The 288,358-nt window shown below is 37.6% G+C and overlaps 4 protein-coding genes across 17 annotated transcripts; 3 read left to right on the top strand and 1 right to left on the bottom strand.

Moving 5' to 3' along the window:
- Positions 1–23,390: 23,390 nt before the first annotated feature.
- On the top strand, positions 23,391–48,970 carry lrrn1 (leucine rich repeat neuronal 1). The gene is made up of 2 exons (XM_006630712.3): positions 23,391–23,757; positions 45,769–48,970. Exon 2 carries the CDS (start codon positions 45,999–46,001, stop codon positions 48,147–48,149), a length of 2,151 nt encoding a protein of 716 aa, XP_006630775.2. The 5' UTR covers positions 23,391–23,757; positions 45,769–45,998; the 3' UTR covers positions 48,150–48,970.
- A 64,265-nt stretch (positions 48,971–113,235) lies between these two features.
- On the top strand, positions 113,236–117,817 carry setmar (SET domain and mariner transposase fusion gene). The gene is made up of 2 exons (XM_015347393.2): positions 113,236–113,426; positions 116,927–117,817. The coding sequence occupies exons 1-2, from the start codon at positions 113,328–113,330 to the stop codon at positions 117,716–117,718; spliced, it is 891 nt and encodes a 296-aa protein (XP_015202879.2). The 5' UTR covers positions 113,236–113,327; the 3' UTR covers positions 117,719–117,817.
- A 3,628-nt stretch (positions 117,818–121,445) lies between these two features.
- On the bottom strand, positions 121,446–150,570 carry sumf1 (sulfatase modifying factor 1). The gene is made up of 9 exons (XM_015347384.2): positions 149,621–150,570; positions 148,186–148,359; positions 146,824–146,898; positions 136,299–136,381; positions 135,478–135,600; positions 133,603–133,717; positions 131,720–131,833; positions 127,258–127,317; positions 121,446–123,253 (listed from the first exon to the last, which is right to left on the bottom strand). The coding sequence occupies exons 1-9, from the start codon at positions 149,909–149,911 to the stop codon at positions 123,152–123,154; spliced, it is 1,137 nt and encodes a 378-aa protein (XP_015202870.2). The 5' UTR covers positions 149,912–150,570; the 3' UTR covers positions 121,446–123,151.
- Positions 150,571–150,734: 164 nt separating this feature from the next.
- On the top strand, positions 150,735–287,825 carry itpr1b (inositol 1,4,5-trisphosphate receptor, type 1b). Of its 14 annotated transcripts, none has more exons than XM_015347339.2 (63): positions 150,735–150,925; positions 156,786–156,898; positions 162,886–162,956; positions 175,123–175,238; positions 176,377–176,463; positions 178,414–178,572; positions 179,913–180,011; positions 181,575–181,658; positions 182,158–182,304; positions 182,613–182,708; positions 183,109–183,153; positions 185,768–185,922; positions 191,560–191,659; positions 192,000–192,160; positions 193,300–193,441; positions 193,807–193,965; positions 194,352–194,524; positions 195,020–195,139; positions 196,598–196,792; positions 197,252–197,503; positions 197,608–197,749; positions 197,870–198,023; positions 198,694–198,884; positions 199,457–199,589; positions 199,782–199,836; positions 200,307–200,472; positions 200,673–200,849; positions 201,378–201,458; positions 201,914–202,051; positions 202,680–202,805; positions 203,387–203,587; positions 204,010–204,261; positions 205,098–205,223; positions 205,827–205,955; positions 206,534–206,551; positions 208,338–208,364; positions 209,599–209,719; positions 210,606–210,790; positions 214,647–214,795; positions 217,175–217,286; positions 219,297–219,332; positions 227,465–227,500; positions 228,355–228,402; positions 230,849–230,978; positions 232,829–233,019; positions 248,081–248,264; positions 248,825–249,078; positions 250,511–250,711; positions 252,041–252,151; positions 253,022–253,117; positions 253,915–254,049; positions 255,528–255,635; positions 257,503–257,695; positions 260,717–260,839; positions 265,630–265,805; positions 266,654–266,818; positions 267,521–267,710; positions 268,655–268,744; positions 270,263–270,402; positions 272,256–272,421; positions 274,486–274,646; positions 282,492–282,653; positions 286,390–287,825. In XM_015347339.2, exons 2-63 carry the CDS (start codon positions 156,807–156,809, stop codon positions 286,474–286,476), a joined length of 8,319 nt encoding a protein of 2,772 aa, XP_015202825.2. In that variant the 5' UTR covers positions 150,735–150,925; positions 156,786–156,806; the 3' UTR covers positions 286,477–287,825. The 14 variants fall into 14 exon arrangements, with proteins under 14 accessions (XP_015202825.2, XP_015202820.2, XP_015202821.2 ...); XM_015347334.2 differs by having other exon boundaries at positions 257,503–257,734; XM_015347335.2 differs by having other exon boundaries at positions 150,735–150,958; positions 257,503–257,734.
- The last annotated feature ends 533 nt before the right edge of the window (positions 287,826–288,358 follow it).

Raw genomic sequence — 288,358 nt, 5'->3', positions numbered from 1 at the left:
ATTCAAAGACTGTTCTCAATTGTGCCTCAGCTAGGGAAGGAAAAGTGTCTTGAAAAAAACTAGATCACTACTTCTTTCAATACAGGGTTCTGGGGGAGCTGGAGCCTATCCCAGCAAGCAACCAGTACAAGGCAGGATACAAGCACACTCTCACCAGAGATAGGTTTCCCAGAAGCCAGTTGTCCTACCAGTATGTCTTTGGACTGTGGGAGGAAACCCACACGAACATGAGGATCGGGATACGAACTCCATGCAGATAACATCACAGGTTTGGAGCAACACCCAGGGCCCCGGTGCTGCAAGACTGCAGTGCTAACCTCTGTGCCACTATGCACACCATAAATACTTTAGAAGTACCATGTACAGTAAATTCTTTTAAAAAGTTGTTTAGAACAGATGTACAGTAAGAGACTATTTTCAGGATTAGTAAGGAATAATTTCTCAAAACTTAGTAATACAAAATACAATATTTTGTTTAATGTTTAAATACATTTGTAGTCATTAGTTTCAAAATGGCAAATGTCTGGACTTGCAAGGCTCCAGCCACACTTTAAACAAGTGCCATACCTGGGACCAGAAGCCACTCGGGGGTCCCCTCTTGATTTTGTTGTATAAGACAAGTTTAAATCGACCATTCCTCACAACAGAGAAGGAAGTGAATGTGTTGCAGAAAAGGAGATCCTGTTTGAAACCCTGGATCCCTCAGCTGTGCATGTGATACAGTATATCACAAACAGCTTTTTACTACTTTGCATTCAGTGAACAATATTCATTTCTTTTCCTTATTTTTGTGTTGAGAACTCTGCTCTGTAAAGATCAATGTGGTGGCTCTTGAGACAAATTACTCCCTGCCAATACTGAAGAAGTCAGAAGTGTAATCGTTTGCTGGTCATTAGTGTCTTCTAAATTTCCCTGAAGATCTTATATTGGAGTGCTTAGAATTATGGAAAACAAGGCAACTTGTGATCTCTTCCCCACTGCTCTGAACAGCGAGTCTCATTTACACTCCAGATGGGTATACAAGATGCAAACAGCTCTTGTCCCATGATGCCCTTAATGCACAGTGTAACTTTGTAACTTGTAAAGTTGGTAACTTTGATAAGGCCTATTCAGCAATCACATTAATTTTGCTGTTAGCAGCAGTGAATTCATTTACAATATAATACAGTTTCTACGTACTGTACTTGTACAAGAGGTGCTCTTTAACTTGAAAGGTATGTTAGAATAGTGAATTTAAAATGAGGATATTGCTTTAGTTGTTTTTTTTTAAAGATGTGAACTTTACAGAACTGAACATTACTTTCCTTGTGGATGGTACTGTAGATCAAACTTTGAGTAATAGATATCACTGGCCAACAGAACCCTATTGTTGAGGCTGTAAGGCTAGGAAGAAGCCAGTTTTAAATAAGGTTAGTAAAACAAGGTACCCCATTAAATGGAAACAAGGACATGAGCTAAAAACTGAATAGGATGAAACAGCTAGGAAGGACTTATCTATTTAATGTGAAGTTTAACAATAACCAAACTGAGAAGATTCGGCTATCATGTTTTAAACGGGTAAGAACATTTATTTGAAATATTTTAGTAGATAATAATATCCCAGCAAAACAGTTTATGTTGTATAAAATGATATAGTATATATATTTAAAATCAATTTATATCATTTTTCTTCATTTTGCAAGTTCATTTTCTTTTTTATTTCAGGGTAAGCATCAAGACAAGACATCAAGACTGAGAATAACTGATGAATATTCTGTAAAACATGCAATTTTGTGTATTATTGGTTAAATTTATTTTTTATCATATCTCCCCTACATCTGGATCCACCAATAGTGTTTTGGTGTTTGCTCAACCAACAATCACACAGGCAGAATGAGGAAGAATGGATAAGCTATTGTGGCCTGTGAAGTACAGGAGGTTCAGGATTGATTGGAGGAGAGATGTGTCCTTCACTCGTGTCACCAGTAGCAGGTGCTTGGGAAGTCATTGTTTCACTGAGAGAGGTCTGGCTGACTAATTTCAATTGTATTGCTAATACTGAGCCAGTAATGTGAGCCAGTTAGCCATCATTGTGGAAATATTGGTCACAATCACCTAGTGATATGACATAGACTCAAACCGGCAATATCTGGATCACACAGCCCAGCTTGTGTTCATGGAGCTTTTAATGGTTGAGCCACACATGGACACTTATGTTGTATTTCTGTGGTTCTCTTTGTTTCCTGATTCATTTTTTATTTTCAGGTCAATAAAGTATCAAACAAGCCATAAAGACAGATGGATTTGGTCAATTTTCTTCCACGTTAAAACAAGTTGCTTTTTTCTGTCTGAAAGCCCTGTATAAACACCATATGCAAGGACTTTTTGTTAGCCGAGGGTTTATACAGCGTATGTGAGAAGCATATTGTCATAACCAGTGCATCAGTGATCTCTGCCTTGGGGTAAACTGTCAGCAGCAGTTTTATGTTAACAGTAAAGAGAAGCTCTTGGAGTTGTTAAGAGCACTTGCTGTTTGCCTTTAAGACAACAATTCTGTTTTCATATAAAGCACCGATTTAAAATGAGCTATGCCAGTTTTATGGGCCACTGTTATCCAAAGCCTTTCTAAATCTTGTGCATACCGTTTAAAGCAGTTAATAACAGTAACCAATCCATATGGATTCCACACCAGTTTGACAGTGTTTCACTAAAGCTAAACTAGAGCATAGGATTCTCATGTGTAAGTGAATTTATGCTGCTCTTTTATGGTGAAGTAATAGAGTAATACAGTAATACAAAAGTGTTTGCATTTTTTTTTAGTTCATTATTTAACAACTCAAATATAATTTTCTTTCTTATCTCCTTCTAGTAGTGTAAGCAGCTGGACTCTGTGAAAGTTTTAAGCTTTAAGGGCAATTTTTTAACCTTCAGTTTATGAGTTTATTAGTCATTTATATGCACTTGCTCCAGAGAGTCACCTTTTGCATCAAAGGACTGGTGCAGACAAAGCCTTCAAAGGAAAAACCACAGCTCTCCTGGAGATCAATTTGGTAAGAGACAGGGAAGCTGAGATGTACAATCCTTCTTTGGATTTTCATCATCTTCCAATAAAATTTAAAGTCAATCCAAATACAAAGAGAAAGTTATTAAAACTTTGAAAATGACCCTTTTGGGGCTTCCTTAGAAAGGGCTGCACATTTGTGTCATTTCTGTCCATTTTGCTCACTAAACTTGCATTTTTCAATATAGAATACTGTGTATACTTTATAAAATTTCTTTGTAATACTGGATACTGAAACCTTTCTAAATATGGGATGCCTACACACACTAATAAACGCATAACAATATAGTGCTATGTAATGATTATAGCAAGTTCTGTTATGAAACAGCAATTCACATTATCACGTTAACTGATTTGTTAACGTTTATTTCCATACTAAGACAAGTCTATTTATTTTCACAATGGATAAGACCGATGATCTTACCAATCCAATCAACTTAAGTTAGAAAATTCTACAAAATAAGTAAATAAAACACAATGATTTTCAGAAATTATTGTATGAACGCTATTATCCATACCTATTTTTTAAAAAAGTAATCTGAACATAATAATAATTTTAATGGAAAAAAGTGTCTTTATTCTATTCATGCTGTTAGAAAATAATATATTAAATTCTTTTTTGCTAAATATAACACTACTAATTGTATAGCACTTCTAAGCACTAAAATTACCAACTGTCTGTGGGTAGCTATAATTGTTATAGATTTAGGTCAATTGCAATCTAGACCTCAGGCATCACAAACTTTTTTTTGCAAAGCAAACCTTGTGGATCTGCGTTTTGTATTCAGTGTCACCTCCCTTCCTTCTTTGGAAGTCAATATGGCTGTCCTCCTAGAAGGCTTAGCATTTCATTAATTTTATCACCACTGTCAACTTATAACTAATGAATAACCTTTCTTGCATTTAGCAATTTGCTGTCTCTGACTATAAGGACAGGGATACTCCAGGATTATACATGTGGTTTCCAGGCAAAGGTTGTTAATATTTAAAAGACACATTCTGTGCGCTAAGTAGAAAAACTCCTTGCTGTTTTATTGATGCAGAAAAAGCATTGAGAAAAATTAGAGGGGTCAGGGATTTGTATGGATACTTTAAATTGTGTCACAGAGGATGTAGGACAGTGTAGGTCGCGATATTTAAAAAATGTTTTTCTGTGGTATTTACAGTATGTTGCAGACCACTTCTATCTTAACTAATATATGTTTAAAAATGAAAAACCACTGCAACCATAATGTGAAGTGCATATTATTTCTTAATGTAGAGTACAGAAATCTATTTAATAAGAAGAAGTGAAATGAAGATGGGAAACAATTGTGAATGCAATGAACACTTTACCATATTTACATCTCAGCTCAGAGCAGAGAACAAGGAAGGAGAGAAAGGTATTTTCTGAGTTACTCACACAATGTTTGACACATTAGTCTGGACACACCGTGTGGAGCGAAGGCATATCCCTCACTGACACCACCACAGGCTTGCAGGGATCCATATCAGAAAAGGCTATGAACAGGCATTATTGGCATGGGAACTGTTATGCAAGCATAATATTTCACTATATAATTGAATTGTATTAAAATCCAATTATTCCCCACATCATTGATCTGGAGTAACTGCCGTATTGGATACAAAAGCACATTTTTCCCAGTTGGCATGATGGTAACATTCTGTTGGTAAGTCACATAAAAAAATAACATGAACTTAAAAGACTACACTGAATATTTGAACAAAATTAATTTTCTTTTATTACTCCCCTTTTATATCTCTTCATTGTTGGCTACGATGTAAAAAGAAATTAGTTTCTGTTTAATTGAAAAAGCAAAAGGGGGGGGGAAGGAGAGTCAAAGGGTTCTGGAGTGCTTGCAAGTTTAGCATTACCCTACCCAAGAAAGATCCATGGCCTGGGGAAGCCTGGTTGTAGTCTGCCATTGACGACAACACACCTGAATTTGCAAAACACGAATCACAGAATTCAGCAATCAGAGTTACACACTCATGATTCCCACTTTGTCGTTTATTTACAGAACCGGAGATCAGCCAGATTCTAATGATTAATAAAATATGCTGGATTATGCATCTTTCTTAGGCACAAAGTAAATGCAGCGCTGAAAAAAACCTTCCCTTGCTAGTTTCAGGGAGAATGCATCATTGATCAGAATTCATTCTGACATGTTTTGAATCAGACCTTCTGTTTTGAGCACGACCTTCTGTTTGGGTGTTGAATGTTGAAGATGAGCATGATACAGTATGCTGTCTTCTTTTCCCTGCTGATAGGAACAAATCACAGTAACTGTTTGAATTATATCCCATTTTATACTAGAATTGTACTTGTATTCTACCCACAGAGTCCAACACAACAGCCAGTTTGCAATTAGGAGTTAGCGGTTCTCAGACATTAACAAACCATCAGACAAGTAAAGGATAACACATGGTTTGTTTGTTCATTTCCTCTTAATTTTGTTAATGTGAAAGATGTACTTAACTTTTAGAGATTGTTAACCTCCAAATGGGGCAGAAAAATAGTTAACATCTTGCTATGAATAGAGATGCATTTTAATTTTGGTTTAACAATGACATCTTTCAGTGCTTTCACTTAAAAATAACTAAAAACGATTCTACAGAGAAATGGGACATGTTCAGTAGAAACATGTACAGTAGGTCATAGGGGTTGTTTTACTAAAGGTTAAAAAAAAGAATGCATTTATTAATACATTATTTTTTAAACGCTCGCCACACTGTACAAAACCAAAGGCAATACCCATTACCAAAATAAAAAAGAATGAATAACAGAACAGTAAATTGACCCAATAATTTCAAAAAATAAAAATGTCGACAGTCACAGAGTCTCTAAAGACTTTGGAAAGTGAATTCCAGAGTTCAAAGCAGGTTGAATGTTACAAAATCTTCAAATATAAAATCTGAAATAAACAAAAAATGAAGATGAGCAAAACCAAACATTTTTGAATATTCAAATATCCATATTTTTTCTTTTGTGATTTGTTTTGTTAACAAAGAACATTTTTATGCCTTTGTACTTATAATTTGCCAAACATTTATATTCATTTTAACAAATCAGAATTCCTCATACCTTAACAATTATTTATTTAAATTTAACTTAGTGTATAGCAGGGACACAGTGGCATTGTAGAATTTCCATTTCTGTGTAGCATCAGGCTCTGTATTACATTGTGAAATGACTACAAAGTTCTGCATTTGCACATTAGGAAAATTATATTTCTATATACAGTATTCTATATATTATAATACATCTTCTTAATATGATTAATGCAGGTTAAGTACAGATTTTGTTAATAAATAAGAAATACATTTTTGCAATGCTGATTTTTCAACCTCAACACCCTTTTGGACCTGGTTTGAAATGTAAGAACATAGTTTATGCAGCAGTAAGACAGTAAAAGACAAAAAGAGAATGAAATAACATGAAATACGTAAGCATTTTTGAGAATCTGTGTTATCATTAGTGCAAGACAAACAAAAGGGCCCCGTTGCATTAAACCACAATCAGTGTGGAGGAGCACTGACACACAATGCCAAGTTAACACCAAGACCAGTGAATGAGTTGCCTGAGTAAGGGCAGACAGGCTAATCTGAAATATTTGCATTGAAATCTGCCCAGCAACTAAATTTCTTTGAGGGGAGCCCATCCACTTCACCGTGAAATTCCTTCATCCTCAGAGAATGCTGTCTTACCCTGACACAAATTAATGAGTCTTCCCTCTTACCATGGGCTGGGCCATTCGCGTGACCTTAGGCCTGGCAGTTTGAGCACCCTGATAATGAGGGAAGTGATCCCATCACATGGGCTTTTGTAAAGGGGAATGTTCAAGGATGTGACTAGTGAAATAAAGCCGGACTTTTATCCCAGAGGCTCACTAGGCTGAAGCTTAGACTTGGGCAAGAGCTTAATGTTAATCGAACCGAGAATGTGTTTCTGAACCCCTCGATAGAGTATATTTCCATCTCAGGGTTGCCCCCCAGTGGTGCTGGTACCCCATTTTTACAGCTGGGTGCACAGTACTGATTGAGGTAAACTCGGGGGTACAGCAGCTGTGACTGAAGCACAAACTCAAACCCACAAATTCCAGTTAGTAATCCAGAACCCTGATTTATGCTGAAGTATTTGTCTGAAAGGCAAAATAAACATTGCTTAAAATAGGGTTATCTACCTCCTGTTGACATCTGCCCATTTTTCTAGGTCTCTTTAAAGGGGACCTACAGTCCCAATTTCATTGACCAATTAAATCTCGGCAACAAAATAAATTCATGGACATTATAGGAAAATTTTACAAATTCTGAATTAAGCACAAAATCGTGAACTATGTGAGAGTACTGTATGGTCGCCATGTTGCTGTAAACGGCTGGTCTCTCCATGGGTGAGAACGAGAGTTGGTGAAGCTTTTGATGTGAAGTAACCCTTCCTGCTCAATAGTTACTGTAATGACTAATTTACTGTGATGTATGAGCGAATAAGTACAGGTTTCACCATAGAAATGGTCAAAAGTGATCTGCTGAGTTAACATGTAAGAAGAATTTGTAGGCAATGCCGGCTCGAAATCAAGGACAATATTTCCATTGGATTAAAAGAGATGTATTCACTAGCCTGCTTCTTTATTATGTAATAAGGCTGCATCATGACACTAGTTTTATTGCCTCGTTTTGAATTGCAGAATATGGTGCTATGCATACCTAGAAATTTAATCTATTTCATGAAGTAAATTGGAGGTTTTACAAGTTACTGTGTACATTTTACTTCTATTGTGGTTTGAAATGCACTTATCAGTGCTGATTTATTCTAACCCCAGAATATAAGAATAGTGTTGCAGTTCCCTCTCAGTTTGGCTACTATTTCCTCAGGCAAACAAGTTGAACACTGTCTACAGTACCTAATTTGTCTCTCTATCACATTCTTTAGGATCTAACTAAACTACTGAACTTTATTAATGGGAAAAAGAAAATTGATGTTTTTGCTCAGACATTTAAGGTGAATTTATCCCTTTTCCAGGTATTGTATGTTGTGGATGTAAACCCCTCTCAAGCTGAGAATCCATCCCCATTCAGAGAGCAGCACTATACATCTTTCATATAAACAAAGCTGAAGTCCATGATACAAAGGACATATAAAATAGAACCAGTACTATGCATTAAACCACCTCACTCTCTTTTAATTAAAATAGAGATCTAGGAAGTGATATTGTGGATGTACAGTACTAAGGCCAGGAATTTATACAAAGTGGTGAGTGTGGCACTGATTTATATATTCCAGACTATTTTCTTAAACTGGACACCTTTTCAATTAAAATCCATCAACATCACCTAAAGCTACAATCGTCTTAATGAGTGGTAACGAGAAAAATCCACAAGAAAAGCAGGAATTGTTTTTTTTTTGGGCTAATCAAGTGGTATTTTATCACGCACAAGCAATTTAAGCCCTCTTTGAAGCTTTTATCCTAGGGAATGTCTAAAGTTGGAATTGTTCTTCTGGAAACTAACAATGAGGGTGGGAATTGCTGTCAATGGTAAGATGACTTCAGAAAGTTTTCACTTGTTTCTCCAAGGACTGAAATGTAAAGCATATATATTTGTAAGCATATATATTTAAATACATATATTTATTTGTAAAGAAATGAAAAAATGCTTCATTGTTGCATGTACTATAAATGACAAAACAGTATTTCACTACACTAAAATATATTATGTTATACATTTAAAACCTTTCCATTGTTCTTTTTACAGTGCAAAATATGTAAAACACAGGTTGAAATAAAAAGTTATAAGTTTCAATACTCAACCAAAGTAAAAAAAAACATTCTAGAAAAAGAAACACACCTGAGACAAGATAACGACAAAAATCTTTCCCCTATAAATGAATGCTGCCTTTTTTTTCGAAAACACGTGGAATACATTCATTTTAACACCTCCAGAAAAAAAAAGGAAATTAATTTTTAATCTATTTTCCCCTTTGCTAAAGAGGAGAAAACATTTTAAAGAGTATATCCTGGAGCAATCCAAACCTGCTCTCATTATGGCTCGTGACAAAACGTTTAATAAAGATTAGAAAACAGTTTTGTTACATGTTTGCAATTAAACACACCCTTTGCTCCAGGTAATGTCGAAAGATGATATATGATTTTTAATGTTACAAGGCACCAATTCAAGACAACCGTCTTGTCATAGTACCAGAATTTACAAGAAGCTGATTTAAGGACAACTGTATATATGAACATTTCATGCAACTTGCCTAATGCATTCTTATTGCTCAAAAGATCATACTTTATGGAATACAGAAACATCAAACTATATTTGAAGAATCACTCATCCTAGTTAAGGTGAGAATTAAGAGTAGCACTTGAAAAGACTTACGTGCTTGAATAGTAATTACAGTACCTCTTTATTCTAGCATACTGCTACAGGAAAAATAACTGTCTTATGACTTCATATTCCACATTTTGATCCTATAAAGTGAAAGTTAGAAGTCTTGAACATATATTATTATATATTATAATTAATATAGAGTATTAATAACTGGTACAGACTTACAGTATATAAATCAGACCAAGTATCAATTCTGTATCCTGTATCATTGTGTTTGGACAAAAAAGTACTTTTTATATCCATAGTTCTGATGTCAGAATATAGCAGCATTACATTGAAATAGATTCTGTGAGGATTCTGTTAAAGGTTGCTTTTTATTAATTTGTCATATAAATGTAAATCAAATGGTAGATTCTCTTGACTAAAAAAGCCACCTAATTAAATTAAAGTCAAATAAATTGTAGATAGGTCTAGATTCTAAAGGCCGATTCTACTCCAAACACTGAAGTCACCCATGTAAAGCACAAGTCTATTTTTGACACCCCACAACAGTGTCAGGTAGATCCTCACCTGCTGGTATTACAGCTCTTGACAGACTTTCTTTACAACATTCTAACATCATCTGTTTCTCATGTTGCACAGATGTGCAATATTTTGGAACACTTGAACTGTCATGCACAATGGCTCATTTTCTCTTTCCCCCGGAGAATGGGAACAACAATTTGCAAAAATGTTGACTTTAATGTTATTAGTCAAAATAATACATTGAAACCCCTTCACTTTCAATAATAATAATAATAATAATAATAATAATAATAATAACGTCATCATCATTGTTTATTGTATTGCACAGATACTCAAGAACCTACAAATTAAATTATTATAGTGCTCAGTAGAACTTCTAGTTCTTTTTATGATCTGAACTTTATTTTTCCTGTTTAATTTTTGGAAATGTTCATTTGATATACAGTACAGTATACAATCATGCAGTACCATCATGGATACTTACAGTACTTGCACAGGTAAAATTGCCAGTACTACCGCAATGCTTGTGGTTGTCACTTTGTCACATGTTTGTCTAATTCTTATAAGGCAAATGAAGTAGAAACCAAATACTGTATCCTCCAATCTGTTTCTCCTAATAAAATCCAAGTAATAGTCTTTTGCCGCATAAAAGGCATTTATTTAATTAGTGTTTGTGAAAAGCCATACACAACATTCTGATATGAACAGTATGCAATACTTCAAAGCAATTCAACCACTGACCTTTAATTTTATTAAACAAATATTATGCCTCATGTCTACCTTTGATTTTTTTTTTAAATTTGAGCTTACTACTTCATTAAAAAAATTAACTTTGTGGTAGGAAAAGAAATTGTGATGGCTTATGTAGTGCTTCAAACCCCACATGTTTTACAGCTATGTACAGTAATGTCCTGATTAAAACAACATATGGCGGAGGAACATACTGTACTTGAAGGTATGTAAATGATTTCATTAAGGTCTTCATTACACTTAAGCATAACATACTCATGTATTCATAAATAAATAAGTGAAAATAATCCCATATGAAGTACCGTTTAATAACGGTATCTGGAATTCAGGCAGGAGAACTCCTGCAAGTACAGGAGGTGCTTATGAAGCAGTAAATTATTTACATTGCATTATTAGATTTAGGTCTTGTGCTTTGAGGTACCCCTGCTCCCTAAGCAACACTTTGAAGCCTAGCATGCCAACAAACTTTAATCCCTGGGCAAGGAGGCAGTTTCCTGCGACTCTTTGAGCCAAGACAAAAAGCAGGCGGAGGCAAAGGAAGTGGGACGAAATCAAAACGCACAGCACTGATTATTACCGATAGCTTTAAACATCCCTTCCTTTCTATGTGTTTGTTTAGTAATGAATGTTGGTTATTCATCTGGTGGTTTGATGATATGTGAGCTAAGGGTAAATTAGCTGGAATCTGTGTGTGAGCTTTAGTTTCCTCAGTTGTATGTTGGAGATGTACAGAATTGGCTGTCTAGGTCATTACTTCAGCTGATGCTTCCAGGGCAAGAAAAGCCATGACATTTAAGGCATAGAACAAGTACGTATATGTATACTTGTACAGTAATGGGATATAAAATGGAAAAAAGGTTAAATTAATTATTTCTTTGTGAAGCAATCCTGTTTCCACACAGGTATTGCAAGCATATAGGGGATGCTATAACCTTGCACAGGTCCTGTTACAATGAGAATTAGAAGGGTAAGAGCCTACTGTGATCATCTGATTTTTAACAGACAAATAAAAGGCTCTGGACACCTGGAAAATAGGCTCTGGTCACCTGAAAACAAGAGATCATAATTTTCAGATGATGTAAGGCAAGTATGCCCAAATTCAGAAAGTTCTGTATTCTCAATTTAGTCATCAGGAGCACAGTACTCAAGGAAGACAGTTATATTTTATTTTATATACATTAAATTAGCTAAGCTAAGGTTAATTGGCCTTTTTGCAGCAGTTTGCATCCACCAGTAGACTATTCATTAGCGTTTGGGAAGCTTTCATGGGAGCTGGTTGTGGCTCTTAAGTGGACTGAAAGTAGTCAAATTTCACTATTGACAGCTGAATAATTGAGCACAGGTGTCTTTAGGCACACAGTCCAGTTGATATACAGTATATACCTACAGTATCTACTATCTTCTACTATTATCTACTTCACATAATGAAGCAGAGTGGAGCTGTCTAAATTGAAGGCTTTGTGTGTTGACGGTATGTTTCGTTGGGAACAGGACTTACCTCGCTCTGCAGTAAACATGGAAGAATAGGCCAACCTTAAGTCTAGATAATGCTTTACAGAGAATTTGAGGTTTTGTGAGTTTGGTTTAAACAGTGTAACCTTCTCCAAACAAAACAAGTTAAAACAAGACTTCTGTTCTGGAAAATACAGATTTTTGCATATTGCCAGGAGACAGCAATCTAACAGAACTAGTTAAGTTCCAAGCAGACATCTAGAGTAATCCTGCTAATGATATAAGGCATTTTAAAAAGCTTGCTGGACTTTAAAATAATGTATCCTTCGAGAACAGGAGAGGGCATGAAAATAACCCCATTGAAATAATTAAAAAAACATTTAGATTTTTTAAATTAAAGGGTAATAATAGTTTTATTACACAACAAGGCAAATATGTTTCTCCAGAGGACTGGATCACAGCTGGCATACACAGGTTATAGCTTCAACGTATGTTTTAGTGAACCCTAGTTTTATTAAAGTTAAGGTTTTAGTCCTCATTCACTATAAATCTAAGCTATTAGCAAATTGTGTATCTCCTTTTTATAAAGCTCTTTTTGCATCATGATCTTCAGTATTATGTTTCAAGAAACACTGGGTGTTTTGATGTAAGGTCACACATTATCACTTTGTCAATAACCAGTTAGTTTCATTCTGAGATTTGTTCCTTTATTTATGGTATAGTTTTCATAACTAACTACAGTTTATCCATATTTCATCAGATCTTAATAGTTATTAAGATCTGCAACAACAGACACTTGCAATCTGTCGTACAGCCATATTATGAAAGCAGTTTGGAAAACACTTATTGGAATACAAAGGGGCATTATTTGTTTTCTGAAACACAAGGACCGAAAGTACTGCCTTGCTTTTTGCCTCATAGCTTCTTTAAATTAGACCACAGGTTATCTGAAGGCAGAAACCTCTTGCAGAAAGCATGTTAATTAACCATTTATATTTTGTTCATTGAGGGATCAATTGAAAATTTTCTGTTTGCCTGAAAATAAACCACTTAGACCCATTGTACACTTTTAATTGGTCATTGGAAAGCAATCGTTATTTCCTTAACGTGTGCTCCAAAGAATTCAATTTGCAAGGTACAACTTTGAAGATAATTTAGCAATATTGTTTTGTGCAACATAGCCCACATAAAGAACATTGGAGGGTAAACCTTGCTCTCATAAAAGTAATATTTCTTAACTTCAGAAGCCTGTATTTATTTTAGAAAAAGTAGTTTGGAGTACTTTGGATATAAAGTTTTTATTTTTATGTAAATTGTCTTATAACTCTAGACTATCAAAGATTCAGTGTACCTAAATACCAAGATGTTTCTGCTTTCTGAATTTTTGAAATCGGAAAGTATTTAACATTTATCTTAAAGTGTATTTCCTAGATAATTCATAAAAACCTGTTAACTACTGCCAGGAGGAACAGATGTTCTATGAACACAGAAGAGGATTAATTAGCAAGCAAATGTTTTATTTAATAAGAAGAATTACATTTAATAATCAGTGAGAAACCTTGTCTGATATAGGCCTCCTTTTGTTAGCAACTGTAAAGCTTGAGAGGCCATTCTTTTGAGAGTAATTCTAGGCAGCTTAAACATTATGTTTTTTATTTTGACAGGTTAAGGATGCAAGGTAAGAAAAAGCAGTAGTCTTACCTTGACAGACCACGCTTTGCTCATAAGCTCTGTCTTGCTTCTTTATTAACCCAGAGGTAGTGCTTCTTTGCCTGTTTGTATCGATGAAAAGTCAAGCAAAAGAAGCTTGTCTAGCACACACCTGGCTAGGCCTTAAAAATGCTTCAGCTAAATTAAAGTTCCCGAGTTCATGTAACATTCAGTACTCAGTAACATCTGCTGAACAAGTTCATTGGGCAGAAAGAAGATTTGATTGGAGATTATACCTGCACCTTTAAGATGGCCATGTATAGCTGGTTCTACAAAAAATATTTTTAAATGAAGACTCCATATTAACAAAAATGCCATGGAAGAGTATCGTTGAAAACTATTACTAATAAAAACTAACAAAATCAAAGGTTCAATGGACTACTGCTTCAAATTTCCCATATTCTCTTGAACTGCATTGTCCAATGACTTTCTAGTTAAAACATCTTGTCAGTAGACCTACTGTCTTAGGTCAAAGTGATGTTTTTCATCTGAATTATTACTGCAGTGATCTGAAAACAAATGATTACTACTTAAAGTGATTTTCTGGGTGTAATTAGTAATGCTCTGGGAACTCTTCTTATCACGGTAGACAGTATTCTTAATAATACTGTCAATAAAAAAGGTTTAATGTCTAAGCCCTGAAGTAAAAATAGTGAATCCATAAAGAACAAGACAATTATTAACAGCTGCACTCTGCAGCTTTAACTGTCTGGTGAGTGACAGTATCATGGATACTGGCAAAAAAAATGTACTGTATCTAGCATGTATCGTCTACACTAACATTTTTTTTTCATAGTTCATTTTTCCTCTTAATCACCTCATTCTCATATCTATCAAAGCCACTTTATCACCTGCTACACTATGTAACAGAAGCATGGCTGTAAATCAGCTTAAGAGTCACATCATGAAATGTATCCCTTTATTCTCCTCACATCTGTCCCATTTTTTTTACGTTTGCTATTTAAATACTAGCAGAGATGCTGTAACAGAGACCTACAGGGGGTTTAACAAGTAATAATGACAACTACACAGAGCACAGACTGAGCCTGATGATCCAAATGCCACTGGTTTGAGCATGAGCCATGTCAATAGTTGATGGTGACTGCTTAGGCTTATGGAGGATGGGGTCACTTGGCTTTTAGTGTTACTGTCACTCTTGGGACATGCTTGTACCTATAAACTAGCAGTGAAGTGTGTAAGAGATGTGCTGCTCCTCCAGTTGATGCTAATTATTCTCTAAGGCACTCTGGAGCTCACAAACATGTCTAGAGATGATGGTTGTGATGGATCATCGTTTTCCCTTTTCCCTTTACAATTCGGGGATTGTTGCCATAAACATAGGTATTATTAAAAAAATAATTGGCTTCAATAGGAGGAGGTGACCTCCATAGGTCACTGGATGTTGTTTTGGTTGCACCTCCCCTGTAGTTGATGACCACAGCATTTCTAAAACACACATCTGTTCCCGTAAAGCCACAATTGCCAACTGCCTACTGTCCTTGACTAGCTTTCATTGCTGCTACACATACAAATCATGAATCCATGATTCAACAAATACTGAGTCTCCCCAAGGTTGAGACTGCATTGCATTGTGGCTACAGTAGATCAACCCCACAAAGCTAAAGATAATGGAAACTAAGATGTCTCTTTCATCTTTGTGTTATAAATGTAATAGAATATAAATACAATGTGTTTGTGACTGAAGCGTTCCATTAAGGCCCTCTTTTGTCTTCCTCCTATGGACTTACAGACTGTTTCCTGACTCCTACATTTAGAGGATCATGCAAAGGTTGAAGAGGACAACTGGTCTGCACAGTGCAGAGCTGATTGTAGGTTCTTTAGCACAGAGTACTATAAGGTGACTTTCTACTCCCTTAACAAAATTCCCAGTAAGACAATTCCAGCTTTTCACCTGAACTTGTGAAAGTCAATTTTGTAAATTAAATGAGAACAGTGGCTCTCAGCAGTTCAGTCTTGCTGATATTGTTAAACTCACTCAAGCAGATTTCATGGAGCAAAGTCTGTGAAACACAATATGCCAGCAGAGGTAGTATCGTTATTGTGAGAGTCAAAGAGTTTTAGCAATATTGGTGATGGTTTTTTCAACTCATCCTTTACCCCCATAAGTGTCCATTTAAAAAAAATTAAAGACCCAATATTGACAACACAAAATGCAATACTTGTATTACTTATGTTGGGTCATTTATTGTTCAAGCAAAAAATTTGACAATACTGACAAAAAGAATTGTGGAATTGTGTATTGTACTTTCTAATATTGGCATTCTGAAAGTTTTTTCCTGCCTGGAGGTTTCTGGTTGGTCAGAGATCATACTCTATATGATCCTCAAGGTGAATATGAATTTCATCGCTTTACTCTAATAACCTTGTGCTACTGTATGTTAGACTGGGACACATTATTCTGGCAGGCCTGTGCTATCCAAGTTACAGCAGGGTGCATGATGGCTGCAGATTCAATACTTGCGACATGCAGGTAGGCAATCTGGCTAGATGATACCTCACAGTGACATAAGCTTTTCTCTTCCAAGACAAACAATGCTTCTGGTTGGTAACTGGAAGAATCTTCTGTTCCACTGTTTTATATTAATGAATTCCTCTGCCGTTGCTACATACCAGTAATGCACTGCACATATCCTCTTTTGAATTGACAGATTTTATGTTTTAGCACATCCACTTAGAAATAAGTACAGAGCTTAGGAAGTAAAGGCTAATCTTTTTTTCTTTCTCTATTCAAGTGATCTAGGAGGCACAAGCTTGGAGAGATTTTGCAAAAAGAGATCATGACTTTTTTCCTATTTTCCTATCTGAACTGGACTTGAACTTTTAATAACTCAGTTTTGGAGCAAATGTTCAGAAACATATTGTCTGCATTTCTATCAAGTTCAAATGGGTAGCCCATTTAAACAGCAGTCGCACAGTTCACGTATATTTAAAACAACAACATAAATGGCCTCAAAACGCAAACTAAAGAGGCAACACTTCTTAAAATCTCCAGAAGCCAAAATTGTTTCTTTCTTTTCAATTCAGTTTTTGAAACTGTGTCCCATTATCCAAAGGCTTTTGTTTACTTTTGATGATATGTTGCAACACAGAAGAGTGACAGCTAATTGCAGGAGAGCCCTCAGTCTTGGAGACCAACAAAACTTTCTTAAGAACATAAAAGCACTGTGGTTTGCGATGGCCTGTCATGGAATGAAAACCCCATTCCTGTTAGGTTATGAAGATATAGAAAACACTGAAAACCCGATGAATGAAGGTATCCATCTCTGTTCATATGGCATATTTGGTACAACAGAACCTTTTGTTCAGCTTGAAACTATTATGTCTGCTTAGAGACTTATTTACATGAAAAGTAAAGCAGTTCAGGAACCTTCACTTATGCAATGTAAATATACTCTTTTGTAATGTTCTGAAATCTCTACATTTTGCACTGCAGCATGCTTAACACGTATCCTTTTGAATTTAAAACACAACTAATAGTGTCACTGCTCGATATTTTTTTTTCTTTTGCCATTGATAAAAGAGGTGCTTGAGATGTTTCAACATATACATTACATCCAAATTAACGTTTCATACTGTAAATGATCCGGGCTTAAAATTTAACGTGAATCAGAAATCCCTGACCTTGTTTCCAGGTTCCAATCCTCGCAGTAATTTGTGCTTACACTACTTCTGCAAAACAAAACTAACTGTTCATCATTAAAGAGTTCGATCCATTTTTCTCGTCAGCTTGTAAAGCTCTGTGTGTAGCTCAATATGGCTTTAAATTAAGGAAAGACCAGATCTGCACACTGAGATAAAACATGAATTACTAAGCTTTGTGTTTTAATTTGGGCAATGCACCCTTACAGGCAAGCATCTTTATAAAACAATTAATAACTGTTTTACATTGATAATGGTGTGTTAGATATGTTATGTTTAGATTCCCCCACATACTTAAAAGAAATTAATCATCCATTCACATTAAAGAGAAATGATTTGCTTTCACATTGTTTAGTCTTCTTTTTTTTAGGCTTTTGAGCTGCATTGTTTCTGGTAGATTTGAATATGTTTTTACATAAAATAGTATGAGTCTGAGAAATGTCCTCATATAACATACTTTTTTGTTATTTTCCATATGTTCCTGAGGATCCTTTACTAAAGTCTTTGCCACTCACTACAATCTGACCTGAAATTACATTTCTATTTTAATTGAATAACCCCACATTATGAAGAAGTGCATTACTGGCATTTCCATCTATTTAAAGGAAAGTTTACATTAATAAAATAAAGAATAATTCTAGTCACTATCCCTTAAAAACACCAAAACTGGTCTACTAAATTTATTCTTCCATCATGGCCCTTGACCATATCTGATCAAAGCATCTGCTTCTAATTTTAGGTTTAACATTTAGTTTGTTTTATTGGCTAAAGTCACCAAAAAATCAAACTGAACTATAATCAATATCTCCGTTTACCCATTAACAGAAAATTGATTATCACAAGTAATAATAATCTATTATATTCTAGAATTGAAGGTGTAAGTTGTAACTAGACAATGGATGGACAACTAGTCTATTACTGGGCTCACACACACTGGTATACTTTATAGATATCAGTTAACCTGCCAGTATGTACTGTAGTTTGGAAAGTAAGAAGAAATTTGAGCACCAGGCAATGTTCTCTCTAAGCTTTGCGTGTGTGTGTGTGTGTGCACAGGTAATGAAATCAGCCCACATAGGAAATTGAACTGCACAAAAAAAAAAGAATTAAAAAAATGTATAATAATAAAACGAACACGGTCTATGCTATGCTCTTGCAGTCTCGTACTTCACTGCTCATGTTCGCTTGACACTCAGTCTCTATGACTGGGCTCCTTGAAATCGCTGTCCCGGTCTTTTAGATCTCTATGCTTCTATGAGAATGACTATATTAACAAAAAATAATTTCAGGTTTACAATTTTACATACTGTACACTCAATTTGGTGGGCACACGTTTTTGTCACTGAGGAAAAAAATTGCCAACTTGAAATTTTTGCGCACACAGGCCATTAAAAATTAGAGGGAACATTGCCACCAGGGAAACATTCTTATGAAAACATGAAGAACATGGCATCCCCATACACAGTCCACCAATCTGGGCCCAAAAGCTTTGAGACAGCAGTGCTAACTATCATGCTACCATATCACCTAGCATATTAGTCCATTGATCTTAAAATCCAAAGGGGCTTTAGAATTACTAACAATAGGATAAAAAAAAACAGAGAGTAACAATCCCATTCATTTAACTGATGGAAAAATCTTGGACAAAGAACCATTAAAATGCAGTTAGGAGAAGACAGCACTTTCCATCACTGTGTTGTTGGAATCCTGAAATCGGTTACATGGCTAAGGAAAAAAAAGAGATAAAACCACACTTCCAATTGTTCCAAGTATTTTGTACCAGTGTAGTTGTAGTAGTTTTTAATGGAACAGATTTAATATTAGAGTTTTTGTGTTTGAAGAACATCACAAAAATAGCAGCACTCTATTACTATATTTTTATTGATGCTACAAATTAATCTTTTCCTTCCCTTCTCTCTCAAAAGAAAAGAATATACAAAGCATGTTCCCTAGTTACACTATTTCAGCAGTTTCTGCTTAAAATAACAAGGTACAAAAAGTGAATGTAAAACAGAAAAGATGAAAGTACTTTCATGCTATTTTCCTAGTAACAAGCACCATTGGGATTGCTTGTTATTATCTGAAGCTTAATACTGGGTCTTCTCAACGAGTGTGAAAATGTTAAGGGACTCTAGTTTTGGCTGTTCATACTTACAAGTCAACATGGGCCTTAGACAATGTTACTGGACTTAAAATGCAGCTCACATACTGTCCATTTAATCAAACTCTAAGGCAATACTACCGTAAAAGGTTTCTTTTCAAAATCTCACAGTCAATACAAAGTGTTAAAAGCCCATGTAATGTGATTAGTTTCCACGGGTCCAAAACCATTTAATTGGCCACAGAATTCTATATCAGTTTAAAAGGTTTTATATTTCTTTCCCACTGACCAACTTGTTGAAATCCACAACTTAATTTTGAAAAGCACCCTGACTCTCCCATAATTAGTTTTAAAACCAGAAAAATGTGTCGGGCTACAAACGGTACAGAACTGCTGGAATTGAAACAGGGCGGTGTTTAACAGTTTCTAAATAACATAACTGTATGATGGTACAAAAATTAAATGAAACATAAAAACTTTGCAGGTCAGTCAATTCACAGCTCCCCATGTTACATGAAAAGGTAGGCACAGGAGAGGTAGAAAATGAAGAGCTAATCTTTGTTGCTTCCTAGGTTGATGTCTCTTTGTGAAATGAAGATAAATGAACCAATTAAATTGCTCATGGTTTTTTTTATATGGACATCATGACAATAAATTGAATCCATGACTGTCTGAAGTATAACTTAAACAGCAATGTTAATTGAAATATTAACATTCCTCTTTTATGTTGCTCTTCAGCACTGATTTTATACCTCTAAGTGTTTAATTGTGTTTGAAATGGCTGAATGAACAGTAAGGCCAAAGGTTATCTTAAAGTCCAATGGTATATGAAAGATGACTTCCTTTTTTACAAGTCAAATATACAGTACCAACAGCCAGCACCCATTAAAGTAATATATAATATAAATATTTTAAATAGCAAACAGAACAAAATAAAGACTTTTTATATGATGAAAACCATCAAAAGTCTGAAAAAGAGAAGATTTACAAGAAGAGGTTTTAAATCATTACAGTAACCATGGACTTGTAATGTTTTAGCAAATGACAGTTTTCAACGGCCCTGTTAACGGTTTCAGATACATCTAAAATCTTTAATTTCATCAAATCCACAGAGGTGGTAGCAATAAGAATATACAGTATAAATGCTGAAAGATTCCTTGTCTTCATTAGTTTGACTGCTTCCATGAAACAAACAAATAAACTCATTTTAGAATTGGATTTTGCATGGTTAGAGCTGGTAATTAGTTTTATTGTCATATGTGAAGGATCTTAATCTTATTTGAAACTGCTGCTGCTCTCTTCTTCTAAAGTACTTCCTCTGGATTTATCCACAGCAAATATTCTCCATACAGTATCTAAATGAAATACAGTACCTGGAACTTAACATACCCCTCAGATGTTAGAAAGCAAACTTTGCATTTCCCAATTCTATTGTAGACACACTCTAGTCACAGTAAAAGCATGTGTCTTTTACAGGACAGAGACAATTGTTTCATATCCCATAATCGTTGGAAGAAGTTAAGAAACACAGTTTTCCATTTAAAAAATACAAGACAATATTAATTGCATTTTTATGAATCTCTCCACAATAAGTGTAGAAATGTTCTTGGGAACAACCTGGTTTGCTTTTCATGAAGAAAATATTACTCCCTGTTTCATCAGGGAGTTAAAACCGAATTTGTCATTAATTAGACAAGGCGTTAAAAAAAAATCCCCAAAATGCAAATGGACATTCACTTAAAATAGATGGAAAGTGATTTTAGAGGTTTTGCTTTCTATTCTTTCTCCTCACTTCACTCAGTCTGTGAAGGTGCACTATTTTCTCTTTTATACTAGTCAAATGACATCATCTGAATCTGACTATAAGCTCTGCCCTTTCTGTCAAGGGCAAACAAGAGAACGGAAGCCTCTTCTGCAGCAGTACTCTACAGTACGTGTATTAGTGCTAACATATAACATTATATACTGTACATTGCAAATTAATTGAATATGGTTATATTTTTTAGATCAATACTCAGCAAATATAGCATTCATGATTTTTTCATCCACTTTAGACCACTATGTTCAATATAGTCTTTTCTAAGCAGCACTGTCATTGAAATATTTAATGTTCTCAATAATTTGATACATTATGCACAATGCATTCCCCAGGGTTTTGTGTCCATCATTCACAAGTCATAAACCACCAGAATGTTGTTACTTATAATTGAAGCCAGAGTGTTCAAACTGGGAATGTAAAAAATGCAATAGTTGATTAATTAAATTAATTTAACTGGACTAAAAAAAAAAAGATGATGACAGCCTTCGTAAAATTTACTTTTCAAATGATTATATTTGGGATGCCTTTGGTGTTCTTGGTGTTAGTGGTTGTGGTTCTACAGTATATTTGTAGCGTATATTTTTTAAAGCAAATGCGATTCATCCTGTTCTCAGTGGAAAGTTTATCAATATTTGCTGTTGCCATTGTTGAACTGGAAGTACAGTATTGAGGAGCTTGACCCATCTCCATCAGGAAAATAATAATTTCGTTATGTTAATAGTTAAGTTTCCCACCATAAAATTAAGTGCATCTCAGAGTTACAAAAAGTATGAGCCAGAAGTCCAAAATTGTTCAAGTGAAATGTTGAATAGTTATTTTCTTCAAATTGAGCCTCTTTTCGTTTTGTTTTCTTGTTGGCCTTCTCGCTTCTGCTACCATAGTTTCAATAAAGGGACAAGTAAAGGTGTGTAACACCCGAAGAAGACTCCACAGCCGAAACATTGTGCTTCTTTTTTTCTTTTCAGCATGGAATAAACCTTGTTCCTTTGTTCCTTGTTCCTTTGCAGCCTACGCATGCTGATTCAGCTACCTACTTGAACTAAATAGTTTCATTAAAGTTCATTGTACAGAATGCTTCTGTACCCAGCTAATCGGCATTAGATATATCACACAACTGTGAGGGTAATCCTTATAGAGTATGAACATAAACTCCATTTAATATTTCATTGATTCTTATGAGTGTCTGGATGAAAAAATACAGCAATTATATGATTGATTGACTGTTGGAATAACAAATTGTAATCATTCATGAAGCAGATGTGAAATACAAATAAACATACACGGTATTTTGTACATACAGCACAGTGTGGATGAGCTGGCTGAACAATGTGCAAATGTTTTAGCTAAAAAAATTCTCAACAATATATACTGTACTGGAGAGTCTCAGCCTTCTCAGCCTAAGGTTGTTGAAAAGCTGATGGCACTGTTGAAGAATTACACATGGTGAATGACTATGCTCTAGGCAAACTTTCACCAGAGTCATATCACTCAACAGACACTTTGCGCATATTTAAAGAAAGGGGCATAGAATGTATTTTTTGTATTTTTTATAAGAGCTGACAAAAGTCACAATTCACAATTCCAGTAAAAGGCATTTGAATTGGCATTCCCATCACAAAAACAAAACATTAAAGCAACGAGTCAAAATGTTATCTGAAATAGTTAAAAGAATGTAAACAGCCTAGCACAGTTCCACAATGTTGGACTTCTAAACATGAGATGTTATCATTGTTATTGGCCACAGCCATAACTCTCACACTCAGAGAAAAGAAAAATGGAAAATAGGCAGTATGAGACTTTTCTACATGTGGACTAGAATAATAGCCCCGGGGGGGTTCCCCTTCCTCGCTCTATCCCACAACGCGCTCCTGCATCTAGCTTTTGTTCTTAACACATCAAACTGAACAGATGGTGTTCAGCTTGGACCATTGTGACAGACACTAGCAGGCAGCCAATCAGGTGCTAGGGATCAGCTGACTCGCCTGGACAGCACCAGGTGCTCCCATCATATTTTGTAAGCGGAGCCTGGGAGTGCAAGTAATAGCGCTATGTAGGGGTGCGCTGGTAGTCAGAGGGAGGATCGCCGGTGGTGAGCTAGGATTTCTGCTGTTAGTCAACGCAAGACACGGGGCAAACGCATAGGGTTCAGTTTTACAGCAGTTGTTGAAAAAATTGTAGCATCCCTTTTTGTGGATACTAACCAAAGGTATAGTCAGATTTCATGTTTGTCTGCTGCTCGTATCTCAACAGCGAATTATTGTATTGGTACCCATATACCCATCTATTATTCTGCCTGCGCACCCTATTTTCCAAAAGTGTGGAAAGGTTCTAGTTGAAGCATTTATGAACGGAGGCTGACATGCTTAAAAGGTGAGTCTTTTTCAATCATACCGTATACCTTTGGAAAGTAATTGATAAGCAAGCTTCTTGTTTTTAGAAAAGCTGCATGATGTTCTGCAGGTTTGTGGGTGCTCTTTTTAGATAATAGACGTGGTAAAGAGCAGGTAACGATTTAATAGACGAATGTTGTCAACATGACATCATTTATTAAGACATGGCTAACATTACAGCATTGCACCTCACACCTAAAGGCGTCTGTGAAAAAATACATTCTGTTTTACCGAGATCTAGCACTTGCTGTGTTATGGACTGAAACACATTGCTTCGGATAAACGTGCTTTCTCCAACTGTGCAGAGCACTCACTATCGCAGTGAAGAAAATGTTAGGACTACACATGCGCTCCTTCTTTGAAAACAAGGGAAGGTGTTGCCACTTGCCTCTCAAGCAAAAGCGCATTTCTCAATGTGTTTTCACATAGAAAAAAATGCATAATGTTTAGATATTTCTATTCATTTATAAATAATGATCATCATTTTAAAAATCTGGTATCTGTGAAAAACGCTTTTCATGCCTTTCAAAGGACAATCTGTAATAATGTGCATCCTATCCGCACCGATTCTGTGCACTTGAAGCTTCGACTATATTAGCCGAGTATTTCATGGGCCTCTTTTTGAACACTCTTGAGCATCCGCTGTTATAATTTATTCATGAAGGCATCTTTCTGATATGGCACACTTGGGTGGAAAAGGACAGATTAACTAACACCTGACGTTTAGTACAAGTGCCGCATTTTAAACTTGAGTGAAAAATCTGCAGACCTAATTTCTGAATTCCAATGAAGTACTTTTAAGTAGACTTTCGGTCAAGCAGAGGTATACTGTAAATGCTGTGCCGCATAGGTACGATGTTTTCGAAATGTAAAATGTGAATTTTAAATGTTATTAATCTAAATTTGAGTTTGAACGTTGAATCCTACCTTTTGTTTTTGCTCTTAACCACGTGCTTATTCTGTAAAATATGTGTAGCAACGGTCAGTTTTGGAATGGTTTTATAAATATTATCTTTAAAGAAAAACAAATACTGCAAAATTGGGTCCAGTGTCTACTTATCGTGTAAGACTCTAGTTCAAACTAAAACAAATCAGAATAGCAATAACTATATAGTATATGAAGGTTATCGACCATTTAAACGGATGCAGTGTGATTAAAACTTCCATGGTGTTCACAATAAATGTTTCTTGTCCAAAACTGTGTCTCAGTAAATGTAATATTGTTACAATGATTAAGCGTCTGCAGATGACAGACTGCATTGTTAAAAACTTCAATTCACTTGTTAGGTCTCGCTTGAGCAAAACAGCAGCTGATGCTCGCTGGCTCCGTGAGCTGCTCTGTGGCAGTGGCTTCTGTGACCTGCTAAGCTCTGATTTGCATTCAAATGTGAATGTTCTGGCAGATGTCTCGATTCTTTCATTCACATGGAGGAATTCGAATGGACAAGAAGTCTTAAGAGAAACCGAAACAATAAACCTTCACAAGAGGAAGTTTAGAAAGGAAAAAAAGTGGGAAGGTTGGGTAACTGTATTGTATTTGTCGGTCACCTTTAGCCTGACTCAAGGACAGCCCTGCCTTTTTTGCAGCTGTTGTGCGGGTGTAACCGGTTTTAAAAAACGAGAGCAGTCCTTCTGTTAAATTGTTTCATGTTTACTGACTAAATGCTGTCAGGTCATCAATGCAATCAATCCTTATCAAGAAGTTCTTTTCATGACATGTCTTTATTTTTCTCAATTTAATTGTGTGTCTTCATGCTTAGTTTCTAAGGCTACCTTGCATTAATGGGAGATACACTCTTGACGTCATCTAAAGAACATAAGGTCTTGAATTGTCTCAAAAGTTGTGCAGCTGTGACTGTCGGTTATTTTGTTTTGTAAATCCATTAATAATTCAAATGCCTTCAAAACAGACTACAATAATAATTCAAAAAAATATGCAGATGATTGATGGTAAGAGCAGAAATACCAATGAATATTAGTGATTGACAATTGTATGTGTATTGAGTTTTGTGACCTCTCAAACATCTTCTATCTCATTGAAATATCTAAATGTTTACTATATTGGCTTCTTTTTGATTGTTATAGTTCTAGGGTTTGCACTGAAAAGAGAATGTCTTGAGACTTTTGGGGCAAAGGGGGAAAAAAGTTTCAGGATCCTGGTCTGGAGGTCATACTATGGATTCTGTTTGGCATAAAGCACTCTCGGCTTTCTCAGCTGGGAAATCGTGTGAATGTTCCTAGACAAAAGACTGCTGGCCTTGTGTGTGTGTGCAGATGCACTTATTTAAGTAGCTGTCACAGGATTCTGAGGCTCTCCACCAGCAAAGTGAAAAGCCCATTGAGGCCCAGAGGTCTAGTCCTGCCTCCTCACATTATTTCGGAGAGCTGGGGCATCATGACCAGACCACTGTTTTGTAGGGTATGAAAAGATTTGGGGTCGGGGTACAGGAGCAGCTGTTAGATTGATTATATATTTATAAACAACAAAGGGAAAGAAGAAGGAATGCCTTGTTTACTTGGTATTGTGCTGACTGGACAAAAATAACAATATGACTGTGGTCAGCAAGAATAATGAGCAGACAATGAGCCACATGGTGCATAATTAAGAAAATGCAGGGTGCTTGGGTTTGGAAACTATACTTTTCATTCTTCTTTCCACGAACAGTAAGGACTTTGCAGAGATTATGCGGAGTTTGGAGTTTTAGAAAAAAATATAAGACATCATAAAAACAGGAAGAAAAAAAACTAAAGGTGAATATTGATTCCCTTAACTGATAACATTCATGACAATAAGTGTTATTTGCAAAGTCAGTTTTATTATAAAGGCATTCTAAAAAGAATTTCTCAAATGTGTCATATTTTGACTAAATTTAGAATTTTAGAAAAACTTTAACCATTTTATGAAATCTCTCCCATTTTAGTTTTTGCACTCTAAATAAATGACAAAACCTAGACGGTTACAGTTGCAAATGTAACACGAAAGCTGTATTTAGTATGCATTTAAAGAAATTAGTACATTGAAGGCGAAACATTGTTTTGTTTGCATAGTGCTTCAAAGAATAGCTTGTAGTTGAAGTTGTTATTCATAAACAGTCCTTTCTACTTGTGTTATTTCATTTTCTGTTACATTAATCACCAACAGAAGATAGACACACTGCTCATCCAAATAAAAGAGATGCCCATGTTTACTAAAAAGAGGTTCCATTTACGTTAGTGCTCTAAAGAGCTCTTGCCATCCGAATTTTCTTAAAGTTTTTATTGCTGGCAATCTCTGATTTTCAGCAAAATAAGGACTGGCCATCAGCCAGTGAATCCAAGTTAAATTCAGTCCCAATCTTTTCTTTTCCATTGATGCCAACTTGTCTTTCCAAAAAATCAGCAGGTGGTGGATTCTTCATGGTTTTATGAAATTATTGGGTTTTGACCCAAATTTGTTTTCATTACTGTCAAATGTTCACATTTCACTTCACTTTTCAATTCTGCATAGATAAATATTTTTTAAATGTAAAATAAAACCCAGTGTTTTTCGGTATTTGGGCGATAATTATTATTTGTCAAATCACTTTAAATCCTAGGAGATTTTGGGTGTTTCAGACTGTACTGATCACTCAAATGTAATTTCAACACATGTAACACAAGTATTTCAATACTGTGTCACAAGCATTCTTTCTGTGACACGAAAGTCAGGTTAGCTTTCTGTAAGCATTTTTTACAGTAGCAGAGTGTTAAAAGGACTTGCTAAAATCAGCATGTTTGATCCTTACAGAGATGACAGCTCTTTGGCATTGCTTTGCCAATGCAGTCAGCTATAGAATAAGAACAAAAGACTGAGTCAGTGATATAGCCTTCAACTTTGGAAGCTATGTGAGTTTGAAACAATTCCTTTTCAATTCATGATCATGTCATACATGTGTATTAAAAATAAAACGTTAATGATTGAAAGGAGTCTTGAATAAAATTACATGTTTCAGCCATTTGTGTAAAAGTTAGCTATAGAATTTCTAGTCCAAAATATGAATCTGAAGATTAAGTAGGTTGCATCTGCAATACAGCTTATAGCAAAATAAGGTAACAGAGGAGGGGTGTTTAAATAAAGTGTACAAACTTTTCCATTGTGGATATTATGTTCAATCCTTGAAGGGATGTTATTACATTTGGTTTTCTGATAACATTTCTGTTTTTTCCTTTTATCCTATGTTACAAATTTATTCTAAATTGAAAATACTTAATTAAAAGCAAGTGTGTTGAATGTCATTTCTTCATTATATGTCAGAAGTGAAAACCTTTAGAAAAGGTGTTATGGATAATACTTTTCACATCCTGCAGGGTTTATGCATACCAAGAGTAGTCCCATTATTTGCTAGTGTGGATGTATTTCATTTGATGACATGTAATACTAAAATCTCAACAATTAGTCATAAGATTAGTAACATTTCTGAGCAAATTAACAGCTTTATTGAAAGCCATTTTATTTTATACTGATTTTTTAATTGTCTAAAAATAACAGATAAGTGGATATTGGCCTTTTTTAGGATTTGCTATTGGAGAAAGATCTTATCATGTGTTAAACATTTTGAGCACAAGTAACACCATTAAAAAGGCACAAGAATCTGGATTAATTATTTTTGTATACGTACACTATATGTACATTTTATTTAGAATAATTGCAGTTCAATACTTTGTACAGTAACTCAATTTTAGAGAATACTCTTTGAACAATTAGTTTGCAAAATGATATGATATCTATTTTATCTGGACAAGTAAACAGCTAGTCCAGAATAGTTGGTATAGTATATGCTATAATCTATTGTTATGTTAAGAATTTTCGAAGAACATTTGAAGAAAATCTTAAAACCAAAATGATGGTCACCTAGTTAGAATGCTTTTTGGATCGCAGCTCAAATTCAGAGACTGAGAACCATTTAACTTAATCATCTTAAGCCTTTATGTTTTGTCTTTTATCACACTAACTCATGTTAGAATATGATAAAGTAGCAGCAAATTTTGAATGCAGTGTTGCAGGTTAAGCCTGTATTCAGAGTTCATATCCATTATCCTGCTGACAGACGTGGTTCACACAGCTGTCCCCTCATTTGTATATGAAATGGACACAGTGGTGGCGTTAGTGGGTTGCCATAGCTACAAGAATAATACAAGCCTGTTGTATGCTTCCCTCAATACTCACTAATAGATAATAGTGACATTTTGAAAAAAAATAGTCAAATGTAAACTACATATGTTATTTGTTGTTATTTAGAATTATTTTAATACTTTCCCCTCTTTTATCATGATTTTTGGGTAATTATTGTATATGTGTTTCTGTTAAGACTGATGACCAACCACATTTTCTCTTTCATATTTTTACTATTTACTGAAATAAAATCTATGTATTTATGATTCAGTACTTATGCTGTATGAGCCTATAACATACATAGAAGGAAACATCAACATAAATAATATAAATACATGAGTTTCATATAATTGTCACAGTTTTTTCCCAAACTGTTTTGCTAGTTTATTTTTTTTACTTAGCTTTTCTAATTATTTTAATTGCAGTTTATTTATGTTAAACATTTCAGGTAGCTATGAAAGTCTACACTAATCATGCACATTTCCAGCATAATTGTTTTAATCTAGTAAGAACACTGTGAAAGAAAATGAAATCAATTTACTGTATAATTTTAGAATTGCTACTGTATGCTTAAGCAATGTTAAAATTCCATTTCTTATGTTACTGTATCTGATCAATTACTTTGCATGAAAAATGTTAAAAATTGAAAATTTTCTGTTGTTGTATTTGAAATGTACTGCTTAAAATGAGCAAAATAGAAATATTTGAAATATTTACATATGTCACTATTGACATACAATTTGTTTACTAAGATATAGGATTTTCATCGCACCATGCTCTCATGTACAAAAATATACAGTAACTAGCTCAGTATAACATACAGTACAGTTTCATAAAAAGCATTTATATGAACATTGGACATATCACTTCGCATTTCATATGTAATATACATCTAGTGAAAAATCTGAAGAGCTAGAAACAGGTTCGATTTCAGTTGACTTTGAATCCTTCTGGTAATCTGAAAACTCTCCCATGGAAGGAAATTTTTGCTTGGGAGAATGAAAAGGCAGCTTTTAAAACAAAGGAACCAAACTGTATATCCTTCTAAGGTGAAACCTCAAAAATCTGCACCATAAATCATTTGCCCAGCTTTGATTATTACAAATGACAGAATAACAATGACTGGACAGATAATAAAGAGTGTCCTTGGTAAAAATACAAGAGTAAGTTTCTTTTTATACAAGACAAATGACGGGATATTGAGGCATATAAAGTCTTTTACTGTATATTTTAACAGCTACTGCAAAATCAAAGTTTTAGGGTACAGCATTTTAGTTAAATATATTTGTATGGCATCATGGTGGAACACATCATCTGTATATTTGTATATTTGCAGGAACACTAACTACTAAAAACATAAAAAGCTCACAAATAAAAGGAGGCCATTGGGCCCATTTGGTAATTAATAGCATGTTCCATACTCCCACATCTCTTTGAGTATAGAAATGGCTTCTCAGTTTTAAATGCACTTCCACATAGTTTCCACCTTTAGCCTCTGACCTATGGTTCATGTTTCACTGTACATTCTGAACTGTGCCAGTGTCTTTGAAGATTTTGGATACTTTTATCGGGTCTTCTCTGATCTAAAAGGTTAGTTTTTTTCAGTCAGAAAATCATTTTAGTATTGGACTGCGTCTGTTTGCAGATGATTCCAGAGCAGCTTTTTCAGAACAAGGTGACCAAAATTTTACATAATATTTTAAATGAGGCCTAACCAGGTAATTGTAACATACAGTAACATCCCTTGATTTAATTTCTACTCTTTTCATTTTATGGTAAAAAACTTTTGCCATTTCACGTTGTCTAGAAGATGTAAACAATGTTTTTTGATAAATAGTTTCTTGTTGCTCTTTTTTATTCATAGTTTATACTTTTGCTACCTGTATGCAAAACTACGCACTTGTCTACATTAAACTTAATTTTCCAGATGTTTGCACAGTTTTGAATTTTATATAAATCTTTTTGAATTTGCTGCTACTGCAGTGTTTGCAACACCTCCTAATTTTGTATAATTTGGAAAAACTTATCATTGACAAAAACGTTTACAATATTTGGATTTACCTTGGGACTGAAAAATACAGTACCATTCTAATGCTGATTTAAGTACTTTTTTCTAACTCTGTGATACTCTGCATGTAATTGTATTTGTATAGGAGAATCACTTTTCTTTCTCAGTTAGCAATTTGCTCTTCTTTCTTTTAGAACCAAGATAAACAATACAGCAATCTATTTTTTACATACTGGTTATCACTGTCTTTTCATGCGAGGCTTTTTTCCTTAATTTTAGATATACTGTAGGTAAACATTTCTTTTGCCGTTTAGAAAATTGATTTAGGACACAAATTCTATTGTACAATAGTTAGATGAATCTTATACTACACATATAAAATTGAACTGCCTGTGGGATCATGGTATAAAATGAATATCAATTGTGGCAAGCTTCCGGAGAAAAACATTTAATCTTCCTAATATCTGTCCATTCAGCATCACGGAGAAGGTGGGAGTATAGTAGCTGTCCTTGTTGTTGTCCTCTGTGTTTGTTGCAGTCAGATACTGTTCTTTGTGACAGATGCTCTCTGGTGCACCTCAGGTTCTTTCTTAGAAATGAACTGTAAAGGTGAAGGAGTAATTCCCACTAAGACTCACCATAGAACACTCCACACAATCCCAAGTGGATGATACTGTTGCTGTGTTTACTGTAACCACCAGCTGCTCACGCAATGACACAGATTAATATTAAAAGAGAGGATGTTCAAATCGACTGCCAATAACTGTGCTTCCTGTTACTTCATCTGCATCTTTTAGTTTTCTGTTTAAGCTGTGGATTTTCCCAAGCACAGCCAATTTTTATCCCTACTCACAAGCACAACAGTACAGAATCTAAAGCCACTGCTAAGGCTGTAGTAATCTAGTGTACGTGAGAGACTCTCTTCTTTCTCAGCATCCCTCTCATGGGGCTCACAAACACAGCAGGGATATAGAGAGCATCCCTTGTGCCTCTGAACCATGTACAGTACTGTACAATATTACTATGACGTTGGCAGACTAATTTTCTTGTTTTCTCTGAAATATTGTTGAGTGCCTTGACGAAAATTTCTGAAGACTCACCCTTTCCTTCTCCTGGAGACAGAACAAAGATAGTTCTAATGTTGCCATTTAAAAGACATGATATCACCTTCAAATTATATTTTCTTCCAATTGATCTATTCTTATGTTCCTTCCTTTTTCAGTATAGTGCTCTTTTGAACGAATGGTATCATGGAAATCGTATGTGGTGTGTAAGAATTTCTTAAGTAATACATAATTGTGCGGGATTCTTCATCTCAATAGAGTTTAAAATAAGCTTAAATTTATTTAGAACGCATTTATATTGAGCAGTGCCCATAAACACTAATGTTATTGGATACAAAATTGCAGTTGGCTGTTTTCCACATTATATCGAAGAAAAAAAGCTTGATTTTAAATAGAAAAAGATATGTTTGAGAATTATTTGCAGTGGAGAAATGTAAAAAAAATAATCACATGTCCAAGGGAGACTAACAATGTAATACAGTAAAATTACATTCTGTAAAATATTTTGTCTGTAGATTTGGCTACAACACAAAGCCATCTGACATGGATGCACAATAAATGTCTTAATGTCTTAGTATTTCCTTAGCAGTTAACAGAATCCTGATGGACTTTGTGAACAAGAATTCAACAAATACCAAACCATATTGCTTCAAAACTGCAGAAATTGTATTTGTTGTATATTTATTGCTAATTGGTTTTGTATACATTATACACATACCTTTGTTACTCATCTGTTTTTGTATTTGTAATGTATGTGATTCTTTCCCAGATTTAAAAATTAAGGACTGCAGTATATACGGTATACATTAGGCCAATCTTAGATGCCGCCTGTGTGTTACCAGATTCATTCCTTTTGTAAATTAATCAAATTAATATTTAATTATAATAATCCATTGGGTCAGGGTAAGATGAGCCTAAAATGGCAGACAATGGGCACAAGATAGGAACTGTTCATTTAAATGGGACAAAATTGTATATAATTTTGGGAAGCAGAAATAATAAAATTGCATCCAGCCTTCTAAAGCAAAGGCTAAAAATAATCAGTTTTTAAGTTTTAAACCTTTCACAAGGTATTAGATATTCCCCTCGTACCTTTAAGGCCTAGGTGTTGCAGATCCCTGAGAAAAACATGACACACATACAGTAAAGTATTGTGGGAAAGAATGGGAAGAGATCCAAAAAATCTAATTGGACGCTGCTGGCCAGTTGATTTTATTTAAACTGCAGAGAGCTGTCAGGTCTCAGTAGCAGCAGTGGTTTTACCAGCCTGTCTCCCAAGGGTGGCACCCGTCTCCCCAGATCGGCAACGGTGGTGGGGCGTTTCGTCTTCTGGTGTTGCCTCCCAGAATCCCTGTGCTCCCTAAGCCACAGAGAGCAGCCTGGGGGGGCACAGACTGCCAAGGATCCTGCAGTTAGCTGAGTGCTTTTAACACAGTGGGGGCTGCTCCCGGGGGTGGAGAAGCTGAGCTTGCTTCTCATCTACTCCTCTGGAAACCCAGATTCATTCTGGAGCTGTAATTTGCTGCATTTTTATTGAGGCTGCAGCTGCAGAAACATTTCATGTTGATACAACCTTATTCATCACAAGAGTCGAGGCAAAAAAGATAACACCATGTGATCTTACAAGTGTTATTCTGAAAGGCAGTGGATTTGTTGTATGTGCATGTGTGTTTGAGGGTTGGTGTTGTTGCTTTCTATAATATACATGAGCTATAGAGCATTCTTTCCTTTATGTAACCAGGGAGGAGCTTGTGCACTCTTGAAACCCTTGATTCCCATTTTTTTAAAAAAAGGCAACAAAATAGGTGGGCACTGTTTTGTTATGCAATATTTTAGTTTACACCATGGAAAATACATTTTTATTGTTGTCCTTCATACGAGGACTACACTACAAAAGGCCATTTTCTGAAGTGATTTATTCAAGTGTGGATATGAAACATGGATCAGGCACTGCTAATGAATGTCCATGATCACTAGGAACTGCCTTCATCTATCCATCCATTTTCTTAATTGCTTCATCCAATTCAGTGTTGTGGGGGAGCCCAAGCCTATCTTGGCAAGCAACAATCACAAGGCAGGGAGCTTTCCTTCATTTCATTCTAAAACATGCTTCAGAAATCTAGATTTATCTGTATGAACTTAAGTCATCTGCCCTATCATATATATATAATCTTACTTATGGTACAGTATATATTGAATAAGAATGTTTAAAAAATGTATATTTGTTATGCTTGTCAGGATAGGCTCCTGCTCCCCCATGACCCTCTATTGCATAAAGTGTTGAGAAAATTGATAGATGGATGGTATATTTGTTTTGATAAGTACAGGGCCATTAATACTGTGCCTAAGGTACAAAGCCTGTGATTGCACAGGAGACAGTGAGGAAGAGAAGACAGATTCCTCCAGCTCACCCATGATTGAGGCACTCATCTTTTAACACATCGATACAGTACCACAGCCTTCTAAGGCTCTTTGTAAGAGAAGAATTAAGCCTGATATCCTGGCTATATTCCATTCTGCTTTTCTTTTGAGGAATTTCTAAATTCTCTGCCTGATCTGTTGTGTAATGCAGCTGTTGGCACGCAATGGGTGTTCTGTGTCACCCAAAGAGGTGCCCATATTCAGTAATGGATGAAGTAGGTTCCATCATTTATGTACAGTACTTGAGTATCCTTTGAGATGAAACATTATATAAATGGATATAATCATTTTTATTAATTAAATAGAACTGCAGGTGTAAATGTGTAATTTCAATATTTACTGTACAGTGTAAACAGACATCTGAATTTCCAACATTTTAATTACTACTGTAAAAAAATAAACAAATGTTTGCCATAATAAAAATAGATGACTACTGGGAAACACCACAGAGTAGGAGTTTTATTCCTTGTCTACTGCACATCGTACATAATACTTAATTTCTAGAGAGTGACATGATTAATATGTAGCAAATCAACTGTTAAAATAACACGTGATTTCCAGCACTGACAGTGAGACACACAAATATCTGAAAAACTGTAATTAGAAAAGATTTGGATTACACATTTTTTGTCCCCTTCCCCAAATAACTATACCAGCAAAGCGGGCTTAAATGTGTTCAAGTAGGTAGCTGTGTCACACCTGAAGAATTCTCCACAGTGAAACATTGTGTCTTTTCTTTTCAGTATGGAATAAAACTTTACCTGTTCCTTTGCAGTCTTAATATGATTTTTTTTACTATTATAGATAAAACAGTTTCACTCTCTATGGCAAAACTGGGGTGTGCAGATAGTAATTTGTGAGAATGAAAAGATAATTCTCTTTTGCATCAGATTAGTGAAAGAAAAGGCTCTGATTTTCAGCATTGTCATTAATCCCCTCTGCAAAAAAAAAACACAGACATTGTTTTAGCAAGTGTGTGAAATCTTTTTTTCGATCTAAAATGGGCAAAACGTAACAAAGGCCATCTCTCTGACAATAAAGAAGAAGCAAGTACTTTATTGTTGCTTTGAAGAAGCTTGCAATTACAGAGTCAGCGGCTCTTATTTTAAGATAATTTTTGAGCTGTTCTGCTTTGAGTGGAAACAAGGTTTATTGTGGTGCCATGAGGTATCCTGCTGGGATTGCGTTAGTCAGGATGGTTAGAGAGGATTCAAGCCCCTGTCTTCCTGGCGTTGCTGACATTTTAAACGATCTCAGTGCCAGGTGTTTGATTTTTACGGACTAGCGTGAACACACCAATTTGCACGGTCGTCACCTTTGATTAAAGAGCTCAGAGCTGGAACCCACCAAGAACAGGCAACCATGAAGGCCCATGTCACTCTCTGGCTCCCAGGAGGAGGTGAAAAAGAAACAGAGGTATTCTTTAAATTAAAAGCAGAGTGATCACAACAGATGTATTTGGAAATACATCTTACAATCACACAAACACCTGTTGAGAGAGAAGAAAACACTTAAGTCAAACTTTAGTTAAATTCCAGATTTCTGCACGTTGGTATGGGCCATATGACTCAAAACACAAATGACACATTTGTTTTAAAATTTTTTTTAAAAAATGTTTAAAAATATCTCCTTGTTCTTGATATCACGTCCCAGTACACAATTTACCTATTTTTAGATTTTAGTATGATAACTAATTTCCAATTGATAGTGTTTCAGATGTATAAAAATAATTTGTAAATTCAAAGGATATAGAGAACACTTTGTAAATCTGTGTTGTTCTTGTTAAGGGATTTGTATTGCATATCACATGGATAATATGCTTAAATGTTGACACATTGTGTTGTACTACACAGTTGCCTAACTGTCCACTACACACCAAACAGTACATCTAATATCGCTTATTACATAAACAGCTTTTACCTATTACCTAAGCAGTTTTTGGGGTCACTGTTTCATCTTCAAGCATCTGTGAATTGTTTAAGATACCTGCAAACGCATGATATGTCTATCATGGCTTCTTAACTCTAAATCCATTGCAATTTATTCTGTATGATGTTTAACAGCCAGTGAGTAATACCGTTGGCATTAGAATTATTAATGTAAAACCTTCATCAAGGGCTGGTTACAAGGGTTTATTTATGATTGTATGATACAGTAATTATAGCATCTTATGCAAAATAGAATATAAAGAAAACAAAGTACAGAAAGTTGAAGTAGATGGGGTCAGGTGAGCTCAGAGGATGACCCAGAGGCTGATGAGAGATGGAACCCAGCGCAGTGCTGGACCAAAGTAGTTAGTGAATTGTGTATGAGAGAACATAGGGAGAGCTTCTATTCATAGTTCAGATGCTCTTTGGAAAAGAACTGTGTGTGTTGCAGGTTCCCTCCTCCCTAGGTGTGTTTATTTTTACTAGAACAGTTTGCATGCATTATTAGCTTTGTGGTTAATTGAATTTTGGCTCACGGATGTGTGATAGGATCTGCAATAGGAATAACTTAACAGTTAAACCAGTTCACAATGTGAGAATATTTAATTCCCTGATGACAGGGTGCTACTACTGTATGTACTGGCTTTTTTTCCAGCTCACATATGGCCACACGACAAAAGAGCGACAGTGGCAAACAGCAGCAAAGCAATTACATAATCATGCATTGAGCAGGCAAATTCAATTTTATGCTCATAAGTACCAAGTACCTCCACACAGGATGCAGTTCAAGTCACATGGGTGATTCTGACAAGGTATGGGGTCACTACCAGTTTTTCATGTCAGATTTCCTCTTCAACCCAATTCCTACTTCCAATTCTATGAATGTAAAAAGGGATTGGAAGTGGGGATTGGTTTGAAAAATTGAATCAAAAGTGTAAAATTGGAAATGACCCCTAACCTTGGTTGAATCACCCAACTGTGAAATGTGCAGTTTCCTGTGTGGACAACCATGTAGTTACCAGCATTAGTCTGGTCTCCCTCAAGAAATTACTCAATTAAATTTTAGATTCACTTAGTTGCTTAACCCACCAAACAAGCAAGAGAGACCAAATGTCTCTCTCCCATTTACAGTCTTTCTTATGTTTCTTATGGGCTTGATAAAATATTTTCCTGCAGACACGCCATAAGAAAGAGACATCTTTGAAACCCAATTTGAAGAAATACAGGTATGAGGCATTTTTGTTGTAATTTTGTGATTTAATGGAAGAAAATCCCATCTTGCTCTAATGCCTGATATTGGAAAGCTTGCTGACGTCTGGTAAACTAGAGAAAATAGATTTGTTTTTAAATTGCAATGGGAGATCTTTGCAAGAGTTGCTATTTAAGTCATATATGTAAGACTAACACCCATGGAAATTATCTTGTAATTTTGTGAATGTTGGAATTGTACACCTTCTTGCATTTTGCAGCTTCTACTGTATCATTTTGTGCGGTGTTACTGTATATTGGTCTCGATGACACATACCTATATCATCCAGGTGGATGCTGCACATTGGTGGTGGTGGTACCTGTAAAGCGCTTTGAGTGGAGTGTCCAGAAAAGCGCTACATAAGTATAAGCAATTATTTATTTTTTTATTACACAAATCATATGTAATACACTGAAGAACCTTAATTTAAAATATAAATCACTAGTTTAGGTAGATGTTAATGAATGCGAGACAGAAATGAAATATGTCTACAGGATTTGGTGTGACTCACTCTAGTTGAGGGAATGGCTACACACAACCGCCCTCACTATTGCGAGGATTGAGCTAGGGAGCTGCTACAAAGGTGTAGATGGGGAGGCAGGGGTGATGTGAGAGAAATACACACACTGTATGAGGCAATGATCTTATAGTAGAAGCAGATTTCCTTTTTGTGGGAAAGAGTTTAAGAGATAGGTTTGGATAAGGTAAGATGTTTAACTTAAGACAAAGGAACTTCATTTAAACTTATTCATACTCATTAGAAAATGTAAGGAGATGGTTTATTTCCACAAGACCCATATACAGAGTAGAAAAGAAAGGGTTTCATTTAAAAGATAATTTTACTTTGACCATTGCTTCAGGTGTTATTCAGCTATAAAATAACATGCAATAAACCTCAAACTTTGTAAGGTGCCATTTTATTTCATTATCTTTTATATATAATATCATTGTGAGTTAATAATTTTTAGATTTACAAATGTTTTTTTTATCAGTGATAAAAAGGGGACATACAAATAATTACTGCTTCATCTCTCACAAAGCAGAAAATCGTAGTCTGTACAATTTAAAAATACTGCATAGCACTCAATGGAATTCAGTGCTTCAGAAATATTGCCTCTGTCATCTAAATATCTTGCAAACAGTTGTTCTATACTCCAAAACTTTGTTCAGATCATTTGTCAATGTATAAATTCTCCACTGTTATTTCAGGCTTTATTTTAGGTCTTTTCTCTCTATCTTATGAAATAAGAAAAGGGCAGAATGTTCTGCATTGATCACTGCAAATTATGATGCTCTGTTTTTATTGTTGTTCATGGGCTTTGTCCATATGTCTTTCAGAGAATAAACCTTTAAGGTATAAACCAATATGTTCAATATATACTACTGAGTGTTTCATATTTTTACAGACTGAAATGTAACCCACAGGTCAGTCACAGGATTTATATAACTTAAATCAATGTGCATTTTGCATTCTCAGATTTACATGAAAAAAGGATTTAATTGGAAGTATTTGAAACCTATAAAATCTGCAATGATCTACAGTATGCAGCAGCTTTTCACTGGTTGGAAACTATAGGAGCCAGTGATCAGGTGGACCTTAATGTTACATAAAAATCTCTTCACATTAGATCCACATTAGTCTCAATTATAATTAGTGGGGATGTAAATGTATTTTTGCGGGAAAGAAAGTCTTCTGAAATAAGCTAAACATTTTTTGACATGCACTTGAAAGATAACTGCTTTTATTCAAGACACTAGTCTGATCAGGTCAGGTTTGTCGCCATACAGATTCGTATGTTCATTCTTTCCAAATCTGCCGAGATTTTATTCTTTTTAAATTTGGCTTTGGTTTCCTCAAAGTTATTAAGTGCATCAGTATAAATCTGTTTAAGTGAACTGGCAGCTTCCAAAGTCCTAATTGATATTGTCTAGAAAAGAAGCAATAGGTGGTCTTCCAATTTGGCAGAAGAAATTCTATAGGAAATTCTTAACATCCATAGCATTTCAGTTAACTACTACAACAGGTCTAATGATTAAACCCTCAACACAAGTTTGGAATTGTGTCCATTTGCAAAGACCTGTCAGTTCAATTTTCATTAAAACACTTAAATTGAAATCATTTTTACAATGAAAAAGGCAAGAAAAATAAATCAATCTAATTAATTCTGACAGGGGCATAGTTAAAATTGTACACACCAAAGGTTAATTTATATTAGATGCTATTTACAAAAATGCTTACCGTAAAGCAGAGAAGACTTTACAATTAGTTACAATTGACAACTATTATATTGTCATCAAAGTGAAACCTGTACTGTTTCATACAATATAAATGTGACAAAAAGCAAGATGATACATTCCAAAGCTCAACTGATTTTTCTCTACATATTTTGGATGTACGTGGGTGAATTTCATTAGCTGAATATTTTTGCCTTTAAGGAAATGCCCATTTTTCTCTTTCACATATCTGGCTTTTTACAAGCTCAATAAAGAGCCCAGTATATTTATATGAAACTGCTAGCATACTTGCTGTCAGCCTTTGAAGACTGCAAATCTCTGAGGGCTGACTGTAGCTTTAGTACGTACACCCACTGACTCCATCTAACAAGAGCTTATACCTAATGAGTAGAAATAGGTAAAAACGTTAAATAGTTCACATACTCTGAACCATAGGGGGAAAAAATCTAAAATGGAGATGAAGGAAACTAGATCAAGGAAAAAAAAAACAGGTGCTGTGATGAAGCTTGCAGAGTGTAAATGGAACAGAGACCAGTTCAGTAAAATGTTAAATGAGATGTAAAGGCTTTATTTTTTCCATAAAGAACATCCTTGAATATAGTACATGCAGAAAAAAACACATTTTGTTACAAAACTCTTGATTCTATCAAGTAAAGTTACATAAATGTGCTGCTTTAACAAAATCTATCAAGCTAGAAGGGGAAAAGGGTTGCAGACTGATGGATTTTAACCTTATGGTTCATGTTTCATGTTTCAAGGTGCTGAAATCAAATTAAGGGTCATAGCTACAGTGTTAGTAATTTTAATGGAAAAGTATGTTTTTGTCAGCTTTTGCTTGAAGTGTGAAAAAGGAAATGGTGGAGGGTAAGATATAAGTTATTATCTGCAGTTAATTCTGAAGCCTCTGAGATGTAGAGTAATTTAAATTTTTTGGAAATCTTTAGACATTTATTAAGGTATTCTTAGTGACATGGATGTTAACGTCTGATACAACAGCCTTTCATTTTTTTTCTATATTCTACACAATATCAGATACAGTATGTTAATTATTCAAAGACTGTCTAATGCAATAAGCATTCCAGATGTGCATACAACTAAAGACTGCATTTTTATAGGGCAATTTTAATTTAGTCTTGTCCCAGGTGGTCCTAAGAAACCTTATAACAGAAAACCTTCATGTTAAGCATAAAGCAATTAAAAGATTGTTGTAGAGTTTTGATTCTGCTACCTCTCATTTTGAGGGAAAAGAAAAATAATAGTTATCAACTTTTTTTATGAGTAGATGTATTAATGCTGTTTTATTGTAATTTGTTTCCACAAGGCCATTATTAAACTGGGCCTTTCCTTGAAACAATACCATTTTACCATATTTCCCAAATACAAGTTATGATGCAATACTCTGATCAATAGAGCAGAGTTCCTAATCATTCTTTTGAAAACAGCGTATATCTGTTCAATTCAACAATTTCCTGGACATTCTCCTTTATGATGGTAACCAAATAACCTTCTCCAATACTTCCTCCTAATACCCCCACATGTTCATTCTGCAGTTGGCTGGAACCTGCAAACCACAGTAGCCATTCGTAATAGGGGCACAACAAAAACATAATGAAACAACAAATGAATGTGTCCGATTAGGGCCGGCCCCTGGTATAGGAGAAGTAGGCAACTGCCTAGGGCCACGAGGCTTGCAGAGGGCCCCCTCAATGTACAACACATTTTTTTAAATCACCACATTCAAATGTGAGCAAACAATTCCCTATAGCACCTCTTTTTGTTGCTGCTGTGGACTATCCTAATGAAAGCCCAATCAAAAACTGACCTATCATAATTGAGTATATGTTTCAGAAGAGCAGAAAAGAAGAGTGGAATAAGCAATCTCAAACCGGAGTTATGTCAAATAGAGTCACTGTAATAATGCATTTGTATTTCATTTGGTTGTGAGTCTCTCAGATAACTGTAACTAGCAAATGGTAGATAAGCCACATTTTCAAGCTAGACAAGCAAGACACTTAGACTTATGGTTATGTGAACTCTTTTTCTAGTAAAACACTGGAGAACTACACTAACCTCGAATTCAAAGTTACTACATCGGACTGTTTGATGTGCAGGAAGGCTATCTGTCCAGGAAAGGCACATATTACATAGTGTCTATGTTATTGGGCGTTAACATTATTACGATCTTGTTTGCTCAGTTGGACCGATTCCTTGCAGTAGTTTATCCTTATACTTATTATCGTTATATAACTAGGACTATAGTTATAGAAGTTTGTGCTTTCTGTTGGTTTTACAACTATTTTTTAAGCACTAGTCAGTGGCATGGTTGCAAGATTTTACTTGGGTAGTTGAAGTTAACACATTTCCCGAATTGTACACATGCCGTGTGAGTCACCTGGCTAAAAATTGGCACCACACAGCCAAACAAAAGCATGAGAGCAAATGTGCAGTACAAAGACTGTTCAGTTTGTAATCAGTTTGAATTTCAATAAACGGGGGTTTTGTAAACCCAACATGTAGCCCTTCAGGTTGCAGTTACTCTCTCACTGACAGCGGCAGAAGCAGACAGGAGCTTTTCAGATGCCCAAGTTGATTAAAACATACCTGAGGTCAGCCACGGCACAAGACCGTCTCAGTGGACTGGTCATCATGAGCATCAATCATGCATTGAGCCAGCTACTATCATATAAAGATGTAGTTGATGATTTTACCTCCCAAAATCTAGGTCAATTGATGTCTTGAACGTAATTTTTATATGTTCCCATCTGCTCAGACTTACTTACAAATTTACTTCTACAATTCCTTTCTACAAATACAGCCATTTCTAATTTATGATTTACTATAATTTTGAAGTAACTGAGATCTTGTTTATTGTTATTAATGTTCCTGTTTATGGCTTTCGATGTTAAAATTTGGGATTCTTGTTCTTAACTTATGATGTGTTCTTCAAAGCTGGTTAATATGTTTTCTAGTTATATAATTCATTTATTTAATTGTTCTAAATAGTACAATAAGGTTGTGTGGAGATAATAATAGTTGTGTCTGCGCAAATCATGATAGTGAGGGGCACCTTGCCAAGATCTTGCCTAGGGCTCCCAGAATGCTAGGGCCAGCCCTGTGTCTATTACATGAACATACGCTTTGAATGGTATTATACAGCAACACCAATTGTTTGTTTTTTTCAAAATGCAGTAATATGCAAACATTGGGGGGGGGAGTACTCAGTTTCAACACTTAAAGAAGGATCTCATATTTTAAAAACATTTCCCCATAGCAGACTTGCCACTTGCATCGTATGTTAACGTGTTGCGCCAAATGGTTTAGTCAGCACCATGCCATCTGCTGTAACAGGTGCCAGTGTCACTGCATGAATCAGATGCAGTCCAGCAAAAGCTACACTCAAGAACTGGGAGCTGAAAATACATCTTGGTCAACAAAGAATGAGTTTTTTAAATGGTTATGTTTACAAGTATAAATGAATATCTATGGGCAATTTGGCCAGTTTTCTGATTATACAGTGTAGCACATGGGGTCCAGTATAGAATAAGGGCCTGTCAAATCAACACTCTATTGACAAACTGCCACACACAGTCACCTAATTTGTCATCTCATACTTTGCATCTCCAGCTATGTCTTTTTGTGTTATTCTTGTGGAATAGACTAACACAAACTGCTGAAATGGCTTAACTCAAATAATGTTGACTGTAAGTGGGACAGTAATCATGTGTCATGCCTCTGTGAATTTAATGCTTCTCCTGACAGATGCATTGAGTCCTAAAGGGGGTAACTCAACCCTGAGAAAAAAATATTCTGTCCACTAGCTGTCTCTCAAATTTCTCTGATGGAAAAAAAAATCTTCATAGTTCTTTTTTTTTACGTTCACAATTGTGTCTCTCTGGATTATAAAAGCTGTCATTCACTGTATCAGAATTTATACACTGGGATCTTGTCTCATATTAGACAAGAATAAATTCCATCTTGTTTCACGATTGACTCAAAGTGAGAGGGATCTAAACAGATTTCAATTAAAGTATCTACGATTCCCTCTATATTATTAAATCACTGGATATCTACAGTTTAAACCAATTTTACTTATTTTTCGAAACTTTCGCTATCATTGGCAGCACAGGTAATTGCATGAGCACAGTCCCAAACACAGCACCAAAACAAAGCCAGGTCTCCTAGAAAAACTCCAGGATTGTTGTTTATTACACCCTTTTAAATCCTGAGGCATAAATCAAAGGAGGAGTTTCACTGAAACTGAGGGCACACCTTATTAGGCAATCTTACACTCCTATAAACTTGTCAAAACAAAATTCAGTGGCAAGGTTACAAAGGAAACAAATTTCTCATCCCTTTTTTCCTGTTATAACCTAGCATGATATTTTGTCACAACAGGAAATTATATGTAGTTCGTTTTAAAATTTGACAGATGTTGTTACGCCATGACTTTTGTTTTTCAAAATAAAAAGTTAAATCATTCACTTCCAATTAGTATGTACGAATGTAAAAATGGTTACAAATGAGAAGAGGCTATTCATCCCATCTAGACCATTTGGCAGTTGGCAGCTAATTGATCCTAGGATCTCATCCAGGCGAGACAGTGAAGCCATTTTCCCCTGCTTTTATTATGTTTATGTAAATGATCAGGTAATAACAGCGCTGTCACTCTGCCCATTACTGGGGTAACATTAGCGGTTATTAACATTATTACATTAACTTTATCATCTTCTACATTTTTCATGGCATCAGATTTGTGTGTGTCTTTGGATGTAACCATGTGTTAATTGTTTATGTTCATTAGATTATAATGGGAAAAGCAGTATTAGAAACACTTGATTGTAAGCTTGAAAAGAATATAGGCCACAGGTTAATGTAAACAAGCATATTGCTTTTAAGTGCTAACATTGAGAATTTGCCACAGGACATGGTATGTTTTAATCAACTCTGCCGCCTTCTGTGTGTATACAAGTTCTTCATAACGCTTTAGCTATATCAAGTTCTCCATTATATGTGGCAGTCACATATTCTAAGTTGCGTGATGATCTAAGATTTCATGAACATTCTTATCATAATTCTGCATTCATTTTAGTCCATTACCGGGTCAATATTGGTAATTCAAAATTGGTAGAGATAAAAAAAAATAGAGAAAATATTATATTGCAAACATATGCTAAAAAAATCTCCTAAAACCATAGCCATCATAACTTTTTAATTCCCATAAGAAGGCTCAGGCAAGAAAAACAATATTTAAATTTACACTGACAAGATTGTAAGAATGATTATACCATGAAAATGGAAAACAAGATGTTCTTGAACTACGGTGGAATACTTTTAAAATAGCATGGAATATTTTTTTACATTTTTATACAATACATTTTTAACTGTACAAATTATAACTTGCACAATGCCTGTATGAAATATAAATTTAACAATGCCTAAGGTTTTGCGTACCTTTACAAACGTGCATAATCTTAACGGATGTAGTAAAATTTAGTAATACTGTAACACTTTGTGAGCTTATTAAATAGATTAAATCCCCAAATCAAGATTTGTGTAATGTATACAGCATATCTGTCTTTTAGGTCGGAAGAACAACCTTGCAAGCAAAATGATTGGACAAGTGATTGTTTCAACGTGTATAGACCTGTAAATGATAGAACAAGCTAGGTGTACATAACCAGCTTTCTGAAGTGAAACTAGTGAAAACTAAAAATGAATGATTAATCATTCATTTTCTCCTAATTGCCTCATGCTCCACTCTATGCACTCAAATTGCTTAACTTGAGCACTACCGTTTCCCTTAATTATTCTCCATAAGGCCAATTGCATTTATGACTACTTGTATGTCTTTTAAAACACAAGATTAGATTAATAAGAAACAGAAGCTGCCCTGCTATGTAAGTCATGTATCATACACTAAAAAAAGTGTAATGGGTATCCTTATCTGTTTTGCAGGTACATTCTCCAGTTCTGATTTTACGGAGTAAAGTGAGACAGAAGCTTCTTTTGAGCACCTGCGTACAAAGAAGACAGTTGAAACAGAGACTGGAATCATTTTCTGCTGTTCAGACTTTCACCATCATTCTCAAAGGGCAAGATATTTGGTGGAAAAAATCCAAATGAACTTTTCATTTCTGTGTTAGATTGCTCCTAAAATACAATAGTGAAGAGACCATCCAAACAAAATGGCAAGTGGGGCATTTTCTTCACGCCACTGTCAGGCGTTTGTGGGCCTGCTTCTGTTGTCTGTGATGGTGTCTTCAGTGCCGAACGGTGAGTGCCCACAATTGTGTGTGTGCGAGATCAGACCTTGGTTCACTCCCCAGTCCACCTACAGGGAGGCCACAACTGTGGATTGCAATGACCTTCGCCTTACCCATATCCCTGGCAACCTCTCCACTGACACTCAAGTGCTGCTGCTGCAGAGCAACTACATCGCCAAGACCACAGATGAACTGGAACAGCTTTTTAACTTAACAGAGCTGGACTTGTCTCAGAACAACTTCAGCAGTATCAAGGATGTTGGCTTGACAAACCTCACCCAGCTTACCACTCTTCATCTGGAGGAAAACCAAATCACGGAAATGCCCGATTACTGTCTGCAGGACCTTGCAAACCTGCAAGAACTGTATATCAACCACAATCAAATCAACACCATAGCGGCAAAGGCTTTCTCTGGTCTCCGGAACCTCCTGAGGCTCCATCTTAATTCCAACAGGTTAAAGATAATTGACAGCCGCTGGTTTGAATCTACACCAAACCTTGAAATTCTTATGATAGGTGAAAATCCTGTTATCAGCATCCTGGACATGAATTTTAAACCTCTGACTAACCTACGCAGCCTGGTTCTTGCTGGAATGGACTTGACAGATATTCCTGGAAATGCTCTCGTGGGATTAGACAACCTGGAAAGTCTCTCATTTTATGACAATAAGTTAGTAAGAGTTCCTCAGCTTGCACTACAGAAAGTTCCAAACTTGAAATTCCTTGATTTGAATAAAAACCCTGTGCACAAGATCCAAGAAGGGGACTTCAAAAACATGCTTCGTCTAAAAGAACTTGGTGTGAACAACATGGCAGAGCTGGTCTCCATTGATCGATATGCACTTGACAACCTTCCTGAGCTGACTAAGCTCGAAGCTACTAACAATCCTAAATTGTCCTATATAAATCGCTTAGCATTTAGGGATGTACCATCTCTAGAGAGCCTTATGCTTAATAATAATGCACTGAATGCTCTTTACCAGAAAACTGTGGAGTCCCTTCCCAATCTGCGCGAAATAAGCATTCATAGCAACCCACTTAGGTGTGACTGTGTCATCCAGTGGATGAACTCTAACAAAACCAACATTCGTTTTATGGAGCCACTGTCAATGTTTTGCGCCATGCCGCCCGAATACAGAGGACAACATGTGAAAGAAGTCCTGATGCATGACTCATCTGAGCAGTGTCTTCCAATGATCTCCCATGACACTTTCCCAAATCATCTAAACCTGGATATTGGCATGACTGTGAATTTGGATTGCCGGGCCATGGCAGAACCTGAACCAGAAATCTACTGGGTCACACCTCTAGGGAATAAAATTACAGTGGATACCTTATCGGAAAAATACCACCTTAGTAGTGAGGGGACTCTTAAGATTTCCCACATTCAGATTGAGGACTCTGGCCGTTACACATGTGTTGCACAGAACACAGAAGGTGCAGACACAAGGGTTTCCACTATCCGAGTGAATGGAACCCTGCTGGATGGAACTCAAGTAATGAAAATCTACGTCAAACAAACAGAGTCCCATTCAATTTTAGTGTCCTGGAAAGTGAACTCCAATGTCATGACATCCAATTTGAAATGGTCTTCAGCCACCATGAAGATTGATAACCCGCATATAACGTACACAGCCAGGGTGCCGGTTGATGTTCATGAATACAACCTGACCCACCTACAACCATCCACGGAGTACGAGGTATGCCTGACCGTTTCAAACATTCATCAGCAGACTCAAAAGTCTTGTGTCAATGTCACAACCAAGAATGCAGCTTTTGCATTAGACATTTCAGATCAAGGAACCAGCACTGCCCTGGCTGCTGTAATGGGGACAATGTTCGCCATTATTAGCCTCGCTTCCATTGCAGTGTATATAGCAAAAAGGCTGAAGCGGAAGAACTACCACCATTCGTTAAAGAAGTACATGCAGAAAACGTCTTCAATTCCTTTGAATGAGCTTTATCCCCCTCTTATCAACCTGTGGGAGGGAGACAGTGAAAAAGACAAAGATGGATCTTCAGAAACCAAGCCCACCCAAGTTGACACAACAAGAAGCTACTACATTTGGTAAACCCTTGGAGACTTTGCTTCTACTAGCAAAGGAGCACAAAAGACACACTTTTGCTTTTTTGGTGCAAAAGTAAGAAGTTGAGAATTTTTTGTATTTTCAGCTTTGCTAATTTGTGGCAGAGTGGTAAGGATGTAACGATAATTCAGACATTTTTTAGTATAGCGTATCGCCTTCTTTTATGGGTTTTTTTGACACTCAAAATGGCAGCTTTATTTAGCTTCCAATACTTCTTAGTTGCTGTGCTTTATTTTTGTGATGCTCTCTTTTAACTGCACAGCTTGGATATTTTCAAGGACATCAAGGGTCAGCTTATGCTCCAGTAGTGGCTTGATTCATTTCTTCAGCAGTATTCTTTGCAGCCTTTCTTTCTCTTTTTTGTAAAACAGTTTAACTGTTGTGCACTGAAACCCATTAACAAGTTTTGTCTATGAACTGAACACGCTGACAAAGGGGGATTAGACTTGATATACTGTCTATTGAATAATGTTAGCAATTGTACTGTAATGTTGTATCAACTATAATTTTAACTTTTTTTCTCAATTTCGTCGAGGACAACAAGCATTTTTCATTTAGAACTAGTTTGCAGATATGCGTACTGTAAACAAGCAATAGAATGTGAATGTTTGATAACATAACAGTTTAGGAAGGTAGTTCACTAAGCTTTTTTTAATTACTCTTGATTATTCTTTTTTAATTTGCTAGGTTCTGTAAAATGACCACTTAATTTTGATGTGATTTAAACACACAAAATATGTTGTATATCGAAGATGAGACTAAAATAAATTACAATTTTGTTCTCATATTTTTTTTATATAAACATTGGATGTCATGAGTTGTCATTTATTCATCATCACCTAACTATATACGCATTATGAAAACTGCAAACCCACAAACATGCAGTATTTAAGGGCCGTGTTAGGTAGAACCTAGGTTTTCATACCACCTGAGTACAATACTTAGGCAAAAGGCTTTTAGATATGTTAGAAATTAGGATTTTAGTACAATACTGTAGGTTACTTAATAAAAATTCTGACCCTATCAAATAATAAGTTGTGGTTTGTGACAAAATCCTACAGTATGATTGATTGGAATCTCCACTTTTTTGTCTCACTCTGCTTTAGAAGAAAACTATCAAATGGAATGAGTTTCGGCAAATTCACTGGAACATTCATTGTTTCATATGATGCAAAATATTAATAATGGGTGACAGTTTAATACATTTCAGTCAAAAGCGTAATCACACAATGATAATTAAGAAAGTTTTACCTTTTCAAAAATATATTGTACTTACACTTGATATAATGTCAAGCATGCATACCCTTGGTAAGGTGCACAGTTTAGTACACTTTAATAACAACTGGAACAAATACCAAGTACTGTATACGTATTTCTTGGATTTACCTGCCAATCATAAACTCTACACTTCTTAGGTGGCAGTGTTCCTTTGGAGATAAGGAAGTCTTGTGAACATTTTTGTGTACATTTTTACAATTTATGATTGTTTGAGTGATTGGATCACAACTTTAGTCAGAACCCTACTGTAGTTTGCTAAATGTTTTAATTTTAATTTGCCATTTTGATGGTCCTCATTAGATTTACACACATCCCCTATGGTTGATGTTCTTAAGGTAGATTTTTACGGAAGCACATTGCTGCCATCTGGAAAAACAAATCATGTGTATCTCATAAATATTAGAAAATGATATCAATCCTACAAAATAATATCTCGTAATAACGTGATTGTACATTATCATGTACTTTATGAGATAATTCCGTGATGGTACAATTGTCATACAATTCTAGATGATCATTATTTGACTTTCAGTTTTAAGCAGTGGAATCAAGTTCACATAAACTTAAAAAATTGTGACTAAACCCCAGTCGAAAGTAAGTCTGTACACATTCTGAAGTTCTGGACATTGTCACAAACACTAAGCCAGTAGCTTCTGGGTGCTGTTATTGCACAACGAAATAAGTTGTTCATACACTCAAATGATCATTTGCATCTCATAATAACAAGATACTTTACTATGTTGTTATAACAAAATAGGTTTCGTGTCATTACAATATATTTTTATCATAATTACAAGATAAACATTAAATATTCATTTTCCTTGATGTCAGCAATGTGCTTCCATAGGTATTAGTCTCAAAAGACACAGTTTATTTTTCCTACTCTGGAGTGCTGAATGCAGGTATATTGTACCGATTTCATAGTGCTTCCATCATAATGCTTCAGTAGTGAATATGGAAAAATTGTTTCTGTCCAGTTCTATTTAAACATTCAGTGATTGGCTCTCATTTATCACCACTGATAGGAGTGGGGAAATGCACAGTTAAATTGTACTGTATCAGGGTATGCATGTCATTGGGAACTTTTCCACCAGAAATATGTGCATCCTTGTCTGGAAACATGTTAATTAAATTTAGATAGTCATGTGTGCAAGGAGTCAAAATGGATTTATTTAGAAGCAAAATTTGTATTGGTGAAGAGCTAAAAAACAGGAGAAGGTATGCCTTTGGACCTTGGTTTTCAAAGCAAGTTTATTACTTTGTATTCTTTATCATGTAATGCAATGACATTAACCAGAGCAGACTTACATGAATTCCTAAACAAATAACTGCCTGTAGCATAGCAGATGGATTGCGAGTGTCAGTGCTGGTTTAAGCCACTAGTGGGCAATTTAGGGATACTCCAAAGAGCCAGAGAGAGAGTGCAAAGGGTACACATTTTCACAAGGTGTTAAGAGGAATTTAATTCAGCTGGTTTTCATCAGTTTCCTCTACATAAAGATTCAGCAAAGGAGAATGACTGTCTTCCTGGATTAGACGGGTAAACATTCAGGTTGAGAGGTACATGATATGGAAAAATAATGGAAAGAATAAACCGGTAGTCTCATGGCAAGCCTACATAAGATTTGTTTCTGAATCAGCATATTAGTGGGTGACTGATTGGGTTCACTGCCCATTGGGTCAAGTTAACAACTAACCTTAAATATTAAAATGGAAAAGGAAAGGCCAGTAGGTCTAGTACTAATGTTAGGAAGCTTGACTGCACATGAGTCTGGCCTTGGCACTGTTCAGTATTTCCCCCATAGGAAAAGGGAGTTAATGTAAGAAGGCCCTTCAACACCATTCTATCACTAAAGAAGAACCTGTTCTTAAAAAGTAAGTACAAACGCACAGCCATTAACACAGGTGGAGGATGATGGTGAGAGAGTTAAAAAGCACTGCTGATAGCACATTTGTTACATAAACTCCACAATTGCCTTATTGGTATACTGTATAAATCTTTAAAAAACACAATGAAATAACCAAAGTGTCCATCACTAACTCAAACTCCTAAAACATGTTCATTTAAACACATTAAACAACATTTTGTCAAGAAATCAGTTTCATTGCTTCTAATGCTTGACTTTATTTCTTTGTCAGGAAATCTCCTTCTCAGGCATGGTGGCCAATTTCACTTGCAAGTGGATAGTCATTTAACACAACGGGACAAGGTTTATATTGTACAGTACATGCACAGGCTAATCTACTAATTATCGGTTGAAGTACAGAACCAAGAAAAGAGATGAAAGTAAAAATGTATTTATATTATAAAAGGAGTTCATTCATATTTGAATAAGTTGAAGACAAGGAAAATGCAGCATGGTGGCATGCTAGTTAGCAGTGCTGTCTTGCAGCTCTGGGGCCCTGGGTTCAGTTCTGTACCTGGGGTCATTTTTTAATTAAATTTGTCTGTTATCCCCGTGTTCATGTGGGTTTCGTCCCACAGTCCAAACACATATTGTTCATTTAATTGCTTTCTGGGAAAATTAGCCCTGGTTTGTGTTTGTGTCTGCCAGCCCTGAGATGGACTGGATTCCAGTTCTACATATACCCTGCCTTTGGCAAATCTGTTGTTTGCCAAAATGGGCTCTGGCAGCCCTGGATTGGATGAAGCGGTTAGAAAATTAATGGACGGATTTGGGTGATCAGCGCACAACTTGTAGACAAAAGTGAAATTTTGGTACAGATTTTTGGTATGAAATAATGTTGACCATTTTCAGATATTTTACTCATAAACCTCATTAATGAAAAACACCAATGGTTAGAGATTACTTTCCAACACTGTAGGATATGCAGTACAAGATAATCAAATAGCTTATCCATGCATCCGTGTATCAGTTCAATATTAGCTCACAAATTAGCTCACTTTTCAGCAGAAAATAGCATAGGGAGTATTGTGTACAGTAGACTACTACTATCTCCAAGCAAATAGATTGCCTTCTTTTTATTTCTGAACTTCTATGAAAATGAGACTACTTGGTTAACATTGAGATACAATATTAATAATCAGCACATTCTGGTCTTTCACATTTTCCCAACAGATAAATGGCTTATTGAAGCCAATAAGCCTAATGGCTTATTATAACTTTTAACCCTGAAAGACACTTTCTACAGGTGGGATAGATTGCATCTAGTCTTTTAGGGCCAGTCCTGTAGTGCTTTTCAATTAACAACCGATTAAGATCTAAAAACAGCTGAACTGATTTAGCAAAATTATTCATTGAAATTAATTAAGATCAGAGATAAATTGTAAACCGGGGGATTCTGTATCTCGTGAATAGTAGTTGTCTAATTCTAATCTAAAAGAAAGTACAGAGTGAATAGAAGAATTTCAACGTCTTTCTAGTGCCCACATACTGTATCTGTTCAGATTCAGAATCTGTCAGAAGAAACACAATACCAGGTGTGATTATGATATGATAAACAGCCCAGAGGAAAATAATAGGAAGGACGATGATGCCGTAGCATGTTGTGATCATGTTGTGTCACTTTTTTTCTTGGTGTAAATGTTTTAAATAGATATTTAGCACTGCAGAGCTGATTTGCCAAAAGATTTTATAATCCTCTGAAGTAGTTAATGGTTGTTCACCATTAATTAGGTCATGAGCACACTTCTTTAGGACACTGAAGCTGTTTCAGGGATGTTCTAATTGCAGGCAGCTGTGGTGCATGTCTATGCTAGAGATGCGTCAGGAAAGCAATTAACAGAACATAGTAAATTTCGCCTCCTTCAGGCACTAATTATCTCAACAAAAGCCCTTTCAACCTAGTGATAATTTTAAGACATCTCCAGAAATGCAGGCCACATCCCGTAGCCTGAATATTGACTTTAAAACAGGAAAAGTGTCTAACTGAACTTGCCTAGTGGGATTGACTACCAGTATCGGTTAAGTGGTAATGAAAATGAAAATACTATAGTAGTGCAAATGTTTTCAAAGAAATTTGTTAAACTTTGTGTGCAAATGCTCTGTAATGGAATTTAAATTAATAGCTTAATCTCTCCAGGGGGATCAATGCAGTTGTAGAGAAAACCGGTTCAGGGACGCCAAATATGTAATCATAGTGGCTCTCTGAAGGCACCAGTTCTGTAGGGTTTGGGCATTTACTGAGACAATTTTTAATTGTAGCAGTAAATCACAAAGTTGATTCTTTTGATGGCTTTAGAGTCCAACCATGCGACATAACTCAAACAACGCGCACACACAGGTACTAATACACGAGGATACATTTATTAATACATAGAATATGCATATAAACCTAACAGATCTTATCGAGAGGGTTATCAGAATACAAAAGATATATATTCAATCAGTTACAAAGTGTTACACATCAAGAGGACATACGTTCAGTATATCATTCATTAAGACCGTTTCGTAAAGTGAACTTGGTTACAACTTCTACATTAGATACTCAAACAAGTACATAACTCTTAGGAATTAAATTGATATCAACTGGTTGGGATAACAATTGAATTCTCGAGCTGTAATGCATTGAAGTTGAATACTCATCCAATCTCTGGGGATTCAGATCTCCTGCGGGCACAAAGAAACAGTTGCAGGCTGTTGCTGTCCAATCCGCGCTCTCTGGCTCCGTGCCAGGCTGTGCTGTGCGGCTTGCGACGGTGCGCTGCTGATGCTCACTGTTGGCTTTAACTAGCAAAGTTTGTGCACAGGAGAAAAGATGACTGTGGGTCCCAGCAAGTCAGGAAGAGGACCGGTTCATTCCTGATGAAGAGCTAGTTCTGAATAGTGATTCAGCTGTCCACAGTTCTGACCTGTTGATGAGGCCTGCTGCTGGTTACTCTCTGGCAACCTCAACTCTAGACTCTTAGAACAAAGGAAAGTTCTGGCACTCGGACACACTGGCCGTTCCGTGGTTGTCCGGGCTGAGTCTCAGGATGGTCAGGAGGCGCGCTGCGAGAATGTCCTGCCCTTGGGAGCCTTCTGCTCCTGGGCCGTCCTGCCCTGGAATTCTCCTTTGAATCTTGTTGAATCTGAATCTCAATCTTGTCGAATCTCAATCTGAATCTCCCAGGCTCTCTGTGTTGCCTGTTTTTACCTGGAGGAACTTCAGCTCATTGATTGGCTGAAAGTTCCATGGGCATCAGAGTCCCACGTGGGTTACTCGGCCCTACCAGTCCCTGATTGGTTGATCAAGGTGAGATATGAGTCACTTAGTCCTGACACTTAGGAATGCAATCCAGATGTCCAACTCGCACTCCCTAGACAGATAGGCACCAATGGATGACCATTGATCATGATAGCCAGGCTTAGCTAAGTGCATCCCCCTTTGGGAGCTGTCCTTGGACCTTAAATCACCTTGCATGAATGGTTTCTCTGTGGCTGCACCACAGAGATGAACAGAGAAATGAGGCCTAATTTGGGAAAGCTCAGAAACACTTAATTCTGTCTTATTATTAAGCCTCACCGCTACACAGTATACATTGTATCAATGCAGATCAATAAATAAACTTATTACAACTAATGGTTGCCATTGAGAAGCTCCAATGGCTGTACTATCTTGAATTCAGCTGTAAAAAGTCAAATATCATAGGCAGCTAGTAGAAAGCTGTCCAATTTTTTCCCTGTGTACTAAAAACTCATACTAAGTAGTGGAAATGAATAAGTGGCCTACTAGATGTACATTTTCAGTATGTGTGATCCATATGTTAGTGAAATGGTTGAATTATTTTTATTTGTGTTCTCTTATGAGAACTGAAGTTCCAAATTTCTAATTTCTGGCTGATTAACAATGGGATAAGTTCATTTGGTTCAAAATTGTTTACATGTCTTACTTTTCATACATTTTTACAATAACAAATAATAAACGTCAATTGAAAACATGCATAAAACCTCAGATTCAATTAATAATCTTTCAAAGAATGACTGGGTTTAATGTTATGTTACTAAAAGCACTTTTAAATAAGTTCCCATTTTTTGTACACAGTGTACAGGCAGAATACATTGCATAGATAATTCAGCACATTATGATTTAATTATTCTTATCCAGTAAATGTGAAGGTTATTACTTGAGGGTTTCTTGCAAAGCCCTTTGTCTTCCTGGCTCACTACATTTTCAATACCCGGCAGGCTGTACAGCACTGCATAACATGAGCATGGTTTCAAAAGAAAAAATATTGCAACAGACTTCAAACTGTGAGGCAGAATTGATCTCTCATGCTTAATGATTAATACAAAGAAAATATCTATGCATTTAAATCCCACAACCCAGTGATCTCCATATATCAATGTAGGCTATTGCAAAGTCTATCACTCTGGCAGCTTCAGCTGAGTACAATATACAATTTAGCAATAAAAGCTGACAGGGCCATCGATCACATCAGCACAATGAATGTAATTGGGGATAGATCATGCTACTTGGAGATTTTTGCTTCTAAAATATATCTGCAGTCTCATAAGACACAGATGGTCTATGTTTGGTTCAGCTTGTGATGCAACACACTTTTACCTCAACGAACTGAAAAAAAAAACTTCTCGATAGTCCATAAATCTCAAAAAGCAATGCTGATGATTACCAAACAAGGTTTGGAAGAAAACAGGAGATGAAATATTTTTAATGTGAAAAGTAAAGTTCTGTAAAGAACCCTTTAAATGAATTAGCTGTAGTAACAAACAGCATACTCTGCCTTCTGACTTTCTGAAAAATAGAAACATTTTTAAAAAAAGAAAGAGACAATTGAGTTTATACTGCAGAAACTGAGCCAAAGAATTCTTAATTAACATGTTCAAGTAACCCTAAGGGAATAGTTAGGAACGTAGAGCTTTTCCAGTACATTCAAAAGCAAGTAGCAAGTCCCAAAGGATTTTTTTAATGTCACTTTTTTTTACTCTTCCTAGATTAAGGATGTACAACTTTCATGCACAATATGATCAAAAATCTTAATTTCCTGTAGCACGGTGGCACACCACCATAGCAATAGGTTGTGGAATAGTGAACGATAATTAAGGATTAGTTATCTGTTAGGGTTGGCCATCGAGTCTTCTGCTGGCCTCCCGGAGATGAGACCTGGCACTGCAGGAGGAAACGTTAAGACCTCCAGAGAGACCACAATGTGGTAGAGAGAAGGCAAGATCTGGATTGATCGAATGCATTCCTGATTTCATGGCAGATTTACTAATTAAGCTTTGTCAATTCACTGCCTCACAAGCTGCTTGCAGGCTGCACCTACTGCATCCTGCAATTGCTTCGGCTTGCGATTCTGAAAGATGAGGTTTAATTTTGTAGCGGTGATTGTTTCACAACCGACACCTAAGGTCTTTGCAGCAAAATGACACTCCATACAGACTGAACTCTCTTGATTAGATCATCTGCGATAGCATGCTCTTGTGTATCCTTCAGAGTCAGAATCACCTTTATTCACCAACTACATTTCATGTACAAGGAATTCACTCTGGCGTACTTGGTGGTGCAAAAAAACACATATAATTAGGAATTCTGGTTTAGCAAAAAGATGGTCCTTGGAAAGAACCTGTTCAAATACAAGGTGGTTCCGATTTTAATACTGGTAGCATCTTCCTGAGGCAAATTAGGAAACGGGTGGTAACCTGGATTGGACGGATCATCAGCAATTCTTCCTGTTCACTTTTTTGATCTGTACAAATCAACCTAAAAAGTCACATCATGAGTTTTGAAAATGTATTAGCTTTACGTGGACAGAAAGAAAGATTTAAAAAGTTGCAGTTTGACAGTTGCCTGTATTAAGGTCTGAGTAGTTGCAAATTAAATCTTTCTTAACAAACTAGATTTGCACTGCACAATCAGAGCTTGTCAATCTTGCTTCAAAAAGCCTTGAATGCTTTGGATTTGAACACTCTTTAAACCTATAACCCATAACATTCCTGTTTGCATGAAACTACTTAAATGTTACATGATCAAATAGAACATTAACAGATGGCCTTCTCTTAATGTTATTGATTAAACCATTAAACTGTTTTGCTCAAGAAACCAAGAACATTCAAATTCAAGAAACCACTAAGGAGAAGACCTAAGAGGAAATTCCAATGAAAGTTATTTTATATTTTGTTTTAAAATAAGAATCCTATGCTTTATTATACAGCTGTTCACTTCTGGCATAAGCGCAAAATCAGACAAACAGTTGTTGTTTGATCTTCAGTAAGAACGTATTAACTATTAACTAACTGTTTTATATTAAAACAAGCTCATTCAGAAGATTTACTCCTACTACTAGTCCATGTGGGACTGTCAATCCAATGTAGTGTGTAGTAGGGGATTCAGTTTCATGTCTTCTTGTGACCTATTGTATTACTCTTATCTAGACAGACTGTCAAAACTCCTCCTGATTCATTGCTCAGTTGAAAAAGTAGATTCAGTGAGTGAAGCCTGGAATGTTGAGGCTTTTCCCTATTTTACAGTTGGCACTAGATTTGCCTTTGTGTTCAAATGACTAAGCTCAGGTATTGAGCAAAAGACAGGTTCCATCCAACATGAATATCTCTGCTACCTCTGTAGCATATTTGAAAGTGAGAAGGGTTGTCGTAGGGTGAACTGGGAATTGCTGAAACAGAGCTTTTCTTTGAAGTACTGTCTATGGTTGACTAAAGGCTGACTTCTGTGGAATTTACAAATGCATAACCTGAGCGAGACAGCACTAGCAGCATAAAAAAACTGAAATGAGCGGATAATAGCACAGTTTTATTTAACTAGATACCAATTGAGAACAAGTGATTATACTGTGACAGGCTAGAGAGTACCCAGCTAATACAGCAAGGCATTTTTATGGGAGTAGTCTGACTGAAGTACCCATATCCTGCTCAAGAGTACAACAGCAGTGCCCAAGTTAAGATTTGATCCCAGTTTTAAGTCAAGAGCCCTTAAATACTACACCACACTGCTGCCCCCATATAGATCAATTAGTTCTGCAGTGCTATTTGGTGGTTTTAAATTTTAGTCACTTGCACTTTATTCCCTAGCTGTTCCATCTAGGTAAAAAATAATATAGTATATAATATATAAAATAATTTAATATAGTCCTTAAAGAAAGGACTCCAAATTTCACTGTAGAGCTGATTGAGTTAAAAGAACAGGGTGGCAATTTATGTATTTTTATGGTAGACAATTACAGAAAGCAGGGTATGGGTGATGTTTGTGGAAGGGTGCTGAAGAGATAGTAAATTTCTGGAATCCAAATGCAATCTATCTGTAGGAGAAATGAAGCGTGTAGCTTTGTGGCTTTTGCTAAAAACTGCAATTGAGAAGCTGAATTGTATTTGTAAATTCCATTTGGAGGCAGAAAATAAAGATCCCTGAAATGCAGAAAATCCATTATGTCTAGCATTGTCATACAATTCCCTTTAATAACAATGCAAAACAAAATATAGGGTCTGATATTTAAAACCACTTTACGAAATCTTATTAAAACTCAAATCATGGTTTCCATTAAAACTCAATTATTAATCCTGAGACAAATGGAGCATGTTTAATTTGAAAGCCAGAAGCAAAACATGCACAGCTTTATTTAATAAAATGTGTGTATATTCACTTACAATTGTAGGTATAAAATGAAGTGTTGCATTTAGAATATCATCTCGCAACACACTTTTGTTTGTGTTATATCTTGACTTAAGATAATTATCTAATTTTTCATCTGGATCCCAATGGGTTTCCAAAGTACATTCTAATATTAAACCATTTTACAAATACGTTTTTCAGTTAATTGATTGGAGATGCCAGATCACAAGATGCAAGGTTATGCTGCTTTTAAGGAAGAGAGGACTCTCACAGGATGTTTCTTTGCTAGTGGAGAGATGGGCTAATTTTTGTCATTCTGGGTAAGAGGGTAATTTTCTTTTCCAGTTTGTTTGCACTAAAGACCCAATCTAAAAACTATTTTGTATTCTTTCAGTTGATACTAAACCACTTTTTCCAGTCAAATAATTTGAATATAAATGTAAATAAACCCTGCAATCACATGGATGATGCCTTTCTGGGGAAGTAGATATGAGACAATAGCAGTGTCAGACATCACCGACAATTCAGAGGGGAAGACGATGAAAAACAAGTGACCTGAGTAGGTTGTCAGACAAAGGAGTGATCGCCTGCCCTGCATTTTGCCAGGGGGAAGAAATATCTGGCAATTCCATCAAACAGAACAGTGATCAGTCAATTCTGGAATTGCCCATTAGCAGCTTTTGAAGTTCTTCTCCTTAAATGTCTCCACTTCATGACTAATTTACAGGTACACTGCATGCTATAAGAGGACTGTGATGTATTCAGTTAAGTTTCCAGGTCAAGTACATTAGCTCTTTTTAAATGGGATAACGCTAAGGGAGACTCAGACTAAACATTTTGAAGAGCATTGGTCTCAAGCTGTGAAGTGGGAAATGACCTGGTATTGTCCTCGTGCTTGGTAATGTTCTATGAATTGACAATGGGATCTACATGAGAAAACAATTAAATGTACATTTATTGCAATCTTCTTTAGAAGCAATTACATCAGCCACTGGATAGGTCATTAACACGGATTGCTGCATTACTAGTCTTGTCTTATATCATCTTTACATATTGTTCACTACAGTGAAACACAAATTAGGCTCAGTTTCAAATGAAGTTTGACCAGATGACAAATGGGATTAGGAAAATGGTTCTATACCCCAGAACTAACAGTGATACAGTGACCTCAGTGGTAGAGGTAATGCAGTGTCCAGATCCCAGACTAACAGGTAGAAGTATTCTTTACACAATACAGTACCTAAGCTCTTCAGCTAAAATGTAATGATTTGGTTTTATTGGTGCTCTTACATTCCTTGACTCCAAATATTACATGAGTGCACATGGCTGAGCCATTATATTTAACTCAATGTTCAGGCATGTAAAACTGTCACCAAAATGTATATCACAGAATAGAGTGTATCCTAATTTAGCACTGGTAACAGGCTACAAGGCCAGAGTGCTCCCACAATCACACAATGTAGAGATGTGCATTATATCCTTGAAAGTGACACTTCTGCAAGTGTTCTTTGTGCTTCCTGAGTAAGCAGGTGTCCATTTTTTTGACCATCTATTCATTTCGCATACTGTTGCTGTTAAAGCAAGCCCTGGTCATTTTCGTAAATAACTTGGATGCTTAGGTGATTGCTATAGATCATGTAGAATAATGGGAATTCTTTACTCAGATGTATGGAGGGCTGATGAATGTGGATGAAATTATAACTGCAGCCAAAAAAAGCAATTAAGAAACTTCAGTAAATGTGACATAAACAATGTAATGTGGCTCTGGTTTAAATTTCATAGTATTCTATTCAAAGCTTTTAATTCTTGCTTGCTAAAAGTCAATGGATTTGATTTGAAATAAGTAAATTAAATTTCACAGGGATGTTGCTTCAAAACAACTGGCTGATTAGAAACGTCTCACCGGATGTGTTAGCTTTTTTTTAAACTTTCTTTCAAGGATTAGTGAAACTTTTCCTTTGTTTGAAAGCATGTCCCTTTCGTTTCTGGCTAAACCGATACTCTACTCTCAAGTCATGCTAATGAAATAAAAAAGGACTATGGATACTTCTCTTCATTTTTAATGGGCCACACATAATTAGCCCTCAGCAAATAATTCTGTTCTTTCCTTTGCTACAGTACATTGTAGCCTGCATTGAGTAAGTCATAGGTAAGGAATGACCAGTCATTCAGTGCATTTAAACCTCCAAATGAGCATCTCCAGTACAAGATCTAACAAAGCTTCAATGTAGCCTGTCAGTTTCATATTGATTCAGGATAATTGAGTCTCTGGGGAAAATATATTCTGCAGACGACCAGCAACATCTGATACATTGGATGTAAAAATCTATGAAGTTTGTTGATTATCCCATTTTACTGTTTCATCAAATTTTTTATGACATTCCATCCTTAGTCATAAATATTTTAGTTTGTTCCACTTGCAGCATGGCAGAAATTGCAGCGTTAACAGATAACAGGTCTTGCAAGAGCTACCCTTTTTATGATGACTCTATTTAAGAAGTTCAGTTAAATTGAATGTTTCTATATTTATTCATGCTGTCCCTTTACATTGAAGGTAGAACGGATGTAAAAAAGAACAAAATGAAATTATCTGATGTGTTTATTTTGTAAGTTTCAACTATATACCTTCCTCCCATTCATTTACCCAATTAGTATGGTAGCTTTTGTTTTTCATTCCTGCCTGAGCTGTTAATTGGTCCCTAGCAATCCTCTAAGGCCTACTGAAAGATGTCTGTGGAGATACAGCAAATAGTAAGGTGAATCCAACAACAGACATTTTTTAACTCTATGGTTTCAGTTATGTTCTAGGTTCTCTAATAAAAATAATAATAATTGATTACACTTTTATAGCACTTTTCTGGACTCTCCAGTCAAAGCGCTTTACAGGTAATGGGGACTCCCCTCCACCACCACCAATGTGCAGCATCCACCTGGATGTCACGGCAGCCATAGTGCGCCAGAACGCTCACCACACATCAGCTATCAGTGGGGAGGAGAGCAAAGTAATGAAGCCAATATAGATGAGGATTATTAGGAGGCCATGATTGGTAAGGGCCAATGGGAAATTTGGCCAGGACGCCAGGGTTACACCCCTACTATTTTCGAGAAATGCCCTGGGATTTTTAATGACCACAGAGGACGGCACCTGTTTACATTATAGTGTCTCCATCACTATACTGGGGCATTATGACCCACATGGGCCGCAGGGTGAACTGACCAGGCTCTCACACCTGCTAAGCTTCAGTGGGTTGCCAGTTGTGAGTTACAGAGCGACTCTCACCTCATTTCTTTATTTTCTAAGGTGAACTAGCTCACTTGAATATTGTGAACTCTCCACACATTTATCTTCTTTTCTGGTAAATGGTCGAGCCAAGTTATAAGTATGGTGACATTTTCTTTCAAATAAAGCTTTTGAAAAATTCTGGTGACCTCTAGGAGGAAAAAAGTACTATGAAATCCAGAACACTGCTTTAATTAGAAACAGTTGCTAGAATGACTGGAAACACAGGTGAGAAAAAGAGAAAATTCTAATTTTTTTGAAGCAGATGAAAGTAGGAGATTGTCTGCCTTGTAGATAATGGAACTTAATTTTTTTGTTGTACATTCCACATAATTGATATTAATCAAACAGAGTGACTAGATCTAACATTATATAAAATCTCACATCTAATACCATTATAATCAAAATTCAAGACATCCTCCTTGAGATCTACAATGTGCTTTGAAGAATTGGGGTTAAAAGTTACAAAAGAACTTCATCTTCTGAGAAATATGCCTTGCATTAAAAATATTTAACCTTTTTATCTAGTTATTTATAATAAGGATTTAACAGATGATTCACCAATTATGCAAAATAAGAAAGGCAAAAATGTAATTGTATCAGCATATTCATCAACATAATGAGCTGTAGCTGATGGTCATTAAGCTGCAAATGTTTTGACTGAAGTAAGAATTAAAGACTCTTGCTTTTGTAAATGAATCGGAAGAGCGGTTTAAAATGGTTGGCAATTAGTCAGTCTAGTATTCAGAATGCTCTCATTTCTCTACATTCTTGGATGCAAATGAAGTGGGAACAAACTAACCCTTATTTTCTCAATTCACTGGCCTTTTATCTGTGGAAAGCTGTAAGAAACCAGCTAAAGACGAATCTGTCATCTGATGCATTATCTTTATACATTCTACAGTTCCCTACAGGAGAGTAAGTAACTGGTGGAACAAGGAGTATCTCTCTGACAACACTGTAGGCTTGCAGGTACAGTGCTGTTACTGTAAATGCTAATCAAACCCTAGTTTACCACATCTACCCACTCCTGGCAGTACTGAGTCAATTGTGTGCCATTGGTTGGGAAAATTCAGTCACCCATTTAGTTTCTGGAATATCCCAGGTTCAAACCAGCAATACATGACCAACAGAGTTCAACAAGCATTTTTATTTTTTGAGACTATTAGTCCCAGCCAGGCATGTTAATAATATTTTTACAATCTCATGACATCTTCAGAAGCTTCCTTATTCTATAGCAATTCTAGTCACCATCACTGAATATTTTACTTAAACAATTTATATCAGAAAAAGTGTTACAAAATCATATAATGTAATGATATGTGTAAAGTCCTTTTTCAGTAATTTTTATTTGCCACAGAAGCCAGTTGTCCCAGAAAAATAATTTTGAAATAATTAATTACAGTAATTTGAAAAATAATTTTGTCTTGTGCCTCATAGATAGTGTGTTCTGAGGGAGAGAGTAACCCTTTCATTAGCCATTAAATATTGATATTTGTGGTATAGATACCATACTGGACACATTTTGCGATAAATGTGTAAGGGGTAGATAAGATTTGATTTATGGTATGGCAATGCTAGATGTGTTCCTTCCATTTGCTTTAGTGTGCCTTGAAAATTGAAACTTTCCATTAGAGGAGTTGGACATGTTAAAAGTCGCCCTCTTAGTTTAAAATAAACCGGGGTCAATGAAAACACAAGCTAACAGTTTCTTCTCAACACTCTATTTACAGTCTGGTAATAATTTATTGGCTATAAAGAACATGAATTCCTTATAAAAATCAATGAGTTTATTACACATAATTTACATTATATGGGATTGTTAAGTTTCTTGAATGTACACAGTATGTAAATTTGTCTTCATGTAGCAGTGCAAACAGTAACAATTACAATTCTCAGTTGCTTATATTAATTTTGTTTCAGTTAGAAATAAGATGTTTTTAGAAGAGGTTATTTTATTTTTTTAATACCAAGTCTCTTTTAGTTTCAATAAACAAGTGCCAATGACAACACCGAAACTAACCATCTCCTCTCAATACTTTTTATTTATAGTTACTGCGATCTCTTGCTTGTGTTGTTGTGACCTGTAACAAATGCAGTAAAACAGTATTGTTTGACTAATACAACATGTTTTAATGTAATGTTTGACTAAGACCTATATTAAATGAGGTTGTGAGTATAATCGTACCTAGCTACAATACCTGTTTATTGATTTGTGCAATCATTTGTATTCTTTCCTAGTATGCATCTCTAATTGGTTTGTTTTCTTGGCTTATTTGATATATGTGGAAGACACTTCTGTGTTTCAAGTTGCCTGTCGCTAATGCCCTGTATATTTATTTTGGGCACTCTTCATAGACCTTCGTCCTTTACTTGCAGGGCTGTTTCCCAGGCAACCCCACACTTTTCAGCTGAGAAAAGTCATCAGGCATTTGTGGAAAATGATTAAAACATTAGGATTGTGTTAAAATTGGCAGTGATCTCTTATATCGGATAAGTCAAGAAAACAGACCTTTTAAAATTGGAGGCACTGGGTTAAAATATTCATAAAAAATTATGCACAAGTACTAAATCTTAGTTTATGAAAATCTGCATTGTATTGTACTAAATATGTGACTGTACAGATGAATCACATAAAGATTCTTATATACTGTACAGTACAAGAATGGAAATCTTCAATTGCTGTTTGTCACTGGTTGACAGAATAAGGACAATCATATTTAGGTAGCAGTTAAAGAATTAGGGAGGAGGTTTATCTATGCATCCATTTTCTAACCACTGTACCTAATACAGGGTTACAGGGGAGCTGGAGTCTATCCATACAAGCAAAAGCCGCAAACCAGGATAAACCCTGAATGGGATGCCAGTCCATCACAGGGCACACACAGATACAAACACGCAAATATTCATATCGGGGCCAATTTTCCCAGAAGCCAGTTAATCTGCCAATATGACTTTGGACTGTAAGACAAAAACCGAGCACCTGGAAGAAACCCACATGAACAGAGGTAGAACATACACTACAAACTCCAAGCAGATAACATCCCAAGAATTGAACCCAGGGCCCCAGCAATGCTAACCACTGGTAGGCGGTTTAAATTAATCTAACTACAGTAAGATGCATGCATACAGTGACCATCTGGTTATGAGTATGCTGCAAGTTTTCTGGAAAGAAAATAACAAAGGGCCATCCACATGTTAATATCAGAGAGAAGACGATTAGAAGAAGTCTTTGCTTTTTTTTTTTAAGAACGTGTGATTTGATTGAAAAGAATCAAAGATATGACTGTCATTTCTGTGCATAGAATTAATTCAGTTGCTCATCACTTTGTTTCAAGTCCAGTGCCTCTATCCAGAACTTCATACTGATGCCACTAAACAGATATTTCAAATTTATTTTTGCCATTTTGGTGGTTTTACCTTTTAACTGTTTATACTGTACATTGTTCCAACTGGTTCCAATTGCTATCTTTTGAAATCTAAGAAGAAAATGCCCAGGAGATACAGATTAAATGTACACATGTGAGTGGGGCAGTAAAAAAGAGAATTAATCACATTTTTAAAACATATGACTACTTATGTTAATGGTCCACTGAATTGTTGATGACTGAGTACTCTTATGCACCATTTGTGAAATTATCCATACTGGAGTATACGAACACAACAGTTGGACTATTTATGTATTGGTATTTACTGTACAGTATATCTTCCAGCTTGTGGAGGGAATATCTGCCCTGTTCAGCTCCTTTATCATACTTAATAAGCCAGATGTCAAGACACAGACCAAAGCAATCTGATAAAATCACATTGCTTCCCTTCATTGAATATGGAATAATCAGAGGGCTAAAGGTAGATTCTTTAAAATCTTATTTCCTGGAATGACATCACCTGGAAAGAAAATTAACATTTCTGTGAAACTTCTTAGTTTTGGAAAATTAATATAGAGTACATAATGTATGACTTTATACAGTGTACCACTGTATATGAGGTCGTTGGGTTAAAAATGCTATTGCCTAAACCATTTTATCAGGATTCTATTAGCATTGGCAATTTTTTCTTACTAAAAGTGCTTTGTGTGATATGGGGTGGCAGGTTAGAAAAGTGTTTTTTTTTTTGTTGCTAGTTTTAATTCTGATTCCTGGTTCACAATTTCTGATCAGACTCCATGGACTGGAGCTTTGTTACTTTTCCAGAAACCTACAGTAGTAATGGCTCCAAGTGACCCCAATGCTGTTCTAGATCCTGGTGAAAGTATCATTGCTTTATATACCATTCATAGTCCATGTTAGCTGAAAGAATTAATCAAAATTTAATCTTTTTGCACAGTGTGAAGAAATCCAGGGCTGGGATTTTACTTATAAATTTAGGAACAAAAACTGAATATTGCACATAGTTTCATATGGCAGAGCACTCACAATCTTCTGTTATTGTTACAAAAAATTATGTTTTATTTAGGAAAGATTAAATTTGTTTACCCTTAATTCATGGTCTTTTTCATCTCTGAGACGTTGTGGTGGTGTCCTTTTTACTAGACCTCCAATTTTAAATATTGTCTTGTTTCTATTTTAAAATTCAGACTGCCCTCCAAACTCCCACATATTCCAGTTAGTTCCCAATCAGGATTTCCCTTGCTAGATACAGTAAGTAAAGTTTCAACACTACAGTAGAAATGCTGTGTATAACTGATTTATGGGTGTCATTATTCAACTGTTAGTGTCACTTGTCATCCCAGATATCTCATACAAAGAAAGCATTATATTTAAGATATTACAGACCTGTCAAACTAATTAAAATTGCTTCTGCTTCTCGGCTGTCTTTAAAAGAGTTGTATGTTAAGATTTGTTTTCCCAACAGTACTTTATATTGTGATAAGGTTATCCTTAAATCCTGCCACAATGCCCTCCTGTACAAATTCATGGTTATGGCATGGCTTTAAGTCTTTCAATGATTCCCTACCATAAAAATGCAGAAAAATAAAGCAACTCACTTTGATAAAACACATAGTATGTTTTGCATGTCACAGAAAATCAATGCATTCATCGTGCATAAACTGAATTCTCAGGAGCCCTAACCACATTGAAGGGTTGGCTCCTGCAACAAAAATAAATTGATAGAGTAATTAATGGTGATTTCGAGATATAGAAGAAAGGTAGTAGCACGATCACTTCCTCTAATTATATATTGTAACAGATTCTAATTGCCCACATTATGCATTTACTTTAAATTCAAATTGCCTTCTGTTAACATCACCAAGTATTAAACAGGCCTTAGTAATTACTGAGAACACTAAATTTAATTGGTTTTGCTGGGTTTTTAAAACATCTAGTACCCACTAAGTCCAACAGAAGGGGTACTTTTATGATGTACACGTGCTATTATGACCCTTATTATGAAAAAAGAGAAAATAACCAATACTTAGTTAGCAAATGAAAATGAATAAAGGATACTCCAAATGTGCCTTTTATTCAGATTCTGTATTTCTTCTGTATTTTAGCACTTTCAACAGTGCTGGTCATACAAACAACATGTGAATTCTGCGGTGCATGGGCACTGTGGGAAGAAGATTGCCCTTAAATGTTATGTACTAAAACAAGTCATTGGAAACTACCTTTTTCATAGACCTCAAAAATCAGCTTTTATTTCCAATATTAAACAACAGTAAGAAACTTCATTAGACGTTTTTGCTAAACTACAACAATATGCTTTTTATTGCAATGGCTCATTCTGACCCAATAGAAGCATAGTTCTCACCTACACTACAAATCAGACAGTTTCTTTGAAAGGTCACTTTGCCTCTAACAATGTACAGAGCCATTTGCTCATTACAGTCACCTCTATTGTTTGGCTTTTATCACAGTCAATGGTTCAGGCTATTAGTCAGTGTTGCCCCATGAGCATACTTATTTAAGCCCGTAGCTCCCCTTTGGAGCATAGTCCATCAACATCATTTCTCCATTGCATCCTGTTCTGAACATTCTTATCCAGTTCAATCAATACACAATTTGGATATTCTTTCCCTCTGACATCTATTGTACCAGAACCAGGTGGTTCTTTCCCTTTTCCCTTCCGGGCTCCAGGTAAGGGCTTGTCAGCTGATGTTTGACTTGGGTTTGCGAAGGTTATGGCCAATGCATGTCCACCTTCTTGACTGGATCTCCTCTTCAATGCGGACCTGTCCAGTATGTTCCCATAAGTTGGTGTTGCTGACCTTATCTGTCCATCTGATATCAAAATAATTATTTGCATTTGTCTATGAGTGGTTGAATTGCCGTTATTGTTGCTTTTGTTACTCTCCATGTATCTGAATAGTATAACAGCACTGATCTCACATTTGACTTGGAAAAACAGATTTGGGTGAGAGGTTTGAGGTCTCTGGACCCCCAGATGTTCCTGAGAGAGATGAAAGCTTCTTGTGCCTTTTATGTTATGACACTACCCATGCAGCTGAAGGATTTAACTTCCCCTAGTGCTTCTCCTTTGAGAGTGACTGGATTGTCCGATTTTAATGTTGAGTCCAAGGACTTTACCTTTTTGGATGTTAAGTTCCAAGTTTATATTGTGATATGTGATATTCGAGGAAATGTATCTTCTCTTGTATCATGAGCATACAGGGGTCCAAACATCCGAATCAGTTTATGCTAATGTTTTTTTGTTTCTTTCTTATATTTCTATCCCTGTTCACCATGTTCTGGACTTAATTGAAAATGTTGCAGAATAGAAAATTTGGTGACATTTAATTCTATGTGCCACTGAACCTTAGTAAAACCCTTGTTCCTCCTCTGCATTGCTCAGATTTAACTTGTCTGGGAATTAATACCTGCTTTTGCTTCCAGCAAATTGTAAAGAGAATACTCAATACCCTGAACAAAATCAAAAAAGACTTGGCCAGATTGTCTTCTTTACTGGAGGAGTGTCTCCTTACACTCCATGGTAGAATCTCCATTATAAAAATGGATACATACTTCCTTTACTTGTCTTTCATGATCCCCAATTCAATTGCACCAAAACATCTAGAGTAAATTAACTTCATTATGACTAGCTTCATTAAGAGGGGCAAGTAGAAATGGACTCACTTAAAAGCCTTACAGCATCCTGAACATCACAGTGGCTTCATTGTGCATAATTTAAATATTGTGCTTCTTAATGACACGTTTTTAGGCCTTGATTAGATCTTGGTACCTTGGATTCTTGGAACCCAGTTATGAAAGAGCATTAAACCAATTCCTTGAGGGCAGGACTACCTTTTTAAAAAAGGGCCTAAAAGCAAATTCATCGGACATAAATACATTACTTTCTTGACACCACATCAAAATTTCACAAGCTTCAATAATGGGGCATTATGACATTGTCATACTGTATGAACAAAATACCAACAGCTGACCAAAACCATTCAGTTAATTTTAAAATCTTAATGAACCAAATAATGTGAGTATATTTTATAAGAAGTCCAATTAAACTTTGGAGTGAATGCCTTCATAGAAGTTCCAAATTAATTAACACTGAACTCTCCCATATTGCCAAGGATCTCCCAAAAGTGCAGAAATAGTTTTTTTTTCCGTGCACGCTCCCTTTAATTTAACCTTGGCCTCAGTAGTGTTCTGCTGACTGCATTCATTGTTGCTGCAGATTTACTTCTGACACGGAAGCACCATGGGTTTAATTAAACAGATTGCAGTCGCTCCACTATGTGGGTGATCTGTTGAGCAGGAAAGGAAGGAACTTAATTACAAATTGTCTGTTTACTACACCCTGTTAGCTGTTCACCATCCCACGCACAGACAAGCTGGACAACCAGGTGATTCAATGGGACAGAGAATGGTGACAGTCCGGTTCCTCTCTGAGGCGAGAGTGCTGAGGCATTTGAATCAGTAGACATATTGCCAAAATGTAATTCTTTTATCCTTCAAACTAAGGGCTCAAGGGAGAAATAAAAATAATACCTTCAATGTTTTAATCTTTCAAAGAGACTTGAAGCTGTGGGCACAATATGAAGTTGGGGATTGTAAATAGAGTAAGGATATTAAAGATACATTATCTAATGGGAGCTTGCTTTTCCATCTCAATTTCAACATTTTACTAAAACAAACAGCCACACATAACCAGAAAATATAATTCCAGCCTTGGGAATAAATTCATGTAGGCTAGAAAATATTACAACTATATTTAGACTAAAATTGGCAAAACTAAAGCTAAATTACAGATACTGTATGAATTCTTAGAATTCTGAGCTGAAGCCTAGTACTCAATGGGACTGAGAGGATGTCACTGCATCATCACAGGGACATAAAATTGAAATTTAAGTAATTCAGCCTTGATTTCAATCTCTCCTTGTTTCTAATCTCTCCAAGGTCTTTCAGTGACCAGTTGTAATTTTAAGAATGCCAAACCAGACGACTTCTGTTTCTCAAGCGTAATGGCTTACATGATTTAATAAAACTTTTGGGCAACATTGTGACTTCAATCTGTTCAATTAATATACATTTTTCAGCTGAATTCACAGAGTTTGAGCATACAAATTTAATTATCTTGCATTGGGATATTTTTTCTTGGTGCAATTGAACATCTATGTTTAATTCTGTGCTGATCAAGAGCTTTTATTCACTGCTATTCTTGTTTCTTTATTGGTTAAATTGGTTTGCCAGCACTTAATGTCATTCTACCTGATTTGTCCCTTCTCTCTGCTCACCGTGTCTTAGTAGAAACCAGCGCAGTGGCAAGTGCATAATTACTACATTTTCTATTGGGAACTTCTTTCGTCACACTTGACCTTCATTCATGCCTGCAGTAGAATAGTCTCCTCATCACTGTGATACAAAAAGAAGAGTACAGTCTCGTATTCAACTGGGACTTAGCAAATAAGAAACAAGGACGTACTCTAGCAGCAGGACAATCTTTTTTTATTTCTGATGAAAGCACTGAAACAAGTTTTCTTTTCTTGGCTAATGAATAGCCTTTTGCTGTTAGGAGATTTTTTTGTCCACAGTTATTAGTTAATATCTGACCAGAGAAATTAGAAACTCAAATTAGAAATCCCACTAGGTTGTCAGAGCAGTTCTTGATCTCCTTTAATTAATCACAGTTGGTGTATGCTACAGTTGGAAAAGATATGTTTTAAACACAAATACACCGCCCTTTGCAAAATAAAATGATAGTGGTAATATTTCTGTGGGACTTTAGTCAAATTTAACTTTACATACATTTTCTTGTATGTAATTGAACATTAGGTTCTTGTGAAAGAATGCTTGATGTTCTACTGTTGTAAATAATTTAACACCATTTCTGAATGAAAGACATGCTTTCAGTAGTGTGATTCAGAAGATTTGGCACAATGAAAAGAATGAACAGAGAATGTAAAAGCCATTCTTCTAAGAACACTGATGCCTAGCATTACTTGAAATTGCTTTTCTAAGTGGACAAAAAGTTATGCAAATACTTTGACATATGAAAGACATCTAAATCACTGCAACATTCATTAAACCTAACAGATTCCATTTGTTTCCTGGTGCAATCATAAGGGTATCAATAAACCTGTCAGCTTTAATAAAGAAAGCAATTTTCAGCTCGAACAATAACTTTGACCTTTACACAAACAGAATTACCCTTATAGAATTTTGAATGATATTTAGTTGAAAGGTGAAATGAAAACATTATGGTGACTTTGGTTAAATACAATTTTTACAGTCGAGCCATTCCAATTTCAAACAATGTTTGTTTTTGAAGAACATGTCATTAAGCAAAACTCTAGGATGTGTTTCTTTAAACCCCAAATTGACATGAATATGAAGTCCTTACCCTGAATCAACTAATTTGCATTTGTGTGCTTGTGAGTGAATGGCTAGGGCACACAACCAAATTTAGACCACAAGGACAACATTACATCGCAACCAATGAAAATTTTCTCACACTTATCTTAGAGTTTTGCTTCCCTGTGGTCCACACCATTATCTCCCCTGAATTTGTTTCCATGGTAACATTGATTTCCTGTATCCGCTGACTTTAAGGGGCTTTTGTTTACAGGCAGTTGATCTTTTAGCAAAATAATCCCAATAATTTGAAAAAAAAGACCAATATCTTGAAGTGGTATGAAGAAAAAATAGTATCCCAGGTTATATGGAGAGGTGATATCTTGCTGTTTTGTTTTATTCTGTAGCAATGTCCCTTATTTACAATGTAAAATACATAAAAAATTTGCATATTTACATCCTGAAGGCATGTGAGGAGTTCAGTGGAATCCATATTAATGGAAATATCAAATCCCTGTGAAAACACAGAGGAAAATCAAGAGAAATCAGCCTGCCACACTTACGCTAAAGTCTTGTTCATTACTGTGACAAAACCAATTGATAATCTGTGATTTTCTTTATATTTTAAGAGTAACAGCAATGGCCAAGGGTTATGAAAAAATCTCCTTTCATGACAAGAGCATAAGAGCTGTTTAAATGTTTAGCAAAATAACTATTTTATTATCAGAATATGCATTTATTCACTTAACTTACTTATAGTTATTACTTCACTTAACTTTCATAGTTTGTGTTTAATTTAACATGCATAGACCTAAATACTTGCCAAATGCTAACAAACAGTCCTGCTCACAAGGGACAATAACAACCTACTGTAATTTGAGGGTGGTGTCTTTTTAAACCATGGATAACAAATAACACCATTCACTGTTGTAATTTGTTATATTTGGAACATTAATAATATTTTAAGGCAAATCTATGCTAGCATTATCAATTTGTACAATACTGTACCTCATGATATAAAAGCATTTCAATACTCTCTTGCATTATTTTATTTGTATATTCTTTGAAATAGCAAGTTTTAATCATTAAAGCAAGCTGTGACTTACTTTTCCAAGATCAACTAAATAAAAAAACTTGTTTTTTTAATTAAATGTGAGTTCTGGAAAAGACAGACAAACATGAAAATGTATGGTATTACATAGTTTTCTTTTACATAACATATTCTAGCTCTGCAGAAACCACACACACACTACACATTATTTTTCTCTGCTCTTTTGTGATGGTAGGGCAAGAATAGTTCATTTAGTCTGTCATTCAAGTTATCCTTGCTCTTGGAAGTGTTTGCTGAAGTTTATGAATCATGAGATCAGCATTGCATTGCATTGCCTGAATGAAGAACATTAACACATTTAATTTTTCACCTGTCTGTGAACAGCAGAAAGAGCATTTTACTTTGATATTTATGAGAAAAAAAGATTAAACCATTGTACCACAAATACATCAACATATGATCTATACTTAAGGAAATACACTTAAAATACATTTTGGTTACAAAAACTCCCATAAGTCCCATAAGAATACAGCAAGGTAGAAATTTCTTTTTAACCCCAGTAGTCCAAGGGGTGTCACGCTATAGGAAACAGAGACAGAATCAACCAAAGGTTAACATACACACAAGGGCAGTAAACAGGACACGTACACAGGTTCAGGGTGGTTACACATCAAAGGATAATAGCAGAGGTAAAGAATTAATTATTGTATTAAAGATATACACCTGCACAGTGAAGACTATTTACATTAGCAGAGTGACTTAGTGATCGGTGGCAGTGGAGTTTGTGAAATATTTTGAACTCCAAAAAAGGGGTTACACTCTTAAAAACGTTAAGAACGCCTGGTATATACATGCAAATGTGCTGAATTGATCATAGCATGTGTGTAGCTACTTTGTGTAGTCTCCCAAGGTTATAACATGGTATCAATAGAACCAGTAAATATAATTTAATATAAAAAGAGCAAAATATATGCAAAATTAATGACCATAAATCCTGCATAAATGTCTGGATATTATTAGAATATGAATTAAATCTCCAAGCCCCCTTACAAATGAAAACAAAAAGTACCAGGCAATATGTTTGAAGTTATTCCTTCCATTACTTTATGGTTTACAAGACCACACATACTTTAGAAATCCTGATAGGAAATAACAAAATATCCTGTAGTAAAATCTCTACTCTGACAATTATTTTAAAGGATCACAGCTGATGAGACGTTAACAGGCCAATTACAGTAAATACCTGGTATTTTCAGCCACATTTCAAGGAGATGTAGAGCTAATTAAAAGCATATCCCAGCTGTAAAGTGCTGGAGTGCTGACTACGTACAGTAAGTCCCATAATTAAGCTATTTTTGGGATTAAGTGAAATCACACATCTTAAAGTTCTCATACTGTCTTTACAAGATGTTTTTGAAATTCTTTAAAATTCCCTTTAAATCCTTATTAATTGAGTCTAGTGTGATATTTTTCCTTCTAAGCTAAAAACCTGTTTAGTTTTTTGTAGGTTTGGTGTTAAACATCACACCCTTCCTCCAAAGCATCCAATTTCATGTAATTCTAGGCAGCCCTCAATTACACTTGACCTTAATTTGATAACTTTTGGAATTTGGATTGCAACATTTCTTAGTTACAAAATCTTACTGCATGATTGAAGAAATGCTTGCCTGAGAAAAATTAGACACGAGACAATCTCTGTCATTATCTCATTATAAACCAAATGGATCCTATCACATAGCAATGCAGCAGATTCCATTAATCTTCTAAACCAAAAATGATATTTCATCCAATGCTATAGTGCTGTAAAATTAGTTCACACTCTTGCTACTTGCCTCTGAAATGAAAATCGTTGAGAGAGCAGTTGATTGTGCTTGTTTCTATGTGGATTAAGTGGATTTCTAGCTCAAAACAACCAGAATAGCAAATGAAAAATTAAGAGATAACAAGGGAAGTCCTCAAAAAGTATATAGCAACAAGCAGAAATTACAGAGCTGTCAGAAAACCTTAAGAGTCTAAATGGTGTCTTCGAGGTACAGAAATCACTAGAAGCACTGCAGATAAAAGGAGCAGAGATGTTATCAATGTCAATCAGTTATGAAGGTAATTTATCGCCAATAGATGTAGTTCAAGATTTGAGATTGTTTGCTTTTACTTTGATCCTTTCCATTGCAGAGAAATAGCCAGCAGTGTGGATTGACAGAGGCTGTTTACTTTGCTGGGAAAGGAACTTACAGCACGAGTGACCTTGAGTCACCATGGAGCTCCAAGTGCCTGTTGAGACTACATCTGCTGTCCCACCAGAGCCACCTCTTTGTCATTGTTCCGTCCAGTTAATAAAGCTTCATGTGGGGCCACCTGAAGGCTGAAGGAGAGTGAAGTGAATACTGTTTAACTGATCATTTGTCTATTTTAGTGTTCTTTAATTATGAAAACAAGTACCTTTAAAGATTTAGATCTCACTGTTTTAAAAGAAGGTCACACACTAACATTTGCAGTTTAGTTTCTTTTTTTTCCATTAAGCAAAACGTCTCTCAAATTATTGATGAGGTTTGCTTCCGTTACATTTCTTTCTTCTAATGGCTCAGTTGATTAAATGTGTAAGGCCATCTTATAAGCTTTCATTATAAAGTTTTATTGCTTGATGAACATTTTTAGAATAGTCCATTTTCAAACTAGTCTACAGTATATAGCATTTGGGCTTGGAATTTTAGGAATATTTAACAAGAAACATTTACATACAGTAGTAGAGATAGTGCAGTGGTTATTATTGCTGCCTTGCAGCACTGGAGCCCTGGGTTCAATTCTGGACCTGGTGCCATATGTGTGGAGTTTGTATGTTCTTTCCATCTTCACATGACTTTTCCTTTGGGTGCTTCAATTCTCCTCCCACATTCCAAAGACATGCTGGTAGTAATTGGCTTCTGGGAAAACTGGCCCCAATGTGAGTATGTGCCCGTCCGTATGTCTGCTCTGTGATGCACTGGCTTCCCATTCAGGATGTACACTGCCTCGCCTGCTCTCCCAGAAACCCTGGACTAGATGAAGCAGTTAGATAATGAGTGGATGGATTTACATAGTAACTAGACTAATTACAATCGTTTGTGTTATCTCTGTGGTATTGTAAGCAAAGACTGGTTACCAAAGAAACGGAATAATTTTAATCATTGGTCATTACATTTGTTTTGAGCGCAGTGTATTTGTTGATACTTTGCTTGATTAATTGCCTGGAGTCTAGGGTGTACATTGGGAACCGTATATGTGTTATAAATATTCAGAAAAAGTTTCAATTTTACAGCTTTTCTGCATGAGTAACAACTAATCAGATTACTGGATTTCACCAGAGGCTAAATCACAAAAAAGTGAACAAATCAGAGGCCCATTCTTTTGAAATGCATCAGTCAGTATCATGTCAAATTGAATTTCATCATTGGGAAATACGTTTCTTTTGTTTGTTTCTGTAACTATAGGGATTTGGGAAAACTATGTTTGTGGTAAGACAATTATTAAGTTGCCTAAATTATAAGCTATTTTTCCTCCAATGGATTGCTCTTCTCTTCAAGCAGTACCAAATTACAAATGTGTTGACAGTGATTTACGAGGGGCTCATTAAACTGTTGAAGAGTTGATTTGGAGCAAGCCCACTGAGATACTCACAGAGAGGGAAATAATTCAGATATTCATTTTAAAGCTAGAAATGGCTTTGTTTTGCTGTTTTTCTTTTTTTTTTTTCAATTGCTGCAGCTCATTAGTTGCTAAATGTAAAATGAATTGTCTGTTCTAATTGTACTAGTCTAATGATCTCCCATAGGATCTAATTAGTTTTCTTTTTGACATTGTTGGACTTCAGCTGACTTTCAGGTCTGCTTCAACTTGAAACAATGTCTGTCTTTGTACTTTGTAAAACATCTGCAAACAATCCATGCACAGAAAGGGATTTTAGATTCACAGTTGCTAAGAAAATATCTGTATCAAGTTTGAGATGGGAGAATTGCTCTTATATAGGCTAAATGAGGACTAGCAATGGATCATCAAAATACATTACAGAAATATTAAACCAATTGTCGGTCCTTGAGAAGAGACTTCATTTAAAACCTGCAGAAGACACACTGCCCCTGCAGGTTCAATATAGAATGCAATGACAATAGCAATATTAAAATTAATTTAGCTAGAAAAAGCATTGCTGCTCAACTGAAATTTTTATTCCAGCTATATGATGATCATACTAAGACACAGCTAAATACATATTTCTAGACTACATCAGAAACAGAATTGGCAGAAATGGAATAATGGCCAGGATTTTGGTACTGTAAATGTAAGGTTTTGAACTCAAAACCTGGGTGGATCCCTACCATTGTACCCTTGAGGAAGAGACTTCATTCAAGACTGCTTCAAGAAAATGCTTTGCTGTATCAATAGATACAATAAAAACACTAAAATTCCTGGAATCACTCATGAATGTTGTAAACTATGAATAAAAGTCTCCTGTACTTTTCATCTATTTTTAGCTTGTTTTTAACTAATTGTTTCTCCTGATTTCAGCAGCCAAAACTCATTACCCCTAAAAGCACAGGAAATAAAAAGCAGTAAGATGGAGTAGACTGATCAAAAATTAGGTTGAGATCTGAGCCATAACTAATTAGTTTCTTTGGTTTTAAATAATTTGCCTCTTCATTTTAGTCTCAGTGCTTTCATACAAAAGTTATTTGAATACATTTTCTCTATCCATCACCATTGACATACTTTTTTAAATGAAATTGTTTTCATGTTTTAAGAAATTGCTACTTGTGATCACATTTAGAACTCCATATTACATCTGTTGGGATCTTTAGTATTGTAACGCTTACGGCCGACAAGCAGTGTGTGCAAGAGCCGGCGTACCAGAGCGGGTGACGTCACCGCCCTTCCCTGTGATAGCAGGACCACAGCTACTGGGCTGTGGAGAGATCTCTCTTTAGCTCACGGGGCTAGGTCGCTGCAGAGAGACGCGGAAGTCCCGGGTTCGAGCCCCGGACGGTGCAGGGGCCGACCTAATGCGGCAAGGGCGCCCGCCTGAGCCCCCGTTGTGTTACATGGGTGTCAGAAGTGGGATGGGATAGCCCTTCGCCGGGGACGGCGATTTAAGCGGGGGAGAGTGTAACGCTTACGGCCGACAGGCGCTGTGTAAGAGCCGGCGTACCAGAGCGGGTGACGTCACCGCCCTTCCCTGTGATAGCAGGACCACAGCTACTGGGCTGTGAAGAGATCTCTCTTTGGCTCACGGGGCTAGGTCGCTGCAGAGAGACGCGGAAGTCCCGGGTTCGAGCCCCGGACGGTGCAGGGGCCGACCTAATGCGGCAAGGGCGCCCGCCTGAGCCCCCGTTGCGTTACATTGGTGTCAGAAGCGGGGCGGGATAGCCCTTCGCCGGGGACGGCGATTTAAGCGGGGGAGAGTGTAACGCTTACGGCCGACAAGCAGTGTGTGCAAGAGCCGGCGTACCAGAGCGGGTGACGTCACCGCCCTTCCCTGTGATAGCAGGACCACAGCTACTGGGCTGTGGAGAGATCTCTCTTTAGCTCACGGGGCTAGGTCGCTGCAGAGAGACGCGGAAGTCCCGGGTTCGAGCCCCGGACGGTGCAGGGGCCGACCTAATGCGGCAAGGGCGCCCGCCTGAGCCCCCGTTGCGTTACAGTATTAATTTTGCCTGGAAGGCACAGATCAGATTTTTTATGTTGAATTGCTAAAACTAGTACAATTCTTTCAGATAAATGAAGTGAAATAATGTCTGGGCAAAATAGAAGCTGGAGTGCACTGCAGCTCATTTGTGTTTGCGAGCACAAACAATAAGCACAATAAGCATAAAATACTAAAACCAGTTGAAAATGCTCATATTGATTTGAATTACAGTTAGCACGAGCACTTAAAGTAATTAACAGAAACACTTCTACATACAGTAAATTCCAAACTTATATGAATGAAGCAAACACAAAAACTAAGAAATATCTGGATAATGAGCAAACATGATCAATTTAGAGTCCAGATTTTGCCACTGTGTATGAAGTATATACTCTCATCTGTCAAAGCAGAAGAATGACATCTACAGTCATTCATCCTCCTGATATCAACTGATTCACCCTAATTCAGCAGTGGAACTTCCCTGATGAATCTCTATAAAGGTATCTGAGGTAAAAGAGGGAATCGATATAGAGCCACAAGTTTTCTTAAGGTGATAAAACTGTCACCGTGGGTGAGTTGTGCAGTGACAAACCTATCAATTCAGCCATTTATCATTTCTTATTTTAATCTTCAGAGGAATGTAATTTTTTAACCCCCTTGAAATATTTATGGCATGGAAGTAGCCATTAAGAAGACTCCCTCTCCATCATCCCTGTATGCCCTGTTTCCTTAGGGAAGGCTAAATGGTGGACTTTTTATCATCCATTCAAGACAGAGAAAACGAGAAAATGTTACACCATCATCATACGTCTTTGTTTTGTTGGGTAATTTAACAGCCTGCAGGATTTAAAACCTGAAAACAAAACAGTAACAAAAGCCAGACCATTACCACCACCTATAAATCAAGCTTTGGCCACATGATGCAAGAGGAAAGTTTGCTGTCAAGTGTCAGGGAACAATGCAACAAAATGCACAATGTTAGGACTTAAGCTCTTAATAATCAGGTGCTTTTTAAATGAAAGACATGCTGATTTTTTGTACATAGATTTTATTTGTCTGGATGTTTGACTTATCTTAACTTCTGGACAGCAAAAAAAAAAAGTTTACAAAGCTTTTGTATCAAGTGGTTCTGGATACTGCCACCTGTGACCAAAAGGCCACATTCTAACATTTCTATCTTAAAATGATGTTCAGTTTTCTTAGCACATGTTGGAAATGGCCTTTTAATTTGATAATTTATTCAGCTGAAACACTTTATAAATATATACAAATTAACAGAGATGAATGGGTGCCATATATATTGTAGTATGACGATTGAAACCAAAATAACAGTAAAAGCAATAAGGAGAACAGCTCACTCAAAAATCTTAAATATAGAAACAGTTAGATTCAATATTCTTGTTCAAAATCTAGCTTTTTACTCATTTCCAGATTTTATTTAAATAAGTGTCATAATCCTCTGCCACTACCTTTAAAATACTAGGAGGTCCAGAACTATAAGGGTGTGTAGTGATCCAAAAACTAACAAAAGTAATCTAAGAAGGTTTGGTTGCTAACAGGTAAGATAAGATCACTTTATTGGCCATATACAATTTCTTGTATTAGGAATGTGTCTTTTCTCATACCCCAACTTGCTCTCCATGAGACACACAGACAGGGAGAGACGCTTGGAGTCAGAGCGCAGGTTGTGGAGGGCACAAGTGGAAAAGATTTTGCAATGCATTAAAATCAGACACATGAGACTATTCCTTACCCATATAGTAGTGAGAGTACAGAACAAGCTACCCAGCCACTTTGTTAAAGATGATACCCTTGCTTCTTTCAACAAATGGTTGGATAAGATCCATGAGTCAATTAACTACTAGCTACCAGTCAGATAGATGAGCCGAATAGCCTAGACTCTTATGTTCTTGTTTCTTTCCTGAATCATGCTGTTGATTTTTTCCTTTGTAAACACTTGGGTGATAGAACATTAGCCTTTTTTATTTCATTTTCCAATTATTGAAATTTGAAGTCTAATAAATTATATTAAAATAAGTACAAAACATGGTGCAAAATACCCTTTAACTTGTTCCCTCCCTCTTTCAGGATAATTTTAACCCCAGTTTGAAGCTAACTTGTAACTAGTAGAATTCGAAATAGGTATTACATGTAAATCTGTGATCAAAATCAATTGTGATAGTAAAAATAAAAAAGGTGAAATAAATATGATAATTACCTTAGAGCTAGTAGAAAAAATACAAGCATACAAGTAAGCCATTGGACATAGCTGTGTGACTATAATTGAAACTTAAAAAAAATCAACTCCAGCACCCTACAATGTGCAAGAAACTCACACAACATCTTTTCTTTGCAAAAATAAAATACAAAAATGATGAAAAGCCATGTATCCAAACTATGCTTTGAAATACTACAGAAGAGCTGAAATAAAGGAACAAAACGACTTTGTTTCCCTCAAAGCTCCTTGCTTCAGTTATAGCTTCTGCTCCCACTCCAGCCCTGCCATTTCCCAGGATGAGCAGTAGGTGGCTTCCCCCATGAGCCTTTATGGCCTGAAAAGGGACCTAGCTACCTGGAAACCCCTTCACTGACAGCTACCAACACTTCCCTTCTCCCATTTCAGAGCTTTGCTCGCAGCACCATGCAGAGTCCCAAAACCTCTTGTTCCATCCCTGCTTCTTGTTTGTTTGTCAGTGGAGTGTTAATTCATTTATAGATGGCCATCATATTTTGGTTGCAATTCTTTTGACATACATCCTCGGGCAAAACATAATTTCAAATATTAATTTCTCGTGTCCTCAGGCCCCACTACCTTTCACTTAAAGAGGTGCTGAGCCTAGTTAATGGGTTTTGAATGGCACTTAACCTGCAATTTGTTGTGTAATTTAAGGTTGGCCTGTTGGGAAGCACTAAGGCACATTTGTTTCACTAATTATACACACACTAATGGATTAGTCCTTTAAAGTCCTTTTTAACTGAAAATGTAATGGTTCACTTTGCCATTAAAACCAAAACTCTATCGGCTATGCACAGCAAAGCAATTGCATTTAGGGTAATTCAAAAGGGATGGCAAAACTTCAATGCTTCGTGTGCAATAAATAGAACACAGGAGAAATGGTTCTAGGAAGAGGAAGTTTTGATGCTCAGTTTTGCTTTAGTGTCTGCAAGGAGATAGATGAACAAAATTATGTATGATACTCCATCTGTCACAAAAACATACAAAAATATACATACAGTACTGTACACTGTTTGGTTACATCATACTTAGTACCTCAGTCGTAACTGTTATCATGGTGTAACAAGTGCAGAAAATGTCAGTCTTCTGAATGAGTGGTAGATATTAGCAGTTTGTGATTGAGCATTCTTGGAGGACAGTTCAAGGTATCAATTGCTTATCATGAAGGCTAAATTCCTCATTGTTAGATTATTCCAGTGAACTTGCTCAGCAGTTTATTGCATATTGTTTTACTTGTCCAGTTAATAAGTAGTTATTGAATAGCTCTGCAACCTCGAGGTCATTTTAATCAGCTTAGATTCTGAAATGTAATCTTTGAGTACTTATTTTTCTGATACAAAAAGGACATTTTACATGTTATAGAAAACGTCATCTAATGAACTGAGCAATATCCATTGCAGAAGAGCATGGGATAATCAATTTTCTTAATGCAGTGTCGAGTGCATTACCCCAGTAAAAAGTTAAAATTTAGATGCCTCTATTCTCTGAGAAATCCACCTAAATAACCTTTTAGCTAGAATAGACCAAGGTGGAATGCAGTAACATTAGCTTAGGTTACAGATACATTTCACATGTGGATACAGGTTTAAAATGAATAAGTTAAACATGTTACTTTTTCTGAAGATAGAAATTGTATGACTGGCCACTCGTTTCAACTTTGTGCTTCGTTTTTTTCATATTTCCAGAAGAAAAGCATCCAACACTTTTTTTCATGACTTGCTGTGAATGTCTACAAAAAATGTTCATAAGCAACACCTACAGTATGTATACATATAGCAAAGATAGACAGTATGTTTATTATAGGTTTTAACTCGAGACATTTCAGCTTCCCAGGAGTCTCTGAGTATCCTTTATTCTTGATACATTTACAATTTAGAAACTTGTAAAAGGAAAAAGAATATTAATAGTATTAAGATTCGACCTTGAAAGTGCAAGTCAAGGTAACCTAAGGTAATTTTTGATTGCCTAACCTCAAGTATTTTACAGGTACATGAACTAAACAGTAAATGAAGGCAGTTCCCTCACAGTCTTAACATTTACTGTTTTTTTTTTGTTTGTTTAATCAGAGGACTTTATTATGTAGGTGTTCAAACAAGAGCTCTTAACTACGCAATCGTTGTGTGTCCCCTTAGATACTAGAACTTGATCACAGGGGAATTACATTGAGGAAGATAGGAAGGTAGGAATCTGGATCATATCTTTGAAATGAAATTTGGTGCATGCCTAGCCACAGTGATGGTACTGTACTGCACATCATTTTAGAAAGAGTTAGCCAATCCTTTGGATAAAGCAGAGACTAGACTTTAGCTGTGCTATATGACTTTATAGGGTGAAAACTACAGTATGTAGTAAATCTCGATCTTAGGTTCCAGGCAGTCAAGGATTTATTTCATTAGCTTATTAACTTTATTTTACATTTGACTTTCCATGTCAAATTGACTCATAGAGGCAGACATGGAGAAATTAGTCAGCCTAGGCTCTAGCCCACCTAGAGGAAATATGTATTCCATGTACCCTGCAGGTGTTGTCATTAATAGATTCATCCACAATATATTGCATAAAAAATCTGCTGTTGGAGTAAAAGTCTTAAAGTTAATTTAAGCTCCACAGCAGAGCAGTGCCGTTTTATGCTCCTTACTGAGGTATCATAATGCAGTCCACAAAATGCCATCTACTATTTTACATCCATGTGATTAAATCACCAAAGGATGTAATGATGTCCAATATAAGGGGTCAACTGCTCTGGTATGCTTGTACTCAATACTATCAATCTATAGACACTACTAGTAAAGCTTCACCTTAAATGCAATAAAACCTATCCTTACTGAGCCAGGCTGTTCTATAACTTTATTGTAAGTGCGGGAGTTTTCCTGCAATATTCTTGGCTCACGTCTGTTCGGCATGTCTTAATATTGTGACATCTTTAATTACTTTCCATTTAAAATGCTTCAATATAGCTTATTGTGCTTTCTTAAACAGTGGAAATCCATTTATTTCTTGATGTGTTGATATGGCTTCATCTGCATTCTTTAAACCTCTACATAAACTTAATCAGGAAATGTGTAGATATTCAAGAACTACCTTTGCATTAATCCACCTGACAAATATTCAGCACGTGTTTTTGTAAAGCAGGTATTTGTTATCTCCTGTCCTTTGATCCTGGGGGTGTCAGTTTATAATCAACTCCCTGCGCAGACATGACCCAGCCTGCATGGTTACCTTTTTGCTGGACCATAGGGGAGACACTGCGCTGTGATTTATAAATGTCACTCTGGCTGTCGAGATCTTTTTTTTTTTTCCTGTTTTCCTACAGGCCACTGTCCAAGGTTAGGAAGAATACTGGTGACATGTCCTACATTCATTACATACAGAGCTTTCCATTGCAAAGATTAAGACATATGCTGGGTTGATGCTACCTTGCAACAAATGGGAACACATTCAAAATATTTACTCCTTCTGTAGTTAACAACACAGTTTACAAAACATTCAGGCCTATATTTCCCTATATAGGGAACCTATATGTGTTCCATATGATGGCTGTTTAAGCAACCTGCTTATTAGGATGCCAGCTGTGAAAAGAAAAAGGAAACTTTTCAATTAAATTTTTGACATTCAGTCCACGTTGATTCTTTTGAATTTTAATGCATCCCATATAACGTCTTTCCCTTTCCAATACAGCAATAAAAAACACAGCACAATCATCGGCTGATTATTACTAGCCTCCATTTTGGGACTGATAACACAGCAGGAAGTTTATATAATGTCCCAGAAGAGAAACTAAATATTTCTGATGTGTTAAATGTGTTCTTGAAGGGGTCAAGTGGCAGAAGCCCCCAGAAGCCAGAAAGGAAGGAAGGACAACCTATAGAGAGAAGCCATGTTGAATATTATGTGGAAAATAATACAAACACAGTACAAAAGTGGACAGGAGTAACAATGCTGTATTTTTCTTAACACCACTACTTGCTTATGTAATAACGGTATTATCAATTCCCAAATTAAACATTAAATGTGTTGCTATGGAGACTTTCAACTGGGTACTGTATGTGCAATATTAAATGTTTCATATTGCCCACATTTCTCATCTATTACTATCACCCCAAATTCTTCAAGCATACAGTACCAGTTTTAAGAGTGTTCCTGGCTGTTTTCTAAATTCTTTTATTTATCAGTTAAGTGAGAACAAATTCTTATTTGCAATGGCAACTTGAATACTTATTTATACAGCGGACCTTTACTTGAGACATTTGAGTGCAGTACTAAACATGTAAAATACAATATCAAGTAAATACGACATTATTTAAATTTCTTTAGGAGGTTTTGCAGAGGTAATTTTCTTTACTACTAAGCCCTTGATGAATTGTTAATTAAGGGCATTGTTACAAGTTAGAAAAATTGAGTGGTAATTTTGCTTGTAAGAGAATTAAACTTAAGCTGATGGTAAAAGTGACTCGCAGAATTATAATGTGAATGATTTGCAGGGGCATGTAATGTTTTGAATGGCCAACATGGTGACACGGTGGTTTGCTTTGCAACTCTGGGGCCCAGTTCAATTCCAGACCTAGGGTGCTAGCTTCATGAAGTTTGTATGTTCTCCCCCTGTTTGTGTGTGTTTCCTCCAGGTGTTCCAGTTTCCTGGCACAATCCAAAAAGTTAGTTGGCTTCCAGGAAAATTGGCCCTGGTGAGAGTGTGTGTATGTCCGTGCATCTGCCCTGAGATGGACTGCCATCCTGTCCAGGATGTACCCTGCTTTGCACCATTTGTTTGCCAGAATAGAATCTGGCTCTCCTGCTACCCTGAGTTGGAAGAAGTGGATAGAAAACAGATGGATGTAATGTTTTGTCACAACACTGCTGCAAATTGTGGTATGTTCCACTACAACTAAAGTCTTTATTAGTTATTTTTGTATTCACTTCTTCTTTGTCTTGTGAGCTACATATGTAAATGTCCTAATGGAAAATTGGATCATAGGCAATTGGCAAGCTGTTTGTGTATGTTTCTAAACAAATTGTACATTTCTGAATTTAAATCTAGGCATTTTCTGGAACTGCAAAGTTACAAGCATCTGACATCTAAAAGAAAGAAAAGTGGTAAATAAAATACAAAGGGTTCAGGGCTTTTTTAAATCATTGATAAGAGAAACGATGGTGATCTATTTGTAGACTGCCAAATTACTGTTAAAATTAGTTAAAATTACTGCCAAAAAGGTCCATTGTCCTCCAACCTAATACTATAATCTAATGTGGTAGTAATGTGGTGGCCCCAAGATAATATAAAGTACTGTATAACAAGTTAAAGTTAAATTTTTGAAAGAGTTCATATGCTAATTGCATTTAAACACATCAGGAAACAAACCCTGTCATTTAGCTGTACGCCTTCCTGTGATTTTAAGTATTTCTAATTAGTGTCACAGTTCTGAAACTCAGAGAATATCTTTAACTTCTTATTGTTCCTTTATGATTGTTTTCTGTTCCCTTTCAGAAGGCACCCATTTGATTCTCGGTTATTGCACTTTTAAATTTTAAATGACAAAGACATGATCTTGCAGCAATTAGAAAAGGAAAAATGGATTGTACAATCTTACTTATATATAGTAGGTCCTTAGAGACAAAGACAAATGCACGATAATTTGTTCCACCATAAAGAAAACAAATTAGGTTATGTGAATAAACTAAACCAAAGGGAGGTCAAGAAATACAAAAAAACCCCTAAAAAATAAGGTTTTAAAGTCAGCATTCTTAATTTCACACCCTTTGTCATCAAGAAAAAAACAATTAGAACAATTATAGACATATGTTTCCTTTGTTCTCTGGCACAGCTTGTACCAGATAACCAAGTGACAAACCTAAAAAGGGAGACATTTATGCACAACAATGTAAAAACCAAAACAACTGTTTATGTTCTGTGATGGACAACCCTTCTGTCCAGGGTTTAGTCCTGCCTTGTACTCTGTGCTTTAAAGATAGGCTCTAAAGTTTCACAGCCCTTAAGATAAATAAGCGCCTTTCTCATAGCTGATGGATAGATGGAATTTATTATGATGAAGAAGAGCATGCTGTAAGTAATACTAAATCACAGAAAATTAAATAGGGTGATTTTGCACCTTCTTCAGGAGATGTTTAGTTGATCACAATGCTAATAAAACAAATTGTGCTTTTTCTGTGTCACAGACCTGAATGGTTACTGGTTACTGGTCTCAGCCAAATGCCAAAATCTGATTTACTGTACATTCATTTTTCATCCTTACCAGGGATAGACTCTAAGACATTGTAATTTTACCTCAGAACACTAACTGACCTGCTTGTGAACACTGAGCTTCTGTTGGTTCCTTTGTGCCACGCGTGCACTAACATCCTATTGCAGGAACAATTAGCTCCTAAATTTTTGTTTAGCCTCTAAAGTGATTCATGGTGTACCAATCCAAAGAAACGTTTTAGTTATTGGTCTTTCTGTACACCCTCTCCTCCTCTTCACTAATTGGCTACAGGCTGCTGGATGGTACTTGCTCCTCATTCTCCTTCTGGCTGTCCAAACTCATTGTCCTATCTCTCCCCCCCCTGCAGAGGACCATGTATATTATTACAAATGGGTTATTCTGAAATTATAATTAATCAGGAATTAAATGAGGACCTACAGTATCCCCCTATTATAAAATGCACCCACTAATCAGGAGAGCCCATTTTTAACTGAGGCATTCTTTACTCAGAGAAATCAGAGCTCTCGTAGCAAGGGTCAAATTCTTAGCTCAAATCTGATATTTTCAGATGATCTTGATGAGGATGTTTCACACACTCTGGTTCTGCCTCTTTCTGTCACTTCTCTCTCTTCTCGTCCTGTTATCCTTATATTCTCTAATATAGTGTCTTGTATGGTGATCTTATAATAAGCTACTGTAAGATTAACCAAGGTAAACTTTACTATTGCTTTGATTGCTGAATCTGGGCCTCCTACATCTCAGCAAATATCCCCTTTGCTTTGAAGCAGGCAATGTTGACACTACGTAGACATCCGTTTGAGACACATCCATAGCCACCTACAGCTGTAACAATATCACACAACGTAACAGACAAAAATATTTGTTTTATTTGTTATTAAAAAACAGTTTTTGATAGGTTAGTCACTTCAATAGGCTTAATTATCAGCGAAACACAAATACAAAAATAAAATTCATGGGAGTGCATCTAAAACTGAGAACAGAGTCATGGTAGTCTGGAACACACTAATGAGACATGATGCTGAAGTGGATAACCTGAGTACTTTCAAGAAAAACCTGGCTTACTCCAGTCACTAGATACCAAATGAGCTAGGTGGGTTAAATGGTTAAATTTCTATAACCTTGTGTATTCTTACCTATTTTTTAACCACCATCACATACTGTGCATGTTTTTAAGACGTCCTATGAAATCCTGATCTCTGTGGAGTGTGCAGGGTTGGAACTGAATATACACAATCCAGTGCAAGTCATGCTGTAACCATGGATACCTGCACATGCTGCCAATATGTTTCCAATTCCTTTTGATAACAAAAAAAAAAGAGTTGCAAAAGCCAAGGCAATCAGACTGTTTGGTCAGATATTCTCCAAAATCTACTGCTGATTGTAAGCACTCAATGCGAAATCACAGAATACAAGAAATCCAAGACTATTATTAGTTGCTTTCCTTCTCTCCATTTCATGAATATTTAAAGTGTTCAGTAGTGTTTCTCAACTCCTGGTCACATGGAGCAGCACCAGTCTCTTGAGCAATGGTAACCAGTCCCAGTTGTAATGCTATATAAAGTAAATTGTAGTCTTGCTGTGACGTGCCAAAGACAGTTATCCAAGAAGAGGGGTAGCATCTATGAATCATGTCCATGGTTAATAAGGAAGACATGTCATCTCAGCATATGTAGTAATGTTGCAAACACTTATTACTAGTATGGAACAAGTAATAGGTTTATTCCATGCTGAAAAGAGAAGAAAGAAAACAACGTTCCAACTGTGGATCCTTCTTCGGATGTGAAGAAGGCTCCACAGCCGGAATTGCATTTTATTTCTCCTGTATGGCAATATTAAAGTACATGTAATGGAAAATTCAACTATATTGCTTTATTTATCACAAGCATCTTAAGAGTGTCTATTAACTTTTATTTTTTACCTGTTGGTCCAAGTTAATGTCAAAATAAAATTTTATGTTCATTATAAAACTCGGTTTATCATAAAATTCTCACATTTATAGTGAAGATCAGATGTTTTAAAAAGTCACCACTAAACTGTGTGTATTTGTAAACTGCTCTTAAACCTTTATAAAAAGTTATTCTATAAATATTTCATTGTACTGCATATAATACTATATATATTGCATTTAATAGCTCTCTGCAATTTACATAGGAGTGGTGAAGTGTTTTATAATTAAATTCAATTTGTAAAAATTGCAGAATACTTTAAAAATGTATGACCAGTACAACATGTTAACTAAGAAATTTGTTTGATGTTCATAAGGTAAAAAAGTAACCTAAGCATGTCACTAAATTTCATTTTCAATATTTCAATTAGTTCTTATGAGATTCCCTTTATACTTAAGAACATTTCATTGTAATAGATCATAAAAGAAATCAAATACATAATGATTTTTAATAATCCAGCATCAAAGCTGAGTCACTCATACAATACTTTTTTTACAGTAAGTCTTGTGTTTAAAGGGTTCAGGGTGACAAAGTGAAAAGATGCACCAAAATCTGTGTGAAAGTGGTTGGAAACCACAGGTTTAAATTACAATGTATTTGAAGAATGTGTTTGCTGTTAGACTGTAGATGGATGTCCTAGCCATGAAGTCCATTAACCCAGTCCTGCAGTTCAGTACTGGATTAAAAACTCTCCCTTGTTTTTGTTCAGTTTGAAAAGAAGCTATTTGCAGGCAAAGTGCCACAGAAAGTTCAATCCCATACTGTATACATTGTTTTGCTGCTCTCTGCCACATCTACTGTCATCATTTCCCTATTCTGATCTCTTGTTATCTGGATCCAATCCAGCTCATAAATCAAACTAGTCCATTAAGGGAAGTTTATCCGAAAGACAGTGCATTGAGAGTGGGATATCTTGTCAGATTGGTTCCACTACAGCAGCTTCTTATTCCAATTAACTACACCTCATCAGTACTGAGCAGCCTCAATGTATGTTAGATAAGACATAAAACATTTTTTACAGACAACTGTGTTCTAAATTGTAATGTTCTTAATATAGCTCAGGAGGCTAGCTGCGTCAGAATGTGTAGGCTGCAAAGGAACAATAATAGGTTTATTGCATGCTGAAAAAAAGAAGAAAGAACACAACGTTTCAGCCATGGAGCCTTCTTCAGGTGTGAGCAATATGTTCTTAATATGTTAATTATTTATTTCTAGAGGAGAATGGATTCCCCCACAATCTAAGAATGAAAGAGGTCATACATTTAGATGAATTATGATGGAGGAATTACCAGATCTTTTGAATATTAAATTCCAGAATAGATTTGTCAGTGGGGTGGCACAATGGCACAGTGGTTAGTAGTAGTTCAGGTGGGTAGCTGCGTCAGCATGCGTAAGCTGCAAAGGAACAAGTAATAGGTTTATTCCATGCTGGAAAAAAAGGAGAGAGAAAACGTTTCGGCCGTGGAGCCTTCTTCAGGTGTGAGAGGCACCACTACAAGGTTAGTAGTGCCCTGCAGTGCAGGGGCCCTAGGTTTATTTCTGGACCTGAGGTGTTAGCCACGTGGAATTTGAATCTTCTCCCTGTGTTAATGTGGGTTTCCTCCCACAGTCCAAAAGCAAACTAGTTTTTGATGCGAATGTGTGCATGTGTATGTCTATGTCTGTTTCCATTATGAATGTAAAAGTGACATGAACGTTGTCGTCTGTTCTTAAATAAGTGTTATATGTCATAACAATGTTACTGACTGATGTTGCTGTGACAGAGGGAAGTACTGCATTTCCTTTCAGTTCTTTAGATTTCCAGTAGGTTGGATGTACCATTTGAGTCAATCCATTGGGGCATACGTCCAATTCAAAATTTAGAAAGTCTCCTGTTTTACATTTTAAACTTTAGGCTCCTTGGTCAAAAGTGCAGACAACAGGTTTCAATTAATCATATTTGTTATTTAAAAAAAGATTTGTGATAAGGCTGAAAATTCATCTTTATATTCTACACAGGATTACAAGATTCTATACATGAAATTATGATTTATTGAATATGCCTGAGTTACTGGGCTTGTCTGGGAGCCTTTTACAGTGAAGTACCTGCTAAGGCCACCTAGCAGAGGTGAATTTTTCCACAAGATTGGGTCAGGCTACAAAGTCATTTAGAACAGATGCCCAGTGACCCAGGACTGAGAGCATCTGTGGGACATGGAGATGGAATCTTGGCTTTTTTGTATTTCAAAAAGAAATGACCAAGGATGTCCCAGAAGAGAAGGTCTCAGAAATGAGACGACAGTGAAGGTGATGTGTCTGCTCAGCAGTCTACCCTATTGCAATTGGAGAACTGTGGTTTTAATTAATGTTCACAATTAAAGACATTGAATCATTTGGGAAAGAACAGTAAAGAATGATGATTCGACATCTGCGTAAAGTCCTCTAGTGTGTTAATAACTGCTGCAAAGTAAATTAAAAGTGAAAACCAGTCATCTGTGTTAATTACAATCTTCATTGTAAGAAAAAAAGCTATCTGTAAAATCCCCACCTCATTAAGGTATTGTATGAACTCAATGACTGCCACCAAATTTTTAATAAGCCAAATTATTGCCAAAGGAAAAGATGCTCATGACACATTTGATTTGTATTAAAACACATTTTAGTTTAGAAAAAAATGATTGAAGGAATGGGTAAGGGACATTTCGTTCAAAGGAAAAAACATTTTTATAGAACTATCCTAGTAGGAAACTAGAATAACATTCAGAAATTTTATACAAGGTGTTCTTCCTCTTTCTCCTATGTCCCCTTGTTATTGTGGTAAACGAAGCTGAACTCTGGAGGAAAGGCTACCTTTTAAGTAGTACTTAGAAACACATTCTGAGTGGATCACAGCCAAAAAGCATAAAACCTTCCAGGTCTTTCACATGCACAGTAAGCCAGACAGAAATTCAGCACACTGTGACAATATGGCAAACCTTTTGTAAAACAGGGTTACATGATCCTCCTCTGTTATCAACCTATGGAACTAAACCAAAGATTTTACCCACCAGTTAGCCAGACATAGCCAGATGCGCCGCAGTTTTTCAAAAACAGAAAGGATTCAAAATAAAAAAGAATTACACTCTTGACTGCAGTTAATCAGCTATCAATCTTTAAATTTGTCAGCATGTCCTTAAATAGCATAAACCTTGTGAAAGTACTCCATAAAGTTAAGATTACAGATACAATGGTGATCAAAATGGTGGGACAACAGTAAAGATGAGAGGTGTAGAAATCAAGGTTAAGCTCCAATGCTTACCCTAATGCACTTTTCAATTAGAAGATTTGGCTGGACCACTTTCACCTTGTCCAGTGGTTTTTCTGAATGTCAGTGAGTTTTATTCTCACAGATCTTGGCTTAGAATGTGAAAGCACAATGGAGAAAAGAATATTAAAATATTTCCTGGCAAAACCCAATCTGAATCCAATGCATATAGTTTATTTCTGCTTGCAAATAACTGTTTGAATTAGATGATCTACTAAGTACATAAAAATGGAGGACAATTTTGTTTTCTGTGACCTCTCATGTAATTTACTTGAGAGGACCAAATTTGTGTATAACAAAATAGGTGGGGATTAAAACATTGGCCCACACAATAGGTGCTTTTAATTTTATTAGACACTCAGGTGAGGAGCTATTAGGCGAGTGCTTATGAATGAATTACTTTCAAGGTCAAATTTGACACAGAAATAAATAAGCTATAGATGGTGTTCTTTCATCCTACACAATTTATCATAAGCTTTGAATACTCTTAACACAGCTGCACCCAGCCAGCATTCTGAGAAAAAAGCCCTGAGCTCTATTAGCTGATACATACAATAGAGAGCAGAGATTATTTTCCTTCTCCACACCACCTCTTATTCACTTTGATTTCCATTCCAGGTTGTGCTGACCTTGGTGACCATTACCAACTGCTGAGGCAGCACTTTAGTTTCATAAAGCACTTTCCGAAACTCTGACAATCCCTATCTGAACCGGAAATCAAAGCCCTGGCACTAGCTCCATAAATATAGAGCAGGGCACAATCATGCTAGCATGGTAAAACGTTGCTCCAACGTTAAGTCAGCATTATCAGGGAAGCTGAGCTAATTGATCAAAAGTGAAGAACCACAGAAATAGGCAGAATTCTGTGATTACCATTACCATGAATTATTTTAGCATTACAGATATATAAATTCATTTTTGTGACATTACCTTGTCCTCCTGGCCCAGTCACGTGATACCCTGCACTCCTCTCATAAGCAATAAGCTTAGGCTGAGATAAAGCACCATATCTGTTTTCAGCATGCAACACCCAACGTAGTTGCAAGCATTAAGCTCAGACAACTGTATCCTGCAAGCATTTTCAGAGAGCTATAATTCATGGAATAGATGTTCCCTCATTCAGTGGTATTCTGGGAAACCTCCCTTGTCAACTCACACCTGTCTTGTGGGAGGTGGATCCCTTGTTCAGCACAGGATGAGTCAATCCATTATAAAAGGATAGGTTCTGCTCAATCATTTTTCACAGTAAAAGATCCTTCTGACATATCCCAGGTCTATGATTCTATATATCAGTAATATATACAGATACCAGCTCCTCCCTTTGGCCTAGAGCAAGGACTTGACTTGAAGGATATGGGTCTTCACATCCTCGTTGCAAAAGACCATAGGCCCTATCACTATGGTCTGAAAAAGCTACTGCTGAGTAAGTCAATTTAATTCTATAACATGACTATTGTATATAGTATAATTCTTTTCTATATTATAAAATAGAAATATCGTAAGCCAATATAATTAAGGCTTCACCTGAGGAAGGCTCCACAGCTGAAACAATGTGTTTCTTTTCTTCTCTTTTCAGCATGGAATAAACCTTTACTTGTTCCTAATTAAGGCTACATTCAGAAATCCTTCCTCATTCAACAGATGTTGTAGACAGTTTATCAATGTTACGTTGCTAAGATTTTTTTTATATCGGGGCAGTAACAGCTTGAAAGATTGTAAAAGGGTTAAATGAACAAAAAACACTGAAATGAATCATGTTCATGATCATATGAATTTATATGTTTTTTCTTGTGTACATTTCCTACGTTATTGTCAGTGCTTGAATTTCAAAGACTTGTATATCTAGAGATGTAGAAATAAATTATCTTAAACTTAATAAAAAATAATAACTGCTGTTTCTAGAATGAATTACTGTTTAGTGAGAGAGATTGACACTGGAAACACAGGATACCAGCATTTTTGTCTGTAACTGTACTCCAGAGACATACTTGATTGCTAAATGTTATCCCAAGATTAAAAAATTGGTTGCTGTATGGGAATGGACGTACTGTAATTGTGTTAGTCCTCGTCAATATCACCTGAAAGCTCATAGCTTTTACAAAGACACCCTGAAGGTTTCTATAAATGGCGCAATTCTCTATAGAAAAATATAGGTCATATATAGGTTATTGTTCTAAAATTAAAACTTTTATACTAAAAATATTAAAAAAAACACATGAAATGCTAGTGTACTTGTGAACTGTGTCCTCTGCACATCCACATCTGACCCAAATGGTGTAGTAAAGGGACAGGGAGAAGAGAAAAAGGGAACTACATGGCCATTACAGATGCTGTAGTTATTATTTCAGCACTGGAACATTTCCCCCCCACTCAGGACGTGACAAATTGAACCTCTTAGCCATGATGACTGAGGGAAGAGAAAATACTTCTCAAAACCACTGAGACGCTCATTAATTGATGCACTCCATTGCTCTACAGAGCAAGGTTACCATAATGTTGCAAGACAGTGCCCTAGCAGAATGACTAAGAATCAAAAAGAATTGGTGTTTGGCAGAACAGCACAATCGTGCTTCTTTGTTTGTTTTGCAAAAGAATTGTTCCAAAGGAAAAAAAAAAGACTTTTTCATATAATGGTCCAGTTCCTATTCTCAGCCTATTCTGCGTATTAAGCTCAAGCCATCATTAGTTTAGCCAGTGTGATCTTGTGAAGCACATTTGCTTCCCTAAATCTAAGGAAACCTTATGGACAATTTGTGTTCTGTCAATGCTAAGCAGATACTAACTTCATACTATAAAAGAGATTGCTCAGTGAAGTGTCCATTTTAAAGCTGATGAACCTAAGCAAAAGAATAACTAAAAGTTATAAACTAACTAGTTATCTTCACACACAGCTGCGGACCCAACAACTACCTGACTGTCCCTCAACCTAACTCTCACCTTGCAGGTACTGTCTGTTGCACTATATATTTTTGTCTGATCTGAAGCATGTGTTTAGTAATCTTTTATGACGTACCTGTAACCTTTTGTGTCACTATTCCACAAATTAGTTACAAAATGCAGATGACAGTTTTTGAATAGATTTACTAGATTTCATATTGATGCAATGTTTTAGATCTTGTATTATGTATAATTTCTAAATGCCTCCGTCTTTCCAACCATTTCTTCCAATGCAGGGTCACAGAAGAGGCAGAGCCCATCCAGGCAAGGCAAGGGTACTTCCTAAGCAGGATGTCAATCCATTGCAGGACAGAAACACAGACACTCACAAATAGGACTAATTTTCCCCAGAAGCCAATTAACCCACACAGATACTGTAGCTCCCCAGGTCCAGAATTGAACCCGAGGCCCCAGCACTAAAAAGCAGCAATGCTAACCACTGCAGCACCATACCACTCCTCTGTCTTTACATTTTCATCTTAAATTGAGCACCAAAATGAACATCCGCCAGTTTCACTTTGCAACACATCAGAACAGTTCAAGCAGTAGACGCTTCATCAATGTATTCCAGTGAACCCATTACCTCAACAGGCGGGTATATGAAAATATTATATATATATATATTCAGGAGCCTGTAGACAACAATGTAAACATTCCTGTGTTAAATGAGCTTTAGAATGAATTTACTCACTCTTGTCAAAATCACTTAGGTGGACAATGGCATGCTAGACTACTGTGGTTGAAATAATAATAAAACCGATATTCTCGCTCCATGTCTTTTAGGTCTTCTGGATCCGTTGTACACATTTTTCATTCAGTCATGCTGTCAGCATTTTATGGACACTTAAATGCCAAAACAGAAATGCTTGTACTGTGCTTAACGTATTGGAATGTAAATACTATTATTCTTAAACACAAGGCACCGATGGCTAAGAGTTTATTATAAGCTTTATGATGCTGCGCAGTGTTTTAGCAGGAAAAGAAAAGAAATGGCTCATTTCATTTTCATATTGCACCAACCCAATTAAATTTGTGGTTGCTTAGCTGTGCAGCAGAGAGTGACGGGGAAGCTGAGTGATTTTTTTCACATGGTTAAATTTTTTTGAACTGGAGTTCTTCATGCTGTTATCATGCCTTGCACACTGCTCTGAAATGTACTTTGTATTTGCCTAAACACTTCTCCGCTTTTTATCAGCAACTTAAACTGAACATAGAAAAACAAAAGGTTAGGGATTGATAATAGGCATAATAAAGCTTTGACTAAGCTTATAAAAATTCTTTCTACAAGACAAAATTCGTTTTTTCTCTTAAGTTTCATTGTTGTAGTGACAAAGGCTTCTACAACTTAACAGTCCTTTAAATAACTTATAAGCAGTACAAGTGAGGCAGAACATTTGCTGTAGATTTAACAGTTCCTTGAGGAAAGTTTATGAACTGCTGTTAGTCACAAGAAAGCTATTAGACTATTCTGAATTAGTCGTGAGACAGATGTTCTGAGAATTGATAATCATACATATTTATTCCTAAATGCAGATTAGCATAACGATTTGATGGAGTATCAGAGAAATTCTCCATAGGAGAGAGGCTTGCACATTTATTACTGAAAAAAAAAACAATTCAAACAAAGTAATGTTTTTGCTGTTTGTGTATATGTTGTAAGTAAAGGAACTCTGATAATAAATTAAATGTTCTACTTAATACTAATTAATATTATTAATTCCTTACACTTATACGGCACTTTTCTGGACACTCCACTCAAAGAGCTTTACAGGTAATGGGGACTCCACTCCACTACTACCAATGTGCATCATCCACCTGGATGATTGCAACAGCAACCATAGTGCGCCAGAACACTCACTACACATCAGCTATCAGTGGGGAGGAGAACAGAGTAAAGAAGACAATTCATAGATAGGTATTATTAGGAGGCCATGACTTGTAAAGGCCAAAGGTAAATTTAGCCAGGACACTCTTTTCGAGATACAACCTGCGATTTTTTAATGACCACAGAGAATCAGGACCTCAGTTTTACATCTCATCTGAAGGACAGCACCTTTTACAGTATAGTGTCCCTGTCACTATACTGAGGCATACAGACCACAGGGTGAGCGCCCCCCTATTGGCCCCACTAACAACACTTCCAGCTGCAACCTTCATTTTTCCCCAGGAGGTCTCCTATCCAGGTACTGACCAGGCTCTCACCTACTTAGCTTCAGTGGCTGGCCATTTGTGAGCTGCAGGGTGATATGGCTGCCGATAGCATGAATAGTTTCCATGGTTTGCTATCATTTTTAAACCCCAATATACACTGCAAATTAATACAACTTTAGTTTTTTCCTACAAAGAAAACATTTCAATGATTCAACTACTCCTGAAAAGTTTTTAGAAATTTGTCACAAAACAAAAGCCTTTAAAATTAGGAAAGCTTCAGACTGACAAATGAACATGATTCTAATCCAAAGCAATGGTCACAATTGTGCTGTGAACACTGTCGATTTACATTTTCACAGACATGGATTCAAAAGTTGCTCCCATCAGCTGTTGGGTTTCAGTGCCTGGAGTTCCTTGTCTGCTCCTAAGGAGATGCATTACAACCTGCTGTTCACTGGGGCCAAGACCAAGCCCAAGAAATTGAAATGTCACCTCTCATTGATTACCCCAAACCTAAACCCAACCCACTGCAAAATATGACCATAACTGGCCACTTTTCAGGAGTGCATCTAGCACAATATCAATCTAACTATAAAAGTGGTCAGGAAGAGCCTGCTCATAAACAGCCTTATCCTCATGGACAATCCTAACTAATTTTAAACTGATTATCTCAATAGAGACCCAGGCTGAACTGGGTTTTGTGACCGACTTAATGTAGATACAAATGGCTAACCTGACTTTTCAAAGAACAGGCAACTTCACCTAAGTTGTGTATTTTCCAACTAGCTTTTTAAATTAATTTTTCTTAGAAGGGTAATAAATCACATCAATAAAAAACAAAATAATGACGTAAATCTGCACCTTAAATTTTCCCTTTATGGCAGGGGACCCAGATGTTGTCCATCTAAACCAATATTTCCCTTGTCCAGTAAATAATTCATCAGGGAGAGATGCAGTCACCACCTGGAAGCTCCAGCACTGTGGTTGATCTGCTGTCCAAGAGCAGCCAAGGTGGTGCAGAATGGCGGTGTCATCCGGGGAATTGTAAGGTGAAGCTAATCTGGTCCAGCTAAAGTGAAACTGTTCGCCTCCAGTGAGCTGATGTCCTGCCTGGCATCGTTCTCTCTCTGGGACCAGGACTGTCCTCTGGGCACCAATTCACTGAGCCACCCTTGCCCTGTGAAGATCTTTTATACCTTCATGCCAGTGTGTAAATCACAAAGATCCACGTCATTCGGTGGCTATGCTGTGGCCCCGCAGCCTCTAGTTCTAAACCTTTGGTCACCCACCTGCTGGGTCAACTGTGGCAGCTACTTGGACACTCCAGCCCCTCAATATTGGCAAAAGGCCCTCTCTGGCACCCTTGTCCAGACAAACCAACTGTGGTTCATCCTGTGAACAGGGGGTGGCTGATGGGCTGAGGTTGGTCAAAGCCAGAAATCCACATTGCTGAGCACCTAGGCTGATTCTACTCAGCGCCAGGACTTTAACAAGCAGGATACTTTAAATCACAACATAAACCTGTGTGTAGTTGGAAACGGCAGCTAGCCGTTTTACAATTCAGTGGCACAGTCAAGATTTTGTGACTTTTATGAAATTGGCATATACTGCAGTATCTGCCCTGATGCAATCCAAAACCCTTTTTAAAATTACAAAAATATGTCCTGGAAGAGTGATATAGGACTTAAAAAGGTCAGGACAAGAGCTAAAGTCCAGAAACTACAGGCTACAACAAAAATGAGTGATACTTAAAAAAATGCCATTCTGATAATGAGGTCACAAATACCCCCACTTCATGTTAGCATTATATACAGTAGTAATCAATATTATCAATATTACCTCGAATCATATTTCAAAGTAGTCTGCCAAATGGGAAGATGGAATACCAGCATCATTGCCTATTGCCTATGTTAAACATTTTGATTATGTTCTTTTGAATAGCTTGCAGGCAAAGACATTTACTGGAGAACATGAAGGTTAAACCTTTTATTTAATCTACATACTGGTCCTGTATTTTTATGAAACAAATAGCAGGATTTTAAAGACTTGAACATATATTAACCTGATTTAGGGATACCAAATGAATAAGGTTATATGCCTAGTCATATAACGTTAGTCTCTTTGAACTCAGTGACCTTTGTCCTAGCTATAAGTCACATGTCAGTATGCTCTGGCCACTTCTTATTGTTCCATTTTGTTTTTCAGTATTGTTCCCAGTTGATTGTTGGCTTCAAATTGAAGAGAGTGCACAGTGGGTAGGTTCTGCTCGAACGATTGATTTTAATAAAGTTCTGAAAAATCACAGAGAACATGGAATCAATAGGTTAAGCTTTTGGGCTTAAGGAATGCAACATCTTTGAAGAGCTGATCTATAAAGAGAGCATGTGTCACTCTGATTAAACTGGAAAGACTGTGGTAAAGGGAGAATAGCCAAAAGAGACAGTAAGGTATGAAGGAGTGGAAAGTCACAGTAAATTAAATGCATTCACTCACTTTCCTGTTTGGCTGTTGTGTTGACTGAAGGCATGTTTGGTTCATTCTCTCTCAAATGATTGGTTTTCACTTTCAATTTAGGAGGAGAGCTAGTCTTTATGCACATATTTTAATTCCTATTTATGAAAACCTTGTTTAAAAGGGGTCCCGAAGCATGATGGTCCCCAAGAAAATGAGGAAAACAATAGTCGTGCCTTCTGAAGCTATTAATAAGCCAATGTAGGTGATGCCCATTCCACTTACTGGGGATGCTTTGGAATCCATTTGTGTGTTGCAGTGATTGATTTTACTTTTAATTAAAATGTTAGTATCATAAGCAAACAAAACTCAAGAAGTGTAATTAAAAGTACACAAAATACATAATGCAAAAAGTCAGAGAATCTCTTTTGATGTTGTTTGAGCTGTCTCATCTGACACCTCTCTCTGGCTGGCAGGTGTGGAAAACATAGGAAGAACTATAAGAGAAGTACTCCCCCCTCTACATTCTTTAATTAATAATTCCTGACATTTATAAAGCTTTTCCAGACACTCCACTCAGAACACTTTACAAGTAATGGGGACTCCCCTCCACCATCACCAATGTGCACCACCCACCTGGATGATTCTACTGCAGCCATAGTGCTGCTAACTTTAGACAATATCCATATATGTTTTCCAAATTTGCACATCATAATTCCTACAGTACAGCTCAGAAGTGTCCCCCTGATATTAAAGGTTTGTATTGGGAAATTAGGTTATTCTCTGGGGTGTGGCACAGTCGTGCACCAGAACGCTCACCACCAGCTATTAGTGAGGAGGAGAACAGAGTAATGAAGCAAATTCATAGAACAATGTCATGGAAAACTTTTTATCTTCTTCCTATGTTCCTTGTTACATCCCAGTGTGTGGTCTTTGTGTGTTTTGTGTCTGTTCCACACTTCCGGACCTTGATTGTTCTCCCTCCCCCATTGGCCTATCATTATATCATTGTTTCTGTGTGACATCATCATCAATCAGCTTCTTGGCCAATCAGAAAGCAAGTTATTCATTATATAACTTGGAGGCTTTCTGAATGAAGGGGCCTTTCATTTGACTTCGGTCCTGCTTGGCTTAGCTTCAGTTTCGTTTCACTTTTTGTTTTTTGCTTCAGCTTCGCTTTGTTCGTGTGCGTTTTGTATAGCTTCAGCTTTGTTAGTTTGCATTTTCCTCGTACTTTCGTTTGTTTGTTTGTGTTTATCGTTTATTTTGCCATTACCTTGCCCTAATGTGCTATATCAACCTCCGTGTTCTTTTGTACCATTCCTGTTGTCTACGCTCGTTTTCCCTTATTTGTATTCCTAGTTATTTGTGTGAACTTTTATGTAGTTTAGGTTGTTGGGTACATTCTACACACGTAGTTGATTTTTGTGTAAGTAACACTAGTTAAGCTATGGTGTTGGAATTCTATCATATTGGCAGTGGGCTTGTGTGTCCAACAACCCAACAGACAGCAACCCTGTGCATTGTTTTCAGTGTAATCCTGGTGAACGTGTTTTTAACTTTTAAGTCTATAATAGTAACCTCAAGCCCACCTCGCCTTGGTCTAATGTCATTTTACTTGTCAGGGAATCATACATCTCAGGAATTACTAATGTATTTTCCCCTTTCTAGCTAAAATGAAGAAAAATCACAGGGAGTCAGTCAATGCATAAGTCAACGCAGTGTGCCGTGCTCACATTCAAAGCAACATTTGTTATCAAAGAATTCTACTCCAGCCTTACATGTCAACCAAAACCTGCTGAATTAAAGCCAGTTATTTTATTTAGATAACATTTCAGTTAGCTGTTAAATACATTTTTAATACACTTAAAGGGATTTTAAACTATATAAGATGTTTGTTTCTAGTATTGAAGCCCTCTCAGAAATAGGATAGCGTGCTGTGTGTGGTAAGTAGGGATGAACAAGGCAAACCCAGTATATCATTTTTTAAGGCAACAAGCAAAGCCTGTTTCAAACAGACCTCCCTTGAATCTTCCATCTGTTTTCCAGCACCAAATGCTTTTGTGTGCCTGTCACAAAACCAAACAGGCAGCAGGACATGGGGTAGTGTGGAAGAATGCACACGGTACTGTCAAAAGACCTGGAAGAGACTAGACTTGTGCTCATCCACATGGCTTCTAAGGGACATCCCCAATGTAAGAGAGGTGTCTCAACCTTCTAGTAACATGGGCTACTGGAGTGCTCAACGATGCGGAAAAAAATCAGCATTGCTCCTTCCCACGAACCAAATTCCCCTACTCTCCCTTCCCCTCACTTAATAACTGGACTGAAAACCAAATACCTCCCCAAATAAATCAGCATCTCTCAGCATCCCACATTCCTCTCCTCCATCCTCCCCTTCATCAGTATTTAGCAACATTACCTTTAATATCCCAACAGAATCCACCCTATTTCATCATGTCAATATTAAGTAGGTAGGATACTGAAAGCAAAGAAGTGGAATAGGCTTTTGATTTGAGTAATAACTTTAGCAAATTGTTGAAACATGGTTGCTGACCTGGAGAATGCCATGTCTGTATGACAGGCTGAGGAGTTCAATGACTAGGTCCAAGTGAAGGCATGTAGAAAAGTAAGGTGGAGAAACAACCAGGCAGTCAGGCAGAGCTGGGGATGTGCTGGACTAAATGGCAGGACTAAGGGAAATCTGCAAAGCCAAGCAGATCAGAAAGGTTGCTAATAACACCAAACCATGAAGTATCCAGTGCTGATGAGGTGATTACCCATTAAGTGGGGGCAGGTGGCACGGACAGCTTTCCAGATCACGTTCTCGTGGCACTCAGGAAGTATTTGACTCGGCGTGCGAGCCAAGTCACCATGTTGCCGTGGAGACCAGGGGTTGGGAGCTCCGGCTCATTGGGGAGTAACGTAAGTAGAATAGGAATATCAGAAGACCAGTACCTGAGTTTCACATAGCCCAAAACGGTTTGTATTAATTTCCTTCTTTCACGAGTAAGGTACTGAAAGCCCCAGAGGTAGTTTATCTTTCAAAAATCAAAATGAATTTAAAAAAATTGCACCCCCTCAGGTGTACAGTGCACATCACTGACACTCCTTAATTGCTTTGTGCTAAATCCTGTCATGTGAATAAATCATTCCTCCATAATTGGTTGCCTAGCAGCCCCGGCAGCCACCCCACTAGCTTGACTCACCATCTGCCCCTTTCATGTGACTGGCTGTGACAGGCTCCTCTACTCTTCCTGCTGACTCAGTTTTTAATCTCAAAATAATCCTTTTTTGAGGGGCAAAGAAACAATCGTTCCCCGAGCCAATTTTTATAGCCTAATGTGAAATGGCCCCTTCTGCATGTGGTGGATTTTGTTTCATGTACCGTTTTGTTTTCGTCTCAGCTTTAAGGACTTTGCTGCCTTCTACAAAAAAAATAATAATCAACTTGAGCGTCTCTTTGAAAATTGCCAGTAATTGGTTTAGAGGGATGTTGTGGTAATCAAGCACTTGCAGGGTAACAAATTAAGACAGCAGAGTCTTTAAATTCTTTGCCGTCTTAAATCAAATAAAACAGGCTGACTGGCAACAAAATCTGTATACAAGAAACATTACCATGCTAGATGAAAGTAGCACAAGTGATTTAAAACGTGTCAGTCACAACGGTGTATGATTAATGTTATGTTTCATTTATATGCTCTAACTTAAATGTTTTACTGAATGGCCTGCTGATAAACATTTTATTTCATATATAAAATTAAAGCAAGACACCTAGGTATGGGTAATCTGTATGAACAGCAGAAAACAGTCTCCAATGAAAAGTTATTCCATTCCATAATAGAGAGAATTTTGTAAGATTTGCCTTTTGGGGGGATGATGCACTTTGATTTTTTAATATGAAATTCACTCTACCCAAGAGGGTAAAAAGTATCAAATATTTAAGCCTCTTTCTTTAGGATAGATAATGAGATGTTTTATTTACATGAAAATATTGATCTCCTCTCAAGGATTTCATATACATTTTTCCCACTACTGAACAGCATCTTCTACTATAGAAACACTTTTAGCCTATCCTCATGTGTGCTCAGTGTTGGCAGAGAATGTGCTGTGTATGCGTGCAAAAAAAGTTCTTTATTTCTGGATTTTGTAATGAAGAAAATTCACAAGATTGGTTTAATTATTTGTCTTTTCAGGAAAGAGAAAAAATCTAGTTGACTTGTACACTATAATCCCCACAGCAGATATGCATAGTGAATACCACATCTACACGAAGGCTACAAAGGAATGGCTATAGGTTAATTTTACACTGAAAGTTAGAAAGAATAAAAAAAGCAAAGTTAAGGCTGTGGCTTCACACATCTGAAAAAGACTACACATACTGTTTTTGTTCATCTTTCCTGTTTGCAGAGTTGAATTAAACTAATTCTAGATATGCATATTACTTCAAACAATTGTAGATTCAGTTTTAACTACAGAAAAATATTTTTAATAAAGCTAAATGAGGCTAAAACAAATTCTGTGTTGTTTAAAAAACATTCTGTATTACACTTTAGGATGACTCATGTACTGTATAAATATTGTTGGTGTTTTACCTGCAGTCATTCACTACATGTATTTTTGTGCTTGTACAATCTCTCAATGCAATTATGTCTGCCTAACTGTTTTAAAGCAGGATACAATAGGCATCAAGTACACATTTGCTGTTCATCCACCTGTTTTTCCCTGCTCCGTGTTTTTCTGAAGCAATTGAAAGGCCTCCAGCATCATAAACTCTCCCAATCACCCCCAGAATGCAAAAGAAGGACTACTTTCATCTCCTGTCCAGCTGTTTCCTTCATTCCTTTCCAGCAGGTTCAGGTTATGAAAAAAAAGATTAGAATCTAATGGACAACATCAGGAGCACAAATGAGAGACCAAAACACTAAACGTTGCTTCGGGAAATATCATCGAGAAAAACTGCCTCTATCCAACTTGCTACTGACCAGATTGCACTCCCCCTGTTAATGGACATTTACATAATTCAACATGACTTCTTTAACCCCCATGAGGCCAAATTAGGGCTCATAAAGAACATTGTCTACATTTACTTCCTTCTACAGAGAGCAGAAAGGGTCCAAGAATTCAGAAGCACTCAGAGGTTGAGACTCTGTTTATCAAAAATATTTAAAAGGAACTCTTTTCTTGAGTTTCACTTATGCTGAAGGGTCTATAACTCAAACATCTAAATGTATTTCATTGCAATAGGCTGCAGTATTTGTATAAACCCTCCCATTTATTTTTTCTACAAAAGGTAAAATACTGATGTGTCTACCTGAACTTAAAATGCTTAGAGTAAATGTTCCAGTAATATTCTTCCTTATGTTGCCTATTCTAAAATAATCAATCAGTGTCTCTGAACGAACCTACAGTATACAAGGTTTATCAAATTTTAACTGATATAACTGTGATTGAAGTTTTCTGATGGTCCAAGTGCTCAATATCATCAAACTCATGTATAAAGTCATCCAAATGGACCATGTCAAGTTCAGCAATAATATCAAAATGATTAGTCATAGGAGATAAAGAGCACATTTTATACATTTTTTGGTAGTTTTGTTTTATGGCATTTGTAACAAAATGTTTTCATATCAGGAAGTGAATACTTCATTTTAGGGTCATTTTAGTAAGCAACTTGACAGTATTTTGGGACTGATGAGCCACAAAAAAAAAAATAAATGAGCAAGACTGGCTACATAAACTCCTCTTGTGTAATTCGTCTTATGTTTTTACGTTTTTTATTCTGTTGTAGTCGCACTTAGCTCTGGCCCTTATATACAAAGCCTGCTTTCAGTGTTTACTGTATTGTTGCACAGCAGAAGTAAACTTGAAGGCACATGCTTTGGATTTTGACAGAGCCAAAGAAGGGGAATGGTTTAGATTGTCAAAGGGCTTCTGTTCTGTAGAGTATATCAAACAAAAATTAAAACAGTTATTAAATATTCAGCACTAGGACAGAAATAGACATCAGTGACCACATAGTACCCGAAGTGTTTTTTCATTGTTTTAGTTTAAGACCGATTTCTTTGAGAAAATGGGGTGAGACATAATTTACTACAGTAAATGCCAATGCTTCACTAAAACATAATTTTCTCCTTTATCTGGTATACTGTAGATTGTACAATAATCAAAATAGTTTTGCTAATAAAATGTTGGATTACTCGTCCCCACCCATGATCACCTTTATGATAGTTTCAGTTAACTTATAAGTGGTAATTTGATTTTTATCTTGATGTTCAAGGAAATATCTCACTGATGGAATGATAGAAACATTTACTCCATCTAAAGTAAAGAAAAGTTACTAAAACTTCAATAAAATATCTAAATTAAATTTTACTGGGAAATAGTACTCGTTTGACTTTGGAGTATAAGGGTGATTCTGATCTAGATTGTAAAGCAGTTTACACTTTTTTTCATTGCTGTCCTTCAATTATTAAAAACGTATTTGTTGACACTAGCAGTACAGAAACTTGATTGACACAAAGTGAAGGTTGCAAAATGGAAAATAGGAAAGTTTAGGGAGAAAAAAAACCTTGTCATGTCTCCATCTCGCAGCACAGAAAGTTATAGGAAAGGGACATACCGTTATAACAAAAAATGTGATGCACTTTTTAGGTAAACTGCTTTTTTTAATTTCCAGATCTTCAATAGCGCCTGCGATTACCATTATGTAACTAATTATAGGTAGCTGGTACATCCGAGCTTTTGGGAAAAGAAACAGGTTTTCTAAGGATAATCCTTGATCAGGCTGGACGCCTGCCTGCAGAAATAATGGACCTCATTCAAATGCTCAACCAGCTGAGTGAATGGCTGACAGCCAGCAGCCAGTCAATGGTCAGGGGGGGGGTTGTGTGACAGGAGCAAGGCCAATGTCTGACATTTTGATGGCGACTATCCAGGTCAGTCTTTCAAAAGGTTTACCAAATCAGTGTGGTGCCGAGGAATAGCACAAGATGCATCATTTAACATACCGCCAAGGGCCATTCTCATAAACCCTTTTCCTCCGTGCTATACTTAAAAAAAGCAAACTCTTAATAAGCACATTAAGTGCCTATCCTGATGTATGAGACGTTTTCTAACTTTGTTTTGTTGTTCCTCAGAAAACCAATACTACAAGTGTTACCAAGCCCATTTGGTCTCATTTGCACGAGGACACATTCTACATTATAGTACTTTTCAGATTTGCTCTGTGCAGAATCCTACTTTTTATTTAGCTTTTCAAAATTTGAAAATGGCATCATTTTCCATTTTAACCTTTCCAAATTAATAAGATAATGCCCTGAAGAGCAGTTTGAAAAAAAAAACTTTATTACACTGTTAGAATACTGCGTTTGCTTTTCCCTACAGTCAATATATAAAAGCCTGATATTCTTCAAAATAGCTCTACCAGGAGACAAAGATACACAAGCATTAACTGCAGTCCTTTCATCATAAAAAGTAGGCCTCTTTCACCTCTTCTCATCCATAAGACATACACATGTTCAAACCAAAGCTTTTAATACTTCAAAGACAGTGACAAAAAGGAGTGACTAATTTCTGTATACTTTCCATACAACCTAGTGAAGATTTATTCCTTAATAATTCAGTTTCTTTGACACATCTTTGGTATTCTTTGATTCACACTGAGAGTATATATTATGCTATTAATCATTTAAGATCTTCCATAAACATAGCACTGATATTAAAATACGAATAGTGTATTTCAATGGGAAGACAATTAATGAAACTTAAAAAATAATAGTGCAGATACGGGTTATATTGGAAAATCTAGGCAACTTTTTATTTTTCAACACAAAAGATGCTAAAGAAATCCCTTTATACTTGAAAATACCTTTATAATGAAAAAATCCTATATAAAAACAGACTCGTTTGGAAATGATTTGCAGGGCTGACAACCCTTATTGTTAATTCTGTCATCAAGTCATTTTTTCTTGGATTCCACAGCTTCTTTTATACTCTTTGATGTGATGGACAGAATCTATTACACTTACAGTACCTCTGTAAGCTTTCGGATTGTGTTTAGTAAAACTTCAATGTTTTATCCCTCTTTCAAAATGGCGGTGGTGACGGTTGAGTGCACATAACTAACATCTTTGAGGTTACCTTCTTGTCTCTATGAATCCTTAGATGTTTACAAATATTGACAACTGGTTATCAATAGGTCTGACATGTGAAGATGTATGACATTGTAGTGCTTGGCGTATCTTTTTTTAACAATCTGTTGGGGAAAAAAAATCCATAATTTTACAAGGCATTTTACTCTTTCTAGAAAATTACTGCGTCGTGATGGCTGACAGACAGGGAAGGTGCTGTTGTTATGACAAATGGCTTGAAAATGCCAGCCAGCTCTGGGAATCTATCCCAGCAATATGACCTTTATCCATCTGCTAGTTTCAAAACCTTATTTCAAACAGCCTCAGTGGCAAAGGTGTGGGCTCACAGCAGAACCAGGCAACATAATCTGCAAGCGCACAAGCTGAGATAACAGAAACAGCGCATAATTACGTCGCCACAGCTGTTTTTTTTCTTCAAGACTCTGCATTTCAGCAAAAACATCTAACCTCTAAGTTTATTGATTTTAATACAGTCGGAGTTTTGCGTTCTTAATGGCAAGTAGTGGATTTAACGATATTTTCTTTAAAGTTAACCTCTCATTACAGTCAATAAGCCCAAGAAAGTCCCAAGTACATATTACTATATCGTATACTGCATATAATAGAGTAAGCAGAGGGAACTATATTAGTGTATACCATTTTATTCATGGTAGATGTGTTCAGTAAAATGTCTGTTATCGTACTCTAAAACTACCATTTTGAAAAAAATGGAAATATAGAATAAATATGGATATACATGTAGTTAATAAAGGGAAATTAAGGGATCTCATTTACGGTGACAGCATCTGAGTGCAGTTTTTTTAAATCCAACCTCTGGTAAATCAAAAATTAATTAATCTCCCTTTCCCTTTAAGAATCTTTTAGCAAGAAGGTTCCCTGGTTTTTGTGACTTAAAACAAAGCGCCAAAAGAGCTCTAGGGTCGTGATTTACTCAACTCCACTCTCTTAAGTGTCATTTAGCCTGAAGTTGAACTTACAGTAAATGTAAGAGCAGCTCCTTAAGATCAGCCTACCCAGGAAACCAAGAGGCTTCTTCAAGAGATAAACGTTTAAGCTGTAAAATGGAGATTCTACAGCCAGTGTACTGTAATCAGACACCTCACTGGTGATTCACGAAGGTTTTACAGCTTTAACTGACCATTCCGCAGCACAGACTTTGTTAGCCTCAGGTCTTTTTTCTTTATTTCATTTTTTTTAAATGTGAAAAAATCTGGATTTCATATCTTTTTTTCTTTACTCCAGCAGTATGATATACCCCTGGTGGATTTACAGTACAAACAGATGGATCGCCACTACAACTGCAAAAGCAGTTCAATGTTATGTGATGTCACTAATGGGACAGTGGTGTCACCTCTACAGTCATATCCAGCATCAAGTACTGTATCTCCACCGTAATCTCCAAGGACACTCATGTTGATACCTTTTTTTACAAACGGAAACAGATTGAAATTTTCTCAATCTCATTTCTGACAATCACACACACAGTGTCATTGCTCTGCAGTCTATTTATTACAAAGGTCGAGCTAGCAGCTTGCCCATGAGATGTACACCTGCGTTCAGTGTTTTGGAAATACTTATGCTATCTGGTGCTTTACAGTCTGTATTTTAACAGATGTTTGTGGTGACTTATTAGCAGCACTAAACAGGTTTACTTGTGATGTCTAAATTTTGTTTCATACAGAACAGTTGTGAATGTGCAGAAAGATGAGTGTTAAATTAAGTATTATGATGCTACCAGAATTTACAAAAAGATTTACAGGTGGCATGGTAGCACAGTGCTTAACAGTGCTGCCTTGCAGCACTAGGGCCATGTGTACAAATCCTGTTGTAGTATACAGTATGCATGGGGTTTGTATTCTTATACATTCCCTGTATTTGCATTGGTTTTCTCCCACAGCATAGTATAAAGCTATACTGGTAGGTTCACTGACTTCTAGGAAAATTGGTCCTGGTGTGAGTGATTGTGTGCCCCAAGATAGTCTAGCACCCTCTCTAGGGTGTATACTGCCTTGCACTTGCCTGGACAGGCTGAATAAAGTGGTTACAAAATGGATGGATTCATCTGAACACAAAACAAGAAAATACCAAGGATACAAAAAAAATGTTTTCTGTAGCATAAACCAAACACATTTTCCACTCCAATATTTGTGTTTCATATGTTTCAGGAGGGGTTAATTTATGAACAAGACCTTGGTTATCGTGGACCATCTTGACTATGGTGTATCAGTGCCCCCTGTTGACAAATGTGAGAATTGTTTCCCCTGTCATGCATATACTGTACAGTACGACAAAAATCATGCTTTCTTTTGCAGAGATCACAGAGAATTGTCAGATTTAAGCACTTCTAATCACAGGTTTCAACCACGTCTTCCCGATCCTTAAAAACAATATAATAAATAGAATGGCTCTTATTAGAACACATTTCAGGACGATTTTAATGGACTTAATATATCAATAATTGGTACTTCCATTAATCAATTCATTCTCTCATTGTGTTATCCAATTCAGGGCCATGGATAAGCCTATCCCAGCAAGCAATGGGCACAACACAGGATACACCCCAGACAGGATGCTAGTCCATTGCAGGGCATGCACAGACAAACATGCACACATTCACACCACAGCCAAATTTTCCTAGAGGCCAATAAGAAACCTACTACTTCAAGGTGTTTTGTCTGCCCGGGGTAATGGTTGCTATCCAAAGAAAATTCTTTAGAAAGTACTGAACCTGAAATTTGACAAACAGTACTAAACTTTGATTAGGTGGAATCTCCCATACATTATAAAATTCTAAGATTTCAGAAAGATAGTTTAAGTGTATTAAAAAAAGTATATACAAAGTATAGTTTGATATCTTTTGTTTTTGTTTCTATTAGAGAAGAAAATTGATGTTTATTTGTATTTACCTATAGCATTCATTTCTATAGCTGTACGATTGCCCAGAAAAAAAACAAACCCTTAAAAACTTTGATTCTAAAATAACAGGCATCAATTTTATTAACTCATTCTCAGTTGTTTTGCTTACCAGCAACAAAATGTGTCAAACCTTTTAGGTTATTTTGTTTATATTAATTTAGCATTTAATAATAGGCAGTACTTTAGAATACTCAAAGCAATTTACAGTAAAACTAAAAACCATTAAAAAAACACAAAAATAGTAACAAAGATAGGAGATGATAAAATCAGCACACAAACAGAAATTGGAAATGTCTGTGCTCAGGGTAGTTGACTCCCTGATATCCTCGGGATACAACTCCCAAAGTTTTTAATCAAGAGAATACCCTGACAGGGTGTAAGCAAGCTTGGGGGACAAACAAACAAACGAGGACTGCGAGGCGGGTACAAGGAGGAAAATAAGTGAAATAGGCACTGAGGTGCCAAGCTATGCCGAGCCTTTCAGGTGAGCATGAGGATTTTGAATTTAACTTGGAGCCTGAAAGGAAGCCAGTGCAGGGACTCCAGGACAAAATGAAACATTTTTTCTTCCTTTTTGCATCTTTTGGTGGGTTTGTGCGACTGTAACAGTTAAGAACTTTAAGTTAAATGAATAACAGTCACCTTAACATTTTCACAGCTGTTGTCCAACATTTCCTTTATGTTGTTTGAACAAAGGAAATTACATATTTTTCCAGGACAAAATACAGAATTCACTAATCTTTAAAAGAACAGCTTAATCTTCTATGACAATGGGACCTGGTAGTATTAAAGAAATTATGACAGCTTTCTCTCTCCATTGACTTTCTAGTACTTTGCCCTGTGACCTCACACTCAGGAGTACAAAGTCTTGTGAACCTACTACATCTACTGTATAATGGACTAAGTGTCACACTCTGGCTTTCCAAAGCTAATACACTATTTAATGACAATGTGCAAGATTTTTTTGATAGCATGGCAAATGGTTTCCACATGAGCCGTAACCGTATCTTTCCCCAGATAGCAGTGGCAAGAACCTCGCTCGGTCGATTCCGGTTGGCCGGGGGCGCTCATTAACCGTCTTCTTATTTACCGGCGTCCCGACCCGGAAAGCGACCGAGGCTGCTACCCATATTAATCCTTTATAGTCCTTTTTTTCTGATTTCTAGTACCTGATAAAAAAAAACCTCTGCCTCCAAATCCTGTTTTGAAATGCTTTAATGTTTCCTAAACCATCAGGACCTGTGAAAAAACAAGCACCGACTGCCTCACGAACTGCATTTAAAGGAAGCCAGAGACTCCAGGTGCAGCCAATTCAGTGATTTCCTCGTGAGAATTTGAAAAATGTGGCTCCCCTAAATGAGATAACCCCGCCCTTGCTACAGACACATAACATTCATTTCCTCCACCCATTTTCTAATCGCTTCGTCTAATTCAGTGTCACATGGGACTATATACAGCCTGATGCATGCAAAGGACCTTTATGGGATACCAATCCATCATGGGACGGACAGACACACACACTTGTATGCTTGTATTGCAGGAATTAATCAAATAATTTCCATTAGAGAGTCACTCCAAACGTATATATTTATGTAAACAGCAATTTAAAAAAAAAGCATACCTGCTTGTAACCGCATCTCTATAAATGCAAAACAGCTCTTAAAAGTGACGTGTAAGTTTAACCATTATAAAAGGTAACATTTTTGGTTAATGATGCACAGGTATAAAACGAAAATAAAAAGATAAATGTAATTAAAAAAAACGTACAAGCGAGCTAAAGCTCTAACAATATCACAAATTGGACTCCTATTAAGAGGGACCAACAGGTGTGTGGGGGAAGTTATTAATTGCAGTTCTCTCGGCCACCGTACTTAGCTATCAAGAAAAGATTGTCGAAAAGAGCATGGTAGTTACTATAATAAACTATCAAGTAACTCTTGTTTAATCTACACCATGGGTTCAAAGTGCAAGCGATTTGCTCATTTCCCACACGAACAATATTTGTGAAAATAACCCAAGACTTTCTATAGAAATGTCCCAAATCTTTCTGGTTGTCAGTCATTTTTCTGTTTAGACGCGCTGTATCACACTAACTCCTCTCGTTCAAAGAGCTCATACAAAGACGCCTACAAACCACATTTTAGAAAAGCAAACGGAATCATGGGCTGGACTATCCTGTGCTTCTTCGCTCTCATTGGTAATGTCTCTTGTTTAGGAAACAGACCTCCCGGAAGTTCTGCCCTTATCCCTTAGTTCACGTTTAAAGATGGGGCTTAAGAACTTCTGAAACGAGTCTTGTCTCAATATACATTTAAAGTAAATTGGGTTACAGATTACAAATGAGCTGGAATTCCGAATATGATGTGTGCTGTGGTCTGGAGAACCTGCCAGTCTTTGTTGAAAACAAAATCAATAAAGAGGATTTGCCCCAGTTTCAGGTAATTTAGAAGATGGCATTGAGACTCCTATTCACAAGGCTACTAACATTCTGTCGTGGTTATATATGTATGTTTTTGGAAATACAAATGAGAAAATTCAGATGCTAAAGCAAGAGCTCGTGTAATCGAACAAAATGGACGTCGGTAAAACAGATATACATTTTGCAGAATAACGCATTGTGTTTCCCCTAGTATGAGACAAGCAAAAAAAATATCGCTATCTAAAGCAAGCTCTTCTGCATGTATAATAAATTCGAATATATTAGAATACAATAAATCGTTCCATCATTTGTCACGCTATATGCTTTGAGTACTGTATATCTCGTATTATTTATAGAAAGAGAATATGAAAGTTTTCTTAGAATCCCAAAGTTTATTTCATGTGCGGATATTTGCTGTGTGTTAATACAAAGAAAATGTCGTGTACTGTATGGGAATATCTGATTTAATGAATCTTGAAACCAGTTGTTGCAAAGCAAGCATTTCACAGATAATGTCAGTAGATGGCGCTACGATCTTAATTTGTTCAAAACGTTTTTAGACGGGTAATAAGGTAACAAAGATGTGCTTTTGAAATCTGCTCCTTTATAGTTCAGATAATTAATAATCATCCTCTCTAACTTCATGTTTTGGTCCTTTTCGACCAGTTATATAGTATTTTAAAAGAGTTTCAACTATGTCCAGAGAATGGCACAAGTTGTTTATTTTATTTTTGTATATTAGAAATTGTTTATGGATTTTATTCATCCTTCCTCATAGTTATATTTTTTGTTTCCATTAGTCTTGCACAGCAGTAAATACTGCACATGAGGCACTGCATGAGATACAGTTGTTACTTCTGGTATTTTTATCTTTCATCAGTACCCTGACTGGGACCTGTCTGCTGAAACATGCTTGTTTTATTCCCATTGTATTGGATTTTTTTTTTAATCAAATTATTAAAGAAAAAAACACATAAAGGTTGATCAGAAAAATGTTTGTGATCTGATCTGACTGAATGTGGAACTTTCTTGAACTGCTTATTCTTTGTGAGCCTTGGAGTTTGCTTTGCTGAGATCACAGTTGAAGGGCTTAAGACTGAACATGATAGTAAATATGGTATGAGTGGATCTGTTTTTATCACAATGAAATGGCTTTCTGGTTCGTTGACATTTACAAGTTACGCTCGAATGAGCTGCCCATCAGTAAAATACTGCCTTAAACCTGCTTATGACCTTACCCAAGCAACACATCTGTTGGTCAAACTGTGTTCCCTCTTTCAGCCCACATCAGTTCCCCTGCAATTCTAATCTTTTAATAGCCACTGATTAACCTTATCTGACGTCAGGCTGGGTACCATGGGGATATTAGGTGCTGTCGTAGTTTTATCAATGTGGATAGGGTGGAGGTTCAAATAAAACTCTTCGGTGGAGGTGTAGACTTCAGGTACAATATATACAGTGTGCCGTACCTGCATGTTGAACAGGGTGTAAAACTGGTTAACTAGTGAGGACAGTCTACCAGACAGCCAATCAGCATGTGGGATTATCACTGTTCTGCAAAAGCAGGAGTCATGCGAGATTGAGCCATTTATGTGCAAGGACTAACTGGAGTCAATAAACTGCATTTAAGCAGTTGCACCACTCTGTTTTGAATAAGCAGACTGGCCGTCCTTAAGATACATATCATATAGCAGGCATAGTGATGTGTATGAGAAGGAATGGAAAACAGGGCAGGAGGAGAGAGTTGCATTAGGTCTCTAGCAGTTTGCAGTCTTGTTTTGAATGGATGTTGATCCATAAATGTGATGCTATTGCTTACGGCCAACACGAACATTTTCCTTTCTGAATAGGCTTTCAAAAATTGTGCAGATTTTGCTGTGATAATTTAACTTTTATGAAAGAGTTAAGAGGGCGCTGTAGTGGTGCCTCATAGCATTGAGGCGCTGGGTTCAATTCTGGGCTTGGGGCGATATCTGCCTGCAGTCTGTATGTTATCCCCATGTTCACGTGGGTTTCCTTTGGGTGTTCCGGTTTCCTCTCACAGTCCAAAAACAAAAGGTTAATTTTCTTCTGAGCAAATCAACCCTGGTGTGACTGTGTGCGTGTCGGTGTTAACGTCTGTGTCTGGTATCCAGTCCAGAGTGTTCCCCTGCCTTGCACCCAGTGCTTGCTGGAACAAACTCTGGCTCGAGCAATATGCTGACACTGACATTTGGCTAAATGTAATCATTGACCAACGCCATATTACAGTTTAGGCTGCATTTCATGTATGCATATGCAACTAATTGTGATTTGCTCAGCAGGAGTCCTTATCTTTATCCATTTTGATTTTCAGTTGTATAAAATGATATAAATGAACAAAATGGGTTTAAATAAAATACAGTAAATCATAAACTTAAAATATATCAGCATACAATTACTGTTAAGTATAACAGAATACGTGCAGGTGCCTGGTAATGGGGTAATTACAATTCAGATCAAAAGGAATCAAGTGCACAACTGGTTAAGTATATGGTAGTGGAGTGTACTGTGTAAGTGTACCAGATAGTACTGTATGTTGGACAAAACAATACAATTAGTGCGACAGTAGGGGGTTCCAGATTCCATATGCATGACTTCCTTAGTGCAACTAGTACTGTCAGAACTGGTGAGTGCTGAGGAGGCACTGGGAGGTAGTCGGGGACTATGGAGGTCTGTAGGCTGGTCTTTTCATCAGAGGAAGGGATGATTGGAGAGATAAAGGGCTTTAGAAGGGGCTGAAGAGAGTAGCACAACCCCTAGAGGAACAGCAGAAGAAGCAGGATGGGGTTTGAGTAGAAACAGGGGACTGGAGCTAGGAGGGAGACAGTTATCCCAGAAACCAGTTAACCTGTCAGTATGTCTTTGGACTGTGGTAAGAAACCAAACCATTCTTAGGAAAACCCACGTGAACACAAGAACATACAAACTCCACACAGATATAACACCCCCGGTTTGGAACTGAATCCAGGCCCCAGTACTTGCCACTTCACTACCATGCTCCCCTATGAGCATTATTACTTTGCTTAAATACGTTTAACCACAGCGAGGGAGCGCTGGAAAGGACTATCTCATTGCAAATCTGGCCCCGTCATCTACTTGCAATGATCGCTAACCACTTGCATCCACTTGCTAACCTCATTTGGAAAGTTTTTTTTTTTATTTTTGTTATTTTGTTAGCACGTGTACTTATTGTGAGATGTTTTCTTTGCAATAAAGTTTATTTTGATAGAAAAAAAATATTTTTCAATCCCTGTGAAGCTTCTTTTGTAAATTATTTTTTTTCCTGTTATTGGTTACTGTATTCATGGTACCCTTGGTCTGAGAAATAGTCTTTTTGCAGTGCTCTTATCTTTACAAAAGGATTCAGATAAATAGCGAGGCCTAAACAGAGCAGAGAACAGAGCTATGAGGTTAAAAGGGTAATTATCCTCAGATGCAACCTGCTAATTAACCAACAGAGTCCTCAGTTTTAACTCCTCCAATGTTGTTGTTTTGCAGTATTCTCCAGAACAGGTTCCGGGGCCTGGCACGGATACTGACCCCTCTGAAGTGACCTTTCCAGGGTGTGGCTGCCTTGCGACTTCCTGTCTCTCAGGTAGCTGCACGTGTCTGGAGAGGCACGGGCAGATGTACGATGGTAACCTCCGTCTCCGAGACCAGGAAGAAAACGAGGACTACAGCAGGCCGGTGTTTGAGTGTAACGTCATGTGCAGATGCAGCGAGAACTGTGCAAATCGAGTTGTGCAAAGAGGCTTGGGCTTCAGACTCGAGGTGTGTCAGACTCACACCAAAGGATGGGGTCTGAGGACACTGGAGCCCATACAGAAGGGACGGTTTGTGTGCGAATACGCTGGGGAAGTGATCGGTTTCGCCGAAGCGTGCAGAAGACAAGCCTCCCAGAAACCCGAAGATATGAATTACATCATAGCTGTTAAGGAACACACAGGCGTTGGCGGAACCATCGAAACATTTGTCGACCCAGCTCGCGTGGGGAATGTGGGAAGGTTCCTCAACCACTCTTGCCAACCGAATTTGTTCATGGTGCCAGTGCGGGTGGACTCTCTAGTTCCCCGCCTGGCCCTCTTCGCCGGGCGTGATATTGCATCAGGGGAGGAACTTGTGTTTGATTACTCGGGGAGATATAAAAACAGCCTGGGGAATGGCCAGGCTCCAAACACCATCAGTGCAGAGAGTTGGATGAGAAAACCGTGTTACTGCGGATCCCAGGATTGCTGTGGATTTTTGCCCTTGGATATTTCTGTTATAAATAATGGTGAAGTGTCCAATTAAAATGTTTTTTTTTTCTTGAAATGTAATCTCATCTGTATACAATATGTTATTAAATTATAATTAAAAGAGACAACTATCTTAGTACTGCGTTCAGTGATATTTAAATGGTCCCTTTTTTTCTATGAATGTATAACCATTTAGGATAAATTAGGATTAGGAGATGAATTTAACCATTAGGATAAGGATGTTTGATGTTCCAGAGAATGTGTGGTAATTCAAATAATATAAATCAGAAATACATTAATTTTCTACATTCGATTTTTTTTCACGTGAAACAAAGCACCCTCTTCATCCGTTACTGAAACTTATTCCCATGAACAATCAATTAGAGTAATGAGCAGACGGATTTAATCTTCATACCCTTTATCTGAAAAGGTGTGAAATTTGACCTGAAAAGCTTGCTGCAAAATTACTTGTCTTATATAAGAAACAGCCTTTTATGTAATACGTGCCAGTGCTGGAGATACAAACAGTGCCTGGAGAAATGTTTTTAACATCCTGGAATAAATGTATACAGGAAAGCTCTTCCAGTGGACACAGAAGAGGTGAGATAGAAGGTGTCTTCAGAGTATCTTTCCTTGCAAATTCCTTTTTCAAATCCAATGCATAATTTGCCAGTTTTCTGGTCTTCTTATACCCTAATTTGCAAAACACTTTTCTTATTTATCCTGAACTACTACTGCTTCCTCCTAGTTTTTCACATTATAAAACTAGTGCTTGTATAGCAGGGCTGCCATATCAAATGGAGGCCAAACAGTCCTATCTAATGATGTAAAGAGACTAATATTTGCCTGAAACAGTAGTATTACAATGCCTGAAATTGCCAAAACTCAGATCCAAGCCTGGCTATTCTCTGCAAGTTGGCTAAATTGAAAATTGTCTGACTTCAAAAGGGTTCAAGATTCCAACTCTCAACATTTGCAAAACAGCAGAAAGCGTTAAAATACATCAGTAGATCACAAAAAATATATAATTTCCATTTAAGAGGTCACAACTCTATCAAATTAGATACTGAAATCTCATCAGGGCTTTCTGTAGAATTTCAAGGGGACCTTGGCCATTACTGAATAACAGCAGGGTTGATTTAATTATTCTTCTAAATTTCTTATTGATATTGTCCCCAGCACCAATAAAACCCTCAACTTACTACTTAACTGTACATGTTTTACGTATAGGTAGTCAGATTTTAATAGTACTTAAAGCTAGGTAACCAGACCTCCTATTTTGCTACTGTATATACGGTACTATACTAGAGATGACAGTATGTATTGTCTGTGTTATGTTACATTGTGTCCTGGTTCAAAAACTTCGAACATCTGGTCACCTAATTTAGCCCCAATTGGCAAAAGCAATTAAAATGAGCCTGTGGGTATTCTTTTATAGTAAGATGGTAATATTCTTTTATCACACTAGGTGTGAATCTGTCCTACTTCTGATAACCATTCTTAAATTTCCCACTTTGCAAACTCCTTAGAAGCTGCCCCATTTCTTGTCTAGACCTGCTTTAATCTCCTACTCATTTCACTTTATTAATTTTAAAAATTTGGGTTAATTACTACGGAGATTATAAAGCCTTGGAAATGAGACTAATGTGGGAATGATGGTGATGATATGAGATGGAACGTCTTATGACCACTAAAAAAAAGCACCAGGAAGTCCTGTGTGTTGAATAAATCTCCTCACAGTGTGCGTGTGATCTTTCAACTGGAGATTAAAACAACTCCCATAGCAGAGGTATTAAATCCTAAAAGAAAAATAAAAAATACACAGGTCTTAAAGCACATCCTTACACAGACAGTTTACTAGATTACGTGCCAATGTTGAGCGGCCTCAAAATGTATCTGTGCCTTTCATAAGAAAACGTAGAGCTGGATTTCCCCAAAAAGACACAGGTGTCCATTAATATTTTCAAAATGAATTAAATGTGCTGAAAATGTATTATAAGGGAGTATTGATTTAATCAAAAGCAGAACTTAAAAAATTATATACATGTAAATCCACAATTGACATTTCTTCAAAGCCTGTCACTACTGTATGGTGACCATAAATGCAGTGAATTAAATGAATTACAATTTCTACTCATCTGGTAGTGTCATTGAGCCTCGGAAAAAAACAAATTCTGGATGTCACTTTCATAGCTACTGGGTATAAAAGATGGCTGAATCTGAGCAAATTACAGGGTCAGTGAAGATGATTGACCCCAACAGCTGCGGTGTTAGCAATAATACAATAAGACATGGTTTTGGACTGTGGAAATCATCATCAAGACGTCCTGGGCCTACTCCACTGGGACAAGAATGGCAGAATTTCTAATCCAAATGTGCAGTCAGAAAAGTCATCTGAGATACTGCACGAGGGCAACATTTGGGAATCTTAAAGGGAAAAAAAATGGAATATTCAAGATACAAAGTCTTCACGATTACTAGGGGTGACCTCATGAATCTGAAGTATGTGGCAATTTCACATGGCAACAGTAAAACAAAAGGTGTGGTTGTGCCAAAAATTAACTATTGGACTCGCACACATGTACTTGACTGAAATAGCAATTGACCTTTTTGGACAGTATCAGTTAGAAACAATTCTTCAAGCTTGTCAAAGCCAAAGGAGGTTTCACAACATGCATATTGCTGGAGTGTGAATAATTTTGAGCATCATGTATTTAGAAATATATACGCAACACCCCACATTTGCCAGCAATGAAAGGTCGTCTTAAAAAAATAAATGAAATTTACATAAAAAATCACTTAAATTACAGATTCACAAATTGTCAAATATTGGGTTAAGTACAGTACATTGAGCCTTTAAAGTCTGAGTTTGTTGAGATACAGAATAACTGAAACTAAAATTAAGAATATGTATGTACAGTACATACTTTTCCCCCCTCTTCATAAATCATAAACAAAACATACGCATTTTCCTTATTGTGAATGTACTGTATATAGTTCGATTAGAAGTAAAATAACTGTAAAATATAAAGGGAAGAGAAAGGCTAAATTTTAATGTGTAAATTTGTATTATACAATGATTGTTTGCTATGTTATCTTTATTTAAAATTATTTTATCCATTCTCTAAAATAAAAATAAAAAATAGATATGCAAAACTTTTGGACAGATGTCATACTTATACATACAATATTTACAGTCATGGAAGTCATTAGTTTTTTTATTTCTTTCTACCAAAAAATAATGTCTCCCCCTGTTTCTTCCAGATGTTCCAGTTTCCTCCCACAGTCCAAAGACATACTGGTAGGTTCATTGGCTTGTGGGAAAACAGGCTCAGGTGTAAGTGTGTGTGTCTCTATGTGTGCTATGTGATGGACTGGTGTCCCCTTCAGGGTGTATCCTGTCTTGTGCCCGTTGTTAGCTGGGTAAGACTGTCTCACAGCCCTGAAATGGATAAAGCGGTTCGAAAATGGATGGATAAAAAGGCACTCTTGGCACTTTTCCCATGATTATTCATAAAAAACAATCAGCTTTCAGACTAAGTGGCATTTCACTTTGGTGAGGATTCCAATTATCGTATTATTATTTGAATGCTCTTAAAAACACCAGTGGACCATTATTACTTCCACAGGCTTTACCTTCACTGCCAGAGACCCATTTCCTTTTGTATGGGAGGTCTTCATTCTTAACCCAACTGTGCTTAATTTAACAACCGGGAGAGTACAACAGCAACAAAAAAGAAACTCACACCACTTAATAAACAAAATGTTCTTTGACAACAATACATTTGTTCAGGTTTAATTACTCTGAAACCTCACATGTTGATGTCACTCTTCAGAAGCTTGGAAAATGAGAACACCACCACAGAAATAATACATTTCATAGATCTATGAACAACAGCTTGTTGGATTTACACTAATTACTTGCATCTCCCTCCACAGGGTTTATTAAACATGTGGCATAGACTATTTAATTAGTTTCCACTAAATGTAATATCCAAGGAAAACCTTTATGGAGAGAGCTTGAATTCAGGCCAGAAAAATTCACAGCCAGTTATTTGTCCCCTATCCCTTAAGATGCTCTCCAGGAACACCCCCATCAGGTGACAAAAGGCATTGCTCAACTACACACCCACACAAACTAACATTTCAGGAGGCTACATAATATTTCACAATAAGAGGAAAAAGATCCCTTACCACCGAACAGCCATTAGTGGAACACAAAATAACTACATTTGTGTGTAATTTCTGGACATCATTATTTAATGGAATTAAAGGTTTACACAGACACAATATGCTTTTGAGGTCCAAAAATTAATTACATCTCTCAACCTGTATTCAGTATTATTACCCTTATCACAAAATGGTTCCACATTTAGTACCAAAATATAGGAAGGTCTCCAAAATGCAAAATTATCCATATAATTGTAAGACTCTTTCATTGCAAATGAAGTTCCCAAAACAGAAATGTGTAGAAATTTGTATTTTTGGGGACATCTGCTCTGATCATCAGCTGAGGAACACGTATCGGCACAGTCATGTTAAAAAATGTCCTGCATAAACTAATCTTCCAAGGAATGCTCTTAAGTCACGTCACTATCATCTACAACAATCTTCAATCCTCAATGAAAAGAAATCATTTAATTGAGCTACCTGCTTAATCGTTAATATGCAAGCTCTACTAATCTTTATAAATAAGTGATGTAGAGTGACCAATAAAATATACTGGATTGAGACCAAAAGCTGGAGACCACTGCCTTAGATGACACATGAAGACTGCTATATATTTTCGCTATGTAAATACAATGAAACTTTCACAGAACAGAAAGAGATAGAGGAAAAATAAAAACAGAACAAAGGCTGTAAAGACATTTTTGTATGAAGAACTACACGATCATATTATTTTCGGAGAGTTTTGAAACTCGAGGCACAAGTCAAGCAAGAAAGAAGGACAAGGAAAATAAATAATTTATTTGCAGAAAGAAGATTTTTCAGGAAATTTTGCAAAATGCTTTAAAGGCAATCCTGAAAATACACACTGGCATTGTTTTGACTTCTGCAGTATAGTCTTGTCCAGTATGATGAGGGTGGCTTATCTGCGTTGCTCACATTAAATCCAGAGGGCCATCCACAGTGTGAAAAGATCCCCTCTGCCCACCTTTATAAGCATTTCTGCTTGGCTATAGATCCATACATACATTTGGTCACAAATACACCCCAGTGGACAAAATGTCCTTGCACTGGAGCTGTGGACCCAAGTGTGATTAGATTGTTTCAACTGTTAGGATAACCATAAAGTTATTCCTTTCCACATAGAAATCTTCTGTGGATTGAAGGTCCATCTCATGCATTGATGCTCCCCAGGATACCCATTATGAAAGGTGCTCTACATTATTCTTGTGTTTTATATTTAGGGTTCTTGCCTCTTCTTAGCCCGTGTAGCACAGCAAGGCAGTGTGATTCCCCGAGAGAGTCATGTCTCCACTTCTCCTCATGGAAGCTTCTCTGAGGCACAGCGAAAGCCCAAGTTGGAGGCAGAACTGTCAGGGGTGTTCTGGCTACGAGCAGCACATCGGTATCTGTAACAATAGGACTGAAAACAAAGACAATGCTTTCTGTTAGGAGAACATGGGACATACTCGTAATGCACACAAACCTGCCAACACTCAGTGCATGCAATGCAAAAGCATGCAATGTGCAGTTTATACTTTATGTGTAAACATCTGGAAGGTTTGATAGTGCTCACAAAGAGGCTTTGTCAGATGTGTTAAAACAATATAATGAAGTCCAGGCATTTTATTCCATAGGATGGATCATATTATATAATATTGCGGTGTGCCTTCATCTGATAATCTCAAAAATGATCTAGAAATCAGTTATTGGAACAAATTTCATGCTCATTATTCACTTACTAAGCACTATATTATGTACATTTCTTTAATCTGAGAAAACTTTTGCTATTCATTAGCATTATCAATTTCTCATGCCATTAAGTAAAAGCAAAACTATACAACTAAGCAGGTTTACATTCCAAGTGGCCTCTAACTCTAATTAATAGATATTCATTTTTGAAAAACTCTTTCTATATTGTGGCATTAAAAATACAACTAATGAGTATTAGAACAAATAGTATTTGTTGTCTTTTTAATGCCACTTAGAATATTTCATTCCAATCCCAAATACAGCAATAAGTAGGACAAGGCTCAATATAATCTTCACACACGTTTTAAGACACTGTACTTTTTATCCATTTACAAACATACAACTCCCAGTACATAAAGTTTTTTCCTGACAACAGTATACCAGTGAAATTATGAAACAGAAAAGAAGAAACGCCCTTCCTCAAGGGCTGTTTGATAGAAAAGGTGTTACTGACAAGCTTTGTTTTTATGAAACTATCCACAACTACTCCTCTCCCAAACTTTCTTATGAATTTGCTCACAGACTCCATTTTCAAAACCTGCCCTATTTTTGGAATCATTTCCACATATTAAAAACCTACTGAATTTATAGTATCAATATTTAAGATCAATGCAAACTGAACCATTTTAGAATTTGTGTTATTTATGAATAAGCTTGCCCTTTTACCATAGCAACCAGGCTGAATAAGTAATGGGCCGTTAGGAGCTGTCAGCTGGGAGGAAGAGCCCTCTGTACATTGTTTAGCAAATGAGACTCCCAGGACAGTCACCTAGCAACCCTTCTGTCACCTCACAGGGTGCTCAATTCCTGCTCATTATTTCACGTTTATGGCCTAGAAAGAGCTCAAAATGAGAAACAAAAAGAGAAAAGTCAGATTCTGAAGAGATGTGGAGATTATAGACATAATAATGTCATCTATACCAGGAAGCTCATATGCCCAATTGCGACTCAAGTCTCACAGAGGAGCGAAATGAAGCCATCAGCAGATGAATATGACAGTTCTTTTGGGGCACACAATTAGCCAGGTGAAATAGACACACTCTTTATTTATTATGATTTCAAGTTTTGGAACTTTTCAGCAGTATATTTTATGATGTCAAAAGCTGCCTATACCCAAGTAATTTTTGGTATTAATTCAAATATCCTTTAGACAAAACAGACTGCCACTAAAGAAATCCCCAATTATATTACCTCAGTAATATCTCAGTTAATATGATTTTTTAATCAAAATAAACATAACTCATGGGTTACTTCTTTGCTAACAAGCTGAAAAAACTTGTGTTTGTCATTGGTCATTATGGATTCTGCTGAATTAAAAAAGAATATTACATTCTATTTCTGTACTTTCCTGGGCTTTCTGAGCACCAAGAGATTTTCTCATCCTCACCCCCCCCCCAAAAAAAAAGAGAACAGATTACACTGACCCAGATACCAATCTGAATTTCAATAAGAACTGCTATTTCTGTCCATCTCAAGGTTAAACTCTGAGGGATTGAAAACTGGTTTTCTCAAAAGAAACATATTTTAGAGGAACTTAGTTAATTTTTAAAAAAGGGGAGGGCAGAATCAAGAAATGTACCTTTTGAATTCAAAGTTTTTTTTTCAAATTAACAGAAGATGTACAAACTAGAGCATTTCATAATAATCAATCATAATTCTGAAATTATAGTATGTACTCTTTTATTCCAATTACAGATTGAACCCCAACAAGGTAAAAAACAGCTGGAGGCTCTTCAGCTTAGATTGGACAACTATGTTCCTATTGTTAACTTTTTTCTGATAAAGTTTAATAATTCATTACATACAAAGACTTCTATGACTAACCTCATATAGGTAAATCATAAATTCTGATGCTTAATTTAAATAGCAGGATGGGTTACAGAACGCACTACAATACTAGTACAATACAATGAATTTTTCTCCCTTATTTTTCGATTATTGCTACTTAAACTTTATTTCCAAGATTTGAAGCGTTGTTGACTACTAATATTACAGATAAACACTGTGTATGAATAAAGCTTTTGACAGACCTTATTTTAGCTACAGTAGGTCTGGTTGAGCTACATTTGTGCTAACAGTTTTTGTTAAACAGATTTTGAGCTGTAAGAAAACAATGCCTCTTTGCCTTCACCTAAAAACAAATATACTGGAGCTGCTATTTTTGTGAGCTCAGTATGTCCATATTTACTTGTGTAAGAGCTATGATAAATGTGTCCTTGTAGAAGGACACCTGCTGACAGTGGGTTCTGTTAGAGTACAAGGGGCAAGACAAATAAAGGACAGCCTGGGGATGATTCTTTCAACACAGGACAAAAACAAATATGGCTGTTTAGAGCGACCAGACTCTTTATTTGTAACCATTTTCAAGTTTTTACATCCTTTTTCATTTTCTTATTAATTAAAATGTTCTTCTGCCTTGACCCTCACTGCAACTAGCAGCTTGACGTGGATGAAAACTGCTAGGAATGCTCAGGGTGCATTCCTGAGCATGCACCACAAAATTATCCTTATAGAGATGAAGCTCCTGTTTATTTCAAAATAGAAAATATCTCACTTGCAAGATCCTAATCTTCTAAAAAAAAGCTCTCTTCTAGTAAAATAAAATTGTCAGGAACCACATTTAAATTATATTTCTTAGTGTTTCTCTGCTGCAGGCTACACACAACTTGAAAGATACTGTACATTTTGTCCCCCACTTAATAAGGATTTATTGATGGGAAAATATTTTCTAATGAATAAAATATACAGCACCAGGAAAAAAGAGGGTCAGACAGCTTGCAGTCTTTTTCTCATGAAAATGGAACAGAGCTCCTGGGAATGTGTACCAATTCACTGAAGAAAATCCAGTCCAAGTTCAGTGTCACTGGAACCTGTTCAGGTGCCTTTTATGCACTAGCATTAGAAGCAATCATTTGGAGTGCATGCACAGCTCTCTAGTAGTCCATCAAACTCTAAAGACTAAAATTGTTATTATTGAACCTTTTCAAAGGAAGATGGATGTGTACTGTTATACTGATGGGAAGCCAGTTTCATTATCTGGGTATGTAGCTAGAAAAAATGTTACATCACAGACTGGAGAGCCCATTAAGAATTATAGTGTGTCTTGAAAATACGAGGCATCAATGGATTAAAATACAATACATTTCAGAGATCAAAAGAGTTTCTTAAAGAATTCTTAGTGTGATTCAACATTCATTCTCCCCTACCATGGCTTTGTTCCTTTAAATGTAATACCCACAAAGGAAAACACATTTTAAAAAGCTAGAATAGTGCTGCTAATTTGTGCAATTCAAAAGCAGAGCAGCAATATACAGTATCCTGAGAGGCATTAAAAATGCAATCAATGCAATTTGTTTCAATTTTTAATACCTCTCAGGATATCTCCAAACATGTATTTAGTCTGTAAACACTTTTATGGTACTGATATCTTGGATATTGGTACCATGTCAGTTATTTCAAATGCACACACTGAAATAATGGTTTAAAATAATCAATGAACAAACAATAAAGTTAAAATTGACTCAGTATTGCTCAGTAGTAAGGGGAGTAAACACACACATATTTATGGTTCTAAAACACCATCAAATAGACCTTGTTCTTTCAATCACATCTCACTAGGTTTATCATTTTGACATATTAATAATCTATTGAGGTAGAGACTGCTTAGAAATCTACCTTGTGACACATGTAGGATCCTCCTTTCTTCACTTTGTCTTTTCCTGTAGTTGGTCCTTTCTGAAATAAAGTCAACAATCATATTTTTAAAAATTGGGCTATGAATTTTATTTTTTTTTACGGCCGCAAAAGAATATTGTTTTCCGCCTGTGTGAAATAGCTGGCATTTTCACTCCAAAAGAGCCATGATTTTAGAGTGATAGAGTGGAGATGTTTTCTATTTTAAAAAAAGACACTGGCAATCCTTTGTAACTTTATGTACATGAAATCCACAGATTGTGTTGCTCATAAAAAGGAAGTTATGTTTAAGAAAAACATGCTTTAATTACTTGATTTTCTTTTCTCCTTCAAAGGGAATAGGTAGTTTAATATTGATCGCTGAAAATTATTTAGCAGCCCTAAGTAAGACGACTTCTTTTTAATATGCTAAACAAACCTAATGCTTTGGAAAGGCCGAATGGGCATATCGAACTCAACCTTCTTTGGAACAGCCAAAAGTTAATTCCACACTGGAAAGTATAAAGATGAAACACTGTTTTTCGGCTGTTGAGCCTTCTTCAGATTTCCCAAAATACTACTATGCTATTCAATGTTTACACTGCATGTTAAAAATTGAGTAATGTTAGAGGCTGAGCAATTGAGAGCCTAGGGTTTGATCAGATTAACTGGGCAAAGGACCTAAATGTAACTCTACTGTTTTGGCTCTCTGGGTAACCACAAAATACAAAGGACTGACATTTAAGGCAGACCACTTCCTATGCCTTCCTGCTTCTATCAGAGAGAAGGCTCAAATATCACTCATGTCTGATTCAGCTACAGCATTCATACCCTGGAGAACTTCCATTCTTTTAACTTCTGCCCCTTTTAAACACATTGCGAGTTTGTACTACTACTTTTCAATCTTGTCCCCACAAAACAAAGTTTCATTATTGTCTTCAATGATGTCATCATTGATATCTGAGATATTTCTGAATGTTACTCAGTAGACAAGATTGTCTAAAATGAGGGCAGGCAGTGCATGTTTTGTTTCTAGTTTAATTAAACTCGTGCCGTACAAAACAATGTTGGAAAACATAATTCTTTTAAAAAAAACCACTGTGAACATTCTGTACTCTTTCCATTTAGTTCAAAGTTTTAGCCTAGAAAAATGTCTTAGACCTGTCTGTATTAAACAAGCTGCAAACATTCAATGGTTACAAAATTAACCCTGTTAAATAGCACCAGTAGTACTAAATGGATATTCTTATGAAAGGGGAGTACTGTGTGCCGGTTGTAATTTCTTCTCATTAGCCACGAACCTTTTGGATCACTGTTACCTTCTGGCACATTTCACGTATTTTATGGCAGAAAACAAATGGATTTCAATAGCAAGGATTACAAGTGTCTAAAATTTTAACACTTAAAAAACAAAAGCATCCTGGAAAAAAACACAATAGTGAAGTTTAAAGTTATTGCTTTTGTCCAGTTATTAAAAATAGCTCTTAGTCACCCTCTATTGGATTGTGAGGATGCGGCTTTAGATCCGTGGAACTAACTGAAGTTGCTCACACTGTTGCTGGAGCAGTTTGTATAACAGTTCTGATGGTTGACGTGTGATTTTCCTACCGAGTCTGATTTTTATTCTAAGTGAGTTTTTCTCAATTATTTAAAACTGCTTCAGATGGGTACATTTTACTGTACATGTTTTCTCAACCTGTCTGTAAAAATCACTTTGCTTTTTATAGACGCCTTTGTAATTCATGCAAATTTATTAGGCTTGATTGTAGTAACATTATCTGACCTGAGCTTTACCTTTCTGCCAGCATTAAATTGAAAATCATGATGATTTGACAAACCTAAGTGACAAAGTGCCTCTCTATAATCAAAACACTGAGGTTCAAACCTCATTTATGTCACCTATTGATTCCCCAAATGGCAGTGAACAATGTACAAAGTATTACTAGGATAGGACTGTGATTAACTGGCCAGGACTCTCTTAACTTCAGGAACTAGGAGAAGTCTCCTGAAGACTGATCCTTTAAATGTTGACTTGAACAAATGTTGAGAATGCCCAGTATGGCTGTCACAGAGGACTCTGAGTTGTGTTAAACCAGTCTTAAAAACAATCAATACATATTTTTTACTTCTATCTTCTCTGAAAGATTTAAGAAAAAAGTTACAATAAAATGAAATAAAGCATCTAAATTCAGCTTTTAGAGTTCACAAGATATTGAAAACTGGCAGGTACATTTGATGAATGGTCAGATACATAAACAAGTAGGTATCAATGGACTACATTTCCTTTACCTTCAGAATAAGCCAATATGTGCTATTGTTTTATTATTGAGAAATGCTTAATACACAACAAAATCACAAAAGATTAATTTCCTTCATATGCTTACCCCCGTTTTAATATAACATTGTTGAAGACTTTGTTGTGCAGTTTGTAATCAAACGTTTAAAGTGCCTTTTTAAGCCCAATTTGTTTTTCACTTCACAGTAAACTAGTAAATTACTTCAGCTAGGAAAAGTGCTATTTTCATTATCCAGACCTAATGAACCTCATCTTATAACCTGAATTGAATTTTGAAGTGGTCACCTGGCAACCATCTGGTGATTTGGCATGGTCTTGCCTAATTAGGATACCAACTGTGTCAGTAGTACTAATTTGGTGTGTAATGTGCAAGTAATTTCAGTGGCTTCACATTTAAGTAACATTAAACTTAAACCCATTCCCTCTTTCACTACTATAAATATACCCAGAATTAATTATTATTCATTAAAGGTGTCCAAAAAAGTGCATGCATTTTCTTGTATTAAACCCTTAGAAATACTTTGAACATCTAGATATACTTATTAAAGAAATATTTCTTAATAAAAATAGGGTGCATAAGTACATCACGGAAATTAAATGTGTAAAAGTTTGACTTGGTTATAATGCATAGCTATTTTTCATTTATTAATCATCTTTCCTAGAATTTCTTTTGAAAATGTAGAATCAGAAGTGTATGCAGAAGTTCATTAGTTTGAGTGCCATAACACCTAGGTATTTTCAAGAAGCAATTTACCTAATATGACTTATTTTCATCTTGAACCTAGGTGCCATTTTACTAAATAAATTAACAGAGTGCTTTAGCTTCTAATAAAATTAGGAAAGATAGCCAATGAGAGAAAGAGTATACCATGCCACACCACAGCCCTGTCTCTTTATGCCTTAAAAAGGACTTGTCTATGTTGGAAACAAAGCTAAGCAAACTAATATCCCTAAAAAAAGAAGAAGAGTTATCTTTTTATTGCTGCAGTATTTCTTGTTGCCAAAAATAATTTTGTGACAATGAAAAACAAGAGAACAAAGATGTCTGTGGTGTGCTTTTGATCTGGGGCCTTTTAAATGAGTACTACAGCAAGTGACAAAGAGGAAGCAAGACAGCAGTCTGATAACATCCTACAAAGCATATAGCACAATGTACAGTATCATCTATAATTTGATAACATCCAATGCATTATTTAAAATGTTTATGATAATACTAGGGTGGCATGGTGGCACAGTGGTTAGTATTGATGCCTCGCAGCCTGGGGCCCTGGGGGTAAATTGTGGACCTGTGGCGCTATCTGCGTGGAGTCTGTATGTTCTCCCTGTGTTTACGTGAGTTTCCTCTGGATCCTATGGTCTCCTCCCATAGTCAGTAGACAACCCTGCTGCTAGGTTAACTGGCTTCTGGGAAAATTGACCAATTACTCCTCAGTCCACAACCAGCACAAAGTGAAAATTGTCGTTTCTTGTAGATATTAATGTTCCGTTTACCTGAATCACTGCTATAACCACAAACAAAACAGAAACAGGCCGATGAGAGAGAGAGAGAAATACAACTGAGAAAGTGGCAAAAGAAAATGTCTTGGTTAAGCAATTCATTCTTTCATGACTGAAAGAAACATAATTTATCACACTAGTGCCACTAGTACTCTTTGTTGCATTTAGTAAAGCTGGTTTGTATTCAAGTTGCTTTTTAATCTTTATGGCACCGAGATGTAAAGAACAGAGGTAATGCATCTGAAGAATTTCTTTAATTTCTTTAAAAATTCAGCATTAATCTATCATTCATAATTTATAACCTGCCTCTGTTTTTAATATCTAAATCCAAAGGATTGCAGTTAGCACTTTCACTATTGCTGTTGCTGCTTGCTCTGTACTTGTAATGTTCAGATTCTTAATATTCAAGGAATCGTTAAATCCAGTTCCTACTTTTTCCTTTGTGTCATTAACACCTGCATCTGCACACTGAACGGGACTAGAAATACAAATAAATTATAAAGTGCTGCATTAGTTAAATCACTGAAAAATCTTTCACTATTCTTATTTAGCAATGATGCCTCTTGCCTTACAAATGAGAGGAGAAGACTATGAATCCGGACTTGTTTAGATCAATGAAATCAAATCACCCCCCCCTTAGTTGTTCTAATAAATTTTAAGCGTGATACTTACAGGGTTGTGAACCTCATCAGTGGTGTGGTGTACACTCCACCAATCTGCAGTCCATTCCCATGCATTCCCCACAATGTTGTACAGACCATACCCATTGGCAGGAAATGAGGTCACCTGCAGTATATGGAAGGAAGATCATACATTTGGTTTAGTGCATGGTGGAGAATCGCTTCTACATTTCATCCTATATCTGGCTGCCCTGTCCGTGTCAGTTTGTTTCTTTATATGAACCACCATTCTAAAACAATTTCAGATACTTTTGTGTGACAAAAGATGACAGAGAAATGTAAGCACTGGTGAAAACCCCACTCAGAATTGTTTTTTTTATACAATTGTGACTTTTGCAATTAATGGAGTGATCTTTGCTCGTGATGCATCAATTATTTCTCCCATTTCTCACTTAGCTCTTTTTGGTCTCGCGCATCATTAAGTTTGACACGAATTGCAGGAAACGTAACGGACGCTTTCCCAGTGTAATGCGGTGAAAACCGGAATCACTGATTTTTCCATCTGTGTTTTGCCATTGCCATATGCTCTCCTTGCTGAGTCAGGACTCATTTGTTTATTGCACAGTAATATGCTCACATTTGCCGGTGCAGTAAAAATAACAGTTATGCTGAAAAACATGCACAAAGTTCATTGTGAAACAAATGACCTTTGATGATAAAGAAAGTGCCAGTTTTTGTTCCAGAAACAAAACTGAAATATGTTAATTGTATTGATGCCTGATATTTTAACGTATAATTTGCATAAGTTAACTGACTTAATTAACAAAATCTATGGACTTGTTTCTATTAAAATACATTTGAAATAATTTGTTCTAATAATTTGTAACTTTTTTTTTACAAATAATTTAAAATTATTTGTAATTTGAAAACAATATAAACCACAAACAAGTCTTCTTTGGCACCAGTGTGAGTTCACTGTTTTGTAAAGTAGTTTTAAGCATTATAATTACTACAGACATGGTGGAGTTTGACAGGCAAAAGGCAATGCAATCTGCATAGATTTAACTACAGACAGGGATTTGGAAAGCAGATAACTTGTAGTTTGTACAGGCATGCTGTGCTGCTCAGAACTGATAAAAAAAAACAGCAAACAAATTTGTATGAGAAGGCACAGTCTTCACAATCCCACAGAGGCTCTTAGCCACCACTTTGAAGCATTTGCTTAAGGTAATTGAGCACACAGATGTTTTAATGGATCTTTTCTGTACCTGACAGCAGTACAAGACAGGTTATCAGAAATGAGAGATTTCAAAGACATGTATTTATATTGAAAATGTGTTTGTGTGTAAGGTGTTAAAAACTTATAAATAATCACAGAAAAAATCCAAAATCCAGTATATGGCATACATCTGAAAATGTCTCACATTTTCAGTGTTGTGTGATTTTCTAACTAGTTAGAACATCAAAATGACTCTTTAACATCTCCTACAGAATCCCAAACCAATACTTTAATTTCAGAAGTGTTCTCAGAAATTCCACTTCCTAATAGTTCTTCTTTAAAACACATACTGAAACCGGATCCATGTGAATCCATGTAATATCACCTCTTCATTCCTCTTTTCATCGTCGGATCTCAACTTGTACTCATTTATTATCGTAAATCTGCACACTATCATCAAACCTTTCCAATTTTTTTTAAGCAACCTTTTACAAATATGTTGGCTGTTATTATAAGAAACACCTCAACAAATTCTAAAACCACTGCTCGGGCACAAATCATACTACTGTGTGTGTGAGCGCTTGTGTGTTCCGAAATCGGCAGACATTGCTGCTAAGACTCCCTCATCTTCAAGAGCTCATTTCCCACTATTCTGGGATCTTCGGATTTAAGGAACCCTAAAAAGCAAAGCAGAGTCTTTTAGCATGCGCGCTCACCGGTGAAGTTTTGACGTATCCGTCTTCCCCTGTGTTGTGAACTGGGAATTCACCTTGCCAAAGGTTGGCATAATGCTGTCCCTTCGGAAGTAGCTTATTTCCCCATGGGTACAGTCTACAAAAAAAGCAACAAAAAAAAAGACAATAGGAAAGAAAACGATGGGGTGTAGAAGACGAATTGTCAAAACTGTGACTAATTTTAGCAGCGCACAAAGGGTTTAATAATTATACTGCCTTTGGGGTCGTTAAGGCAATTATCCGCTTTATTATCGGTTATTTTTAGTGTAGTTAAGTTTGTACCCCAGGGGTTGAGGCTCTTTAGTAAAGAGCCTATTTCTGAAAAGAAAAAGAAAAACAGAAATTCTGAAGAGCTAATTCATCACATCAACACGAGCATTCAAATAAATACCAGTAAGGCTGTTTTCTTTGTTGTTAACCGAGATAACAACAAGGGGTAGGACTCTCCAGCCTTCTTAGATTTTATGAGTAGTGCAGAAAGGTTCCCTTTGATGTAATCCAGATCCGTGGTGCCAGAAAAATAATGAGGATTTAAGTGTATATCTGGTGGTACTGAAACTTCAATGGTTGAGGTAGAATTGGAAGTTTATGACATTGGATGTTGGTATAAAACAATGGGGGTTGCACTTTGGCAAATAAAAATTAAAAATAGAATAATTTGCAATCTTATGTAATAAGGATTCAATTAATCTCTGGAAAATGGAAAATCCATCTCACTGCTACATCTTTTTTTTTTTATAAAAGTGCTCTTCTGTCTCCAGAGCGCTGACCTTTCATTTACTACAAAACGGTTATCAATAGGCAATTTTGTTTCGCTTCACCTGTCAGTTCTGTTTTCACATTTCCTCCAGCCCAAATGCAAATAGACATAGAGAGCAGTAATAAGGAAACTGGCATAAGGGAAAGGAGACATTAATCGGGCTTATCTGAGAAGAGCCTAATAAAAAAAATCAGACATGGCACTGTGGAAGAATGACAAACCAATTTAAAATGGAAATCTCTTGACCCGCTGATTTACTGGAACTTACATACAATTGTTTTTTTTTTATTCACTCTTTAAAGCAGGGATGTACAGTATGACCAATGAAAATTATTTATTGAGCCACTGCAATGTAATAACACAACACTGGAACAAAAGTTTTATCTCTTAGTGTTCTCTCCAAGCAGCAGTTTATCCGATGAAAGTGCTTAGCTGTTATAATATGAGTTTAATCAGGTTTCTATTTCAGATGCCCCACCTAACAGCCTTGCAGGAGAATCCTACTATTTAGTATACAGTTACATACATATAAAGTACACAGAGCCCTCTTTGTGATACGAGGCTTCTTTGTGGAAACAAGATTTATGTCATCTCCTTGACTGTAGTCAGATACAAAGACCTAGTGAATGACTTTTGGGGATTTTGTTTTACTAATTAAGCTTCTATATTGCGAGGCTGTAGAGGGAAATCAAACTAGACTGCCTCTTCGTGCCGTGCGGATTTGAAGAAGCCACGAAAAAAAGAGGGGGAAGACTTTGAAACCTATGGAAATATTAGCATTTCCATGTTAAAATGACCATTAGAAAAAACATGTTCTGCCACAGTTAATGCCATACCCACAAATATTAGCATATTGCATAAATGTCGCTGTCTGGGACTGCATCGTAGACAAGGTCGAGATACCAGACAATAATCTGTTTCCAATTGCTCCAGTTTGTAATCAGAGTTTTGTTACACTATTACCTATGTGCCAGGATTGGTACTTTTGATAGGCATCTTTGTACATAGGGTCCATGCCCTAAAATCGCCCTATCCAATTGAGAAGAGGGCACTCCCTCCATGATGTCCATGCAAACAGACGGTTTGTAATAGTGTACCTGTTCTCCAGCCCTCCGCGACAGGCAAACTCCCATTCAGCTTCTGTCGGTAGGCGCTTCTTAGCCCAGGAGCAGTAGGCCATGGCATCATTCCAGGACACATGCAAAACAGGGTGGTTAAGTCTGTAACAGAGGAAGCCGGATGAATGTGACACAATGCACTGTTATTGCTCAGTTATCTGACAAAACGGAGAGTAATGCTTACGGGTGGCAAATGTTCTGATCATACAGGGGATTTATATTTCTTTCAGTTCTGGAACTCATAGTACTTTTTTAGGTATTTACTATTTTCAAAAGATTCAATTTGTTTTTGTTCTGCTTTCAAATGACTCTTTTTTTTTTTAGATGATTGGCTCTCCCCTCCCAATTCTTAAAGTCAGCTTGAGGTGGTTTAAAAAGTGGTTTCCTCAGCTCTTTGAATGCAATTTAATTGGTGCTGGTGTATCATAACTGTCTCTAAGGCAAGATGCACTAACAAAAACCCTGCAAGAATTCATGTAAGCAATACAACATCCCTCAGGTCAGAACAGAACTCGCACTCTTGTAAATCAAACAGGGAACTAAATTCAACCCTCTAAAATGAGAATGCAAATTGTTTATCAGATGTTAACATTTGTTTGGTCAGTGACTTCCTAGCAACTTCAGCACTCTCACCAGAGCAGTTGCTAAGAGGTATGTTAGATGCAGAATAAAAAGAGAGCAGTGTGTAGTGGAGACAGTGTGTGAGAGAAAAACCCTATTATTGTAGTTTTCCTGTGCCCACACCTTTAATTAGGCTTCGGAACTAGTGTACTGTATGTGGCTATGGTGCACTTTCCTACCTATCTGATATGTTGGAGTCAGGTCCTTCAGGATGCCTCCAAGTGGCCCCTTTCACTGGCAACCACCAGGGAGCAGCTGCAACCTTTAAAAGACAGAAAAAAAGAAAAGAGGCCATTTCTGAGACTGCGGCATAACTGCAACACTGCCCTTGCCTCCCTCACGCTGGACACACCGACTGAAGCCACAATCCATAAAATCCCCTCATTTCAAGAGCATTTCAAGGACAGGGAGGAAAATCCTTCAAAATTTAATGTTAAGAAACCCTGTGAAAAGGTTTTAATTACCTTGCAGAGCTGTTTGGTCTGCAACTGGTAATGTAATTAGAATAAACGTGAGTGCTAAATAAATCACCAGGTCAGCAATACAAAGAAATCTTTATCCCCGAGCAATGTAAGCAGTAATTGTGATGTCCGTCCATCGATGTCGATGAAGACAACGACTATCAAGAGATTATTAAGATAGATTTAAATGTGTCCTGACGTGGTTGTTGAGTCCAATCTAGAAGTCTCTACCACAAATACGGTATGTAAGACCAGTAATTACACACATGATGACTGCTCAATCCAGTTCAAAATTCGTTTTGACTGTTTGCACACCTAAGTCTTGTGAGCTTGTTATACGGAAGAGAATACTGTCCTGGGAACCACTGTCTGTTTTGTTCCAGGCGAGGTATTAACACATGCCAAAGAACTTTTTCTATTGCAGCAGGTTTCCATATTCCTTTTCTGGTTTTCAAAAGCTCAAATTGCATTTGAAATTGGTATAAACCTTGTATGGATTTTTGAGTTTCAGATCCCCTGATTTGTGTTTATCGCCTGAAACATAACCCAGGTGGACACCTGCAGACAGGAGAAATGCTTATTGTAGGAGTGCCGGGTTCATAGCCTTTCTCTCCCGTGTCTGATTATCAGCAATTAAGAACTATTTTGGCACAAATAATGGAGCGAGATCTTAAAGAATTTGAGGAGAGACATCTTGCAGGTCTGTAAATTGAGGCTGTTGGAAACAATGCCTCAAACATATTTTTATAATAAGGACTGAGTGCAGAGACTGGTAAACAAAAAGCCTAACCTGGGAACCACCATTCTAAATTTCACCCATCCACTCATTTTCTAACCTCTTCATCCAAATAAAGTTCACGGGGGATCCAGAGCTGGAGCCTATCCCGACAAACAACAGGCACAAGGCAGGATACACCACGGACAGGACACCAGTCCAGCGCAGAGCGAAAATTCAGACACACATACAGGCATGCACACACTCACACCAACTGTTGGGCCAATTTTACCAGATGCCACTTAACCTACTAGTATGCCTTTGGACTGTGGGAGGAAACTGCTGCACCCAGAGAAAATCCACACAAAAACAGGAAGAACATACAAACTCCACACAGATAGCATTCCTTGTCCACAATTGAACCCAGGGCTCCAGCATTGTGAGGCAGCAAAGCTAACCCATGTGAATCCTGCTGGATTAGAGCATCACATATCTTTTACATAACAGAACTGAAAAGACGTAACAAACCAAAATGAACTTGGATAGATACCAAGATCAGACTTCAAACCAAAGATTAAAGACTGAAATCATACAAATTCCTGAACACTGTTCCCAGGTTGAACAGTTCCTCATCAAACAAAACTAAAAAATAAAATTCAAATTCCTCCTTACTTATTTGTCAGCTCGTGATGTATGCATTATTAACGGATGCAAGCTTGTTGAGCAGCGTCTTCGTGCCTGTTAATGTCATGTTTCCAGTGACTTAGTTCTCTGTTCCCACTGGAATGCTAGGTCTCCTACTCTGTGACTGTTTGAAATTCCTGACCCTACCATGTTTATGCAGTCTGTCTACACATTGGAGTTACTAAATGGCTTCTCCCTTTACCAGCTATTTTCAGCTCTTATCTCCAGAGTTACCTCTGTCTGTTTCAGTTCAGCCATATGAGGAATGATTTCATTTTCCCCACAATGCAAAAATTGGGACAATTCCATCGCTTGTGGTCTTGCTAGGCCCTTCCAGCCCGAAGGAAGAAGAGCACTCTAAACTGATAACATGGTACTGTACAACCAATACTGTGCTGAATAACTGGACACACTTACTGCATGTACGAATCTAAGCCTTTCAATTTCTTTCGGATATGAAGAGCATATGAAGAGCATTGTAATTAAAGAGCAAGAGTATGTTTTTAATGCTTTTAATGCTCCTCCCATAAAATCGCCAATTACCCACTTATTTTTTAATCATTTAAAGATCAATTTTATTTAATTACTGTATTTGCTTAGAGACTATCTCGTTTCAAACCAATTAGAAGAAGCTGAAGAAATCCATCTCAGTACATATAACATATATAACAGTAAAAACATGTTTAAATGTTATATTTACAATCAGTATTTGGGTCACATTATAGGACAAGACTGTAAACCAGAATGGATTGGAGAGAAAGCCACAGTTTATGCAAAGCACCACTGTCCTCTTCAGAGAAAACATACATTTCCTCATCATATTCAAATGTATGTCATGCAGTGCACAATGCACAAGCAAGACCCCATTTAGAATACCGTGTTCAATGTTGGTCACCACTGGCAATGCTCTGAAATCAGTTCAGAAAAGAGCAATCTGGTGCAGGTTTGTCTTTCCCGAAATTAATCTCTTTAGTCTTCACCAGAGGAGGGGACCTAATTCAAGTATTTAAAATCTTCACAGACACTTACAAAGTTAAATCTATGGACTTCTTTAAGAACACAGAGGACACAAATGGAAACAAAAGGAAAATATGTTTTAAAACTGACAACAGGAGGTAAATTACATAAAGGGATGTTGGAGTCTGGAAAAAGACACCCAGACTTGTTTTTGCCATTGCTTCTTTAAAGGTTTGTAGCCCCAATTTCTCAGACCAGTTATTAAATCTCAGCAACTAAATTACCAATATTGCACAATTTGAGAAATTCCAAAATAAGCAAAAAGTTGTAAACTTTACAAAAGTGCTGGATAGTCGCCACATTTGAGGGTGAGTGCACGAATTGTAATGTGAAATGGCCCTTCCTGCTCACTAGTCACTGCAATAACTCATGTAATTTGATGTATGTGTAAGTATAGGTTGCACAGCAGACATTTCATCACAGAAATGTCCCAAAGTGTCCTGCATGCAGAGTTTACAAGTAAGTTGTATCTGACAGCAAAACCGTCTCCAAGTTGACATAAATATTTCCAATGTAATAAGGCCACTTCACGTTACCAGAAGTTTTATTGCCTCATTCTAAATCTCAGAACATGGCACTGTGCATACCTGGAAATTTTGTCTATTTTGTGATGGAAATTGGAGATTTTACAAATTACTGTTTGAATTTTACTTTCATTGTGGTTTGACATGCACTCATTAATGCTGAATCTTTCAAACCCCTGAAATATAAAAATAGCCTTGCAGTTCCCCTTTAAAGAAATAGTTGGATGAGATTCATTGGTTACTAAAAAACATCTGAACTATATGAACCTATTGACTTCTTCTCATTCACGAACTTTATGCACAATTCCCACAAAAAGTACTGTGAAACAAAGTGGAAAGTATTATTTGTGCTTTACAGTCACACAATTTGTATTTGTTATCATGGGTTTAATAGAAATGATAAATACAATATAATGTGCCTTACTTTGGGTAATTCCATGAGTGCATTTGATCATATAAGAGTAAATTCAATACTTTGTGTTCAACCCTGTTCTGGATTGGTATCCTGTCCAGGAGGGAATCATGTGCTCTCTAGTCTGCTTAACACTACAGATACCAGGATGAGCTGCAGCAACTCTAGTATGACTTCAGTGCCTTTATCTTTTGTCTTAAACTCAGTGATTTCAAATGACCAAAAGTACTGGGATACATTCACTTTAAGTACATTTTGAAATACAAGAGTACATAATTAATTGCATATACCTTTTGAGGCATGAAGTCTGCGAACTAAAGTCTTTGTGTAATAATTTCAGGTGCTTAGCTGCTGCCCTATTCAGTTCTTGCCTATTCCTGGGGTGTCCTGGTATCAATTCTTTCTTTGTCATGTAAAATGCATGTTCAGTTGGATTCAACTTTGGAGACTGACTTGGCTAGTCTGAAATTTTCCACTTGTTTCTCCTGATGAATTCTTTGGACACAGTACTTTTCGAGAGGACAGGACATACAGCACACACTGCTGTGCGCAAATCTTAGACATTTTGCATTTTTCTACTACTTTCAATGTTTTTTCTTCTTTAAGGCAGAAATATTTTTCTTGTGATTAAGTACACAACTTTAGCTTTTTTTAAAATTAAAACATTAATCCTAATGGTTCTGTACTTGGGATTTCAAAAAGTAAACTCCTGGCATAATGGACATGAAGAGAGGAACACATGATGTTAATAATGAGGAAAACATGACAATGAGTCAGGTGCTGTAATAGTAAAAAACACTAGCAGAGGTTTTGAATCAATTGTCGATTCTCATTTATATACATATATTAAAAACTCCTCATTGTATCCAAGATATACAAGACTTTTTTGCACAGAAGTATAAATGTAATCCATAGACATGCCAGCGAGCTTTCCTAAGAATGCACTACTTATTTTAGAGAAAGATCTAGTTCAGCCTGAAAAAACAGCACACACGAGCATCGCTTTCAACTGCTGGTCCTCAACCAGGATGTATTCTAGGTACTTCACATTGTGGTTTTGATTAAAATAAAAGTCGCACTAAAAAGACCAAGAGAAGCCCATCAATCTGTAAATGTTGAATCTAAAAACACAGCTGTGATTAAAAAAGCATTGCAAACAGTGCAGTAAGAAATTACACTGTCACCATCCATTATAATATATAACGTTAATTACTCTGATATGATACTATAGCTATTTTACAAATGCTAATTTACAGGTACATTTCAAAGACACCTACAAAATTTGTCAGAGCACAATAGAATAGGTCTCAATACCATGGCACACGCATACAGTAGATTACTTTGTGTGCAGCAGTGTCCAGCATCCTTAACATGGTTGTCACAATGCTTTACATTTGTAATTTATGGCACAAGGTTAAATCTCATTCTCCATAGACATTCATTTTTCTATGGAGTGCTTTTTTATTTGCTTTCTGATAGCACTTATTTGTAATTCAATTTGTAATCATCTGTATTGAATTGTAAATTAGCTACAAGATGCCCATCAAGACAGAAAATGTCCCATGGCCTCACTCACTGGAGTCATTTTGTGGATTCAGCATTAAGCTGACCATTCTCGACCTGCTAGTTACTTTCTACAGTATATAGTGTAATATATTTAATTACACTTTCTCCAATGCGCCGGCAGGTTGGATTTTGTGCTAACATACACCATAATGTACTGCAGCAAAAAAATAAAACAGATAACGCTGCTTTGCATTGTCAAATGGAAAAGATGACATATTTGAGACAGCACTGTAGTCTTCCCCATATGCTGAGAAGTAGGTCACAGCCAAAAGAGTGTGCTGGTTTGTGACGTGCAAGCCTCATCACTGACCTCATCTCAGATACTGCTCCTGTTCTGCCAGTCACTATTTCTTGCAGGCCCTTCTGCTCCTGGTACTGTATTTTAAACCATAGGCAATGGTATATTCTGGAATATTAAAATATCATGAATTACTGTAAGTGAATGCTTCAATAATCATAGCCTAGGTATTCTAATTAAAAGAAGATTATTGATATTTCTTGCCACGACTAAACTGTGACATTTTGTGCATCCTGTGAGGGTTTCTTAGATACTGAATACCTGCCCATAGGATTTCACTGCATGAATCTGTAATTGAAGGCCTAACAACTTCATTTCTGTAAAAGGGTAAAAAAATCCTAAATGCATTTGCACACCTATAGCACTTGAAACTGCTTAGTGCTGAAAACATGAGGCACAAAGAAAAATATATCTCCTTCTGATAAATGAGTGTGAAATGTGGATTTTTTTCAGAATCTAAAGGCTGCTGCACCTGTTGAAGGCTTTCAATTATGAATCCTTAATTAAAATTAATATCAAATCTATGCGGTTCCACTAAGTGTACTGACTGTAAAGTGTTTTTCCAGCTGAATTACCTTTTCACCCTCATATTGCTTTTGGTCTACCCAGTGAAGATTTGAAAAGATTGACAGTCTTTTATTTGCTCAGTTTCTTGACTTTCTGTCATGAAGCTCCATTGTTCTTTTCTTCATATCCTTTCTTAGGGCACTTAAATTAGTGGTTTGATTTTATTCATCATCTGACATTCATTTCCAGTTTAATACCTCAATGAATAAGAGCAAAAGCCAAGGCATTCTACATGAAAATTTTGAGAGTTTAAATAAACAGATCAATTAGAGATGGAACAAGAAGTTTTATAGGTCTTTTTACGTTTACATCAACTAAGAGCCAACATGGGTTGATGGAAAATTTGATGCACTGCCAGCTGAGTTGTGTAATGTAGATACTGCCAAGATTGGATATGTTGGGCGACTTTTTTTTAGAAAACACTTGCTGTCCATTTTAAGGCTTAGCCTTGAAAAAATGGATTAGAGTATAAATCTCTTTTTTTTGGAAGCAGTGCCAAAGTAATTGTTTATAAAAGAACTCTTATTAATACATGATCTAAAAAGTGTGATAAAGAAAACTTAACACACTGTATGGGTTGAACTGAAGCCCCACTGAACCTAAAGGCTTTTCTTAGGACAGCAAGGAGGTGGCACTTGTTAGCAATCACAAGAGTCAAGAAAGCCTTGAAGCTTACTGTTTTATGCATGTCTCAGTGTCAAGCACGCACTGCAGTATTCATGCCAAAAACAACTTTATCCAAATTCTGCCCCCTCTTCAATCTCCATAGTAACTGACTGTGTTGATGCTGCACCATCTGTAAGAGATTACATACTGATATGCATGCTAGCACATTACTTTAAGCCACACCATTACATAAAGAACAAAGTCTTCTACCTCTGTAAAACAAGCTCGTATTTTCTGAAAATATTCCAAATTTACAGAGAAGTTTTAAAACTAACAATGTCAAATGTACTGCGTAAAGCACAGTGAACTCCAATACAGATTTTACAGTATAACTTCACCTGGTTGCTGATTGCGATTTTGAGTGTCATAGTGAAACAAACCTCCAACTGCTCTGGAACACGTTAATGCCATAAAAGACATATTACAAAATTAAATGGAGTATACTTACGTGTATATAATAAATACCAAAAATTATGGGCATCCTCAACTAGAGAATTAGTTTTTCAACACACTAGAGTCACTTTGGAAAAAAATGAAGGTACGTTGGGTGTTGTAGTAATGATGACGATGACCACAATAGTTGCTTTTATAGTATGTGCAAAATACATACTTTTCAATATTAATTAAATCCTACCTTTATTTGAAATATATGGCAAACAAAATGCACTTTAATGGAAAATAACTCTCTGCATTGTGGGGAAAAAAAATACAAATCCAACTGGACTCTTATTCATAACGGACTACGGTGTATAGAAGCACATATTGAAAAAGTCAACAATAATTCTGCCCAATAATACAAAATGTGCAGCCTTTGGTCCTGATACCCATGTTAGAACACTTTGATTCCAAAATACACTGGGTTATTTTATTCAAAAACTGGGCTTATGTTGCAAAGACGTTGAAGCTTAACCATGAATGAACTTTCCTGTAGCATTTGAACACGTAATAGGTGTATTCCATGCTGAAAAGAGAAGGAAAAAAACACAACGTTTCTGCTGTGGAGCCTTCTTCGGGTGTAAGGTGCCTTTGCAGCCATGCATGCTAACACAGCTACCCACCTGAACTACTTTCCTGTAGTATATTGACCTGAAGAACACTAAACTTTACTGGGGAAGACTATAAAATAGAGAAAGGATGAAGTGGATGTGAAATCAGTGTTATTGATTTGAAGAGCATTAAACTCTTCTTTGTCCTAAGTGTGACCCCAGATAAAGCATTTGATATTTGATAACAGTCAAAACCAAGAGGTGTAAAACTGTACAGCAAACTGAAGAGTAGTCATTTGTATTTTTTTTATTTTATATAATTGATATTTCCTCTAAGAATATTCCTTCTGAAAATATTTGGACAACTTCTAACAAAAAGCTGTTAATATGTAATTCCTTAGCTTCAGCTTAAAAGTTACCTTATTCACTACAAATATGTTTCTTGTGATTTAGTCTTAAATAACTGTACAGAAAACCTCTTATTGAAGGAACAGTAAGAAGACTAAAGCATAACAAACTAGTAAAAAAGTAAATCACCCATGTGCAGAAAACGATCTTATTTGTTTCAGCACTAAATTTAATCAAAGCAACTGACCATTAAGATAACCTCTTGAACTCTTGTGGTACCATGGGAAACTCACTAAACCATAACGATATCATCACTACAACCTTCCCAAAGAAAAATATAATGTGCAAAGGGAATTTAACGAACAAACTTCAAAGCAACAGCTGCAGTGATTGAAGTCAATGGTTCTTCCACATTTGCATTTCAATACCTCACCATTAAAAATCTGCAGCACTCAGTCGTGGAACTAATGCCGGCTTTTTCTGGAATGTTGCAAAACGGGATCCATTCATGCTAATTTTACCTCAGTTTCCCTCACCTTCCTTACCTCTCTAACGATTTGCAACTCTGCAATCAACATATGAATGAAGCCTATTTACAGCACTAAGCAGTTCCTGGTGACAAGACGATAAATAACACGCCTGTGTGTGTCTAAGCCTTTATGAATTCTCAGTGTTGTGAAAGCATTTGAACATTGCAACTTATTGAAGGTCACGATGTTTATTAGAAAATCTGGATTTTTTAACAAATCTATCAATGAGGGCAGCGATTATAGTCTTTAAAGTACTGATCTAGAGATCATTATATTTAAAAATATAATAGTCTGCCAGAATAATGATAGCAATAGAAAACAATAAAACTACGGGTAATACAATTAAAAAGGAATACATTCAAGATGTTCTCAAATCAAATTCACTTTCGCAAAAATATACATTTGGGGTTATATATTCCTTGATTGAAACGTATTTAACTCAAAGTTGTCCAATATACAGTGTACTGTATACTATAATGTATACAATACACAGCATAAATATTTAAAGAAATATTCACTTTTCACTATTGGTTGTATGTATATCTTTATTTATACCTCACACCTGAAAAAGGCTCCATGGCCGAAATGTTGCGTTTTCTTTCTTTTTTTTTTCCAGCATGGAATAAACCTATTACTTGCTCCTGTACTGTATATCTTTAGTATGTTCCTATGCTAATAACCTCTCCTAACATTCTGTTACCTATGGACAACGTCTTTAACTGAAAACGGAATATAATGACATGCAAATAACACTTCCATTAGGAAAGGCTGGATTCATACAAAGCATTTCTCTTAAACTTATTTTGGATGATGGATAAATAAAGACAATAATAAAATATCTTTCAAACTTCAGACTGACGGGGACTGCCAAATATGTAAAGAGAGATTGCTTAAATAGGTTAATTAATGCCTCACTTACTTAAGGGGAAATACAAGTGAAAATGCAATTAAAATAAACTTGAACAAGGAGCCAATTTAACTTTGTCAAATCTTTATAAGGGAATTAACCTATTTTGTTACTTGGAGATCAACATAACAAGATGGCTTTGTAGAGACACATTTACAGAAACACCACTTTACAAGTAACCATTGCTTCTGTTACGTGTTTGATGTTTTAAGCATTGGTTATACAGTATCTACTTTACTGTCCTGGACACACTGAGTGTCAGTAATTCATGGTGTCACTTGTTGTGAAAGTTAGATGAATGTAATAAGTAAATAAAACATTAATAAATAAGTAGCGCTGGGATAAAGAAGCTTGCATGAAATGTTGGAAAACTATCAAAAAATTCCAGAGTTATTTCTGTCCCCTCTTTGTAGGTCACTGAATTCCCAAAGGCACTGAAACAGAATTTGTATATGTAAAAAGCATTTGACAGTGCATTTACTAATTTACTTATTTTATTTAACAAAAATATAACCAGAAGAGGTCTGGTACCAGATTGAAATGGTTAATAAAACCTCATAAGAGTGAATCTGGCTTTGGTATTGTGGAACACTTTGCTTTCTTGGAGACATCCCAAGAAATGATTTTGTGTTCCACTCCTCATTTAAATATCTGCAATCTTGAAAGGGTATAATGAACTATCTGTAGTGTATTTCATAAGCCTTTGATGTCTTAGTAACATGGACCTAAATTCCTCGGATCTGATCTTGAACTTCAACAAAGAGGTAACATTTTCATTAAGAAATTATACTCCTGTTCAGAAAATTAGATACTGCATGCTGAGATCCAAAGAACCACCTAAAATATTTACTCCCTGTGAACCGAGGGTAAAATGTGGAATGATGACCTTATGTATCTTCATGCATGAATTCCAGTTTAACCACAGTTGTATTTTTAATAAGAAAATATATTCTTCTTAAAATTACAGTAATCATGCAAATGATCATCACACACGTTTGAAAATTCAAGAAGTAGAACACTTACTGCTTGTGAGATTTGCGTCTTTACTTGTTCGCTCAATAAACCTTCATACACAAATGAGTCCCCGAACTTTTCTGCCTGAGAAAAAAAGACATTTAAGAAATATATCTTGCACACTTGCAAATAAATTTCACAGCTTATACAAATCAATAGTTTCAGCTGTCCTCACACAGGAATCGTTTTGAGGCTCGGAGATATCAACTAATTGACTCCCAGTTGTATCTCAAAAACTGAAAACGCACCTAGATTTTCATGCTCAGTTAACTTTTAGGGGTAGCTTGGTGGTACAGTAGATGCTATTGCTGCATCAAAGTGCTGGGGCCCCGGATTCAAATCCAGACTTGGGATGCGAGTTTATATCTGTTCCTAGTGTTTCATGTGGGTTTCCTTCAGGTGCTCCGGTTTCCTCCCACAGCCTAAAAACATACTGGCCAGTAAGGCTTCTGGGGAAATTGGCCCTGGTGTGAGTGTGTGTCTGCCCCGCAATGGACTAGAGACCCGTTCTTCCTTGTGCCCATTGCTTGCTGGGATAGACTCTGGCACCCCCATGACTCTAAAATAGAATACTTGAACTTGAACTTTATTGCCATATGTAACTGCTACTGGTACAATGGAATTCTTACTTACAGAACGTCTCTCGATTGTAAAACAAGTGTAAAAAACAAGACAAAGTGCAAACAGTGCATCAAGACAATGTGCAAGTAAACATGTAGACAGTTTGAATGTAAACAATACAGATGTGTAAACAATGACTGGAGATGTGCAATAGATAAGAAATTATAAAGAGGTAGATGGTGATGGTGTAGGTGTGGTCCAAGGGGGATGGCTAATTGTGTTCGCCAGTCTCACTGCTTGTGGATAGAAGCTATTGAAGAATCTAGTGGTAAGTGTCCGTATGCTCTTATATCTCTTGCCTGAGGGAAGTGGGGTGAAGAGCTCATGCCCGGGGTGGTGACTGTCCTCTGTGATGGCCAGAATTCTACCACGGCAGCGGTTCTCATAGAGCTGTGTTCACAGTCCAGGTTAGATCTTTAGAGATGTGAATTCCCAAAAACCTAAAGCTGGTGACTGTTCCCACTTCCGTTCCATCAATACTGAGTGGGCTGTGAGTGTATGGCCTGTGTCTCCGAAAGTCCACTATTAGCTCACTATTACTTGGCTAGAACATGAATGGATAGGCGGTTCCCTTATTTTCTGGGGCTTAAAAACAAAAGATGGATGAACTTTTAGCAACACTGTATAATGGGTATGAAAACATGTGGAGGCTACTGTATACAGACTCTGTTTCCATGGCAGGCTATATTTCAATTGGGAAAAAAAACATTTAATTCCTTCACGGCATCCATGGCAGGGGAGAGACCTTACGTCTGTCACATAGCCGGTGGCGTTGACAAAGTTTTCAAACTCCAAGTTGCTGACTTCATAGACATCCATGTAGAACTGCTGAATGTGCACTGTGCGTGCTGGGCCTTCCCCGTCCTGAGGTATTGCGGGCTCATCTGTACCCATCGTGAACTTCCCCGCTGGGATCAGCACCATCTAGAGCAAAGAGAGCGAGTACTGAAATAAGACAGCCCCATGATTACAACATGTAAATAATAATGCGCTGCACTCGACTAGCCCTTGTCATGGACACTGCATTGATTTCTGTTCGGATATTGAGACTAAGATCTAAGTATCAGGAAGACTGACAGCTTCAAACCCTACATACCGGAGAGTGATATTCCCTGGGGGAAAAAAAAAGAAATGGTTTGCTTAAAAGAATCACCTGTCTTGTCAATTATGACATGGTGGTGTGGTAGTAAACGCTACTGCTTCACATATCACTAGCGTGCCGAGATCCATTCCAGCTTTGAGGTCTGTCTAGATGGAGTTTTCCCCCTCATTCATGTGAGTTTCCCCTGAATGCTCCAGTTTCCCCCCAGCACCCAACTTCTCTAAATTGTGTCTTTAGTTTCGGGGACTTCATAGGAGTGACGTTGTTGCCAGTGCAACCAGCACTGTCTATAAAAATTTAAATAGAACCAAATCAGCACAATGTGCTAAATCCTCTCCTCCTATATGTTACATTTCTGATGTTTGGATTGCATCATCTATTATCCATCATACAGTAGTCATAACTTCCAGTATGATGCAAGTAGCTCATCATGCGTGTGTTCTGGATGACTGGATAGACCCAAACGTTTAAACTCAAACTGTCATTTTGTGAACAATCCCAGCATTTCACAAGTACATTGAGTGAGTTAATCTGTTGTTTTAATTCGGTTTTAGCACTACAACACCTAAAAGACTTCACAACATTGACCACAGCTCCATAATCAGAATACCGGCAGACATTTACTTGAGATGTCACGGTCTCATGAGCTGAAAACAGTTTTTTAACAGTGAACATTAGATAACAATAAAAAAAACATTCACAGGTATAGTGCTGGCATTGATACAACTATTCAAGACCCCAGACACCTTGTTTTTAAAAACGTTGTATAACAGCAGATTCGCTGTATTTGGTTTCTGTTGTATGACGTTTTGTATGTATGTGACGTTGCATACTTTCACTTTTAACCACTATACACCATAGGTGAGATGAAAATCTTAGGCAGTAGTGCAATAGGATTTAAACCTGAGTTTGCAAGCCTCTTTATAGCAAAACAAAACAAAGTTCAAATGAAGTAAACAGAACATCACACTTAGATGCATGTCTGATAAATTAAACCAATGTTAAACGTTACACAATTCCAAACGCAACTTTCTGTCCCAAACTTTATCTAACATAGCGTGATGTTTAGGTAATCGATCACACCTTGTTATGAATGGCTGCAGCTTTTGCATTAACCTCATTTTGTGCCTTCTCTTCGTTTGCTTCTTTGGCGTATTTGGCACTTGCTTGTTCAGACAACGAAGAGAGACTTTCTGTGTCCGCAGTCTCAACTTCTCTGTTCAAAGATTGACATCCACAGCTTCGACCTGCCGAATTAGAAGAAGAAAGCTGTTCCGCTCTCGTTGTCGCTGATCTCTCTTCGTCTGCTCCATTGGCGTGAGATGCAAAGAAAATATTTATTGAGAAAAAAACAAAGGCGGAGAAGGCTAACATCGTTACAACTTCCTCAGTCCTGCAGTCTCAGACTTAATCATTTCTTTGTGCGTGCAGCCATAGTTGTTTAGCGTCACATGACTAGTCAGCTGACTTTTTGTGTCCGTTCAGCATTGTTTTAATCAAAAAAGCAAAGGCATTGAAAAATCAGTTCTATATTTTGGGTTCCTCCCTTACGTGTGAACACAGTATAAAGCGATGTAACACCATTTAAAAAATAAAACACTAAGATGGCAATCTTAGTGCCTGAGGTCCCAGCAAAGTGCTGTTGCTGAAGTTGTCTTCTCACTGAATTCTTCTTCCGACTGAACTTGACAGAAAAACTGAAGCTGCTTACGCGACTTGTAAAACATACTATTAAACTTGGAAAAATTAGGTTTCATATGAAACTAAAGGATTGCCTTGAAGCAGCTTGCATGCTAGTAGTTAAGATTACCCAGTTTAAAATGTAAGATACATTTTTCGATTGGCTGGTTTCGAATACTTCGGAATAATATCGAGGAAGACGCATATATTCAAAATACCAAATAATTTTGTTAATATATGATAGTTTGGTGTAATGTCGGATAATTTTAGTCCGTTTTGCAATTCTGAAATGAACGAAAAGAGCACGATAAAATAAGTTCACTTCTTTCATATAAAACTACATAGACTCTTCAAGTACCTTTACTTTAACTCCTCCTCCACATAATTGGCAGTATGGGATTTGTAGTTATAAATAGTAATTCTTTACTGTCAACTTTCACTTATCAGTTGATCTATGAAACAACATTTCCCATAGTTCACTGCGGATATATAATAATCGGCAAAGAAGTGCAGCTTTGTAGTGCTCATGTGGAGGTAGTGCAGAGCGGAGTGAAGAGGGGAGGTAAAGCGCTTAAAGATCCGCCTCTTTTTTTCTAACGGGAGTTTAAATAACATGGAATTAAAGGAAAACGGGATCTGGAAAATTATCATCCACTAATTAAGGTTGAAGCGTTGCAGCTCCCAAGACCAGCTCTTCCTTGAGCGAAGGTAAAGTTGTATGCATCTCTGCAGTTTTAAAAGGCAAGCATCTTAACCTGTGTTGTTAGTATTTACTTCTCGTTTAAATGTGTTAAATTTACGACGCACCTTTCAGTCGGTGATCTCCAAGCAACCTCAGATCGCTTTCAATGGAGTTGTTACCGTCAACTTCTTAAGGGGTTCGAATGAGTTCTTGATCGTAAAGCACTAATGAATTCAACTCAAGTTCATCCTGTATGGAAGTGATTACGTTTTAGTTTTTTTACGTTGTATCAAAAATAGGCATAGAATTACATTATGGTTAAGTGATAGTAAAAATCAGAGGAATTGTTAAGATTGTATCCTTTTACGCTATGCGTAACGCTCAGGAGAACTGTTATGGCTTTGCTTTAATAACGCAAGTATTTAGTATTCGTATCGTGTTTAAAAAAAACGTTTAGTCCTCTATTTAATAGATAGCATTCGTAACTCTAAAAACTAGCGTTCACCGTCACTATTGGGAATTCTTTGCGTGCAGTAGCTACAGTACCATTTGATTTTGCAGCACAGCACACCCCATTCCCAAGATTCAACGAATAGTGAAAAGTGCATACCACTGGGCACATATACTACTACATTTTCTACTGCAAAGACTCGCATGTCTGTGCTTTTAAGAGCTTCAAAATGAAGGACATGGAATACAAGGCCTCAGGAAATATGATGTGCGTTTTTAAAATTGTAATACCCTGTTATACTTTGTGTCCGTACTGAAGCCGGCGCGGTACCGGTCTTTTTTGTTCGAGTTGTTCTTAACTTTTAGTCGCGTTCCCAGGATAGCTTAATATGTTCAGTGACAGAATATACGACAGAAAAGAGATTGGGTTATTTGTAATCATTAGCCATTGTGAGTAAAAATCATGTTAAAACTTTTCTGGTGGTTTCATAATATTAAAAATATGACGGAAGGAAGCAGCGTCTATCCGAAGAAGTAACATACCTATACTCCGAACTTGTTGGCTGACCTGACATCATGTGTTTTGCAGAATAAATCCGCTTTTCTGCTTTAAAAGGCATTTTAAGTTTTGTGGACATTATAGGACGTTTATGGGTTCTAGTTAGTAGCCATACAAAAATTCGGAAAAGTGGCTTTGTAATATGAATGTGTTGTAAGCTGCTTTAAAACTGATGTATAATATTTTGAATGAAGTATAGTATTGGAAGATATGATTCATTGTCATTCCCAGCCTTAACATTCTCAAAATATCATTTTAAATACAGTGTTTTGATGATAATAGCTTTAAGTAAGGAGGAGGATAATGACATTACTAAATAAATATGAATGCCCAAATTCATTGTTTTTGTGTCATTGGGAAATTAGTGAACTGTGGTATTTTGATTTCTTTTTTCAAATTTGTAATGCGCCTAGTTTTGTAAATGGTTGGCTCTTGTTTGAAAATTGAACGACGCAATCAGATTAATTTGATAGACAAAACATTCACTGTGTCGCTGATGTACTATAGTATATTGAGCAGTCTTGGTCATAGCCTTCAACACAGGTAAATTATATATGTGTTCTTTTGTGTGTTCTTCAATGACCTTTTGGCTAAAAAAGAAATGGAGAAAACAAAAAGTGTCAGAAACAAAGCAAACAATCAATGAATAAACGACATCAAAACATTCCCAGCATTAATGTCTGCTGAAACCAGTTTGATATTTTTAAACGGACAATTCAATTTCTTTGAGTAGCTCCCCAGTAACTAGTGATGCATAAGTGGACTGACCTCTGTATACTGCGACACAGTTCTTTTTTAGAGCACCGAATGCTCTATTCAGTGTCTTCTAATTAAGTCACTTGTTGCATTTATGTCCAACACTGTATAGCGATTGTGGCTGCCTTGGTAGAAGTAATGAAAAAACATCTGAGTCTTGAGTGGGTGAGTGGGCTGTCATCTTAGAATCAGGCACAGATCATTTGTTCATTTCTGTGCATTTGGGTACAGATGGGAAAGTATGAAGGCAAAGTGTGTGTTGTTGAATTACTGTGCTTATTTACACTGAGCAATGAAAATAAACTGTTCTAGTCGATCGGTAACGTTTAAATGTGGACACCATTTATGTGAGAATATTTATCAAAGTTTGTGTTCCTGAATGTAAGTTGCTTCTTTTTGTGTTTACAATTAATGGTCGACTTCAATAAGGCCACACACTTTTACAAGAAGTACAATGCTTTCAATTCCTTATCTTGTAGGTTTTAACTTAGGTTTTAAGCAGTTGACAGGTTAGAGGTCCCATATCTGCTCTTCTCTGAATTTTTAAAAACATACTTTCTGTATTTTAATGGTAATAAAACTCTTCCCATCACCTCATGCCACTGCTGAAGTAATCATACTTCTGCCGAAGTATCCATTCTGTAAAATCATGCAGTAGTGTGGCTTCACCAATTTACCTTGGGTAAAGAATAATGTAAAGAATAATGGTAGAGGGAGACATTGATCTTCTAAAAATAAAGCCCTGAATGAATTAGAAGAGACTGATGCAATCAGAATCACTAGCAATCTAGTGCAGGAAGCAGTTTGAATGCTGATGTCTGGTTTTTGTGCAAATGGGTATCAATTAGCTTCCCTCTGCTCTTCCTTGGATTTCAGCAGTTCTCAGTGAGAAAAATTGTGTGTGTGTGGTTTGGTACACTGAAACAGGGTCAAACAGGTTGCTGTTTATGGTTTTACTCTTCTCAGAAATGAGTTCCTGAAATACATTCAGTGCCCTCCAGATGAATTGAGGCGACAGTCAAAACTTCTTATGTACAATCAATAAATCTGCAATCATGACATTGACAGGATCTATTTGTCTAATATGATATTTTATGTTTGGGTGATTTCAAGAATACATATGATGATGGAACAGAAGCATGTTTTGTATTCATCCCAGTGATTTCAAGAGACTCTTCTCTGTCTCATTTAGCAGTCTTCTCTGGCTCAAAACCTTTTGTTTTTGACTGCAGCTGAAACCCTAGGAAGAGCAGAAACGGCTAAGTAATACCATGGCTTTACTGTCCCAACACTTTCAGAGGGTGCTGTATCCAGAATTGCTAGGGAGGCAGACTTGGGGCAGTTTTATACGGTATATCTACAAGTGGTCTTTGGAAGTGAATGGTTTCTGGGCAGTCTGGCCTCTGAGTTCCTGCTGGAGTCTCTGACATTTGTTTTGTTGTATGTGTGTCTTCCCACACACAGTGACTCAAGCCCTGCGATGTACTGTACATCTGTGCTAGGCCTTTGGTCTTTCTGAGCAATATCCATTTCAGATTGCATACAGTCTGCTCTCCAATATGGATTTGTTAATATGAAGGTACAGTGGCTTGTAGTGTATTTGGTTTATTTTATGACACAGGGTCCAGTTCATGTTTTATTTACTTGAAGATTATTTTGAGCTAGTAAACTATAGTCAGACATTGGTGATGTCACTGGGTAATTTAATACATGTAACAACATAAGAAAGGAGAGGAAGCCATCCGACCCATCTTGCCTGTTTGCCAGGCGTTGGCTAATAGATTTCAGTAACACATTGAGCCCCTTTTTTGGAAGAAACCAGAGTGTTGTCTTCATCAATGTGGCTTGTTCCATACTCCCAAAGCCCTTTGTGCCTCTTTTTTCTTGTTTTAAAATACACTTTCTTATGCACCTTATCGTAGTAACAGTGGGGTCCTGACATTTTGTGAGGTTTCAGCGCATAGAACTGTTACGAATAGCCAAATTAGTATATAACCAAGTCCACCCCTATACTGGTGCATAATCTGCTCCAGTGTATAGTATATATGGTTAAAAGATAGGAGTAACCCTCCATATATGACAAAGTTAGTTAAAATAACATTGATCAATTGAAACAAATGGTCATTGCAAAACCTAATTGTAATCCGCTAAAATAAACAACATGAATCTGCGTCTGTCATTCCGCACACTGCCGACACAGAACCAGAAGCGTTCTCTACAATACAAAAACAAGAGCCCATTGAGTTGCGGGTGTTGGGTGTCGGGTACTTGGGTAGGGAGAGGCTGAATCACCAGTTACATTGATCTCACAATTAGTCTAATTTGAAAATTGTGCATGACATCCTTCGGCTTGGTTTCATCCCACTCCACAGCCACACCAAGTCACGAATAAGCAAATTTGTGAATGTTAAATTCAGAGCTGTGGAGATCCTCCTGGCCTATGTTACTGAATGATTGACTAGAAAACATTAGGAAGTGTATTGTGAATTTATTGCCTTTTTGCAGTAAAGATATTTAAAGAATATGTGATAGCTGGTCATTACTAAGGAATGAAGGTTTTGATATCCTTAGGACCTTCATTTGTTTTCTTTTGAATTCAGTTTTGGCAGAGAAATAGTCTGAATGTTTTCTCAAGGGAAATAACGTATTCAACCCAGTATACTCTCAGGACAATTAAGGTTTTAAGATTTTTTTAGATTTCTTAAGTTATTAATCACAACTTCTCCAAACAACTCAAACCCTTAATGTGGTTATATTTAGACAGCATATCATTCCCTGTCCAAGTGATGGGTTTTTTTTCTGCAAGAATATTCGAGAAAGTCCCTACTATCTATACTTTTGTCTTTTTATCATAACATTGTAAACAATGGGGAAAAGTGTGAAAATATCCATGCACATACACAAAGATGAACACAGGAATTATAACAGGTAACAAAATTTGGTTAAAAATAAAGTTCCCCACACTGCTGACCCAGTACTAGAAGCATTTGTTACCATATCTATCGTCTTTTATAACATTGTAAGTTCTGCTTAGCTTCATATTCTTTAGGAGGGTACCTGGAACTGCATTAAGTTTGGGAAGGAACCTTCGATATAATAATCACAATCGGTTTGTGCAATAGCTTTCTGCATATTCAGCTTCCATTTAAAAGCAGTCTTAAATTTTATTTCTTTATTTGTGCTGTATATGAACGTAAGATTAAATAGTTCTATGTTCTACATGTTTTTAAACTCTTTTATTTATGGAATGTAGAATTTCAAAGGCTTTCTCTAGAAAAGTAGGTAGTTCTTCCTGAGTATTGCCAGTGTGGCTATCTTACATTTAACTTACTGTTTAGGCACATTGAATCACATTGATCATGATTTATCAAACATTTTTTTGGCAAAATTTGATGAATGTATTCAAAGAATAAATAAACTTCTTAACACCATTCCATTTGCTCTTGCATATCATTTGGGTTTCGGTTCATCATGCAGAAATTAAACTTTCATTTAACTTTGTGCCTCTTTGAAAACTGTACTGCACTTATACAGGGGAAGAGACTCTAATACTGCCTGTTTTACTATCTCTAGGCTTTTCTGCATGTTTTCTTCATGGCCTGTCTCTAACATGTCCTGTTATTCTCTGTAGTAATACAAAAAGTTTTTGTAATTCATACCATGTATACCGGACATTTGGGATTCATCTGATCCAATTACTAAAAAGAGATATGTTATACCTTGCAGTGACTGAAAAACTGAAGAAATGAAAATTGGACATCTGTTGAAAGTTTCTGTATTTTATTACTTTATTATGTAATTAAAGGGACTTTCAAGTAATTTCAGATGCAGTCTTTGTTACTTCGGTGTTATTTGTGGATGAAAGTATTTCATTTAAGTATTTTGATGTAGAGTCTTCTCATTTTACATATGTTTGTTCTACCAAATAAGTCAATAATATTGACAAAATAATACAGTATAATGCTATTTTCCCATGTTGCACCTTTTTTAGTATTTGCAAATAAGGAAACTCACTTTCATGAATAATATTGATGAGAAATAAACTGTGAAAAAGTCTTATTTTTTTCTCTTGGTTCATGAAATGCTTCTAAAACATCATGCTTTTGTTTTTGTTTTTACAGGAGAGAAGGAGGAAATGAGAAATGTCTGACAAAATGTCTAGTTTCCTACACATTGGAGATATTGTCTCTCTGTATGCTGAGGGATCAGTAAATGGATTTATCAGTACTTTAGGGTAAGTTGTTCATGTTTTAAAAGCACTTAATAAAGGTCAACAGCCATTAGGTCCCATTCTATGTACATAAGTACCCATTTAATAGTGCCCTAGTATTCCATCATTTATGTTAGAATCATTTTGAGTAAGTTTTTCAGCAGTGATAAAGAACTGAAATTTGTGTTAAAATTGATTTTGGCCAGAGGAATTACTGTGAGGATCTTGTGATGATGATCTGTGAAGAGACCTTGTAAAACCTTAGAGCTCATTAGGCTTCAAATAGCTATATGAATTTGTCTATAAATATTTATCCTATTTCAAAGCTATCCAACAGATTGTGTTTTAAACATTGTAATATATTGGTCTGTGGTTTGGATTAACATGATGTTGGTGGCAGCGCCTCATGTTAGACGAATTTCTGAAGGACATAAAAAAATAAGCTTTGCTTCACTGAAAAACTTCCATTTTGTCAATACAAATGTCTTCAGTCCTGCCTTTCCACTGCATTTACTGTATTTAGGCACCTCTGTAACCCATTAGCCACAAACAAATGATGCCCAGTACACTTTAGTCAGATTGTTTCCTCCAACATGCACATTGTTTTGAAAAGATCTGAAGCTGTGTAGGGAGGTTATATCCTTTACAGGACATTTGCTTTACATGTGTTGTCATAAACTGAAAAAGCAAGTCATTGCCTTTTCCAGCATATTTGTGTTAATATTTTAAACTAGGTGCAGATTTCAAAGTGTTATTTTGCTGCCTCTCTTCCTCACCATCCATGCTTCATTGATTCATTATATTACCAATGTGAGAAAAAGCAATTGCATTGATAGGACAATTAGTCTTTGTTTTGTATGTATTATTGCAGTCTAGCACTTTTGCAGTTGCATTTTATCTGATTTTAATTGATTTGTGTTTCTGAAAAATTGAAAAACAGACATTTTAAATAAGTTGCAAGATCTAGCATTCTGTTTCTGGATTGGCATTGTGATTTTTGGATAATTCTCAGGCCCTGGTATAGGGTTATTGTTACTATTCATCTGACCATCACACATAGTTGCCATGTTTTAATTTCAGTGCGATTCAACAGTTGAGTTTGTACTAAGTCCTTAAAAGTGGGCAAAACATGTTAGATATCTTTTTCTCTGCTTCATTCACTTTCCACAGCCAAAACCACATTTTGTTTTCTCACTACTAAATATTTATTGCCCCTCAACATATGTATTGTTATTATTTATTACTGTCTACATTGTGCAGTGTTGTCTGTTGTACTGTGTATGTCCAGAGAGATCAGCGCGATTAAGAATTCCAATGTACTTGTACATATGGCAATAAACGACTCTACTTGGAACTAACCTCTAAAGACTGGCAAGTGAAAGTGAATAAACTTCTGGATTGTTCAGCTGCTGTTTGTAAGCCCTCAGTCAGACCCTGGATAGACCTGGCATACTCAATCATTATTTCCCCAGGAATGCGTAGAAAAATCACATGGATAAATTGATTAACTAAACAGCAAAATAGTTTGTTTAGTCAACATATATCACAAAGAAAGAACAGTGCTCTTTTCACAGTTATAACATGCTTGCCACTCTAATGATAATCAAGAGCTTCAACTTTAAATATTTTTGAAACTTTGTGAAGGTTAGATTTACCATTAACAGCAGTTATATGTCCTAATTATTAATGGTTTTATGTATTATAGTATATAAGTATACTATACACAAATGTATAGTGTATGTAATAGATATGTGTATACACTGGCTGACAAATTTAACTATAGTGCTAAATCAATTTGTGGTAGTTAAATCTTTATTTTTAAAACATTTCTGGGGGGATGTGGGGAAAAAAAAGACTTTCTGAAGCTTCTCTCCTCTATAAGAGGGTGGCTTTTCAGCTGTTAATGAAACAAAATTCACACTGTTCAAGCTCATCTTTTAAAAGAAATGTAGAAATTATTGTAGGTTTTAGACATGTAGCTTTGTAAAGGCTTTCACTCTTAAAATAGCACATGTAATTAAAAACCTAAGGAAAGAATCCTGTGGGAAATTTAACCATGGTATGCTGACAGTTTTTTTTTATCAGAAATGTCTTTTCAGCTGTTACAAAATTTAAAGCCCTTAATAATTTATAAATTATGCATTTTAAGTTTTCAGCTTATTGTTTTTGCAGAAGGTGCTCCCCATATAGTAGGATGAAATTAGTCTTGAGTAACTGTTATAGGTTCCTGAGCAGACCAATTTAAATTTAGAATAACTGCATTAAATAAAATTGCCAGGATTTCATACCAGCTAGCCTACACCCTGTGTTACCAAGCACATCTCATTCGAACAGTGAATGCACAAAGAAATATTGGTCAGTAATTATGTGTCTTAGTTCTATAGCATGTGAGCATGCACAGTCTTTATCTATGTGATAAGTGCTAAAAGTAATGTGATCCTTGTTTTTCTGTAACCATTTTAAGTAGGTGCATGTCATTATGAGCTTATCATTAATTAAGCTGAATGTGCAAGAGTATTTCAATAAATCAGTTAAGGAGCTCCCATTGTACTTGTTCATATACTGTTTAGCTACAGGTAGAATTAAAAAGGGTAAAACTGAATAAATAAAAATTACTTTCCATATAGCCTCTGAATTAGTTTAGTGAGGTGTGCCACTTTGACACCAATGCATAGAATCTAGTGTAAAACAAATTGATGTCAAGCTCCTGCACTCAGGGATTACCTGCTTTAAGAAAGCTGAACATAGTGGTCCAGACACCACTAGCCACAAGAACAGTGGCATGGAACTATACCCCAGATGCAGCAGAGAGTGCCCCATGTGTATGGATTTATGAGTGGTTTCAAAATGCGGCTCAGTTTAACAGTTTGTGACCCCGGTGTGACAGATGGATAAATGCTCTGCTCGGGATCACAAAGTACCACAGAGGGTGGTAAAGTCAGCGCAGCTCATTATGGGCTGGGAGCTACCAAACATCCAGGATATCGACTCGGCTAGTTGTCTTAAGAAGTCTAGGCCCATTCTCAAGGAGCCGTGTCATCCCAGTCACAAACTTTTTTCTCTCATACCATCCGGTAAATCGAAGCATTCAGTCAAAGACTAACAGATTACGGAACAGCTTCTAACTCCAGGCAATAATAATAATAATAATAATAATAATTGTTTACACTTATATAGCACTTTTCTGGACACTCCACTCAAAGCGCTTTACAGGTAATGGGGACTCCCCTCCACCACCACCAATGTGCAGCATCCACCTGGATGATGCGACGGCAGCCATAGTGCGCCAGAACGCGCACCACACATCAGCTATCTGTGGGGAGGAGAGCAGAGTAATGTAGCCAATTCATAGAGGGGGATTATTAGGAGGCCATGATTGGTAAGGGCCAATTGGAAATTTGGCCAGGCAATAAGACTGCTAAATAGCCAAGCTGCAGATCCTTCAGCAAATCACCCGTAATGGCTACATGAATATACAGTTTTCATTGTATTCGGCATACTGCACTACTTGGACATAATGTACTGCATACACCCTGGACACATCTCAGCTCTATTTATATCGAGCTCTGTCTGAGTTTATTCTATTCAATTTCTATTGCAATATTATGTATTATTATGTAACCTTTTTTGTAACCTATGAGCTCGCAGAAAAGACATTTCATTGCCAGCAACTACTGCTGCACACTGTATTGTTGTGCATTTCATAAATAAACTTTGATTGACAGACATTCTCAACCATGGAGAAGGTCCTTGGACACCTAGGTTACTGCTCATATTATTAAACATCCATCCTGCTGGTATTAAAGGCATTTTACACCTTACCCATACCTGCGTTGGTGACATAGCATTGGATCTGTAGCTCTCCTGGAGTTGTAAGTTCAGCTAGGTTCATGTCCTTCCTGCACAGAAATGAAATCATGCTGTGCACCTCTGCTTGTCAAGGCCATCCATCTTTTAAAAAGGTTCTTGGAGTCAAAGGAGGCAGTGGTGTTAAGCCCACCTGGGGGCTGCTTTTTTCTGACCATGAGAGATCCCGTTATTCTACTGAAATATGCTCCTAATATCTGTTCGTTTCATAGCTTTAATTATGCCTCCAGTGTGCTATCTGGCTTGCTTTTAATAAGAATAGCTTTCTGTCCTGTGACAGAGCACTTATGAGATGATGGTGGACAAAGCACAACCAGTTTAAGTATTCTACAGAAATGAGGATTTTTATACCTATATATATTTGTAAAAGACTCAGTAGACCTATAGTGTATAAATCAAATATCCAAGTAATAATCAATTGTCTTGTACTTCCTTGGGTAATATGTAGAAAGTTAGCTTAGCCCTTATTATATCCTATCTATAATCCTATGAATGCCTGTGAGTTGGTCATGAGGCATTTTTCCCCTATTCTACATTAACCACAAAAATAAAAAAAACACTCTTAATATTACATAGTCTTAAACTTTTTCTTCTAGTGCATAATAAGAATTTTATATTAACATAGAGAACACGCATATATATAGAACTTCAGATGCAGTTTTTTGTTAGAAAAAATACATAAGCTTGCTTGTAAAAGCTTTGTAAATATTGCTTTTATTGTGGTACATGGAGATCACTTAATGAATATTTGGTTTGGCTAATATCCAGTTTTCTCTTTATTTAAAGTGAGGAAACACTTAGTTTATGATTTAGTGTGGTACCTCCCACTTCTCTTTTTTTTTTTCCATGAAAGCCAAGGATTTTTTATTAAATTTCAAAAGAACTGCATGAAAAATTTGAGATGATTTTGTTTGAAATAGGTGTTTACTTAGTGAAGGATGTCAGATTTTTGTATTCATTTGTAAAAACACTATCAAAACAATATTTTCACATTCATAAGATGCCAAATCCTTTTTTGTTGCAAAGTGAGGATCTTTGGTAAGAACTTAAAGTTAACACATAATAGTTTGTGTACACACAGTAAATTCAAGGCAATGCATTTCAGAATTATATACAGTAAACCTTAAAAAACATAAACTAAACTCAAGCACATTCCAAAGTGTCTTTCCACGAAAGACAATTCTAATAAGTGTTGTATATGTCAGTTTTTAACTTTCATACTAAGAAAATGATTTGGAAGGCATTCCAAAGGTTACAAAACTGGAGTGTCCTTCTTCCTATAAATTTTTTTTTTTTCATTAAACCCCAGAGATTGTCAGAAGCCTAGAATCTTCTAAATACAAGGTATCTCAACAGATTGATGTGGTGTTAGCAAGGCAAGAACATAAAGTGGAGCTATCCTTTGAAAATATTTATTTCAGTATCAACATATGTAAATGTTCTGCAATTTCCCTCACGGGATCAATGAAGTATATTTCTATGTTGAAATGAATACACGAGTTAAACCGGAAGACAACATGGATTGGGAGTATTGTTATCTATAGCCCTCGTCCACATGTGCTGCTGGGTTCTGTAGCAGCTGTAATTTTGAGGTTGAGTTCCCAAGGTATTCAATGAACACACTTTTATGTTTACGATTTAAAATGGAAATAACATTATGATTTTTCCCATTGCTCTTTTTAATGGAAGTCTTGTTTTTACTGAGCATCAGTTTGTTTTGTACGTTCAAAAATAATCCTCTTTCTTTTCAAATGTCTACTCGATGAACAGTGCCGGCCCCTCTTTCTCGTGGTTTGTTATTGCAGGAAAATACAATGCATGCTGATAAAGTACTGCTCTTCCCACGGTCTTACCTTCAAGATTATATCTAAAAAAAGAGTGAATATATTGTTGATATAGCTGACATTGTTGGTTTACCACAAGTTTACTCTGGGCCTGTGCACAGCACATCTCACAGGCATTTGAGTCCCATAATAAATTAGTATTACATCTTTAGGTTCCATTTTGATATTTTAAATTAAAATCCGTTCCAGACAAGATTTTAAAAGTATTGTTTAAGGGTGATATTCTAGGGATTCCTGTAGGTTTCCATTTGCTCCTAGCAACAGAGCTGGATATGTTTTACTAAATGTATTTCTCCTCAGTCTTGTAGATGACCGCTGTGTGGTGCAGCCAGAGGCTGGGGATCTTAATAACCCTCCCAAGAAGTTTCGAGGTAAGCAATTACTTTTTTGACTAGTTTGTGTAAAAATGACATTTTCACTTGGTTGCCATCAATCCAGCCATATTTTCAATTACAATTGAAGTAAAGAAAAAACTAAATAAAAAGAAGTTGTGTAAATATGTTAAGTTACTGTACACACTGAATATATTGGGTTTTGAACTGTCATCTTCATATTGTACACTGTATGTCAAATATATTACAATACCAAAAAGTGAAAAAAATCTAATCACTACTAATTATTAATTAATATAGTATATTTAACTCAATTGAGCTTTATAACAGAACTCAAAGCTGTTGAATTGAAACTGTATTGTATCTTCCATCTGTGAAACATTATTTTTAAGCTCCCTGACTCTTGTAGTGAGCATTATCACAGTTGTGCCTGCTACTCACCAGAGACATTTGGTGTCTCATTTTATTGAATCTTCCTGTACAATAAATGCTAGCTATTTGATAGGTGATTTGCAATTTTAGAAAACCGGTTTTGGTATTGTATAGGTTTAAAGCTCTAAAAGGTTGGTTTATTTATGTAGATACAGTATATGCAGCAATATGCTTTTAATATGTAGTTGGAACATCAGCTACTGGTACAGTAGACTATTAATTGCATCACTGTGAGGATGTTTATTCCACATGCGGAGAATACAATGTAAGTCACCTCTATGTTTATGGATATGAGGCCAATACCATCCCTTTCTAGGCTTTCTTTAAGCTTCTCCTGCACACAATACTGTTCCATTGAAAAATATGAGTTTACACCCTCTTGTGCTTGTTCTATTGTTATAGATAAACATAATAAAAACAAAGGGAATTGGTAATAAATTGCTCTTTTCTAAAGCACCAAGAAATCAAATATATTGGAATCTAAATACACAATGTAATACACAGCAGTCTATTAGTACTTAGTACTGTGTGTATCCCCCATGAACTGCAGTGTTCCTACCTTGTATTGTGATCTTGAGCTCAGACCCGAAACAACTCTGGGTCAGATCAATACTAGGCCGACGACAACCATGTAGCTGCTGAAAGTGGTGTTGGTGGACCAGGAGGGAGTGATCATCACACTGGGCCAGTATCTCTAAAACATGTCCTGTATGAGGTGCAGTCTTTCAGATGAGCCATTAAGCCGAGGTCCTGACTGCTTGTTCTCTGACTCCATGACACTGTTTGTAAGAGTTGGCATGTACCCCGTTGTTCTGGATAAATTCTATTCTGGTCTTGGACTATATGGCCCACCTGTGTTTGCCCTCAATTCAGTTGATAAAGGTTTCCCCACCTGATCTACCATGTAGTGGGGCTGCTGGTGCAGAATGGCCACCTTGATGGGGGCAAGAATGAGTTCCCACCTGTATGTAGAAAGGCCAAGTGGTTTACAGTATCTTACAACTCAAAGGTTCCCAGTTTCACTTCATTGTACTTCTGTCATACCCTTCTGGAAGACAGGAGAATGCTGAGGCTTTCTTTATAAAATCTTTGTGTGAGCAGTGAAGGGTTAATGTTGTTAGAAGGGGTAGACTGTTCCTGAAATGCTGGCCCTTTTGGGATGAGCTCAGCTTGCATGACTGGTGCTCTGCTAGCTTTGATTGTGCGTCTCCGACTCCACCTGCGGGTCTGATGTCAGTTCTGAAGCTGTAATTGCTGTTGCTTTGTTGTCACATCTGCTTGTGACACTTGTAAGCAGCCCTGTTCTTTATTTTTCTGCTGGAGAGAGAGGCTTGCCAGAAGACAATATCTGGGTTTGCTTTGGGAATGCTCAATAGTTTGAAAGAGAAGTGGTTGTACAATACTGTATTAAGGTTTGTTTTCTCCCAAATATGGTTTCAGCAAACCAAGTCGTTGGAACTTCATAGACAATTTTTGTGATGGAAGAGTGGCGTCAAAATTATTTTCCTGGAAAAGATGCAAGGAGGTAATGTTGCTGTTAAACTGCAACTGTTTCCAATCTAGAAATGAACCATGGCCAAATCTAATTAACCTCATGTTCACCAACTGTCCTAGATTAAAGTGTAATCAAAATTATACCCTGATTTATGATTGTCAACGAGGACTACAGCACTGCTGGGCTAGTAATATATTTGGCACCATGTTTACAGTTTTATTTATTACTTGGAAAAATAGTGTAGCAGATCTGAGAAACAGGCACATCCTGTTTTGGTGGTTGTAGTGGAGAGTATTCCAATCCACACTTGCACTGTTTTTATTATTAGCAGTATTTACAGCACTTTTAAAACTGCTGATAGCGTCCTGTACTTTGTAGTGCCCTTTAAGATCACTATTTAAAGCTGCAGTTGAGAATTGGATGAAATTATTAAATTAATTTATATTTAATGAGTTTCACAGTCATATGTGTCAAAGTTTGGGAGAAAAAGGATTCCTCTTACAAAACGTTTTCTGTACCCAAAAACTGATCTTTAAAATTGGCTGATCTGTAAGAATTGCAGTTTTCTGTGCAAAATAAAATACATTTATTTTCAAATTATTTAAGGTACTTTACATAATACCTACCAGATATTGTCACATGGCATCTGTTTAAAGAAGGCCCCACAACTCCCATAACTGTCTAGGTAAAAACGTGCCTTCTGACCTAACTAAGTTTCATTGCTCATTCTAGAAGAGTCCACTGCTCTTACTTTGTCAATGTCTTTAAGGACTTTCAGTAGTGACAGGCTTCCTGTAATCTTTGCTTTTAGAAGTTCAAGTAGGTAGCTGCGTCAGCATGTGTAGGCTGCGAAGGGACAGGAAAAGGTTTATTCCATGCTGAAAAGACAAGAGACTTCACTACACCTGTAGGGTGAGGCCTGTGAATCCACCTGAAGAAGGCTCCACAGCCAAAACGTTGAGCCTGTTTTCTTTTCTTTCTGCATGGAATAAACCTTCACCTATACTGTATGTTTGCTTTTAGCCAATCAGTGTGGGATATTCTGTTAAACTCTGGAATGTATCTGGTTGCTCTTCTCTGGACTGATTTCCAGAGCAGCAATATCTTTTCTATAGAATGCTCTTGTATTCCGGTAGTGTGAAAAACACCTATCCAGCCATGCTGTTGAAACTGTTACCCAGTTTCTTTCAAGAAATGCTTAGATCAATTAACTCATACAAAACAGGCTAAATGGGCTGAAAGGTTTGTAACCTTTCTTGTACTCTTCTTATGTTCTTACATGGTAACAATTGTACACAATGTTCTCAATGCAGCCTGTAAAATAGTTGAAAGTCATTTTTATAGCTTTAGTGTATGTAGGCCACAGGGCAGTCTGCAGAGTTTGTCCTGCCAAGTGTCTGCTCTTTCTGTTGTTGTTTATCCATATGTTGCTCGTGTGAATTAATACTTTGTGTGATTTATGGAGTCGTGAACTAACATATTTAGTGTAGTTTTGCCTTTGGGGAAATAACATCAAAGTTTTTACAAAAAATAACAAGTTTGTAAAGATTTTGCCCTTTTTGTAAATAACTTATATGTTCAGATGATAAATAGAGAATGATGTGATTTCTTTCTTCATTAGATATTTAGCATTTTAACTTTGAATGCCTGCTTACAGATTTATATTTAAAATATAGGCAACATCTATTCATTTTTTGCCCTATGATATACTATGTTGGGCTCAAAAGCATGAATGTAGCCCTTTGATATTATGTTTTTGGCTGAAAAACCTTTGTTGTTTTATATTAAGTATACCATTTACTGTACTGTATGTACTCTCAGCAGTGGAAGCTAGGTACAATGGTGCATGCAATAACTGGAAATACCCAACACTTGTTTAATAAGAGCCTTTCATTAAACATAAAAAGTAAATGTTTTCTCATTCTCTTCTTGGATCTTTTCATTGTTGGCAGCACATGCCATAATGATAATTTTAAAAAGCCATTGAGAATCCTGGTGGCTCAGAGCCAAACTTTGTAGTCCTGCTCAATAAAATCTGAGGAAATGGACTTCAGTTGTTCCAAACATTTTTAATAATATTATAAAATGATGATATTGTTTTAAAACCAGTGGAATATGAAAAAGATTATTTCTGAAAATCACTTCTGTTCCGACAATTACTCCCCTGCATGATCTATCAGCATGGCGCTAGTACTTCTTTTCATGGAGCTCGCCATGTTTTATTCTTCGCGCTTGATAGTAATTTGTTCTTGTTTTGAAGCGCTAAGTACGCAGTCTTCTGTCTAGAGGCCGTGCTAGAAACATTCAGAGTGAAGTAGAGTTTTAATTAAAATGTTTAAGAGATTCTTGAAAAAGGGAAGTCATCAAATCCACTCTCACCAAAATGATAGACCTTTGTTAGCTGTTTGAAATGCTCCAGACAGAAATTATTTGGTCAACTTTTGGATGGCCTATTGTAATCTGACTCATTGCAAAGTGCTCTGCTGTGGTGCTTGCTATGAACACAGCACATGGTAAAATACCATTTGAATGTACAGCACAGTTTGACAGCTTACCATTGAAAGACATTCATGACCAGTATACCTAATAATCTGGAGTCGCATACATGCACCAGAAATACTGTATATTATATTAAAGGGGGTCCTGTTAAAGAAAGAATTGTTTGTTGTTCACCTTTAATGTCCGAGTTTGTGCTGCCATTGCACTTTGATAACCGCTACATGTTAGCTATTAGTAATTTATGAACATCTTTTGAAGCTAGAGATCTGAGAGTTTCTATGTTCCACCTGTGGTTTTGCTTTTATGCTTGATGATTGAGCCAAACCTCTTTAACAATAAAACAGTTGAACAACATAGTAGTAAAGGCATTTAAACTTTTGGAAAAAAAACGTCTAGATAAGCTTTTCTTTCCCTGGTATATATCTATATCCAAGACATCTGGGTTTTTTATTCTTTGTGATGCCTGTATTAAAGTAAAACTTGCATCTAGAATTCCCAATTTTTTCTCTCTTTTCTGTATTGCTTGGTATGTTTATATACAGTATGGGTATATATATATATTAGGTGTGTTTCCTTCAGTACACTCCCAGGAGAACCTTTTTTTTTGTTGCTGTTTTAAAAATAGTATTTCTTTACCTTAAGTAGTTCCTCTGAAACCTTTGCAGAAAAGGTTTTCACAACTTTTTTTTTTCTATTATGTCTTCATTCAGTTTAGTACCTCTGAAATAAAGCCCAAGCCCCTTGTAGATGTTTATATTTTTCTCATTTTTTCCACCCTGACTACATCATGTGTGGAGGCCTAGTTTGGAAGGGAAGAGGTTTGTTTCTGCGTGTGTGATAACCACACAGAAGATCGTTGTATGCTCTTGTGGCTGTGCTTTGATGGGGGTCTAGCTCCTCTCTGGTGTTACTGCAGTGAAGTTAAACCCCAGCCTGACAACACTGATTACATGAATTAGGGCAATTTAGTTACCATAGTTTCTGTGTAAAATTTGAGCTTTGCATTTAAAGATCTGGTGTGTGTGTGGAGGTTAAATTAGAAATTCAATGTAATTTAAAGTGAAACAGTGCAGAAACTCCACCGTACCAGTGGTGCTGTACAGGCTGTTACCTCCATCACATGTACAGTATCTGCAGTGATTGAAGTGGGTAATGTTGACAAAGGTCAGGTCTATCTAATCAATTGGAAATAGATGTTTAAGATTTTTGGATGTTTATGTGAGGTCTTGTTTAGTGTTGAGAGGTAGCCACAAGCAGTGCAAGCAGGCCAAGTCTTTATTTGCGTCAGACAATGTTTGCTTAATTTTTTTTTTGTATCGGTTTTCCATGGGCAAGTGTTGCAGAAAAAAATGTGAAGTATTTACTTTTTCAAATTCTATTTTTGTAAGACCATAGAGATGAGGAATTGATTGGCTTTGAGCAGACTGGAAACTGTGCAGCTTTACTGTATCTGTAGCATGCGATGCATAATGCGTGCGCATGTATATTCTTTCTTTTAAAGCTGAGCTTGATCAAGTCTTTGTGAGGAGCAGAAGGTCTGTTTTTATTAATGCACTGACTCTCAGTTTGGAAATGAAATGCTGAAAATAGCCGGCGTATTTTGCCACTCTGTGTTTTGATCTTATAAAACCTTGCCAAAAAGAACCTGAGAAGGTTTTAATTAATAAATCGTATTAATCCTTCATCGCTCATATGCCTCTGCTGGATCCTCGTCCACCCACTGCTTTCTGAAAACAGTCCAGATCATTCTGAGAACATACTTTTGTAGATATTCCCAGATGTAGTATCCACTTTACAAAAATAAGTGACCTGTGTAAATGAAAGCTGTAAGTCATAAAAACTATCCACTAGTGGACTTAAATTCCTTTGACAGAGCTTTGTATTTTTAACTATTTGTAGGTGACCAAATAGTTTTAAAAAATCGTATTAACCCATCAATACTAGTGCTATTAATTATATTAGTTGGAATTACTTCTCTGTTGCAAACACTGCAGTGTTTGCAAAAATCATTTGGAAAAAGTCAGATTCTAGCCTTTATTTGCAAACAAAGTTTCACCCCTTATGTGGTGTGTTGGAGTGCTTTGTGGTGCTTTCAGCTTTTTGAAAATGTTCAGCTCATATTTGAGTGGATTGCTTAGCATAGAAAAAAAATGTACAGCACTTCAGCTAATACAGTAATGTTTTGATCCTTGACATCTATGCTATTTGGCAAAGAGGAATTAAGACCATTGTCCTCTCTCGAAACGACAAATCCACAGACCCTGTTATTTAGGCAACAAAAAATAATCTGAAAATGACTTTAAAAGGCTTCAGCAATGGATTTTGTGCATAAAGTAGTTCATGGCATAAAGCCAGTTCTTGCTTTGCAAACAGGTATTTGAGAGAAATAGCCTGATTACGGGTGTAATTTCCAGAAGCTAATGTCATGTTTTGAAGTCGAGGTCACAGAGATTAAATTTCAGTACATGATCGCAAAAGGCTTTTACATACAGTACTGTATTATCACTTTGAACTGCAGTACTGGCGATACTGTAGAAGTTTAGTGTATCAGCAGCTGTTTTTCTATGACTGCCTTATTGAGGGTAGCTGCAGGACTTACTTCTTCCTTGTACTGAACATTTACCTCCTATTCATCATTTTTGCAAGTGCAGCAAGCAATTTAAGCAGAAATTTGATGACGGTGTGATCTCCTCCCATGGAGCTTCACCTATTGTTTAGTGTATATGTCATGTAAGAAGAATGGGAAACAAACTAATTTCAGCTCCTTGTTTAATGTGTTAGTTGGGGTTTATTAACTGCTTTCCAAGATTTAAAAATAAAAAAGGAAAAAGACAACAGTGTTGGATTTAGTTGCATTTTAATTACTATAGATCAGGGGCACACAATTCCAGTCCTGAAGGGCTAGAAGATTTCTGGTTTTCAGCTTAATCCTCTACTATAGGTCATTCAAATTTAGCTTGCTGCACATGTGGGTGATTCAGAATGCTGACTGTTGAGAGTGCACGGAATTTGCTAGGAGAGCTGATTTGGCATGCAGTATGTAGTACTTTATTTTCCTTGCAATGATCATGTCTAGAAATGGGTTTCATACAGAACTTTGTGAGCTTTTTTTTTTTTACAGTTACCCTATAGTGCTATTATCGGTTCAAGTGTTATCATGTGTGTTGAGTGCTTAAGAGAATTCTGCAATTTTTTAGAATTTCTGGTTTCCCTTTTTACATATGTAACCTGCCCCTTTGCCCCCCCTCAAAAAAAAAAAGAACTGGCACTCTCCCAGGCAAGACTGAGACTTACAAATGATCTGCCCAGTAGTGGGTAAGGTGACAGTGCCATTTTCTCATCTGTTTTTTTTGTTGGATTTAAATCAGAATTGCCTGGATGGCAATAGCAGCTCTACTGCCGTTTCCTTTATCATGCTCTTATTACTGTATAGAGCTGTTTTGCTTTGGTGCCAATTCTGTCAGGATACAAGTTCTGTTATGCAGCTTGCCTGCTTCAGTTCAGTGAAACAAAAGTGACTTCCAACACGGGCAAAAAAAAGAAGAATGTTTTGGACATCTTGGCTGATGCTCCTCCCTCTCTCCCTACAGTTTCCGTTTAGCTCCCTGTTCAGGCTCTGCTTTCCCATTTGAGGTTAAATCATGTAAATCTGTGTTTCAGAGTTTCTGATTAACAGACTAACTGAGCTAGAAAGGACGCAGGCTGGGTGGGTTTGTACCCGATTTCCACTCTCACTGCCCTTATTTGGTAACACTGCTGCAGCTGGAATGGGGAAGGACGGACAATTTTTTTTCACTTTTTTTTTTCTGGAGAGGATGATCTGATCTTTCTAGGGAAAGGGGAGACCAAGGAAATGATTTTTGGTGCAGTTTTAAACCTCTAAAGAAGGCTTTTTGTCAGATCTTCCTCAGCAGATCTGCTTTCATTAGACCAAATGTTGGAATATGTTGAATTGCTGTCCAGTATTAAGAAGACCTGTTCGGTTCTTTGAAAAAAAGTTGGGATTTAAATGCATGAATGATTTCATAGTTCCATTTACCTCCACATGGATATGAATTGCCAAAGCAAATCGTAACCATGTCTGACAGATATATAAAAAAAAAGATTAATATTGTTACAAATCTATCAGCCATTTGAGGACATTTAAGACGGTGTTCTTTGGGTTTTGGGTAATGTGGAAATCAGAAAATTCATGAGCACTGCAGTACAGCTCTCACCATGAGGCAGCCCTCATCACAAGTCTGGTCTCAAACCACTTGCTGCTGGGTTTTGTGAAGAAGTCTGGGGCTTGATGTCAGAAATGCCATTCACCTTTGGGTGTAAGAGTCTAACCCCTTCTTCCAGTTCTGGCTCACAGGGAAGCCAGAGACTATTCTGGTAAGGAATGGGCACATGGCAGTGTAGATCGATCCTGGATGGGACACCAGTCCATTACAGGGGACACACATACACAGGCACAAACACGCACACACTTACACCAGGGCCAATTGTCCCGGAAGCCATTTAAATATGTTTTTGGACTGTGGTTGGAAACTGGAGCACCAAGAGCAAAGAGTGAAGCAAAAGCAAACATGGGGAGAACATACAAACCCCACACAGATAGCAAGCCTGGGCTCCAGTGCTGCAAGGCAGCAATACCAACCTTTATGCCACCATGCTGCCTGTGACCAGACTCAGTCATCTAATTTTATTTTCTTTCACTCATGTTACATTATACCTCAAAGCTATTTACTGTAGAATAAATGTTTTGGACACATGAAGATTTGCATCCCAAAAGGCATATTGAACTAGACTTTTCTTTTAGGTAGCATATGCTGGCAGAACATGAAGAAAAAAAGGAAATAAAGCAGACAGAGCTATATATGGCATGTTTACATCTCTCTCCCTGCAAAATTAAAGTGTCTGCACTGCTACCTTTACCTTGGGGAAATAACTTTGAGTTAGTGATGTACTGGTGGATAAATGAGAATACTTGACCCGACATCATAAGCTAAACATGCATATTAGTAAATTGGTTCTTGTCACCATATTTTCAAATGTAAATGGAATGTTACAGCCAGATTAGGCCTTGATATATCTGGTACAACCTCCTGAATTCTTCTGAACAGAAAGTGAAAGAGTGAGTGGCATGCCATACTTGTACATCTTAAATAGATTTTGAATGTCCTTTTTATAACCTAGACTATCTGTTATTTGGAACATCATTAATTAAGTTTGTCTAACTGAAGGAACAACTTAAACCCACCTCCCATTTGTAAAACAAGGTTTCTTCATTCGTTTAAAACTTCAGCATAATCTTCTTTCAAGTTCTTCCTTTCATTTAAAGGTAAATGTAGTTTTAAAGTAATTGCATTCTCAAAATTAAAAAAAAAAATGGTTGGGCCCTTTGTTTCAGATGAACTGTAAAGATAAATACACCTTTCTTACCGGTTAGTTTAAAAGCAGTCAGACTTTGGCTTCGGAATTTTTTTACAAATCTGTGTTGAATATTACAGTATGTATATTACTATACCAGTGATACGCTGGTCTGTTCTTTATTGAAGCGAAACAACTTTCTTTTGTATCGTTCAAAAAGTGGTGAGCATCCCTTGCAGCTGGAGGTTCCTAGTTTCTAAAAGTAGTAGAGGTTCATGCTCATCTAACTGACTCTTCATGCAAATAAGGGAAAGTTCCCCTTAGGCTGCTTCTCATTGTCAGTATGAAAATAACCGACATTTTCAATACAGCTCCCTAATCTAACACCATTTCTGTTCAATGGTGCATTAGAACTGGATGCAAACATCAGAAGCTAAGGTGGTGTTCCCCCAATAGGCCACCAATACCTATTGTATAAATACACCACAACCATGGCTTTCTAAAGCCAGCAGCAGGTTGTAAATACTTTTAATATGCATATTTAGAGTTTGCTTTCTGTTTTGTATAGTGGATCACATGGCAATTAAGCCTCTCTTATTGATTGTCCTGCCAGCACTTTATTTAAAAAAAGCTCCTTGTTAACAATTTCTTAAGTGTGCATACATACAGTAAGCAATCCAAGTTGTATGTTTGTATCCGTCAGTTGTACGTGGATTCTTTCTGATACAATAGGCTAATTGTGCATGGAAGTTGCTATGAAAAACCAAATGGGATGCTGTGTGATGCTGTCCTGTGCCTTACAGCTTGCAAAAGTGTTACTTCAGTATTTTCATGGTCAAGATCATTTGTGCTTCCTGTTTCTAATTAGGCCATGGTGCGCCACCTTTTGTACACATTTAACTTTATAGCTTCTGAACATGATTGCATGAGTCCCTTTTGGAACAAATGTCTTAATTGTTTTTTTGAGCTCTCATGCTGTCTCTCTATACAGATGTTCAGTATATAGAGGCTAATCTGTTTCTGGATTAGATACCTTGTGGCATTGTGATAGGAGCAGTGGTATCCGATTGAAAGTTCTCAGAATCTGGTGCTTCCTGTCAGGTCCGTCGCGGTTAGTGTCCTGTTGCGTGCCTGAGAAATGGCTGGGAACCTTTGTCGCCACCGCCCACGTGTCCAGTCTCTCTGCGATACTGCTCTGCACAGCGTCCTCCACTCAGGCTTGGCCAGAAGGATTGAGGGCTCAGCATCAGGGTAGAGAGATGTGCAAGTGTGTTGGGGATAAATCGGCAGATCCCTGTTATGTATTAATAGCCTGCTTAAGCTATTTAAATGAAAGAGTTTCCAGAGGGCTTTGGCTTGACGTTTAAATGCTTGCTTCCTCTCGGGGATTTTGGCTGGGTGCCACAGTCCCACAATTGCAGTCAGATTAGGTGCAGTAGAATTGAGAAGTGGTGTTTGGTTTTCTTTTATTATACAGGAAGTTGTTGAAAAATGACTTTGTAAAGTCATATTATTTCCTTTGCTTTATACAAGGGTGACACTGTGTTGGACACTGTATTCACAGGCAATTTATCCCAGTTTGATACCAGAATAAAATGCCAGAAGAACAAATAAAATGATGACCAGTCACGGTTTAAGACCAATAATTTTGTGCAGATATTATTTTGGCATGTGGAACAGGCATGCATCCAACATTCTTTCTGTGGAAACAGATATTCTTACAAATAAGACATTCTCTACTAATAAATAGGTAAATGGTTTATAACTAATGGTTGGGTAAAATTCCCTTCTTTTAAAAAGTAGGTATCAACAGCAACACTTGTATTGAGGAGATTCCTGGATTGATTTCTGCTCTGTTTAAGCAAAAATATTAACAGGTTTTCTACTGAATCAAATATACTATATAGGTTATTACATAGCTGCCATTATATTAATTTTAAATTAGATGTGGTTATTCATCTGATTCCATCTTTTAAGCCCACAATTAATAATACATTTAAACATTTTGTCACAGTTGGCCAATGTTTTGGTTGCAGTTTAAGGAAATATTGGTTGACATTCTATTTTGCGGCCTCTTGGGGAAGAATAATTATATATAATTTTCTGGATCTGGGAAAACCTTTTGTCCTCTTTTAAATATTTTCTGTAGTGATTGTCACAACAGTACCTGTGTGTTGTGTTCTCACTAGCAGAGTGCTGATGCTATATGAGATTATCTAGTTATTTCAGACAGCTTTTGCTTATTTTTGAAAGGGGTTAAGAAAATTTGAGGTTTTTTTTTTAACGACACGGTATTCCAAATATACATTTGAACAGTTCAAGCATAAAGGTTGTCACCTCAAAATGTTTATACCATTACAGATCATATCATGTTGTTTGATGAATGTTATCACAGTGAACTTCCTCTCTTTGCTGTTCCTTCAGACTGCCTCTTCAAACTATGTCCTATGAACAGATATTCTGCACAGAAGCAGTTTTGGAAAGCTGCAAAACCTGGAGGAAACAGCACAACAGATGCAGTGCTTTTGAATAAATTACATGTGAGTTTTTTTCCTTCATTGCATTGAGAATGTAATGCTTTTCATCGCATAGTATGCCAGAGACCTTGAGTTACATTTCCACTGGCAGAGGGCTTAAGCCAGTGACTTCATCTACAGTAAATAAGGAGAGTCTTTCACAATTTTCACAATTTTCATTGTGAATAAGACTATTCAGGGCACAGCTGAAATGCTGTAAGCCTGGCCAGCAATCCCATCACAGGAGGAATGCAGGATATGATTGGTCCCAGGATTATTATAATTCCAGTATTATGCATTTTGTTCTGTCTCTTCCCGGCATGCAGATTCAGAACACATTTCAAGCTGAATTAGAAACCAACAACTAAGCTGTATTTTGAACAAATTTTAAATTAAATACACAGTTTACACACCTAAAAACGTAGTTCTGAGTTTCTTTGGAGCAAAAGAAGCATTTCACAATGTTCATAGAAAATTTGATTTTGTGGACCTTTATAATTTATGATTATGGGCTGTTACTGACATTCCCGTTCAAGCTCGAACTATGATCGGCACAGCCTACAGGTGGTTAAGGGACAGTGTTCAAATATTTAAACACTTTGTACCTTTTTTTTACAGCGCATTTAAAAAACCCTAAATGACTTAGGGTCTCTGCTGTACCTTGTGACATCCCACTGGCAACAGGTTTAAATCTAGTCACATTAGCTCCTTTGTGACACAGAAGAGTTAGCCAAGAACACGCAGTGCCCCTGGCACAGACCAGGCAGAGTCGGATCAAGATGTACCAGCAAGAGCTGTGCTTTCCTCAGCAGCATTGATGAGGCTGTTGCCATTCCAGCTGTCTGCTTCTTCTGTTCCCTGCCATTCTTCTAGAGTTTCATTCAAGCTTGCTTGGTAAAGGATAATAAAAGAGAGGAAAACAGTTAGGTAACAGGAACCAGTGAGCACAGATTCATGACACTTGTCTCAACGTCCATTGACCAAAAAATCCATAACCAGCACACTGATACAGTATTTTTCAGAACGCATTTAAAAAATAACAACATACGATGATTTGCCCAAGTATGGTAAATCTGCAAGTTGTTCTTTTGAGGTGAAAATCCTTTTGAACACACTAGTGGAATATGTATTTTAATACTTCGCTGTTTTCTTCCTGCTGTAGCACGCTGCTGATTTAGAAAAGAAGCAAAATGAGTCTGAAAACAGAAAGCTGCTGGGAACAGTTATACAGTACGGAAATGTCATTCAGGTAAGAACAATATTAGCCTTCCTGACTTATTTTTACTACACACGTGTGTATTCTGTAGTCAACTGGCAATTTGGAAGTTAACCTTTAACCTTTTTATAAAGATTAAGCCTTTAACCTGTTAATTATTTTGTAACGCTGAAGAGGTAACAAAGCAAATAAAGGTGGCAGTGTGGAGTAGTAGTTAAGACTCAGAGAGAAATGAGTTTAAATCCTAGATAAACGAGCCCTTGAGCCAAGGTATTTCAGTCAGATTGCTCCAGTACAGCCCTTTCCTCTGTGCAGCTGTATAAATGGTTCTCCTAACTCATTGTCAATAAGAATTGGTTCTCAACTGACACATCTGGTTAAATATCGGAATAAAAAACCCAATATATTGAAACATCAAGAAATGAAGCCTACGAACTTTCATTAATACCATCTAATATGTTGTGGTTTGTTTCTGTATCCATGTGCACCTTGGTAAATCTTTTTTTTATGAGAAAAATACAGGGAAGTGTAAATCACCTCTTTTTTTATTTAATAAGTACACCATTACCTTTTGTTGGAAAAGGGGTGTCCATACATAGATACCAGTGCATGTTAAAATCATCATTTATTGTATGTCTGTTTTTTCCTTAATACAGCTCTATTCTGTTCAGCAGTCCTTAAAGTGATGGACATTTTGTCCTTACTGAGCCCCACCATAGCTACAACAGAGAGAAAAGTATCGATCTTCCTGATCACTGACTTGTCAAAGCATGTGCGTCGCAAGAGCAGCTAGTGCTTGTACTCAAAGGATTTCCCCTGGCCTTGGGACCTATCACCAGAACTTAGATAGGGGAAGTAGATGGCCTGAAATAGCTCATCTGAAACTGTGTTAACACAGTCACTTCACCATTTTCAGTGAAGTCGTCCTTGTGTTTGTGTTCTGTAGCATTGCTATTACACTTTCTTATCTTTCCTCTGTCCCTGTTATGAAGTTGAAAAAAAAAATACAGCTGACACTAAAAATGCAAATAGAGGCACAAAATGTACTTTTGTTTCTTGTTTGTGCATTTATATTGTGCTCATATTTTCTAATAAAGCAAATATTCAAGTTAATAGACACAGAACGCCAGTGGTCAGGTTTTTCTACACAACGGATAAAAGAAGTGCATTTTACTTTGAAAAAGATGCTATGTGGAATATGCAGCAAGGTTTTTTTTATATACATAATTGTTGTATGCATCATGTTTGAATCAGCGGAGTCATCTGGTACAATGATTTTGAATACATGTATTGTTTTGTAGTGACAGGAGCTTTGAAATGCTTTTCCAGATGCATTTGGTTAGCCTGAATATTCAGAAAGTTGAAAGTGCCTTATATGACTTAATAACTGCTTTCTTTTTTGAACATGTATGGCATCTATAGTCCAAAACGGAGATGAATATCAGGATGAAGGCCTCGACTTTATGTCCTTCACATTAAATGTAGTTACTGTGAATATGGAGCTTAGAGTTCTGTTCTGTTTCTTATGCCTTGAATTTGAAATCTCCAAATGTGTGTCCACTCTGCTTTATAGCCACATCCTCTGTAATGCATGGGAAGATGGAGGACCTGTGGCCTCAAACCTCTAACATTCCCTCCTGTTGGAGTTGACTTTTCTTGGCTTTCCTGGATTTCCACAGTGCCTTACTGGCAGAGCAGCTTGTCTCGCTGATGTCATTGCAAACTCACTGGCACCCTAGACTCTGAAAACTCAGGGAGCCCTAGCCGGCTGAAATACTCCCTGTCCCAGTGGCACTCGGTCACCTTGACGCTGCTTGTAAAGTCCGGATCCATAGACGACCCTTAAGTTATATTTATTTTTGATAAGTCTAAACCTTTTCAGACTGAAGTTGCACAATAAGCCCTTGTGTTTAGCCCTATATGTTGTGTTAGCTGTAGCTTTTATAGGTTTTAAAGGTCATGTTCCGCATCCTTGTGTTTCAGCTGTTACACCTGAAAAGCAATAAGTACCTGACCGTGAACAAGCGTCTGCCTGCCCTGCTGGAGAAGAATGCCATGAGAGTGACCCTAGACGCTGCGGGGAATGAGGGTTCCTGGTTCTACATCCAGCCCTTCTACAAACTGCGCTCAATTGGGGACAGCGTAAGTTACGTTAATGCTGGGGTTCTAAACATACATTGGAAATGGCTGAAAAGATCTTTTGAGGGACAGATTTATAGCCATTTCCTCACCACGGAACCCCTCAGGTAATTTGAATAAACTGGATTTCAATATCTTCATTCCTGTTCTGGGGCAGCATGGTGGCGCAGTGGTTAGCGTTGTTGCCTCGCAGTGCAGGGTTTAATTTCCCACCTTTGGTGCCGTCTGCATGGAGTTTGTATGTTCTCCCAGTGTTCGCTTAGGTTCCCTCCAAGCGCTCTGGTTTCCTCCCATAGTGCAACGACTTGTACGTTAACTGGCTTCTGGGAAAATTGGCCATAGGTATGTTTGTATGTGTCCGTGTCCATCCAGTGATGGCCTGGTGCCCGTTTCTTGCCAGGTCAGGCTCCAGCTCCAGAAAATGGAAAATGGAGTTCTGCTCACACCATATTCTAGAATACATTTATTGGATACATTTTTGATTCACATGTTTTATGTGACGTTCCATAATTCAGCACATGAATTGAAGGTTTGCTGATGGATCAGATTGACCTTAATGCAGGGTCTTGGTTTGTCCCACTGACATGTTAAACGGGGACAAACCGAGGTGGCCAATGGGAATCTCGATTCTGGAATACATCAGACCTTCCAAAACCTTGTGGCACATTATTCTACCATCTCTTTTTATACTATAGAACTCTTTTTATACTATACTATAGAAGCGTTGGTGTGTCATCTTGAATTTGTCTAATTGGACTGATTTTTCTTTGTATGTTGTGTTCCGTAATGAGAATGGAGTCTACAGGAGTAATTCATTCTGGCATCCTCTGTTTGACTGGAATATTTTATTTATCTTTTTTCCGTTTTGGAACTCTGACCCCTGGTGTTGATTCTTTTAGATGCATTTAAAAAAAACTCCAGTCATTTTCCTGAATGCTTAACATCTATTCAGACATTAATTTTGTTACGCCTCATAAATACCAGTGGGTAAGGGATTTGACTGCTGTAGTAAACAATAACGCTAAAGAAAACAAACGTCTTTTTCCTTGGAAGTATAATGTCTTTGGAGCTGGTTTGTTTCAGAACTTGGGAGTATTCATTCAGCCAAGTTCATGTTGCTTTTATTTGTAGTACATATTATTGCATGTGGGAGTTTTTTTTTGCTGTAAGCCTCAATTTATTTCTTATAATAAAAAGCACAAGTTTCTAATCTGCCTGTTAGATGACATGGTTGTACAACTTTCCAATGAAATCGTGGCTTTCAAGTAAGTCTCTGCCGGCTGTGGGTGTTCTGTTCTGCAGTGCAGCGGAGAGGGTGAAGATGATTGCTTTTGTCTGTGCAGGTGGTGATAGGAGACAAGGTGGTCTTGAACCCTGTGAATGCTGGACAGCCCCTGCACGCCAGCAGTCACCAACTGGTAGACAACCCAGGGTGCAATGAGGTGGGTAGAGGTGTCCTATTTATATGTTTTATTAATAATAATATAAATGCAAGCAATTATAGCGCTTTTCTGGACATTCCGCTCAAAGCGCATTACAGGTAATGGGGACTCCCCTCCACCACCACCAATGTGCAGTGTCCACCTGGATGATGCAACGGCAGCCATAGTGTGCCAGAACACTCACCACACATCAGCTATCAGTGGGGAAGAGAACAGAGTGATGAAGCCAATTCATAGATGGGGATTATTAGGAGGCCATGATTGGTAAAGGCGAATGGGTAGTTTGGCCAAAACACAGGAATAACACCCCTACTCTTTTTGAGAAAGGCCATGAGATTTTTAGTGACTACTGAAAGTCAGGACCTCAGTTGTACGTCTCATCTGAAGGGCAACGCCTTTTTACAATGTAGTGTCTCCGTCGCCATACTGAGGTATTGGGACCCACACAGACCACCGGGTGAACGCCACCTACTGGCCCCAATAACACCACTTCCGGCAGCAACATTAATTCTTTTCCCAGGAGGTCTCACATCCAGGTACTGACCAGGCTCACATCTGCTTAGCTTCAGTGGGCTGCCTGTTGTTAATTTCTTATCCCAGTCAAGGATGCACCTGAACCAGCAAGCTCCTGCATTCCTTTGCAAGTTGAAGATAAATTTGTTACATGCAACATTTAGCTGTGTAGAGGAAATTTGCAAGAGCCCCACCCCCACCCCCCCTTCTGAACTTTTTATGAATAAGCAGACAAGGTATGAATGAAAAAAGAAAAGAATGAATGGTAATGTAAAATAAATGTTGTAAAAGTGTAGTGGTTTATCCTAGATCAACAGGTATGTCTATAGTTTTCCCAAGTTTCCCACTTTGTACTAGGAAAATGGCCTTTTTTAGGTTTGCCTTGGAGTGTGGACTTCATTTTCACTAGGAAACAAAACTAAACTTTTGAAACATATTGCATCATGTTTATGAAGGGCTTTAGAAAGCTTTTGTTTCATCTAGGTATTCATTGTTCTGGTATTTTGTTAAAAAATGAAACCTTTGAAGCCTTGTTTATACTACCCAAGGCATGAAATGAAGAGGATTTATTTATTATTGCGCAAACATCACTGTTGGACGGAAAAGTACTCTGTAGCATAACCATTGGCATCAGGTGAGCCACAATATCAGTGAATCAGTGAACATAAATTGCTTTAATTTTATTTGACTAGCTTTCCACAATACTGATTAAATTACTTGAAACATTAAAAGATTTTTTTAAAAACACGCGCAAAATGCTATTGTCTTGTTTAACATGAACTATGGAGGACTATTAAAGATAACAAATGCCTACAAGCCAGGTGAAAAATTAACTTCATAACATTGTTAAAAATGAAAAAATCCATAGGGGCATGTTGTACCATAACCACCAGATTTCTAAGCTTTCGATTTTAAAAACACAACTGTGTTGTTAAGTGATAGACCGATATTAATGAGTGTTTTTTTTTTTCATTTTGAAGTTCAGCTCCACTTTGGTGAACATTCTTTAATTTGCTATATCACTTTTATCCTTTCTCTTTACTTTTTCAGGTGAACTCTGTGAACTGTAATACTAGCTGGAAGATAGTTCTGTTCATGAAGTGGAGTGACAACAAAGAGGTTATTTTAAAAGGGGTGAGAGGTTTTTGTGTTTTGAACTTGGTGGCTGGTTTCAGTTCTAATTTTAATAAACCCCTGACCACACTACAGTAGCTCTTATGAGCCTACAGTAGACTACTTCAAAGTCTTTCACGCACTTACCCTGGGTTTTCTTTACACTTCATCTTATATCAGATGAACCTGGAATGAATCCATATCAGAAACCACATGCCTGTACAGGATTTCATTATATACAGTATATAAATATTTAGACACAAATATATATATATATATGGCTGGTACATTTTTGCCTCTTTTACACTTGGACAGATCATGACCAGCTTCTTTTTGCCACCAGGTAGCTGATTCTTTGCGTGATTACTGAAACTTGTTGCTAATTTCTAGTGCCCTTTTGGGCTTTGCACCTGAATATTTTCTTTTAGTTATATCCTGAATTGTGTGCTTTTTAAGCCTTGTTCCTGTAAAGTTTCAAGTAATCTGTGGTAATCAGTTCACTTTTCCCCACTTGTCTCAGGGAGATGTAGTGCGGCTGTTCCACGCAGAGCAGGAAAAGTTTCTGACCTGCGACGAACATCGTAAGAAGCAGTACGTGTTCCTCAGGACCACAGGACGCCAATCAGCTACCTCAGCAACCAGCTCGAAAGCTCTATGGGAGGTGGAGGTGAGCAACTGCTGAAGAGCTGGCTTTTTCGTATCGTAAAATAAAACTTAAAAACATGCGTAGGGATCTCAACGCATAAAAAAAACTGATCAACACTGAATTGTGCAAAGCACCGCACTAATTCTTTGGGGGATATTCTGGTACATTTCAATGGGAGGATGTTGTTGGCATTATTGTTAGCTTGCTCTTTTCACTTGGAAAGGAAGGTGTGGTTTGGAGGGGAGCATCTCTTTCTGACAGGCTTTTCGTTTTTTTTTTGTAGCAGCTATGAGTTTTCTAATTTATTTTCAATTATTTTCTTTTAAAAGGTTGTCCAGCATGACCCTTGTAGAGGTGGTGCTGGTTACTGGAACAGTCTGTTCAGATTTAAGCACCTAGCCACTGGCCACTACCTGGCAGCAGAGGTAAGAGATACAACTCAATTTTCTGTGCGACAGGCCACTTATAGTTCACTCTAGTTGGTGCTGCCTGTTGCATCATGTAATGGAGGTACGACACAGTGCCTGATCCTGTCACATTGCCCTTTAGTTCATAACGCTGGATTCCCTGAAAATGTTTCTGTATTCCGAGTAGATCTCATTTATTGTTCTGTTTGCAGTCAACTTTGTTTTCTGCGTTAGTTCATGTTTTCTAGGTGATTATTCTATAAGAAAGCAAGGAAGCAGTCTCTCAAACTCCAGTTCCAAGCCAATTTTTTTTATTCCTGTCACAGTTTAGCTGTTGTCTTAGTCTGTCTTCTACAAGTGGACAGATCCATGCGATATCGTTTATATTGTTTTTTACCTTAAGGTATTATTTTCACAGGTAAACCCAGATTACGAAGAAGAATGCCAAGAATCCCGATCCTCTGTGAGTAGCGGTCAACAATTTAAAGTAAAATTGCATCTGTTGAGCCCTGATGTTATGCTACCTGTCTGTTGGTAGTATAAACAGCGGCCTGCAGTGGTACTTTTTTGGGGGGTGGCTGGCCTTGAAGGTCATAGATACAATTTTTAGTGACGGCAATGATAAATCTATGCGTTTTTTTGTAATCCCCTTGTTCAATTAGCAAACACTTGCCATTACCAATTTGCTCTCCATCTGTCATGGTAATAACAGCCTCCAGTATAGCAATTCCTCCTTCCAGTTCCCCTTGTCTGTTGTAGTGTCTCATTAAACTTGTATAGCTCACCCTTTCTAAAAAGTACCAATTGACATGACATTGTTCTGTGTATTAATAGAGTGCACACTGCAAAAAAAAAAATGCATGACGGGTTTTATAGAGTAACATACCAGCAATAGTGTATTGAAATACAGTGCATCTGACTGGAAATGCAGTACATGGTACTTTCAGATTGTGGTTATAGCAGTGAACACTATAAAGTGTTTAGTTTTCTTTTTAGAAAACACGCTCTCACAAATCAAATCCTTTAGTGACCCCGTAAGTTAGCTATGACAGGAAAATGTAAAATAAGCAACAAGTTGAATTCATTTTTGAAGCTTCAACAGGAAATATAAAACAAGATATCACATTGAGTGTCTTCAAAATATGGGTTGACATCTTAAAAACTAACGATTTTAATCATAAGAGAATCATACCAATGTCAGTTTTTTATGAAGTACTTTTACTTTGAACTCTCCCCTGCAATTTATGAATGTGAGTGGAAGGTTTAGTACAGTTTTTAAATAGACCAGCTTGGTTGTGAGCAGGGTAGTGTGACCTACAGAACAGACCTCAGGAATTTTATGCTCTGTGGCATGGCTTAAGTCTCCATTGCAATCTGTCGCTTGGAATATTATGTTTTTACACCACTAGGTGTCACCCAGTGTGATGGAAAATAGTAATTTATATCATAGCACCAGCACTGTAATATGAGTTTTTGCCTACAGATGGCACACGATCCATATTTATGTTTATGTGTTTTAACCTGGTGTACCTTCCAAACAGCTCCCTCAGCTGTAGGGCTTTCCATTTAACACACCATCTTAACCTTAGGCTTGGCTTTTCTGAAGAGAAGAACAAATTAAGAGGAGAAAAATTAGAGTCCTGATTGGCCCAGTTTTGCCACACTAATGGAGCATCTTATGCTGAGCTTTGAATCTATTCAGGCTCCACTGTGCTTAAGACAGATGAGAGACCCTTTTGTTTTCCAATTTTACCAAATTACCTCCTAAAACGTATTTTTAAAGTAATCCTAAAATCTGAATCACAACACTTAATTTTTATAGATCATTTTTTTTTACAACCTTTACATCTCGACATTATTCACATAGATTAGGTGATAGTATCCACTCCCACTATATTTTATGCTTGGGTTAAATGTTCAATAGTTTCATTGAAGATGGGGGTTTATTGACAGAGGAAGATTTGTCATAATTTTGACACATTTACTCACAAATAAATTATCATTTTTTTTTAGCACAAAACTTGGTATGATCACAAATTTGTGACTGGTTGCTTTAAGAGGCTCACTCCTCTCTGAACACCATAAACAAAGCCTATAAACGTTCCTAACATGATGTAAGGAAAAATGTAACATTTCTGTCATTGTGAGCTACACAGTGACAGTTTAGCATCAAAACCTGAAGTCCAGATTGTGCTGCTGACTTTTTCCTGTATCCTGCCTTTTCATTTTCAGGACTTTGCACAATTGTCTTTTGTTTTAATTTGTCCTTTAATTAAATAGGAGGAGCATAACTAAATAAGTCAGTGATGAAAACGCATGATAAATTAGTGGGGCTTTACTTGCGCATTTTCAATTTAGTGAGTGAAAAGATGTCTTTCAGTCCCTTAGCTCTGTCAAATTAAATATTTGCAGACATTTCATGTTCTACCAGACATCATCAAATGGTTGTTCTTGAAGTTCAAATTTAGCATTCCTGTAGCATTTGTACAAGCATCTTTTGTCACAGAAAATAAAAATAGATGGGTTCTTTTGATATGCTTTTTTTAACGTCCCTGCATATTGTTAATGTTTTCGAAAATCGCCATAGTTGTCCTTTTAATGGGTGTCCACATGAAGGAAACAAATGGACGAGTCTATAAACAAGATCAGTCAGTTTTTTTATTTAACCAGATACTCCAAATTCCCCTGTACAGTGCCACCTGGATAAGAAGTTCATGCCACTACAAGAGCATACATACACAGCAAAATCTTTAAATCCAAATGTGAAAATGTCTTTTTAAAGAAGTTACAAGAAATTCAGTGAATGAATCATTTTTTTTTCCGTCGCATATAGGGAGAGCAGTAGGCTGATCTGTGTCCTTGGAATCAAGGCTAGCTAGCTTGTCCCACAGGTCTTCACCTGAAGGATTGTGGGAATGTGGAGCAGGCTACCCAGCCAAGTTGTTTAAGCTGATACCCTGGCTTCTTTCAAGAAATTACTCGATGAGATCCTTGGATCAGATATCTGTCTTTCCTGTCATACAGACTGTATGGTCCAAATGGCCTCCTCTCACTTGTAATCATTCTTGTCTCCTTAGGTGGATTCCGAGCAGGAGGCCCTGAGAGCGCGACTGCGTACTGCCCAGGAGAAGGTGATGTACACTTTGGTGTCTGTGCCTGACGGAAATGACATCTCCTCCATCTTTGAGCTGGACCCTACCACACTGAGAGGGGGTGACTCGCTGGTGCCCAGGTAATTAGTCAAGTTATAAGGCTTTGTTTGGTTTGAAGAAACTATTCGCTTTCTGTGCAATTCAAGGAACAACGCATGCTAATAGTCCGAAAAATGTTTAGAAAAAAAATGCATTTATTAAAGAAATGAAGTTTTGACTGGGAAGAAGTTAACGGTTTATTCCAGAGAAAAAAAGGAAATGTGTTTCGGCTGTGGAGACTTCTCCCGAAGAAGGCTCCACATTCTTCTTCTCCCAAAGAAGGTTCCACAGCCGAAACATTGCGTTTCCTTTCTTCTCTTGCATGGAATAAACCTTTTACTTGTTCCTACATATGCTGACACAGCTACCTACCTAAATGCATCACAGCTCATATGAAATTGGTTAGGTTTAGCACAACGTGTTGTCAGGGGTATGTCTTCTGTTGATCCAATATGGATCCACATAATGTCACCCTTAATATTATACCACATATTCTGTGTGTTCTTCGTACATGTTTTTTTTAAACAGAGAACATACTACAGTTACATCTCATGTTTCTTTTTCATTGTCAACAGTTTTTTAATGCTTTTTGGAATGTGCTCTGTCCATGAAAAACTGTTTGCCAATTTAGTAGTGTGCTGATGTTACATGGTGTTGAAAACATATTGCAACCAAACCCCCCTGTTGATTCAACTGAGCTGAGTATTTGAATAGATTTCACTCTCAGGGGGTCTCTGCTTGGAGTTATTTTCCTGCTCCAGCCTACAAGATTTACTGATTAAATTTTCTTGCATGACTTTCCTGCAGAGCATGTGTATGTTACAACCAGCTAAAGATTTTTATATAGTTCAAGATCAATGTTTTTTGGTTCTTAAAAATGTATTATTGAATTCTGCTAGAGTATTCTATCTGTGTGTTTGATCTGGATTTGGGTTTTGCTAAATATTTATTGTACATCCCTTTTAAACAAAAAAAAAATGAGGACCGAATGTAAAATATTTAGGCCTATAGGCACCAAAAAAATAAAACTTACTGGTAATTTTTGCATTTTTTAAATGTATCTGAAGGACTCCAAATAAGCATCTCTTTTATTAGTTATGTTATCAGTACATTACGTCATTTCTGAAAGAGTTTTACCTCGGCATTTTCATAATGTTCAGCTCCAGAACCTACTGTAAACAAGAGGACCATGTTAAGAGCTGCGGCCCCACATATAAAAAAATGACTTGGGGATGAAGTGATTCCTGATCCTGTAGTTTGGAAGCGTGGCTCATAGCGATAGAAAGCCGGATGGATTCTGCTGCAGAAAAGACCCATTTACTGTTTAAAGTAGGACACCATGACAACCAGACAGCCTGTAGTTAAGGCACAATAGATTTGTTGATCCTGAAGATGTTGTAATGTGCCTTGTAAATCTTATCATATCATTCTTCTAAAAACAGAAGGCAGATGTTGTGCAATATATCACCCACATGAACAGACAAAATTACCTTAGCTTCATGTTTATTTCCTATAACTTTTTTTTTTGCTGTTGCTGGCTCAAGATATCTTATTTTCCTCCTTTTTCTGAACTAGCCATTTGCAGGACATGGCTATTTTAATTCACAGACAAAACTGAATCCGACAGAGTAATGTGCTGTGTGGCATAAAGAAACCCTTCATTATGTGATCACCCTGATGGAAGGATTAAGAGCTTAATTAAATGCATAGTGAAGGTGAAAAGTCGAGTGAAAAACATAGCAGTTGATCTTTAATCCACACCTCATTTTCCTTATTTGGACAAACTAATTAGCTGTGAACCCTATTTCAGAGACTGATGTCAGTGTTGAGAAATGCCAGAGGTTAGGCATGTATAATCGGGTAATGTATAATCTGACATACAACATGCTTATTTAAATCCTGGTCCTGTTAGAGTTTATTAGTGAGATCATGAAAATCTTCCTTCTCTCGCGATTTCTTTCTTGGTCACATGACCACCATCTGCTTTTAGACAGCTCTGGGAATTTTGTCCTTGATAAGAGGTGGGCAGGATGTCTTGGTATTTTTTCCAGTCATTATAATTGCAAGTAGACCATAATGACAGCCCACAGTCAATGGGCTGACTCATGGCAATCTTTGTTCTTGTTACTTTATTAATATTAACATTTGTTCATCTCCACGATAAGAGATGCCGACACTGCCTTCAGTGATTTTCAGTTCCACACCAAGCCATTATGTGATCTATATATTTTAATATTTATATGTCTATGTCTACTCTTCCAATTTAGCAAAGCTTCTGTATTTGCAACATAGCACTAAAACTATGCTGTTTTCAACTAGTTATGATATGCTACCATGTGTTCAATATGTGTACAGAGCTAAAGAATGAGGTGTTGCAAAAACCATTCTGTGCTGCAGTATCCCCTAAACAGATGGATGCCATTGATTCATGATCTCAGGTCTCAAAGTGGTAGCACAGACTAACAAGTAGACATAACCTCAGAATTTAACATTAAAGCTAATGGGAGCCATTCCTTCCCCAGATTTGTATGAAATTTTGGTAATAATCAATTATTCTTTATGGGGGACAATGAACAATTTGACCTTCACATGTTATGCATATAAAGAGGATAACCAGCTGTTATGATTTAATTTTGTTTAGCTGTGTCATTTCTCCCCAATACAATGGGCTTTTCCTAAAGAGTGTAGCAGATGGTGGCAAATTAGTGCTTAATTTAACAGAAAAATATAGAAATAACATGCAGTCAATTCTAACATGAATTCTGCCTAGAAATGAGAAATTCTGACATACTACGTGCTGACAGTAGAAACAGGTTTATATGGACTAGTTGCAACTTGGGCTTTACTGCTTGTTTTAATATAGCCAACAAGGAGTATGGGTTGCTACAGATACCCATTGATTGATTGAGAGCCAGTGAGGAGCATTCATGTGCGATTTTAAGTAACTTCCTGTTTCAGCTTGATGTACTGCATCATTTCCAAGACAACTCTCCTGGAAATCCTAAAGGAACTATTGTCAAGTACAGTAGTTGCTTGTTGCTGTTGGCATTCAACGATCTACAGTAACTCTGCATCTAAGAGGAGGGTAAAACTTTGGTAAAACTGCAGATCTGTTTCACAGATTTATGAAACCTGGTTGTAGCAGTTTCTGTTGTTCAAGAGAAGTCATTGTTTTGGCTTACTAAATTAAGTTAATTAGCTTAACTGACCTAATTGCCATCTTACATTTTCTTTAGGTCTTATTTGTATGTACTGCAAAAGCAGACACCTATTAAAGTAAAGGGATAGATTGAGGATTGCAACTATCACAATTGCAAGAACACTATTTTTATATTCTACTATGTCTACTATGTCATATCCACACATTTTCCGTTATATGAGAATCTGGACTACCTTCCAAACCATTTTTGATCAATTTTTATCTTAGCCTGCAATTATGAAATAACATAATTAAATAAACTATTAAGAATGTATTACCTAATTGTGCCAAACACCTGCATCATCTCGGTTGCAGAACTGTTTCACCAAAAGGCTGTGGGTAGGCCAAGCACAGTGTTTACACTGGTCTCTGGCAACATTTGGATAACTGCAGGGTTTAATGTCATTGTTTAATTAAACTCTAGCAGTCTACCTTGAACTGCTGCAGGTGTCTTAGTGATTTGTTGTTTTCTTTTCCATTTTTTAATTTCAAAGTTGTTTTAAGTAGAACACGGGAGATGTGCAATACAGTACATAAAGTTGGAAAGTTGTCTTCTGTTTATTTTACATGTAAGTTTTGAATGGTGGGCTTCTAGCACAATATCTGCAATTCATGTTTTGAAAAGCTTTATTTTCATTCATTTTTATCGGAGCACGGATATCCAATATTAGTGTCCCTTTTCTATAACTGAATCCTAATTTTGGGTCATCATGCACATCAGACTGTACTGAACTTTTAATTTCCAATAAAATAAGGAACTTAAAATTATAAAAAAATATTAAAATTAATAATGGAATATTCAGTTAAATGATAAACGCCCAATTTTAACATAAAAGGATCTTGACTTTCCAACCTATAAAATTAAGAATGTTTCCCCACATTTTAAACATATCTTTAATTTATACCATTACGCCTTTCATGTTACTGTACATAACTTAAAATGTTAAGGTCTGTGACTTTCTTCACAGCACGTTAAGTCTTCGATGCCTTTGAACCAATAGTTGTGATGAGGCAGTATGCAAAATACAGCATCTTCAAATTAAATTTTTACTTTTAAACATAAAGAACAGCTGTAGAAACACTTCAGTATTCTTTTGAACTCTAGGAAATGGTAAATACTACAGATATGGTTGAAGCTTTATGTTTGAAATGTTCTAGACATTGAGCAACCATGTTTTCGAAGGTAACTATTTTATTAATTTCAAGCGACGCTTATAGACGGCTTGGTGTAATCTTCAGAAAGTGAGCCCTTCTCACTTTTGTCGTGAGATGTTTCACATTTGAGATTATTTTTCGGTCTCATAAATCCAGAAAAATTTGATTTTTATTAAGGCATTTGTTTTCCAGGAATAATAGGATGCAGTTCAAAAATGCATCACAGTTAATGTCTACAGTTGTCAGACTGCTGTGACACTTTCTGGAAGATTTCATTCTTATGGCTTCATAGTTCTGAGTTATTATCAACTGGCTCTGTATTGTTTTACAAGGTTTTGTGCTCAATAGAGACAAAGTTTGCTTTTGGGGTAACGGGATCTTATTACACTTTGGATTCACTTCAACTGATGCTTTCATATTTGTAATTGATGGCTCTCCAGCTTCTCACATGATTTGGCTTGATGCTCACTGAATGTCTTAGTTGTCCATGTGTGAAATTAATTTCAGATTTGCCTCAAAAAAATATTTCACTCATTGTGTTAAGGAACACATGGCCTTTGTTACTTTGCCTTTTGGATCTGACTGCTACGCAAGAAGTAAATTGAATTTTTTTTATAATTTAAGATGATTAATTTAAGTACAGTATTTTATTTTGGGTAAACCGAATAATCTGCGAGACATTAGACCCTGCCTTAACTATTCGGCTGGTTTTAGTAAAAGACTAATTCAGAAAGGAAATGCTTCCTCTCTTACAAACTGTCACTGAAAGGCTCCTTTCTCCAATTCCTTTGCAATATGTTGAATTTTATACAACACAAGACTTGCTCTGGTGTTCTAGCTGTGAAAGGGCTAAGATTGCTCTGTGGAAGTTTAGAATTTTGTCTTGTCCCGAAAGTCTGTTTTCAACTTGATTTGGATCATTACTTTTGCTAAACACTGAGTTAAGGATAGATTATGTATAAATTGGATGCCTTTTGTATCTATGGTATGGAATGAAGTTTAAAAGTAAAATGTATATTTTACTTTTAAAAGATAGCTATGGTTTATTTAAGTTGAGGTAAAAGGGGAATATTTTCACAACATGTGTTGTTTCATTTTAAGGCTCCAGACATGTACATTCCTAGTGTTTTTCTAATGAATTAAAATTGTGCAGAGATGACTGTTTAATCAATAAATGAATAGCGAGCTTTTCCTGTTTTCTTAGTCCAGCTATTGTAAGTCATACTTAGTCAACTGTTTCAGGTAAAGATAACATTTTCTGCAGGCTTTTGTGGGCCAGCTGCAAGAAATGATTTTCTCTAACATTAAATTAATCTTTTCTAAGGAACTCCTACGTAAGGCTGAGACATCTCTGCACTAACACATGGGTTCACAGTACCAACAACCCCATAGACAAGGATGAAGAGAAGCCCGTTATGCTTAGAGTAAGTGGGCTGGTTTCCTCACCAACATCACTTTTTGTGGCTCTCAATTTAATTATCTGAGGCCTACTTACTCGTGTCTACTTGATGCAATTTAATAAAATCACAACCCACATCAAATGTTAGAAATGAACTTCATATGACAGCCAAGCCAAATTTTAATCTTGATAGGCAAGATTTTTAGACTTCACTGGTGTGTTTGAACTTAGCAGTATACAGTATGTTAAAGTCAGTAATTTAGAATTTATTTGAAAACACTGTGTTATTAAGAGATGTAGAATTAAGATTTGCATGTGTTCCCCTTTTGTCTATGCCTAAAAACATGTAATTTTTTTCAATTAAGATTGGCACATCTCCACTGAAAGAAGACAAAGAAGCTTTTGCAATTGTCCCAGTGTCCCCAGCTGAAGTGCGAGATTTGGACTTTGCCAATGATGCCAGTAAAGTGTTGGCTTCTATAGCTGGCAAACTGGAGAAAGGAACAATAACCCAGAATGAAAGGAGGTAAGACTCCCACATAGAGGCATATTGATTCAGCAACCTTGTTGAAAAAAGGCAGTTTATTATGAGAAGAGTTTGTTTCCAGAACCTAAAAGCTGTACAAACAGAGGAATTTCACATTTGTGCATTGGGAACAACAGAGAAGGAGAGCATTGCCTTAGCCAGATTCCCCTCCCAGTGGGATTAATGTCGTTTTCATCAGTTCTTTCTAGCCGTTAGGACTGTTAATGATTTAAAGTGAATCCTCTTACTTATGTCTCAGTGCTGTTATTCAGCGCCTTGCTCCAGATGCATTTTTCTGAGGGTTTCTATGGTTACGTCATGAACAATATTTCCCATAAACACTGTGAGTGCTTCTATCCGGAATCCATGGAGACCTTCTGTGGTTTTTCAGTCACATTCTGATGAGAAAAGTCCTCAGGGATTGCAACATTTAAAAAAAAAAAACAGCTGTACAAGATATAAAGGTAACCAAATGTAAAGGAATATTTACTTTGTGGCTATTCAAATTTTATCATTGTCCTTTACTATATTGAAGTTCTAATTGTTATTTTTGGGAGCTTCTTGACTTTAATTGTAAGTAAGCACGTTTTCAAAATTGTAAAACCCAACTGAAGCAGAACCCACTAAGTAGAAGCTTTTAAACATCACAAATTTGTTTTTTCTTGCATATTTAAAAAAAAAAAAATGTAGCTGTGTATCCAAACACCTGATGACACAGCATGTCAGCTGAAGGAAATGAGCATTTGTCAGAAATCAGACTGTGAACCAAACAAGCCTTTTAATCGGCTGTCTTATTCTAATGTAAAATCAGAGGAGAAAAATATTGCTTCGTGATTTTGTTTTTGGTGTTGTATTTACAAAGTGAAGATGAGTGATTTCTTTTTAGTTCGATTTGCTAGTGAGAATATTGATGCCTCTTCTGTCTGCCAGCCCTTTTCTGTTAATGGGAAGATTTGAACTGGCCAAGATAGTTGTCTCCTTCTCTTTCTTGTTTACACATACAGTTTGCCCGTCAGGCAAAAACACAAACTGGTAATAATGTTTTATCTTGCAATCGAAACCAACATTCATCGCACGTCACATCACTCTAATAGAGTGCGACAAAACTCTGTCTCACTGCTACATATCATTACAAACAGGTTTGTAACAAAGCTGCTGGAGGACTTGGTCTTCTTTGTTGTGGACATTCCGAATAACGGCCAGGACGTGCTTGAAATAATGGTCAACAAGCCAAACAGGGAACGGCAGAAGCTAATGAGAGAGCAAAACATCCTGAAACAGGTAAGCCTGCCTGTCTCAGTGGGATGTCCTTGTGATTCATGGTGGCTTGGCCATTTTAAAAGGGCTTGCATGCAGCGCACGTCGATCCTTGTAGTCCGGAAGTTGCTGTGATCTGGGTTTTGTCATTAGTCCACTGCAACCAGGTTTCCCCAAGCAGAGCTGTCAGATTTAGAATCTGGCGTCACTGGAGAATTTCTTGACTTGTTTCCCAACTGTGGCTTTAAGGGTTGTAGTGGTGAGCCAAGTAATTCATGGCAGTTGCAAGACTGGGGAATAAAATAGGTGCTGTTGCTGTGCTGCCCTCGCCTTACTGGCGACTGGTAACTGGCTTATCAGCAGGTGTTTCTTGTATGTGTGGTGTGTAGATCTTCAAGCTGCTACAGGCACCCTTCACCGACAGTGGGGACGGACCCATGTTGCGACTGGAGGAGCTGGCGGACCAGCGGCACGCCCCCTTCAGGCACATCTGCAGACTGTGCTACAGGGTCTTGAGGCACTCTCAGCAGGACTACAGGAAAAACCAGGTGCGCCTCAGGGCTTGCTCACATAGCCCCAGTGATTTCAGCACTGCTCGGTTAAACAAGCTAATATGCGCTTGGATGAACGATTTTCCACACAGCATGTATGCTTAATAAACCAAGAAATATACAGTAAAAGGTCTTTCATTCAGAAATGACTCTGATCCCGTATTTATTCACTTAAGATGTTTCAGGGATAAATTAGTTGTGTAAATAATTATCCAATGAATTCTAATGCAGCAGATTTTCTTTTGACATCTCTGTAATGGGCCTTGTATTTGCATATTGTGACTTGGGTCATTTAAACTTAAGCTGTTTCAGCAGTAGGAGAAATAAAATTGTGCCTTATAGGCGTAGTTTGTGTTAGTAATACTATCCCTTTATCTTCTAAGGAGTACATTGCTAAGCAATTTCGCTTCATGCAGAAGCAAATTGGATATGATGTACTGGCTGAAGACACAATTACTGCCTTGTTGCACAACAACCGGAAACTTCTAGAAAAACACATCACTGCTGCAGAGATTGACACCTTTGTCAGTTTAGTAAGAAAAAACCGGGAGCCCAGGTGAGCAAAGTATTGTTGTCAAAATGCATGTACTGTAAGAGCTGTATGATTTTAGCACATTTTTTTCTTACGTTGTACATGACACACAGGCATGGCTTTGAATCTTCATCAGTGCTTTAAATGACAAAAAGCACAATTTATGGGCCTATCAAAAAATGTAATACATTCATATGTGTAAGTGTTTTACATGAAGGCATAGAAGGCAGATGATTGCATGCTATTAAATGTGAAAACATTTCAGGATGCAGTCATGATTGGTGGCTTAATAATTAGAAAAATGTACAATATTACATTATGGAGTACCAGCATGTCTTTAATTTTAATTTTAAGGTGAAATTGCCCAATATCACATGGCTCAACAGATGTTCCCCTTTGTGCAGTTAGTATTCACAGCTGCAACACATTTAAGTTTGCTTCACATTACTGGGCTTCAAAACCCAAAACGTCCTTACTGTTTGTGACATCTCAATGTGACCACATATGTCTTTTTTTCAGATTCCTGGATTACTTGTCAGATCTGTGCGTGTCAATGAACAAATCGATTCCGGTCACCCAGGAGCTCATCTGTACTGCAGTCCTGGACTCTGCTAATTCAGACATTCTTATTGAGACAAAGTGAGAAACTGTTACTGTAGGTGGTTGTGTTACAATAATTTGCCACTTGAGTGGATATAATGCATTCTCTTCTGACCCATACCATGAAATTAGTTCAACTCTGATATTTGTTATTGTGTGAGTTTGGCTGCTAAGACTGAGGTAACAGCTAATGTACTGTACCCATTGGTGAAAGCTTGTGAGTAGCAATTAGTGTACCAACCACTTTCTGACTCACTTTTTCAGCACATTTGATAAACTTCGGTCTTTACATATTTTTGCCTTTGCATTAAGTTGTAATTTATCCCCATTTTGCACTATAGTATAGTATAATCTGTGATGTACAGTACAGCGTAATATAAACACCACATATGCTTTTGAGGAGTGACAAACCTTGCTTTTACATTAAGCAGATAAAATTCTTTAACATGCCATTTCAAATGCCATCTACTCTACAGAGTTTTTTTTCACATGCTCATTTCATAAAGAGTATTTAACAAGTATTTAGTGTTCTCCAATTATAATTAGCAAGATCTTTCATCTTATGTTCTTCACAATACTAGTATCTTTGCATGATAGGCTGATAAATAATAAATACATTTTAAGAGCTGATGATACTCTTCACGCAGGTTATAAAGGTTTTTAAAGGAATTTCTTATTACATATACGTTTTAAACCATTCAAATAACTTATCCTCACAGACCTTGACTGGTACATACAGACTTGTCACATAAAGCCAAGATGTTTTACCAGCAGGACACTAAAGAATAATTTTAACTTTTATTTCCACGAGCATTAAAGGATATATTAGTCTTCATCCACTGTAATTAGTTTTCTTAGTGCAGACATGTCTTGGTGTTACATTTTCAAATTTTCTTTTTTTTCCCCCACTGATCAACTAACAATAAAGATGGCAGTCTATAGCATAACCTAATAGTAGTGACTGAAACTGATGGGTTATTTACATCTTTTTAATATTTTATTTTCTGTGTTTGGTCTTAATCATGGAACCTGAGCTTGGTTATTAAAATATAAAATGGCACCAAGCAACAGGGATGCATTTTCACACCTTTGTCATTTTAAAGTTTAAATGAAAGTTAGGGAAAATTGTATAATTGTTAACTAATATCTGGCCCATCACATTGCACAGCTGGGTATTTTAAAAAAATGTCAGTGGCGGTGCATCCTTTTGCCTGAAGGCTAAATTATGAAATTATTACATTTTTATGAAGTTGTAATTTATCCCTGTTTTGCACTGTAGTATTCATATGGATCCTGGCAATAGTAATTTCAGTATTCCATGATTATAACCAAGTATGTTAAGCAACATATTTATGTTCAAGACTTCGATTCAGCTTGTAATGAGCTTATCTACAGTGTGATATTCTCTGGTTTCTAGTCACAGGCCGAGCTTTGAGGCCTGAGCTGTTCAGATTGCTATTCACAGTGAGTGAGATCTGCTTTCCCAATGCCTCACAGGTTGGTGCTGTCGCGATTCGAGATTGAAGGTATCCCATGTGGGGACAGCCCCCTGGAATCGGAGGAAGATGAAGAGGAGGTGTGGTTATTTTGGAAGGACAGCAACAAGGAGATCCGCAGCAAGAGCATTCGCGAGCTGGCCCAGGATGCCAAGGAAGGGCAGAAGGAGGACCAGGAGGTCATTAGCTACTACCGGTGAGCAGTAACCCAGCAAAGGAGACGCGTTGTTGCTACGTTGGAGAATGGAGCCAGACCCTCAACCCTGTAGTCTGGCATTTAAAAAACTCACTCACCATCTCCTGCTGAGATCTATGTGCATTCTTTCTCTTCATGATACTAACATCTGATTTGCTAGTTGTGCAGTAAATTGGTGGCACTTTCAGGATTTGGTTGCTTTGTGTGCAGACAGCAGGTTACACTATATTGTTTTCACCCTGTGTGCCTGCATGAGATTTAGTTTTATATTGCAGGATTGATAACGTTCAGCCATTTTTCTACTCATGTGGAAAACATTTTACTTCATATAATATTTCAGATCCCAATGGGGAAAAAAAAACAATAAAATGTGAAAGTTTTATTGAGTGGAAGTGGTCTTAGACTATAGACACCATTCTTATTTTTCCCTGGTGTAAGATAACGTTTCTGTCTTTGCAGGTATCAGTTAAACTTGTTTGCTCGAATGTGTCTGGACCGTCAGTATCTGGCCATCAATAAGATTTCCAGCCAGCTGGATGTTGATCTCATCCTCCGCTGTATGTCGGATGAGGACCTGCCCTTTGATCTCAGGGCATCCTTCTGCCGTCTGATGTTACACATGCATGTGGATCGTGACCCCCAAGAGCAGGTTACCCCAGTCAAGTATGCCCGTCTGTGGTCAGAGATCCCTTCCAAAATCGCCATTGATGAGTAAGTGCTGTTTGTGAAATTAGGAATTGATCAGTTAGGTCTTGAATCTAAATGCTGTAAGCTCTCAGTGCCGCCTTCTAAACAAGACTTCTCCACCCTGCCAGTTATGACAACAATGGAACTTCAAAGGATGAAATCAAGGAGAGGTTTGCCCAGACAATGGAATTTGTGGAGAGTTATTTGAGAGATGTCGTTGTTCAAAACTTCCCCTTTGCGGACAAGGAAAAAAATAAACTCACCTTTGAGGTATGTTCATTGACAAAAATCTGTATTGCTGTCTTGGGAGTGGAATGAACGTTGCAACGTTAAAAAATGAACTAAGAGATAGACTAATCACTTTTTTGTTACTTTTTTTTCTTTCTCAAGGTGGTGAATTTAGCCCGAAACCTCATTTATTTTGGGTTCTACAATTTCAACGATCTTTTGAGATTGACCAAAATCCTACTGGCTATCTTGGACTGTGTCCATGTCACTACAATCTTTCCAATCAACAAGTTGGAAAAGGGAGATGAAGCCAAAGGTAAATGTGAAGTGAGAGTTTGGTTTTAAAATCATGATTTTGTGGCTTCTGACAGTCAGTTGTATACAGTATGTCAGTACTAATAGATAAGCCTTTTTTTTGCTGTTGGGGTGGGGGGGGGGTATATGTTTTAATTTGGATAATAAGATTTCATTTAAGTTATGTACCTTTTCAATATATGGTATTATAAAAGATAGCTACTCAAGTATCATGCACACAAAGTTGTTCTTTTTGTTGTTTTCAATTAGAAGATTTTTGTTCACAAAACCTCCGAAATGCATTTAGGATGTAATGTTTCCCTAAGAGTCTATCATATACAGAGATTATTTTAATTATTGCTCAGGATTACTAGCTTGTGTTCAGGGGGGGGTATGCTGTGTTTTGAAGGAATGAATTGTATGTCAATTGGAAGTTGTGTGCTTTTCACCAGGTGTTTCTCATAGTAAGGAATCGTGTTTTCCAGCAAGTTTAGTCAACATATTCATCACAGAATTATAAATCTAAAATGCACCTAAAAGCATCAAGTGCCATATCATTATTTTATATAAAGCTACATAATTGTCAAGTATATGTTCCGCTATATACTGTGTATATATATATATTAAACAGCATTTAAAAGGTTTCCATTCCATTCAGATCAGTGTTACTGAGAGCTTCCCTCTGTACACAGGCAGCAATGTCATGAGGTCCATCCATGGAGTGGGGGAGCTGATGACCCAGGTGGTTTTGAGAGGAGGGGGGTTTCTCCCAGCATCCACAAATAATCCCCCAGATGGGGATGTTGTTAAAACACAGACTGAACCAGAGAAAGAAGACATCTTAGTCATGGACACCAAGCTGAAGATCATTGAAATCCTCCAGGTTCAGAATACTCTCTCTGCTCAGTTTTCTTTTATTTATTTTCCTCTAAACAGTCCGTTTGTGTTCTGTCTGTATGTGTACTTCAGAATTTATCTAAAGAAATACTAACTTAGATTCTTTTTCTAACAGTCAGTTCCCATGAGCAAATTGCTATGCTTTCACCATTAAGCAGAAAGTCTTAATCATTAATATGTTTAAAGTTTCTGGTGAGAAACATATTTAGTGGTCAGTATGAAGATATTATCAAAAAGTGATTTCGAATCAAAAGTAGAACTCTAATAATATTAATTGCTTACACTTATATAGCACTTTTCTGGACACTCCACTCAAAGCACTTTACAGGTAATGAGGACTCTCCTCCACAACCACCACCAATGTGCAGCATCCACCTGGATGATGCGACGGCAGCCATAGTGTGCCAGAACGCTCACCACACATTATTAGGAGGCCATGATTGGTAAGGGCCGATGGGAAATTGGCCCTTACCCATAGTAAGTCCACTTTACCCATAGTAAGTCCATTAGTTTTTGAATCACTGCTTGGGTTAAACACGTTTACATCCTCTTTTGCAGTTCATTCTAAATGTGAGGCTGGACTACAGGATATCATGTCTCTTGTGCATCTTTAAACGGGAGTTCGATGAAAGCAATTCTCAGTCAGACCTGTCTTCAGGCAACAGTCAAGATGGACACAACAATATGCAAGGTCAGGAGAATGACATAGCATAGTTCTCATGTCTGTACTGTAGAGATGTTAAAAGGTGATGAGGGCACTCAGAGGAAGGCCTTTTAAGTTGGCTGTATATTTTGATTTTGGCACATTACAGACAATTTTCAAATCAATTACTGGAACTTGGAAATGTTTCTTCTTATTTAAGTTTGTTTTTCACTTCCTTAGGAGCTCTCGATTTTGAACACATCGAGGAGCAAGCGGAGGGGATTTTTGGCGGAAGGTGAAGTAATTCATATACTGTTGCTGTAGCTCTCCAAAAATATGGATACATTTAATTGGAGATCTGAAACACTATGCAGGGAGTTCCTGGTTTTCCATTTAAAAAAAATATTTTAAAATGTTCTGCAAATACACAAATGTGCAAGAATGGTTTCCCTGAAGCCTCTGAAATAGAGGGTGTTAGTGCAGGTACAGTTGAAGATGGCAAATGCTGTTGATCATCCTTTTTGCTACAAAGCACAAGTCAGCTTGCAGGTGCAGGATAGCAGGATGAGATGCTAATCCAAAGATGCAGTGAGCTTGGGTCATGCATGTTAACAAAAATGTTGTTAAACTTTTGGAGGTTAGTTCTGTACAGTCCCAGGTGCTTCACTGTGAAACTGGGGAGGGCTGATCTCTGCTAGTTTTAAATGGCTATCCATTGTCTGGAACTATGCAGCACAGCTTCTCACTCATAGCAGCTCTCTTTAGTGAGGAGAACACACCCTTGGACCTGGACGACCATGGAGGGAGGACATTTCTGCGTGTCCTGCTGCATCTCACCATGCATGACTACCCCCCGCTGGTGTCCGGGGCTCTCCACCTGCTCTTCAGACACTTCAGCCAGAGGCAGGAGGTCCTGCAAGCATTCAAACAGGTATCTGTATTCCCCGTGTGCTGCAGCTAACTCATTCTCTGATGGAATATTCCTGGAAAGAAAAGGTTTCCCAATCCCGTCTCACTAACCTTAGATCCAGATATTCTGATCATAACGTAAGTCGTCGGTATTGGACCTTGTGTGAATGTATTATGTGTTTTTTGCAGTAATTTCTAACTAAGCAAAGACTCCTCCGCCAGGTTCAGCTCCTTGTCACAAGCCAGGACGTTGACAACTACAAGCAGATCAAGTCGGACCTGGATCAGCTGAGGTCCATTGTGGAGAAGTCAGAGTTGTGGGTTTATAAGCGACAGGGTCCTGATGAGGGAATAGACGCAGGAGATGGGCCAGCTGGTGACACGGAGCGCAAGACAAAGGTAACGCTGGAAGCGTTCCTTGTTCAATCAATACTGGCCAAGTCCGCTGTGTTGAAAGCAGTTTACGTTTAACCACTTTCAGTTTATATGATTATCCTACCCTTGAGAACATTAAGCTCAACCTTGAGCATTGTTTTAGCTTGTAGTAGTCTCGCACCATTTTTTTTGTTCATATTTGTGTAGACATAGAAAAACAAAACATAAAAATGGCTTAACTAATCACCAAACCGTATTTACTTTAAGCATGAGATAAATGGGAGTGCAGTTGGACTTAAGCAAGGAATTCTGGGAGTCATTGTTTTTTTTATGTATCCACAGCCTGGTTTTAATAACATCAGATATGTTATGGTTTCCAACACAGGGTAATGTATTCCTATACCAATGATTAAACAGTTAATTTACTTAAACTGTTAAGATGTTCGGATGGAGTGCCCTTAACTCTCTAAACTGAGTCGCTCCTCTCTCTTTCTGTTCACTTGTTTAGATTTTGAGTGAAAACATGCTTTTTTAGTTTGTTGTTCATTGCAGGGAGATGCAAATGCAAGTGGTTCAGATAAAGCAAAGAAGCCCGAAAGCACCAGCAGCTATAATTACAGAGTAGTGAAGGAGGTATGTTTTAATGGCTCATTGTGTCAAGCCAGTACATAAAAGCTTACCAAACATTTAACACTTGGTTCTTTTTTGATGCATGACAATTTCTTTTCAGCTCCCTGCTAAATGAAAACACTTACTCTGCAGAAGGTGTCCCTTAAGTATTAATTCTCTGCCTCAATATTGAGGTTGCAGTGCTTTTTATCCTGAGAGACATAAGTGATTTTCTACCTTTCCATCACACTGTATCCCAGTGAATTCCAGCCCTTTCATGAGTTAAACTGCCTTCATGATCCCAGACAGAACCACACAATTTAGGAGATTTTGAAGACCTTCAGCCACTTCACTGTTCAGAACTACCCCCCCCCCCCTCTGCAAATCCTCCACATTCATTCATTTATTAAAAACCATAAACCCCTGACCTGTTGTATTGTATTCATTTGTTAATGAGTTAATGACACCTCTCCCATTAGATCTTGATCAGGCTCAGTAAACTGTGTGTCCAGGAGGGTTCATCTGGCAGGAAGAGCAAGAAACAGCAGCAGAGACTCTTGAGGAATATGGGTGCTCACACAGTGGTACTGGAGTTACTGCAGATCCCTTATGAGAAGGTAGGGGGCTGCATTGTGGGCTCATCTCTGTAAGAGCTGCTTTTGACTGGATAAGTCCTACCTAGATTAGACAGTGGTATTTACCACCTTGTAGCATGACTTTGTCAGTTCTTGGAAGTTAATAATTGTTGGGCCTAGCCAGTACTGGTATGGAAGAGGTATTACAAAAAACAGTTTGTTCATGTACATGGAGTTGGTTGATCAGTAGGTGACAACCTTCTCTTCCTTCTGGAATCAAATTTACAAAATAACAATGCCCTATGTTTCCCAGAATGAGCTGTTAAACCAAAGTCCTGACTATTTGGTTATTTTAAGATTCTGCGTTAACCTGTCTCCTTTCTGAATTTTGCTTGCAAAGCTGTCCTTCTTAAATTTCCACTGGATCTTGCCTTCCTTCTCCACCTGATCTGTGTGTAGTGACTGCCACATATCACCTAGGTGACGTGGGAGAGCTATTGTGTTCCTTCTGAAAATGGCTCCAAGTTACTTAGGCGACATGTTTTTAATTGCCCTTTAGGCTTAAACGGCAGAAATTTAGATACTCGAAAATGTGTTCTGCATCTCTGGCAGGCAGGTGGTTGTGAACAGTCCAGTGTGCGTCAGTAATGGTTGTTTGTGTTGGCTGCAGGGGGAGGACATCCGTATGCAAGAGATCATGAAACTGGCTCATGAGTTCCTGCAGAACTTCTGTGCTGGGAATCAACAGAACCAGGCGCTGCTTCACAAACATATCAACCTCTTCCTCAACCCAGGGGTACGCAGCACCAGGGGATGGGTTCTTCTGGGTGAACAGCAAAATAGAAAGTGCTTATAAAAGTTGTCGGTAGTACATATATACAGTATAGTCTCATGCTGCAAAAGATGCAGAAAATGTGACATTTCAAATGAAACTGAGATTTTAGTTTCATGTCATTTTAAACTTTGAATATTCATTAAAAATGTGGGGCCTGGCTTAATTTCACTGGTCAGTTACTCATGACTAGAAAATAGCACCACTAGTGGTATGAGACCAGTTCTTGTATAGTTCTATTCTTTCAGACATTGCTGTTAACCAGTGGAGGACTTTGTCGTGTTCCATTTTGAAATTGGATAAACCATTTTTTTGTTATTGGCAAACTGGGCTTCAGCTTTCATTAAATTAAGAAATCATTAGGATTTGAATATGGATTATGATATCTGCTGTCTTACTTAACAGGATGATCAGGTCCAAATGATTATTATTTAGACTCCTAAAAGAATACAACCAAAGGTCTTCAGATTCCTCAGATTTAGGTATTGCTGCTTATTTCTGTGACAAGCTGATGTTCTGAACTGTTCTGTTTCTGTTTATCTCAGATCCTGGAAGCTGTGACTATGCAGCACATCTTCATGAACAATTTTCAGCTGTGCAGTGAAATCAGCGAGCGCGTGGTGCAGCACTTTGTCCACTGTATTGAGACCCACGGCCGAAATGTCCAGTATCTCAAGTTCCTTCAGACCATTGTCAAAGCAGAAGGGAAGTTCATCAAGAAGTGCCAGGATATAGTCATGGCTGAGGTACGCTGACCCTTCATGTGACAAGACAAAACATGACTCCATTTCCTTGCATTTAAAGAATCCTCTTGCTTTTGTATAACAAAATACATTGTAATGGGTATACTTGAGTTTTTTTTTTTACTTTAATCTGTCTTTTCTCACAGGCAATGAATACTTACATTTTGTATTCTAGGTACCAGAGAGTCCTGCCCACTTCAAGCTGACAAATACTTAGAAAGTGTATTGAATTGGATTTCCCACCACTTTTTCTTTGAGCAGTTCCTGTAATATGTTATGTATAGCTTTATAAAGCTAAATAAGAAATACTATAGCTATTTGAATGATGCAGTACTAAAATGTTATAGATGGGAAGACAAAAGAAGTAAAGAGTAAAGGTGTACTGTGTAGCATCTGTATTGAAAAAAAACAAAAATGTTTTGTAGCTGGTGAATGCCGGAGAGGACGTCCTGGTCTTTTACAATGACCGGGCCTCCTTCCAGACCCTCGTGCTGATGATGCGCTCCGAGAGGGACCGCATGGACGAGAACAGCCCCCTAATGTATCACATCCACCTGGTGGAGCTGCTGGCCGTGTGCACAGAGGGCAAAAACGTCTACACCGAGATCAAGTGCAACTCGCTGCTCCCTCTGGATGACATTGTCAGGGTGGTGACGCACGAGGACTGCATTCCTGAAGTAAGACCTCTGGCTGGGTTGTCCTGAAAGTGTAAATCTGTCCGCGCATGCCTCTGGTTTCTCTGCATCTCCAGAAAGATTAGCAGTGGTTAGGGTGGTGGCACATGGAAAATGAAAAGATGTCATACAGTTGAACTACTGTCCAAATAAAGCCTTATTTAAGGCTGTTGATTAGTGTTTTAAAGTTAAATGTGAGTTAGGAGCATGCACAGGGTCTGGAATATGGATTGGTTGCTAGCGAGCACAGAATGTTAGATTTCATTTTAGACACCTCAGGGAAATTGCCCTCTCTATCCACCCATTAAGTGAAAGTTGCTGGTAAGAGTCACCGTAGACTTGTAGCCTATACCTGGAATGTGTGTTGCACGAGAGGACTACATCTGCATTCGATACCAGTGACTTGCAGAGCTCTGCCCACACCATAGAACAGTTTACGTGATTATTGTGTAGGTGAACTATGTCCAGAGCATAGCAAATCTTCATTTAAGTAAAATCTTTAGGTTTTCTGAGGAAATATTTGTAAGACTTCATGTATCTGTATAATGTAATGACTACATCGATCTAAACTATGCATTATTATATGGACAAATTCATTATTTTGCATTGTTTAAAGGTTTATGTAACCTTTCAGATCCATGTTATACTGGAAGGCATAAGATTTTATAGAAAAGGTGCAGGCTTTCACCTTAAGATGTTAGAAATAAAGTACTTAATTTGAAAAGATGGGGAAAAAATTGCTAGGTAGAGGATTTGTACTCGCAGAATATTGTATGTTAGACATCTAACTGCAGACATCTCACTCTTTTAATGAAATTAGTGATTGATTATTTTCCTAGGTGAAAATTGCATACATCAACTTTTTGAATCACTGCTATGTGGACACTGAAGTGGAGATGAAAGAAATCTATACCAGCAATCACATGTGGAAACTTTTTGAGAATTTCCTGGTTGACATATGCAGGGTAGGTGTGAAATCCTTTATGTGCATATTGTGAATGTTAGAATTAATTCTGCATTCCATGTGTATCTTCCAGTCTCTTTTCGATTTCTGTCTGTAATTCTATGTAGAAGGATGGGTACTTCAGGTACATGGAAGTTGTTGTGAACTTGAGTTATGTTGCAATAATAATACCATGTTAACGTTTTGTAATTGGTGTACGTCAAACACGATATTGTAACCAGAAACACCTTTGCATTTCTCAAATAGTTTTGTAGTTTTGTTCCTCGAAGCATTGAAGAATTTTTGAACAAATATTTAGGTTTTCAAGTCATAATGCCTAAAGCAAAATAAAGCTGATTGTCTGAAACATGACAAAATGACTCGGTGAAACCCTATTGGAGAAAAATGCACTCCCTTTTTTCTATGTGTTGTATTGTTATATTTACACACTGAACTAGTTGTGTAATTGCTTTATTTTGGTCAAGCTACTAGCTGCCCTTATTAATAGCCCCCCCCAAAAAAACAAACTGGTTTGTTAGCATGTTTTCTCACCAAGTGGTGAGTACAGTGGTGAAAGAGAATGAAATGTCAGCTGTTCAAGAAGAGTCTGTTTTCACCCTTTGAGGTCTGCAACAATACAAGCGACAGGAAGCACGCAGACATCATCTTGGAGCGCTATGTGACGGAGACAGTGATGAGCATTGTCACCACCTTCTTCAGCTCCCCCTTCTCTGACCAGAGTACCAGTTTACAGGTAACCCGGTTCGCATGCCCTCGGAACAGACTCCGTTTAGCAATCATGAAGTCACAGTCCTAAAAACCAAAATAGCCACCACTTTTCCAGTACTGTAAAAATGTCCTTTGAAGGTCTGAGGACTTAAAAAAAAAAAGATCGAGATTGATGAAAACTTGTCTATGAAACCAGTGTCATAAGGTCAACATTTCAACACACTTACATTTCTAGAGATGGTGCAACTTTTTTCCACTTCATAAGTGTTCCTTTCATTCAGCTGTAATACACAAGATTAAGTAAATAACACAAGATTTGGTTTTATCCATGCTCTATTATCTTATATGGCAGTGCAGCTTAGAGAAAACAACTCAACCACAGTTTTTTTTTTCTTGTAACAGTAATTCTGCGTTAGATGTACGTGAGAGGCCTAACAAGAATGCCTGTTTTGTGCAACACTTTGTCCTCTGCGCTCATGAGACGCACATGGATTGAATTTTATTACTGAAATAATTTACATTGCAGGCAAACCTTTCTTTTTCATGGTCTTATGGGGATTCTCTGGAGTTCTCCAAGCTAATATACAGTTTCTTTTCATGTAGGTCTTTCGTAACATATATGTAAGTATGAATCTGCTGTAACACCATAGACTGGAAACCCCATATGCTTTGTATTCCCACGTAGCTCTCCTTTAAAACTGTTTTCCTTCCTTTATACAAATTTAACTTGGAAACAGTTCCTTACTGATAATTGCATTTTCTTAGATTTAAAAAAAACTTCTGTTTTGTTAGTTGTTACGATGACTGATTTATATTAAATGCACACAGGCCACTGTTTAAATGTAATCGTACCTCAGATTGTGTTAATGCCTGTATTACAACATGAATTGTGTACCACATACTCTGTGGTAATTAAGTGCTTTATTTTGGAAAGAAAACAATTGAAAGCAACCTTTTCTGGAATTGAAAAGGCTGTTTTAAAATCGCTTTAGTTAGCCAAAATGTTTTATGTACCCCTCCATTCAGCGGCAGACTTAATTGTGAAAAATATCAGTTGAAGGATGCAATTCAAGTAAACTTTAAAAATTCTGTTTGAGTGTAAAGCTCTCGTGAAAGAGAGTAATGAGATCCAGTCTCTGGAGTGTCTTGTTTCACTCTTAAACTATAAATAAACCACATCAGTTGATCTCAGTGTAAGGTCTGAATGATATATTTCAGTTAAATAACCCGGTGTCAGGTCTTTAAGCGCTTTAAGCACAAGTAAAATAATTTGTACTTTTCGATTCTGTAATGCACCAGCAGCCAGTACAACCATTTCAACACATCAGTGCTCTGGATGTTTTTTGGCATTTCAGCATCAGCACTCCACAATACTCCAAAAAGACATGAATGATAACTTGAAAGAACAGGAAATAAAGCATTGCAGTAGACATTCCGCTAATGGAAAATGTATTTAAACACGGCCAGATGTCAGATTGATTGAAACAGTATATAACATACTGTATTGTTACTTAAGTCTTCCTCTGCTACTGTTTACCAAATGTACAATACGGTGCTCTGCCTTTGGGGTCCTTTTTGTGCTTTTTGAATGATACACAATCAAAATTTAAATGAAAGAATGGGGGACTGGAAGTCAAAATAGAAAAACATTACTGAAAGAAAACAAAAATACTTTGAGAAAAATACATTCCCATATGGTTTCTTCCAGCATTGTTGTTAAAACCAACTAAAAGGTGCATTCTTCATGGTCCTTTTTTTCCCTTTCGTTTTCTTTTGATTTTGGAATTTTTGATATTTATTTCCCTTAAAATTTGAATAAATATGTTTTGATATGCAGGGGTTTCACACAGTATATAATCCAATTTAATAAAGGGGAAATATATAGCCTCTATATTTTTTTCTTTCCTGATTTGAGCAAAATTCTAACACTAAAGTTAGGATAAATACAAACTCAAGATCAGTATTGGTCACATGTCCGATAATACATTGGATGTTACATGCCTTTTTGTAAGGAATTCAAGTACTGCCATTCACATTTCAACCTTTAAGTTTCATTTTGTTTGCATGGTCAGTTCCATACATGTAGCTGTGTATGCTGTAACTGGTTTTCACTGGATCAAAAATGTTTAGGCTGTTTTAAAAGTCAGGTTTTCCTGTACTCGGAGGCTCACAATGGAAATACATGCATTGGAAATACATTGTTTTAAATGAAAAATGCACATAGTGAACAGAATAGTCTAAACTGGGGACTTTGGCCTAGTTAGAAACAACCTTTTGGCCAGAACCTCCTACCCAAATTCCTGAAGTTGAAGAATCTTAAGTACTTTACAAACCAAGCCACACAGGGCAATCACACAGGATTGTACAGTGGTGGTTTGACATTTTAACCCTTTTTCTTTCGTAACAGGCTTCGATTCTGGGGAAAATAACAGAGGTATTTTGAAATAGTTTCTCCAGCAGTGAGTGCACAGGGTGTGGTCTGGTTATGGTGGTAGTGACACAGATGGTATGGCACTGCTGTAGTAGGTCTGAAGGGCTGTAAAAGAGAATTGTAGTGCCAAGTTTTCTACAAAACGTTTTCTATTTTGAACTACATCTGTTATTAAAAGCTGCTTCAGTGCCCATTTTAGCAGTCCTACAGGCCTGCTAGACAGCAAGTGTTGATACCGGCTTCTCACAAGTTTGGGAGAGGCCCTGTTAAATGTCCACTTCTTGTACATGCTTTTAGATTCCAGTAGAATTCTACAAAGAAGAGAAATCCCTCTCCCTTTTAGGATTTTGTGGATTACAGAGCAATGCCATTCTGTTACCAAGAATTCTGGGCAATTTAAATTAAGTATCAAATTCTTAATGTGTTAATCCATTATTTTACTAAATCCTGAAGTTAGTTATATTGATTATTGAAGTTTCTGATTGTACATATCAAAAAGGGTGTAACAAATGCTCAGAATATTTGGAACATTGTCAAAGTAAAATATTTTCTTTGTTTTCTAAATGCTAAATACTATAATTTTAATTTTCTAGACTGTCAGTACAAATCAATTGGTTGATTTGTAAGCAATATGCAAAAAGTCTTTGTACTGTGCATAGTCGATGCAGTACTGGTCTTCTAAGCAACTACTTTACAACTGAAAGTAGGAAGTAAGTAGTTTATTATTTTGGATGTTTTCACTTGCATCTTGTGGTGTTTGCTGTTGTTTAAGTAATGTGATTTCTCTGAAGTGGCTCTGTTCTCACTTGGGGTGACTGGTACAACAATAATTGTAATAAGAAACTTAACACACAGGAAGTGTTCTAGTTCCATACACAATTCCTGATATTCACATGAAACCTGGATGAAAACATGAAACTTTAAAAAAAAAAAAACTTGGCAGTTCCAAAACTGGGTGGGTTTGTCCTTTCAAAACTTGAATACAAAAAGAAATACATACCATAGCTCCGAAGAAGAAAAATTTGTTTTTGTTTTTTAATGTACGGTATCTTCAGTGTATGACATTTCTTTCCCTCTTTGGTTGAAAAGTATCATTGATTGATCATTTTCCAGGCCTGTGGTTTTTATTTTCTTCTTTGTGTATGGCAAAGCGACAGCAGTAGCACAACTCAGAGCAGGGGCTGGTGTGGGTGTTCCGGGATTCCTCTCTAAAATCCCTCATCTCCTCTCTCCCCAGACTCGGCAGCCAGTGTTTGTGCAGCTCCTGCAGGGTGTGTTCAGGGTCTACCACTGTAACTGGCTGATGCCGGTCCAGAAAGGCTCGGTCGAGGGATGCATTAAGGTGCTCTCTGACGTGGGTAAGACGCTTGGCAGTCTTCATCCTGCAGGGGTGAATAGTACTGAGCTGGAGAAGGTCCTCCTTTATCTAAAGCCTGCAGTGGATTTTCTCCATGTTATCTGCTGGAATTTCTCAATGTTCAAATGAATCGTTCTTTTCCAAACCTCTGCTGTCCCAGAGCATATTAAATTTATCCTTAATTCTTTACTTAGTTGTAATATTAGCCTAAGGCATATGTCTCTCTTTGTTCTCCTGTGTGTTATTTCAATGAACATAATGCTTGATTAAATAGTGATTTATTGTTTTTTAATGTTTTCCCTACTTCCGGAGTCTAGGGTTACAAGCAGACTTTGCTGTTTCCCGTCAGGTTTGGTTCAGTATTGCTAAACTCATGAGCTCCTTGTAACTGTAGTAAGCATTACTACCAAACTAAGCGTACAGAAGTTTATTAAATGAGGAAATTACCTGACTTTTGAGAGGGATGTCAGAAACCAAACTACTAGCTACTTGCACCCCAGCTTTACCCCACGCCAGAAATTGTCATCATTCCAAGTGTTATTTCTCAAAACTGTCATTCACAAATTACTCTCTTTTCATATTTCGTCTCATACATCCCTCCTCCAACTCATCTCTTGCACAGACCCCTTGGGTAACTCCTCACTGTGCATGAAGGTCCTAATGTCAGTCACTGGTTTTTGCTTTTTTGATGGACTGGTAGCAATGGCACGAGTGTACAGTTGTGTGTCATCCTGTATGTACTGAAATGAAAGAAGGCATGTTAGTGCTCAGCAGTATTATTTCTGTCATGATGGTCAACCTTCACAGCTGTGCACAGGCCCCACAGTCACTTGAAATAGTCAAGGTAAAGATTCAAATATACCATTTAACTCTTTTCTGTTATGTAGCCAAAAGCAGAGCTATAGCCATTCCTGTGGACCTGGACAGCCAAGTGAATAACCTGTTCCTGAAATCCCACAACATTGTCCAGAAGACAGCCATGAGCTGGCGGATGTCGGCCCGCAACGCAGCACGGAGGGACTCTGTGCTGGCTGCCTCCCGAGACTACAGGAACATCATAGAGAGGCTACAGGTATGTGCTCCTGTATCTGCTGAAAGAGACGTTCCTCTGTCTCTGGAATTTGAAATACCTATTCTATGGGACAAATCCTGCAATGCCCCCACTCAGCAATGCATGCCTGACCTGTAAAAAATACTTTTTGCCCTTTTGTTTTCACCTTTATCCCAGCGTTTTTGCCTATATAGACGTGGCCTTTATGTAATGCTTTGGGTGTCTGGCATTTAGATCAGCTCTAGTGGTTGTGTTAACCACTTATTTTGGTGGAATCAAAGTAATTGCGTGGTCTTCAAAATTTGAAGAAATCTTTTTTTTTTTAGTATTCATGTATTTTCAAGAGGGTTTCTTGATTTTTGGTCTGTGTCTGTGTTATAACTACTTTCAAATGTATTAGTATTTTATATAGTATATAGTATTTTATTTGTATAATTAGTATTTTTGAAGATTAATATTTTCTCCCTTTAAAGTAGCACTGTGTAAAGCAGGCCTCCAAATCAAAGGCAGGATGACCTTGTAACTCCTTTTGGAATGACACATGGCACATTTTCCTGTTGCTACCTGTGTTCTCGATGAGTATCCTTGAAATTCCGGTTCAAAATTCTGTTGAATTTTAGAAGAAAATGCTCCCTTACATTTAAATAGAGAAAAATGTTACCTTACAATTAAATGTTACAGCTCCTTCTCGAATACATATTTTGGTTCTTTCTGTGAAAGAAGGTAAACATTACCATAAGTCTACTGGGTTTGAGACTTACTAAACTAAAGTTCTGTGAGAGCACATTTACCGCTGCTGACTACTTTATTTGTGCATCATTATTTACAATATATTATGTAATTAGATACAGAACGTAATAAATTGTAAAATAAATATCTGTATTCCCATAAAGAGTCAATTGTTCCCGTAAAAGATCACCAGTACCTGCTTGTTTGAGGAAAGTGCCAATTGCATGTATATTTGAGTATTAAAATTGATTAGGTTTAAAAAATACATTCAATACGGAATCACCTGGTGCTATCTTTGTGGAGTTTGTATGTTCTCACCATGTTTCTGTGGGTTTCCTCTAGGTGCTCTTCTTTCCTCCCACAGTCCAAAAACATACTGGTAGGTTATTTGGCTTCTGGGAAAATTGGCCCTAGTGTGATTATGACTATGAGTGTGAGTGTGTACGTGTCTGTGTGTCCTGGAATGTACCCTGCCTTGTGCCTCTTGCTTGCTGTGATAGGCTCCGGCTCTCAGCGACCCTAAATGGAAGTAAGCAATTACCTAATAGATGGAATGAGCTACTGGGCTTTAATGTGGTCTAACTTAGGAGGGGTCAATTCCTCCTGACATCCGTTTTCTTCAGAATTGGAGGAAAAAAATAAATAATTTTGTATTTTGGGTTCCTCGAACAGTGGTGATGAGGCTGCATTTCCAGACACTGGCTAAGCCCCTCCAGCTCCAGTGGGAGTAGTCTGCAGTGAGCAGGTCACAAGGTTCATCTCATCTCAGTCATGAGCGCTTTCTTCCTGAGTCATCACCATGAGGTTACAGGGCCACGTTTGTTTATCTGGAAAAAACAACAGATGAAGATAAACTAGAACTCTGTTTCTCGGACCGGTTAAATGCTGTGGTTGAGTGCTCAGAATTCATGGACAGAAAGTAATTTTCAGACTCCCCAAAAATTCTAGGCCGTGATCGTTTTATTTCTGATATTATTTAAAGCAGAATATGATTGAAAAAGGTTCCCGTTCAGCTCTTATTTATTAACTTCCTGTAAGGCTACACTCAAAATATATTTACTTAATAGATTGTTTAGCTAATTAAAGTCGGAATAATTTAAAACTTGAGCAGGCAGTTTGGATTTTATCAGATTCATTCTGTGTCTTTACTGTATAGTCTCTCTCCATTATTGCTGAATTGTCTGTCTTTTGTAGAATATACCATTTTTGTGTAATCAAATGAAAATGCTGTTGGAATAGTGTGAGCCCCATTTTTTTCCTTTGAGGTCTGGCGTGGTTTAATGTGCTCTGTAGCTGTGCAGATATTCCTCGAGTCTCCAGCATATGTTTATATTAGGGCGCTGAAGTTTATTTTGAGTTCCCCATTTCTCTCCCCACTGTGGTGACTAATTTGGTGAGTCGGTAACTTGTTGATATAATACCATCCAGAAGTGTTAAAGGGGAATTGAGGCTTTTTGAAAGTGAACGGTTTGTCACACAGTCTGCTCCAGAACCACAAAAAAATAAAACAAGATAAGTAACTGCACCTGACAAGAGCATACCAGTTAAATGGGTCTTTGAAAAATTATGTTTCCACTTATTCACTAAAAGTAATGTAGTAGCAAATCTTATTAGTCCTGTCTTACTTCCCAGAAATATAAATAACATTTAAATTAGTATCACAATCCACCATACAAGTGCCCAAAAGCATTTTCCTGCACTGAATTTTGAATTCTTCCAAGTTGTTCTGTTTGTTAAAATGCTTTGAATTGGGTTATAATTGTGAGTTTGGATTTCCTCCTAAATTTTACAATAAGTATTATTAAAATAGGAAATTGTTCTTATAGATTTTTGTACCTGGTGTATAGTGACTCAGGCTTTTTATTTGGTGATAATCCTTTTGGAATTGAATATCTTATTGAAGTCTCTGTTTTCTTTCCTGCCTTTAGAGCAACAATATCTATTACAGTGTCCAAAACCGAATACTATAGAATAGTTCAAGTGAGCTTGCACATTGAAAGATTTTAATAGGACATATGATATTTGAAATGCATGTCCCTTGTTTAGTCTCATTAAATTTACTTTGCTTGTTGATCTCCCAGTCCAAATGAAGTCTTCTTGTCCTGCTTGTTCTGTTGTTGAATTATTTGCAACAACACTTATTTTTGTATAATCTACGATTTGATTGGTTTACTTACTTACTAAAACAGATCCTGGATTTTTGGTAGGTGTTCCTGGGCACCTAACTGTCATTCCATTCTAAGATTGCTCCCCATATAATTACCAGTTTTTATTTTTTATCAAATTCTACAGTACTCTGCAGAACATTGTTACAGCAAAATCTAAACTTATTTTTGCTGTACCGCCAAGCAATTTGTGTTTCTGACCATGAAATATACATCTTATTTTTGCTTAGCTCTGTGCATATATTGAACATATTAAAATCAAAGCAAACATTGGGTAGGACCCATGTTTTCACATGATTGACGCAATTTCCAACATACTTGACTGAACAAGTGGCATTTTTTGGACAATCTGCAGCTTGTTTGCTAGGTGTCCCCAGGGAGTCCCTGGTTCAAATTCTGGATGAGCCTGTGCATGTTGCTTTCTTCATTCTTACGTTATTACTGAGAACAGAAGGTACTTCTTTACACAAAAGGTTGTGGGAGTATGGAACAAGCTAACCAGCTGTGTTTTTGAAGCTCTCCTTCCCAATACTAATTCTCCTAGTTCATTTAACACCTCATCCTCATGTTCTGATCTCCAGGGTAAGTGGGATTATTATTTTACCAATGGCACGCATTTTCTTCTGAAATCACTGAAAATGTCTGAATGTCAGGGGACCTGTTCCATCTTCTAGAAAAGTTCAGTTTGTCACCTGTCTTCCTCTATTGATCCTTTGCACCTGTGACGTGGAAAAACGTCTTCAGCATTAATTTCGGCTCCCATAGTTCCCATTTTTTCCTTTCTCTCTCATGAATGTTCTAGCAAGAGCTGTTTATGGCAAATCTCACCCAGGAAAAGATGTAAAAACGTATGTTTCTGCATCTGCCTGTTCCAGTCAGCAGGTTGGAGTTATTAGCTGATAATTCAATATGGCTTTTCTGTTAAACCTTCTTTATATGCGTGCATGTATTAGCCACGTGTGAACCCAGGCCTGTTGTTCCAGGACATCGTGTCTGCGCTGGAGGACCGGCTGCGGCCCCTTGTCCAGGCCGAGCTCAGCGTGCTGGTCGACGTTCTTCATCGGCCGGAGCTGCTCTTCCCAGAAAACACTGACGCGCGGAGGAAGTGCGAGAGTGGGGGGTTTATCTGCAAGTAAGCGGTCCTTCTGCCACTTCTGAATGAGTCCTCCCAAACCGCACATCAAGACCGATTTGCAGCACAGTATAAAAAACTAGCAAGATTCCTAAAGATTCACGTTGCAGTTTATAAACCCCCCCCCCATGAAAAGTCATAATTCAAGTAGAAGTCACAAGGTTATTGACTGACGCAACTGCATGGGTCTCTTCACGAGAAGTGTGTTAATCTGGTTTTACAGTGACATTATGCTTTGGGGTGTGCGAAGGGTAATGTCACCGTGAAACCAGATTAACACACCCATGCAGTTCAGTCAATCAATAACCTTGTGACTTCTACTTGAATAATGACTTTTTAATCCATTCACAACTTTTCAGGTCTTCTGGTAATGTAACCTTGATAACTAATGTTAACTTGTGATAACGTATCAAGAAATGTATCTGCCAGAAATGGGACCAAATCGTACCTTCGGGCAGGTGCCGTCTTAAAGTGTTTCTCAGGAAACACTGTTATGCTGGAAAGACAAGTTGCAGAAACCAAAATTAACCAAATAACCCAAATTATTTTTTCATGCTCTGGAATTATTCATGCATTTCCTCTACATTAAAAAATATTTTAGTTCTTGATACTGTTCTATTTAAAAGCAAAGACAACCCCTATTTTAATTTTAAATGTTTCAGAAAATAAACAACATTGCGTTGCATTACGGTTTTTTGCTTTGCCCTTGTTTTCTGGAATATTATCACTCTTTTGTCACAAAGGTGCAGCAAATATGTATTGTTTACATCATAAATACCTATTCTGATTTACCAGTGCCACTGCTTATTGTAAATGGAGGACTTCTTTATTGAGAAGGCGCAAGCAGTCTCTGGTGATTACTGAAAGGGTGAGGTAAAATCCAATACAGAAGTCAAGACGCAATGGCGTATCAAGATAAGTCAGCACTTTCTACTTGTCCTCAATTAACTGTTTGTACAGTTTTTCCAGATGCATATTTAACATCAACAGAAGGGCTTGGGGTGCAGACACCGTGAAAGCCACATCCCGCCCATGGGTCTCTGGCAGGGTGACTCACTGCCAAGCTCTCGCACTACATTACCTCTCTGTCTTTAAACTCTCACCAGGCACAGACATGTTACTTCATTAGAGGCTCCTCTGTGAGAAGAATGTATGTCTGCTTGTGTGGGTCAGACAGACCTGTTAGAGCACTAAAGGCCAGATCTCCTGTGGGAAAACCTGGCTGTCTTGATGGCTTCTTAAAAACGTAGTAGATACTGTTGGAATGAACATAACATAACCTTCTAAAAAAACAATTCCTTATAGCCCATCCCAAAGAACAACTTTCTGTGAAAATAGAAAATAGATTTTTAAGTATGTTTAAAATGATTTTTGAAGAAAATAAAAACATGTCGTACATATGCATCTTCAGACATTACATTTTCGTACCACTGGGGGACAGCAGAAACTTTATTCTAAGACAACCAAACCCATCCCTTTCAGCCATGAATAAAGCAAAAAGAATGTCGAGTCAAGAGTCTTTCCAGTGCACTGTTGGCTCTAATTTAATTACAATTTTTTCTAATCTTTTTTCATCAGAGAAGTTGGGTGAAAATGGTTAAACATGACTGTTTTGACTAAATATAACATTGGATGCTATAAAACAAAACAATCTTTACTGCACTCAGGTATTCCATGTACATATGCCCCTGGACCACAATGGCTACAAAGAGACAGAACAAAACAGGTGCATTATGATAGAATGAGCCATTCTCACTTAATCACACCTCACTGGTGTGACAGGGATTATACTAAATATGGAGCTCTTCGAAAAGGCCCCTATTAAAAATATGGATTATCTGTCCCTGAATGCAGTGTGGATTAACCTAGTGAGCAGTCAATCAAAGAAAATATGTTGATGTCCAGCATGAGTTATACTTTGGTATTTTATGTTGTTTGGTTATTTAGTGAAAATTAGATGTTCGTAGCAGAAGCACCTCTTGTCCTGGCAGAAAACTAAAGTATGAAGATCACAGAAGTGTATGTTTTTTGTGCCTGATTATAAGAATAACCAGGCAAGACACCTTGTTATTTTTGTTTGGTAACACAAGTCACACGAGAGGAACATGATGACTTCAAGAATGTTGACTGCTGGGTTATGGCTAAAAACTGCACTACCTACAAATGCTACAAGTACCAGAGTTGACGTCTGTCCTGGGCATGTTTCCCACTACATTCTAACCTCTATGTGAAAACTCATTTGCTTGCCTAAAATGAACTCGGCAGCAATCCAAAAGCTCTTTTTCCTCTTTCCGTTTAATGTAATTAACAAAAAGCTGAGAACATTAAAATGAAACTTTTTAACAAAAGGAATACCCTGTGTTTTCCTTTATTTTTTAGGCTGATAAAGCACACTAAACAGCTGCTGGAGGAGAATGAGGAACGGCTGTGTATTAAAGTCCTGCAGACCTTGAGGGAGATGATGACCAAAGACAGAGGCTATGGGGAGAAGGTACTGGTACCACTTTGCTCTAGATACAGTCGAAAAATCTTCCTTCCTTTACAGATTTCACAGCTCTGAGGAAATCACTGTGCAGCAGGACTACAACAAACCTCTACCAGAGTTTCCCCTGGCTTTGCTCTGGCCAAGAATAGTACAACGTCTTTGTCTCATTGCTCTGTGAAGACTTTCCATAGCCCCTTTATAGCACTTTATGCTGAGTATCCCCTGAACTTAATGCTTAATGATATCTACAGCAGTCATATTCACTCGTGGTCTTGGACTGTATTCTGGTTTTAAAGTCCACCCTGGATGCTTAGTGACAGTGATTGAATCAGTTGTTCACGTAGTCTATCTTCTGTTTGATTGTTATCTATAATACTCAGTGGACAGGATCCCTCCTGGACCACAATGGAACGTAATCTGTGGGATATATAGTGTCAGCCCCCTTTTTATTTGCAAATTAGTTTCAATTCATTTGAAAAGCAAATCTTGACAATGTCGTGACAGAACTAAAATGTGCAGGTTAATTACTGCAGCTTCAACTGCTCATTGTAAGAGTCCGTGACCAGAGCTTATTTTTAATTTACTTCAGACATTTTTTAGGAAAATAAATGTTTGGTGATGGATTAAGTGTGCATATCTTATGAGCTTCTAATAAGCTGTTACGTATTTCTGATTACAAGCAAATATTGACTCATTAAATGGCTGCAAAGCGCAGTATCCTAAAAACCGGATAGGGTATCCTAAAAACCAGATTTGAGCTGATCAAAATGGTAAATGATTAGAGGTAAAATGGTGTTTAGCTTCCCAAGAATTACGTGACTTAAGGCGACAGCAGTGTCTGCGATGAGCAATGTGAAAGGGTCCTCTCACATATTTCTACATTTCTTAGTTATTTAAAACTGCCACACATTTGTTAGTTTATCAGGTTCTGGAGATCACAGGTTCTGAACACTGCTAAGGAAATAAGTGCTTTGAAGTTTTATAATTGGATAATTGTTTAAATACGAGGGGGTGTTAAGAGACATACTGTACGTAGAAACAAATGCTTGTTTGTTTTACATTCAGGGGTGTCCATCTCTGGTCCTGGAGGGCTATGCATGTGCTGGGAGAAGATGTTAAATTGGTCTAGTTAAGCCAGCAACACTAAGCTCACTGGAGTGAAAAGCTTCAGATACACCAGCCCTCCGGGATCAGCGCTGGTCACCTTGTTTAACACGGTTCAGCTCTCACTCTCAGCTCTCAGTTGTGTTTGCCAGAATAAATGCAACCTTTTAAACATGATCATATTAAAGGCTGAGCAATATTATCATTTATGCTGTACTTCATACAGAAAGACAGCTGGGGTGTATGTATGCGTTTTGTGCTTGAGCAGATCTCCCAGAGACCATTATAATTCTAAAATGAAGTATTCATGATGTGCATGTCTATGAAGGTTTGTGTTTTATGGCACAGAGCAGGCCTTGTCAAGGGGGCTGCTGAACTGTCTTAATATTTGTAATATTTAACTCACTATTCTAGAAACTGATGCATTTATTTTGCTTTTATCACATCAATGCGTCTCATTCCTCATCACTATATTGCTTACAGCTTTACTCTAGCAACCTGAAGTTTGACCTCGGCTTCAGCTAGGGTTCTGCAGATAGAACAGAAGGTTATTTTTTCATCCCTTTTATGTATATCTGTGTTTTTCTATAGTCCTGTTTGCAATTTGCATTCTGTTAGGGAGCATGTATTCAGATATGGATAGTACTTGCATGTGTTAACATTATTCAGGACAAGTTTGTAGCAGTAGGCTTTTCATTTTTGACTAATCCTCATTGTTTTCTTCTTGATGCCATTTTGTCCTATTGGTAAGAGCCACAGTTTTGAAGTGTCGTTTTACAAGATGAACTGAACAGACAGTGTGTGCTTCTTCCAGACTGTTTTTGCACTTTGTTTCACCTAACTCCTTTAAACATTAACTGCTCTAACAGTTGTTAAACTACTAACTCTGGGTATTAACTCTTCTTTTCACAGCTGATTGCCTTTGATGATGAAATGAATGTGGATGAGGTTGACCTTTTCTTTTTGCCTTTTTGTATTGCTTTAACTGTGCTGTAGTTTTTGTTTTATGTAGTGTCACGCTGTATTGTTTTTCCCATTCCTTTGTGCCAGTGTGTAGATGTGCCAGATTCGATGTGTCATGTGCCTGTTTGTCATGGAAACCACTCGTATTGTGGTGTCCCTGAATGTCTGCAGTCACCTGCTACTTTCAAAGCTGCCAAACTTTCTGCATAGACTAGGATAATTTCTTGATTTTAGGCATAGAGCAGCCTTCACTTTTCAACCTCTGTCACCCTGAGCAACAATCAATGTTTCTCTCATCCAAATGGAGAGGTTGACGGTATGTAAGAATATCCAATTAGGCAGCAGTCAAACGCCTGTTATTACATTAATGAAATCTGCCTAGGAATACACTAGAATTGTAGAATTTTGTCAACTAAGGTGTTAATTTGTAGCTTAAGTTGGTCATGTCAGCTGAAACTTGTAGAAATATTGAGTTATTTTTGCTTTATAGTCCAGCTTCACTGTACTTGTGGACATTAGGAGATGGACAATTAGTTCCTCTCACCATAAAACAGTTGCATGGTATGGCTCTGTCTGACTTTTTCCATAAGCTTTTTATTGAATTAGAGAGTCCATTTCTGCTACTGATCTTGGTTCAAATGAGGTATTGACTTAAAAGCAGAACTGTTTTTTTCCTCTTTCCATTAATAATAAGCAAAAGGGTGAGAACATTAAAATGAAACTTTTTACAGACTCACAAATCTTACAGAACATTAGTTCTGATGAGGAAACATTTGATGATGAAAGGGGAATACCAAAAAGAGCATAGTGAGTCATTCATTGAGAAACAATTCTGTATTTTAAGAAGGTGACCAGCGAGGAGTAACTTTACAGTGAGAGATTCATGTTCCTTTTTCCATGCAATATTTTTTGGGGTAGTCTACCAATGACTTTATATATCCTAAAAGTTCTGTCACTGTCTGCTGTCAACCACAGTTTTTCCTGGTGTGCCCAAGAAAGAGCTCTGAGTTGCTGTCCTAACATATGTGTTTGAACTCGTAAGTGATGCTTGACTGAAAGGTGCTTTTCACCTTCAGCCTGCCCCTCTGTGAAGCAGGTGTAAGTGTTAATAAAGAAAGCCAGTCCAGAGGTGAGGAGAATGTGAACTGTGTATGCTCACACACAAGCCTGGGGAGTGTAGGGTGAGGTGTGGGGAGGGAATTCTGGGAAGGCAAATGGCGGTTTATCTGTATACTGTTGGCCGCTTGAGAAGAGAGAGGATAGGCCCATGTCAGAGCTTCCTAGGAGGTAAAGTGGTCCAGGCTGAAATCTCTACCCCCCACTTCTACTAGACTGAGAGGGCGTATCAGTTTTCCAGGAATTTGTAATGTTGTCAACATCACAGCCTTCCTTTCGTAAGCTTCTAGAAATGAAACTGAGCCAACAAAGAGCTGTTGTAACCAAACGGATAGAATCTAGTTGCTCAATTTAAAGGGGAACTAATATTTAGTTAGCTGTAGAAGTAGGTATCTTCAGAGGAAGCAATTTACTGAAACCTCATTCTGTAGTCAGGTAGCATTGTCCTTTCATTTGCATGCCTAATTTGTTAAACGACCAAATTTACATTTTAGATTGCTGTTCAAAAGTAGTACCGAAAATATGTCCTGACCATAAAGACATCTTGATGGAACAGATTTTGGTGACCGGAGGATAGCTTCTTTTTACCATCTTGTAGCATATAGTTAAAGTTTATAGTAAATCTGTTGAGGAAACTAAAGATAATCATTACCTTTCCATTACCATTACCAGTCCAGGCTTATCATTGAATTGTCTCAAAAGTACAGGGGCTTTTCAGCATCAGAAAGCATAAATCACTTAAGATAACATTTGAGAATTGGCTCCTAGAAGGCCAGTGAAAAACAAGAGAGGCATGTCTAGTAACACATCCTCTGCAGACCTCAAGAACTGTAAGAAACACATCCCTAGTGTAACTCTCTCTGTGCCCCATATGTCCATCAGTGGTAACTGCAGGAAGCCAGTATGCTGCCAGTCATTGCTTATCTCTTTAAAGTCTTGAGGTTGTCCTTGGGTAGCAGAGTAAGCTTTGAAACTCTGGTGTGAATTGTTGCAAAACACATTTTTTTAATACTTCTATTTTTTGTGTCTTGTCCTTTAAAATATTAAAACTAAGTAACTGTCACATCTAAGAGGGAATTTATTAGTGATACGCAGCAGGTAATTCATTTCACTATAATTAGAACAGGAAATATAACCAAAATATATCAAGTGCTTTTTATTTATTTTATCCCACTTGCATCTGAATGAATTCATCATCTGGTATCAGCAGTCCCTCCACATTGGCTTATTTGATGACGTGAAGACAATTTCTTGCACCTCTAAGAGTTTATTTAGCTAGAGCAGTGCAATCCATGTGTATGTATGTGACCTGCCTCAAGTTACAAGAACTTTCAGGAGCGCAGGGGGGGGAAATCCATGCATACAAGGATACAGGCTTTCCTAGGACTCCAGGCTGCTGGCTGTTGCTATATTTTTCCTTCACTAGGGGGCGTTGTGAATGTGTCTGTCGGCTGCTCAGCCGTGTCCTACTTTTTCATGCCTTCAGAGCTGCACGATTCTTGGGTCCCTGCCAGCTCTCAAGCAGCAGTTACATAAGACCTGCCTTTTTTCTTTTTTTTTTCCTGGAATTCAGACTCTCCACTGATGTGTGACCTTCAGCAGTAATTGCCAATAAATGGGCGGCAGAGCTGTTTACTGTTAGATACTGGCAGCACAGCAAGGATCAGGCAGAGTGCATAGGGAGTGCAGCGGCCCATTTTGCAGGCCCTTGCAGACAGTGCCTGTTAACTCTTTCGTGTTCCAGACCACACACCTCTGTGCTGAAGTAACTCATGGGCTTTCTAAAGACAAGAGGCAAAGAACAGCCCAGGACTGTAGCTGAAGAGCTTTTCTTTTCCTGCAAGAAGACAGGACATTTTTCAAACACAACTTATTTGGAACCTGAGCATATTCTGTTTATTCATCCTTTTTAGCTTCCAAGCCCTGGAGGAAAGTTATCTCCCTGAAGTTAAAACGTTTTGTGCTCACGTGCCAGATGCACATATCTCAAAAATAAACGCACAGTACGTGTAATGTTTTTTTTGTCTTCTTTTGAGAGAAGCAGATGTGTTTAAAGTAACCTAAATGAACATGCCCATTTGGAGTCCAGGACCCCTGTAACTCATTTTAAAAAAAAAGATTAAAAATATGCTTTTCAGCCTTGAGGATCCAAATACAACCTGATAGTTTTATATTCATCTAAAAAACGATATGACATTAGGTAACTTTGTTACCAAGACAAAAATTGTTTCCGAAGGTAGTTTTGAAAAGGAGGCATGTTTAATGAACAACCTTCTGTTCTGTTCTGAGTGAACTGTTAACACCCCAATGAACTCACTCTTTCCCAAGTTCTGGCTGAAATGCAGCCTTACTTTAAACCTATTAATGACGTCACCTGAGGCTTACTGATCCGTGTTGCTGTGTATTTGAAGGGTGTTATACGTGTTTGTAAAACAGGAAACGTATACTAATTCTAGTCATCAGGTGGAAGCTGTACTGGACTTAAAGCAAAATGATTAAGACTTATGGAGCCCACAGCAACTATTTAACATAATTTATTTTACTCTATTCCAATGGAACCTGCACGGGGGTTGAGATAATTGAGGACATATTTGCAGGGAGCAATTGCATTGGTCCACTTTCAGAAAAGTATGTATGCTCAAAGCCTTTTTTTAAATGTACCGTGCAATGTGTGTGAGTGTACATGAGAACAAGAGTTTCTGTATACAAATAACCTAATATCTAAAAATCATGGTCTCTCTCATCATTTGAAAGTGTCTGAAAATTCTTTTGCTGCCTTTATCACTTCTGCCCTAGATTACGATCTTTAAACTCGTGAGGTAGGAAGCCATACAAGAAAACATACGTTGTGACCACATTTTTTTTTCATTCTCACGGGGTGGGGGTTTAGCAAGAAGCTCTTTGGTTTGGCTAAGGTTTCAATTAGAAAAATTGCCTCATATAGTCTAGGTGTCATTGCTAATCATTTACTCAGAAAGGAAAAAAAAACTTTTTTTTTTTAGGCATGGAAGAGAAATGTATGCTGGCTGAGCGGACGTTCAGGTGGGCTTGTAATCTTTTCAGGCTTCTGTGTGGCATCAGGATGTCCCAGCTGGCAGGAACTGGGTTGCTTCCAGTGACAGCTCTGTCGTCAGAGCTCTTTAAGGGCTCTGTTCAGGAAAGGTTTATGTAATAAAATGGCACAACGCTGCAAAAATTCCATTAGTAAGCATTCGAGCAATACTTGGGCTCAGTGCTCCTTCCCAGGGCTATGTTTTAATGCAAATGTATCCAAACGTTCAACACATTACCATGAAATCTGCAATATGTTTTACATGGAACATCAGATTAAATGTAAAGTGATCTCGGCATTGTTTTAAATGAATATTTCATTGTAAACGATGCTCCTTTTTCTTTTTCATATTTTTATTAATGGTCCTTTAGCTTAAAATAATTCTTGGTGAAGCACTGGAGGCACTATGATTCCCATTTGTAATTCTGGAAAGTGGACAAGACATTTATCATACAGCCTCTGGTTTCTCGCAATGTGAAGTTTGAGCAGTGTGTTTTTATTAAAATGAACATTTTTTTTGAAGAGGAATACGGCATCCTCAGAATACTAGGTAGACTATGTACTTTCACAGCTAGGGTGTGAAGATGAGTGCAAGCTGCAGACTGAACAGCAGTGGTGGAAGGGAAATGTTATTTACGGAGTGATAACGTGACCTTCAGGGATGAAAAGAGATTGGGTTCTCTTTTCTCAAGTCTCGGTCTAGCCTGTGAATATTCTCTACGTGTGAAAGTTCTTTCTCATCAGCTCTTTGGCCACTTCTCTAAAATCATGCTTTTGTTCTTTTTGAAGATATATATATATGGGGAAAAACATGAATTGCTGATCCCAGAGCAGCTCTCCCAGATTTTAACCATAAGACTACAAGAAAAGAGTTTGTTCCCAAATTGAAGATGTGTAGTTTGGGTTTTGCTTGGTAACAGAGGAAATTAACTGCGAATGGAAGAGATTGGACAGCAGTTGTTTTTTTTTCTGCACACATTTTCCTTTCATTAAAAAAAAAGAGTGGGGGAGATTCCTGACTTGTCTAGCAGTTAGTCAAACAAAGACCAGTAAAAAAGGTTATTGGGTTTATTTTAAACCTGTCATGTGTAGTGTGACTTGTGGCAAACAACCTTTGCAAGGTGCAAAAGTGACTAGTTTAGGGAAATATAGTAGTTCCTTTGAGTTTTGTGAAAAGATTTCATTGAGTGACAGAGCGCCCAGTCCTGGTAGGTTGGTTCTCTCCCCTAATCTCCAGCCCTTGCACATTTGATGTGGTTTTTGTTGCGTCTCTTGAAAGTATATGGAAATCAGTGAGTCTTTCTCAGCTTCTAAAGTCAGCCCACTCAGTGTTTACTTGAGGTTTCAGAGTTGGAAGTTAGCTCAATGCAGATTTTTTTTTCTCTACCACGTTTGAAGCCAGTAGAAATTGTACTGGCAGGAAGAAGTTGCCAACTCATACAGGGAGAGGAGACAGACAAAGAGTCTTTTTGTACTATAGTAAATAGTCTGATTTTTACTGACAGATATAATCCATTGAGCTGAGCTTGGTAAGAAGTCAGCTTGAGCAATGGTGTACTTGGCACACATGAACTGGTGCTGTTTGTGACAACCCATAAAGTAAACATATGTGAAGGTAGGAAAAAAATATATATATAATTGTCTGGAACTTTTATGTAAAGCAGTCTGCATTTGCACCAATTTATACAGCTGGGTATTATACTGGAACAGTTTGGATGAAGTATCTTGCTCAAGGATACAACAGTGTCTCACCTGGGATGAGTCCACAACCTTCAGTTAGAAGTCCAGGACCCTAAACACGAATTCATACTATTTCTCTAATACAGCTACTGTAATGAGGAAACTATGCATCATGCTTAGTATGTTTCTTCCCTGCATTATGTCTTCTGTATTACAGGATTTTGCCATTATCTTGCCAAGTTGCATTATTCGATAAAGGCTTCCATTTCCTTGAGTGGTGCCAGACTGTGCTTTAGTATTAAATGTCACTTGTTCATTGGGTGCCTTTTGTCACAACAGCTTTCTTTTTTATCACTCTATCTCTTAATATCGTCATTGTTCCATGTACTAAACCAATGCCACCCAGTTCTACTGCAATAGAACTGCTAAAAGTGGTTTTCTGCTAAAATGAAATGTTGTTTGGCGACTATAGGGGAGGCTTAAAGCCAAGTCCTTGTAAAATTGTCCAATTAAATCAAAGTGTGTGACATTAGGAAAGTAAGTTACCTTTTGATTTAATGGGACTCCAAGGAATCTCGGCTGACTGCAAAGTGCATTAAGTCTCCTTATCCTCGATATGATGGTGAAGGTTTGCAGGACACTTTGCTATTGGTTTCTCAACAGAAGCTTAGCAATGTGAAAAAAATCAAAGTGACTTATTTTTCTACAGGTGTTCTGGTCTTTGAGACCATTTGCACTTTCAATTTATATTAACTGGACACAGTCCACATAGTTTGTTTCGGAGACTGGGTGTGTGTGATTAATTTATTGTTGACTGATTTCACAGCTACAGCAGACAAAAAATCCTTCATGGAAACTTCCTGAGCTCCTTGCCCTGTTTTGACAGTGTTACTTTGACAGTAGCCATATCATTAGCAGGAATGAACGAGGATATAATATTAAATTTGTCAGTAGAACTTCATGATGAATTGAGAATCCAGTGGAACTTTAGTATGTCTTTTGCAGCAAGGTTTGCTAAGAGTAGGCAGTATGGTTAGTATGTACCTGTTCAGCATGTTCAATGCTCTACTAGATGTGTTCTGCACATTTTGCTAGTTTACAGAAACTTTGACATTCGTGGCATTGTGACAAAACACAAATATCTATTTTGGGACAATAAAATACTTTTAATGTTTTCTATGATCACAAAATTGTCTTTTAGGTTCTTGTTACATTTTCTTTTTAAATGTAACAGTATTTTGAAATATTTTTCATTAAACATACACTTTTCACCCTGGCTAGAACCTGCAGTAGTGCGTCTTGTTTTCCTGTCTTTCCTTTGTGAACTTTCTGTGGAATTTGGAAGGAATGGAGTCTAAATCCAATGTAGTTGAATTAATTAAGCCCATGGTGTGATGGGGTTGTAGTTTAGGAATGATTGTCATGGATAATTTAACTGAAATCCTTGCTTTTAATATAGGAAGTGTATCTGTCTTGACATGGGGTTTTGAATTCTCAACAAATTTGTTGGGACATATATTTAAAGTTTTATTGGACAAGAACAAACCTTGTTCTTCCTAAACCAAGCTAGAAGCCAGAAGACTAGACGTTCCCCAAACGAAGGTCTTGTTTGTTCAAATCAATTGGCCTGCCAGAGCACAAACTCACTGAACATGTCTGGGATGCTTATGTGAAAATTGTACATTGTGAGGCAGCCTTGGTGGTGACGTAAAACTTGGCTGAGGTTAAAATGATCTATGTGATTAAACGCAACACAAGAGGTGGCCTTCGTATCTCTTCAATAGGTATCCTTATTCTCCATACATTTTGGCCAGTAATCACCCTATACAGTATATACAATTTTGAGTTCAATCTATAAATCAAGGAGTCCGCAACATACTGTAGATTTCTTGCTAGAATGGTCTAGATTTCCTGTCAGTTGTGATTTCTAGTGGTGTTACAGAATGAGGAAAAACATATTTCATGTTTGGCTTCCCTGTTGTTTCCAGTCAGATGCTTTATTTTCTGTCACCTGATCACCCCATGATTAGCACCGCCAAGACCAGTTGGAGAAATCAAGTCTGGCAGTTGGGAAAGTAGTTAAACAGAATTCTGTCACCACACCTAACTCCTTTGCAAAAGCTGTTTAATCTAAGTTCAGGTGACTTGGCAGCCTGGTGTATGTTTATTAGCTTTCCTGTGGGCAAGGTCATGTGCTTCATGTCTAAAGGTAACACGTCTGCTTGTGCAGACATGTCTCGACTAATGGAAGACTTTTATTTCCAATTAGCTGGTCCCTCCTCCCGAGCCGGAAATCCCAGCTGAGGTGTGTCCAACACCCATATTTGCTTCACAACACAAATATGGGTTGTTGCTGATCTTAGATGTCCTGTGCCTGCATCCCATCAGATAACTACTCCATTCCTTATTTTAGCCATTCAAGAGAAGAAAGCATGTTCCCAGTGTCTTCTCATTTCAAAGCCCTCTTTCTTGGTCGTTCTTTTAATTAATTGTGTCATGGCGTCTCTTGACACAGTTTCTTAAATGGCTGAACAAAGTCTGACTGTTTTCTGGTCTTTTAGGGATTTTGAAAAGAGCAGATCAGGTGTTTTTGGTAACATGAGAAAATGAACTATGTTCTGTCAGCAGCCCAATAACCAGATTTTCAGTCTCATTATATAACCAGGTTCAAACCCATTTTTTGTCCAAGGCTTGTGTTTTGTTTTTTTTCTGGCAGTTTATCAGTAGTCTTATGTAATTAAGGTGGTTTCATTTTAGTTGTTTCTGCAGTGTTGAAATTTGTAAGCTAGAAATAACAAGCAGGTTCATGCAGTAGTAGTGAAGATTCTATTACTTATTACATACTAACAGGTTACTTATCACAAACCCTTTTAACACGGGGTCTTTACTTGAAATGTGCAAAAAATAAAAGTAATAACCATTTTTTGTTTTTCTTTTTGATTTTACTGGACTTTGCTAACCAGTGCACTAGTTGTTTCTGTCAACTTGTCCTGCATGTTTCTCAGCCTGCTATCACCTCCAGTTTAACTGCATGTTATAATCTGCAAGTTTTGTGCATGATGGAAATTATAGCGTTTTGCACTGGTGCCACATTTCGGTTTGCTTTCTTTTTTGAAACGTTTTTTTTTTTGCTTTCCACATTTCTCACCTCACCCTCAGGAGCTTGATCAAAACCAGCCCCAGAAGCAACTGGAGGATCAGAAAAGGGTATGTAGTGCACAGCACGCTGGAAAGCAACACTACCAGTCCTCTCTACCAGTTTTTCTTCATTCCTTCAACATTTGGATGGTTGCTCGCCACAAGGAGTTCAGCATTGACTTTCCCTAACGCATGCAATTTACACTGGAACTTACTAACCAACTGTGTGCAGTGCTGAATGAGAATTGCTGTACATCCATGATACCGGAGGCAAACGTGTATATTTTAAAATTGATTTTAAAATCATACGTGTACCTCCCTTGTAGTGTAACAGTTATATTGCAATACAGCAATTACTTCTTGTGGCCTCAAATAATGAACAAACCTAATTTGTGTTGACCGGCTGATTAAAGAGAGACCTCATTACAAGAAGTGTTCTGCTTGAGGAGTTGTATGAAGCCAGCATATACAGAACTTGAAATTACACTGACTGGGGGATAAAGGCAATAAAATGTCAAATATCACGCCATTTCTTTTCAAGGACAGATGTTACACATTCAAAGCATGGTATTCAGAAGATTACCATGATAGACGAAAGAAACGCTTGCAAAGTCTCAAGGCAGCAGCCTTTTATGTTTAAGAACTGGGTAACTGTACACCTTCACTTTAAATAACCAAAGAAGTGATTCGTGAAGCATGTCTCAGAATGACAGCATGTGCAGGTCCCTAGAGCCTGCAAGGAAAAGAGGGCAGCTGGTGTCTGCAGAATCTGAAACAGACTTTTTATAAAGGAAAATATATTTTTTTCATGTGTGCAAGAATTTGACTTTTTGGCTCATTACTGTGGGCTAGTGGATCTACAGCATGGAGCTTTAATGATTTCCAAAAGAATCAGTTCCATCCTTTGGGTTACAATACCGGTGGTCAGTGCAGTACTCCTTTTTTCTGATGATTCAGTATGCGTGCAATAGGAACTGAAGGAAGGTATTGCAGGTTTAAGCTTTCCCCTTAAAAGAAATATTTTTGCTATGAAAAGTGTCTAATAATAGGTCCCTTTTTATTTTTGTGTTCTCCTAGAACAAGTCAAAATATTTAAGTTAAATTGTAAGATAATATCAATTTGTAGAGAGGCAGGATGATTAATTAAAGAGGTCTAGTAGTGTTTGCATGCGAAACCCTTAATCAGTGCTCATAGATTTATAAGTACCAGAGGAACACCCTGCTACAGTGACCCATCCTTTTTTTTTTTCCTAATTCCCATAATATTTAAATGTGAGAAGATCACCACTTCATATCTCTTCTGGTTTGTCCAATTTGCCTCTCCTTAAAATCCAAAGACACATACTTAACTAATGGCCTAAGTTACAATTTGTCTTAAGCGTCAATTGGAAGCAAGAATTAACATTTTCCAGCAGTAGTTTTTATTTTTAGCCCTCTGGTGGCTGTGATGGATCTGTGCATGGCTAATACTTGATTTACTGTATGCGTGGTGTTAGTTCTAGAGATTCATGTTACAACATTTTTTAGAACTTCTACAGGAGGGTATTTTTAAAATCCCGAATTGACATCACATTCACCCTGCCACAACTGGGATCTTGTTATTTCTCATCTTGGCAATCTTTTCTTTCAAACAATGAGAGTACTCAGCTGAGTGGTTCGATTATGCATGCAATGCAAAGGATGCTGGGCTCACATGGTCTCCACCTGGTTTATCTAGGAAATCTGTTACCAGGAACTCTTTGAAATCATGCCAGCCCAACCCAAGTTCTTTCCCAGACAAGAACAAATTGTTTATTCAGCAAGAGCAGGGCCGAAGTCGGTGCCATGACTCTGTTCACACATTGACCTGATGGTCACTTAATCCCAGACCCATCCTCTAGCTGTGTGCCGCCTGTTTGGAGGTACTGCTGAATAACTGCTTTTTAATTTGTTTTTATTTTTTATCTCCAGGGAATCAAAAAAGCAGTCCTAGAATATTTAGTTTACATTTGCCAGTTCCACTCTCTGGCCTTTCCAATTGCAAGTGAAATCATGATACAAGCAGTGTCCTGAAATATTGGTCTGTTATTGGTCATGTTCAGATGGATCCTGAGATACGCAAAGCACTAGGTGTAGCTGGTTTTTAGAGGGAAATATGTGAATGTTTAACGTTTATTATTCTGAACTTTGATTATTAATATCCCTTTTTGCTTTTTTAATAAAACTGCAATAAATTCGAGTTACTCATGGATGTTTCTAGTTGCTTTTAACTTGACTCCAGATATATTCTTGGTTTTGTGCGTAAACAGTTTTGGCCCATTTAAGTAATAAAAATAAATAACAATTTATCGTTGAATGTTCTGGTTGTGAAGAGTATCTTCATGGCTAATGGCTCTTAAAATCAAGTTGGAAATTAATTATTCTTTCCACATGTGCCCAATGACTCATGACTCTATGAAGATTACTGAAGGATCATTTTGCAACTAATACTGAAAAAGTCTGTTCCCCCCCTCCCCCATACACTTTCCTTCTAAAGGGTGAAGCACTCAGGCAAATTTTGGTGAATCGTTACTATGGAAACTTCAGGCCTGGAGGAAGGAGAGAGAGCATCACAAGTTTCAGCAATGGCCCACTGACCCCAGGTGGACCTAGCAAACCACAGGGAGGTAAGACCAAGGAGCAAGTTGTACATTGAATTGTCTACTGAATGAAGAACAGGTTGTGGGTTTTCAGATCATAGTCCTGCAGGGCCCAACAGGTGTTCGGCAGCTTCATTCCTTGTTTATAACACCCAGCTGAACAATACCAGGAGAGTTCTTAGTGTTGTTCTTCATTACTTGAAAATATCGTTTGCCAACTGTATAATGTCACTGGCAATTTTTTTTTGTTTCAGAAATGAAATTGCACTCTATATTAGTTTCAAACTTTTTTATTTCTTTCCCAGGCAGTAAAAAACTATCACTTGCAGTATACCCATAATCACTTAAACAGTGACAAGTTAATCCTAATAGCTTGCCAATCAGCAATTGTTGAGATATAGAATGAATCTCTTTTTGCTGGCTGGTAGGCCTTCACACTGCTATTTGTTAGTGAATTATTTAGTTAGATGTATTAAAGCCAAGATTATGATGGAAAGTTGCACAAAAACCAAACACCACCAAAGCCCTCTAAGCCTCACTTCTTCAATCCTAATTGTGTAAAATCTGAACGCTTGGCGTTTTCCTCTTTCAGTACTGAAAAGGAAGTAAATAATGTTGCTTATGAATCTGACCCTCAGTTGAACCTTAAAACACATTGCAGTCTTTCCGTGTCTGCTCCGCAGTGAACTGAGGAAAGGCCATTTGGTCAGTACCCTATTTGGAGGCACTGTGTGAATACAACTGCATCTCTCACCAGTTAAAAAGACAGTGAGGGAGAGCTAATTGTGTTTTTTTGCCCTTGTTAACTCTTGCTGTTAAGATGGTTTAGGTATTGCTGCAGAGGATGGGCGGGGCAATTCTTTGCGTTTGGCAAATTTTAAAATAAGAGACTTTTCATGAGTTGATTTTGCATTTTTAATTGTTCACAACAAACTAAAAAAAATTATAAGATATGTTACAATGTATTTTTGTTACCCTGTTCACCATCATTTCCCTTTTCACCCATGAATAGTGCATCAGTTCGTAGTCACACTCTGTCCCAGATTACAGGAAGTATCTCCACGCATTTCAATTCAGGCTTGAAGTTGCTAGGCAACAGGAGATTTCTTCCTCAGAGACTTGTCTTCTGCACCTGTGCAAGTAACGAAAGAGCAGCTTGCTTGCAGCTACAATGTGAACTTGAACATAAACGGAAGCAGGCAAACAATTGGAAAAGCAACCAATATTGATTTCCTGAAGAATGTTTAGTAAAGCACAAAATGAAATTCATAAAAGGACTATTATAATAATCCTAATGCAGCTGTGCTTAAGAAAATTCAAGATAATAGAGGAGTGCTTTCAAAATGTCCATTGTAACTACATTAAAGGCTTTTATCTTTATTACCGATTTTGACTATTTCATGATAAAAGAAGCAATAAAAAAATTGTGCGTATTATATTTCTGGCTGTTGATTGTTGTGTTATGTATTTTAATGCAATATGACCCTGTTAGAAATTAATATTTTTGTTAAAGAGCATTCTATTGTTTAGCCAGGCAAATAAAAGGATGTAAAACATCACTTCCAAGTTAGTCATGTTAGGAATGTCATGGTGCAGTTGTCTAAGCTTCAACCTGCAGTTTAAATGGCATTTATGAATTTTGGGCATGAATTGAAGTTTTTAAAACTTACAGCTTTCCAATTTATTAACCATTCATTTGTACCTTTCCATATGAAAATCATTGTTTTGTGCTGTCAATAAGAACTGTCAGAATGGTAAGAAGTTAAGGCCTTATTGTAAAATTTGTGTCTGTTAAATGTGAATGGCTCATGTGAAAGGACAGACTGTCCAGGTGCAAGGCTATTGCAGGTGACTTTGTGGCCTCCTGTACCTTCCAGGTGGAGGAGGGGGGTCTGGGGTTCTGAGCCGTGGGGAGATGAGCCTAGCAGAGGTGCAGTGTCACCTGGATAAGGAAGGGGCCTCAGACCTGGTCATAGATCTCATCATGAATGCCACCAGCGATCGCGTCTTCCAGGAGAGCATCCTGCTAGCCATCGCCCTGCTAGAGGGGGGAAACACGACCATACAGGTGAGCTCGAGTGGTCTCCTCCTGCCAGCATGCCTCGAGTTTGAAAAGACGTCACAAAGCACGAGGTGTGCCGCTGTTCTTCTTTGTGTTAATGTCTCTCTGATTAAATAACTGCGTTGATTTATGGTGCAAAGTTTACTTCTGTGTCATTGTTAGTGTTCTTGCCCATACATGCCATCAAAGTTATATTGATAGAATGAGTAAGTAATGCACGTTTTCTTAGCTTTACTCAGATCTGACTTAATTGTTTTGCACAACTTATCTGGTATTATATATGATATTAATGAATTGCAAAGTAATCTGAAATTAGTAATGTCAATGTTACTAGCCCCCTGGTTCCGTTTAGGACATAAGGCTGTTGGGACATATAGTAAAATGACATAAGGATGAAAGTTACGACATTATTTATTGGAGAGTACTGTGTCTTGGTCCCTTTTAGCTGTGCCAGCAGCTAATAGGTTGTCCCTTTGTCAGGCTGCTCTTTTTTATTTGTTTGATTCATGACGGCTCCATGTAGTTGCTTGTGTGTGCGACATAAACAGTTAATTCCTTTAACCAATATTTGTGCATGGCAGACCTAGTATACTGGAAAGCTATTTGAATACTAGGGAGGTAGTGAAGAACAATTTGTTGCTCTGAAATGGTCTTGAGATGTCACTCATAAGATGATTACCAAACTGAAGGGTCGCATTGCTTTTTTATTTTTTTTCCCCCATTTGTCCTCATTGTTGGTTCAGCTTTTGTGCAGCCACTGACTCGGGTCAAACTGAGAAGTGAAGAAGTAGATCTAAACCTTTGCTTTGTTTTCCTCTGTGAGAGCTTAGATTGTTTTGCCGTGAGGGATGGTGGTTCCTCAGACATTAATGCAATTTCCAGTGCTAGATTGATGTGCAAGTTATGGCTTGATTGTGATAAAAAAAATTAGGAAATGAGCAGAATTACTTTCATCACTGTGTTCGTCCAGCTGAAACCTATAAACGGATTGTGAGACGGAAAAGATTTTTCTCTTAGCTGTGCACACCCAGATGATGAAAGTGATAAAGACATTTTTTGCTAATATTATCATCAGTTTTTGCCAAACTCCCTTGCCACCAGAGGGGTCACATAAACCTGGTTTATTAACAGTTCCCTTCCGTTTAAGGACACTCATCTCCCAGTTGCTGTGTTAATAATTCAGTGAGGTGCCATCCATCTGAAGGATGGGTTACTTGCTAGATGAGCCCTCGACTGATCAGACACACAGCAGGGGTTGTGTCAGCAGGCAGGAAGCTCATCGGGACCTTTAATTGATCGTCTGCTGGATTAGTTCCAGGCAGCTGCAGAGACAAGAACAGTTTCCTTTTACCATTTCGGAACGTAGAGAGCAGGGCTCAGGTTGCTTAGGCAACTGATCACTTAAGAAACCTCTCTGCTAGGTAGAAGCAAAAAGCAGGGTCTGCTTTTAGGGCAAGTGCGTTTGCCCAGCTTCACACGATATTTGAGTGTGCTTGCGCAAATGGGTGGCTTACATAATCAGATTATATTTACACAGCCCTTCTACCTGATAATACCAAGCTTCCCACGATTGCATACAAAGATGCTCACGTGACGAGTTACATAAGCCGCGCTTCACTGAACAATGCAGAAAGGCTCAGGCTTCAAAACATTCCAGGTCCCGAAGTGGGTCAGGTTTTACCAGCATAAATGGAACAACCTGAGGAGGTGTGTTCTGAGCCGCAGAGGGGATAGAGGTTTCTGTTTCAAGACGTGGACGAACTACATTTTTCTGTCTGCTTAGACCTGCACTGAAGAGTATAGACCGCCTTTTATTTGCTTTTACTGTAGCTGGTTGTGCTTTGTTCTTTCTTCTCTCTGTGCCTTAATGTCTTGCAGTTTATTTTCTTTCTTTTTCCAGATTATCCATTATAAATTATCTGCTTTTGTTTTTTAAAATATGCCATACCGTAAATTACTTTCAGGTTTTTCATGAAGTCATATGCTTTTAGATGACTACAAATTTTGATTATGAAGTCATTGTGCATAGAGGACATTCATGATATACTGTATGGCTGTCCATATGTTGGAATCAATTGTGTAACTTATACAAATTGTGAGGCACTTGGTAGTAGATGGAATAACCCTTGGGTATTTCTGGTTTAGTCCTAAACTACCTAAAACTGGAAAATTTAGAATATGTTTCAAGCAATACTTTATCAAATGCAGTCATTGTGTATGATACAGTCATCTGGTTTTCATACATTGAGCCACGTATTGGTTCTTTTGCCAGAGGTCTGTGTGTTACTGTACTTCTTTCTGAGTATTTTTCCCCCATGTGTTTTGGCTGCCTGGCTACAGATCTTTCTGTAACAATGAACAATCATTGAGTTGGTTAAAATTTGTATAGGCTTTTGGAGTGCTGCATACCAAACACCTACAGACTATTCCCAGGAAATGGTGAAACGTAAGCTGTTTGTCAAAGGCTGCTCGCCACTGACCTTATGCCAGTACTCTGAGTATCCTTGTCATGGTAGATGATGTTGTTAGTTGAAATGGGTGTTCTTCCAGTCACAATAACCTCTTAATTCGCGGTTGCAAAGACTGTGGTTTGTGTTTGCGTCTGTGTAAGATGGTCTGTGATGCGTCTACCACCCTTAAAACTTCTCCAGATAACAACCTGAGGGTGCTCTAGCCAAGAGGAAGTCTGCCGACCAGGCCTCTCACTCTCCCACAATTGAGGCCGTGCCTTACTATCGCCTTTTTCATACCACGTTTTCCTCTAGACTAGCTTCTCCTTTTCTGTTGCTTAATCTCTTTTTGCTGTTTTTGTTCTGTCTGGATGTTGCCCTTTCAGTTTTTATATTAAAAGTCAGGCAAGTTTAGAAAGTGTGATGCAAAGTGGCAAAGCAACATTTGTTCCAACTTTCTATATTATTAATTTGGCTGCTGCTTTTAACCCAATCGACTTTAATCCCCTTCTAAAGCTGGGGATTTTCCTAAAGCAATTTTAAGGTGCTTGCTCAACAGTTCTAAAGCAATACCACACCTGGGATTTGAACCCACGACACTCAAGGTCAGGAGAATAGAGCCTTAACCACTACTCCACACTGCTGACAAGACTTATAAATGGAGGTTTGGGTGAACTTTAATTTGAAATGGAAAAAGTAGAGTTTGTACTGGGCAGAAAGCTTTGAAAGTCATTCTGATAGTCTTAGGCCTTGCTTGTTTTTTCCTGTCCTCAGTTAACTGAAATCAGTCACATCTGGCAGCTGACAGACATGAACCAGTGGGAGTGTTGAACTCACTAGCCTCTCCAGACTTCACTGTGTGGGAAACCCCAGCTGCATGAGGAGTTGGGAATGAACCTGACCACTGTGTTACACAGGATGACTGTGCGCCAGCAGTGTTGTCAAATCCCATTATCAGTGTCTTTGGCTCCAACTGTCGATGTGCTAATTTCTTTGCCTTATTCCGGTTTGTCTATCAGCTATCCACATTGCGAGGTCAGCCGTGACCCACAGAATGATCTGCACAGATGTGTTATGTGAGAATGCTCTCAGAAAGTTGAGCTGAAGCTCTCTGTTCTGTCCTCTCTGGTCCTCTTGAGGACTTTTTCTCCTGCCAGCTGGAGCCTGCCTAAGAATACTCATTGCACTTTTTGAGAATATCCCCTTCCACATCTCTCGAGGACTATTATATGAATTTAACTAGAACAGCTAAGTGCTCAGCCACTTTAGACTGGTGGATTGGAACAAATGCACCACAGATTTTGAGGTCTTAAAACTGCTTCCTGTAACAAGTTCATTTATGCAATATTTCTTTTTTGGGACTAGTATAACAAGGTTCATGAACAGCAAAATTTTGCCTTCGCAGTCATAACTCACGATATCACTGTCAGGGACAGAGTTACATTTTCACTGCTCTTTATTTCCTCTGGTGTTGGCCGCAATGCCTGCGGAACGTTAAAAAGCCTCCCTGTTTCATAATTCTTGGCAGCTTTTATAGGAACAAATGCTCTTTGTTGTTGGATCACGTATGGCACATAGCAAATTTAAAATATATCAGCAGATGCATCACATTTCTCTCTTATATAATGTTGGGTGGTTGCCCTTGTTTTTGGACAGAAGCTTTTTGTTTTTTAAAATGAAAAGCAAGAGAAAACATGCTAGCTGCCCTTCTGAGCGCTTTGTTTGTGGTAGGATAATCCCATTCGGTAGTCAAGCTGACTGTGAGCTCTGCGTCTGTTTGGAATGACAGGAGGTTAACTGAAAAAGAAATTAAATTTCCCGAATGCAGTATCTGCATCATTGGATGAAAAGAAACAGCCACGTTACGAGATACAAAGGAAATTAGGCCAGATCACAACTAGCATGCAAAACGCTTTTCAAACTCTTCTACAGGTATTCTAGTTATTTTCTGTACTACGGTTTTGAGAACATTTTCACCAAACCATTTAATTAAGGATTTTCTCATTCTGGTATAATTACACTTGACCTGATTCATAACCACATTAAAGTTGAATAATTTCTTGAAATGAGTTATCAGGTTAGGGGATCGCCTCCCACCTTTAAAAATATGCAACTCTGAGATTTTGGATGAATGGGGACGTATAATTTTTTATACAAGTGTGTCATGAATCTGCTTTAAGACGTTTAGTCAATGAAAAAGCCTTCCTTTCCTCTGAGGTGATACAAGTTGCACAAAGGTGAATTAGCAAAGGAAGCATGTTCAGGTGAACCTGAAAACTTAGGAATCAAGGAAGTTCCACCTGAAAATCATCTAGTGTTTTAGTTTATTTGGCATTCTACCTGACATTGGATGGAATAATGTAGAGAAAAGAACCTGTTGATTGTGCTTACAGTCCCAACAAATCGACAAGTGTCTATGAAGTCAAACCATGTGATAATTTGAAAATGGTAGGCTTTTGTACTCTAGCCACCTGGATGGCAAGGGTAAAAGCACTGTAGATCAGTGGTTCTCAAAATGTGGTATGTGTACCACTTGTGGTACGTGGAGTGCCCCCAGGTGGTGTGCCAGATAACCCTGGGAATTTCTTGTGTGGACTGAAATATTTTTCAGCTGTAATTTACTTAATCGGTTTCAGAAAGCTTGAGATGAATTTTCATATTTTCTATTTTAATAAAATTAGTTTGTGTCAAATACGCAGCCTATGTACTTGGTTATGTTGAAACAGCGTGTGCCCTACTACTTGAGTGTTCATACTCCTCTCGAGCTTTCAGAGACACACCTTGGCGCCAAGTTCGCCAATAGAAAATGTGATTTAAAAATGAATACCTCGCAAAAATCAAGTATTATGTCATGGCTGAAAGGAATAGATGCCAAGAGTACCGACGGCAGCTCCGATAGATCACACACACCCGATGAGAACAAGCAGGATTATACGTCGGCCACTAGGGTTAGTATATTTGAACATCAAAAAAAGAAGACACCCTGAGAAACCTTCCAATTGAATTATCTGGGAAGGGGGTTGGGATGGAGAGGGTTTTCAAAATATCCCATGTTTTATGTTCATTGGTAAAGGTTTATTCCATAAAGAGAAGAGAGGAAACGCAACGTTACATAAAACATGTAACTGTGATGATGTTTAACTGTGTGAAATGTATAAGTCCCCTCTGTTGCAATAACAGTATCCTGTGTTTTGCTGCCAGATTTTACAAAAGAATCTGTTTATTTGGTTGACAAACTCTCTTCTCGAATTGCCTTTTTGTGTTTGTATGAGTCAACATGAGATTGCAAATCAAGTACACCTTTATTTGCCATGTAGGCAAACATACCAGGCTTACACACCAAACATTCAGCTCCCTAGTCTTCTCTGCCACTGTCTATTTTTTATTTCTGCTGTGAATTTACACTTTTGCTTTGGCATTGTTTGAGGGTAGGAAAATGAGAAACAGAATAGGGAGCCTTTCAAGGGAATACTTCTGCACTGCACAGATGTAAAGACACTGACATTGACGCCCGATTTCACTCTCTCATGACATAATCATATAATACAGGATGAAAACTAAATTACAACGTAGGTCGCGACGCAAACTAGAGAACTTAAGAAATACTCTCTTTTTCTAACTATCTTTCTAACTTTTGTTAATTATTCTTCATGGTGAAAATAATGGGTTCGAAATCCCTGACATTTCTGGATATTTGAAAATTTCTCCCAAACGGAGATATAAGGATCAAAATAGAGGACACGGCCGGGAAAATCTGGATGTATGGTAACCCTATCAGCCACCGACACTAGCTCTTCTGCTGACACAGATAGCACTGCTAGTGTGAGCATGCATTGGAAAACAGCTACAAAGTGGTACAATCCAAATTAACTAAGTGCTCAGTGCTATTTGTGTGTGTGAGTGTGTGCGTGCGCACGCTCATGTTGATCATTGAGGTTTTCTGTGGTTCCTATGAGGTGACTTGTAGGTGGTACTTGGATGCTTTGGTTTGATCAGGGGTGGTACGTGGTCCAAAACATTTGAGAACCACTGCTGTAGATTAATCTTTATCCATCAAAACAGTTGCTTGTTTTGATTTTTGTGTCTAAATGTTGGCCATTTTTCCTCAAATTAAATAAAACATCTTCCTGAAATCTCACAGTGTTCCTCTTTAGCATGTCAAGCTGACATCGTTTTGTGTTTTTGACGTGGGTGATTAGCTTAGACTGACTTCCTCTGTTTGCACATTCCGTAGCATGAGTTTTTTTTTTTTCAAACCCCTCTGCACATCATTCCTTTCCTGTAGGGGAATTTCTTCAGTTTGTCATGAATTGCTTTCCAGAGTTATGCATGGCTGTCACTCTTAATGACCATGTCCGTTGTGGTTTCAGTAATTTATCGGACCTTTACATTTAAAACGGGCCAAAGCGTCTTGAAACTTGTCGCGCAGAAGTGGGTTTTTGTGTTCGTCACCATGTTCGCTATGTAGGCTATCTCCCAAGCTGCTTGCGAGAATCCTTTGCAGAGCTTGGCCTATTTTGCTTCTCGAGACCTACTCTTGAGTCACCGAATGCTTGAAAGGGCAGGCATCGATGAGCAATACCGTTTCTGGAGCTGGCAATGATGCGGCACTTCCATATGCCCAGTTAACACACGGCACCCACACAACTGGAGCAACTGGAGGCGGAGAGCCAGCATGCAATGTGACGAAGCTCCAGGCCTCTACTTCCACCATGGTGAAACTCTCTCCTCTATTCCTCACGAGGTGCTGTTGCATAGTTAACAAATTATGTTTCAGAACACCTCTGCCCATAAAGCAAATATTTGACATCCAGTAAGATAAAAAAGCTGTTTGTATCTGAAGTTGTACACTTTGAAAAAAACAGAGCATTTCCTAAATTCAAGAAAATGTGGCAAAGATCCCCCTGTATATAATTTCTTTGAAAATGAGAAGTGGTCAGAAACTGACATCATAGTAACCGAGTCCATTTAGAGAAGTATTTTTTTTTAATGTTTGGGAATTGCATCTGCACAAACCCTGTGATCCTGGCTAAATTTCATTTCTGGTGTGGTCAGTCTAAGCTGCCTAAATTTCTCCCTTAGTTCAATAGGTGAAATCATTTTTTAAGTCATGATCAATAATGTAGATTAATTGAAAGTACAGAGGGGCTACTGAGCATCATGTAGATGCAGTTTCACTTCAGTGGGACAAGAAGTGAGTTTCTCCCAACAGGTGAAGTAATTTTGGATCCTTCTGAATGAGTAGCGCTATGCATTGATGTGCCTGACCAGTGCAGAACCTTGCAGTCATCACAGATCTCCAGCCTCCTGAAAACATCCCATTAATACTAAGTGCAGGAAGTGCTAGTAATGAAATTAATTATATATAAATTATGATTGAAAGGAGATTTTATATTATATTGACTATGATAAGTAAATGAGTCTACAATAAGGATGTTTTGAATATATTTGAAGACCAAACACAACTTTTTGTTATAAAGCATATTGACATTCCATTCATTTTTTGATTCACGTAAGGTATCATGCAAATGATCTCTCTCCTTTAATCTGAACACTTTCAGGCCACAGGGAAGGTCCCAGGTTTTCTCCAGGAAGTATTTATAGAAATCTTTGGCTCAGCATCTTGATTTTTTCTCATGCTACTCCAGCTGACAGTGTTCCAACAGATGGAGTCAGAGGTCATCCAAGGCCGGGTGATAAAAACTAATGACATTCTCTGAGGAGAAGTGGAGTTGCTGGGAAGGATTCTGGACACGTATGAATGTTAGCTTCTTAGTATCAGTATTGATAATAGTGAGAAATTGAAAGAAAGCTACAGCAGTGAGCAACCTTAAAGGTTCACTAAAAGAGTTTTCGAAATAACGTGTAGCTCAAGTAATAGTATTAATAGTATTAGGGTGGATGGGGAGTGGGGTGGGATCTGAGAAGTCTTGCCAATGGAAAATCCTAGAAGACACCCCAATAGAGAGAGAGACAGCTCATTCCTGCCTCTCCCCTTTCATTGACTCCTCAGGTTACGCACGCACTACAGTTCGATCTCCTAATCATACTTGCGCAACACGGTGAACGATTCGCTTGTGACCTACATACCTCGGCGAACTAAGGGTAGCCAAAAATTAAATGGAAAAAAAAAACTTGGCTGTGCACAAGATCGCCCGTTTAACTGGAAGGCCCACAGCTTAAAGAAAATGAATGCATGTTTTGAAAAATGTTTAAGAAGAAAAGTCATGATGCACAAGCCCTTAACCACATATGTCAAAAGCGTTAATCTGATCGTAGATATAGGATCTGTATGATGTACTGTACGCCAGCTGAGTAATTTCTCAGTGCAAAGTATTCCGCAGCCTCCTGCAATGTTGTCTTCAGCGTCCCCAGTGGAAACCAGCCAGCTAAATGTGGGCGTATTTTTGTGAAAAAGTCTGGTCAAGTATTTGCTCAATTATATAAGCGACACATGCGCAGTTGCCTCTTTGTGCCCCCTCTATGACGTCAAAACAGCTGCCTTGATAATAGATGTCAACGGCGCAGCCTGTGCATACTAACAAATGCAAGGAGCTCCCTGCTTCGCTACTGTTCCTTCCCTTGTCAGTTGTATTTAAGATAAACAGATTTCAGCTGCGTTAATGGGCAGGCTTGTAGGGACTCCGACTCGTTAATGAATCCAAATTGTTTAGCTGATTGTTAATCGTGACCCTTATACCCACTAATTTCTTTCATGTTGTGGTAGATAATGGGACCAGTTTATCCTATTATAGTAAATACTAAATAAACTAGTATTTGGACTTGCTAGTTCGATTAGTTCTCGTTCTTACTGCTGAAATTCAGTGGCTTAATTTATTAAATAAGGACATTTGTTTTTGTAAGTCAAAGTTCATTAATATGGCACAAATGCTGCTCCCAGAGAAGGAACATACTGTATGTAGAGTAGTATCTGGAGTAGGAGAGAAGAGAGGGGTGAGAAGCATGGAGGAATTGTTAGAAGCCTTGTATTAATTGCATGTTAACCTGAGATCCAACTAGCCACCCATCCATCTTCTTACCACTTCTTTCCAATTCAGGGTCAAAGGGGAGCCAGAGTCCATCTTGCCAAGCAACCAGAACAAGGCAGGGCACACTCTGGATGAGACGCCAGTCCATCACAGGGCAGACACAAAGACGTACGCATTCACACCAGGGCCAATTTTCCCAGAAGCCAGTTAGCTTGCCAGTATGTTTTTGGACTGTGGGAGGAAACTGGAGCACTGGAAACCCATGCCGGTAGCTCTCCAGGTCTGCTATTGAACCCAAGGCCCCAGGACTGTGACGCAGCAATGCTGACCACTGCTCCACAGTGCCAGTTTGTTCCAACCATCCAACTACATTTTTTTCAAAATAATGACTTCTGTGCATCTGTCCTATTAAATAATAGTTTTTGAACTGCATGAGCCCACCACAAAGATCTGACTCGTACTGAGATTTGTGAAATCATTGTAACTTTTAAATTTGCTCCAATACGTTAGTATGCACCTGCCTTGAAAGCACTAGAGCAGGCAAAGGCAGAAAAGACTGCTTATCTCCAATAAATGCCCAGTTTGTGTCTTGTCCCAATGAAATTATCTCTATCAGCCTTTTCCCTGCTACAATACAAGGCCGTAAGACTTTGTCTCTGCTACAGGAAAAGGTTGTAGGTTATGGTGATTGACATCTTCACAGTGTTAACAGCGAGAACTATTTTTAAAACTGGCATCAGATACTTCTGTTACTGATATAGTTTTCTTTTTTCATAATGCCCTGCTTTTGCATCTGTCAGACCTGTCACCAAATCCGTTATCCTTAGTGCCATTAGGAACATAACGTTTTTAGTCTCTCAAACCACCAAGCGCAAAAAAGATGAGAAAAAAGCGACTACTCTTTCTCTGAGGCAAAAACTGTGATAGGAAACCAAAGCGTCGTGCTTCAGAGGCCAGAAGTGTTGTCATATACTAGCTCATGCCTTTAGACTGCGAGGAAGGCAAGGAAATGTCCATAAGCACTTCCTGTAGAGGGAGGGTGGTAGGGAGTGAGGGGAATGAAAGAAAAACTTGGGAATGAAATATTGTGAATGACATTTCCATGATTCCACCTACAATGGTCGTCCACCCACAACTGCCAGCTTCATTTGCTCCTGCTTTTCAAAACAAGCTGGCTAATGCCAGCTCTGAAAGGCGCGAGAGTCCTCAGAGCTCATTAAATCCCCCTCTCCGGCGCGCTCCTCTGCCTGCAGTGAGAGAACATGTAGGTTATAAATAGAAGTTATATAACATCCCTTTGTTGATGCCAAGTGCCGGGACAGAAGGAGGGGGGGAATCGGCATGACCTTGTTTTTCAGAATAGACCGCCCCCGCCTGCCTGTTGAACATTCTTATTCCACCGAGGGATCATCACTAAAAAGCCTGGCAGGACTTCATTATAAATTTACAGAGGAAAAAAAAAAAGAGAATTCTCACCAGAACTGGGGTAGGCCTCCCCCACAGCCCTGTGCACCTCCCTCTTATGAAACAACTTTATGGTGCCGTAGTGCGCAGTAAAGTCATCCCCGCCGAGTCCTGATATGTTAGCCAACCTACGCTTCACACGCTAGGCCAATCGATACACGTTTAAAAGTCCTGCACTTGATCTGAAGTAGGAAGGGGAGAGTACAGGTATTGAAAGCCGTGTAATAATCAGCACTCACAGAAAGCTGTCCCATTGCAATTACACACGGCTGCTTTTGCTGAACACAGCATTACACCAGAGTGGCCCTCTGCATCTAATGGCAGCTTGACGAATCCACTTTTCAATAACCTCAAGACATTGATTCTGGCACGATGGTGCAGGTGTGCAGAATAAGAAGCAAACGGCCTTCTTTGAGGCAGCTCTACTGCCTTTAGCACATACAGGGAGCTATTCCCATCTTTTCCAGCAACCTATCGGGGTGCAAGATGAATTCAAAGCACATATGATGCCACTCGTTGAGAGACGAAGTGGAGCAGCTTGAAACCCAGCTGGAAGTGTAGGGTAGTTCCGTTCCTTATAGGGAAGGTCCATAAATCCATAAATAGAAGGGGTTTTCTTCCCATATACACGGATTCCGTGCCTGTCACCTGCCTTGGAAAAGTTTACATGAGCCCTTCCAATTTTAGGTTCAGGGATTTTCCCATTCATCTCTGCCTAGATTTGTGAATTCATAGTTGCATTTGTGACCAAAGAGCTTTCCATACTGACAAGCAAATTTAGAACTGCAGTAACAATCTAAAACATTGGGGGAAAAAAATAATGGTGTTAATAAAATGGGTCATGGAGTGCTTATTTTACTGGGGTTCTTTTAAAGTAGAGACCCTTGTTTACACAGGGTGTGCTAAAGGGTGTGTTTGTGAACGATATATTATCAAATGTACTATAAATCTATCAAATATGCATTTTCAAAACATTGCTTTTAGTTTTTGTTTGTTGCAAAACAGTTCTTCACTCCAAAATGTCTTTTCCAGCCTTTGCCAGCTCAGGTACCTGTGGGAGGTTTTCCCCGCTTGCTAAGATAACGTAAAAGATGGGCATGAACAGTATTGGATAACGCAAAGACTTGCAAGCTGGCCGAGACCCCCCGTGTGTTGCTCGTCGTGAAGCGAATGAATGTTTGTTCGATGGACTTTGCAGATAGCCCCTGGCAGAGGCAGCTGACCTTAATCCACGGGCAGAGTGTGAGGTGAATGTTATGTAAGTGGCTCAGGTTTCCAAGGTTTCCAATGGGTGAAGGCATTGGCGAGAGCTGTGATGTGCACAGGGGATAATTGTAATCTGATTGTTATTATTCCAGCTCAACCTACCACAGAGGCTTCCTCTGGCTGTCTCTCCTCCAGAACTGTCGGCTCAGATTGACAGCACCTAGTGCTTGGACAAAATTCGCAAGGTTTGCCCACACCACAGACCTGCAACTAGAGCTTCCCTGCACGTTTTCTTTCTTGCGCCAGTTGTCATTTTTTGGATAAAATGTGTGTAATGTTATAAATTAGAGTTGGGACCTACTTCAGCTAATGTACTGCAAAAGGAACAAATATAGCTTAATTTCTTGCTAAAAAGAATATTGTTTACAGTTTTCAGATGATAGACCCATATTCATGTGTGCTAATAATTTCTTCTTTTTTTTTGAGGACTCTTAATTTCAAATCTCTTTCTGCTGTCTAGCTATCAATAACATGATTCTGTTCCACCAAGTTTCAACTTCAGTATAATTACTCAGTTTTTAGGATGACAAAATCTAAACCTCTGGCACTCTAATCCAAAAATGTGGATATAATCTAAAGATATAAGGACATACTGTACACAGTCCATACTTCCACAGTTGAAAGTCTTTCAAGATTTTTCAGTAGGTTTGTGGCAACAAATATGTCAGTACAAGGCACAGTCCACATTTAAAACCTAAAATATTATTCACTCACATACTGCTAATATCACAGTTTACAGTGCTATAAAGTGGGTCAGATTACCTCTGAAAAATGTTTCTTGAAAATCAGGGGCTCCCCCTCAGTAGCAAAATCGGAGAACCGTGCATGTCTGTATATATATCCAAGCTTCACTCTGCCAACAGATGTTTTATGTCTTGGAGGTTATAATGCAAATCAATACAGTATGTAAAGTAACTTTGCTTACTTACTCCTTGTAAGTGAGCACTGACAATGTTGTCGTAACTTTAAGACATGATTATTTACCACTCCTTTGTCCGCGGAGGTTGTTAAATGAATGCTTCAGCTGTAAGTGGCAGTGAAAGCCCTTAAAAACCAAGCTTCAAATAATAGTCAGAATTATATTTGTGTACAAGCTTTGAGTTGCAATGTAAGGTTTCACCGGAGGTACATGGTAAGGGTTAGAGTTTTGGTATAGTAGTAAAGGCACGTTGCAGTGTATTAAGGAAATCTGTTACTGAAATAGAAAAGAATTTACATGACTGATTTATTATGACATTTGTAGCAATAACTTTGGTTTCCAGTCTTTCACGGTCATCAGTCACGATTGCTATAGCATGCATTGTGTGTTCTGTAGTTTATATACACAAAGGAACACCTTTTGCAATGGAAATTATTGGATGGTTTGTGCAGAATTATTGAAGAGGTTGAAAGTTGTTCTTTTTTTTTTGTTTGCTACACCTTGAGCAGGAAATTGACAGAGCAACAGTAGCTCGTAGTGTCCTGATCATGGTGATCTTGAGGTGAGATTGATATCTCAGTGAAAATTACCTCTTCCTGTCACTTGTTACATACAGATTAGTCCACTAGTTTTTGAGTCAGCAATTTGGGTATCCGAACCCCTTGCACACCTGAACTGCACTGCATACTGGGTTGTTCTGCGGCATATTGAAGGAGTGGTTGGTCACCAAAAGTGCCCTACTCAATGAAATATGGGAAAAAATGTTTTTTATTGCATGCTGGTGGTGTACTTGTGGTTATCTCACATGTTGCAGATTGTTGTCTATTTCAGTTCAAAGACAAATCTCTTTTTCTGCTGTTTGGATTGCGATTAGAGATATCCAGGCTTAAAATTAATTACATTTTCTTGCGGTCCCATCTATTGTCCAGGTGGCCAGTGTCAGTTAATGATCTGAGGTACAGTTTGTTAAATTGCAAATGTCTATGATTCAGTGCAGTTTTCCAGATGGGACTGGCTTGATCTTGGCTGCGTTGTTTACTTCTCTAGCTGGAGAAAGACTGAGAGGAGCTTTGATTCCGTAAGAAGGTTGCTTATGTAAAAAGCTTGTAAAAATGGTCTAGATACCAGCTGATATCTCTTTCTCACACATAATTACCGGACTGGCCCTAAACTGCAGGGCAGGATTGTCCTAATTTTTTTTTCCAACAAGTGTAATTCTGCCGAATTTGCCTTTACAGTAACCCTTCCAATAACTGCTTAGCAGATTACCGAGACCTTACGTAAAACAGGAGTGTCGGATGAAAATGGGGCAGGATTTGTCAGTGTGATTTGAATAAAATTCATTACATTAATGGAGATCATTGATTGCGTTTAACTTAACCTGCGCTTGTCAGGTTTGGAACTTGGCAGAAAAGGAATGAAGTACATTGATTTAATCATAGTGCCATTCATCCTCTTCTTTGTTGAGGCTATTTATTGAAATGGAAGAGAATCAAATGGCTGTTTTCTGATGGCTCAGTTACCATTTTATAGCAACTTTCCTAGGACACAGGAGCTTGTGCAGATAATGAGTGACTTGAACAGAGGAAGTTCATACTAACAAGTATTGTTTGTAAAACTCTAAGCAGTGTTTTTTCCCCCCATCTACATAGCAGTCCATCCATACTGTTTATGACAGGTGAAATATGACAGAAATGAGAATTGGAATGCATATTCTGAAAAAGAAAAGCTTTTAGAGTAAAAGGTTTACCTAAGTTAATTGTATTTTATTAACTTGTTTACTCTAAAGTAATCCATGTGGCGGATCTGACTCTTATATATAAACGTATGCATCCATATTTCCTTACATAGGTATATAACTTCTCATTTGAGAAGCCAATCCAATTTCAAATATGTTTCTATAAAACAGTTTTTTATACAGTCAAAAAAGAGAAGCATAATTCTTTCTCTTTTTTTTGGTCTGTGTCTTTCATCTGCAGCGTTCCTTCTATTGCCGCCTGACAGAGGACAAGAAGTCCGAGAAGTTCTTCAAGGTGTTTTATGACCGGATGAAATTAGCCCAGCAGGAGATCAAAGCCACCGTCACGGTCAACACCAGCGACCTCGGCAATAAGAAGAAGGACGATGACGCTTCTGACCGCGATGTGCCAGTCCGCAAGAAAGGTCAGTGGGCACCACAAGCAAAATGAGGCGTTATTGTTGATGAACTGTGTAGGTTATTGCTGTTGGGTAGAAGTAGCCCTTTCCTGGCTTGTGTTCTTGCATATTGTCCAAGAGCAACAGCAGATCTGTGTACTGCCAGCTTCTTTAGCGTATAGTGATCACATTGTTAAAGTCGTAACCAGAACTGTTGTACCAAACTGATATCACAGTTTTATTACCCAGACTGGATACCCTTACCACACAGGGAATTTAATTTGAATATTCAAAGAACTGTTTGAATTAAGGCACCAATTATTTACTTTAAAGTACTTAAAATTACTTTAAAATTAATATTATCAGTGCCACAGCTACCCCCAGACACAGGATGCAAGGCCCAGTTTCTCAACATTATTTCTTTGCCACATCGCCTCTCCACATTATCCAATGATCTCCTCGGCAAAGAGGCTAAGGTCCCAGGTGCAAGTTTGCTTTGTGTACAGAGTGTTCCGTCGTTGTCAGAGCAGCTCTGAGTCCAAGCTTCTCCCTCTTCTCTCCTCCTTCCCAACCCTTCCACCTCAAAGCCAAAGATGCCACAGCCCAGATCACAGAGGAGGTACGCGAGCAACTGCTGGAGGCCTCCTCTGCCACCAAGAAAGCCTACAATTCCTACCGCAGGGAGGCCGACTCGGAGGAGCATTTCGTCTCCGGCGACGGCCAGCCCACTTCAGGAGACAAAAACAAGGACGACGGCGAAATGAGCACCGTCATCTCCATCATGCAGCCCATCCTCCGCTTCCTGCAGCTGCTGTGTGAGAACCACAACCGAGACTTGCAGGTCAGTCCTGAGCCTGGGGGATTTCTCAATGTCACAATCAGCCCTCGAGCAACACCGTCTCGTTGTGGTGTAGGCGGGCTGTGCTGGCAAGCCACACGCTGGTGAATTTTCCAAGAGGAGGCATTTATTATAGAAACGAACCTAGGAACAGAAACATGAGTGTTTAATGAGTGAATACACTTTTAGTTTCTGATCTCATGATCCCAGCCTTCTTCACCCTATGCATTGATCCCTTTAATGTTTCCAAATTGATTCAAAGTAATTCATTCTAGACTGTATGAGGAAAAAGGATGAACCAGTTCTCTAAAAATATGGTCAAACTGCTGGAAGGTGCACTTCTTGTTTTGATTTAAAATAGGAGGAGTTCTACTTGAAGCAAAAGGGTCAGTCAGCTACTCCTTCCTGTTGGAAGTGGAGCAGAAGGATGATGTATAATTCAAGCTTTTGTTTTGTGTGAATCTGTGTACAGGAGGAAATGAAAATGTCTGGCCAAGCACTTCTCACTTGGTGCTGAGAAAGGAGGGTTTGTGGGATTTTGTTGAGTACTGAGAAGGAGGAGACCATGTTTTTGTGAGAATGACCTGGGAAAGGGCATGAGAGAGACATCCAGTCCCACCCAGTAGCTAACTAGAGTTTCCTTGTTAATTATCTGCACATTTTAAGACCAGTTTTTTTTTTTAAGAAGATGTTTTCAAGTCACAAGTTACCGTACAGGGTGGAAATTAATCTGCATAATGTTTAAAATAGACTTTTGTATTCAATTCAATGTGCCCCTCTTGAAAAAAAAATGCAGCAGAACACAGTTTCTATTCATTCGAGGGAAGTTCCACATTAGCAACTAGCCTTGAGTTGTCTCTTAGCCCTGAATGCTGTCAGGCATTGAATGTTTGCTTTGGATTAGAGATTGTGTGAGCAAGGATATTCTCTGTGGACAGTGCACACTGTTCTCAGGTCAGCCTCTGTGAGACACTTTAATTGTTGCTGTAATGTCTGATCCCATTGAGGTGTTTAAAATTACGTACATCTTGCCGTTAACTGAACACTTCAAGATAATTGCAAATGTACAGGGATGTAAGGTTATTTGGCCTCCATGTTGGTGTAGTGCCATTAGTTTTCCATTAAACGTTTTGTAGCCCTGTCACCCGGAGAAAGACGACCAACAACACTTAAAGTGTAGGAAAGCATTTATTTTTTCCACCACTGTTGTCAAAAACACCTGCTGTATATTCAAAAAGGATTTTTTCTTTTTATCCTGAGAAGATACACAGATGTACTTATGGGCTGGCTATGTTGGGGAATTTTGCCACTGTTGGTGAAACAGATGACCTTCACAAAGCATGAGATGGGATGAGGCGATCTACTGGCAGTGCTCATATTGCCCAAAAGACCTAAATGCTGAAACACCATGTTCTGCCCTTTTTTTTCCCCTCAGAACTTTCTTCGTTGTCAGAATAACAAAACAAACTATAATCTGGTATGCGAGACCCTGCAGTTCCTGGACTGTATCTGTGGCAGCACCACAGGGGGGCTGGGGCTCCTGGGCCTTTATATCAATGAGAAGAATGTGGCCCTTATCAATCAGACTGTGGAGAGCCTCACTGAGTACTGCCAGGGCCCCTGCCATGAGAACCAGGTACGTTGCTTCCTAAGAGCCAGCGGCCATATCACCCTGCATCTCACAACTGGCAGGCCACTAAAGCTCAGAAGGTGGGAGCCTGGTCAGTACCTGGATGGGAGACCTTCTAGGAAAAACTGAAGTTGCTGCTGGAAGTGGTGTTAGTGGGCTCAGGGGGTCCTATTGCCCCAGTATAGTAACAGTGATGCTAAACTGTAAAAAGGTGCCATCCTTCAGATGAGATGTAAAACCGAGGTCCTGACTCTCTGTGGTCATTAAAAAATCCCAGGGCGTTTCTCGAAAAGAGTAGGGATGTTACACTGGTGTCTTGGCTAGATTTCCCATTGGCCTTTACCAATCACGGCCTCCTAATAATCCGCAGCAGTGAATTGGCTTCATCACTCTGTGCTCCTCCCTACTGATAGCTGGGTAGGGTGAGCGTACTGACGCACCATGGCTGCCGTCACATCATCCGGGTGGGTTCTCCATGTTGTTGGTGGTGGAGGAGAGTCCCCATTACCTGTAGAGCACTTTGAGTGGAGTGTCCAGAAAAGCACTGTGTAAATGTAAGGAGTTATTATTAATAAGAGAAAACCCCACACCCTCATAACAATGCTGAGGCCCAGCTGAACACTGAATCTCACATCTGGTTGCTGGTGACAACATTGGTTTACATTAACCCTAGAAAAAAAAGCCTTCTAATTTTTAGATATGCTCCTGCCCTTGATATTATGTCTGAATTTGTTGGAAGTGCACCCTTTTTATTTGTAAAACCTGTAGACATCTGTCTTGAACGAAAAACCTGTCATGTTTTCAATCTCTAGGTAAAGGGGGTTTGAGACATCATAAAAATCATCTTAGCCAGCAGTAGTTAAATGGATTATTTATTACAAATGGTAAATTCAGTTTTCAAGTAGTCAAAATAAAAAAAACACTTTTCTCAGTTAAGTGTACTAATTTGCATCGTATTTCTGATTCATTACTAACGACTAGAAGGCATTGTGTATTGTTTTGCTGCAAATATTTTGATTTGCATTCACACCTTGATATACATTTTCTGATATGTCTAGGATATTCAAAGTTTCTCACTTAAAAGGTTTTGTGTTCTCCTGTTGAGATGATTCAATATACTTGGGTAATAAAACCAATGACAGTTGAATTGTTTCTGGCAACAATACTATAAAAATCCTCTATTGTGTCAATACTACTCATTTTTTCTTTCTTTCCTCTTGGGCTGTTGTGGGACTTGCGTCTGTTAATACAGTTCCTTCTTTTTTAGCACTAATATTCTTCACACTGTAGTTTCCATATTTGCTGGAGCTATTATGCTCTAATGTTTTCTTTCAGAACTGCATTGCTACACATGAGTCGAATGGAATTGACATTATCATTGCCCTGATTCTCAATGACATCAATCCCCTGGGTAAGAAGAGAATGGATTTAGTGCTGGAACTTAAGGTAAGTTGGCTGCAGAATAGCTGCTTCTGCATTCTGTCAGTTGTATCAGTGCTGGGGTCGTTCCTTGGTTGGTCTTGAGCCTGGTCGTGCTCAAACAGTCATAGAAAAAGTTTTGATTTTCAAGTCCTATTTTAATCGCTAGTGTCCAAATTATTCACACGTTCTTCTTACATTTAGACACCTAAAAATGTATCTTTTTTTAAAAACTTTTTTGGATTTTAATAGACAATTATTTCAGTTACAACCACATGATTTGGAATAGCCAGTCAGTCTTGTTTTTATCAGGTCAGCTCAGAGCTGCGAGTCCTGTGACCAGACACAGGAGCGACTGAGGAAGTGTACCTCTGACCCATCTATTAAAACATCATAGGTAGCACAGCCCTTTGGCAAAGCTGATTGGTGGGAAGGCACATCCTTCACTGACAGCATTGCACGTCTGCAAATGATCAGGAGGCCAGAGGGGGTCACTGAGAGAGTCAAGAGAATCCAGGCCAGATTACACCCTTCCCTCAACAGAGCTCAGCTGATCGCACACCACTGCATGAGAATTCCTGGGCAAGTCCCAGGCTCAGTCTCGTGATCTCCAAGCTCAACTTGTGGTTGAACCACTCAGGAGACCTCTTTTGTGTTTTTTTCAGAACACAAAAAAAGAAGCATGTCTCTGTTTCTTAAATGATTAGGGTCATTCTGGTATATTCCGTGGTCCCGGTTTAACAGAAATCTGAAATTATAACCCCTCCGTCTGAGTGTTCAACTTCTGACTTTTGTCTTTGTGCTAAAAAACATTAGACCTAAAAAAAAGTAGGGAAGAAACAGAGGATGCAGAGGTCAGCGCTGCTTGCTTTACATCTGACAATCTTTCTCCACTAGAACAATGCTTCGAAGCTGCTGTTGGCAATCATGGAAAGCCGCCATGACAGTGAAAATGCAGAGAGAATACTTTACAACATGAGGCCGAAGGAGCTGGTAAAAATTAGACACTTTTGTCCCATCTTTATTTGGTTTCCTTTGTTATCAAAACTCGAATGCGAGCCATTAGAGATTGGTGTTGGAACTTGGAGTACAGCATAGAACGGGAAGATCAGGTCTGGCTTTGTTTTTGAGGCGGAAGAGAAAAAAATAGGACACACTTTGCATTCGCTTCAGAATTGGACCGCTTGGTGTGAAAAACGACTGCTGATTTCCATTCATGTAACAGTCGGCCCCAATCTGCTCAAAATGAATTGCTCCATTTGCGTGGATAGGATTTCCTGAACGTGGGTGTGCCACTTAACACCTTTCAGTGTGCTTCCCAGTTGCTACCACCCACAGTCCCCCTGCCTTTTACTTTTGAAGCATCACTTGTGAGGGGATTAAATCATCAGAAAATACTGATGGAGCTGATGTAGTCTTTTTTGTTTCCTGTGATTAGTTTTTCATCCAAGTTTGTTTTTCCTTCTGCTGGTACGGTTTTAGGAATTAGAGTTATTGACCTCGTTTTCTGGCTTGTTGAACAGCAAAAAATAAAATCCTGGCAATAATGTGAGAATTGGGAACACCAGTGAGACCTTTTAAAGGACTAGTTGGTGATTTATTGTAACTTTGTCGGATAATTTAAAATGATAACAAAATGCACTTTCCCGTTAAAACACATTTTGTGGAATGTGGAGGAAAAAAACCACAGAAAAATGTGAGTAATCTCCATTTATACCCTCATTCCTGCTGGTGAACTATTGAGAGTGTTTTAGGTGCTGAGTGAACGCGGGTTTGCTTTTCCTTCACAGGTGGAAGTGATCAAGAAGGCATATCTGCAGGGAGAGTTGGATTTTGAGGATACCGATGAGGAGGGAGAAAATGGGGAAGATCATGCAGCCTCTCCCCGCAACGTGGGTCACAACATCTACATTCTGGCGCATCAGGTATAGAGCATACAACTCCAAGGTGGAACCTTTAACCTACATGTAAATCTGTGGGAAATCTCACATTTAAAGCCACCGAAAACTGAGAATAGATTGTTTTTACAGTACCCTCTGTTAAAGTACATTCTCTTCTCTGCAGAGAGAAAATATATTTCTTATCTCTAGGATGAACATGGTATTAAGGAGACATAGTGACAGATAATGGGATATTTGACACTCCAAGGACAAGAATATGACCTTAACATTGGCTTGAGGGTGCAATTTTCAGCTTAAAAGCAGTACAGTATGTTATGCATTGGAAAGCACCACCCTTGTACAGTAATTCTACAATGTTAGCTATCTGCACAATGGAAACTTCCTCTGTCACCAGAGTTGGACACCACTGATTAGAGTCATTGCAGGCAGCAGTCAGGCTGAACATCCCGTTTTGCTTCGGAGGGTGGGGGAAGTTTTATTTTGCAAGACGCACAGTAGATGCATGTGTGCCCTTTGAGACGGTCATAGATTTCTATATCGAGTTAGACTGTTGTCAGTTTCTGATGTTGTTCTGGAGGTGTGCTTTAATCCTGAACACTAAAGAAGCTGTTGCCATTTTGGTACAGTATATGCCTAAACATTTATTTTGGGAAAATTGTAAAGTTCAGTTAGGCAATTGCAAAAGCACTTTAGGTGAAGATGAAGCTTCAGTGAAAATAGCCATTCTGCTTAAGAATTTTTTTTAGTTCCGCTTTAATTCTCCCATTTCACAAGTTCCATTTGATGGCCACAGCATTCAAAGTCTTGCAGCTTATTTTTCTTTTTTAGTGGCAGTGGTGCATAAAGATGCTGTACGTGGGATAAATTGTGATAGTGAAACTTGGTTTAAGGGCAGCATGGGGTTTCTGTGCTTGAAATCGTGGTTTGAAGGTGTCTGAGAAATACTGCCTGCAGCTCAATGTGACATGGGCGCACTGCTTGTGTTCTCTACTCTGTTTCAAGCAAAAAAGTTTTTCCCTTAGGGGATGTTCTTATCTGGCTGGCTTTTTAAGATTTTCCGAAAAACAACAAAAGATCTCTCAACCTGTAAGTTAGCCAAAAAAAATTGCAATTATGTTTGCAAGTGACCGGGAACTATCCTCCTTACTGTGTAAGAATCATTTAATATTTGTGTCAAACATTTTTAGGCTTGAGTAACTCCACACAGTGTAGACCTCATTTTTGTTTTTGTTATTAATGTGTGTTCTTTGGGGGGAAACACTGCCTCACCTGCAAATTTTGTATATAAATGGAAAAGTGATGCTTTATGATAGCACGGAGGTAACCATGAGCCAAAACGTCTTCCAGACGAGCCTTGCTGCTGTGAAGCATTTCATCCTCGAAAGGCAGTTTCAGAAAGCTTGAAGGGGAAAATGGCATAACCTTTAGAAATGTCATCATCTGTGGTGGGGGATTATCAGAGCTGTAATGTCTGCTAACGCAGTTTGTGGTTTCAACCTTAGCTGGCTCGCCACAACAAGGAGCTCCAGCACATGCTGAAGCCTGGAGGCCAGAATGGAGAAGGAGATGAGGCGCTGGAGTTTTACGCCAAGCACACTGCTCAGATCGAGGTCAGTGAGCACAGACAGTGGACAGGGAAACTGCCCTTAGAGCTGCAGTTTTCTACGATTAATATAAAGGTGTTCTGTACTGTCCTGCTATAAGACGTCCTTTGAGCATTTCATACTTTGATCCCTTGTTTATTTTCAGTACCAGGTGCTTTTCAGCATAACCTATTTTACAATAAATCACATGGGATTGCTGGCTTGCAAGCTGACATTTTAATCTTTTTCTCAAAGTGGTATTTGATATTTTTGTTTTGTTTCTTTTAAATCTGCTTTTGATATTGTCCTGTTTATCATGTTTGTTTGTTTGTTTGTTTGTTTGTTTGTTTGTTTTTTAAATGTATCTTTAAAAAAAATAAAGCCAAATGAAAGATGTATGCTTTTTATGTATGCTTTGCATCGGTAATGGATCTTACTGTCTTAAACTAGCATCTATAGCACAACCATGTTACACAAAGTCAAAACAAAATAATTCCCAATGTTTCAATGACAAATGAATTTATCAAGAAATACCATATATATAAAGGGAGACTATGAAATTCTAGTTACACAGCATTCTATTCAAAGCATCTAGACAAAGAGAATGTATGCTGGATGTTCACTTTGTGAACTGCCTATGTTGTTCTTTACAGCGGTGGCTTCACCTCTGACTGAAAGCTATTAAGAGTAATTCCCCTGCATCATTTTCCAACTCAGAGTTCTGTTGAGTGTAGAGACTGGAGGAGACGGAGTGGGAAAGCTCATGAGGAGCTTTTCAATTTTAGAGTGCCAATTTTTTCATATAAGCGGCAATTAAAAATAACCACTACATATTAAAAATGTATTGCTTCTAAAGATGTGCTGCATTTAGAACATATAGAATAATGTTTAAATTATTCACATCCCTCCAATGAGCATTTTATAATGTCAATTTTTTGTGCTTTGTTATATTCTATTTTACCATTCTTTTTTAAGACAGATGAAGCTGTGTCTACTGAAAAATAACTTATGAGAACTCTGGAGACCTCAGCTTATTATCATACTTATTAGGGATATCATGGGCAACCAAAGTTTATCATGTTAAGCAGATGTCTTGATGTAAATGTTTTTTTAATTTAGAAAGTTGTGGCTGACATTCGTAGTCCTGAACAGTTATACACTGTAGATGGTACCCTCTTAAAATGTCAAAGAATGTTTGACTCTGAAGGGTTAAGAATAATATGTGATCAGTATGATCGACTTGTTATTCCCTTTATAGTTGTATATAAGTTTAAAAATCTGTCTCTTATTTAGCTTAAGAGCACAGTCATTTGGTGTAATTTTATAGCCCATAGCAACGTGATTAGTTGGGAATGCACATGATACTTTAATTCTTCTAGATAAAGCACTGACTTTTTACTTTAAAAAGTCTGCATTCAAATGCAGGGCAGATTGCAAAATATATGCCTAAGAGTGCCCTTGAAAATCCCATAAATCCTGATGTGATCCCAGACATGTCAAGAATTAAGAGACTAGAGCAGATGTGGACCTCGACATTATTCAGTGCTGAATAGAATGGAAAGTGGGGAGGCGTCTGCGGCAGTGGTTCCCAAGGGGAGGTGTGGGAAACCCCAGACCTCCTCAGCCATTTTCTCTGTCCAGTTCTAGGAAAGCCTTAGAACACATAATCCAATGATCTACGCAGACACACAGACTCAATTTTTCTCACTTTTTAAATGTGGCTTGCATTAACTGCCTGGCTTTTTGTATTGTTGCTGAAATTGCATTGATATTTTAAATATAGGGGGTCCCATGTGAAGACACTGGTCCTAAAAAGTGGTCCCTCCAGGCCTGAAGAATCAGGGAACCCCCTACCTGAAAGGATGACTGACTGTTGTGGGCTTTGTTTGTTCAGATTGTGCGGCAGGATCGCACCATGGAGCAGATCGTATTCCCTGTCCCCAACATCTGTGAGTTTCTCACCAACGAGTCAAAGCTGAGGGTTTACTACACCACCGAGCGGGATGAGCAGGGCAGCAAGATCAATGACTTCTTCCTGAGATCGGAAGACCTCTTTAACGAGATGAACTGGCAGAAGAAGCTGCGAGGTACACAAGAGGCTGTTGGTAACACAAACACGGTTCCCTGTGCGTCTTCTAAGTAACTCTCCTTGTAGCTGTTTATGCGAGCTCACCCACCTCGGCCTTCTGATCCTGCTGCGTACAGTGTCAAGTACCCCCCCCCCCCCCCGCAAAAAAAAAAAACAAATAACCACATTGAATGTAAGAGCCAGGGGGTGAGGACGTATAAATGCACGTTAGAACCTTAAGTTTTAATTTCATGTGATTGTGAGTTGACTTTAAATTTCCATGTCCGAGGAACAGCAACGAAATTGGCCAGTAGTGATGCGCGGGTTGACTCACACCTGCGGTTTACCCGCAGGTCGGGCGGGCTCGGGTTAGAAAAACAAAAGATTTTCGATCAGGTCGGGCAGGTGCGGGTTCGTGTCTCACAACCGCGGACGGGTACAGGTGTAATTTCTAATGGAGCAGGTTCGGACCGGGTTCGGGTCTGTACCTTCTATCATTTTAAATCGGCTCGGGTGGGTGCCGGTCAAAAACAAGCCGACCTGCGCATCGCTATTGGCCAGGAATCCCATTCAGAAATTGCACTGATGTTACATGGTGAAAACAACCGCTCTTTCAAAAGAACAAAGGCATGCAATAGGAATGCCCATCTGCCATTTTCATCAAAGAGATGCACAGGCAACCCATTTCAGCCTCATCAATGTAGTGTTGCTTGGTCAAGGTATCACACCATTGCCCATACCTGCTTTGAGACGTGCAGAACTTGAATAAAAGCCCCAGTTTTGGCTTAAAAGTGGTGGAGTTTCTGCTACAAAGCCTTGTAATAATGTAACCATTTTCTTAATGTCTGGCAACTACAGTTACATGCGATAAATGCATTTAAACATATTTTTTCCTTCTTTATTCAGAAACACAATTGTGTGGTAGCCATTTATTTTCTGTTAGCAGCTAATCTTCACAGCTCTGTACAAAAAAAGTAATCTCAAAGCCTTATGTAATAGAGAGGTATGGAGGAACGCTGCCCTTAAACTGATATCATAATGTGATACAAGTAAAAAATCTCTTTGAGATCTCAGCAGGTGAAAAGCAGTGTTGCTAAATGTTTTCATTACAGTGTAGGCAGATGTCACTCAAAGTGTTGGTATTCTGTGAGAGACGCATCTCGGTTGGTGAAGGGAAGAAGGCTTGAAATGACTGGGGTGCCGACTTAGAGGCTCTGCAAAGTGCAGTTGCTCCATTTCCTCTTGGTGTCTGACAGTGCAAGCCGTCTGCAGGAGCAGAGCTTTGCCACTCGGGGATCTATGCCAAGTGCAGTGAGAGCTCTCTCTGTTTTTTTTTGCCAATTTGCTTGCTTTTCACATCTCGGCTCGCTACTCGGATCCCAACCCCGTGACCTCACACAGGGATAAATATCCACCCCGTTTTGCCTCACAGCCCTGTTAAGGAGGTTCGACACTGATTGGAGTTAGAGGCACATCCCTCACCGACAGCACTGTATGCTTGGAAGCGCCCGGGAGTTGACCGAGGTGGCTGACCTAACCCAGCCTAGACTGTCGGTGGCTATCGGCCTTCTGTGCCCCGCTGCTTGGGGAATCCCACTCGCAGTCGGGAGTGCAGCATGAAGGGGCTCGAACCTGGTCTCAACCTGCGCTTGTGCAAGTGCCTTGACTGGTCGAACTACTTGCGAAACCCCAAGGGGCCCTTCTTACGTTTGGCCCAAGTGAGCTATTAGGCCCATGGTGCCTGATAAACCCCAGAGCTGCAGGCGTTCTTTCACAAAGCAAAACCCGAAATCTCCCAGACATTCCACGCTACCCCATACTCACTTTCCTGCTTTGTGCTCAACTACACCTACTGCTTGTTCTAGCGTCCCACTGGTAACTGAGCCTGAGCAATACCAAGAGTGGCGAAATGTACTGACTGTTGTTTTAAAATTTTTATGAAGGCAGCCTGTCAGTCGCACTGAATTTTATGTCATTTGAGTTTGGCGCAAACGCAAAAAGAGCTTTGGATAGTTAATATTGTCCACAACGTGTATTTAGACATTCTGACATTAGCATATACAGTAGTATTTATTTTGTAAAGTTCCAAATGATGTTATATAACATTTGTTATTGCCTGTTCATTTGTTTTTCCGTCACTAAGTATTCCTAAGAATTCATGACCTGGTAAATGCTTTTGAGCCGTCCTAAACTATTGTGTGGTTCGGCATACTTTTTTCTGAATGGGATTGTCTAAGGCAGTTGTTCTGCCAGGGGAATTACACTATGTGCTGCTGAGGTCTGTGTGCCAGACACATGATTACAGTTATCTATATGAATCAGAATTGAGAAGTGCAGTTGCAGTCTCTCTGTGCTATGTAAAGACTTGAGAGTGTTGCCTGTGTTTAGAAGAAGAAAAAACCCCTCACTTATTTCCTCTTTTCCTTTAAAACCAAACCAAAGTGTGCTTTCAAAATAGCATCCGTTAAACCGAATACTTTACCAGCTAACAGAAATCTAAAATCTCTAATTGCAGTTTATAGCTCAAGGAAACAAATCCAGTTTAACACTTCACCTAAAAATTAATGCTGCCTTAAAGAGTCTTATTTTGCTGTAATTGTATTAAACTGGAGACTTATGGGTGGAGTACAGCTGCAAAGTTAACAGAGCAGAGTTGTATAAATTAGGTTTGGAGGCCTTGAAAGCTTCTCTCTTCAAGTGTCAGATGCACACAGCCCGATTAGTATTGAATCTAAGAAATTGAAGATGTTTGTTTGCAGACTGTTGGTCACGTTTGGGTTCCTTGAGGCTCATTTTACCACCTGAGTCTTTTTGAGGAACAAGAACCAGGAGGAAAATTGAGAAATTCTTTCCTCCTTTTTCCCCCCTCTTAAACAGAATCCATTTCTTGTTCTAGGGAGCAAAAAAAGTAAAGAGTTCAGCTCCATAAGGGTTTTGCAGGCCAGGGTGTGATGGTTAGTGTGATGACACATGTGGCCGTGAGGTTCCCAGTCAGATGGTGTGTGAAGAGTCTGGGGTTGTGTTGTCTCCTTCTCCACAGCCCAGCCTGTGCTCTACTGGTGCTCCCGCAATATGTCCTTCTGGAGCAGCATCTCCTTCAACCTGGCTGTGCTCATGAACCTGCTGGTCGCTTTCTTCTATCCTCTGGAGGGAATCCGGGGAGGTGAGTGGACCTAAGAAATTCTAGTCAAGTGCCCAGATATACTGGGTTTGACTCTTTGAAAAAGAAACCTGTTGTGGTAAGGATTTGTCTGAGACGAGTGGCTTCACTTTTTCTGCTGGAAATGGCCTTCCCAAAATGCTGTTTGTGGGTGGGGTTCGTTTTTCTGGAACACAAATCTTTCCCCTTGAGCTGCAGAGCTGACAGATCATTCTGCGTTTTATCTGATATTTCTGTTTTTTTTTAAATATACATAAGCCTCAGCAGGATGTGTAGAAACAAATCCTCCACTTCAGTAATTTTCATCTCTCTCACCTTTATTTGACTTCTTCCACAGCAGCTTCCTCATTGGCAGAACAAAGAAGCCAGTTATTTATGTGTTTTATATCTAACTTTTCAAGAGCTTCTACAAAAGAAGGGGGAGTAAGTAAGCAAAAGTGCTAAGAAGTGCCTTTTCAATTACATGCTTTACAAACCCGTTGAAGAACAGGAAACCTGTGGGATGCTTGGTTGATTTGGGCTTTATTCTAAAGTACAAACAATACGCATCAGTGAGTTTTAGGGAGCAGTCCAGCATGCTAACTAGAAAGCTGAATTGTAACTGCATGTAAGCACTTCTGCACTTCCACGTGCAGTGGCAATGTGACGTTAACAGGTAGCTTCCTGAAATCCTGCTTGGAAGGCCCTGGGTTCAAATTCAGGCTAAGGACACTGTCGTTCCCATGAGCAAAGTACTTTACCTTAATGCTAACCTACTACCTAACCGAAGCACATAAGTGAGTGCCAGGGTTTATACAGTCCCAAATGGAACCCTGAAACAAAGACACCAACCTAATGAATTGATAATAATAATGTTTTGCTGCATCAGAAATGCCATTTATCCATAGCTATGCAAAAAATAGAGGAACGCGCAAAGCTTTTCATTTCATAATAACACTGGTTCTTAATACCCTGACCCTGTGACAAAGTTAAAGTCGACAAAGCCTAAGCTTTCAGACTGTGTAACACAAGTTACTTTTGTATTAAAAATCATTTAACTGCATTAAAACATTTTTTGCTCTTTATATCCACCAGTCATTGTGGCCCACAAAGTTCTTGCACTTGATGAAGAACCTGTACCCTCTGTCAGTATTATCTACTTTTTACACAAGTACTACGGTATTATGCAAAACATACAAACGTTTGCACCTTATTAATGAATACCTGGGTAAATGTCACAAGTAACAGTGTCTAATTAGTTTTCATTTTGACTGCTTGACCTGGTTATGGATACCAAAAGAGCATTAACATTTCAAAGATTTTAATTTGAAGTGTGCTGTGTCAGTGTTATTATTTTCTATCAAATTAACACACAGTCTTTCTTTTCAACACATCAGTGTGTTTTAGTGCTCTAGGCTCCTTGGTTGTAAGGAGTCTTTTGAATTTGGAATCTTCATGTAATTACATCTTCTACATAAAAAAATGCAAAAGAAAGATGCACTGGCTGTTAACGTTGGAGACCAAACGTTTATTTTCCCCGACACATAATTAAATTCTGTAACAGACAATAAACTGAGGAATACTGATATCACTTTTATTCCTGAAATGTGAGAAGAAAGGTTTAGGTACATTTGCTTGGGGCAGGTGTTTAAACCAGTCACCTTTTGTTTCAAATATGAAATTTCACTCTGAGACAGTTTCACTATTACACATCAGTTCTGTTTAGCAGAATTTTCCTCTCCTACTGCATGTGTAGATCAGGTGATGGTCTTGAATTCCCCTTCCTCTGCTCCTTGCGGGGTTTAAAGCCCTTACTGGCTTTTTTTAGGCCTCTAAACTCGGACAGATATCACATGTCACAATTTCATATCAAGCGTTAACATGACCTTTTGAAAATAAAGGTCTCAACCTACTTGAGGTTTATTTTGATGCATCTAGATTTGTGCCAAGTTTCTTTGAAGATACAGGTAAATGTTGAAAGTTTCTAATCTTTTAAAGGATACCTGAACTAAATATCCACTGTTTTTACACTTGAAAATAAGGAAAGGCTTCTCTGTCTCTTGGTTTCAGATGCATATTTAAACCTGGTAGCCTGTAGTGCACCAGTATTGCAAAGCTAGCTTAAGCTATAAGCTTCAGTATGATTGTTCATGTTTTGATCTGCGTTACAAACCCAAAGCATTTTGTTTCTTATACCTGAATAATAGGGCATTTTCCCAAATGAAGAAGCAGCAACAGTCATAGTCTGTGTGACCAGTGCAATGAAGTATTCCTTTGTTAGCATATGTAGATGGAGGAATAAACCCTATATTGTGATTCAGATAAACTTTCAATTGTTCTCACTTGGGGTCAAGCAGCGCAGTCGCTTTTGTCTGTACTTCCTCTGTGTAAGGAAAAAATTGTTTGCTCTGAACAAGGAACTTTCATCTGTCTCCAAAAATGTCAGAGCTTTGCTGAAACCCCAGCTTTAGACATCCTCTTGTTAAAGACAGTATTGCTCCAGGAAAAGTTCAGATCAGGACGCTTTCATCGCAGCACTGGAAATGAAAATCTGGCCTTACCATAGTAGCTGTGTGTTGATGTACATAAATCACTTTTTGTGATTATATGAAAAAAATGCAAAGTATTTTTTAAGTATCATTGTATTCCATTGTTATGTGTAAGTATTCAAATCCGCCTAAAAAAGAATTTGTCTCTCCACTGAGCTTTTAATCACCGCTTTTTGTAAAATTAAAAGTGACTTGAGCACTAGTGTTAGTCCACAGATAAAAGAAATGGGAATATTTTTTGTAATTCTTAAAATGTCTTTTAAAGTGTCTCAATTTTTAACTTTAAACTTTTAAAATGCGGTCTCCACATTTTACCCCGTCAAATTTATGTGAAAAACATGGCCTGGTATAAGTGGGACAAGCACATCCAGCAGCTGTGCTTATTTGTTAGATAGCAGTTTATTATCCAGGAACCCCACAAAGACGTGACTGGAAAGTTCTTTTTGAATCAGCATCTGCAACACCCACAGTGCCTCATGAAATCATCTGTCCTGTCTTTGCTCCTGAGTTTTCTGTAACTTAATTCTTCAAACTACAATTTTAAATATAAGTCATATATTTTTTAAAGGTTTTCCATGCCTGCAAGTTCTTTGCAATAGTTTGCTGCTATGCACCAAACTGTTTCTTGCCAGTGCCTTTGGGTTGCATGTGCAAACATGCAGTGTTTTTACACTAAATTCCTAAACACTGTTATTAATTTTCAACAGTAAATCAAAATTGACACTTCAGGAACTACTTATTTGAGATTGTGATGTGGTTTTAAAATCCTTCAGAATGAAAGGACAGTTCTTAAGGCTTTTGAGACGTTTGTCATGTTATATATGAAATTTGAAACACAAATTTCATATATAACATAGCAGATGTGAGGCAGCACAGAAAACCACTTCCACAACAGATAATACAAACTCTTACCAAGCACGGTAAGTCACGTGAAAAACCAAATACATTTGGTCTCGTTCTGCTCACAGGTTATTGTTGGATGGTTCCTCCACCCTTTATTGAAGCACAGAGCAATGTGTTGATAGAAGTGTTCGATAAGAAATCACTCTTAAATAGGTCAAAATAAACAGAGTATCAACATGTGAGAAATGTGTATTTAACATGTATGACATGACTGCTTTAAACCTCCCGTGTTCCCGAATCATTGAACATGTAATGGAATCTCCCCACCTCCTCTCTCACCCAAGAATTGTAGTGTCTTTGATTTTCAGTCACTCTTCAGGCGTCAGTTGGGCCATCTTTTTCACAAAGCCCCTTTGCCTTGTTTGTCTTAGCAAAAATAATGTATTTTTTAGAACTGTAGTGGCATTTCTTAATAGCTACAAAAGCTCAAGGTTCTTTTTTGCTTTCCGTGAGTCAGTACGCCCTGTGGAAAAGGGAAAGATGATCAGAGTAGCATTTTAAGATCGAGACACCTTGAATTAAACACTCGATAATTTATGGTCATTCCCTCAATTTTTCATTAATCTTTCAAAAGCGTGGGGTATTTTTAGTACCACAGCTACATAACTGGCACCTGTTATGTGACTTTATCAAAAAAAGGACAGGTCGTCTGTAAACAGCTGTGGTCCTCCTGTTTGACTTACACAAATTGACCCAGTTCAGAAAATGCACGCATTTTCCATCCCTGTGCCCCTGAAAGATCTCCTGCTTTAAGAAATAGGCTTTATTTCAAGCTTAATGCTCAATGTTTTTTTTTTACCCCTAATTTGAAAATGTGATATCTAGAGAGTTCCTCGCAACCTATTAAATTCAATCTGTTGATATTAATCTGAGATTTACTGATGGATTAAATGAACATGAGGTGGGTTCATATTTATCTCCATGGAGGTACAAAATACACAAGTATGTCACTGTTTTCTTGCGTTATATAACCTTTGTATTTTGTGTGATTACACAGCTTGGAGAAGTCCCATCCAATGTGTTAAAATAATTCCCATCGTGGCTGTTGCACAGGTTCATTATTGACCTCCTTTTTTGGAATGATTTTTTGCAGGTCCCTCACGGACTAATTTAAATCATGTAGTATGGTTTGCCAGTTCCATTTGCATTAAAAGGATATTTTGCACTATAATTGTCTGACATTTTCTTTGTATGTTAAAGATGTTTGCTTGTTGAGTTGCATCGCTTTTCAAAGATGGGCATATTTGGACTTTGTAAATATTTTCTTAAAATATATGTATTTGTGTAGGTTATTTTTGATCACAAAAGAAATGTGAAGAAACACTCTGATATTGAAGGTTTCAGCCAGTATTTGGTTTGCAGGTACACTCGAGCCACACTTGTCAGCCCTTCTGTGGATGGGAATGTTTGTGTCTCTGGCCATAGTGATTGCATTGCCCCAGCCTCATGGAATAAGAGCTCTGATCGCCTCCACCATTCTGCGGCTGATATTCTCAGTCGGTCTGGAGCCAACTCTGTTCCTGCTTGGTGCTTTCAATGTAAGAAAGCTTGATATTAATTTAATTCCATTTGCTTATGTCTTTACTCAGTCTGCTTAAATGTTGCACCTCCGGTAGTTTTCCTTTGTGTATTGTTACTCGTTAAGGTTAGGATTTAGGGTGACTAATGCGACATTTAATTCCTGTCCTTGTACTTATTTGTCCCTTTCCTCAAAATTTATGCTTTAAACATGATCAAAGCAAAAAGGACCATAAAAACGTGTAGACTTTCAATATCTTTATGCACACATAAAATGGTCTGGTGTTCATGGTTTAGTGTCAGATATGTCACAATTCTGGCAGTGTAGGCAATATTGGTGTCAACACTGTGTGGTAACACAAACTTTTGTCACTTAAGAGCAAGATTTTATTGATTATCATAAGAAGCATCCGGTCTTGTAGTTAGAGCCGCACTTTTTGCATTGTTGGTAGTCATGAACTTGTTTAAAATAAATTAGATCAAACGTGGATAGAAAAACATAAAACGGGGCTGTGTTGTGCATTTGACTTTTGTTACCTCATATTTAAAAATAATGTATTTTTACCCTTTTAGTAAGTAGATCTAAGCAGTCTGAATTATTCTTCAAAGTTCACAGGATCTTCATTCAGCATTTGGTTTGACTTATGGCCTCAATGACATAATTGATCTAGTTTGGCAGTTTGACAAATTTAACTTTGTCATAATGTAACCACACCTGTGAAACCCGTACACCTTTTTTGCAACCACAAGGCAGTCCATCTCTCGTCTAAAGCACCAAATTTTAAGAATAGTTAGTCCACATCAGTGCAAAGTTATGAACTTTGATCCTTCCTGTTTTTTTTTGTTTAAATGTGTTTCTCTTCCCCAGGTTTGCAATAAAATTATCTTCCTGATGAGTTTTGTGGGAAATCGTGGAACTTTCACCCGTGGGTATAAAGCTATGATCCTGGACATGGAGTTCCTCTATCATCTTCTGTACCTGATTATCTGTAGTCTGGGGGTGTTTGTCCATGTATTCTTCTACAGCCTGCTGGTGAGTGAGCAGAGATAAATAAAAAAAAATCAATAGCAGAAAAAATCATTTCTAAGGTGACCAGCAGTCTTCTTGCCACATTGGCAAATAAAAATGAAGTCAGGGGTCAGGGGTCAGTTTTATTTGCTTTTAATTTTAAAATTGATTTTATATGATATAATTATATTTCTTGCTTAAGACAGCACAGAAGAGCATCACTAAGTCTCATCTATAAAGTGCTATTTTTGTGAATCTCAGGTTTGAGTTGTTACTTTCTGTCTTTAACCACACAAGCTTCCTCTTTTGCTTTTGTCTTAATCTCTGCAGTATGACAAAGGTTAATATTTAACCTTCCAGATTTGTGCTGGAAATGATCATTGTTTGAAGACAATTTAGTTTAGGATGATTGATGTGGGGTTAGACTATAGTGATTGGCATTACATTCAACACCTCATGAAGATCAGGACCCAAGTGACCAACATTAAAAACGATTATTTTGAAGCTAAAGCATAGAAAGTAACGTTACCTGATCACTTTAAGTTTTTATCGCCTTAAGTTGTTGAATGAATGTAATACCATGGGATTGCACTTTAGGTTGTTAGCAGATCTGTTACAATACCGTTTTATTTCTCTAAAGCAGTAGGTTGAGAAAAGACTTTATAATTGTAGAATTGTTTGAGAATGCTGCTGTCTACAATCAGATTCTTTCTTTCCCTTCCCCAGCTGTTTGATTTGGTTTATAGAGAAGAGACGCTGCTTAATGTCATTAAGAGTGTGACGCGTAATGGCCGTTCAATTATCCTGACCGCTGTGCTCGCGCTCATCCTCGTCTATCTCTTCTCCATTGTTGGGTACATCTTCTTCAAAGATGACTTCATCCTGGAGGTCGATAGGATACCAAACAAAACACTAGGTAAAAGGCTCTTGACGGAGCATGTATCATACTTCCCGTTGAATATCATGCCCCACCCTCTTAACACACATCTCAATAATGCGTAAGAAGTCATATGATGATCTAATGAATTACAACATATCTCAATAAAGATTCATCCCGTGCTGCAAATAGGTAAAAAACAAGCAAATACAAATTTAGGCTGTGGTGTCTTCACGCACCTGAAGAAGACTTTCATAGCTAAAATGTTTTGTTTTTTTTTCATTTTTTCATTGCAGTGTTGATTTAACTTCCTACTTTTTTTGGCAGCTTGCACATACAACTATCCATCATAATATGCTTGAGTTTTGAAACTTTGATTGCTTTGTGCTTGATAGTTGACCTCCGTATATCAAAGCATGAGGACCAGGTCAAGACCAGTTGACATTGAGTATATCCGTGCATTATATGAGAGATATTTTCTTATTCTTGTTGTATCGTGGGTGTTTCTTATTCTCAACCAGTCATTCTTGGCAGGAATTCAGGACTGCCGTGCGTTATGAACGAAAATGCGCTTGAAACACTGTGTGCTGTTCTGGTTGTCATGGGTTCCATACTTCATATAAGCTCTGCTTACAGTTGCCTTTAAAAGGTTAATTCCTCCGCTACATTCATGAATATTTAATTCTGTGAGCACCTTGAATATTACATCCAGCGTAGATTATATATAAATTAAGTTTCATTGTCATAGCAAGAATTGTTATAAACTTCATGTATAAAGTTTCACTCTCACAGCAAGACGTTGTTATGAACTGAGTTACAAATCTGGATTCAACTAGTATTGTAGCTACTTAAAAGATTGAATCCAGGTAACGTACTTCCACCTATAACATGCTTGCAAACAGTTTCTTTGCAGGTTTAATTTCTGTTTGAGCATTTAAAAGGTGATCCTCAGACTCTGACAGATCTGTATTGCTAATTTACAGAAAGTGGATCCAGTATGGCAGGGGAGTTTCTGTCTTCAGGAGTCTGTCGGGCAGACAGTGGTGAAAACTGTTCAGCTCAGCCTATCGAAGGTAAGAACCTGTGCTTGGCTTTCATACGAACAGAAGTATCTCGATTTTTGTTCCTCTTGCGCTAATGTTTGCACTTCGTGAACAACAGTTTCTTCTGTAATCTTTTCTGTTGGAAATGTATTACAGTATTTTTTTTTTAATACTGGTCATTTCTGATTTTTTTACAACTTGATAGCTGCTTATATATGTGTAGTTTCCTGACTTTTTCATCTTTAAGATTCTGAGCTCTTAATCCATAAACATGGCTGTCATGAGATCAGATATAATTAGGGAAGCACAAGATTTTAAAAAATCAGGTTTCCCAGTCAGAAAAGAAACTACCACAGCGGACCTTGTGGGTGAACCAGCAGAATTAAGCCAGAAGGTTAATGCCATTTGGCGCCAGCTTTTCACCTCTTCAGAGACGGGATTAAAGTTCAGGTCGGGCTGACTCAAATTTTCCAACTAGCTGTGCAAAACCCCAAAAAATAACCCCAAACTGTCAAAAACCAAGTAGCTTCAAGTGTTTAGCCAAGCAGTCAAAACTCTCTATCCTCGGTGATCTTTCGAAGCCAACACTTATTTTTTTTAACTATTACTCTGATATATTTGTTCTTAAATAGTTGCTGTTCATGAATTCAGAATGTCTTTACGAGTGCTGTAGGAGATACTAATCTATGGGCTTCAGAAGTATAGTTCTTGGTTAAATTATACAATTATGTGATTTGCCTTACCTGACAGACAAAGGTAAATAATTTTCAAATGTAACAAATTTGTGAGTTTTGAAAGTCCTCTAGTTTTTATTTGGCATGTATAGTTCTCTGTTCCACTAAATACTTTATTACTTTTATTTGTGCAGAATGCAAGTGTGTGTTTGTACTGTATGTATAAAGTATATGTAAAAATGTATGGAATATGTATATTTACAGTATATCTCTCATGTAGGAATGCTGCCATCATTAAGTAGTTTCATTTAAAAGAGTGAAGGACTATATAATTTACTCAATAGAGGGGGAAAAAAGGCCAAATAAAACTCTTATTCTTTTTGGAGTCTCGTCTAAACTCTGACAAAGATTCTCCTCTATAAAGCTTTGGATGTCTATTTACCTAGGTGTCTCACCTCAGAAAATAAAATCATCTTTGCTTCATCAAAGCATCTTTCCAGGTTTAACAAGCTCTTTTTTTTTACCAAGATCTCTTTCCCCAAAGCAAAGTCAGATGGCATTAATCGGCACACCAGCACTATGCACAGCTTCAAAAGAATAAAAAGCAGAGGGCTCTAATTTGTCATGCTCTCCTAGACTCTGAATGTCCTACAGCTGAACTGAAAAGTGAACCCTGGGTAGAAGTCAGTTGGCCATCACTTTCACTCTAGCCAGTGATTTGTCACTTTACATATGCGCATGTGTCTGTAACTTTTTGCACACATACTATATTTACAGTATATAAATGTTACCTTGTGAACAATGCGTAACACCTAGAACTCAAGTTCTCATAAAATCATGTTATTAATGTCATTTTGGATGGTTGTTTGTTCAGCTCACAGTACAGAGTCGACTGTGTTCGAAGATAAGGAGCGGACCTGCGAGTCCTTGCTGATGTGCATCGTCACTGTGCTGAGCCACGGGCTGAGGAGTGGGGGCGGTGTGGGGGACGTGCTCCGCAAGCCATCCAAGGAGGTATTGGAGGGAACAATTTCCCTTTCGTTGTTTTAAAAGAATTTGGAGTCTTTTTAGTGCCACCAGGTTGCGGGGCTGTCAAATATGATGGTCTGTGATGGGTGACAGGGAGAACATATATTGGAGATCTTCCGGTGAACGTAAGTCCTGGCCTGATGAATCAGTTGGTCTTTGGAGTGAACCATTTCAGTCAAGACTTCTTATTTATGATTTCTGCTGTTTTGGATATTCCAGCACCAAAATTTGAGCTGACTGTCCAACTCACTTCACTTTTGGCCTGTTAACCCCACATCTTTGAGTGTAGAGCCTAGAAAAGCCATTGAGTAAGCCACCAACGTTAATCTCAGGTTTTGTTTTGTTTGCTCTTCGTTCTTTTGACCTTAATGAAATGTGATATTGTTCGTGCAATTTGCAGGCTTCTGCTCTTTTATTTCATCTTGTCGGCCGATGTAAGAGTTGTGCCCCAGTTCACTACATTTTAAAACCGTTTCAAGATTAACAGCGCCGATGCAGAACGCATTGCCAAAACTGACCGAGTCATGCACAAAAATGTCATAAGCTCTGAAAAAAAAACATTGAAGAATTTCCAATAAAAAAATAATCGGCTGTCGTGTTGCATAAATGTTTTTGCAGGTTGAAAAAAGTACCTTTTCAGATGTTGCTTGAGATTTCCATTGTTACTGAATTCTGCTAGTGGGGAAATCACAAAAAGGCAGCCTTTACTGTAGTTGGTGCTTTTAATGCAAATCAGTAAATGTTGAATTCAGCACAGAGATGTCAATATGGTTTACCAAAGAAATGTGAAACCTTTCTTTTTCTAAGAAGCTGGTTTCTTTTCAGCGAGTCTTGAATTTTAAGTGATGCAAGGCCTGTTTTGGTGCATACTTGTCCTTAAAGAGAATTGAATATTAACACATGGGGCTTTGAGCTCCTTTCCCCCATGGACTGATTTAGCAATAGTATCCTTTGTCTGTCCTTACTTGTTAAATGGAAAAACGTCCTGATTTATGTGTTGTGAAACTGGTCTCTTGAAGGTTGAAAAAACAAAATACAATGAATTTGCTTCTGCAATGGGGGTATGGTTTCAATGATATCTTACGTTTGAATTTGAAAAAAGATTTAAGTTGAAATGACAAAAGTTTGCAAACCTCTGAAAAATACTTTCATTTAAGAACCCATTATTACTCACTTAGGAAATATGGATATATAAGGACTATAAAAAGAAATTCCTCCCAACATTTCTGTTTTTCAAAAATATTCAAAAATGTAATATAAGACTGCTGGGTTTGAAATTGTCTTAGAATAATCGTCATGTCAAGAAATAGTTTTTTTTTTCAGGGTTGTTTTTACATCTTGAGAAGCATGTTCAGAAACAATGGCTATTCCTTTTGCTTTCTAGGTGTAAATATCTCCGTTGCCAATGCTTTATCAACCATGGGAATTACGTATTTTGTGTAACCTTGTTACTTAATACAAAACGTTAGTGTTATAGCTGTGAGTGCAAGAATGGCAACTGTTGGGAAAACGTTTGTTACTGTGTAAAAAACAAATAGGTCTGTTAATCAGCTTGTATGCAACATGCCCTCATAAGAGAGATGTCACATGTGTTGCATGTTGTGGAGGACCTCAAAAATGAAGCAACACCCTTGTTTATCATATCCAAGTACAGCCTGCTTTTGCAATTTAAATTCAATTTGTTTGAAACTTGAATTTTGGCACTATTAGCATTTCAAGAACTACTGCTTAGACAATAGTAGAGTTTCTCTGACAGGCTGTCTATCTCCCAATAGTGATAGTACGGTGTCTGTGGCATGCTGTTCCCAGGTCTCTTATGCTCGATTTTACCTTGGCAGGAGCCTCTCTTTGCTGCCCGTGTGATCTATGACCTCCTGTTCTTCTTCATGGTCATTATCATTGTCCTCAACCTGATCTTTGGAGTCATCATTGACACCTTCGCCGATCTCAGGAGTGAGAAACAGAAAAAGGAGGAAGTCCTGAAGACAACCTGCTTTATTTGTGGTAAGGTTTTGAATAAACACTGGCGTTATTGTCACACTAATGTGGTCCTGTGTTTCGGTTTTAGATCACAGAAAACATCCTCACTAAACAAGGGTAAATCTGTGGATTTTGTTCTAGACCTGGGCTGTCTGGGTGGAGTTTGCATGTTCTCCCTGGGTTTACATGTTTTTTTCTCTAGGTGCTCCAGTTTCCTCCCACAGTCTAAAAATATACTGTTAATTGGCTGATTGGGAAAACTGGCCCTGGTGTGAGAATGTGCATGACTGTGTCGGTCTCACAGACCAGGTTGTACCCTGCCTTGTACCTGTTAGACTCCAGATAGACTCCAGCTCCTCCCACGAACGTGAACTGGAAAAATCTGTTTCAAAATGAATCGGTGGATGGGTGGAAGTTCAGGTTTTCACATATAGTAGCTGTGCGATCCAGTGAATTTGAGTTAAAAAAATGCCTAGCTTCACAAATGTTGGAAAATGAAATGATTGCATTTAGTTTTACAAACTAGCTTTAGTGCACATTACAAAGAGACATGCTTCTGTTACATTGTTCTGAAGCAAATGACTGCAGGCAACCAAAATGATGGATGAACATGGAGAAGTACCATATGTCCAGTTGCACGACAAAGCACTGTTGCAGCATATTGTGCAGCTGGCTTGCAACAGAAAGTTAATTTTTTCAAGAGTTAATATTAGCCTCGTTGGCGATAGCCAGGGACCAAACCACCCCCTCTTCCTGGAATGGTTAGTCACCATTGTGTTGGAGGAGTTCTTCCTGTTACCATTCGGTTGTTATCCTCACTGCTGAGAAATCACAGCTGAGAGTAGTCTGGAGACTACATACACAGTATATACAGCATTTGGCTGTTTCTTTTTAAATGAAGGTTTTTGAATGTATAGATTGACAAAACCCGACAACTGATTGATTAGGAAGGGGGGTTCTGTAGTATATGTTTAATCTTTAGCTGGAAACAGATATCTACATTATAGTGTTTCAGGAGCAAGCTACAGCTAGGAATTATGACAATGTGAGGATTAACTCTCAATTTCTCAAAGCGGAATTCGAAATCCTATCACATGCATGAAGTGAGATTTCTAATTCGGTTTCACATTTGTAAAGTCAAACTTTGACTTCACAGGCGTATAAGGGGCATATAATTAATCTATTTAGATGGTCCTGCTAAGAGCTTTTCTCCTATAAATTACGTAGATTATTTGTGTTTTCATCAGTCACTGATTATTATTATTTGCTGTTAGACATCACTGATGTCATCTTTTTGTAAGATTAGCACACATTAATTTCCACATCAGAAAAATGAAATGTCTAAATGCCAAAATGTTGTGCATAGAGCCGTCATTTCCTACTGGCTGACCTTGACTGAGACGGTGAGAACAAAAATATCATATTAGAAATGCATATGTTTTTTCTCAATAAAGCAGGAGTGAACATAAAAGCAAACTGAGGAGGCATCTGAAGGAATCCTGAAAGTCACGTCTTTCTTAGTCTTAACTTAGTGGGATATGCTAATAGGTGGGAAAGGACAAATTTGGCAACATCGCTCATATATCTTTTTGTATGAGAGAACATTAGATTTTGTGTGTTATTGGCTTATATGAGTCATTATTACCTCAGAAGCCTGGTTTCCTTCTGCTTGCATAGTATCTTTCAGCTTCTGCCCTAAGATGTCCTTACCCAGATATCATGTTATTAAATGATTGTTTGAAGGTCTGAAAGGGAGAATGAGATTATGTAGTTGGACTCCAAATCCCTACAGAGGCAATCATAATCAAATGAGTTGATGTGCTGTTTCTCTGGGGTTGGGGCCTTGTGAAATGATCATGATCAGCAACATTTTGAGGGAGTTTTACATGTGAGGTTTGGTCAAAAACCGAACATGAAAGTTCAAAGAGCCAAGCAGAATTAGGGATTCTGTGGTTACCATTTCCTATTAGCGTTTGGAGGAAGGCTGCATCATCTTATCATGTGAAGTCCTGTTATGAACACACGTGTGAAAACATTATTCTTTTTTAAGTCATTTAATCCACTTGTGGTTTCATCTTTCACCAAAAGGTCTTGAACGAGACAAATTTGACAACAAGACGGTGACATTTGAGGAGCACATCAAGGAGGAACACAACATGTGGCATTACCTTTTCTTCATAGTCCTGGTGAGAGTGAAGGACTCCACAGAGTACACTGGGCCTGAGAGCTATGTAGCAGAAATGATCAAGGTAAGACCACAAGGAATCGCATGGCTGAAGAGCTGGGACCAAATACAAACTTTATTTGGGCATTTTTCAAAAGATCAGCTTGAAGTAAGAAGATTGCCTCCTGAGATTTTGTCAGACCGTGCCACTGATTAAAAAAAGTAGTCTCAGAACACAGTACTGAGGCATTTAATTTTGGTTGAAGCTATATGGTTTTGGAAAACACCCCCATTATACATCTGATTATATGCACTGTGTATCGCTACAATACCCATAATTCAGGATTTCCTGTAGGCACTCCTTTATTTTATCTTGTTCAGTGTTTTTTTTGGTCTCTACAACTCATACCTTTTGACCAAGACATAGCTGGAACCACTTCAGATTTCATCATACCAGGGTGGAAGAGGTTGTGAATGACCGCACATTTCCAAAGTTCTACCTTATCTGAGCTTTAAACACTGAATCGAGTTAGTTTCCTGAAAAGTAAACTTGGAAATGTGTTAGAAATGGACATAAATGGTATAAGGTTTTATTTGCATATCATTTAATCTACAGGGTAAATTCATGGAGATCTTTAATGCTTTCAAATGACATGTTCCACTTGAAAGAATTCTCATTTTTTCTACAGTGCAAGTAAAGGCTGGTTTAATACACCTTTTACCCTTTACACGTAAATGCAATAAGATTCTGTGATGAGATTCATCTTTTGTGAATAAAAATATCTTGTTTCCAATGCATTTTATTAAAGATGTGGCCAATGAGTAAAAGGTTCTAAATATTGTATTGTGATCAAGCTATTTTAATCTTAAAATGCATTATTTCTGCTAGATTCTTAGATAAACTCCAAGATGTCAATCATTTTGTCAGCTTTGTTTTTCTGACCATTGACTTTTTAAAGATTTGGCATTCTCTGTCATGATGTTTGAGTGTTGTATTCTGAGGGGTCATACTAAGATTTGGGAATCCCCTTCTCAAGGAAAGAGTTAATCCATAATCCAAATGCTGGTCCTGCATTTTCTTAGTCATCCTCAACTTCCCGCCCCTGCAAAAACACACCAGTCTGGTGATCAGAAACCCAGCCGCCTCCTGATGACTGTTGAGCAGTGTGGGAAATGTAATGTAGGTGTCATACTCCGCACTCACTGTTGAATATTTAACCGTTTTTAAGGCGTTTAACCTGGAAAGTTATGAAACCTGACATTGTATTGCGATTGGTGTAAGCAGTGTACCTTTCATCATTTACTTGATCACTTGTCTTTTATTGTTTGGAAGCATTATTCTATGGAAGGGTTTTATCTTCAATTTCAGGATTGAAGAAAGCATTAAAGGCAATGACAATCACCTTATCTGTTGTTTGAGTAGTCAAGAGGTCGTGGATAGAAAATAGTTTTTTTTTTTCCCCGCAGTTCCTTTGTCTTTTAATGATGAGGCCTTCCGATATGGGAGAGTTGAAATCCTTTCAGCTTGATGTGCTTCTGCAGTCTTGCTGTTTGTCCTGCTATTTATGCGAGGGAGCCTGAGAGTCTTGTGAGTAGTCACCTGAGAGAGGATTAGCCGACCCACACCATGAAGCACATCGGAGCCCCCGTCTGGGAGCCGCTCAGTGAAGCAGACCGCCTGCATTCCTGCCGTGTCATTGACTTCCTCACAGTGAGCCCCCACTGACCTGCTTTGGCATGTGTTGAAGTGCTTAACTGTTTTCTCCCCTGCTTGTACAGAAGCGAAAGAGCTCGGCAAACCTGAAAGGCGTTCATTTTGATAGGTTGGTTCAGAGCCTTACAGCATAAAAACAAGCAGCCTAGACACAGAGGAAGGTGATACTGCTGTAGGAGAACACTAAACACAACATGGAAAAAGCAACAGAAGTAAATGTTTCTGGTGGCTTGGCCCTTATGTACAGTATCCTTACAATGAAGGCAAGATGGAGAAGGTTGTTTATACCACAGAATTTTGACAAGAAAATAGGATAATTCTAATATTTAGACATGCTGAGTTATACACTGGGACTACAAAACTGAACTTTTAAGACTGTGGTATTTTATTCTATATGTGCTTTTCAGTAATGGTTTGCCATTCTGCCTTAAAGATCTTTTGCGGATGTTTATAAAGTCAGCTGTGGCTGAATGGTTTCAGTCGTTTTAAAGGATTGCTTTTTGTTTTCCTTCAGATATTGCTTTTAATAACTTTTTTTTTAACAGGAAATGTTCTTTCACTAGATGTTTTGACCAGGGAGACTGAACCTTTGAATCGGCACTAGAATATTTTCTAAGTGTTTTTTCGGTCTGGTCAGAACTGTATTCCCAGGCTTATCAACCTCACATCTAAAAGAAAGCCTAGTGAAGTTCATCATGTATGCGAGAAAAAAAAACAGGAACTACCATACATAGTAAAACAAGACGTGACAACTGTAAACGTCAGTTTAAAATTGATGACAAACTTGAATGAAATGCCGTCAGCTCGTGAAACGTGTTAACCGACGTTTCTTTTACTGATGTGATACAAGTGAGGTTTGCTAGCTTGGTCAACCAGATACGGTTCTATCAAAAGTGCTTCCACCACAGCTTTTACAGCTGAAGCTCAAATTCACTTGTGCCTACAGGTTGATCTTTTTGTCTGTTGCATATTATCAGCGTTAATATTCAGATGCATTCGTGTTGTAGTTTTGTTATCGATTCCGTAAACAGCATTTAGACCCCACTTCTTGCTGCGTCTTGTTTTGTAGCTGAAAAACCGCACAGCATCCTGTCTTTGTGTGTTGGTCCTTGTGGTTTTAAAAACGAAAAATGCACTTCCTTCACTCCACTTGAATTGGTATAAAATTGTAGTAGTCGACGAACTAGAATGTGATGAGGTGATATCAGACTTACTGGCAATGTTTTCAATTGTAAACAGCGTTAGCAATGTGGGGGTGAATTAAGAAATTAAAGGCTCCAGATCTTGTAATTGACAGTATGTCTCTAAACCTAGTGCAGAAAGTGGCGTCCAAGATATTTTTAATACAATTCATTTGAAAACGCAGTTGTCTTTTAAACACATCAGTTTATATTGCAAGTTGCTCTTTGACTACCTCCTGTTTCCAAGGCAGACAAAGCGATGATGTCCTCTAAGATATATTTTGTAACACTGCTCACAGCGTTCAACATGGTGATTCCGGGAACAAAGCTGAGAAATGAGCTGAATCAGGTTTGTAATCACTCATGCGGGAGATTTCTAATGGATGAGCTATGTGAGAGTCCCTGGAATCCTCTTTTCCAGAACTCTCATGTGCCAAGTGTTTATTTCTTCCGTTCCTGGAAACACAAGTGGGCACAGTGTTGATAGTATGCTGCTTAATCTCAAAGCACACACAGGTTAAGAAACATAAAACATGCAACACTGACAGGATTTTATGTATTCAGCTTGTGAAGCATTCCATATATCCATTCTTATGTTACAATTGTCTATAGTATTCAGTCTTTTAGTATCCTAGGAAAGAAAATAATTATTCTCTGAACAGATAATTCAAAGGGGGTTATAAAAAATCTGTTTGGCAAAGAACTGTGAAGCCCATCAATGAACCATTTTACCTTGTAAAGCATTGCACACGCTTGCTCTATCACATTCAACCCTATTTGTCTCCTGAGAAGCAATGCTTTGCCTCAACCATTAGCTGGCCTGGCAAAAAACAGTCTAATAAAACAAGACAGCAGTTAACTGTTAGGAACATCCATTTGTCTATGAAGTGACAAATGAAGTACATAATGTGAGGGTATATACAGCCTGAGATATTGACAAATTGTTAATTTAGTATTTTACCATTATTGCTTAATGATGTGAATCAAGGAATGAGTGAGAGATTAATTTGCATTGTTGCCAAGATGTGGGCAACAGCTTGAAGAAAGCCTTGAATTCTCCCTTCTTCACAAGGTAGTCTTACTGCCCTTTGGAAGGTAATCAGTCACAATACAACTCGCTAATTTAAGAAAAGTAAGTGCTTTTGCCAATGTTAACTTTATTTATTTTTTGTTAATGTTTTACAGTCATTAAGCCTTACAAGTTTTGTGGAAGCTGTTAAAGGAAAAAGTGGGCCTGACAGGTTAAGCCAGGTTAATGTGATTGAGGGCAGTGAAGGTAAATTTAACTGCCACGTCTGTCTCAGGAAGGAAGGCTGAGAAACGCTACTTTGTGCGTCTTCTCAGAATGAGTAGTGATGCATTGCTAACTCTGTGATTCCCCTCTTCTTCCGTTTTTTTTTCTCTCTTCGCACTCCGCTGTTTGATTGAAATTCGCGCTGCGGCCAGATCTGCAGGCTGGTCAGCACTCCCCCGTGTCTGAGATTGCAGTGCTGTTTGCGCTGTGGGGACTTTTCCATTCTCCACTTTACCTAGAAGGGCCCTAACCAGAAAGCCTGTGAAATGTGGTGAGCCAGCTTCCTTTTGTGGTTTCAAGTGCCCTCCAGATGAAAGCGAGTCAGACGGTGAACATTGACGGGAACAAGCAAGCAGGCTGTGCAGCCCCCACTTGCACTGCCCAAGCTTGTGGGAGGGCGAGTTGAGACAGTACACAATAACATTGGTATGTGGCAGGCTAGTGCTGAATGAGGAAGAGACCAGAAAGAATGTGTAGCAGGGCTGCCCTGTGGCTGCTGCGTTTGAAAGCTGCAGCAGATTTTTTGGAGTTACATGCTTAACAATCGCCATAAACCAATTTTTTTCCCTGTTTTGATTAAGCCTGCAGATGTTTTGTTTAATGAAGGAGCTGTGTTTCATCCGTGGATTGGTCATATGGAGAAGTTGAGGACATCTATAATGCTTCACCACAAAGTTTACATACAGTGCTGTCCACATGTCTCTGTTGAAAGACTAACTCTTGACTCGGGCTTTTTTGAGCTCCAGTACATGACATTATTAGATTTGTGCTTGGAAGCAATTAAGCTTTTTAAAACATGTTTTCTAGTTATTTTGTTCTGCCTTCATTGCCCTTTAATGGTCACCTGACGAAGGATGTGGAAATTACGTATTAAAAAGGCTGGACTGTCATCCCATAAAGCATTTTAAGACTCTGCTAAAGGAAATCTATAAGGGTGGAGAAACTATTTCCTTTTGTTTTTAAAAGTCCCATGTCATTTAACAGAGGTGAAAATAAATGGCCAATTCAGGATTTTGTGAATAAAATGAAAATTTGAAAGGTGAAATCTATCATTGATGATGGCCTCACAGCTTCCGCAAATATACTTTAGAAATCCTTTGTGTATATGTCAGACTTTAAGATAATAACAATAAATACTCGACAAATCATATACAGTATCAGAATTATTTTGTACAATGTTAAAGAGAATTTAGATTATAAATGCTTTTAATAATTGTCTGTATAGGCAGATTGTTTTCTCTTAGGTTATCTCTGATCCCAACCTAATACTGAATTGTTTTGTTGAGAGTCTAAACCTAAAGATATTGTTCTGCTTATTAAAATGCTCCTAACGGAGAAATAGTTAAGGAGGAACTTAACTAAGGCACCAATTAATTCCTGTCCCAGGTTTCAGAGCAATACTTGTTGGCTTTTGGTTGTGAAACACTGGTCATCAACTGTCAAGTTATAAAGGTGCCACAGTCAGGTGAGCCTGGGTTTTGGTTTAGTCTAGACGTAAGCTTGATGGGAACATGGTCATGCGTCTCACTGGTGTAGACAGTCCTGTGGTTTGATTGTTGGGATTTAATTTCATATGACCCACACCTGTTCCACCTGCTGATGGTCACTGACATTTTCAACACTTTTTTTTTCTTAACACAGTCCTTCCATACTTCCATGCTCACTAACTGCTTCATCCAGTTTAGGGTCATGGGGGACCCGAAGCCTATCCCAGCAAGCAACGGGTATAAGGCAGGATACACTCTGGATGGGATGCCAGTCCATCTTAGGGCACACAGACACAAACATGCATACACTCACACCAGGGCCAGTTTTCCTAGATGCCAGTTAACCTACTAGTCTGTTTTTAGACTGTGGCTAGAAACCGAAACAACCGGAGGAAGCCCATGTGAATAAAGAAACATACAAACTCCACACAGATAGAACACCACAGTCAGGATTGAACCCTGGACTCTAGTGCTGTGAGGTAGCAATGCTCACCACTACAACACCTTGGAGATTAAGCATGTTCATTTTCCCCAATTGAACATGCTTTAAGTTAAAACATTTTTTCCTATTTCTGTGGCAAGAATTGAAGGGTGCTGTATTTCCCTGTTAAACTTTATTTTGGGGAAGAATGTCTTTGCTTATTCAGTCTATGTATACAATTACAGGTGCTCTTGCTCATATTTTCTTCCTTACTGCTGTGTGAACACATTGTTCAACATCTGTGCTGTTTGAGAATCTGCGGGTTTCTGTTTTTCAAGCACTTGTGCAGTAAATGATCAAAATCTGTAAAAGTCAGACAGGTTACATAAAAAACAATAGTATTCACTCTTAAGTGACTGCTTTTTATGGAGACCCGTGTAATTTAATTATTCAAAGACTGCTCTTTTTAAATTAATTCATTACCCACGCAATTCCTATTATTTTTTAGAAATCCTACACAAATCCATTCACTCTGAATTGTCTGAGTCACTATGGGCTCAATAGTAGCATTATTGCTTCTATTCAGACAGAAGATTCTCACATCTCACCTTTGTGTTTGTGGTTTGTAAACTACATGCAGCATTTAAGTGCTTGTTTCTTAATGTTTTTCCAAAGGTTTTACCACTCTTCTCTTTATATTTCAAAACCATGCCCAGTCATTTTGTTCTTTTATTCTAATACAAAAAGTAGTTTATATGGACAGACTATGCAACAGCCTGGTCTGAAATCTGTCTATTACTGTATACAGCAAGTACATGCATTTCCTTTCAGAGCGGAATTGGCTGTACTGCCCATTTAGTTTGGCATTTCAGTAGGCGTGTGGGCAGGTTGAGAACTTGTACAAGTTTTTAACCTGTCAGGAGTCCAGGTTTAGAGCCTGTGAAGCCCCTAGAAGTGAGGAATATAATGTATGCTAACCACTGTGTAATCTGAATTAAATTGGAGGAATTGTGCTAATAGTCATTATATGGGAGTCTGAATGCTGATGTGCCAAGATACTTGAAAAATTAATTTCCCCCCAAGGGCATAGTCTGAATCGTGTATTTTCTGCAAGATTTTAGGAAACACTCAACCAATACAGTAATGAATTTTGTTATCCCTTTGAGGGAGAAATTACATTTTTTACAGCCTAAGGTTTACTGAAAGTGAATGTGTCCTGAGTCTTATGGTTACTTGACATGACTTGAGCTCAAAGTGTGTTTTTGTTCTTATATGATCAAGTGTATGCATGGAATTACCCAAAAATAAAACCTATACTCATCTTTCCTGTTAATTTCATAACCAAAAATGCAACTTGCCTAACTGTAAAGCAAAACCTTACTTTTAACGGTGTTGTCCCAATACATTTTGAGGATATCCCATGTCAATAGTCTTGCTAAGTAAGACTTGCAAATGTAATTCATTTTACTTGAAGAAAACCAAATGTATAAGTTGGTAAGATTCAGGGTCTTGAATATATGAAAATTACTTCTGTCAAGTAATTGATCTTAGTTTGAGCCAAAGCAACAACGTAAATAATTTCACCTTAAATGTAAATTATTTTAGTGATAGGAATAATATACTGGTGCATTCCTGAGATCTTCAGTCATCATCCTCACATGAGCCAAAGATGGATAAACTTTACACCGCTTGCTGATAAAACCTACTGAAGTGCTCACTGGAAAGAGAGCTGCTTGCGAACCACAGACTGGACCAGCTGCCATGTGATGAGCTCCATCCTGAGGCAGGATGGGATGTCTGAGGCAGTCTGCACTGTGCCTTGTGTGTTTGCAGGAGCACAACCTTGACTGGTTCCCCCGGATGCGCGCCATGTCCTTGGTCAGCAGCGACGCCGAGGGGGAGCAGAATGAGATCCGCAACCTGCAGGAGAAGCTGGAGTCGACCATGAAACTGGTCTCCAACCTGTCGGGCCAGCTGACGGAACTCAAAGAACAGGCAAGTGGAACAGGGAAACGAACTACAGCCGTGCCTCAGTATCACTTGCCCTGTGACAGGGCCGTAATGGGATTTTGACTCGGTCACTTGTGGCAGCACTGCACCGCTACAGAGACGGTGGGGCAGATTTTTACAGGTCGCTCTTTGTAGCAGAGGACACCGAGAGAGCCCGCCAACATAAAAGCCAACCAGCCTGGCCTTGCTCCATGATTTTACTGCATGCGAGCAGTTGGCATTCACAGGCCAGAGGGGTGATTGGAACTAGAACTCAGATTTTAAAGCCATGCACCAGTACAAGCACTTGTGAAGACATTGTCAGTCCTATTATCCCACAACTACTGAGTCCAGTTAAGCAGTCTAACTCACTGTTCCTACATACTTGTTTGAGTTGTGCTGTTGATACTGCATCAAGAAAGTTTTACAGTAATTAACTCCCTTAAATATTAGAAGCTCAACATTCTTTTTCTTTCTGATGTCTCATTGTTGTTTTTTGGGGGTATTTGCTCCTAATCCAAATGCAGTGCCATCACCAGTAATTATATCCACCTACTTTAAGCGTATTTTCTCCTGTTTTGTGTCATGCCGCTCATTTTTCTTGAAGAGTGACAGACTGCTCATGCTCACAGTTTATCTAGGGAGCCTTGTAGTGCAGTAATCAGGATGAAATGAAAGTGTTTGTCCCGTTTATGTTTTTAAACTTTCAGAAGAGCCTTTAAAGTTCTGATTAAATAATTTGGGAACAAAGAAATACTCTGAACTGAAAGTGAATCACGAGGTCCTCAACTGACTTATAATGAAATGAGATTACAGATTGTTACAGAATCCCCTTGCATGCTCAAAAACAAACTTTTCCATTAGGACCTTATGTGATCCCTGTCTGAATGAATAAAATGGATACCAGAATATAGAATATCTATGGAGAACTTTGCTTTAAACAGTCTCTGTTCCAAAAGTCTTAAAGGAAAAGCATTTAAGAGTATTTCTTTCTATATCCTGTCTGAAACTAAAGTTGTATTTTAAGCAATGATCTGATAATAGCTCACTTTCATATTAGTCAGTGTTTCAGGAGTGATACCTTCAATAATACTCTTTAAAATGGTAACACTTCTAGGCCTGCTGTCTATTGCTTTGAGCCTCCTTTGCTAAAAGATCTTTGAGAGGTGACCCCCACCTCCCTTAGGCCCAAGACACTCTGCTCATTAATGCCTGGGCTGTTTAGTGCAGTGTTCAGACAGGGTGGATCAAAATTCTTGTATTCTGTATAGTTAACTCAGCATAACAAGTGTTTGATCATGACAGAAAACATGCATTGAGCACTCATTTGGCATTCCATTTCTTAGTTGATTATTCATCTAGGTCTTGCCACAGAAAAGATAAAAAATTGTTGTTGCTCCAAATAAATCAGATTTAGGGTGGTGTATCACATGAAGTTCTTATCACATTTCAACTCGGAAACAACTGGGCCATTAGCCTTCTGTGAGGCTGGCCCTGAAATTTGTTTTAAAAGCTGTGGCTGGTATTCTATTTTTGCTTTGTTCTTGTTTCATCAATCCCTTTATTGTCTCCACACAAAATATCCAGTATTGCTTCATAATATACATCTCTTTCTCGCATGTTTTTTTTGGTTGTGTGTTTTTGATGTTTTGCTGTTTATGCTATTGGTATTTACCTTTGGCAAAAACCATTAGTAAAGTTTGGGGAAGGCTGTGAAAGGAGAAGTTTCAATAAGGAACTCCAATTTTTGACATTGAACCTGTGGTCCAGACAAAAAAGGAAATGGGGGTTGTGGCACTGTCTAGTCAAGTCTCAAAACCCAGTGTACGGTACAAAGGCTAGAAAAAATAAACTCACTCAAAATCAAATCTACTACTGCCATTTGAGGAAAGGGTATTCTAAGGAATACATTACAGTGGTTGCGAGTAACACCGTATACAATTTTCCCATTGTTTGTGTTATTACCTACCCAATTTGGTTTCACCAGTTGTGTTTTTCACAACTCAGTTCACGGTTACAAACACCGCAACCGTACACGGGGAAGAAAGAGAAAATGTAGGTAGACTCCTTCGATCAACGCATTTTTTTTTAATGCATCACGGGCACCACAGCTCCGGAGTGGAGGCCAAGCACCTGCTGGCAAAGAGGCATACTCCCCACCTACTATACTGACAGCTTTCATGCACCACAGAATCTGCGAGGGTCACCATCTCACCTTGAGTCGAGAGAACCTCGGCTGACTCATCCCTACCCCTTCCCTCACCAGCCTCAGCCAGTCGTGACCAGGATTCCTCAAGTGGCCTCCACTCGACCCCCCCTGATCACACACCTCAAGCTACACATGAGCATGTGACTTTACCATTTGAGCCACTCGGGACCCTTGCCTTCTATTCTTCTACCTACCTGTTTTTTTTTTAAGTATGTACTGAAATGAGAAGAGTGTTTGAATTTGAGGTCATGGCTAATTTTAGAGCAGCCAAAAGCAGGCTGGAGTTCACTTCTCCTCACTCTGTGTTAGCGTTTCGGTTTTCAAATAATGTCCAAGAGTTACAAATGACTGTTTTTATTTTTTTAAATGAAGTAGCCTAGTAACGGAAGGTGTCTACCCAGGAGCCGTGTAGGGCAGGAGAATACGAGCCCGTATTGCGTCTTAACGGACACTGCAGCGCACGCAACTGGAACACAAACAAGCAAATCCTTTCGAAAACAACTCCCACAACCGACTGCTCCATCTGTTACATCACTTCAAACCTAATTTCCTAAATTAGTTTGCAGTGCTTTGGCTTAGAAGGCCTACATTTCAGCAGGAGAGATTTTAGCCCCTGTTCCCTGTGTTTCTCGTTCATTCTTTTTTTTTTCTTCCCCCCTCAGAGCCCCTTTTGATCTTGTGATCGTATTGCTGTCCCCGAGGCCGTGCTCTACTTTAAAGGCTTCTTTGACAGATATCTTTCATATTAGTTAGGCAAACTTGTTTTTTTTAAGGTTGTTTTTAATATGATGTCCTCATGACCCTTGTTTGCAGGAGTCACATGAAGCTACACTAGCACAGAACACCAGCGTTCTAGTAAGGAAGAGGGTTTTCGACATACCGGTTTCGGTACAGGCAGAGCCTCATAACCTGCCACATAATGTCATAATGCAGGCGATATTCAGATGGCCTGGTCCCTAATTTCAAGTATTTGCTGAACTGCCCAAAAGAACTAAAGTATTTTGTTTTGTTTAAGGTAAGCTTTGCCATTTTGATCAAAATAACAAAGTTTACCAAAAACAAAACAAGATACCTCTACTTCAGTGCAGTTCCCCTTTAATTCTAACATTTGAAATCAGTAATGGATAGGTCCTGTGAAAACTTAAACTTGCTTCAGTAAGTTTTTTGTGGGGGGAGGCAGGAGTTTAGGAGGCCGCATAGTTGGCTTGACACATTCTGAATTGGTAAAAAAAAATCAAAGGGGATTTTTTTCTAGAAAAAAAGACTGTTGTGACATTGAAGGTATTAAGTCTGATACAACATTTCTTCTCGGCCTGCCTCTCCTCTCTGTCTCTCAACTGACTTAGTTTTGTTTCTCAGAACAAGAAACTACAGGTTTGGAAGAGGCTGCTTCTTATAATCCTATAGTGGAAACAAGTGCCTGCAGCCCGCGGGTTTGCCGCAGTGCTACTGAGACGTCAGAACTGGTGTTGTATTAGCACAGGAAATGGCTTGTAGCAATGAAAAAAAAAACAATCTTGTCAATCTTTCCAGATGACTGAACAGAGGAAGCAGAAGCAAAGAATTGGACTTCTTGGCCACCCTCCCCACATGAATGTGAACCCACAGCAGCCAGCCTGAGAGAGAAGGCAGAAGACTATCTTTATTTTTTCTTAGAAGCCAGACTAAAGTGGAACTGCCAAGCTATGTAGAGGTCCACGCTTCAACTACTGAATCGCAATGTGTGAGTGTGTAGTGCACCAGTAGCAACAAACAGAAATAACTAGTCGTATCAGAGTTCAGGCCACATAGGTATAAGACTTTGTAGCTCATCCCTGTTTTGTTTTGTTTTTGGATTTGGTGCCAAACTTTTCTAAATAAAAAAAGTGAATTATAATAAAATGGCCTTTACTGGATGAACTTGAAACACAGCAGGGCTGTACCGGATAGTAAGAAGCGGAACGAGAGAAATTTGTTGAAAGACATTTTCATTTTTTTATTTAAAACAGTAGAGCAAGCAGTATTTAATGTCTTATTTTTGTATGATGTGCAATATGAATACTTTAATATGCAACCACCATAATGTGTAATCCTTATGTCTTAAAGGGAAGGTACAATTTTTAAAAGTTTTTTTTTTTGGTTTCTCTAGTAGAGTTTGTTTGCAAAGGACTTCAGGTACAGTTCTAAACTGAATAACGAGTCCACATGGACCAGTGGTATTGAATACACTGATTCCATTGAGTACAGGCTCTGTTCTTCTGACTCTTAAGTACCATAAATAAAGTTCTTCACATAAATTATTAATGGACAGTGTTTGTTTAGAGACAATAAATAGCATCTTATTCTCATTTGAAAATAAGAAATTTTATGTCTTAAATTAAACATAATGCTCATGCCATCTGTGTTGTATGTGTTTTAAAACTGCCTTTATGATATTTACCTTTATATCCAGATGTCTTTTAAACTTAGTAGTCTTTGGACAGCAAATTTTGGTAGAGCCCAAAACTATAGAACCCACTATAATAATTTGATTTTTTTTTCTTTTTATTTCTGTTTAGTATCACAGACACTTATTATCTTGTACTTGTTACATATAGTTCTTCTGTGACTCTTTTGCCTGGAGTTTTTTCCCCATCTTATTCTTGCGTATCTGTCCCTTTAAGACCTGTAGATGAGCACTGATTTTACCTGTGAAAGAGCCACTGTCTTTTTTTTTCTTTGTGTGTTCCGTTTTGCTGATTTTTGTTTTATTGTACAACACTTTGAGACGGTTATTTTGTTTTCTGATGGCTGAGAAATCAAAAATGCTACTTCTGTGTATCAGTCTGTCAGGTTTTTTTGTTTAGGGTTCTGCATTTGCTGAAGGAAAGTCTCGTAAAAAGCAGTGTTACGGAAAACAATCAAATGGTTCACAAAATACATATATAATTTGGAGTACTGTTGGAGATGCAAATGCATTTAAATCTGTTTAATAAAATTAATGAATAATTCACTAGTGTACTGTGATGGTTATGGAAATCCTTTTTATTACATACTGTACATGTGTATTAGAGCTTGTTACAAGATATAAGTGCTATAGCTCTTATTTTACAAATGATGGAATGACTCCCAACTGTAAAATGTCATTGTTCACAATATTTCTTCTATCAAAGCTACTAGTATCCTCTTGCCCAATTAGTCTCTTCCAAACATTGTCTTGGTTACGTCCTCACTTTTGCCTCAATTTCACAAATTGATCTTTGTCCCAGATGTAACCCTATTACTGAAGGTTTTGTTATCTTGATTACATCTATCAAGATTGAAGTTTATCAAGTGTTCACATTTATCCAGATAATGACCTGTGAAATCCCCCAAACTAGGAAGGACACAGAATAGTCTTTCACGTCAAGTACCTCAGACATCAAGAATACTTCAAAATACCTGCCACACCCAGTTTAATTGTTTTTTTTCCTGTTTTATCACAAGATGTTCAGAAACCATAGGGAGAACTACATGAAAGTTCAAGGATAATCCATTTTTTGGT

This window comes from Lepisosteus oculatus, chromosome 4, assembly GCF_040954835.1.
Source record: "Lepisosteus oculatus isolate fLepOcu1 chromosome 4, fLepOcu1.hap2, whole genome shotgun sequence".
Classification (NCBI taxonomy): domain Eukaryota; kingdom Metazoa; phylum Chordata; class Actinopteri; order Semionotiformes; family Lepisosteidae; genus Lepisosteus; species Lepisosteus oculatus.
This window is presented reverse-complemented; position numbering and strand designations above follow the sequence as displayed.

Bases quoted from the DNA above. Each gene is read 5' to 3' on its own strand.
- lrrn1 (XM_006630712.3), top strand. From the start codon at position 45,999: ATGGCAAGTGGGGCATTTTCTTCACGCCACTGTCAGGCGTTTGTGGGC.
- setmar (XM_015347393.2), top strand. From the start codon at position 113,328: ATGAGCTGGAATTCCGAATATGATGTGTGCTGTGGTCTGGAGAACCTG. The intron at 113,427-116,926 runs GTAATTTAGAAG...GTTGTTTTGCAG, and splicing joins AGGATTTGCCCCAGTTTCAG to TATTCTCCAGAACAGGTTCC.
- sumf1 (XM_015347384.2), bottom strand. From the start codon at position 149,911: ATGTTAGCCTTCTCCGCCTTTGTTTTTTTCTCAATAAATATTTTCTTT. The intron at 135,601-136,298 runs GTAGGAAAGTGC...CCTCTGTTACAG, and splicing joins GACTCCAACATATCAGATAG to ACTTAACCACCCTGTTTTGC. The intron at 123,254-127,257 runs GTAGATTTCTAA...CTTTGTTTTCAG, and splicing joins GATCCTACATGTGTCACAAG to TCCTATTGTTACAGATACCG.
- itpr1b (XM_015347334.2), top strand. From the start codon at position 156,807: ATGTCTGACAAAATGTCTAGTTTCCTACACATTGGAGATATTGTCTCT. The intron at 191,660-191,999 runs GTAAGTGGGCTG...TTTTCAATTAAG, and splicing joins AGAAGCCCGTTATGCTTAGA to ATTGGCACATCTCCACTGAA. The intron at 260,840-265,629 runs GTGAGTGGACCT...TTTGGTTTGCAG, and splicing joins TCTGGAGGGAATCCGGGGAG to GTACACTCGAGCCACACTTG.